The 237,851-nt window shown below is 49.3% G+C and overlaps 2 protein-coding genes, 1 long non-coding RNA gene and 1 other non-coding gene across 5 annotated transcripts; 3 read left to right on the forward strand and 1 right to left on the reverse strand.

The window, feature by feature from the left end:
* The first annotated feature begins 22,339 nt into the window (after window positions 1–22,339).
* On the forward strand, window positions 22,340–22,455 carry LOC118622648. The gene has a single exon (XR_004958102.1). It is a non-coding gene; the product is annotated as a U4atac minor spliceosomal RNA (small nuclear RNA).
* Window positions 22,456–41,971: 19,516 nt separating this feature from the next.
* PLEKHG3 (pleckstrin homology and RhoGEF domain containing G3) lies at window positions 41,972–85,294 on the forward strand. Its single transcript, XM_036260268.1, has 19 exons — window positions 41,972–42,009; window positions 68,289–68,693; window positions 69,728–69,825; window positions 70,936–71,005; window positions 71,324–71,370; window positions 71,479–71,629; window positions 71,721–71,852; window positions 72,085–72,267; window positions 72,457–72,549; window positions 72,806–72,892; window positions 73,126–73,159; window positions 73,945–74,043; window positions 76,507–76,596; window positions 76,965–77,003; window positions 77,422–77,444; window positions 77,958–78,311; window positions 78,807–78,920; window positions 81,175–82,621; window positions 83,939–85,294. Exons 2-19 carry the CDS (start codon window positions 68,328–68,330, stop codon window positions 84,664–84,666), a joined length of 4,155 nt encoding a protein of 1,384 aa, XP_036116161.1. The 5' UTR covers window positions 41,972–42,009; window positions 68,289–68,327; the 3' UTR covers window positions 84,667–85,294.
* A 4,222-nt stretch (window positions 85,295–89,516) lies between these two features.
* SPTB (spectrin beta, erythrocytic) lies at window positions 89,517–213,741 on the reverse strand. 2 transcript variants are annotated; one of them, XM_036255795.1, is made up of 38 exons: window positions 187,047–187,272; window positions 185,433–185,760; window positions 170,437–170,550; window positions 154,118–154,316; window positions 136,011–136,162; window positions 134,627–134,800; window positions 133,588–133,679; window positions 133,105–133,185; window positions 132,620–132,735; window positions 132,118–132,230; window positions 131,146–131,333; window positions 129,391–129,508; window positions 128,620–128,778; window positions 127,209–127,511; window positions 126,406–126,556; window positions 124,608–125,478; window positions 123,449–123,586; window positions 118,524–119,280; window positions 117,872–118,074; window positions 117,675–117,765; window positions 116,127–116,273; window positions 114,206–114,469; window positions 113,633–113,839; window positions 113,120–113,209; window positions 109,493–109,771; window positions 108,872–109,002; window positions 107,703–107,907; window positions 107,009–107,383; window positions 105,419–105,663; window positions 104,081–104,222; window positions 103,608–103,692; window positions 102,735–102,931; window positions 102,392–102,441; window positions 101,870–101,948; window positions 92,537–92,790; window positions 90,068–90,241; window positions 89,770–89,812; window positions 89,517–89,684 (listed from the first exon to the last, which is right to left on the reverse strand). In XM_036255795.1, the coding sequence occupies exons 4-38, from the start codon at window positions 154,263–154,265 to the stop codon at window positions 89,517–89,519; spliced, it is 6,990 nt and encodes a 2,329-aa protein (XP_036111688.1). In that variant the 5' UTR covers window positions 154,266–154,316; window positions 170,437–170,550; window positions 185,433–185,760; window positions 187,047–187,272. The 2 variants fall into 2 exon arrangements, with proteins under 2 accessions (XP_036111688.1, XP_036111699.1); XM_036255806.1 differs by lacking the exons at window positions 170,437–170,550; window positions 185,433–185,760; window positions 187,047–187,272 and adding an exon at window positions 213,686–213,741.
* Window positions 182,232–185,437, forward strand: LOC118626309. The gene is made up of 3 exons (XR_004958888.1): window positions 182,232–182,308; window positions 183,569–183,752; window positions 185,329–185,437. It is a non-coding gene; the product is annotated as an uncharacterized LOC118626309 (long non-coding RNA).
* Window positions 213,742–237,851: the final 24,110 nt, after the last annotated feature.

The following is a 237,851-nucleotide window of genomic DNA, read 5'->3' on the forward strand; positions in this document are numbered from 1 at the left end:
GTCTTAACCTCCTCTTTAAATGGCCTGTTGAATTCCGTCCAGCCACTCAAGTTCTCTCCCTAGGGGGCGTCCTGCAAACACTACCTCTTCTGTCCTTTGTGGTTTCCAGTGCTATTGCTCCCTTATAGACCAGGTGTGGCCTCTGCCCCGCTGGCCCACTGGTCATAGTGGGGTTTGTTGAATTGGGCAGAATTCCAGGTTGCAGCCTTTCTTCTCAGGTTATGACTCCAAGTCTTTGGTTAAAAGTCCCTCTCTGTTTACCAGTAAGAAGACAGGTTGATGTCATGTACGTCCTAATGTGATGCCCTGAAACGAGCCCAGCATCATTTCTGTGGTAGTCCCGCCCGTAAGACATACATCACGAAGAAGCATCAGACAAACCAAACTGAGGGCTATGCCACAAAGTAACTGGCCAGTGCTCTTTAAAAATGTCAACATTGCCAGGCCGTTTTGGCTCAGAGGTTAGAGCATCCACCTGCGGACTCAAGAGTCTTGGGTTTGATTCCAGTCAAGGGCACGCACTTCGGTTGTGGTTTGGTCCCTGGCCCTCGTGGGGATTGTGTGGGAGGCAACCAATGGATGGGTCTCTCTCATATTGATGTTTCGCTCTCTCTCTCTCTCCTACTCTATCTGAAGATAAATAGAAAAATATCCTCAAATGAGGAAAAATAAATAAACAAACAAACAAATAAATATGTCAACATTTCCCTGGCTGGTGTGGCTCAGTGGTTGAGCATTGTCCCATGCACCAAGAGGTTACCGATTCAATTCCCAGTCCGGGCACATGCCCAGGTTGGTGGGCTCAATCCCTGGTAGGGGTTTGCAGGAGATGGCTGATTGATGTTTCTCTCTCTCCTTCTCCCTCTCCCTTCCTCTCTCTCTAAGATCAATACAAACATATTTCTTAAAAATAATAAAAATGTCAATGTCATGTCCTGGCTGGGTAGCTCAGTTGGTTAAGCATCATCCCGCTATGCCAAGGTTGAGGGTTTGATCCCTAGTCAGAGCACATACAAGAATCAACCAATGAATGCATATATAAGTGGAACACCAAATTGATGTCCCTCTATCTTTCTCTCTCCCTTCCTCTCTCTTTAAAATCAATCAATACATTTTTAAAAATGTCAATGTCATAAAAGAGGAACTATTCTAGATGGAAAGAGACTAAAGAGACATAACTGAATGCAACCGTGATCCTGGTTTGGATGCTGGATCTATAAGTGATGTAATCGGGACAATCAGCACAATTTGAATAGGGTCTATGGATTAGATGGTGTTATTGAATCAGTGTTAATGTCCAGACCTTTGTGTAGGAGCATATCCTGCATCTGCTTGAGTGGGAAACACACACTCAGGTCAGGTGGGTAAGAGGATAAGCTTTGAAATCCAATGTGCCTGCCTTGCATCCCAGGCCAGGTCCAGTTTCCTCATCTGTAAGGTGGAGTTACCACTGTACCTACTCCAGAGGATATTTTAAGAATTTGATGACAGCATAGGGAATATGGTCAAAAGTATTGCAAGAACTATGTATGGTGCCAGGTGTGTACTAGACTTATGGGGAGATCACTTTGTAAGTTGTATAAAGGTCTAATCACTATGCTGTACATGACATGAAACTAATATAATATTAATGTTAACTGTAACTAAAAAAAAATTTTTTAAAGAATTTGCTGAGCGCCCAGCCCATGTGGCTCAGTGGTTGAGCATCGACCTGTGGACTAAGAGGTGGCTGGTTTGATTCCTGGTCAGGGCACATGCCTGGGTTTCAGGCTCGATCCTCAGTAGGGGGCGTGCAGGAGGCAGCCAATGAGTCTCTCAACGATGTTTCAATCTCTCTCTTCTTCTCCCTTCCTCTTTCTCTAAAAAGTCAATAAAACATAAAAAAATAATTTGATTAGATAATGTTTTTTAAAGAGCTTAGCCTGGTGCCTGGCACTAGCAAGCCCTCTGTAAACTCTAGCTATCTATATTGCCTGTTTCCAGGGGACAAACAACTTTCATTGTTCTAAACACTGGCTTCGTGGCTGGGACCCTCCCAGATTCTCTCCTGGCTGCTCTGCTTTGAGAATATGTCACCGTCATCATAGGCGTTGTTGTCTTTGGGACTAGCCACTGGTCAGAATTATTTTCTTTGGCCTGAATTCAGATTTCCAAGTTCAGGTGTGGACGTCTGAAGGAAAGCTCTAGCACGAGCCCTTGCTTCACGATCCAGGCGTCCTGTTCCCTATGGCAGCATGCTGGGGACCAGCTGCTCCGTCTCTGCACAGCCTGGGGTCTGGCTGCAGTTCCTCTGGGCCTCTGGAGGGCTGGGCTGCATCCGGAGGCGGTCCGGAAGATTTGGGAAGCTGCCAGTTACTCCTGGCCAGTGGCTTCTTCCTCAAAGCTAGTCAACAGCTTCTCTTAAAAGTGGGCAGCATGGCCCCGGCCGGTTTGGCTCAGTGGTAAGAGCGTTGCCCGCAGACCAAAGAACAAAGAGTCCCGGGTTTGATTCCGGTTTGATACCTAGGTTGTGGTTCGTCCTGGCCCTGGTTGGGGTTGTGCAATCGATGTGTCTATTTCACATCTATGTTTCTCTCTCTCTCTCTCTCTCTCTCTCTCTCTCTCTCTTCCTCCCTCTTTCCCTCCAATCTGAAGATTAATGTAAAAATATCCTCAGGTGAGGATTGGAAAAAAAAAAAAAAAGGGCAGCACAGATTGGAGGTGCATGTGGGAGGCCAGACCCCGGAGGGTCCGGGTGTGTAGCTACTGCGAGGGGAGGTGGCATCTCTCCAGGAGAGGGTGTAGTTTGGGCTCCTCTGCTTCATCGCCTGACTCGCCTGCTCAGGAAATCACTGAGGGTGGATGTATCACTAGATTAGGGAGGGTGTGTTCATTTTCCACAGATCTGATAGCAACGCCTTTATTGCAACTTAGATCTTCATTATCCTTAGAGACCCTATCCATCTTGGTCTTTCAAGTGTAGAATTTAGATGAAAAGTTTTTGAATTAACTCGAAGCAAAATTATGTAATCAGTTATTATCTCCAGGTTTCTGTTGGTTAGGAATTCAGACCAAACACAGTGAGGATGTCTGGGGCTTCAGACAGCAGATGTTGATAAAGGTTGGAGGACATGTCTGGTGTAACCCTGGCCACCAGCTGGGGACTTCACTGGGGCCATTGGTGGGAACATCCACATATGGTTTCTCCATGTGACCTGGGTTCCTCAAAACATGGAGTCTTCTTTCCCAAGGCAAGAACCTAAAGAAAAAGAGCAGGGTGAGGTCTGCACTGCCTTTTATGACCTAGTGTAACCATATGTATAGTTACAAAGAGATTTTTAGGAATTAGCTCATGAGACTATGGACATAGAAACGTGTACACAAATGTCCATTGCAGTATTATTCATAATAGCCCCAAAATGGAAACAACCCAAATGTCCATCAACTTGTGTAAGGATGAATAAAATTTGGTACAGCCATACAAAAGAATATTATTCAGCAATAAGAAGCAATGAAGTACCAACACATGCTACTACAATATGGAAGAACCTTGAAAACATTATGCTAAGTAAAATTAAGCCAGATACAAAGTGACAAATATTGCATGGTTTCACTTACATGATAGGTCCAGAATGGGCAATTCCACGTAAAGACCATGTAAATTACTAGTTGCTAGGAGCTGGGGGAGGAGGTCATGGGGAATGACTGCTAATGGGATTTATTCTCGTCATCATGGAAACGCATCACAGGTGTATCACATGGTGATGGTGGCATCACATAGGAATATACTTTAAACCAGTGAACTGGAAACTAGTGAATTGTGTTATGTGAATGATATCTCAATTTTTAAAACACTGCCTTAAAATATGTATATTAAGTGAACTAGTCATCCCTGAAGAAGTGCAGAGTCAGAGGACTCTGGGTCAACTCCAAGCCCTTCTGGATTTCCCTGCTAGATACGGTTGGTGAGAAAAGTTGGCCTCTGAAGACAGGGAGGCTGGCACTGTGCGTGAGAAAGGGCGTGGCTGTGACAGCTGTGGCTATGCCTTGGCAGCCGGCATTTTTATTAACTTCAAGAGAGGAAGCTGGAGAGGGAGGCTTCCACCCGTTTAACTTGAAACTGATTTCTGAGGTGTGTTAGAGTAACAATGTCCTAGAAACTGAGGCCCAGTACACCATCCTAATCACATGGGGACAGGAGCAGGTGGCAAATCCCTGGGTTGGAATTTTGATGTATTTTATCGCAGGCTTTGGGAGCTGACACGAGAGGTGAAAGAAAACCAGCCGCTGTTATCTGGGGCCATGGTTAGAGCTGTCACGAATCCAGAGACACGTGCTGTCTGTGGTTTAAACCCTGGTGGCCTGGGTGTCGGGAGGGGTGACTGACTCTCTTCCTGTATGTCAGGGGTCCTTGTCAGCTTAGTGAACAATGGGCATTTTCAGGGTTTGTCCTTGAGGACGTGTCTCCTCGGAACGAGAAGGGGAGGACTGACCCTTGCCTGGGTTCTCTTTTCTTATCAAGAAGCAAAGAGATCCTGAGAAAAAACAACTTGGAAAAGGAAGACACCATTTTTGCAGGAAAGACACAGTTACCACCAGGACTGCACTGATTCTTTGCTCTCATCATCAGGTCCTGACTCTTGGAGGTTAAGACAGACATGAAGTTACATGCATTTTTTAAAAAAATTTATTGATTGGTTTGAGAGAGAGAGAGAGAGAAGGAGACACAGAGAGAGATTTGTTGTTCCACTTATTGATGCATTCATCGGTTGATTCTTGAATGTGCCCTGACGTGGAATTGAACCCACAACCTTGTCATATTGGGACAATACTCTAACCAACTGAGCTACCTGGCCAGGGCTTTCCATGCATTTTTAAAGGCTCCTAGTATAGACCTAGCCTGTTTTGCTCGGTGGTTAGAGTGTCGGCCTGCAGTACAGAGAGACCCGGGTTTGGTTCCCGCTAAGGGCAGGTATCTTGGTTGCAGTTTGTCCCCAGCCCTGGTTGGGTCGTGTGGGTGGCAGCCACTTGATGTGTCCCTTTCATGTTGATGTTTCTGTCTCGCTCTCTCTCTTCTTCTCTCTCTCTCCCACTCCATCTGAACAAAAAATGAAAAAGTGTCCTCAGGTGAGGATAAAAATAAAAATAAAAAAAAATAAATAAAATAAAGGCTCCTAGTATTAAAATGTGAAGAAATCCCTCTTCCCCACCAAAAAAGAAAGGTTACTGAGAACTATGGTATATTTTAAATGTTTATATTTGACAGGTTAATACTTTTACCACAGAAAAATAGAATAAGGTAGTTGTGCTTTTGCAAACTTAATTCCAGGACATATTTTAGTTTTGTTTTGTATTTTTACCCTCACCCGAGGACATTTTTGCATTTTTCTTCAGATAGAGTGGGAGGGAGAGAGGGAGGAAGAGAGAGAGAGAAACATCGATGTGATAGAGACTCACTGAGTGGCTGCCACCCACACGACCTCAACTGGGGCCGGAGACAAACTGCAACCGAAGTACGTGCCCTTAGTGGGAACCGAACCCGGGACTCTCCGGTCCGCAGGCCCACGCTCTAACTGCTGAGCAAACCAGCCAGGGTTATTTTAGTATTTTTTGAAAAAATATGTTTTTATTGATTTTTTTAGGGAGAGAGGAAGAAAGAGAGAGATAGAAACATCGATTAGCTGCCTCCTGCACACCCCTCACTGGGGATCAAGCCCGCCACCTGGGTATGTGTCCTGACCGGGAATTGAACCAGGACCTCTCAGTCCACCGGACAACGCTCAATCCACTGAGCCTCATTGGTCAGATGGAACATGATTTAGAGTTCTGCCCTGAATGTCACCTTCTTTCAATTCTGTCATCTGGAGATAATGTAAAAATCCAGAGTGTGGACTCCCCATGAATTGTGAGACCAGAGTCCGGGGCCCCTCTGTATCCCACCTGCACCCCAAATTGGCCGCCCAGGCCCCAGCAGCTGCTTCAGTAGGTTTAGGGCGAGACAGAGCAGACTCAAAGCTGTGTTTTTGTGCTGAAGTCAGTTCTTTTTTTTAAAATCCTCACCCGAGGATATTTTTCTATTGATCTTCAGACAGAGTGGGAGGGAGAGAGAGGGAGAGAAAGAAACATTGACTGGTTGCCTCCCTCACGACCCCAACCAGGGCCGGGAAGGAACTGCAACCGAGATACATGCCCTTGACTGGAATCGAACCCGCAACTCCTTGGTCCACGGGCCGACGCTCTAACCACTGAGCCAAACCAGCCAGGGCCGAAGTCAGTTCTTACTAAGACCTTTCTTGTCAGTAATAAACATTGTGCTCTGAAGACCATAGTACTCTTTCTGGCTAATCCCTTATGCTAGTTTGCCGCTGCCTTGCAGGGTCTGGGTGTTTTTGTGGATTTCACTTTTGTTTAATTTTAGTCAGAAACAGTAGCTCATTACAGGCGTGAAGACAGTACTTGTTCACTCTCCAACTGCAATCAACCCAAGTGGCAAGCAGAGCCACCGCTGGGCCCTTCTAGGTTGTGCTTGTTGGGGAGTTTCCTGTGAAGGGCGTCTGTGAGGCCTTGGCCTGCTCTGGGCGCCTCATCCACCCCTTTCCTGTGGCCTCGAACCCAGGGGCCACGCCGTCTGCTGACAGATGAGGAAACCAATCAGAACGGGTAAGGCACTCATCCAAAGTTGCACAGCTCATGAGCAGCGGAGCCAGGATTGGAAGACTGGTTCGTCTGGTTCCAGAGTTCAGGATTTCAGAAGCCCTAATTTTGGGTTTCTAGAGCGCTTTCCTTTTCTAAACCAACTTGACTTTCCCCAGGGCCCTTGTGTGAACAGTCAGCTTTACACTGCACGCGGCAGGGACGGCAGGGACGGCAGCAGAAGGAGGGCCACCGGCCGCTCCTGGCAATGTTGTGAGCAGGTGGCAGGAGGCAGGTCTGTGCCTCCTAAACAGGCCACCCAAGGTTTCCCTGTAGCCTCTTGGCAGGAGGTTGGGGTGTTGCAGAGACAGAAAGAGACTCAGGAATCTTGGAGCGGGATGGAAACTTGTAGAGTATTCACCCCCTCTTGCCTGGCCGGTGTGCTCAGTGGTTGAGCGTTGACCCAAGCACCAAGAGGTCCTGGTTCGCCCAGGCCAGTTTGTCTCAGCGATTAGAGCATCGGCTCGTGGACCAGAGGCCTGGGTTCGGTTCCCGCTAAGGGCACGTACCTTGGTTGCAATTTGTCCCCAGCCCCGGTTGTGGTCGTGTGCGTGGCAGCCACTCGATGTGTCTCTCTCACGTCGATGTCCCCCCCCCCCCCCCCCCCCCGTATCTGAAGACAAATGCAAAAAATGTCCTCAGGTGAGGATAAAAAAAAAAAAAAAGAGGTCCTGGTTCAATTCCCGGTCAGGGCACATGCCTGGATTGTGGGCTCGATCCCCTTGGGAGACAGGCAGGAGACAGCTAATCGATGTTTCTATCTCTCTCTCTAAAAATCAATAAAAACAGATTTTAAAAAATTATTTCAAAAAAAGAGTATTCACCCTCTTGAGTTACAGACAGGGAAACTGAGGTCTGGGAGATTAAGTAAAGCATACCTGGTCTGCAAGCACAACCTGAGTCTTCTGGTTCCCACACATTTAGAAAATGGGCCACTTTCTAAATGAGGGACCCAAGGCCCTGCGAGTGATGTACTTGACCGTAGACAGGGACCGCTCCTCGGCTCCCATGGGGTCCGCCACATGCTGAAGTGACAGGGGGCTGTGAGTGGGAGGCACTCTGCAAACACTTGCAGGATGAAGGACTCATACGCATCTGTGCCTCCCAAGCTTGCCTGATCATAACAATCTTCCGGGGCACGTGTCAAACATGAGCGCCCCGGTCCGACTGCAGGTCCTGCCCTTGATACTGTTCTCACTGCTGGTGCAAAAACACCCCAACCCTGATCACCAACTTTCCATGAACTAAAGGGTGTTCACTTTTAGATTTGTTTCTTGCACGCCTGGACCTGCACAGATTTCTCTCTCTCTCCCCTCCCTTCCACTCTATCTGAAGGTAAATGGGAAAATATCCTCAGGTGAGGGGGGAGCGATTTTTGAGCACTTTCAAACCACTGCCCTCCTGCCTTTATTCCCAGTGGTGTAGACTGAGTCCTCTAGGGGGCAGTAATGAGCCACTTGTTCTTTATTTGGGCTGAGGCTTCCTACTTCAGAAAACACCCAAAGGTGGTTGGAAAAGAAGCAGATCTTACACATACATGCTTTTCTCACTAGAGTGAAATGTGATCTAGAATCCTCTGAGAAACAATACTGGTAGGAACTCAGGCTCTGCATTCAAACAGACCCCAGTTTGTGAATCTGACGCACACCATGGTGACTGTAGTTCCCAGTATTGTATACTTGAAATTTGCTTAGAGAGGAGGTCACCTATGTTCTCACCACACACACAGACACACACACACACACACACACACACACACACACACACACACAATGGGAACTGTATGAGGTGATGGAGGTATTAACTAGCCTTATTGTCATAATCATTTCACAATATATATGTATATCAAATTATAATTTTGTATACCTTACATTTCCACAACGTAATTTGTCAATTATGTCTCAATAAAACTAGGGGTGGGGGAAGAAAATGAAAAAACAGACCCAAGTTCACATCCAGAGTCATTCATCTACTCTCTTTGTGACCCCACCAGACTCATCAAAGTCACCAAGCCTCAGTTTTCTGTTCTGTAAAATGGGAATAATAATAATAATAATACCTGCTTAACAGATTGTTGTGAGCCTTATATCCTAATTGCTCAAGCACTGTTTGCTGTTATTATTACCTCAAGTATTACTGCTGCTCTCTAAACAGCATATGATTATGTAGGGAAGGTGGACTCTACTTTCTTCAGTGGTTAGCTAAAGCTCTCTAAAGAGGCATTTGGCCCATCCCTTCCAGGCTCTGTCCTAGGATGACATTTCACATCCTGGAGACCAATGATATGAACAACACAGAGACCACACTGGATGGAAGGAAACGTGTTGGCTTCCGTAATAACATTAAACCCACTTCCTCCAAGGTCGCCCCCGACTGCCGGGAGATTCTTGGCATGAGAAGGGTGGCTGGGTCTCTTGGTTCTTATGCCCCACAGCTCACCATCCGCTGGATATTTCTTCCTAATCTCACTGGTGCCATCAAGGGTAAGGAAGGCTGAACCCCCTTCCCCACCCCCATGAGAATTTTGCCTTCACTGCCAACCTTGGAAGATCCAAATTCATTTTACTGAGGGTGTCAGTAAGTTTCTTTACCCTGAGACCCGGGGATTCTCTTCTTTCTAGCTTTACCTAGGGTAGCTTGAGATTTCAGAATCCTTAGTTCCTAACTAAAAATCATCATCATAGCAGCTACCATTTTTTGAGCCCCTCTTATGTGCCAAGTACATATGGATTCTCTCATTCCATCTCCGCGATAACCCAGTGGGTTAGTTCCTATGGCCCTTTCATTTTACAGATGGAGACGATGAGGCTCTGGGAGGTTAGGTTACTTGCTCAAAGCCTCATGGGTAGTCAGTGAAGGAGCTTAGGCCTGAAACCCAGCAGTCTGCCTCCAGAGCTGAATTCCCAATCACTTGGCTGTGACAGGAGCTGAATAAACACAGACACGGCCTTCCCACCCCTCCTTTCCCTTGGAGCAGTGATAAAGCCTGAGGTCTCTGATAATCCCAGTTTCATCAACAAGGTTGACTAGAGGCTCCCTCTGCCTGGCCCCTGAGTCAGGTCAAGAAGCCAGTGACATCAGGGAGGAGCTGTCATGAAGAGAGAGAGCTAGCCTCCCACAGTCTGGCACTTAACTCTTTCCCACATGCTTCCGCCCTCCTCCCCCACAGCAAGTTCCCTCCCTGCCTGAGACACAGGGAGGCACTCAGTTCCCTCGGCATAGTCCTTTGCAAAGGCTCATGGCAGACGAGGAAGGGCTGGGTAGCTCCTGTGAGGTGCAGTCAGCTTGCCACTGTCTGGCACAGGTGGGCAGAGAAACACCCCTGAGGTCCTCCCTTGTCAGACAGTTGAGCCCTGCCCCTAAGCACAAGGGCTGTTCCCTCTTGTCTTACCTTTTCACCCAACACTCACAGGGCATGTAAAGACACCGTCCCTGCCCTGGAGACTCAGAATCTGGCCGCTGCAGCGAGGTAGGAAGGAAATTCAGTGTTGAGGTTTCTGGCTTGTTCCTCACTGAGAGAGAAAAACCCCACTATCAACAAACCCCAAACTAATTAAACAAATGATGCTGGGAGGCTGGTTGGCAGCTGGGCTGCATCTGTGGCAAATGAGATCACAGAACAGCTTGGGCACAGAAACCCAGGTGACAAGGACAGAGGATAAGAAGAGGAGAAGGCTTGAGATGAGGGATCCTTGAAGCTCAAAGGGAGTGAGGCCAGTGTGCATGGATCCCCCAGGTTCCCAGGCTGTGGGCCAGGTAGGGCCTGAAGGTGAAGAGGACAGAGGGAATTGTGAGTGGGGAGGGATGTGAAGCGAGGGCTTCTGTGTCCCAAGAGGTAAAAAGAAACAGCTTGGAAAGAAAAGCAAACATTCCGGAGAACCAGCAGGATTAGGATGTTAAATATCCAGACCCGCTGACCCTGGGGGAGGCTTGCATGGGGCCCTGGCGGCTCACAGGCCGAGCAGCGGTGTGGTCGGGAGGCTGCTGGGGCTGCGACTGATCCGGATTTGTCCATGTAAAGCAATGTGCAGAAAAGCCAGAGAGACAGAGGAGGAGGAAACTGAGACAGTTAATGAGCTATGTTTAAAAGTTTAGCACAGAAGGCTACACACTGTATGATTCCATTACACAACATTCTAGAAAAGACAAAACTACTGAGAACCTGTTGCCAGGAACTGCAAAGGAGCACAGGGAACTTTTTGGAGTGATGGACCTGGTCTGTATTTTCATTAAGGTGATGATTACAAAACTGTACACGATTGTCAAAACTTATTGAAATGTATGCTTTAAAAGAGTGAATTTGCCCTGGCCGGTTTGGTTCAGCGGTTAGAGCGTCGGCCTGCGGTCCTGAGAGACCCGGGTTCGGTTCCCGCTAAGGGCGCGTACCTCGGTTGCAGTTTGTCCCCGGCCCTGGTCGGTTGTGCGGGTGGCAGCCACTCGATGTGTCCCTTTCACATCGATGTTTCTCTCTCTCTCTCTCTGTTCCTCTCTCTCCCTCCCACTCTACCTGAACAAAGAATGGAAAAATGTCCTCGGGTGAGGATAAAAATAATAATAATAATAATAATAATAATAATAATAAAAGAGTGAATTTTACTGTTTATAAGTCATGCCTCATTGACCTGACTTAAAAATAAGTTGGCGGAGGTGTAAAAGATTACATACGAAAACTGATCTGGGTAAAAAAAAAAAGACAATAATTCAGCCTCTTGCCCTGCTGGGTAGCTCAGTTGGTTAGAACATCATTCTGATACGCCAAGGTTGTGGGTTCAATTGCCAGTCAGGGCATGTACCAAAATCAGCCAATGAATGCATGAATAAATGCAACAACATATAAATGTTTCTCTCTTTCTCTATCCCTCTCTAAAAAAAATCAATTAAAAAAATTTTTTAATTCAGCCTCTTTAATTTTTAGAACCAATAAAAACTTCTTCACAATTCTCATTCCCACTAATATTAAGAGGAAGAGTTTAAATTTGCCATTTACAGGAAAACTAGTATCTTCCACTTTGAAATTGTTTTATTAAAGTAGTTCAACCTCTTTTGAATAAATATTCAGTCCAATTCCTGCCTGGACTGTTACCTGTTCTCTGGGTGTACCTCTTCCTGCCCACCCCCTCCATGTGTACCTGGAGCAATGGGAGAGGGTGGCTCCCTGAGCTGGACCCTGGGCTGCCCTCCGGCCCTCAGCGGCCTCTGCAGAGATGTTCTTTGCCCACCGCATCTGCTGGCATGGTGGGTGAAGTCCTGGCTGGCGGGCTGGATGGTGTGCTGGTTCATTCATCCTGTCTCGGCCCTCCTGGTTCTGTTGATACAAACTTGCAGCTGTTTAATAACTCCATACATTTTCTGTTTTCTAGAGGCTCTTAACTCTGCCTTCCCTGGTGGCTCTATGAACTTCCAGGTTTTTCCTGGGCCACACTCAAGCCAAGGGCAGGGTAAGGGGCAGGGAACCTCTAAAGTCTCAGGCTAAGCATACCACACAGTCGTCTCTACTTTGCGGCAGGTGGTCATATGGCCACATGTGCAGTGATTGCCCTGGGGCTCCGAGTGAGGAGTGGGGCGCAGATCTTTTTGTTTCTGGCACGTTCTCAACCTGCGAGTCAGTTGTCTCCTGCTCAGCGCACCGCCATCAAGGTTGGACGGGTGGGAGAGCCCTGGCTTGGGGCCCCCAGCCCCTCCCTCTCGCTCCAGACACCGGAGGGTTTGTACTTCCTCTTTCTGTTTCAGAGACTGCCTTTCTGTGTCTTCCTTCTTCCCTGCCCTGTGGATTTTGTCCTAGATGGTATCCCTCTTACTCCTTCCCTCGGACAATAAGCCCCGTGGTGCATGCAGTGAGAGAATACAGCTCACTGAGAATGAAAATGCCTTGGAACAGTGCCTTCGATACTGTGGCGTTTTAGGAATAAGGTAGTCATTTCCAAGGAAGTGTTTTTGCTGGCATATTCAGGGACTGTCTCTAAAATCGTACAATTTTTCTCAAAATGGTGGAATTCCCATTCACTCAGATACACAACACACGCTTCATTTTCTTTCCCAAGGTCACCTCATTATCTTTTCCCCCAAAGCGTCTTCCTCCTGTGTGTCTAATCTACCCAGCCACCCCAGTCGGAAATCGAGACTTCCAGAGCCCTTATTTTACATCGTCTGTCACTGTGCATTCTTCTTCCTGAAACTGGAAGAACTCTTGTCTCTGTCCCTGCTCCTATCCCCACTGATGCTGCCTTAGTTCAGGCCCTTGTGTTTCTCACCTGGGCTGTTGGGATGGTTTTCTGATCCATCTTTTTACCCCTGACACTTGTTACTTGCTGTCCTCTGTCATCCTCCTTGCCACTGGCAGTGATCGTTCCAAACATGTACTGTACTGTGTGATCCCTCGGCCTTAAAATCCTTCTGTAGTCCTGGCCGGTTTGGCTCAGCGGTTGGAGCATCGGCCTGCAGTCCCAAGAGACCCGGGTTTGGTTCCCACTAAGTGCACGTACCTTGGTTGCGGTTTGTCCACGGCCCCGGTTGGGTCGTGTGGGAGGAAGCCACTCGGTGTGTCCCTTTTGCATCTCTCTCTCTCTCTCTTCCTCTCACTCTATCTGAACAAAAATGGAGAAGTGTCCTTGGGTAAGAATAAATAAATAAATAAATAAATAAATAAATAAATAAATAAATCCTTCTGTAGGCCCTGGCCAGTTTGGATTAGCAGTTAGAATGTTGGCCCGCGTACCAGAGAATCCCAGGTTCGGTTCCTGCTAAGGGCACGTACCTCAGTTGCAGTTTGTCCCTGACCCTGGTTGGGGTCATGTGGGTGGCGACCACTAGGTGTTTCTCTCTCATATCAATGTTTCTCTCTCTCTCATCCTTCCTCTCTCCCTCCTGCTCTATCTGAAGATAAATGCAAAAATGTCCTTGGATGAGGGTAAAAATAAAATCCTTCTGTAGGGTCCCCGTGCCTCTATGACATGGCCCCTGACCATTTCTCAAGACTCGTCTCCCTCTCCTGTGTACACAGTCTCTGCTCCAGCCACATCAAGTGACTTGTGGTTCGCCAGCTACGCTGTGCTTTTCCCCACCTCTGTGCCCTTGCACATTCTGTTCCCTATGGCTGGAATATCTCTCTTCAACTTCTGGGGGTTTTTTTTAATCCTTACCTGAGAATATTTTTTTATTTGTCTTCAGATAGAGTGGGAGGAAGAGAAAGAGAGGGAGAGAGGGAGAGAGAGAGAAACAACGATGTGAGAGAGACACATCGACTGGCTGCCTCCCGCATGACCCTGACCAGAGCCAGGGACAAACTGCAACCAAGGTACGTGCCCTTGACCAGAATTGAACCCGCGACTCATTGGTCCATGGGCCGATGCTCTAACCCCTGAACCAAACCGTCCAGGGCTCTCCTCACCTTCTTAAGTAACATTCAGCTTAAAGATTTCCTTCTCCTTGAATCATTTCTTGTCTCCCCAAGTAAGAACTCTGTGCTTAAGTTATCATGGCACCAACTTGCCTTTCTTAGGACACCTGCCACGCAGAATTGTATTACAGTGCTAGACCGTGAGCTCCTTGGGACCAGGTTCGGAGCTCTTTCTACCCCTCTGCACGCAGGGCCTCTAGACACGGGGGAGGGGAGAAGGGGGGACCAGGCTGAGGGCAGGGGTCGCTGAGAAAATACCAGAGGCAAAAACTTAACTCAGGGCCTGGTATTACTTATTCTCAAGCAGGAAAATGGGTCAACTCCACAAAGGGTTTTTGTGAATCCCTCTCACCTATGCAGTTGGAGGGATGTACGCAAGTTGGAGTGAGCAGCTGACAAGGCTGTGGAAGGAAGTTAAATAGAAGGCTGCTTGTTCGCTGCTGGTTTGTTTCAGGTGCAGCCAATTTATCCAACCCGGTTATGCTACCATCACCAAAGGGCTTTTACTGCTTTATGTCTTTAAAAACAAAATGTATATGTTATCATTTTGAAAAGCAGCCATACTTACTAAGCCCTCCCCTTGTTTCCTCCCGGAGACTCAGTGTGGGGGATGGAGAAATGTGGGCTTTGGGGTCCCTGGCCCAGGTTGAACCTGGGGTCTATGGCTTCCTTGTGGCATAACTTAGAACAAGTCACTTAACTGTTCTGTATCTCAGCTTTTACGTTTGTAAAAACAGAGGTCATGCTAGTCTGCCCCACGGTTGTCAGGGGGATGAGAAGAAGGCACCAGGGAAGCAGCCAGCAGAATGGGTGGAGGCCTAGAGCCAGAGCGCCTGGCTCTGACTTCCTGTGCCCCCACTTGCAAGGTGTGTGACCTCAGACGTATCACTTACCCTCTCTGTGACTGTGTCCTCTGAGTATCTGAGTAGTGTTAGTATCCACGTGGCCCTTGGCCAGTGCCTGGCCACAGGAGGCACCACCGAATTGTAAGCTAGTGAAAGCTGAGCATGGTGCCAGGCACTGAACACATGGGCGTTCCTTCCTCCTCCCCTCGCAGAGGGAGCCGGGCCGGTGCCTCTGTGCGGTGGATGCACGACACCTTGACCATGCTCTGCAGCCTGCCTTCTGTGAGCTCGTGGTGAACCTGGGGGACCCAGGCCCTCCCTCTCCTCTGCTGAGTCAATGACAAGTGAACTCTATCTCTTGGCCACCGAAGGCACCATATGTTGACACCCCCACCCCCACCCAACCAACCCTGTGTGTGTAGCCTGTTCTCCCACCCCCAGGCTTTGCACATGGCAATAACACGCGCAAGCCTGGCCTGGGCTGCGGCCCCTCTGCTCCCAGGTCCAGGGCAGGCAGTCTCCTGCCAGGCTTGACTCAGGAGCATTGTTCAGTACCGACTGGGCTCTGGAGGCCGAAACCTCCCCGAGGCCTGTTTGGACCTGTTGTTCCTTGGGTTTATTAGTCTCAGCTCACCTGCTAGACTCTCAGCGCTGCATACCAACCCCATTTCCCTTCCCCAGCCGGATTCATCCCCGGGTGGGGTGCCGAGAGGGCCGCTCAGCCCCAGCCCCTCTCCCATTCCTGGAGCAGGTGGAGAGAAGGGGTGGGGAGGGGCAGGCCCTGCCTGAGAAGAGGAAACTCTTCACTCCTGCTGCTGGGAAGTGAGAACTGGGACCCGAGAGCCCCCCTAGGCCCACTCCTGCCTCGATCTGACGTAAGAGTCACACTCGGGCACCCCAGTGGTCCTCCCGGCGGCGTGAGTGAATGTGCTCTGTCACAGAACGCTTCCCCTTCCAGCCTGCTCACACCGTCACTCAGCCCCGCCACTGGCTGCAAGCTTGGGTTCTGGGACTTTGCCCCCGTGTTTCTAGTCCCTCTAGCGGGTCCTGGCGCTTTGAGCAGTGAGCCCGCCCACTCCACGCCTCCTGGCTTCTCCAGGCTGAAACCCTCAAGTTTCCTCACGTAACATGATTTCCAGGTCCCTTTCTCATTCTGCCTGTGATCACTGGATTTCTTGTATGTTCACAGAAAGGTACTGTAACCGTAACAACGAAGCCAGCAAATATGTAGGGATCTATTGTGTGGCGGGCATCTCACCAGGTGCGGTAGGGGGAGGGGCACACAGGTGTCACACCTGGTCTCTGGCCTCAGGGAGCTGACCATAGAGGTGAGAAGGAAACAAGTTACCCTCACATTTGCAGGCCAATGGCAGACACCTATCATATTACAAGTGTAAGAGTTAGGGGGTGGTAGCTGGAGGGTACAGAATCTCTTTGAGAGTGATGAAAATGTTCTCACAATGATTATGGTGAAGGTTGCATGTAATCTGTGAACATACTAAAAACCATTGAATTGTACACTTTATGTGGTGAATGATATGGTATGTGACTTACATCTCAATAACTGTTAAAGATCTTGAAAGTTTGTCCAGCAGGTGTGGCTTAGTGGATTGAGCGTTGTCCCATGGACGGAGAAGTCCTAGTTCGATTCCTGGTCAGGGCACATGCCCGGGTTGTGGGCAGGATCTCCAGTGGGGAGTGTGCAGGAGGCAGCTGATCAATGTAGCTCTCTCACATTGATGTTTCTGTCTCTCTCTCCCTTCCTTTCTCTATAAAAAATCAATACAAACATATTTTTTTAAAAAGGTTTTAAAAGTTTAACAGTTAAAATATGTTCTGTCTCCTACCTTGAAAAGTATTCCTTCATGCCCAGCAGGTGTGGCTCAGTGGTTGAGCCTCGACCCATGTGCCAAGAGCTCACTGGTTTGATTCCCAGTCAGGGCACATGCCCAGGTTGTGGGCCTGATCCCCAGTGGGGGGCATGCAGGAGGCGGCCAATCCATGTTCTCTCATATCAATGTCCCTGTCTCTCTTCCTCTTCCTTCCTCTCTCTCTAAAATCAATAAAGAAAAATTTTTAATTAAAAAAAGTATTCCTTCCTAACGAACCTGCAGGGCCAGGGTTGAAGTTGGAGTTCTTGGAGTCCGTGGAGTTCTGTACTGGAATGTGGTAGCACAGGGAGAGCTGGTCTGGCCCACACCTCCCCACACCCCATCTTCCCACCCCAGCTCTGCCCTGCACCTTAAGAAGCCCAAGCTCCCAAGTTCCTGCTCCATCCATAGCACCCCCCCCAGCACCCTTATGGCTAGAGGTAGTGGGGTCTACCCTGGGAAGGTCAGACTCAGGGAAGACACTATCCCAGGCTCAGGGGAGCTAGGAGCCTTTGGCCAGGGCATTCCGGAGCATGGTCCAGAGCAGTGCTGTGCCATAGAACATTCTGTGAAGCTGGAAATGCCTTATAGTATCTGCACTGTCCAGTATGGTAGTTACTAACCTCAGTTGACATTGAGCATTTGAAATGTGGCTACTACACCTGAGGAACTGAACTTTTAAAAACAATCCTCACCCGAGGATATGTTTTTATTGATTTTTAGAGAGAAATGGGGGGAGATGGTGAGGGGGCAGGGGAAAAACATCAATGTGAGAGAGAAACATTGATCAGCTTCCTCCTGTATGTGCCCTGACCAGGAATCAAACCTGAAACCTTTTTGGTGCACGGGGACCACGCTCCAACCAACTGAGCCACCTGGCCAAGGCAGGAATTAAATTCTTAATTAAGTAACATTTAAATTCAAATTGCCACATGTGGCCAGGGGCTAGCATGTCAGACAGCATAGGTGTGTGTGTGTGCGGCAGGGGGGCTCTGACTGGACATGTCCTGTTGACTGTCCACTTCGTCGCAGGAGGGGGTGGGCTGGAGGAGAATCAGAGTGGGGGTCCCAGGTCTCAGGAGGATCCCGGGAAAGGGAAATGAGGTTTGTTCTCAGAAGGAAACTGCCATGTGAGACAGCACATTCCTGTCCAGCCGAGCTCTCCAGATCTCCGAGGAGAGAGGGGCAGGTGGCTGTGGGCTGGCGGAGGGGAGCGACTTGAAGCACCCCCAGAGGAGTCCTCCCGAGATATTTGCGGGGACCTGTTTCTCATAAGAGGCTTGCTTTGATAGCTCAGGCCTGCTAGGACTGTGGGTCTTGGCAAAGAGAAAAGGCTCTGCTATTTTTTCTGCCGAGGCCATGTGAACAGGGCAGGCCGTGTGCATAGTTTCCATGGCATAATCTGCCTGTAAAGCCCTGTGTGTCTGGGAGGGAGGCACAAGGAGAGGCCCTCAGGTTGGCCTCAGTCAGAACTGGGCACTGGCCCAGGAGGCACATTCCCTCCAGATTCCTGCAGGGTCCTGAGCCATGAGGACAGGAGGGCCGTGCCTGGCTGGCCAAGCCTTTGGGAGCTCATTTGGTTGCTGATTGGGGTGAGGCTGTTGGCTCTTCCAGATGCCTGGACTAAGGTAGAGGAAAGATAATATCAGGGGAACTGGGCCTCGGTGAGGCGCAGCAGAACACAGGGTGCACCTTCACCGGGGGCAAAGCCGAGGCAGGCAAAGTCCTTGTCTGCACTTGGCTTCTGGTTCCCACCTGTAAAACCAAAGCTGCCTGCAGGCTGGCTGGGGCCCAGTCTTGAGGAGGAAACAGAATAGGATCATTTGCCCAGAACGATTCTAGGCAGATTCACTGAGTACCTTTCTCTGCTGGAGAAAGGATGTCCCTAAAGAAAAGATGCCACTTGGCCAGCCCCCGACAACTGGGGCTGGGCAGGCAGAAGCCAGGGACTCAGAGCATGGGCTAATATTTACTAAGCAACTACTAGCTACCAGGCTCTGTGTTAAGTGTTTTGCACGTTTCATCTCATTTGGAACAGTACAGATTAATAATCCTTGTAATAGTGAATAGTTCTTGAATGTCTACCAAGGGACCAGACATCAGTCCGTTTAATCCTCATAAACCCCCCTGTCTGTGGGGTGAAGGAAACGATGCCTCATGGGTAATTTTGCCCCAACTCACTCAGCCAGGAAATGATCTAGACAGAATTTGAACCCATACTTCCACCCAACACTCCCTGCTCTTAACTATTGATTTTCCTGGTAGATGTTCTGACTGTAGATTTTTTTTTTTTTTTTTTGTACATGCCCCTTAGCGGGAACTGAACCTGGGACACTCTGGCCCGCAGGCCGACGCTCCAACAGCTGAGCCAAACCGGCCAGGGCTTGACTGTAGATTTTTTAAGGCTCTATCCCAAGGGCCTTTGAAATGGAGCCTCAGCTCTGAGTTATCCAGTTTGCCTCAAAGCTCCTGCTTCCTGTGTCTACCCTGACTCCTTTGGGGTCTGGAAGCCTAGAGTCTCAGAGGTGCTCTGTCCTTGAGAGTGACTATCCCTTTGCCTGTTCTGAGTTTGTTGTGACGTGTGGGGTGGCAGCTCCAGGCCAGGGAGGTTGCCCAAGACAATCCTGCCTTTCTGAGGCGAGCTGTGCCTCAGGTCTCAGGCCGCAGCCGGCACACACAATGCCCTCTGTCTCCGCCAGGGCAGAAAGGCGCATTATTGCGGTCGGGTGACTCGGAGGGTGAGGTCTGCGGCCTGCACATCCCCCACGCGGCGCTGCCCTACGCCAGGGGCTGGCCAGAGGCGGGGTGTGGGGTGGGGTGCGGACACTCAGGGCCTGGGAGTCCCTTCCTCTTGAGGCACCTGCTTCGAATACCAGACTTGTTCCCTCATCTTCCATCCCCTTCTGTAGGTCTTTCCCTCACACCTAAGCCTTTGAAAGCTCGGATTTAAATTATTCTGGAAAGCACCCAATACTATGCCTGGTGCATCAGGCTCTTCCCAAATGTGACTTTCTCTTCTGTTTTCCTTTTCTGGTTTCTCATGTTTGGATTTTTTGTAGGTGGGAGATAATTCTGTCACCAGGAATTTTGACAGAGACCCTGAAAACAAGTGTGTTCTTAGTAGCAGTAACAGTCACACTGCCTGTGCCAGGCACCGAGCCAAACCCAGACCCTCCCCACAGCCCCGGGAGGGGCGCTCTTTCCAGTCTCACATGAAGTGTAAGAAGTGCAGCTCAGAGGGCTTGATGTCTCACCTGGTGGCAGAGCTAGTAAGTGGTGCAGCTGGGAGTCAAACTCAGTTCTTTTTCTTTTCTTTTCATGTCGCTCTTTATTATTATTATTATTATTATTATTATTATTACATTGGCTTAAGCCATTTTGGGTTTTTTTATGTTCAACATTTTATATTAGTTTCGGGTGGACAGCATGGTGACTAGACAATCCGATACTTTACCAAGTGTTCCCCTGGTATTTCCAGGACCCTCCTGGCACCACCCATTGTATTACTGACTGTATTCCCTACGCTGTGCTTTCCACCCCACGCAGAGTCAGGCCTGACGGGCTTCACGCGCTCGTGTTTGACTGTCGTTATAGGGCCCGATTGGTTTCCCAGGGCTGCTGTAACAAAGTACCAAAAACTAGGTGGCCTAGAACAACAGGTGTCTATTGTTTCACAGCTCTGGAGGCTTGAATTCCAAGATCAAGGCATCGATAGGGCTGGTTCCCTCTGAGGGCTGGGAGGGAAGGCTCTGTTCCAGGCCCTCGCCCAGCGCCTGGCAGTTGGCTGGCGATCTTCATGCAGCGTCCTGCTTGCATCCTCCTCCCGGTGTCCAAATTCCCCGATTATGAGGATGCCCGTTGTGTGGGATCAGGGCCAACTCTAATAACATTATTCTAATGTGATCATCTGCAAAAATCTTATTTCCAAATAAAGACATTCATAGGTTCTGAGGGTTAGAACTTCTACAACTTTTGGGGGGGGGGGGGAGCATAATTCAACCCACGAAAGCACTCTTCCCTGCTTAGCATCCTGGTGGCCCAGGATTCCTTAGAAGTATTGAGAGGAGGTGATGCTTCCTTTAGCTCCAAGGGCAAGAAAATCTCTTTTCATGACCCCTTTCACTTGCTCACATGGTACACACACACACACATGCACACATGTGTACATCAGGACAGAGGCTGGACTGCCACGTCAACATCTGGAGCCCAGGGAGACAGTGGCACATCTGGTCCAGGTGAGGCATGGAGAGTGCTCCAACGGGAAGAGGAGGCACAGCCAGCAGTGCAGACAGTCAGCCCTCTGAGCACAGCAGTTTGCACACAGCCATACCCAATCTGTTCTTGGAACACCTCCATTTCCCTTCCAGTTCCCGTATCCTGCCCAGATGCACCCTCCTTTGCCCCAGGCCCCAGCCCTCCCTGCAGTCTGAGTGGGTTAGAGGCAGGGAGCCTGTCTCTCTAGTGCTAGCATTTGGTGCAGGAGTAACTATGGAGCATGGGAGGGAGGGAGGCAGCTTGCCAGCTGCAAGGTGGACTCTTCCATCTGTACCTGCAGCAACACCCAAGTTGTCCCATCCGGTTACTGCTCCAGCTGGGACTCACTGGCAAGCCCCCACTCATCTGGTGTAGGTGGGGCCAGGGAAATCGATGCTGGGGATAGGATTGTTGCTTCCTGGGCCCCTAGCCGGAGGACTTTCACCATGGTCTTCTAACTGCCTGGCCAGCCACAGCCCAAGGCCTTCCCCCATAGCTTCTCCTCCCAGCTCTACCCGCAGCCTGTCCCAGCCTCCTTAGCTTCTTGCCCACCTCCGTGACTGGGTTCCTCCATGTCAGGCCTCCCGGCCTCACGAGTTATACACACACATGCTCACACACAACGACACATACATATACATATACTTTTCAGACTCACAATTCACACATGTTCACACATACCCATGCACACTTCATAAGTCACACACAGTCACATACTCACACACTTTCACACAGGCTTACTGTAATACTGGTAATACTCTCTCACACATGTGCACACACATTCTGTAATACTGGTAATACTCTCTCACACATGTGCACACACATTCACACACACACACGCACACAGACTCAAACACGCTCTCAGAACCCCCCTGCTTAGGGCTCTGTCATGCCTGAGCAGGGCTTCTTTAAGCTGGCTCCTTAGTGGGCTTATAAGTCAGTCCCCTGAGATAAAGTGCCCACTGGTTTTGCTGGGAGAATGAAAACTGAGACAGAGAGAGGGGCCCTCAGAGCCATGGGCGGGGGGACTGGAACCCTGCCTGACTTTGGGGTAAGTCCCAGCACCACCACTTCATGATTGTGTGAACTAAGGTACTTGCCTTATTTCTCCCAATCTCATTTTCTCATTTGGAAAATGGGAATAATGATACCTATTTCATGGAGTTGTGCTAAAACTAGAAAATAGATGATATAGCCTGGCATAAAAGAGGCAGTTATTATTTACTTCAAAATTCAATTGTATTTACATTTTAAGTAACAGTTACGATTCACAACTCAAGAGGCAGAAAAGGGTAAACATAGCCATCCTCTTCTTGGGGCTGTGTTACTGTCCAATGAACGTCTAGTGAGGATAATTAAACAACACATTCGCATCAATTAGAGAGGTCTGCTTTATCTTAGTGCAATTTTAGGGGGAAAAAAAGAAAAGGGTAAACAATGAAGTATCCCCCCTCCCTGTTCCCACCACCAGCCTCCTTCCCCACAACCAGCATTACCAGAGTCTTATTTTTTTTCCAGAGAGATTTTTACCTATATGAGTAACTATAGATGCATGTATTACGGTTCTGCCTTTTCCCAAGGATACTATGTATTGTACACACTGTTCTGTGCTTTACTTTTCTCAGTTAATATATCTTGGAGGATGTTCCATATTGGTATATTAAAGGCTCCCTCCTACTTTTATGGCTGTTTTGAATTTCATTATATGGGGGTCCCCTCATTTACATAACCAATTCTCAGTGGAAGGGACATTTCAGCTGTTTCCAGCCTTTTGCTATGTCAAACCAAGCTGCAGTGAAAAGTCTTGTACAAACATCATTTCGCACAGATGTGAACGTATCCATTAATACTATAAATATTGTGAAATGGACGCAAAAAGCTGCTTTTCCTGATGGCTCACTCTTCCTCTTTCATAGGCACCCATTTCTACACCCTTGGGCTTCGAGGAGTCTGACTGGCAATACTACACACACTGGAGGGCACCCAGTGCCATCACCAACCCAAGAGACCCTTGCTTTGGCTGAAGAGACAACCCTTCGCATTTCAGTTGGGTTCAGTCCACCTGTGATGAGCTACCCGGCCTGTATGTGGAAGGACAGTGATGAATAAGTTGGAGATCTGCTGAGGAGAAGGGCATTTGCAAACCAAAGAGCACAGTGCTCATACATTTGCCTATTGCTTCGTTTAGTCAACAGATGGTCACCGGACACACGCAACCTGGCGCTGCCGTGCTGGGGCTGAGGATCCCGTGCAGCCGAGCCAGGGCAGGCCCCGCCCTCATGGAGCCTGTAGTCATTTGGTGGAGACAGGCACAAAGCAAATAATCCACAAATGATACAAGCCAGGGCAGTAAAGCAGGGAGCAGAAAGAGCATTCCTCTGCTTAGGCCAACCCCAGAATTTTGAAGCAGGCAGGGCACCTCTTGACTCTCTTCTGAGGCCGCTTCAGGTTTTCCCTGGAGGCAGCAGGAGACAGCCTTCTTCCCTGGTTATCGTTCTACCTTTTCCCTCCTTTTCTTCACCCACTCTGGGCAGGTGAGGGCCTGGGGGCTGGGTTGGGGCAGCAGATGCTGCCATCCAGGCACAGCTGGACGCCTCGAGCTTCTCCCTGCTGCCCACCATCAGCCTCACCGGCCTTGGAGAAATGCTTTGGTCACAGGTGACAGTGGGAACTGTACAGTGAGGAGAGCTTAGCTGTCACCCACTTCCCTTCCAGGCCAGGGCTGCCCTGGGCTACAGCAGCTGCCTTGGGCCCGTTCTTTTTTGTTTTAAATATTTTTTCTTTATTGATTTTAGAGAGAGGAAGGGAGAGGGAGAGAGAGAGAAACATCGATGAGAGGGAACATTGACTGGTCACCTCCTGCATGCTCCCCACCAGGGATCTGTCCCACAACCTGGGCATGTGCCCTGACTGGAACTCCAACCAGCGACCTCTTGGTGCATGGGTCGATGCTCAACCATTGAGCCACACTGGCTGGGCTGGGCCTGTTCTTATGAGACCCAAAGCTGGCTCACCCTTCCCAACACACAGGAAAACAGAGATCTGATAAAACTGGGTTGCACCTAGGTGTCAGCCACTTAATGGGTGGCCCTCCCAGGAATATTTGCATGTTAGATGACACCATGCTGAGGGTTTTGCTTAATGCAAAGGAGTGAATTCCTAATGATAGAGGTCACCCAGGTGGGAAGATTTTGTTTGGGTGGATCACAGGCAACCTTCCTGTATTAGCAACAGTTTACCTCAGTTGGGATGGTATTTTCTACAATCTGCCTGATTTTGTTTTATTAATATTTTTTTTAGAGAGAGAGAGAGAAACATCGCTTAGTTGTTTCACTTATTTATGCCTTTATTGGTTGATTCTTCTATGTGCCCTGACCAGCAATTGAACCTGCAGCCTTGGCCTATCGGGACGGCGCTCTAACTAACTGAGCTACCTGGCCAGGGTTTGATCCCCAGGTGGGCGCATCCGGGAGGCAACTGGTCAATGTTTCTCTCTCGCACTGATGTTTCTCTCTCTTTCCCTCTCCCTAAAATCAATAGAAACATTAAAAAAAAAAAAAAAGAGTGCGAGCTCCTCCTGAGCCCCATGTATTTGCTAAACTTGCCTTCTGCAAGGTCCCCTCCGTCGTGAGGGTGGACCCATAGCGCTGCCACCGGAGGGAACCGCTGTCATGCCAGCATGGTGGCTGGTTTTCAACTTCTAGAATCAATCTGTTGAAGAGAAAGATTAAATGAAATGTTATCAAACATGACAATATAAATTTAGAAGTACATCTGACAGAAGTTAGGTATGGAAGGAGACATCTTAGTGGAAAGACAGGTCCAGGCCCCTAATAAACTCATTTTACTGAGTGAAGAGAGTGTTGAAAATGGACTCAACCAGAAATTAAGTGAGGTGTTTTGTTTTTTTTTTGGGGGGGGCGTACATGCCCCTAGCAGGAATTGAACGCGGGACTCTCTGGTCCACAGGCCAATGCTCCAACCGCTGAGCCAAACAGGCCAGGGCTCCAGTGAGTTTTAAGTATCTTGTTTAAAGTTACAAAAATAACCAGTAGAATAACTGAAAATTATATAATAACTAAAAAGAGGATTGGGGAGAAAGGTAGGGGTTGGGTTAGTGAGCTCAGTCCTCACCTTCCTTCGGGAGGACCCCCAGATAGCTGAAGTTGATAAATAAAAGTTTAGCAGCAAATTACTTTGTGTTAGGGCAATGACCATTTAAAGACAGAAAAGCATAAACGTGGTTGTTTCTGAGAAGGAGGACCAGAGTGGGAACAGTTACTTTTCTATAATCCCTATTATATCACATTTAAATTATGGGCAGATTTTACTTTCACACAACTTGCAAGAAATTATTTCTCAATTTTTTACCTTTTCCATAATGGGCATGTATGGTAATAATAAAGTATGATAAGAGAATACCTGAAAAGCTTAACTTACTTATTATTTATTTGTAAGGTTTTCATTGTTGTAAAAACACATGACAAAATCTACCATCTTCACCATTTTTACGTTTACAGTTCAGTAGCGTTCATTCTATTCACATTGTTGTACAACAGATCTCCAGAATATTTGCATTTTTTGAAATCAAACTATATTGCTATTGAACACCAGATCCGCATTTCCCTCTCCCTAGCCCCTGCAACCAACACTCTACTCTCTGCTTCTGTGAGTTTAACCACTTTAGAAAACTCATACATGTGGGATTATACAGTATTTGGCTTATTTCTCTTAGCATAGTATCCTCAAGCTTCATCCATGTTGTAGTACGTAACAGGATTTCCTTCTTTTTTAAGGCTGAATATATTCCGATGTATGCGTATCTCGCATTTTCTTATCCGCTCATCCCTGGATGCACACTTGAGTTGCTTCCACCTCTTGGCTATTGCAAGTAATGCTGCGATGAACATGAACATGCAAGCAGAGTTTATTTTTTAAAGAAGACACCACAAATAGATGCAGAAACGATGGTCAGAGAAAGTCCAGCATTTAGGTAAGTCCGTCATGGACCACAGCTAGTCCAGGGCATTAACTCTCGGGCTCTTGCCTTCCTTCTCCTGACAGCTAGGGAGCAGGTCAAGGCCGACCTCTTGGGATGGCCTGTAAGCTGAAGGAAGCACGAGGTGGAGTCTTGGACTAGAGTGGAAGGAGCAGGGACAGGAGCCAAGTTGGCAGCAGGCTGGCAGATAGTGCTCTTTGTCATCCACCCGCCTCTACGGAGTTCCCCACTGCGGGGGTTTTTCCAGCCCTGCTCATTTCTACTGGGTGCCAGTCTGGCTTCTGGTGCCTTGAGCTGTGATCTGAGTCCGGTGAGAAGGCATTTGCTGAACAGACTAACTTTCCCACAAACTCAGTCTTTTCCGTTAGTCTTGGGTCTGTGCCTTGCTGTTAATTTGCAGGCTGGTTTAGGTCTCTCCTTATCAGGACCCATTCACCTAGTCCCTATCTGTCATAATAGAGCAGATCCCTTTCTTTTCTTTTGTTAAATTGATTTTAGAGAGAGAGAAACGTAGATTTATTATTCCATTTATTTATGCATTCATTGATTGATTCTCGTGTGTGCCCTGACTGAACCCGCAACCTTGGTGTATCGGGACAACACTCTAACAAACTGAGCCACCCAGCCAGGGCAGAGCAGATCCCTTTCTGGGCTGGAGGTTGTGGGTGGAGCCCTGTCACTCCTGCTAGCTGGCTTGGATGCTTTCCCACTGTGTTAGGTGACAGATTGTTCTTGGACAGGAAATTTAAATTCAGCTTTTTCTCTGATGATCTGGGAGGTACTCAGTCAACACAAGTGGAACTGAAACCCCACAGGGACCTGGTCATTCATGGACCTTTGAGCTGGGGTCCTCAGGCACAGCGTGAGAAACTTTCCATAGTGGGGGAGGAGTATGGGATATGAGATCTCCAAAACCATGGGGTTGGCGGGGGCAGAGGAGAGTGTTCCCTATTGAGCTATTGGGAGGCGTGGAAGTTATTTCCTTCCTCCCTGGACTGTGGCTTTGGGGACACCTGGTAGCCTCAGAAGACCTTTTGTGAGGTTCTTTTCAGAGGGCATGGCTCTCAGAGGGAGACTGGGTGATGACAGTTGCCAGAGTTCAGGCAGCTGATGTCTGTGTTTAGGAAGGAGGTGGACACCGGGGGTCTTCCCTGTTTCCCATTGTACACCATCTGCCTTTCCTGATGCAGATGGTCAATTGGGCTGTTTCGTTCCAATTCATCCTGCCTCTTCCCTTCTGAGCTCTGACATGGATGGAGGAAGGATGTTCTCTAAGGCTTAGTGTCTAATACATAGCCACTAACCACATGTGGCTACTGAAATTTAAATTCATTTCAGTGAATTAAATTAAAAATTCAGTTCCTCAGTTGCACTAGCCACATTGCCAGTGCCCAATAGCCACAGGTGGCAAGTGGCTACCGTAATGGACACTGCAGACCTAGGACGTTCCCACCAGTACAGAAGGCCAGTGGGAAGGCACGGCCCTAAGCCTCCTCTCTCTTTTCTCCTTTACAATTCTTATCTGGAGAGACTGGAGGCTCCCTAGTCTGGAGCCGCCACATCATGCTGCCTACTGAAAATTCAGAAGCAGAGCATGAGCACAGAGGAAATGCCTTTGCTCCTCACTCAACATTGAGTCAAGGATGGCCTTAGGCTCGGAAATCTTGCTCTTCCTGAGTGTGACACCTACACACCTACGGTCCTGAAGCTGCCACCCAACCCTTTCAGTGAGTTCTGGCCTGCATCAGATCCCATTCTGCTTACCACTAAATCCACTGTATGGCGTCTTCAGGGGGTCCCAGCCTAACACGGTCTTCTGATCCAGATCCCATCCTAAAACACCCTATCTCCTTAGACGTTTATCTAGTTACTAACCCTGCTGTGGTGTCCTGAGATAGACAGCTGCTGCCTGTACATGGGCTCTCCTGGCCCTTAGTCTTCTGTTTCCTGGGAAAAGAGGCTGGCCATTAGGGTCGGGAGGAAGTGGGGACATGTCTATCTGGGATGTCTGGAATGGAGGATGAGGTTTTCCGGAATAACGGAGGACAGCTGTCCCGTCTTCCCCAGAGCAGCCCAAGGCTGTCCTTTTAGTCTTTCAGGTGCACCCGGCAGCACCAGGCATGAATTCCCCATATGCCAGTCAACGTTGGGACCCCATCAGTTAACCTCTTTTACCTGCTTTGTCCTGGAAACTTTTTTCTCTTTCTATTGGGATTGATAAGCTCAGAGAATATGAATCTAGGGCTGCCAGCCGCTGGCTTCCTGGCCTCACAGAGAGAGCCAGCATGCAAAGTGGGTCTCCCTAGAGCAGAAAGGGAGAGAACACAGGGACCTGCAATATTCTAGAGCTAGCTGTGCCTCAGTACTTTGCAAACTAATGTACTTGTATACCTGGACTTTCCCCTTTATAAGAGACAATTAAAGTCTTTACTGCTTAAGTTAGTTTGTACTGTGTCTCCCTGTCACTTGCAATGAAAAGAATCCTAACTAATACAGAGTCATTAGGTCTGAATATTTGAGAGGAGAAAGCCTCCGTTTGAAGACCAAGTTCAGATCATTGCCAAGATGCCTACATGGAATGACCAGCCTGAAATAAGAAATGAACCAGAGGTTCACATACACCACAGTCACACACAGACCAAGCTTGACCATATGTTTGCCTTCCCAGCACTGTCTTCTGCTCCTGATATTCCCTCTCCTCTTCAGCTCTCTCAAATTCTACCTAAGATCCTGTTAGAGCCTACCTCCTCCAAGAAGCCTTCCCTGACCACCCCAGCCTCTACCCTCTGGCTTCTAGTACCAATGATAATTATCCAAAAATAAAAAATGTCTTATATCTGGTCTGCCTTCATTGTTTGGAATGGCACATTAAAATTTTTTCTGTTATACGTTTGCAGTTCGTCACCCTCTCCCACCAGCTCAAGGTGAGAGATGGGATCTGATGCTTTTGCGTCCCTGATAGGAGGCAGCGTAATGCCTGGCACATAAGAGAACCTCAGTGAAGGTTTGTGGATTAGAAACTTGTGGAAACCAGTGTGAGAGCCACAGGACTCAGGTCTTTCTGCAGCTCTTCTCTGCAGTGGGAGAGAAGCACTCCATTGAAGTGTTCGGGGTGAGAGTGGGCTGCATTTCTCTAGTCAAGTGTCTGGTCATTCACCAAAGGATACTTTTTCACATCACAGAGTGAAGACGGAGAGAGAGGAGGAACAGGGGAAGAGAATGGAGAAGAGGTGGGAAAGTAGATCTTTGCTTGGTGGCTGAGACCTGCAGGGAAGGTTTCCTAGGTCACCCAGGAGCATGGAGAAGCGAAGGGACTCTGTGCCCACGATTTCCCTGAACTCCCCAGGGGAAGAGTGGGTGCAGGGTGGGGAAAGGCACAGGTCTGAACCAGCTCCTCTTTGGAAATACCTCCAGAGCTGGCTCAAGAGCCACATGGGAGAAACTAGTGGCCTCACGCCACTGTCATACCTCATTCTGGACTCATTTTAATGGAGTTGGAGATTACATTTTCCACCAGACTTGGGTCTGCATGGCAATCAGCAATTTACCAAACACACTACCCCAACACTTAAAGCCCAGGATTTGCCAATATTGAAGTTATTATAATAACTTAAAAGCCTTTTGAGAGCTGAGAAGGTATTTGACATTAGCACATATCCTCATTCTTTGAAAGTTAATACTATTAGAATACATGCATCCTTGGGTCATTCATGAAAAGGGAGAGAATCGCTTTCCTCCCTTCAGGTGTGATAATAGTCACATCTGAGAGCATAGAAACTACTGCTCAGTTAGGTCCTCAGCTGTTCTCTGATTGTTTTCTGGCTGCTCTCTTTTTCTTTTCTGTAAAAAAATTTTCTTTTTAATTTAATGATTGTAGAGAGAAAGAGGAAGGGTGGGAGGGAAGGGGGAGAGACAGAGACAGAGAGAGAGAGAGAGAGAGAGAGAGAGAGAGAGAGAGAGAGAGAGAGAGAGAAAGAGAAATATCAACTTTTTATTCCACTTTATTTATGCTCATTGGTTGATTCTTATATGTGCCCTGGCTGGGGATCAAACCCACAACCTTTGGTGTATGGGAAACATACTCTAACCATATGAGCTACATAGCCAGGGTCTCTTCTCTTTTTGATTTGGTTTACATTTCTCTAATGGGGGCAATGCTATGTTTTATACTAAGTATATTTTGTCCAACAACCAGGACACTCAATAAGTGACTACTGGATGGGTGGATAGATGGATGGATGGATGGATGGATAGATGGATGAACAAATACTCAGTAAATACCTACTTAGACAAATCAACAACAAAACCGTGTATTAGTCAGGGTTCTGCAGAGAAACAGAACCATTAGGATATCTATATATCTACATTTCTATCAATCGATCTACCTACCTACCTACCTATCTAACATTATTTTATGTTTATTTATTATAAGGCATTGGCTCGTGCGGTTATGGAGGCTGAGCAGTCCCATGGTCTGCTGTGTATAAGCTGAGACCCAGGAAGCCTGTGGTGCAGTTGAGGGCCCCGAGCCAGCGAGCCATGTTGCAGATCCCAGGCTGAGTGTGAGGCCTAGAAACCAGGAGAGCCAGAGGCAGGAGCGAACTGACATCCCAGCTCAATCAGCTGGGCCAGTTTTCCTTCACTTGTTCGATGCGGGACCTTAGGACCTTAACGTACTGAATGATGCCCACCCACACTGGGGAGGGCTACCTGCTTCACTCAGTCTACTAATTCAATCACTGATCTTTTCTGGAGACACCCTCACAGGCTCACCCAAAATAACTGTTTAACCAGATACCAGATATCTGGGCATCCAGTGATCCAATCAAATTGACACATAAAATTAACTACCACAAACCCTATTTACTAAGCATTGGCTATATCCCAGGCATGTGCTAAGTACTTTACTGATACTATCTCATTCTTAGAGATCTGTATGTGTGAAAATTATGTAGAGAGTAAAATTCTAATATTAGGTGACTTCTAGGCCTCTTCCAGTTGTAAGATTCTTTGACATGGCGTGGAATCAGGGGAACTTTACAATGAGGTGGGGCTTGAAAAAATTGCATGTAGTAGCATTCATATATTTAAAATAAGTCAATAGTAAGCCCCTGAAAAAAATATATATAATGAGGTGGGGCTTGGGAACTTAACACTTAGAAGTAGAAATAAACATAACATTCATTACTAGTTACCTTTTTCTGTGGACTAGTACCTGTGCTAAGTACCTTTCAAATATTGTCTCACTTATTCCTGAATAATACCCTATGAGCCCTGGCCGGTTTGGCTCAGCGGTGAGAGCGTCCGCCTGAGGTCTGGAGAGACCCGGGTTCGGTTCCCGCTAAGGGCATGTACCTCGGTTGCAGTTTGTCCCCGGCCCTGGTTGGTCGTGCGGGTGGCGGCCACTCGATGTGTCCCTTTCACATCGATGTTTCCCTCTCTCTCTCTTCCTCTCTCTCCCTCCCACTCTGTCTGTACAAAAAGTGGAAAAATGTCCTCGGATGAGGATTGAAAAAAAAAAAAAATACCCTATGAGATTGGTACTACGACTCACCCCATTTTCAAATGAGGAAACTGAGGCACAGAGGTTCAATGGCTTCTCTAAGAAGCAGAGTTAGCATTTAGGTGTGTTGACTTGAAAATCTGTGCTCTTTTTTGGGGGGTGGGGTATGTGCTACTAGTGGGAACTGAACCCGGGACTCTCTGGTCCTCAGGCCAATGCTCCAACCACTGAGCCAAACTGGCCAGGGCTGAAAAATCTGTGCTCTTAACACCACCTTGCTTCCAGAGGGAGCGCAAAGCCCTCCTTCTTGGGCTGGATGTCTGAGAAGGCACCTTTCCATGGGCCACAGGGATGCCGGCGCCCTGGGGGAGGGGGAGGAAGGTTGGAGCACCGTGCTGGAAACAGCAGGATCCTGTGAGAAGGGGTGGCGCTCGCCGCAGCTGGGGCTGAGGAAGGCTCTAGAGGCAATTCTTCAGGAATCTCTGAGCCAAGCAGGAGGCCAACGCCCACACTTAGCAAACTACAGCTTTGCTCCCTCTGTCTCTCCCAGGGGCAGGCAGGACAGGATGTTCTCTGAGTGCTAGCAGCAGGACTATTCCTTGGGAACAGGCAGCAGAGCTGTGATTAGGACTTAAAAGTCTGTGGTTGCCAGGCAAAGGCCCTGCCTTACCTTTTATAGACGTCTGGCTTGAAACCTCACAAGTATTTAGAGACTTTTGCTTTTTCCCCCCTCTCATCAGCTTTATGTGACCCTGAACACATTCTTCCTTTTCTTCCCATTACTCAATTTACCAGCCCCTGGAGCAAGTCTATAAATCACTTGTGAGCTCAGAAGGCTTTCTGGGGAGCTGTGAGGCAATGCACAATGGTTTGCTTGGGCAGAGCGGGGAGTGGGGGGGGGGGCTTTTCTTTTCTTGGGTTTAATTTGCTTAAGTTGCTCTCTCCTCCTCTGCTCAGGTCTGTCTGCTCCTAGAAAGCTGGGATGGGGTGTTTGGTGGCAGGATGCTGGTTCAGAGCTCAGGTTTAAGCTGCTGAGGGGTCTGGGTACATGTCTTGAGTCTGTCATTAAGGCCCACATGACCTAGGACATGTGACTTGGCCTCTCTGAGATTTGATGTTCTTCTCTGTAAAATGGGAGAGAATGGTTAGCTGCCTCAAAGGACTGGTGGACGTGAGACAGGCCAGTTACCAGGACAAGTGGAATAGGGAAACTGAGACAGACAGTTAAACAGCAGTTTGCAGCCATCTGGAAAATCTAGATGCCCAGCAGTTTGTAGCCATCTAGTAAATCCTATCTTCCCTAAACCAGGGACAATTAAGAGTAAACAGTGTGCACTTCTCCCCAACCAGAGGCTAAATAGCTAAGTCACCTTATTCAGGAAGACAGATAGCAGAAATCCAATTATTGCCATTTGCCAACCACACCCAAGGACAGAGGAAGTTAAGAGAATAAATCTTACCCTGGCCGGTTTGGCTCAGCGGTTGGAGTGTTGGCCTGTGGACCAGAGAGTCTGGGTTCAGTTCCCACTAGGGGCACGTAGCAAAAAAAAAAAAAAAGAGAGAGAGAGAATAAGTCTCATTTTAGTTCATCAGCATAAAGCTAATAAATATTCTATTGAGATCCTTCCCTAAGACCTCCCCTAAACTCCCAGCCTTTAAAACCCCTCAAACCTGAGGCCCCAGCTTGCTCTCTCCTTCCCGGAAGCAAGCCGCTGCCTTGCCCTCTCCATGTCCTTGTCCCCCACAGGCATGCATCTCTTAAACTCCAAGGGACCCCACCAGGCTTGCAACCAGCAGCAGTTTGTCCTGGGCAAATGCCCTGAACCTGTCCCAAGGCCCCTTTTCTCTGACTTTATAATGAACCAAACAGCCGGCCTAGGCTCATTCCCCCACCTAGTTCTGCTCTCCTAGGCCTGTCCTTGTTTCTCTGTCCCCAGCTTTAACAAACGTCCTCTAAAATTCACCTGGACTTGTGTTGTGACACTTTTCCTGCACGGAAGCAAGAACCCACACACTACCGGCTGGACCTAGCCAGGTACCCTTTCTGGCAACAGGAAGATGGAGGGAGAGTGCTGCTGGGGCTCGTAGTGCTGCTCCTGGCCCCATGCTGTCCTATAATCCACCACAGGACAGCCACAGGCCTGGGGTAAGGGGATTTGGATCATAGCATCAGGGATTATGTTTGTTTTGTTTTTATCCTCACCCGAGGACATTTTTCCATTTTTTGTTCAGATAGAGTGGGGAGGGAGAGAGAGAGAGAAACATCGACATGAAAGGGACACATTGAGTGGTTGCCACCTGCACAACCAACCAGGGCCGGGGACAAACTGCAACCCAGGTACGTGCCCTTAGCGGGAAAGGGACCCGGGTCTCTCTGGACCGCAGGCCAACACTCTAACCGCTGAGCCAAACCGGCCAGGGCGCATCAGTGATTATGAAGCCAGGCTTTTCTTCCTAGGTAAGCTTGGAGTTAAAAGAAAAATAGCTGAAAGATCCGGTTTGGGGTTTCTAAAGATGGTAGAATCCAAGATTTCTAGGATTGCAAGAGACCCTGGAAATCTAAGACTGAGAGGAAGGCAGCTATGTAGCAGAAGAGTGTAAAAGAGAGCGGGCCAGGGTGACCTCCACGAAGCGCCACACAGGAAGAGATTTGAGGTTTTGATGGCAGTGCCTGGGAGCCAAGAATAGGATAGGACTAGGTGGGGTGTCTGAGCCCGATCACTGCTCAGGCAGAGAAACAGTTATCCCATTCACCTTGTGTCAATTCCTCATTCTCCCTGGAGGAGATGCTGGTGACTTCAGAAACTAGATGAACTTGGTCCCAGTTGCCCCAGTCTAGTTATAACCCACCCATGTTTCCTGTATGGTCTGGCACAGAAAGCAAAGGAAGGGTATGCAGATCTGGGCTCAGCTGGATCCCTGGCACAGCTGCTCCGTCCTCTTTGGACAAGATAGAGAAGTCAGGGCTGGGAAACCGTGGGCCCCTGGTAGGAAGAAAACATCAACAACCAAAATTACAGCTTGGAAGAACTGCCTCCATCTGCAAGTAACTGGGCAATTACCTTCTATTAAGCTCTCATTAATTTGTTTTTTGAGGGTTACAGTATAGTACTGGGTGGGTGTGCCCCACCCTGCTTATCACCGAGGTGTTGAAGAAGATTAAGTATTTCAAATGAATCAAGGTGGAACTCTTCCATTTGATTAAATATAATAGCCTTACTTATCTAGCATTATGAGTCTTAAAAGCCCTGCGCTTTTATCTTCGGAGCACTGGGAGGGATGGCAGGGTTTTTATTTTGAGCCCTGTTTCAGGAGAGTAAGAGGAAGCACCAGGAGGGGAAAAGACACAAGGCAGAATTCAGACCAGTGTTTTTCAAAGCGTGGTCTGTGGGTGGATCTCTCTGGCATCTGAGTCACTTACTATTAAAAATGCAGAGTCCTGCCCGGCCAGTGTGGCTAAGTTGATTGAGTGTTGTCCCATGAACTGAGAGGTCCCAGTTTGCTTCCTGGCCAGGGAACATGCCCGGGTTTCGGGCTCAATCCCCAGCAGGGGGCGTGCAAGAGGCAGCAGATAGAGGTTTCTCTCTCATTGATGTTTCTCTCCCTCTCCCTTCCTCACTCTATAAAAGACAAAAGAAACCAATAGCCCTGGCCGTTTTGCTCAGCGGTTACTGCGGTCCAGAGAGACCCAGGTTTGGTTCCCACCTAAGGGCACGTACCTTGGCTGCAGTTTGTCCCCGGCCCTGGTTGGTCATGCTAGTGGCAGCCACTCAATGTGTCCCTTTCAGGTCGATGTTTCTCTCTCTCTCTCTCTCTCTCTCTCTCCCCCTCCCACTCTATCTGTACAAAAAATGTAAACATGTCCTTGGGTGAGGATGAAAAAAAAAAAAAGAAAAAGAAACCAATGAAAACATGTTTTAAAAAAAGCAGAATCCTGAGTCGAAACTTCCCAGGTGATTCTTATGAATACTCAGGTTTGAAAATCTCAGGTAAAAGTAGAAAGCCTCCTGGGATATTAATGAGGTACACAGACAACTCAAAACACCATTTCAGCCCATAATTTCTAAATCCACCCAAGAAAATCTCACATTAGCATTAAGCTGGGTAAAGCTTAACTGTTCCGAGTTTACACTTCGTCCAATCTACAGCTGGTGGTGCAAACAGAAACATTTCTGCCCAAAGGCTACAAGTCAGAGAAGAAACTACCTGTTTTAACCCCTAGAGTCTTCTAGACCAGCGGTTCTCAACCTGTGAGTCGCAACCCCTTTGGGGGTCGAATGACCCTTTCACAGGGGTCGCCTAAGACCATCAGAAAATGTATTTCCGATGGTCTTAGGAACCGAGACAGGGCTCCTCCTCCTCTACGTCTCCAGGCGGGTTGCCCACAAGCAGATACGCCCACATCCAACATGAGGAACTGCAGTAAAGGGTTGGGACAGGGAGGGTGAGAACCACTGCTCTAGACCATCAAAGGCTGGTGTCTTAGTTTCAAGTCCTTGGTCTCAGGTGTTGTAAATGCTGATTTAACAGCCCCTTTATCTACTGATAAGGAAGGTGCACATAAGTGATCTCCAGAAATGGTTCACACGTGGCTCCCAGGTTCTTGAAAGACCGCAAGTGATTGGCAAATGTTTGTTACAGACAAAAACTAAAACAAACAGCTCATTTCCTTCAAGAGCTCCCTACAGCAGTGGCTGCCAGCATGAATGTAATCAGGAGGGGAGAAGTCTTCCTCTCCCTCCCCCCACACCTTCTTCCCCTTTCTGATGGCAGATTTTTCTGACTCTCAGGAGTCTACAATGGGGGAAAGAAGCTATTGATAAGGAATGAAACTTCTACCCCCACCCACCTCCAAGGTCACTGCCCTCTCAGAGTTCGTTGTGGACATTTCATTTTATTCATTTCAGGAAGCCTGGGAGCCGCAAGGCTCTGAATCAATGTCTTGCAAGGCATATATTACATTAAACTTCATTCAATGTGCTCTGGGAAATGTAGTCTTGGGTTCTGCCCACAGATTGTGATAGGATTCTGATTACAAGTAGCCTCGGTAACTCTGGAACAGGTGATAGTGGCCCACTTTTTTTTTTTTAACTTTTATTTTTTAAAGAAATAACTTTTTATTTTAAATTGATTCTTTTTTTAAAATATATATATTTTGTTCAGATAGAGTGGGAGGGGGAGAGAGAGAGAGAGAGAGAGAGAGAGAGAGAGAGAGAGAGAGAAACATCGACGTGAAAGGGACACATCGAGTGGTCATCACCCACACAACCCAATCAGGGCTGGGACAAACTGCAACCGAGGTACATGACCTTAGCGGGAACCGAACCCGGGTCTCTCCAGACCACAGGCCAACGCTCTAACCGCTGAGCCAAACCGGCCAGGGCGATTTTTTTTTTTTTTGAGAGAGGAAGGGGGGGAGAGAGAGAGAGAGAGAGAGAGAAACATTGATGTGAGAGGAACATCAACTGGTTGTCTCCTGAAGGCACCCCAACTGGGGATCAAACCCAGAATCTGGGTATGTGCTCTGAGTGGGAATTGAACCCACAGCCTTTTGGTGTACAGGATGATGCTCCAAGCAACTGAGCCACATTGGCCACACTTTCTTTTTAAAAATAACAGATTTATTGAGATATATTTTTGAGATATATTTATTGAGCTATATTTCACATACCACACAATTCATCCATTAGTACATTCACTATTTTACTGTTGTATCACTCCTAAAAGAAACCCCAAACTGTTAGCGGTCACTCCCCATTTCCTCCAAACTCCTCCCATTCCCACCACCACCCCAGCTCTCACTAATCTACTTTCTGTTTATACATATTTGCCTATTCTGGACAATTCATAAGTGGAATCATACATATGCAGTCCTTTGTGACTTGCTTCCTTCACTTGGCATAATCTTTTAAAATTTTATCTATATTGTAGTATGAATCAATGCTCCATTCCTTCTAATTGTTATTGGTGGAAGTGGAGTATCCATCGGTGGAAGCAGGGAATCCCCTTCCCCACTGGGTACTTAGGGTCAGGTCCTTACAATATCTCAAGAAAAAGAATTTTCTGAGACTCGCTTGGGAGGATGAGTGATTTTTATTTGCGTGGAATTACATCCCTTGGTTTCTAAAGTCTCATCTCCCTTAATCCAGGACTGGAAGAGATGCAGCTGGGCGCTCAGCAGAGTTAGAAGCAAAGCCAGTGTCCAGAGTCTCTGATCCATGGTGCAGCTGGGTCTGGTGTAGCATCAGGCTAGTTGCAGTCCATCAGCCCTTTGTGTGGGGTCCACATGGCTGTGGACCATGTGGGTAGATGCAGGAGCGTGAGAGTCCCACAAACCAGGAGTACGATCCAAGAGGTAAGAGGCAAGAGATGTATCTCAAATCTTTCTGCTTGCAGTGGCCATGCCAACTCTGGCCAATGATCTGTTCCCAGGTGTGACTGGCAGGCAAGTACCTTCCCTAAGTCATGCAGGTTAATTACAATGATATCATTATGATTAATATTCCAGTGTATAAATATACATTCTGTTTATCAGCCGATGGACATTTTGGGTTGTTTCTGCCTTTGGCTATTATGAATAATGCTGCTATGAACATTCATGTACAATGTTTTGTGTGGACAGATGTTTTAATTTCTCGTGTGGACACTTAGGAGTGGAATTGCTGGGTCATATGTTAACTCTATGTTTAACGTTTTGACGAACTGCCAGACTGTTTTCCTAAGTTCATTCACTATCAGTGTATGAGAGCTCTAATTTCTTCACATTTTCATTGACCTTAATTGTTATGCTTTTTTTTTTTTTAAATTTTAGCCATCCTAAAGGGTTTGAAGTGAAATTTCATTATATTTTTGTTTTCCATTTTCATAGAGGCTAATGATGCTGAGCATGTTTTCATGTACTTATTGGCCATTTGTATATCTTCTTTTTATTTAAAAAAATTTTTTTATTAATTTTTAGAGAGAGGAAGGAAGAGGGAAAGAGAGAAACATCAGTGAGACAGAACATCGATTGGCCGCCTCCTGCATGCCCCCCACTGGGGACTGGGCCCACAACCTGGGCATGTGCCCTGACCAAGAACTGAAGCGGCGACCTCTTGGTGCATGGGTCGACGCTCAACCACTGAGCCACACCTGTTGGGCGAGGAATAAAAGTTTTAAAAATTGATGATATTCAATTTTGTTGCTTTTGGCTCCCATTTTGAGAAACATAGCTAGAATGCAACTTGAAACTCTGGAAGCTTTGTCACCAAAAGTATGGTGGAGCTTTATAAGTCATCATTGACAGGAAATCTCCAAGTTTGGGATTTCATTCCTCATCCCAGTCAGCCCTGGCTCCTTCTCAGGGCTGGATGCACAGAGCCCCAGGGACCTTCATGGTGTTTACATCCCCTCCCACTCCTAAAGTCTACCACAATAGAGCAGCTGAAATGACAGTTTGGAAATGTCCTTTATTGTGAAAACTCAATGGCCTTTGTCTCTGGGATTTGAAATTTTGATGCAAATATTGGCAGCCAAGAGTTAGGAAGGAGGAGGGTAAGGGCCAGGAGAAGAAACCATGCCATTGATTTCCATAGTGAGTCATTTCTACTCTATGTTGTCTTGGTTTTCTCGCCCATAAAATGGGGAACATACCTCCATCTCCCCATCTCAGTGGGTGTACTATGAAGATGAATTAATCTGTATGTGTTAGAACACTTTAAGATCTTGGATTAAAAGCATTATTGAGGCACAAGGTATTATTATAATAATAAATGATTTAATAGCTGGGAAGGTGAAGCTACTAAAGCAAGAACGGGTAGGGGCAGGAAGGAGAGAGGCTGTGAGTTTTGGAGGGGCTGCAGCCTAGAACGCCTGGGCCCAGACACAGGTTTTTATTCTTGGAAGCAAGATTGTGTGATATCTCCCAAATGGTTTGGGTTGTTTCACCTAAATTCAGCATTGCTTTACTGAGTGCTTCCCATATGACTGATGCTGTAAGGAAACATGACCATCTTTTTTAGAAATAATATACATTAAGACAATTAGAAACAATGCAAGACATTATAATCAAATGCTTAATTGAATATAACAAGTCTCAAAAAAAAAAAAAAAAAAGAATAGCCCAGCCAGTGTGGCTCAGTGGATTGAGCATGTCCCATGGACTGAGAGGTCCTGGTTTGATTCTTGGTCAGGGCACATGCCTGGTTTGCCAGATCCATCCCCAATGGGGGATGTGAAGGAGGCAGACAATCCATGTTTCTCTCACACTGATGTTTCTATCTCTCTCTCCCTTCTTCTCTCTAAAGGATCAATAAAAACATATTAAATTAAAAAAAGATAGAAAGAAAGAAGAGTTGGTGATGAAGAGCAGTGTTCCCATTATGAATCCCAGGTCTACCACACTAGCGTGTGACCTTGCCTCCTGTTTCTTCTTCTGTGACTGCAACTGTTCCCTTGAAGGGCTTAGAGTGATGGCTAGCACATAGGAAGCACTCAATGTTGGACCTATCTGGGATTTTGTCAGGCACTCCTTTTGCTGGTTATGCCATCTTGGCCAATTCAGTAGATTCCTCCCATCCTCAGTCTATCTGGGGCTAAGTGTAGTTCCTTGCTCACTAGGCAGAAGGAGGACAATGTAAATCGCACAGCACCTTCAAATGGCAAGCATTGGCTAAATGAATTACTATTACTGTCATGAGCAGTATTACCCTCCCTGGGGGAGGAGTAAGGGGTGCGCTCATGGCTTAGTTGAATCAGGAGCCTTCTCTGGAAGCTGGAATATGAGGTGGGCAGGAAGGTATTGGTAGGATTCAGGTGAGCAGAGAAGAAAGTGGGATCAAAGAAAGACGGAAGCCTGAGGATGGACTGCTGTCTGGAAGGCAGGAAGGACCGGGCCTTTTCCATTTTCCCTGCAGCCGGGAGCCTGGCCGGCTCTATCTGGTAGAGCCTAGAGCCCTGGCAGCTGTTTACCTCCGACCCCCCTTACACATTCTCGACTTTCACCTTCCGGGCGGCTGGTGTAGGACTCTGCAAGGATAGAGCAGACCCCCCCTTCCTGAGGAATGTGGGTCCCGCGTTCCGGGCTGGCCAGACCCAGCGCGTGCCGCCTCCCCGGCAGCGAGGAGCCAGGAGCCCCGCTGTCTTCACCCCACCCTCTGCCAAGATCCAGTTTCAAAGTCACCTGAAGGCCGTTTCCTTCCGCGTCCGCCCTCCGCCCCCGCCCCGTAAACCACCTGGAGCAATATTTTGACTGGGCGGGGGTGGGGCGGAGGGGGGTTTTGTTTTGCTTTTAACGAGAATTCTGGAAGCACCATTTACTGTACACAGTGGTCTTCACCTGTATATCAAATATACCTCGTGTCTTTCCTTCTCCTTAGGAACCAGCGATAACACCTAACCAGTGGGACCTCTTCCAGGGTCCCGACCTGAGCGTCTCTCCTCTTGACTTGTGCTGGGACAGCATCTTTTCCCAGGACCGTTATTAATGAATCATTCCGGGTTTTTAAATTGTATGCTCTTGCTCAAAATCCAACCTGCCCCATCCCCTCCCCCATTTTCAGGTGTATATCTTTCCATGCCCATGATTCCACACAGACATAAAGACAGATTTCTGTCTTCGTTTTACAAACATGGGGTCCTCTATTACCATAGGTTTCTGCACCCCCCTCGCCCCCACAGTCTCTTGGTGGACTACCTCCAAGTAATCGGCTTCATCGCTTGTCAGCTTCTCACAGGTTAAAGGGTCATGGGAACCTTGATCCTAGCGGTGAGGAATTCAAGATGTTCCTTTTTGACTTAGAAGAGCCGAGGCTACCTGCTGTGGTGCGTTCAGGACCCCCCCAATCGGATCCCATCTAGTAACTCATTTGAAAGCCCCCTGTCCTGTCCGTACAAGGGGGATGTTTGGGCTGTCCGGGAGCCCTCTCGGGAGGCGGTGATGTCAGGTATGTGACGCCAGGGGACCCCCACCACGTGCGTCTTTCCATCTCGGAGCCTCGAGGCTGTCCCGGAGCGACACCGTGGGTCCGCGCGCTCGCCCCACCTGCAGGCGTAAATCATCAGCCTCTGGCGAGCCCGGCGGCCAGCGCAGCCTTTCCCCCCGCTCCACCTCGCAGCGCCGCCGAGTTTCCCGGGCCCCCGCCGAGCCGCCAATCGCGGGATTCCAGCCGCGGCCCGAGTCTCCACCCACTGGAAAAATTCCTGGCCCGTCCCTCCCTCTCTCCTCCCTCTCTCCTCCCTCCGCTGCGGCCCGGCCCGGCCCCGACTTCCTGCCGGGCGCTGGGAAGCCGCGCGCGGGCTGGAGTCCCTGGGGCCGCGCTCGCTGTTGGCCGCGCTCGCAGCGGCCGCGCCGCAGGGGCTGGCAGTGGGCGGGAGCGGCCGGCAGCCTCAGCCCCTTCCGAGAGCGCCTTTCAAACTCGCGCCCGCCTCGTCGCGGCCCCGGGGCAGCCTCGCGCACCGTGCGTGCCGGACTCGCGCACCGCCGCCGCTGGGTGAGTGTCCCTGGCCTCTCCCCTCTCTCTCTGCCAGTGCAGCCGGCGGAGTGGCAGTGCCCAGAGTCGCCCCGAGGCTCCCACCCTCCCCGGACGCCCGCCCAGCCCCTGCGGGGTGAGGGCTCCGGGCGGAGGAAGGCCCGCGGCTGCGTCGGCTCCTTCCAGGCGAACCCTCCCGGCCCGGGGCTGGAGCGCGGGAGGTTCTTTCTAGGAGACATTTTCTGTCGTTTAGCCCCCACCCCGGAAACAAAAGGAGCGAACGCGCTGGGTGGCTTCGAGAGGCTCCGTTTAAAACCCGGGAGGTTGCACCCACCCGCTCCCCTACGCGCTTGGGCCCCCGAGGTATGGTCCTTGCCCCGGACTGTGGGCCGGGCGGGTGTACTCTCATGGGAAGGACCCGAGTTTCTGGTCCGGAGAGCCCGAGAGGCGCTAGCAGCTTGAACCGGATTGTGCCACACGGTGCTGGCTCTGGGGGCTCTCAGCTCATGTCCTGTAGAAGTGGGGTGCTAGAAGTGGGGTGCCCGGGATTGGAAACCACAGAGGCCACTTGCCTGGCACCGTCTACCTCGACCTCGCCCACTGCTGAAATCGGTTTGGTTCCTTTGCTCCATATTCTCAGCCCTTTGGTTTGGGAAGCTGGACTAAAGCGTGCAAACTTGAAAATTTCAAGACGTTTTTAAGTAGCTACATTTACTCTTTGGAGCTGCTTTTGAAAACAAAAGGAAGAACGGAGTGGGAAATGTAATGGTGGGAGGCTGGAGAGGTGTGGCCTGGGGGGGGGCGGTCTTAGTGGCGGTGGTTAGAGTTTCATCTCTGAGGTCACTTGCTAAACTGTTGGCAGATGAAGGGGCCTGTCCCCTGCCCTGGGGCCCCCAGGAGGCGACCCAGACTGCAACACCCTACAGGGAACCCTGAAGTGGGGGTTCCTAGAGTCTTCCCAGCCCTGCCTCTGCATGCAGCCCAGTCACACTGACCTTGCTCAAGAAATAATAAGCAGGGAGAGTAGTGACAGCCCCCAAAGGGCTCCCTGCTAAGAAGATTACCTGCCTCCCTTCAGGAAAGTTCCTTTCCAGCCTCTCCTCTGCTGGACTGGGAGTGGAATCCTGAGTGACTTGGCCGGGAGTACCTCACCTCAACCATCCCCAGCAGAAAACCTAGGGAGTAAGAACCAAAAGAAGGTGTACCCCTTCTCTGTTATTCATGCCTTCCTTGTGGGCCTGGGGCACCACCACACCTGCTGATAATACTTTTGCTGCCTCTGCTGCCCACACTCCCTTACAGGAGGGTTGGACAACCCCTTGACTCCCTGGGTATCTTGTTCTGGAGGTGGAGCAAACCAAATCCTAAAAGCAGAGAGAGGGGTTTGTGTAAGAGCTTGGGGCTTTTCTGTTGCCTTTCATTAGAAGTAGCATAGCTGGAGAGTGGAAAGAGCGTGATAGCCTGGGAGTCCAACACAGGATTTTGCCTGAGTTTTAGTCCTGGCTCTACTGCAGGGCATCAAAGACTGAGTCTCTTGGGTTGGAAGGCACCTCACATTTGCCTGTTGCATTTACACGAAGGCAGCAGAGCCCGGAGATGTGAGGTGATTAGAGTCTGGTCCCTGTTGGCCAAAGAGGGATCAGCACTCAGATTTCCTTACTCTATCTAATCCATGCTTTCCCCACGTGACCTGGGCAAATCACATATCTTTTCTAACTCAGTTTCCACATGAGTAAAGTGGGGTACTTGCCTGCTCTTCCTCATAGAGCCTGGAGTGAGGATCAAATGAAGCCACATATGTGGAAAGTGCCCAATAAACTCCTCTACAAAATAAAGGGCTCGACTGTGGCTAGGAGGGGCCCTCTCTAGAACTTTATAATTTCCTGGGTTTATCCCACATGTGCCACAAGGAAGGGTAGATACCAGAAGCCCACGGTGAAAGTTTATACCCCTGGCATGTAGTATCTCATCTCCAGAGTAAACATTTGCCTTACCAAATCCCAGGGTCACCGTGTTTACACTAGAGGAGGCCAAAGGTCATGCTGAGAGATGACCAGGGTTAGAGGGAAAAAGGACTGTTCCAGTATATGGCTTGCCCCTTCACCTCCACCCTACTCTCAGAATCTTGTGAAGGCTCTGGCTGTAAGCCTGGAGGGTTGCTACAAGCCTGGGCTGGAGCTGACCTAGCAGGGTGAGCTTTGGAGCCATCTAGCTATTTTCTGTTGTGCTAGAGGTTAAGGGGACTCTGGGCTTTGGGAACGTGTTGCCTTTGCAGCTGCACTGATGGCTGTTTTCAGCTCCTCATTTGCTCCCCCACCCTGCTGCTTCCCCATCTCAGGCTGCCCCTCTGGCCCAGGCTGCGGCTCTGCCCCATGTCTCTGGCCAGCTGCAGGTCCATAGGCCTTTGTTCCAGGCCTGCCCTCCCCAGCAGGGGCCCTCAGGCTGGGGCCCTGGCAGCTGGAACTCACTACTGCCAGCAGGAAGATTCTACTGGAGTCTCAAGGACCTGGCAGACCCTCATTTCCTCTCCTGCGGCTCATCTTGGGGTCCACCACCTGTCCCAGGCCAGATTCTCATATCTTTTCTCATTCTCTTTCTTTTCCTGAATGGATGGATCATTCTCTTTTTCTTTCTATATTCATACCTCACAGTTCTATTAAATTAAATTAATTAATTAATTTTTGTTAATCCTTACCCAAGGACATTTTTTCATTGATCCCTAGAGAGAGCGAGGCAGGAAAGGAGGGAGGCAGAAAGAGAGAAAGAGAAACATCAATATGCTGCCTCTCGCACACCTGTACTGGGGATTGAGCCTGCAACCCATGCATGTGCCCTGATCAGGAACCAACTGAATTCAACTGGCAGCCTCTTGGTACATGGGTCCACTCTCAACCACTGAGTCACACTGGCCGGGCTCATAGTTTATTTTAAAGCATTCATTTATTCATTCAACACTTACTTATTTGGCACCTACTCTATGGGAGTGCTAGATGCAGGGGACACAGCAGTGAACAAAATATACAACTATCATTGACCTATGGTGTTGACTAATAGTGGGGGAAGCTGACAATAAGCAAGATAAATAATTGAAATAGAAAGCATTTAGCCCTGGCCAGTGTGGCTCAGTTGGTTGGAGTGTTGTCCTGTGCACCTAAGGTCGAGGGTTCATTTCCTAGTCAGGACATACCTAGGTTTTGGGTTCAATGCCTGGACCAGGGAAGCACCGATCAATGTTTCTTTCTCTCTCCTTCCCCCTTCCTCTCTCTCTAAAATCAATAAAAACATGTCCTGCTGGTTCAGTGGTTGAGTGTTGACTCATGCACATGCCCAGGTTGTGGGCCTGATCCTCAGTGGGGGGTATGCAGGAGGCGTCCAGTCGATGTTCTCTTTCATCGATGTTTCTATCTCTCCCTCTCCCTTCCTCTCTCTCTAAAATCAATAAAGAGCCCTGGCCAGTTTGGCTCAGCAGTGTTGGCCTGCGGTCCAGAGAGACCTGGGTTCGGTTCCTGCTAAGGGCGCGTACCTCACTTACAGTTTGTCCCTGGCCCTGGTTGGGTTGTGAGAGCCACAGCTACTTGATGTGTCCCTTTCATGTCGATGTTTCTCTCTCTTTCTTCCTCTCTCTCCCTCCCACTCTATCTGAACAAAAAATGGAAAAATGTCCTCAGGTGAGGATTAAAAAATATATATATATATATATATATAAATAAATAAAATCAATAAAGAAAAAAATCAATAAAAACATATCCTTGGGTGAGTATTTTTAAAAATACCCAGCTGGTGTGACTCAGTGGTTGAGCATCGACCCATGTATCAAGAGGTCACTGGTTCGATTTCAGGTCAGGGCACATGTCCAGGCTGTGGGCCAAATCCCCAGTGGGGGCATGCTGGAGGCGGCCAATCGATGTTCTGTCTCATCGATATTTCTCTCTCTCTCTCTCAAATCAATGAAAGAAAAACAAAGAAAAAGCATTTTAGTGATAAGCAGAAAAATATGATAGGGAAGTTGGATGTGAATTATAAAAGGAGTGAGATGATGTTTAAGATGGGGTTGACTGGGAAGCAACTGGAGGAAGGGATGTTTAGGATAATGCCTGAAGGGGATATTTCCCTGCGTCTCTGATTTTCTTTCTTGAAACCCTGTTCAAGCAACACACTGTGGAATTGGACGCACCGGGGTTCAGGTCCCAGCTTGACAGCTTACTAGCTGTGTGGTGCTAAACTCCTTTGTGCCTGTGTTTCTCTCATGGAAAATGGAGAAAAAAAACGTCCTCATGCTTATCACTGTTCAGTAAATGATAGTCTCATTAGTTCTCCAACCAAATTCTGCAGGAGTAGCCTAACATATTTAATGCTAAGGACAGTAGATGAGAAATTTTTATTTATTTATTTATTTTTATTTTTTGGTTAATCCTCACTTGAGGATATTTTTCTGTTGATTTTAAGATACACTGGACTGGAGGGAGAGAGAGAGAAACATCGATGTGAGAGAGACACATCCAGTGATTGCCTCCTGCACGACCTCAAACAGACCTGGATCAAACCTGGAACATGGGTATATGTTCTTGATGGGGAATCAGACCTGCAACCCTTCTGTCTGCTGGCTGACCCTTTAACTGCTGAGCCAAACTGGCCAGGGCAAGTTTTTATTTCATTTATTAGATGGGAATGGGGAATTAGAGGGAGGCGAAAGTACAAAGCCTAATTAGTGCAGACTTTCTAGTTAGTGAGGACACTAGGATCCAGATGGTTGAAAATGTAAAACTCACAGGTGTGTGCTGCTTCCTGTGACTGGCTGGGCTGGGGGACATCCCTGACCCTCCCTTGCTCTGGAATTTCCTCTGTTTCCAACCAGCCCTGATGAATCACACCTTAGTCTCTGGCTCTACTCTGCCTGGGGCTGGGAAGGCTATGTGCCCCTCCCCCAGTGTCTGGAGCTGTGTTTGCTGGGGTGGGAGTGTGGGCGAAGGGGTTGAGGGAAATGAGGAAGGGGCTGGGAGAGTTGGGCAGATGGTAGGCCGAGCTGTTTTAGGGAACTTAGGGAGGTGGATAGAGGATTCTGAGGGAGGTTTAGGGGTAGCCTCAAAAAAGTTCTAAGGAGGGTCCACATGGACCAGACTTTAGGGTAACGGAATGGACAGACACTGTGAGACTGACTGCTCAGCTCCACGAGGCTTCCACCCACCAGCCAGAGGAGTTTTCTCCCCTCTCAGTTGGAACCGTGGACCTCAAAGGGAGGGGCCCATCTAAAGGACTGCTGTCAAAAGCTGCGGTGAGCGGTTTCCTGGGGGCCCTGCCCTGGCTCCGGAAGCTGGGGGGTGGGGGTGGGGCTCAGGGAAGTGGTCATCTGCCAGACCACTCCCCTCGCGAGCCCAGCTTCACTTGCTGGCCAGCCGGGCAGGCCCTGTGGTGAAGGAACTTTCTGGGCCTGCCGGTGGTGCCTGGAGACCAGCTAAGCTAGATATAATCTGGCCTCAGGAAGTTGCAAAGAGGGCCCTGAACAGCCCCAGATGTTTTTGTCACAGGAGAGAGAAAATTGGGCAGAGTCAGTTAACCTGTGATTGTAAGGAGGTGCATCTAGAGCTGCTGGCAAGCCTCTTTGGGGTTGGCTGTCTGGGATAAAGGCAGGTCTTGTCAGCTGGGTCTCTGCTGTGTTCTCCTGATTTTGGTTAGAAGCTCTTTGAGGGCCGGAACTTTGCTGACTCATCTTGGCTCTCACATAGCCTGCAGAACAGTCGAAAGTGTCATCATTGGGTGCTGAACTTGCGCTGGGGTCCCGCCCTGAGCAGTCTGGGCTTGGTGGTCCCAACCACTCCAGGTTTTGCTCCACAAAGTTAAGGGAAAGAAGGCGGTGTTGGGGGTCAGGCCCAGCCCCAGTGGGCTGTTGCCAGCTGGGAATGCAAGCTAAGGGGGAGAGGAACTTTTTGTAGTCCTCTTGCCTCTGGGGAGGGAGCCTTGGTTTAAGCTCAAGGAGTGGATGTTTAAGGACTCACAGTGCTGAACTGACTGGGGCTGAGCACAGGGCTGAACAGCGGTCCTGTGGATGCAGCAGTGGTTGTGCATGTAGCCTTTCGGAAACGGTTTGAGGGTCCTAGAAGTTGGCTCGTCTGGTTGAGAATGAGGGAGGATGTAAGAGTAGGGAATCAGTTATACTGTGCTAATAGGATCCCAAGAGGAGAGATGGGTTCCACAGGTACTGGAAGCTCTCAAAATCACATACCCTTCATTACCCACCTAGGCCATGAGACTGTGTGTGTGGATCAGCGGTTCTTGAGCAATAGATGGTAAGTATTTATTGAAAGGAAAAGGGGCCCTGGCTGGTCTGGCTCAGCAGTTAAAGTGTCAGCCGGAGGACCGAAGAGTTGCGGGTTTGATTCCAGTCAAGGGCGCGTACCTGTTGCAGGGTCAATCCCCAGCCCTGGTCGGGGTCATGCCGGAGGCAGCCAAACGACGTCTCTCACACGGATGTTTCCCTCACTCCCTCCCTATCCAAAAAAAAAATCAATGAAAAAATATCCTCAGGTAAGGATGAAAAAAAATAATAATAATAATAATAATTTAAAAAAAGAAAGAAAAAGGGAACTGCACATTGCTACATCCCCTGTGCTTGCTGGATTCCTATAAATAGTTATTGAATAAGTAAAACCCTACTGTGTGATGAAACCTTAGGAATTAAAGACATTTTCACACTCTGCACACATGTTCTATTCCTGTCTGAAAGTGCCCAGGATATAGTCCGGCCAGTGTGGCTCAGTGGATTGTGCATTGTCCCATGGACTGAGAGGTCCCGGTTTGATTCCCCATCAACATGCCCAGGTTGTGGGGTTGATCCAGTGGGGGGTGTGCAGGAGGCAGCCAATGGATGTTTCTCACATTGATGTTTCTGTCTCTTTCTCTCTCTGTTTGGATAGCTCTCTCAGCATGGAGCCAAGGTTTCACTGTGTTTGTTTATTTATTTATTTTATCCTCACCCGAGGACATTTTTCCATTTTTTGTTCAGATAGAGTGGGAGGAACAGAGAGAGAGAGAGAGAAACATCGATGTGAAAGGGACACATCGAGTGGCTGCCACTCAAACATGACCCAAACAGGGTCAGGGACAAACTGCAACCGAGGTATGTGCCCTTAGCTGGAACCAAACCCAGGTCTCTCCGGACTGCAGGCTGACTCTCTAACCGCTGAGCCAAACTGGCCAGGGCTCACTGTGTTTACAATAGAGCTATGATAGGTCCGCCTTATTTCAACAGGTCCACCTTAATGCGGCTCCGCTCAAGCAGACTGCCAGTTATCCCAAAGGGCACTTGCCTCTGTGTAAACAAGAATGCTTTCTTTTTTTTTTTCTTTATTGATTTTATAGAGAGAGGAATTGAGAGAGCGAGAGAGAGATAGACACATCAATGAGAGAGAACATCGACTGGCTGTCTTCTGCATGCCCCCCACTGGGAATCGGGCCCCCAACCTGGGCATGTGTCCTGACTGGGAATCAAACTGGCAACTTCTTGGTGCATGGTTGATGCTCAACCACTGAGCCACACCTACTGAGCCACACTGGCCGGACACAAGAATGCTTTCAATACATTTACATTTTAAGCACCTGCCTGGGTGACACACAGCACTTTCTGAGGCCAGAAATGACAGGGAGTAGCTGTAGTTTCAGAAATCCCAGGCCACTTTCCATCAGGAGCTTTGTTCCCTTGTTTTGGTTCTGGGTGCTGCTGAAAGATGCTGTGCTGTGCAGCCTTGGTGCTGGTTCCAGTCAGTCTCCAGGGGGACGGGGGCCCCCAATAGGAGCCCCTACCCCCCTGTTCCCGCCATCCGGATCTAGCAAATGGTAATTTTATTCTGTTTACTTCTCTCATTTATTACAGAGATAGAATGTGACATACTTTGGAAGCTTCCTTTGTTTTGTTTTGTTTTTCCTTAATCCCATTCTCTTCCCTTTCTCCCTGGAAGTAACATTCTCCTGAATATGGTGTTTATCATTCCTTTGCATGTTTTTATACTCTTTCCTATAATCTGTGATGAATTTATATATTGTGTTATTTTAAATTCAGCATATGTCATGTTGAATGCATTCTTCTCAAACTTGCATTTTCTATCCAACAATATTGTCAAGATTTATCCATGTTGATATGTTTAAATCTAGGTTATTCATTTAATTGTATCTATTGGTATATATTATATAATTACATCACAGTTCCTTTATTTTTTTAAAATCCTCCCCCAAGGATATTTTTTCGTTTTTCTTCAGATAGAGTAGGAGGGAGGGAGGGAGAGAGAGAGAGAAAGAGAGAAACACTGACGTGAGAAGGACACATGACTGGTTGCCTCCCACAAGACCCAACCAGGACCGGGGATGAACCGCAACTGAGGTACGTGCCCTTGGCTGAAATTGAACCCACGACTCATTGGTCTGCAGGCTGACCCTCTAACTGCTGAGCCAAACCAGCCAGGGCACAGTTCCCTTATTAATAGACATTTAGGTTGTTTCTATTTTCACTATCTTTTAATCTAGTAGGTATGATATGGTATCTTAAAATTATTTTATAAATTGGTTTTTAAAATCAACACTTTGATTACAGGAAGGGATGGGTACTTTTCATGTTTATTGGCCAATCAAAATATCACATTAAAAAAACAGTTTTTTTAACCAGGTAATAACATAATTCAAACCCCAAAAGGGCATACAGTGAAAAGTTTCCCACCCCTGTCTCCTGCCTCATCATCTCTTCTCTCTGCTATCTGTTAGAGGTTCTTGTATACTTTTTCAGTTTTAATTGCCATTGTCTTTCTTTGTTGACTAAAAAAAATTTTTTTTTCTTGATTTTAGAGAGAGAGGAAGGGAGAGGGAGTGAGAGATAGAAACATTGATGAAACAGAACATTGATTGGCCAACTCCTGCATGCCCCCTACTGGGGATTTTGCCCACAACCTGGGCATGTACCCTGACTAGGAATTGAACCAGCGACCAGTTGAACATGGGCCGATACTCAACCACTGAGCCACACTGGCCGGGCTTTGTTGACTTTTAGGAGTGTATGTGTGTGTGTTGTATTATATATATGTATATAAATATCTTGCAGGTCATTTATTACATATAGCTCTGGATTGTCTAAACTTTATTAATGTTATTTTTCATAGGGAAGTTTTAATTTTAATGTTGGATTTACTAATCTTTTGTTTATACTTTGTGTTTTGTTCAAGAAATCCTTTTCTACTCTGATTTTTTAAATTTTTTATTTTTCTTTTCTTAAAAAATTTTTGTTTCTATTCTCATTTTATAAATCTATATTTTAATATGTTTTGTTTTGCTTTTAAGTTTTGCTTCCCCTACTTGTTTTAAATTCACCTGGATTGTGTGTGTGTGTGTGTGTGTATTTTAAATGTGTTTTATTGATTTTTTTAGAAAGAGAGGAAGGGGGGGAAGAGAGAGAAAAACCGATATGAGAGAGAAACATCAATCTGCTGCCTCCCACACGCACCCCTTCCGAAAATTGAACCTACAACCTGGGTATGTGCCCTGACCAAAATCGAACCAGTGATCTGTTGGTGCACCGGATAATGCTCAATCAACTGAGCTACACCGGCCAGGGCTATTTTAAAAAATGTAATACTGGTTCTCAACCCTGGTTACTCATTAAACCCCAAGAGGAGCTTTTACGAAAAAGTACTGATGTCTGAGCCTCACCTCATTCAGACCAATAAAATAAAAATATCCTGGGGTGGGATCCAGACATGGTTATGAAACACATACCAGGTGATTTTTATGGTCAGCCAAGGGTGAGAACCACTCAGCTTTATAAGATGGAACTGATTTTGTTTTTTTCCCAGAGAAATGGTCAATTTTTCCATTGCTAGTTATTGAATAGTTTATACTTTTCTTGCTGACTGGTTACTTTAAAGATTTGATTTATAATTTTATTGAGATATATTTTGCATGTTTAAACTTCACCTATGTAAAGTATATATAGTTCACTGGTTTTTAGTATATTCACATGAGTTGTGCAACCATCACCACTATCTAATCTGAAAACATTTTTTTTTTTTTTTTAATCCTCACCCGAGGACATTTTTCTATTTTTTATTCAGATAGAGCGGGAGGAAGAGAGAGAGAGAGAAACATCGATGTGAAAGGGACACATCGAGTGGCCGCCACCCGCACGACCAAACAGGGCCGGGGACAAACTGCAACCGAGGTACATGCCCTTAGCGGGAACCGAACCCGGGTCTCTCTGGACCGCAGGCCGACGCTCTAACCGCTGAGCCAAACCGGCCAGGGCTGAAAACATTTTTTTATCATGCCCCAAAAGAAACCCTGTAGCCATTAGGAATCATTTCCTATTTTCCCCCAACCCCCAGCCCTGGGCAACTACTGATCTATTTTCTATCTCTATGGATTTGGCTATTCTGGACATTTCACATATATAAATTTATACAATATGTACTCAGTTATGACTGTTTTCTTTAACTTAGCATAATGATTTTAAGAGTCATTGGTGCTGTAGCATATTATTCGTTTTTCATTCTTTTTTTTAAATTGCCAAATAATATTCCATTGTATAGGTATGCTACATTTTGTTTATCAATTGAGGGACATTTGAACTGTTTCCACATAGGGGCTATTATGAATAATGCTACTGTGAACAGTTGTGTACAACTTTTTGTGTAGACACGAGTTTTCCATTCTCTTAGGTATTTATCTAGGAGTGGAATTGCTGGGTCACATGGTAACTCTATGTTTAACTTTTTGAGGATCCGCCAAAGAGAAGCCATAAAGTGCTTTTTAAAAAAGTCCTCACGTGAGAATATGTTTTTATTGATTTTGAGAGAGAAACGATGTGAGGGAGAAACATCGATTGGTTGCCACTTGTACATGCCCCGATTGGGGATCAAACCCGAAACCTAGGTATGTGCCCTGTCTGGGAATTGAACCCACAACCTTTTGGTGTACAGGACAATGCTTAACCAGCTGAGCCACCTGGCCAGGGCAAGTGCTGCTTTTACGTGAAAAGGTGATTATAGTACAATAAGATATTTTTGAGAGAGACCACATTCACATAACTTTTTTTGCATTATATATATAATTATTCTATTTTATTACATGTTGTTCATATCTTACTGTGCCTAATTTATAAATTAAACTCTATTATAGGTATGTATGTATAGGAAAAAGCATAGTATATATAGGGTTCAGTACTATTCGTGGTTTCAGGCATCCACTGGGGGTCTTGGAATGTGTGCCCCTCGGATAAGGGGGTGTTATACTGTATATTAGTTTCAGATGTACAGTATAATGACTCAATATTTGTATACCCTGCAAAATGATCAAAATAAGTCTAGTATCTTTTCATTTTCTTGCTAGTGCCCTTTGAAACAAAAAATCTTTTCAAGATTGTTTTTGCCTATTCTCAGTTCCTTGCTTTTCCTTACAACTTTTAGGATCAGTTTGTCAATTTCTACAAAAATGCTACCTGGAATTTTGATTGAGTCTGTAGAATTTGGCAAGCAGTCCAAACTTAAGAATGTTAAGTGTCCTGATCCATGAACATGGGATGTCCTTCTATTTATTCAGGTCTTTAATTTCTTTTAACAGAGTTTCTTGGTTTTCAGTACTTTTTGCACTTCTTTTGTTAAATATATTCTGAAGTATTTTGTGTTTTTTGCTGCTATGATAAATGGGATTGTTTTGTTAATTTCATTTTTGGATTATTCACTGCTTGTGTATAGAAATAGACTTGATTTTTTAAAAATGTTTTTTATTGATTTTTTTTTTTATCTTCACCCGAGGACATTTTTCCATTTTTTGTTCAGATAGAGTGGGAGGAAGAGAGAGAAACATCGACGTGAAAGGGACACATCGAGTGGCTGCCACTCACACAACCCAACCAGGGCCAGGGACAAACTGCAACCGAGGTACGTGCCCTTAGCGGGAACCAAACCTGGGTCTCTTCGGACCGCAGGCTGACTCTCTAACCGCTGAGCCAAACCGTCCAGGGCTTTATTGATTTTTTTTAGAGAGAGAGAAAGGGAGAGAGAGATAGAAACATCAGTAAGAGAGAAACATTGATTGGCTGCCTCCTCCACGCCCCCTACTGGGGATTGAGCCTGCAACCCAGGCATGTGCCCTGACTGGGAATCGAACCAAGACCTCTCAGTCCATGGGACGATGATCAGTCCACTGAGCCACACCAGCCGGGCTCCTTTTTATTCATATAGAATTCTGTGACCCTCTATGTCTCTTGATATTTTCTACCTCAGGATGATTTCCTCTGTTTTTCCCTCGTTCATTAATTCTTTAGCTGTTTTTAATTTTCTGTTTAACCTACCTATTGGGTTTTAATTTTTACTATTGTATATTTCATTTCCACTTATTACTTAAAAAAATTATTTTTTTTAGATTTTTTTTTTTATTTCTAGCTCTTGGAGTACCAATTTGTTCTCTCTTATGACTCCTTTGTGGTGGGTTTTGTTTTCTTCTCACTATGTGGTTTGTTTACACTGAGTTCCTCTTCGGTGGTTGCAAAGAGTCGGATGCTTAAAAGCAAGATATTTTGGAAGTCTGCCCCTATTGGTGATGATGAGGTCTAGGACATATCAAATATATAGGTGTGTGGCTGAGGTGCGGTAGGGAAAAGATTGTTGGAAGACTCTTGCCCCAGAACTTGGCGTGTCTAGTGGCTGCTTGTCATACAGGTCTCTCTCTGCTTAAGAGGCATCTCCTCAGAGCCTCCCCAGGCCTCCCTACCTAACAAAGACCCCAACCCTAGTCACTCTCTGAGCAATGTCTACCTTCTTGTGGCCTTCTTCTCAACTGGAGCACTAGCTCCACGAAAGCAAAGGTTTGTCTTGTTTACTGCTATTTCCTCAGCACCTGGGATATGATTTATTCTGTCGATAAGTACGAGTGAGTTTGAGTAGTCCTGGTTTAGACAGGAAGTCACCTCCGTCCCCGTCCGCAGCTTCCAGACAGCAGAGAAGAGGTGAGCAGGTTGGTTCTCACTCTCAAACCTTTCTCTGTCTCCACTGGGGATGTCTTTTTCTCCCATCATAAGAGCACAGAAAATATCTTTCATCCTGTGTGCTTCAGCCTTCTGGCCTGTGTTTCCACAGCTGCCAAAATCAGTTCTAGGAATTTGAATGCTAGAAGACCTGGGGAAAACAGGGTACAGAAACCCAGGACGATCTGGTCCTCCTTACCTTTAAGAGGCTTAACTGAGTTAGGTAGACAGGGCACGCACAGAAAACAAGGTACCTGCCACCCAGCGAGCCCCTGCACACATCTGTGCCCCCACTGTGAGAGCTTATGGGTGGGGAAGGCAGCCTTGTGCTTCTTGCTGGTCATCTTTTTCTTCTTCTTCTTTAAGATATACACTTTATCACACTGATCTCAAGTCCGTATACAGGTAAGCCCTGGCTGCCTCCACACCGCAGCACACTCCCAGGGAGACCAGGTGCCTTCATACATCTCAAGTTGGGGGACAAAAAGAAAAGAGGGGCCATGATGACTGACCATTGTCCAGGTCATCTTATGCGGACACATGAGTGGTTTGTGGAAGGATCTACGGGCGAGTTATGAATTTCTCCATTTTGGCCTCTTTCTGAGGTTGCCCCACAGTGTAGGAACTTGTTCTGAGCAAAGAGTTACCAGTAAAAGGGTAAAACTGCCCCAGGGCATTCCCACAAGAGGGCTGTAGAATGGCACCTTTCTATTCCGTCCTGAGGGAGCTGGTGTTGGGGAAAGAATTTCCCTCTTACCTCACTGTCCAGTCCTGGGTAAGTGAGCAAATAGCTCTTGATCATAGGGTTGTTGTGAGGGGATTGCATAGAAAATGTGTTTAGCACAATGCCTGGTACACCCAAATAAAATACTATTTGATATTATTCCAGTCTGGCATCTTGGGAGTCACTTGTGCCTCAGTTTCCTGATCTGTAAAATGGATAATAATATCTGATGCTCACCTGCCCCTCCCCTCTGCCCCTGGCTGCTGTTAAGGGCTGAAGGGTTAATATCCTCAGGCTTTGAGTGCTTGTGATGGGGGAGGAACCGCATAAATGGAGTATTATTGTGCTGGTGAATGAACTGGCTTTGTTTGTCTGCCTTCAGCACTTGACTTCCTGCAGTTAGTGTCCCCTGTGTTTAAATTGCTGGAGATACTTGTGTGTCCTCAGCCTTGTGGTGCTCACCTGCTTGGCTCTGGCCTGGGTCCCTACCCAGTGAGGACCTGCTGAATTGGAGTGGGAAGCTGCACTTCCTCTGGTAGGGGCCTGCCAGGAATCAGGAATGATAGAAATGCAGAGAGTGTGACCCACACGCAGAACTGGTTCTGAATAGGACGTTTATTGGAGAGGTTTTGCAGGAGGCGCAGGCGCTTTAATTCCCCGGGCTGTTTGTGGCAGCTCTCTGCTCGCCCCAAGCCTGTTAACTGCTCCTCTGCCGGTGGGAAGAATGCCGCTCCCTGGCCCCACGCGGCCCTCTTGGTGCTCAGATGGGAGCCGTTTTGAGAAAAGCAGTAGGTACTCAGCTGGGGCCAGGCCAGGGGTACGAGTGGGGTGTGACCAGGACTCTGTCAACTGCAGGCCTCCAAGCTTTGCCAGACTGCCCTGTGAAACCTGGCCAGCCACAGGCTTTGGGGAAAAAGGTAGGTTTCTCCCTTGGGGGTTCAGAAACTTAGCTCCTCACGGGTACAGGTGTAAGACAGGCAGCTGGTCCTTTTTATCCTGCCTGGCTTCTCCTAGTGGATTGTCCATCTCGGCTAGGTAAGAGCACGACAGTCCTGTGTCCTTTTGGAGGTGACTGCAAATCATTCTACTCGGAGACTTCAGAGGGTCATCTGATCTCTGATCTTTCAGAGTTGGGTAGTTAGAGAGGGGACCTTCCTCGAGTGACCCCGCACACATACCCACACACACATGCACACATGCACAGGACTTGGGAAAAGCAGAGTTAATCTCCCACTTCTTCCTGAAGGTTCCTTTTGCCAGAGTCCCCGAGGGTGGTTATTAGATAAAATCAAGTAGCCACAGGTAGAGCAGGTGAAAGGAAGTTCTCCTCAATCCTCTTGTGGCCTTGATGGATGCCACCAGGCCGGGGCAGTGCACCACCCCGGTGCCCACCACCTCTGGAGCCCCGGGCCGTGGGAGCAGGGAGTTCAGGGGCAGAGCCTGACTTGGCTATGTCTTTCAACCTTGACTCAAGGCCTTGCTTTTCCCAAAGTAGGACTCTGCTGCGTGGGCCAAGCCACTCCGTGCCCTGTGCACCGCCTCCCCTCAGAACCTGGGTTTGGTGACAGCTGCCCCCCTGTCCTCCCAGCCGAGGGAGAAACCTCCTCTCCTCCCACTTGGGAACTGGTTGGATGAGTTTTCTGGGCCTCCCTCGTGAGGCCCCTTAGAAGGAAAGGCAGGGACCTGAGGGGGTGGAGGTGGGGCAGGTGGTGAGGGGCCCTCCTGGGCTCTGTGGGACAGGGATCCCTGAGGGGACGTGTGGGAGGCCCTGCTGTCTGAAGGGCTGGCTGCCTTTGAGAGTCGACCTTTGTATGTGAGTCTAAGGTCAGCCTTGGAAATGCACGTTCCTAACTTCTCTGGGTCAGGCACCAGGCCCAAGGTCAGCATCCAGGACAAAGAAGGGGTATTTCTTGGAGCTCTTCTGCTGCAGTGCCTGAGGGGTGGGGAAGGTCAGGGCTGTTGGATGGATTGAAGTCTGTCACAAAAGGGGGCTGCTCACAATTTTGGATGCTGATGCTGGGAACTGAAGAGGAAGTTGCCTTTGGGGGAGCTTTCCTGCTGGCAGCCTTGCCCCCTAAATCTAACTTGCTTGGGGAAGGAAAGTGAGAATTTGGGGGAGGGAAAGTCCCCTAGGTGGTAAGGTGTACAGTGACCCCCTCTCGCGGCCGCGGGGGAGCCACTGTTCTGAAATTTCAATAGGAGGTTCCCTTCTGGTTAAGCCCTGTGTCTCAGTTTTCTAGAGTAGGTGTTCTTGTCCTGCTTTTATTATTTATTTTTACTTTTTTTCTTTATTGATTTTAGAGAGAGAGAGATAGAAACATTGATGAGAGAGAACATCGTTTGGCTGCCTCCTGCGTGCTCCCCACTGGGGATCGGGCCCACAACCTGGGTATGCGCCCTGACTGGGAATCAAACTGGCGACCCCTTGGTGTATGGGTTGATGCCCAACGACTGAGCCACACAGGCTGGGCTCTTGCCCTGCTTTTAGAAGCGCTTAAGCCCTGGCCGGTTGCTCAGTGGTCAGAGCGTCGGCCTGAGGTCCAGAGAGACCCGGGTTCGTTCCCGCTAAGGGCATGTACCTCGGTTGCAGTTTGTCCCCGGCCCTGGTTGGTCGTGTGGGTGGCAGCCACTCGATGTTTCTCTCTCTCTTCCTCTCTCTCCCTCCCACTCTATCTGAACAAAAGATGGAAAAATGTCCTCGGGTGAGGATTAAAAAAAAGAAGAAGCACTTAATCCCCAGTAGCTTCATAGCTTCACGTGTATTTGGGTCTTTGTTTCTTTCCCCTTCACAGGGGTTGGAAGATGTCTCATTCTTCTTTCTAGCAGATGCTCCCTGTAAGGCTCTCTCTTTCTCCTCCTTGAAACTGTCTGGATAGTCAGCACATTTTCGGGCCTCTGGGTTCTTGAACACTCTAGTTCCCTGGACACCTACTGCTATAGCCCCACAGTTTCTCACACCTCGGCTCCTGGAGCCCCGCCTCTGCCAGGCCTGGCTCAGGGGTGTCCTTTTCCATAAAGTCATTGCCGATTCCTTCAGCCTGTCTTCAGCCTGCCTTTCCGCCTGGCCTCTTGCTGCCGGCTGCCCAGGTCCTTGGGTGGTCCAAGTCCATTAGGGACTCAACTTCCCCATGCTGTTGCCTTGCATCAGATGACCTCAAACCTCTACCTGGCAAAAGCTTACTCCTCACTCAAGACTCAGTTAAAGTGTCCCCACCTGCTTTAAATCTGCCCTGGCCCACAGGTAGCACTAGGTACTCCAACAGTTTCTATCTTCCTACTTCTGTACCAGCATTCAAGACACTGCTTTGTGGGTAATCTGTTACCTGGCTTCCTTCTGGAATTCAGTTCCTCAAAGACAGGGACGTGCCTTATTTATTCCAGCATTCCCAGGGCCCCGCAGGCATCACACTCAGAAGTGTTGCCCCAAACGAGGCAATCTGGGTTCCCATGCTGCGCACAGCCGTGCTCCTCCTCTTGTTATTGATGCACGTGTCTAGTTTCTCCTGATAGAATATCAGCTCGGGGGCTGGGGAGCGGGTTCTGTGTGTGATTTATTTTTGTATCTTCCACAAGCCTGCCACGATGTCTCTGTGCAAAGTGGGTGCTTAAAAAATATCTGTCCGGTGAATTCTGAAGCTCACAACTTAGGTAGGAAGGGCAGCAGTGTTATTCCTAAAGAGGGCAGACATTGTGGCAGAAATCCCTGCCTTGCTCCTCCTATCCAGCTCGTGAGGAGCAGAGCGAGGACTGGTTTTGAACAGTGCTGGCTGGAGTCCCTGGGCTCATTCGTAACCCATTCTGCTGCTTTCCTCTATTGATGTTCCCTGGGACTTAGAAAGTGAGTGGACACCAGGGCTTTTCCCATACCTTGATGTCCTGGCCCTCCGCATGTCCACCCTGAAGCTAGATTTTGTCTTTTCTTTAAAACCCAAGGACCAGCCCAGGCTGGTTTGCTCAGTGGTTAGAGCGTTGGCCCGCGGACCAGAGAGACCCAGGTTTGGTTCCCACTAAGGGCACGTACCTTGGTCTCCGTTTGTCCCCGGCCCTGGTTGGGGTTGTGCGGGTGGCAGCCAGTCGATGTGTCTCTCTCACATTGACGTCTCTCTCTCTCTTCCTCCCTCTCTCCCTTCTGCTCTATCTGAAGATACATGCAAAAATGTCCTCGAGGGAGGATAAAAAAATAAATGAAATAAAACCCATGGACCAGTGTCAAGGGTGGCTTTTTATTTATTTATTTATTTTTATCCTCACCCGAGGACACTTTTCCATTTTTTGCACAGATAGAGTGGGAGGGAGAGAGAGGAAGAGGGAGAGAGAGAGAGAGAGAAACATCGACGTGAAAGGGACACATCGAGTGGCTGCCACCCGCACGACCAACCAGGGCCGGGGACAAACCGCAACCGAGGCTCATGCCCTTAGCGGGAACCGAACCCGGGTCTCTCAGGACCGCAGGCCGACACTCTAACCGCTGAGCCAAATTGGCCAGGGCTCAAGGGTGGCTTTTATTGACCACTTATTTGTAATTTTGGTACCTCACATGACCTTAGATTTTGTTCCTGCTCAGGCCTGTTCTCCGTCTCCTTGCAGGGCATGCCGTGTCTCCACGGAACCCTGAGGAATGCGTCCCGCTGGCCACAGCAAAGGACTCCGGATTATTAATACTTAATCTTGTGTGACATTCTCTTAGGCCCGAGTGTTAGACTGTTTTTCTTTTCTAGCTGAATTGCTTTATATTTACCCTTAAAAGAGCTTGGTCTGAATTCATGTTGGGATCATAGATGATGGATGGTTTGTGGGGAGGGTTAGGTCATGTCGGTGCACCAAGTTTAACAAATGTGGTTCAACATTTTAGGCACAAGTCAGAAAAATCTTTTGTCTTGGCTGCTAATGGAACAAATAATACTCTATCCATCATTGTCATCATTGCTACTGTTTATGGTGGTCTTACTGGGTGTCAGATTTGTACAAATGGCTTCACTTGTATCATCTCAATCTTAGAGATCAGCGAGGTTGGTATTATTGCTATGCTCCTTTTACAGATGAGGCACTTGAAGCTTGACAAGATCAAGTGATTTGCCCAAGGCCACACATAGCCCGTAAAGTGCAGGAGTTGGGCTTCAAGCCAGGTGTGCTTGACTCCAGAGCCTGTGGATCCATTCAGTGCATTTCACCTCTGGGCTCTGTGGGCTCCCATGCACACACGTGCTTGTGTATTCTCTCTTCCTCTGTTGAGAACTCAGGGCACCTAATGGGGCCCCTCTGTTCCCACTTGGTTCCCACTGAGATTCTCTAATGCCTGTGAACCCGATGCGATGGGAAATGCTGCAGCTCTTGAAGGTGTGGCTCCTATTTCCTCTTCACCACACCCCAGCCGTGAGGCCTCAAATCAGGCAGCCCCTACAGTGGGGGTTAGGGGCAACAAGATGACTAATTGGCAAGGCCAGGTCCCTGAATGTTGCTGATAAAGTGCGGTGGTCCTGTGAGCCTATTTGACCTCGAGATCAGAGGCGTGGGGTTTCTGGGAACACTGGCTCTGTGACTTCTAGCACTGAAGTTGGCTGCTCCATCTTCCAGGGGCCTTGTGTCATTTCCCTGCCCAATGACAAGCAGTTCTGGGAGCTGAGAGGACCTGCCCTGGCTGTGAGCAATAGCAGTTTCTAATCAACAGTAATTGCTCTCATTTGCCTTGAGTCCGTCCATCCGTGGGAAACCTCCTGCTGGACTGCTTTCCCCAGTACGTTTGCAGAGGGACGTTATTGCTGTTCCTTCTCCAAACTCCAAAGTAGTCCCATGGCCACTTTCCCCTTCCTCCCAGTTTTTTGTGCCTGGTCACAATATGTGGCAGGGCAGGGAGCTGTGCCTCTGCTCTAGTCCTTCGCCTGGGGCCGAGTGGGACAGGATTGGTGGGGTGAGTGAGCAGTCACCGCTCCTGGGTGCCCTTGGGCTGGTTGGAAACTCGCTGGCGGTGACTCACTGGAAATCCTTTAGCCTGGGAGGAACTGGCTGGCTCTTGACTTTGGCCAGTTTACCTTTCACCTGACTGAGAAGTGGTGAGAGGTGCTCCAGGCACAATCTCGTCCTTCCAGCAGGAATTTATTGAGCACCTAGTATGTGCATTGCCTGCTGAGGGTGAAGGAAGAATATGGGAAAGAAGGCCCAGCACACTGGATTTTACTCTTGAATCCAGAAGAAAAGCTTGCACATATGAACCCTCAAGGACCAGTGTTGTAAGTGATACTTGGCGTCATTAGAATTTATACAAGTGTTTGGTAATTGGGTCCTGTGGCTGCTGTAACAAGCTCCACAAACTCAGTGGCTTAAAACATTTATTATGTTGCAGTTCTGGAGGTCAGAGGGTAGTCTGTGTCCCCAGGGTTGTGTTCCTTCCCGAGGCTCCAGGGGAGAATTTGTTTCCTTGTCCTTTCCAGCTCCCGAGCTGCCTCGGCCCTTTGGCTTGTGGTCCCATTCCTCCATGTCAAAGCCAGCGACATAGCACCTTCCCATCGATTTCTCTGTCCCTCTGCCTTTTTTGTCACATCAACTTTTGAGTCCTGCTGCCTCCCTCTAATACGGACCCTCGACCCCTGATGACCTCCAGTAACCTCCCCATCTCAAGAGCCTTCGCTTGAGCACACCTGCAGTCTCTTTTGCCGTGGAAGGCAACATTCACAGGCTCCTGCAGCCCAGGGATCGGGCTGGGACATTCTTCAGTCTGCACTAGGGTGTGTGTTGGAGGGGTTGGGATGGTGAGGAGGCCTTTCTGAAGGAGGTAGTTTGACCAAATTTGTGTAGGGAAGAGGGTCTGGGACACATCCCGGGTCTGAGGAACAGCACGAGCCATGAGCAAATGCTGACGCTGTGGGCTGGTGGGAATGGTGAGGTGGGCCAGCGATCTTCCCTGGAAACAAGATGCCAGGGGCTTTCCTTTCCTTCCAAGGCCAGGCCGAAGAATTGTTTGGACTTAACGTCCTTAGGCTCAGACTTCCTCCCAGAATTCACAGGAGGGCTCCATTGGCAGCCACAACCCTTCTCCTTCCCGGAGCTGCGGTCCTACTTAGACCTGTGCTTGGCGCCCCCCCTGCTGCTCCTGGCTGGAGGGAAACCAAACTCACGAGGGAAAATGCATTTGAGCCAGCTGGCCAGAGGGGGGGTGGCCCAGGAACCCTGGTCCCGCTGTTTCTCAGCCTCTGATAGTCACGCTGCCACATTCACCCCCCGGGAGCCCTCCCTTGTCTGTCCTTAGGGTGCTCAGGGCTCTGAGTCTCCCCAGAGGAAACGGAGGGGCACAGTGAGGAACTGCTTGTGGAAGGGGCAGAGAGCCAGAGCCTCTCCGGCATTGTCCTGGGGAAAGCCTGGGGTGGTAGTGACCTCACTCAGGTCTGCCCACCCTCTGCTGGCCGAGGGGGCGCTGGAGGGGGAGCCTGAGCAGTCGGGACACGGGACATGCAGCCCGAGCGGGCTTCTCCTGGGGCAGGGTCGGGAGCAGTGTGGCCGGTGGCTGTGCTGCCCTGTGGGGGGAGCACAGTGTGATGCAGGGTCTCAGCCGAGATCTCTCTGGAGGCTCCCTTTGCTTCTGCCCTGGAAAAGGTGCAAATGTCTGGGAAAGCTGTGGCTTTTCTCTATTGCTTTCTTCTGGTACCTTCTCGGAGGAGAGCCTGACGGGGGAGCTGGGGACGGTCAGAGGCTGTTGCTCCCTTAGTTTGTAGTTGAAAGACACAGGCAGGCTGCAACCCCTGAAGAGGGCGGGGCTGTGTGCAGGTGCTGGCCGAACGCCCCCTCCCCCGCTTCGGAGCAGTTGCCTTTGGGGGACCCCCCTCACTCCTTTCCTGCCTGCCTCCAAAGCAGGTGTGGTGCGTTGGGCTTCCACTTCTTGGGTGTCGGGGGAGAGGATGACATCGCTTCCTCCGCACCTGAACTGAACTGGTTTCTGGGGAACCTCCAGAGGCTGGCCTGCCCAGAGGGTTCGCCAGCAAGTGCCCCTTCCCTCGCTCCCATTTTTTCTGAAGCTGGCTGGGGGGAGCTGTGTCCTGCTGCCTCAGTGACAAGAGCCCTGAGGACGGAACATGGAGTGGGGGGCAACTGCAGGTTTTGGGTGGTGTCTGTTTTCTTCTTGGAAGCAGGGATATGGGTCAGATGAGAGTTACGGAGCCTGAGGCCCAGTAGGGAGGAGGAGGATGGGATTTGCACTATCAGCTGTGCTAGGAATCCTAGGGGCCTGCCTCCTGCCTGGGGACACAGGTTGGCTTATACTTAGATTAGAGAAAGTTTAAAACCAGATCTCCCTCTCCTGCCCCCGGGCTCTTAAAGGTATATGTCTGAGCAGCTCCTTGGGCCCTTCAAAAACAAAGGTCTTAGGTGACCTTGTCCGAGGAGGGCTTCACAGGCATGGGATTTGAAATACAGTTTTCTAGAAGACTGATTTACTGATTGGTGATTGACTAGATTGACTCATGTTGAGAGATGGAAGAGGTCGTGGCTGGGAAACAGGCAGGGGACCTGGAGCTATGGGGTCTGTCATAGGACGGCGTGGCACTGGGCATCTGGCTTGAGGGTTGGCTGCTGTCTGCTTGTCACCTTCCCTGGGCTTCCACTTCTCCAGCAGACAGTCTGCCAAGCTGAGTGTGAGGACATGAGTTCTAATCTTGGCTCTGGCTCTGGGGTGAATCTTAGAGTGGGACGCGATGCTTAGTGGGGAGGAAGGAAAGGTTGGCTCCGCCCAGGGCATGTGGGCAGCTGCTTGAACGGTGTCTGTGAGAATCTGAACTACACACAGTCGTGGTTGGGAACAGGCTTTTAGGACCAGATCGCACTCGAATGGAGTGCGATGTCTCTCTTTTTTTAACCTCACCCAACATTTTTGCATTTATCTTCAGATGTGCGGGAGGGAGAGAGGGAGGAAGAGAGAGAGAGAGAAACATCGATGTGAGAGAGACACATCGACTGGTTGCCACCCACACACCCCAACCGGGGCCAGGGACAAACTGCAACTGAGGTACATTCCCTTACCGGGAACCGAACCCGAGACTCTCTGGTCTGCCGGCCGGCGCTCTAAGTGCTGAACTAAACCGGCCAGGGCGAGTGTGATGTCTCTTTACATCACTATCAAGTGATGTCTGCTTACAGCTCCTGCCCAGATTGTGCCTTGTTAGCTCTCACTTCCCCATTGGCTCCTCGTCCGCTCTTTTCCAGTCCTCCGTCCCAGGAGAGAGAGCCTTGTGATCCCGGGTCTCCTGGTCACTGCCCAGCTCTTCTCATCATCCAAGGAATGTGTAGTCTCACCTCAGGGCCACATGCTTTTCCCTTCTCCGTGACCGGGAATGCTTTGACCTGGAACCTGTATTTTATTCTGTTCTCACAGGAGGGTAAGGGTCATGTAGTAGCAGGTCTAGAAATAACCGTAAGGAATCAACACTCAGCCCTTTTACCTCTATGGGCTTTTGTGGGGTAAGTGAATGTCCATTAAAAACCTTGATCTTCCAAGTCTTAATATGTCCCCCATGGCTGAAGCTGAGGCAAAGCCATGGCATTCAGGGCTGTAACTAATCCTTTGCCTGTGGTCCTGGCCGGTGTGAAATCCTTTAGGGAGGCAGGAGAGCATGCACACTGGAGCCCGAGTGCAGATGCAGGCTCTACCACATGCTACTTCTGTGGCCTCAGTTTCTGCATCTGTAGAATGGGGATAATAGTAGTATCTACCTCAGAGTTTTTACAAGATATAAGTGGCTTGTAATGTCTATGACGCTTAGAACATTTTAGCTGTTAGGCTTGGTTTTAGTCCCAGGAGGCTTTGGGCAGGGCACTACTTTGAAAATATGAGCTTGGTTTGCTATGTTTATGGCAGGTGGCTATATTTAATCAGAGAAAGTTTCTCCAAGTAGTAAAGATGCTTTAGTTTCTGAGCTTGAAGTGTGCTTATGTTGCCATGGGGTCCCAAAAGAGTGGCCCTCAGAAGGCACCTTTTAGAGGTAAATCTCCCTGAGAAGGGGCGTGGGGAGTACGGTGGTGGGGGCTGTGATCTGGCTGGCTGTGAAATCCATTTGTTGGGCCCTTTTTATTAGCATCCCCTAGGGGTTGACTGACCCCAGGTCTGATCTGGGAAAGGTCTTAGGCCATAAGTCCCTGCCCCAGGGTTCCAGCCGGGCCTGATGGAGAGGGAGGGGGGGGAGGGATGGGGCAGTGTGCAATGTGCTTTGAAGGACACGGGAGCCCCGCAGGGCTGGGGGTTAGGGCTGGGGCAGGGCGTGGGGCTGTCTTTCTTTGTGCTGAAGTGACATGGCATTCCCGTGCCGGCCGACTGTAGAAGGGCCTAGCTGGTCCACTCTAAAGGCTCTTTTGAAAAGGGAGGAAAAGCAGCAGTCCTGCCTTTCCCAGGGGGCTCTCCTCTGAGATGCTCAGTTTCAACCAGGTGACCTGTTCATTCATCCTCCTTTTGTTGCGCCTGAAGGGAGGGAGAAGGCAGGACTGGCTCTAGCGCTGCCACTGTGTCCTCATCTGCAACATGGGAGGCTCACGCAGAGCACCCCCGCTGAGACACACAACGACAGAGCCCTGTGCTCAAGAGGGTCCTTGCTGGGCTAGTATGGATGGCTAGTAGGTCTCCATCCTCCAGACTTTAGCTCAGCAGAAGCACTAATTTGTTCATCATCAGTATTCATTTACCAGATCATCCTTTTTTTTCAATCCTCACGCAAGTACATTTTTGCATTTTTTTTTCAGATAGAGTGGGAGGGAGAGAGGGAGGAAGAGAGAGAAGAACATCGATGTTAGAGAGACACATCGACTGGTTGCCACCCACATGACCCAACCGGGGCCGGAGATGAACCGCAACAGAGGTACATGCCATTAGCGGAAACCGAACTCGGGACTCTCTGGTTCGCAGACTGACACTCTGACCACTGAGCCAAATTGGCCAGGGCTGCCAGATCATTACTAAGGCCCCTGCCCTTAGGTCACTTACAGTCTTGGATAGGGGGTCTCAAACTAGTCATAGTCTCTCATGCAGTGAGTGCTAGAGTAGGTGTAGCCGTGGGATGCTGAAAGATTATGTTAAAGGTGCCCCAGGTTTGCTTTCTGGGAAAGTTTCTAGAGGGGGGAGTGGCTTCTAATCTGAAGCTGAGGGTTGGGTGATGCTGGTTGAGGGGTGCTGGTATGTCATGGGATGGATGGGGAGGAAATAATGCCCAGGCATAGAGAATGTTTACAAAAGCCAGAGCTCGGGCTGTTGGTACAAGTTGGGGCACTGGTTCCAGGTTGGGGCAGAGGCACAGAAAACCAGGGGACAAATTCATAGTTATCGGAGTGATGACACCTTCTAGATCCTTATCCTCATAGCTATAGTCTGTGGTTTGGTGGCTTCTGAGACCTAGAACCAGGGGCAGGAGGCTTTGGGTCAGTGGAGGTGGGAGGGATGCTCTGGAGCTTTTTCCCATGGAAACAGCAATCAAATGTACATTCTGGAAAGCGGTGTGGTGAGCTCTGGTCCTCTGGGGCAGAGGTGGAGCGTCTGTGTTCTCCAAGGCCACCCCCCCTCCCCTGACCAGCTGTCCCTGGGAGCTGCACCATCTGCTCAGGGAATAAAGTCCACCTGAGGCTGTTCGCTCCCTCTGGGAGCAGCTTCCTGCAGCTGTGCGGCCCTGACTGGCTGTGCTGAGGGAGACTCTGGTGGCTCCGCCCTGGGGAATTTCCGGGGCCCTGGGAGCCAGGGTGAGTCAGGGGTTGTACCTGGTGCTGGGGGTGGGGTTGGGGTAATGTGGGCTCAGCCTTTGTACCATCTCCTCTGCCTTCTCTGTCAGTATCCAGAAGTTTCCAGGTTTATGGTATAGCCACTGATGCCCCCGAGATTTTGCAACTTGGGGAGACTCTTACCCTCTGGCACGCATGTTGTCCTAGAGTATAAGAGCCAGATCTTTGCTTGCCCTGGTCTGGTGGCCCCCGCACAGGCCCTGACAGGTGGGCACCTGGGAAGTGCTTTATAACAACTACCATTAGCATCACTGTTTTGACGGTTTATGGAGCCCTTGCCCCGAGCCAGGTGCGCGGAGCCGGGAGGACACGGCACTGCGGCAGATGGTGAGGAGCTGAGGCTCTGACAGGCTAGGTACTAGGGGTTCCAGCAGAAGGCACCCCGCTGTGGCTCTGGCAGAGTATCTTCTCTGCTCTTCTGGGGCCTGGTTTTCTGAGCCCTGATGGGCCCTGCGTGTGGTCCACCTTTCTTCCACCCTGGAAAGACGGAGGTGGAGCTGTAAGGAAGGAATGTTATTGGGAATCCTCGCAGATGCTCCCAGGATCAGAGGGAAGGGACTTCCTGGGGTTCAGAGTTGCTGTTTGAAAAATAGTGGTAAAATTGTTTTTAAATTAAGATAAAATTAGCATTTTAACCATTTTTAAGTGGCATTAAGTCCATTCGCATTGTGCATTGGTCACCACCAATCCATCCACAGGACTTGTATCTTGCGACACTGAAACTCCATCTATTAAACAACAACTACCCGCCCCACCCACCCACCCACCTGTGGATGCTACCCTTTTACTTTCTGCTTCTGTCCGGACTCAAAGTTTGGCGTTTTGTCTCCTGCCCAGAATCCCCCCGGAGTGCCCCCGCCAGGCAGCGATGCCAGGATGCCCGTCTCTGCCTCTCTCCGCCAGGACGGCAGCCAGGAGCGACCCGTGAGCCTGACCTCCAACGTGAGCCTGACCTCCAACGCGTCCTCATCAGGCTCCTCTCGAGACAGCCGAGGCACCATGGAGGAGCCCAGTGGCCCTGAGCCCTTGGCCACGAACGGGGCAGGCTCCCCACGCAGCCGGCACCCCCCGAACAGTAACAACAACTCCAGCAGCTGGCTGAACAGGAAGGGACCCCTTTCCCCATTCAACAGCCGGGCAGCGGCGGCGCCGGGGCACAAGCTGAGCTACCTGGGCCGCGTGGTGCGGGAAATCGTGGAAACGGAGCGCATGTACGTGCAGGACCTGCGCAGCATCGTGGAGGTGAGGCCTGCGGCGGGGGAGGGGAGCACCTGCCCACTTCCTCTCGGGCCAGCCTTGGCCGCCCACTCTCTCGAGTAAACCCGTGGCCACCCCAAGGACAGTTCTCTCTGACATTTTCATCCCGGAAGCTCTGCTTCCATGGGCTGGTGGGGAATCCTAACATCTCCCACCCCGGGGAAGCTGCACACTGCTCACTCAGACCAGTCGCTCCCACCAGCAGAACACACTGCAGGTCCCCAGGGAGTAGGCACCCTTGGCAGGGACGGAAGGGACCCCTGTGCTCTGGACCCTGCCTGTCTGCACCCAGATCCCTCCTCTGTTGTTTCTGGTTGTGGGGTCTTAGCTCCGGGGTAACACCCAGAGCGGCAGGTCCCTCATTTGTAAAATGAAGATGCCCCTGCCTCGCAGGGCTGAGTAGGTGAAGCGTTGCCCACGGTGCAGGGCACAGGAAGGTGGCAGTGTGGCTGCTGCCCTGGAAGCCGGCAGCCGCGGAGGGAGGTGTACTGGTTTTCCAGGGCTGTTGTAACAAATTACCGCAATGCAGGGTTTAAGACGCAGGAATTCATTCTGTCTCGGTTTAGGAGGCCAGAAGGTAGAAACCAAGAGGTTGGCAGGGCTGTTCCTTCTGGAGGCTCCGAGGGGGGATGTGTTCCAGGCTTCTCCTAGCTTCTGGTGGTTGCTGGCCTCCTCGGCGTTCCTTGGCCTGTAGATGCGTCACCCCAGGCTCTGCCTCCCTCTTCACATTGTCTTCTGTCTCTTCGTGTCCCCTTGTAAAGGACACTGGTCATTGGATTTAGGGCCACCCTGAATCCAGTACGATATCATCTTGAGATCCTTAACTGGTTACATCTGCAAAGACTCTATTACCAAAAAGGTCACGTTTGAGGTTCCTAGTGGGTGTTAATTTTTGGGTGGAACTCTCCAACCCAGTATAGTAGGTGATAAGGCAGTAAAACGAGGTACAGAAATGAGGCGTGGAGGGGGCCCAGGGTCGTGCCAGGAGGGGCTGGGCTCTGATGCCTCTCTCCACGCAGGACTACCTCTTGAAGATCATCGACACACCCGGGCTGCTGAAGCCAGAACAAGTCAGCGCCCTCTTTGGGAACATAGAAAACATCTATGCACTGAACAGGTAGGAGTGGGCCTGACATGCACTTTGTTCCCCCTGTGAGCCCCATCTTGGACCTAGGGGTCCTGGATGTCCCTGGTCCTGTGGGCCCTGGTCTGTGAGGGTGGGAAGGGTGGCCCATCACTGTACAATATGTAGTTAGCCCCCTGCAGGGGAGAGGGCGTGTGGGGCCATGTATCTGAGGCCACGTGCTCGTTGGGTTCAGCCTGGGCCAGTGCCCCTCAGAGGACTGTGGGCCCTTGACTGATGCTCTTCCCTCTGTCCCTTGTGGCCTCTTTGTCCTCTCATCTATGTCTCCCACTTGCACATCTCTTAATTTCTTCTCCATCTTCCTGTTACCACTTGGGAAGTCAGGGCTCCTTGGAGGTGATCTCACCCATTAGGGGAGCACAGGTCAGGCCAAACATGATGGGGGAGGCTGAACAAGACCTGGCAAGGGGCTGCTTCCGGGCAGAGGGGCCCCTCGAGGACCCACAGTGTGCTGCCTGGGCCCATAGATGCCCCAGAGGAAGGGCGCTGGTCAGGAGGAGCGGAGTTTGAAGGACCAGTGTTGGTAATTCAGGAGGAACCTTACCTCAGGCCCTTTAAGATGGGCAGGGAGACTTCCTGCTGTGTAAGCTGGAGACCGCTGGGAGGGTTGGGAAGAGGGGGGAGCACCCTTTCGAGGGTTTCCTATAGTGCCCCCATCTAAGAAGGGGTGCTGGGACTCATCTCTTTCCTTTTACTGCCTCCTTTTGAACTGGGGGCCTTGGTTCTTTTGTGAGTCCCTGTCTCTTCTTTCTCCTTTAATCTCTGCTTTTGTGTATTTGACTCCTTCTGCCTGCAGAGGAGCCGTGTCCTCCTGAGGTGGGTACTGGTGTCCCTTCTTCCTCTTGCTGAGCATGTGGGTCTCCTTTGCTGCCCATTTTTGCAGTGTGGCTGGATGCTTTCTGTGGTTGCTGCCCTGGGCAGGGCTCACTTTGAGAATAGAAGCCCCAACTCTTTGGCATGACACCAGGGCTGGCTGTGTATCGTGTATCTGGGCACCAGGAGGTTGGGGAGGGGGCATGGTGTGTTGGGAAAAGTGGAGGCCTTGAGGGGTCCAGGGTCTGATGACCACTCTCCCTCACCCAGCCAGCTACTCAGAGACCTGGACAACTGCAATAGTGACCCCGTGGCTGTGGCCAGCTGCTTTGTGGAAAGGGTAAGAAGGGCTGGGTCCTCACCTCTGCCCTCTTCTGCTGGGGGCTCACTGGGACGGGAACTCTCGCCTTCATGGGGCATCTGAGCCCTGGGTACTCCTCCAGGTGTCCTGTCTGGAATGAGGAGGGTCTTCTGGGTGCAGCCAGGAGTTGCTGGGTGGAGGGCATATTCCAGACAGATGGGTAGAAAGATAGATTTGCAGACACTCAGGAAAAGGGGGACAGAGTTGCTCTGGGGACCAGGGACATGTCTTTGGTATACCTGGGTTTACATGTCAATGGGAGTCTCCCTGAAATCACTATTTTTTGTTTCTGTTTAGAGTCAAGAGTTTGATATCTACACCCAGTATTGCAACAACTACCCCAAGTGAGTAATTGGGGTGGAGAGGGGAGGCTGATCCATTTGGTGAGTCTGGAGCACCCCACCTCCCCATCTAGGCCTTCCCAGGTGGTGACAGCCCCTTCCCACTCCCAGCTCGGTGGCCGCCCTGACGGAATGCATGCGGGACAAGCAGCAGGCCAAGTTCTTCCGGGACCGGCAGGAGCTGCTACAGCACTCACTGCCCTTGGGCTCCTACCTGCTAAAGCCAGTCCAGCGCATCCTCAAGTACCACCTGCTGCTCCAGGTAACCCAAGGGTCCTCTGAGTACAGGGGTGGCTGGGGGATGGGTGGACTCTTGAGTCTGTGGGCTGTCTAAGCCCATGGGTCCCATGCAGGAAATTGCTAAACATTTTGATGAGGAAGAGGATGGTTTCGAGGTGGTGGAGGATGCCATTGACACCATGACCTGCGTGGCCTGGTACATCAATGACATGAAGAGGAGGCATGAGCACGCTGTTCGGCTCCAGGTGCCCGGGGCTGGTGATGGCAGGAGCATGCCAGAGTGGTTGGGGGTGTGGGGCTTGGAGAAGGAGTCTGGCCGCCCTGCGGTGGTTAGCTGAGGGGTGGTCTCCGTGTGGGGCAGGCTTCTGTAGGGAACTCAGCAGTGGCTGGATTTTCAGGAGCTTTCTGGAGACCTGTAGGGTCCCCAGCAAGGTGATGAGAATCCTGACCCTTGGGGTTGGGTCTTCTCTGCTGCAGGAGATTCAGTCGCTGCTCATTAACTGGAAGGGGCCGGACCTGACCATCTACGGGGAGCTTGTCCTGGAGGGCACATTCCGCGTGCACCGTGTGCGGAATGAGAAGACCTTCTTCCTCTTTGACAAAGCGCTGCTCATCACCAAGAAGCGGGGCGATCACTTCGTCTACAAGGGTCACATCCCGGTAACCAGGCTGCTGCCATCTCCTCCGCCCCTTCCCTCCTTGCCCTCTTCATGGCCCCACGGCAGTGTGGGCGCAGCTCCCTCCCCCTGTGATCACTCTCCCTGCCTGCCCAGACGACCTCGAGGGGCTGGGGCCCAGGTTAGCTCCTTCGCCGTCCTTGTGCTTGACTGCCCTCTCCCTCCGCCCCAGTGCTCCTCCCTGATGCTGATCGAAAGTACCAGAGACTCCCTGTGCTTCACCGTCACCCACTATAAGCACAGCAAGCAGCAGTACAGCATCCAGGTGAGGGGCGGGCTGGGCCGGGGACTGGGGCTGGGCCACACCTGCCTCTCCCACCCCTGAGCTGCGCTGAGCCTCGGGGTCTCCCTCTGGAAGCCAGAAGTCATTGTGGGCACCTCTCAGGTGCGTGCTGACGCCTCCGAGTGATCTCGTAGAGGCCAGCTTTCCACCTCCACCTCCGCCCTGCTCACACGCTCGGCCCACGTCATGTGCCTTCAGGCCTGTGATAACCCCTGGCCCCTCCCTTGGCTCCTCCCAGGCCAAAACAGTGGAGGAGAAACGGACCTGGACTCACCACATCAAGAGGCTCATTCTGGAGAACCACCACACCACCATCCCACAGAAGGTGCTCTCCTGGGGCGCCCCCACCCCAGCTCCTGATGGGGTACAGGGAGAGGGTGTCCTTCAGAGCCAGCTGTGGGGTCCACCAGGGCCTCGTTCTCTGGACATTGACTCCACAGAGCAGCTGGGGTCAGTTCAGCAGAGCACTGTGGGGCGTCCTCACGCAGCAAGAGTGAGTGCACGCGGGGAGGCACGGCACCTGGCCAGGCCGTAACCGGTGGGCTTCTTCCCTTCCAGGCCAAGGAAGCCATCTTGGAAATGGACTCCTGCTGTGAGTGTGCCCTTTCTGCTGCTCTGCCCCAGACTGTGCGTCCGTCTAGGTCAGGTTGCAGCTGGGGGGGCAGGGAGTACCAGGGAGCTCCTTGAGTTACGGCCTAGGCTCTCCTGTGAGCCCAGGGGCATGGCGCTGCTGATGGGTGGGCTTGGTGCCTGTGCTCCCAGTGCCCGGTGCTCCCAGTGTCCTGTGCTCACAGTGCCCGGTGCTCCCAGTGTCCTGTGCTCACAGTGCCCGGTGCTCCCAGTGCCCGGTGCTCCCAGTGTCCTGTGCTCCCAGTGCCCGGTGCTCCCAGTGTCCTGTGCTCCCAGTGTCCTGTGCTGCCAGTGCCCGGTGCTCCCAGTGTCCTGTGCTCCCAGTGTCCTGTGCTGCCAGTGTCCTGTGCTGCCAGTGTCCTGTGCTCCCAGTGCCCGGTGCTCCCGGTGTCCTGTGCTCCCGGTGCCCGGTGCTCCCAGTGCCCTGTGCTCCCAGTGTCCTGTGCTCCCAGTGTCCTGTGCTGCCAGTGCCCGGTGCTCCCGGTGTCCTGTGCTCCCGGTGTCCTGTGCTGCCAGTGCCCGGTGCTCCCAGTGTCCTGTGCTCCCAGTGTCCGGTGCTCCCAGTGTCCGGTGCTCCCAGTGCCTGGTGCTCCCAGATGGAGTTTCATGGAAGAGGGAGAAGAGGGAGCTTTGGAGGCCTCTGGCCCCTGGGGTTGGGGTGGACAGCAGAGGTGTGGTTGGGTATGGTCAGAGTCTAGGCCAAGGCTGTTAGTGTCCCAAAGGCCTCATTGTCTCTCCTGGGTGCAGATCCCAATCGGTACCGCTACAGCCCAGAGCGCCTGAAGAAGGCTTGGTCCTCCCAGGATGAGGTGTCCACCCACGTGCGCCAGGGGCGCCGGCAGTCTGGTAAGGGAAGGGCTAATGGGCAGAGAGACACCTTCATAGGATCCTTGACCAGGCGGAGGACCGTCTGCAGCAGCATTTGGGGCTGGCTCTTACCTCCCGAAATCCTGTAAGGGCAGGGTGGGCGTGTGCAGAGCGTCCGCTCTGTGCTGCCCTCCACCAGGCGCCTTCTCACCCCCTTCCCGCGGCCCTCAGAAGGCCGTGCACTCAGGCCGTGGCGCCTTCTCAGCCACCTTCCCGCGGCCCTCGGAAGGCCGTGCACTCAGGCCGTGGCGCCTTCTCGCCCACCTTCCCGCGGCCCTCGGAAGGCCGTGCACTCAGGCTGTGGCGCTTTCTTGGCTCCCCTGCGATCTCAACCTCCCTTCTTCGCTGCTCCCAACACTGGGAGTCAGCCAGGAGCAACGCTCGCCCGGACGTCATGGGCGGGCCCCAGCCCAGTCGTGGAACAGAGCAGAGGCAGGACGTGGGGGAAACAAGTTAGACTTCAAGTGGCATCAAATCCAGACGGGAAATATTTACTTTGGGTCTCAGGGAAAAGTTCCATTTTCCTCTCCTGGGTTTTCCATGACTGGGCTTGCTACTATGTACTTGGAGTTACTGGAGTGAATCGTCTGTTGAAAAGAGAAAACCTTGCTTTTATTCCTAGCTCTCCTGGTGATGAGTGTGTTTTGTACATCTGTTTTCACGCTGCCCTCAGTCCGAGGCCCAGGGACCGATTTGGCTTCAGCCAGGTCTCTGCCAGACATATTCATGTGGTAGGGGGTGGGGTGAGAAATGTCTGAGAGACCCCTGGAGAGATTCGGGCGTGAGTGGGAGTGGTGTCCTGGCTTGGATCTCCACAGCGCACTGGGCTCTGATTGGCCGTGACGCAAGGGTCCCTTGAATAACTGTGTGGATTGATGCGTGAACCGAGTGATCTCTGGAAAGCGTTTGGGTTTTATTTTGTTTGGTATTGCTCCCAGTGGATCTTGAACCCTAGGCAAACTTGTCACAGTTGCAGAATTTTATGTTGCCATATGTTAAAAGCCCCAAATGGGTGGTGGTAACGTTGTAAGTCTCCAACTTCCTCTTTTCCTTTCCTTTCATCTGTAATCCTCTTCCTGTTCCTCCAGCACTCCCCCTTCACCTGCTGTCGCTTTTTTTTTTTAATTTTTGTTTTTCTTTATTAGCGAGAGGGAGAGAAACATCGACGTGAAAGGGACACATCGATTGGCTGCCACCTACATGACCCCAACCAGGGCCGGGGACAAACTGCCACTGAGGTTCATGCCCTTAGCAGGAACCGAACCCGGATCTCTCTGGACTGCAGGCCGACGCTCTAACCACTGAGCCAAACCGGCCAGGGCTGCCATCACTTTAAGTCGGAGGCTCCCGGCACATGGCCATGTTCAGTGAGTGACGGCGGTGCTGGTAGTAGTGATACTCTCTGTCATGTCAGCATCCAGACTAGCTCTCAAAGCACTTATGAAATGAGCCATTTTAGAGCTTACGTTTCCATGTGGCTGAGATTTTAGCCTGGAAACTCTAAAAGAGTTGGGTATCATTTGTGTGCTTGTTTTTGTGTTTTAGTTTTAACTATTATGAAAGAGACATCTTTCTAAAATCAGACTTCAGATTCTTTTAAAATAGAGGATGCTGGCCACAGTGAACTCCTTTTCCGAAGTCAGTGCAGGGGCCTCGCTGTGGGATAGGAACTGCTAGGCTCTCCAGGCCTGGGGGGAGGGGGGCAGGGGGCATGCGTTGCCGTGGAGACAGCTGTGTGCCATGCTGTGCCCATCTTTATGCCGACGAGTGTTTGTTCTTGTCTGATGTAGTGTGCTTGCCTGTAGTATCCCTTCTTCCCCCTTCGATGTGTTGGAAATCAGTCTGTTGAAGGTGTGGGAAGCATGTGTAAGAGCAGGCCAGGAAGTAGTTGAGAGGGGAGGACGCGAGGGCCTGCTCTCAGCCAACTGATCTGGCTGCCTCTGGGCCTTTTCTGCTTCCTACTTCCAGAGAATGGGCAGATAAGTAAAATTTATGGACACGTAAAGTACTACATTAAAATAAAATTTATGGACACGTAAGGTACTACATTAATACTTGACACTTATTAAATGGTCTTGATTGTACGTTCTAAAATGAGAGTTGAGTGTTTGTTGAAAACAATTGGATGTTTACTTATATTGTGCAGTGTGTGTGTGTGTGTGTGTGTGTGTGCACACTTCTTGCTGAAAAGTTTTTCTGTATGTTCCTCTGCCCAGGAACAGTTAAGAGACCTCGGTAGATTTTCCCTTGGCTACAAGTTTATCGTGGGCCTCCCACTTAAATGCCAAGGACAGTATGGGCCAAGACCAAGGCTCTATAGACAGGTCCCTTGACACATGTCCTCTTGCTCCTGCCGGCCTGTCTCAGGTCTGTCCCCAGAAAGGCTGGAATGCAGGGTGGGGACCATCAGCCTAATGGATGTGTTTTGTGTCCTGTCCCCAGAGCCTGGTCAGCCCCTGTGCAGCCGGGCAACACTCCCCAGCAGGCAGCGAGGCATCGTGGTGCCAGGCCTTGAGGGCCGTAGAAAGTCGGGTGCGACCTCTGCTTCCAGCTGGGGTGCTGAGGGGGCTTGGCCTGGGCTGTACCTACGGTGCAGATGTGCTCATTGCAGGGAAGGTGGGGCTTGAGGTGTGGCCTGGACCTCCAGACCTAGGGCTAGTTGGCCTGAAGGGGGCGGTGTGGGCTGTGGCTCCTTGGGTGAGCTGAGCCCAGGACGGGGGGAGTGGGCCTGCCTCCCTCTATGGGTAGGTGTGTGGGCTGTCTCCTTTAGGGCCCTTGGGTGGAGGGCAGGCCCCAGTGAACTTTGAGCTGGTGATGGGCTGGTGGCGCTGTGGGCTTGGGAGCAGGCCAGGCCCAGCTAAACCGGCCCACACTGACAGCCCATTCGCTCTCCTCCGCAGAGCCAACCAGGCACCTGCTCAGGCAACTCAGCGACAAAGGTGAGTGTGAGGGGTGACAGCCATTAGGTGAGCTCTAGGGCAGGGGCAGGAAGGTGACAGAGGTAACCATCTGGGTGGGGGTGTTGAGGACAGTTTGAGGGGACTCTGTCTCGATTCCTCCCGGGAAGTGGGCCTTGCCCCTTGCCATCTAGGGAGGAGACTTGAGCCCCCACCCCCCACTCCTCTGACCCTGTCCTGGGGCAATAGCAGGAGCAAGTGACACACACACACACACACACACCTGCTCCTGTTCTGTCATTCCTTGGGAAGGTGAAGGTTCTGGGAATAGCAGCCCCCAGAGAGGTCTTTCCCAGGGGACTCTAGTCCTCTGGCCACTATGAAGAGGCTCTTTCTCCTGTTTACTCATCTCCCCTCCCTTCCCCCTCCCCCATGTGCTGGGACTCCGTGGTGGTGGCAGCAGCCAGAGTGGCAGGAATGAAGGTAAGGCTGTGGGCAGAGGGACTGGCCGGGTAGAGGAGGGGGCCTGCCCAGGTCAGCCCCTGGCCCCGTCAGCCCTCATTGTCTCCATTCACTTAACAAATACCTACAAGCACCTCCTTGCACCAGGCCCTGTCATCAGGGTCGCCGATGAAGGAGCCGTGGCCTCTGCCCCAGTGACCCTTCTGTACCCTTTTCCTGGAATGGCACCCTGGTGGTGGCCTGGCCAGCCTGGATCATCTCTTATTTTTCCCTCTCTCTGGGGCAGGCAGGCCTCTCCGGGGCTGGAGTTCCTAACCCAGTCCAAGCTTTCCCAGGTCCCAACTTCCTACCATGAGAACCCTCCCCCTGCCCCCTCCCCCCACCCCACCCCCTCCAGTGCTCACTGGGCACCAGTGGAGACCAGGGGTTGGGATCTAGATGGGGATCTCTGTATAAAGCCTCCCACCCCCAGCCACAGGCAGGAGGAGGGGTGTTGCCCAGAGGCGGTCACGAGGGCTCCTGTGCTCTGACCAGCATGCAGGCAGTGCTGGCGCTCTCCTGGACTCCGGGCCGCCCTCCCGTGCTCGGGCCCTGCAGCCGGAGGCTCAGGGGGCTGCCCGGGAGGAGCAGGAGGAGGAGGAGCAGGAGGAGGTGGTGGAGGAGGACGAGGAGGAGGAGGCCTTTCAGGTCACTCTGGAGGACCTGGCAGGGCGAGAAGGCAGCAAGAAGGGGTCTGGGCCAGAGCCCCCAGGCTCAGAGGAAGAGGAGGAGGAGGAGGAGAGCCTGGCAGTGGCGGAGCAGGTAGCCGACTTTGCCAGCTCCCTGCTGGCCGCCCTCCACTGCTGGCACTATCGGGCCAACGCTTTACTTTTCTCCCGGGGTGCTATGGTGAGGTGTCTCTTTGATCTCCCCTCCTCCTTGCATGTTCCCTGGCATGTGCAAGCTCATGTCCATCCTAGAGTCCCCTCCCCTGCCCCCTCCACCCCTCTGGCCTCGTTCCTTTACTTCTGCCATCAGCACTTCTTAACCCCTCACTGTCACGCCCTGGTGAGCCCCTGGCATGCACTGTTCCAGTACTGGGCGTCAGCTAGCATGCCACCCAGCACGCATGACTAATGGGGTGGGGGTGGTGGGGAAGGGGCGAAGGGAGCACACAGCAGGGCTAGAAGGGTCAAGGGGGTTGGGCTTTTCTGAGGCCACGTGCCTGGCAAGGATCTGTGTCCCCAGACCTGGCAGTTCAAGTGGACTCTGGAGTGGCTCAGGTCCAAGGCTGGCCTTCAGCAAAGCCCCCCCCAGGGCTCAGAAAGTGGCCCGTGTTGGGATGCAGAAGGGACCACCTCCCAGTTGTTCTGGGAGCTGACGACTGCCCTCTGCTTGCTGCAGGGGAAGGGGCGCAGGGAGTCTGAAGGCCCCAAGAGCTGCAGGAGGCCCGGCGGCCGGTCTCCAGCCAGTGCTGAGAAGTGCATGAGCTTCGAGTCCGTCTCCTCCCTGCCTGAGGTGAGTGCCAGCAGGCAGGATAGTGCACAGGTGCCTGGAGCCCAGATCTCCGGGTCTGCGGGTGGGCTTTCAGACATGGGCCGTCCCATTGGTCCCATGGGAACAGGACTCGTGCCCCTCAGGAAGCCGGTCTGGTCTGTGGCACATGGTTTGGTGAGCAGACTGCCCTTTTCTATGAATTAGGAAGAGGTGCTCCTTCCTTTGGGCAGATGTAGTCCTTTGCGAAGGGAAACAGCAAAAGTGACCCGATTTTATGTCCTCTCAGCCAGGCCTCCTTGTGCAGGCATAAGGCCCTGCCCCTGCCAGCAGGCCAGAGGTTTAAGTCACACCTGAGCCCACTGGGGCAACGGGTAGCCTATTGATACCCACCTCACACCTCCTACATGCCTGATGTTCATGTATCCGTCTTCTCTGCGACAGCTCTAGCGGGGAGAAGGAGGCTCAGAAAGGTTGAGTGATGTGCCTGACACTGGGCAGCATCTGAGAGGCAGAGCTGAGATCATGACTCAGAATCCCACACTCTTCTTCCCGCCCCGCACCCCCTGCCCCCACGCTGCCTGGAACGGAGGCCTTTGCTTTCCCAAAGTTATAAGAAAAATGTGTTCACGAGGCCTAGACCCCCGGGTGGGCCTCACAGCCAGGATAAGACTAGGTGACATTGGATAAAAGTCTAGAGTGGTGCTGTCCAGAGATAACAGAATGCAAGCCACACATGCAATTGTATTACTTTTATTTTTATTTTATTATTATTTTAAAATGTGTTTTTATTCATTTTAGAGAGAGGAAGGGAGAGGGAGAGAAATAGCAATGTGAGAGAGAAACATTGATCGGTTGCCTCCTGCATGTACCCTGAGCAGGGACCGAACCCGTAACCCGGGGATGTGCCCTGTCTGGGAATTGAACCGGTGATCTTTTGGTGCATGAGATGACCCTCAGCCAACTGAGCCACACTGGCCAGGGCCATGTGTGTAATTTTATTTTATTTTTTTTTAAATATGTTTTTATTGATTTTTTCAAAGAAAGAGGAAGGACGGGAGAGCGAGAGAGAGAAACATCGATGTGACAGAGAAACATCCATTGGCGGCCTCCTGTACGCCCCCCACTGGGGATCAAGCCTGCAACTCAGGCTTGAGCCCTGACTGGGAATTGAACCAGGACCTCCCAGTCCATGGGACGACGCTCAGTCCACTGAGCCACACCAGACAGGCCACATGTGTAATTTTAAATTGTCTAGTAACCACATTTAGAAAATCATTAGCCCTTGCCTGGTAGCGCAGTTTTCCCTCCCCCACCCCCCTGCTCTTTCCCCCTTTCTCCTTCTCCCCTTTCCTCTCTAAAATAAAGGAAAAAATAATTTAATCCAGCAAGTCCAAATTGTTATTTCAATATGTGATCAATATGAAAAGCTATGCATGAGATGCTTTGTACTCTTCTTTGTATGAAGTTTTTGCACTCCGGTGTGTATTTTACCCTCACGCTGTTTGCAGTGCGGACTAACCACGCTGCAGTGCTCAGAAGGCACGGAGCCGGCGGCTACTGCTGCCGGACGGTGCCGGCTGAGGTCGTGGGCCCTGCTTCCCATTCTGGACTAGATCATGGGAACCAAGTTGATTGCTCAGAATGTAGTGTTTGCTCTTACCTTCTTCCCCTGGCCTCTCTGGAAAGCTGCCTGTACCAGCCAGTTTTGTGGTTCATGTGACTTATAAGGTGGTCAAGAGGGAGCCCTCAGATTTGCTCCCCTCCTTGCCCATCTGCTGGGCATATGTAGGGTCATTCGCAGGAGCCGCGTCCCTGTCTCGCCCTCTGACAGGATTCCCACATGTGGTCTTGCTGCCCTCTGGACCCCGAGCCACACGGAGGCCCTGGCCCCCTCAGGGAAGTTGGAGTGGTCTCTTCTGCAGCTCAGGCCTGGGTTTGGACCTAGAACAGCACCTGTGTGGGGGCCTCTAGGGCAGAGGGAGCTGCTCCTATTGGGCAGAGAGAGCAGCTGCCACGGCTCCACCCTGTGCTCACACGTTCCTGTCGGTCCCTGTAGCTCCCAGACGCTGTCACAGAGGTGCCGCCACGCCCCCTGTTCCTATTCCTAGAATTTTCTTTGGGTTCGAGGACGTGGGCCCAGCACCCTAGCTGCAAGGTCACTCAGGGTCAGCATTACCTTCCTGTCCCCAACACCCGAGGCCTCTCTCACTAGGCCTTGAACAAGCCACGGTGCCCCCTCCCCCAGGTCTCACACGAGCTCTCTGTGCCCTCCTAGGTTGAGCCAGACCCCGAGCCTGGGGCAGAGCAGGAGGTGTTTGCTGCCGTGGAAGGTCCCAGCGCTGAGGAGATAGCCTCAGACGCAGAGTCTCCGGAGGTCCTGGGAACACAGCCTGGCGCCCATCAGGAGCTGCTGGGGCTGGACCACCTGAGTGACATGGTGGACTTCGTGGTGGCCAAGAGCACCAAGGACATTAAGGCCTTGAGCAGTGAGGAGGAGGAGGAGGAGGAGGAGGAGGAGGAGGAGGAAGAGGAAGAGGAGGAAGAGGAGGAAATGGGTGCTGCCCAGGAGCCCGAGAGCCTCCTGCCGCCCTCTGTGCTGGACCAGGCCAGCGTCATTGCTGAGCGGTTCGTCAGCAGCTTCTCTCGGCGGAGCAGCCTGGCCCTGGAGGACGGCAAGTCCACCGGCTTCGGGACCCCGAGGCTGACCAGCCGGAGCAGCAGTGTGCTCAGCCTGGAGGGCAGCGAGAAGGGCCTGGCCCGGTGTGGCAGCACCACAGACTCCCTTAGCTCTCAGCTCCCCCTGGAAGTGGACCTCAGTGTGGAGGTGGCCCTAGAGAGTGGCCCTCCTGTCAATGGGACGGAGCCCCCAAGCCCGGGCTGCTCAGTGGAGACCGACAGGTCTTCCTGCAAAAAGAAGGAATTGATGCTCTCCACTCGAGACCGGCTGCTGTTGGACAAAATCAAGAGCTACTATGAAAATGCCGAGCACCATGATGCAGGCTTTAGCATCCGGCGCCGGGAGAGCCTCTCCTACATCCCCAAAGGCCTGGTGAGAAACTCAGTCTCCAGGTTCAACAACCTTCCCAGGCAGGACCCAGAGCCAGTGGCCCCATTGGGGCACAAGAGACAGTTGGGTGCCAGGCCGGCTTCATGGGCCCTGTTTGACCTCCCAGGACCAGGCCCGGCGGGTGCAGGTGCTGGGGACCCAGCTCCTATCACAGACACGGAGTTCCGCCCGTCTTCAGAGATTGTGAAGATCTGGGAGGGGATGGAGTCTTCGGGGGGGAGCCCTCAGAAGGGGCCAGGCCAAGGCCAGGCCAATGGCTTTGACCTGCATGAGCCGCTCTTCATCCTGGAGGAGCATGAGCTGGGAGCCATCACGGAAGAGTCGGCAGCTGCCTCACCGGAGAGCACCTCCCCCACCCAGCGGCCGAGCCCGGCCCACCTGGCGCGGGAGCTGAAGCAGCTGGTGAAGGAGCTGAGCAGCGGCTCCCAGGGAGAGCTGGTGGCCCCGCTGCACCCCCGCATCGTGCAGCTCTCCCACATGATGGACAGCCACGTGAGTGAGCAAGTCAAGAACAAGGTCTACCAGCTGGCCCGCCAGTACAGCCTCCGGATTAAGAGCAAGATGGGGACAGCCAGGCCACCGCTGCAGTGGGAAGACGCAGCTTCCACCATTCCCCGCCTGCAGGAGGAGGTTGGAGTGCAGTCGGGTGGCAAAGGTATGATGGGGGAGGGAGCGGGCCCCTCCCACACGTCAGGGTGGAAGAGCCTTTTAGGAGCCACTTGGCTTTTGAGGGAAAGTGACCCCTAAAGAACCTCTACCACCTGGCAGGTGGGGCTCAGTGGCTGAATGTCGACCCATGCACCAAGAAGTCGCCTGGTTAATTCCCGGTCAGGGCACATGCCCGGGTTGTGGGCCCGATCCCCAGTGGGGGGCATGCAGGAGGCAGCCAGTAGATGTTCTCTCTCACTGATGGTTCCATCTCTCTCTCCCTCTCTGTTCCTCTCACTAAAATCAATAAAGAAAAAAAAATTTTTTTAAAAAAGAACCTCCACCAAAGAGAGTGATGGACCCCACACAGGGCTAGGGTGAGCCCCGGCACCTGGGCTAATGCCGAGGCCCCACATGGGGCCCTGACGGAGCCCTTTCGCTGCCCTCCCCAGCCCTTCCCGTGGAGCAGGGACCTCAGGAGGAAGTGTAGCCATGTCCCCGCTTTTCCAGGAGAGCAGGAGCTCTCATCTTCTTCCTTTGACTCTTGCCTTGTCCACTGCCTTTTCCTTCCTTCCTCCCTCCCTCCCTTCCTTCCCTCCCTCCCTCCCTTCCTTCCCTCCCTCCCTCCCTCCCTCCCTCCCTTCCTCCCTCCCTTCCTCCCTTCCTCCCTTTCTTTTCTTTTCCTCACCCGAAGACATTTCTCCATTTTTTATTCAGATAGAGTGGGAGGGAGAGAGAGAAACATCGACGTGAAAGGAACACATCGAGTGGCTGCCACCCGCACGACCCATCCAGGGCCGGGGACAAACTGCAACCGAGGTACGTGCCCTTAGCGGGAACCGAAACTGGGTCTCTCTGGACCGCAGGCTGACGCTTTAACTGCTGAGCCAAACCGGGCAGGGCCCACTGCCTTTTCTTTATTCTCCTTATTACCCCCTCCTTTTTAAAAATATTTAAAAACAAATTATCTCCTTTATTGATTTTAAAGAGAGGAAGGGAGAGGGAAAGAGGAACATCGATGAGAGAGAACATGGATGGGCCGCCTCCTGCGTGCCCCCACGGGATCAGGCCCACAACCGGGGTGTGTGCCCTGACCGGCATCGAACCTGCGACCTCTTGGTGCAGGGTCGACGCTCAGCCACTGAGCCGCACTGGCCAGCTCCATTCCCCTTTGATCAAAGGGCTGTAGATGGTAAATGGGATTTCTCTTCCATCATCACACCCAAAACCCCACCAGCCAGCCTTGCCCAGACCTGAGCGGAAGGCAGTTCCAGGCCTCTTGGCTCAGCTCCCGCTGGTGACTCAGGCCGCGCTCTCTCCTCAGGTAGGAGAAGGCCGGTGCTGTCCCTGCTCCACAAGCAGCTGCTGGTCCCGGAGCACAGCCCGCCTAAGCCCTGCGCTGCCGGGGAGACGGCGCTGCGGAGTTTCTCCTTCAGCCCCTCTGCTGCCAACTCGAGGACCCCTTCTCCGGGGGCCCGGCCCCCCACGCGAAGCCCCCTCAGCCCCTTGGACACTGAGACCTTCGACTGGCCTGACGTCCGCGAGCTCTGCTCCAAGTACTCCTCCCAGGATGAGGCGGCCCAGGCTGAGGGCCGCCGGCCCCGCGGGCCACCCGTCAACCGGAGCCACTCAGTGCCGAACATGGTGGAGCCCCCTCTGTCGGGCAGGGTGGGCCGCTGCTGCAGCCTGAGCGCCAAGAGGGGCCGTGCAGGCCCAGAGGCCGCCCAGCCCCCGCCCCCCAGGGGCCTGCCCCAAGGCAGGCCAGACAGAGAGGAGGCCCTGCACGTCACCGCCGACCTCACCCTGGAGGACAACCGGCGGGTGATCGTCATGGAGAAGGGGCCCCAGCCTGGCCCCGCTGTGGGGCTGGAGGGGAGCAGTGGCCCAGGACCAAGCTCACCCCCAGCCATGGCGGGGCAGGGCCAGGATTCGCAGGAGTTTGCAGAGTACCGGCCGAAGGGAGAGGGTCCCAGGGACCCAGTGGACCCCAACCAGCAAGGCCGAGTGAGGAACCTGAGGGAGAAATTCCAGGCCTTGAACTCTGTGGGTTGACTCTTGAGTCCCGGGGGAGGGAGAGCTGGGGACAGGGAGGGCCCTTGGCATATGCCTACAAGCCTGGGCCCTCGGAAAGGCTGTGCCTGGGAAGACGGCTCCGTATACGCAGCAGGTGCATGGCGACCTTCCACAGGCCCAGATGAGCCCTCTTCCCTCTCCGGCCAGTGTGGCCACTTGCCTTGTATATAGTTCTCTGGTAAGAAGCCAAATATTTAAGCTCACCTCTTCCCAGGGAGAGCAAGCCCTGCTCAGGCCTCCGGCGTTGGCTGGCCACTGCCAGACGGGAGCCCAGACAGACGCCGCGGCACGGTGGCCCGGAGAGGCTCGGCTCTCTAACTGCCTCTCCTTAGGGTCCAGGCAGGACCGAAGTCCGTAATTTATTGCTTTCCATCCTGGGGTGTGTCTGTGCGCCCGCGTGAGTGTGTTTTCTGTCGTTGATTCCCCTCCCGGGAAGAATGTAACGGACTCATTCAGGTACTTGTGTGGGTTGTCTCGCTGACCCTGTGGTTTTCGCTAATGTACACACATTTCATTATTTGCCAATGGTGCAATAACCACTGCTGACCAACCGACCTGTGTGTGGCCTCATCACCGGGCCTGGCGGGATGGGGAGAGCTGGCCGTGCAGGGTGTCGCGGGGGAGGTGCTAGCTCTCGCGCTCGCTCGTCCACTGCCTGTGCTCAGAAGCACCAGGTACCGGGGTGCTTGTGGGGGAGGGTGGGCAACAGGATGGGGGGGCTTGTTCCTGGCTACTCCAGTCCCATGGGCTTCTCTGTGAACCCCTAGCCTGGCATCCTGTTTTGGGGTCAGGGGCATCATGCCAGCCTTGAGCTCTTTTCCTCAAGGGCCAAAGTTGGACTAAAGGAAGTAGGGGTGGGAGGAGGGCAGTGGAGGGAACATTTTCTAAGGCAGACGTCTCCAGCATCTGGTTCCTCTCGCTGTTCTCTGCTCTCGTTCCCAGGAGACATCCCGGGGGCGAGGAGGGTTCTGCACTGGAGCCCTGAAGTGTCCTCAGGTGCTCGGAGCACTGGGCGGAGCGCAGGCGTGTTTTCTGGGCTGCGGCCTCAGCCTTCGTCCCACCCGCAGTCCTTCCAAGGGACTGACAGTGCCTCCCTGTTTCTAGTTGGGTTCTGCCCTGTCTCCGTGGTGGACCAGCCTTGTCTGTCCTGTTTCTTCTGTTGGGCCTGAGAGGAGGGCTGCAGGGCCCAGGTGGTAGAACTGTCCTCAAGTGTCCCCACAGGTCTGCTGGTTCAGGACCTCCTGAGTCTTCCGACCTCGAAGGACAGACAACCTGAGGATGGGTGTGCAGAGGCTGTTGACATCAAGGGAAGCTCAGAGGCTAGCGGGGCCTCCTGGGCGGAAGCAGACAGGCCAGAGCTAGCCTGTGTTCTGCCAGCCGCCCTGCACGTTCTCTGGCCACTGCCACCGCCACCGAGGAGGGAGCTGGCTTCAACCAGGCAGGCCTAGGGTTATGGTATTGAGTGCTCACAGACTAACGGAGAGTCAGGTGTTGGTCCCAGCCCTGCCGTTAACAGCTGGGTCACCTAAACTGGCATGTCCCTCACCTGGAAACGGAAGCAGATGGGTGATTTGCTGCTTCTCAAACTCCCTGACTCAGGCTCTTCAGGGAGTGGGCCTGGGAAGTTTAGTGAACACTTTCCCCAGGTGATTCTTACACCACCGTCTGGATACCTCTGGGATCTGCAGTGCTTCTCACTGGCTGCCCATGGGCATCGGCGTGGGGCCCTTTGGAAAATGGCTGTGCCTACATTCCGTCCACCCAGATCGCATGAAAGCTCCCCTTGGGAGATGAAGCACCAGCCTGGCGATTCTGGTGGTTCTGATCCAGCCAGGATCTCCGACCCGAGCTCCGGGGGGGCCTGCGGCAGGCCCTCCAGATGGTTGACTGCATGGCCAGGTGAGCTTTGATCAGGGTCTCAGGTGAAGCGCAGGGCTAGGTGCTGGCAGAGTCATCCCGGGGAGTCGAGCTTGGACACAGCTCCCCGCTCGCTCGCTCGCTCACTCAGCTAGCCCTCCTTGGCCCACGTCACAGGGAAACAGGGCTTGTCCGATAAGAAATGGAGAGACGTCTGGAGCGTTATTGATTTATTAGAAAAACTAGTAAATGGGTTTCTGTTTGGTGGAAGCACATTTCAGCAGGTAGACGAGGCCCCGCCGGCCCCAGGTCGCATGGTCTGTGCCCAACAGGGTTGCCGTCCTCTGTTGCTGCCGCCTCCGTCGTGTCCTCCCTGAGCTTGCTTGTCCAAGGGACCAAGCCCTGTGGCCTTTTGGCTCTCTGCCCCTCCCACTGAAGGGAGGAGGGGGATCCAGGACCAGCCTCGGGGACCCTAGTTGCCCTCTAACAGGCAGGAAGTAAGTGGTGTGGGTGGGAGCTGAGCCTTCTGCAGGCCTCCTGTGGTGGGTGCTGGTGGGGGGAGGGAAGCCCAGGAGCCTCCGCAGCCCCCTCAGCCAGAGTCGGGGATGAAGGGGAAGGAGGACCACCTGACTGCCCAGAGGCGCTTCCTCCCAACGGCCCTGGGAGGAAGCCTGTTATGCTGGTGTGGACGAGCTGGGTCAGCCCAGTTTGGGAACACTGTTAAGACTGCAGAGTAGAAAATGTGAGGAGGACCAAAAACAAAACACCTTGCCAGGTCACCAGGAGCCCCGTCCTCATGTAGCCCAGTCTCCCAAAGCTGGGGCCTGCAGTTCCAGTCCAGTTGGTCGAGGGGCTCGGGCCTGGATGATGGAGGGGGTGTGGGAGCTGGCAGTCCATGGCGGGTCACATGCAGCTGGCTGCCCTTGCTGGTCCGGGGACCTGGTTAGTGATCCTAGTGCTGCCTCTGGGGCCCCTTCTTTCTTGGACTGTGGAGTTCTTGTTGGAGGTCCCTCGTGCAGGTGCTTTGGCACACATGGAGGGGAGAGGGGCCCTTGGCCCCTGGCTCCCTCGAGACTGGCCCAGGGGAGCAGTGGAGGGGGCTCTGTTCTTGAGCAAGGACTGTGCCATCTTCCCGGGAGCAGGACAGGCCCTCAGCAGTCACCTCGCTGCCTCCTGCCTTGGTCTCCCCAGGCGGACGAAGAGGCTGGTGAATGGTCTAGACTATGTTCGCTACAGGGTCAAGTGCACAGAGGCCAAATGAAGACCCTAGCAACAGGTGGGACCACCTGATCTGGGGGTGTTGGGCCCCCTGGGAGAGCTGCCCTCCTGTGTTGTGGTTCTTGTCTGCTCAAGTCAGCTTCACCTTGACAGGGTCTCGGTCCCCGAGGTGTGCCCACACTGGTGCTCCTGCGAAGGCCTAGGAACGCTGGACACCCGCCCCTGTGGTTTCCACCCCGAGCCTCCCCACATCCGGAGGGATCATCTCTGTGTGTCTGAGGCTCCTTCCTGGGGGGAGGGTGGTAGAAGCGGTAGCTATAGCCCCAAGGGGCCTTTATGGGCCCCCCGGGACATGCCTACTGCCACCAACTTGACTCCTCTTTGGAACCTAACCCCAGGTAGGACACTGGGCTGGAGCTGTATTGCTTGTGAAGAGTGGTGGGTCCCTGCGGGACAGGTGCCTCTGCTCTCCAGAAGGCCGCCTCGGCAGCACAGGGGAGGCTGTCCCTGCGGATCTAGGCTTCAGGGCCCTTGGCTGTGCTTGGGGACGGGGTGTGACTTCTGCACCCATGTAACTCCCCCAAGACCCAAGGCCAGGACCTTTAGGAGCTGCGCAAGGGGGGGCACCTCTTCATGGCTCTGGGCCTAGCGTTTGTTCCAGCTGTCCCTGGGTGTGTGGTGAGGGTGGTGACACCCAGGTGAGGCCATGCTGCCACCCCAGGGCGATAGGTCCTAATGAACTTGGCCGTCTGTCCAGCCAGTACCCTCAGATGCTACCAGGTGTAGACAATACACATCGGGCATTTAGCTTTGGGATGCTTTACTCCAGGTGCTGGGCTGTCCATCTGGTGTCTGGGGACCGTGCTAAGGGGTCCTGGGTCTGAGTCGAATATTGCTGGTTCAGCTGCTACTGGGAGGGGCTCCCAGGTGGAGAGGCGGTGCCTTAGGCAGTGTCAGGACTTGTCTACCTCCTTCAGGTCCGAGTTCCAGCCCTGAGCTTTCTCTGAGGTTTTAGGACTGGCTAGAGCTTCCTGATCCTTCTACCACTTAAGGTGGTAGCAAAGGGTGCTGGAGGCAGCGGGAGGCCCTTGCACGTAGGACCCACAGACCTGGGAGGGTGCCCCCCACTGTTTTTGGCGGGGAGAGGGATGTGGTGGCCCCTGAGGTGACAGTCCCAGTTCTGAGAAAGCCCAGTGGGGAGGAGGGCCAGTGTCCCCTCGGTCCCCAGCAGCCCTTTCCCCAGAGCCGGGGCCCTGCCGCCTACCTGAGGGCTCCTTGCTCATGCCCCAGGGGTGGGTCAGGTATTTCCAGTGGTCTCTTCCCTTGCCCTGGTTTTGATCAAGTCAGGGGTGACCTCACACAAGACTTGTTTTGGGAGTGGGCAGCATCTGAAGAACCCATCAGCCTTCTCTACCTTTTATGGGGTTTGGGGGGGCTGGTGCATCCTCAGCCCAAGAATGGGGTGGGGAAGAGGGCATGGCCTGGGAAAACCGTATCCTGCCCCCGGGCCTGGAGGCCCGGTGAAGCTGGGAGCCTCTGGCCCTGGGGCCGCTCTGCAGATGGTGGGGAGCAGGCGTCCGGCCGGCGGGTGACGGCAGCGAGTGCAGCGCAGCGTGGGCCCTGGCAGGCAGCAGGGCGGGAGGAGGGCTGTGGCCAAGGCCAAGGCCACCGAGGGCGCCAGCCTGTGTCCTGGGCAGTCGAGGGAGGCACTGCGGCACCCGCAGCCCGGCCCCACCAGTGGGGCGCCAGAGAGGCTACTTCTTTTTGGGGAAGAAGCTGAATCTCTTTTCCTTGTCTTTCTTGCCGAGGCTGGTGTCAGGGCCGGTGATGGAGGGCAAGGGCAGGCTCTGGGCCTTGACGCGGACGCTCTGGGACTCGTTGATGGCGGTGCTCACGCCCTGCAGCCAGGACAGCATCTCCGCCTGCAGGGCGGGGGGTCAGGGCCTCACACCTCCCCAGGGCCCACCCAGAGGAGGGGAGGTGAGACTAGGACTGCCCTGCACTTACCTCATCCTTGCCGTGGAAGAGCCACTCGCTGCCATTGCTCAGCCTATAGGAGGACAAAGGGTCCCTGTCCTGTGGCCACCTCTGGAACCCCGTGCCGGGCAGACGGCTGGCTCCGACCCCACAGCCCCCCTCAGGCACATGGCATCTTCTGCGAGAGGTCAGAATCTGGCCTCTTTGATTAAAAAAATCCCCGAGGGGCAGCTCAGGCACGGAGCCAGCCCCACGCACAGGGCCGCTGTCCAGCCGCGAATGCGAAGTCAAACCACCAGGGACGGGCCGTGGACAGGAGGGGCCTCACCTCAGTTTGAAGACATGCTTCTTCTTCTTGTAGTTGGCTGCAATCTCACAGATGGCATGTCTCAGGGCCAGGGGTTCCTCCCCGTGGTAGGGCACCCCCAGGGCCAGGTTCTTGGCATCTTTGTAGAAAGTCAACTCGCTATTCCTGAGCACACAGTACAGGCTGTTCCAGGACCTGCAAGATGCGGTGGGCAGGTCACCCCGTCCCGATACAGCGTCTCCCGGCGCAGTTCCTAGAGCTGTGCCTTGTGTGTGTGTTTTTAACTCTACCGTTTTGCCCTGATAAATAGTAATACACTTTACTGTAAAAAAAAAAATTGGAGATAATCATTTCCATGGTAATTTCACTACCAAAAGCTAACATTTCATGAATTTCTAGTCTTTCTACCCACATTTTTTTCTACTCACGTACCGGGGTGGACAAAAGTAGGTTAACAGTTGTGAGTATGCAAAACACAGAGTTTATTCTTGTAGTATTATTTATTTGTATTACAACTGTAAACCTACTTTTGCCTACCCCTGTATATAGCTAAAATTGGATTATACTATGTATCCAGTTGTATGTCCGGCTTTAAGCCCATTATATCATGAGTGTTTCTTAGTATCCTCAAATATCTGTTGAAATATATACCATCATTTATATATACACATATATAAAAAAATTCCCTTACTGGTGGATCATGTGATACTGAAAATTTAAACAGTATAATTTAAATAACAATGTGATAAACATTCTTGTGCATAAACCTTTGCCTACAACTCTGACCTTACCTTGAGATGCCTTTCTAGAGGTAGGATCGAGTCTAAGACCAACGGTGTAAACTTTTCAAAGCCCTTCCACATCCATGAGCATGTTAGGTTCGCACTACAGAACTAGGCAGTGAACAGAGCAGGGGGTTGTTTTGGTGGTTGCTGTTACTTTTTGTTTTGTTGCTATATGCCCAGTAAGTATACTGTACTAGCACTTTTATTTATTATTTTTTTTGTGTTTTTTTTTTATATTTTTATTGATTTTTAGAGAGAGAGAGAAACATTCAGCTGCCTCCTGCACGCCCCCTATTGGGGATCGAGCCCACAACCTGGGCATGTGCCCTGATAGGGAATCGAACCAGTGACCTCTTAGTCCATGGGACGATGCTCAACCACTGAGCCACATCGGCTGGGCTGTACTAGCACGTTTAAAGAAACATTTGTGCAGATCAGGGCTCATCTCGACGGGTCTGTCTGGTGACAACGCGCGTGTGTGCCAGTGTGTGGGCTGGCCGGAGCTCCTTTGCTGATCAATGGGAAACATGTTGCGTTTTCACAGCGATGAACCGAGAAACCTTAGCTTTTCTTCCTTGTCCTTCCCTCCCTCTGCAGGGCAGGAAGGTAGGAAACGGCACAGAGGGAGGAAGGGCCGGGAGGTCAGCGAGATAACTTGACCTATGGCAAGCTGGCTGCAGAAACAAAGCTGAGTGCTGGCGCCCAGCTTGGGGATCCTCCCTCTAGCCTTCACCACCTTGGAGCTTGGAGCCCAAGTCAGGCGGTTGCTAAGAAGGAGCTGGGTCTATGATAAAGTCCTGCCTTGAACAGATGGCTTGACCTCTCTGAGATTGTTTCTCAGCCTGGAAAAAGGAAACCTTAGTATCACAGGGAGGTTAGGAAGATTTTGTCAGTCCCAGCATGATGCCTGGCACACAGGAGGTGCTCATCATTGCTAGTTTCCTCTTTCCTGGTGCTCTCTCCACATAGGCAGGACACCTCTCCAGGGCAGTGGGGTCCCCAAATTCATGTTTGGAATTTGCATTAGCTTTGATGTCCCCTAGGACAAGCTCTGTGCTCCCAGCTGGCCTGGGGAATGTGGCTGGCTACCGTGTTTCCCTGGGATCCTGGACAGAGGCCCCAGAGTCCTTCTAGAGGCATCCCTGGGTAGACCAAACCCAAGGACATGACTGCCTCAGGGTCAGGAAAGGACACAGCCTTTGAATGAGTTCCTCAGGGTCATGGAGTCACTACGATGGTACTAGGAGTGGCCTCCAGAACACATCCACGCCAACCCACTCTTCCGCCTCTCCTGTGTTATGGCCGGGGAAACGGAAGCCCGGATGGGTAAAATGTGGGACTTGGTCAAGGACATGTTGTTAGTGCCAAGACTGAGCCCCCCAGCCCTGCGATGAGAGTAACAGTGTTCCCTGAAGTCCTGCCCTGCGCCAGGCATGGTGCCTGCACCAACGAGGCATGCTGGCGATCATCAGTTTACAAATGCGGAAACTGACTTGGCTGAGGAACTTGTACAAGGTCACAGGATTTGAACTTGGGACCAGACCTGAAGAAAGGCTTTCTCCATCATGCCAAGTCACCCGGGGCTGGGTCAGAGGGGGCCCAGAGGTAGAGGGCACCCTCTCCCGATACGTACCTGTGCTGCCGAGGCTGTCGTGAGGTCCCTGGGAGCCACCCGCCCTCCCACCGGCAGCTCCTCCCCACACACCTGTTGGATGCCTTTTTGTTGGGCCCCTCCAGGTCATGCTTGCGGCCCAGGTAGCCCTCCATCTGCACGCTGTGCCCGTGGTCCCGCTGGGCCGGCAGCGTCGTAGGCTCGTCACCCTCGCTCAGAGGCGTGTCCAGCACCTTGAAGAGAGGCTCCGTGGCAGGCCTCTCGTCCCCACCGGCTTTGTCCTGCCCTTCAGATGGCCCTGCTGGGGGTGGCGGCTGCAGGTGCTGAGGCCATTGTCTCTCTTCCCCCTGCTCGGGGGCACACGGGAGGAGCACACCTTGCTGGGGTTCTGCCCCAGGGATGGCTACTCGGCAGAGTTGGGAAGCCAGCAAGGCCCCCCTGAGCCTGGTTCCTTTCTGCCATGCACCTCCTGGGCCACCCTGGCCCTCCCTCCACCTGCTGTGGGTACCCAGCTGGCCTGCTCCCCTAGACTCTGCCCACATCTCTGGCTCCATTGCCATCAGTCTTTGAGTTAGCTGAAGGGGCCTGAGTGATGATCTCTTCCAGGGGTCTCCACCACCGCCGCCCATGCCCCCTGCCCCCCCCTCCTGCCCCCCCCCCGCCCACTGCCAGCTCCAGGCCCTGCCCTGCTTCAGTCACATGCTCGAATCCCGCGGAGACCTACATGGGTGCTGGCAGGGTCTCCTATGAAGAAAGGGTTGCTGTTAAGGCTGGTTTGAAAAACACTTGTATATGTTGGATGGGAATCTTCTGTTACCTTCCACTTGTGCCTAAAGCCTCAAAGTTAGGGTTCCAGGTGTGTCTCCCTCACTCCCTTACCAAGAGGGAACCCAGACCAAGCGGCCCTGCTCTTGTGATTGGGTGCAGATTTCTGGGAGCAGGGCAGTGGTTCCCAAGCTTGGCTGCCTTGTATACTCACCTTGGGAACTTGAACAAAATAGGCCCGGCCCTGGCCCCAAGATGCTGCTTTAACTGGCTGGCGTGGGGTCGGCACACTGGTTTTCCTTCGTAAGCTTTTCGTGCATTCTAATGTGCTGCGGGGGTGACCCTTGCCTGCAAGGAGCCCCTGTCCTGGGGGAAGACTGGCTACACCTCCCTGTGGAGGGTGGGGTGCACCCAGTCGCCCCGAGCGGAGTGAAGCCTCCAGTGGAGTCAGGTGTCCCTGAGGAGGGGACGTAGACCTTCCCTTCCCTCAGTGGGGCAGCAGCGGGCAGCCGGCCTCCCCCGCCAGGTGGGGCAGGAGTGGGTGGCTCTCCTATGTGCCAAATGAGCACCAAGGAAGGCAGCCTCGCGTAGGCCATCGGCCAGAACCGTCTCGAAGGCCTGACTGCTGCGGACCTTCCAGCGGCAGGTGGGAAGGGCCTTGGCGCCCACGCAAGCTGTGGCTGAACCTGAAGGACCGAGGGCATGGCAGCCCCGAGGACCAGCGCCGCCCCGGCCGTAAGGAGACCGCTCCCTTTTCTCCTCCCTGCTCCAGCCACTGAAGATGCAGTGAGGCCCAGAAGGGCGTTCAGAAGGAGCCAGAAAAGAGCTGACCCCTGCTTCCCACTGCGGGTCCTACAGACACGGGTCAAACCCGAAACAGACGGAGAATGGCAGAATGTGGCCACCACATTGGACATCAGATTGCAGCTTTGCACCGAAGCAGATTGGATAGACGGACAGTGACCGAGGTCTGCCTGAGATGGAGCTAAGGGAAGGGCAGGGGGGCTCGGGGGTGGTGTTTGAAGGCAGTGCTCAGAAGAAGGGTACAGCCAGTCCTGTTTGTGTTCCTGGGCTGTACGAGACAGTTGTAAGTTGGGGTTCCAGCAAGATCTTACTTAAAGAAAGGACAATATGACTGGAACAGATTGAAAACCACTACCCTAGCCTAATACCGTCAATCCATGAGAAAACCTTTGCTCAGAGAAGCTAAGTGACTTGTTCAGGATCACACAGCTTATAGGTATCGGAGGCAGTTAAGAACATGCACTCCCGAAATGGCCCGACCTGAGTTCTATCACATCTGTAGGGCTCTCATCCTTTCCTGTCGGAGCCCCCGAGTCGTGGTCAGGCCGCTCACCCTTGTGCATCTCGCACCACCCGCATCTTCGAGATTACAGTGAGCCGGCATGGGCACAGGGCCTGGAGGGCCCGCAGCCCTGCCTGGCCGTCTAGCAGGGAGGGAAGGCAGGAGCAGCACTGGGAGCCTGGCTTTGGGGTCCTTCTGTAGACCCAGTCGGGCCAACCTTCTAACCTGGGTATAAAGTTTGGGGAAGTAGATTGTATTGCAGAAGTGAAGCCTCTTTTCATCCCCTTCTCTCCATCTGGTCACGGGGGTCCTCCTGGTGACGGGCCAGGGCCCCCCGCGCCTGCCCTGGGGCCCAGGGAAGAGGGCCTGGCAGAGGCGGGGGGAGGGGGACCCGCCGTGTCTGTCCCTCTACCCTCTTGGGACTGGTCTTACTAGAGGCCTGTGGGTCCACATTTTCTTCCTAGACTTTCACTTCCATTATCCGTCCTTTTAGGAACTGCCTGAAAATAAAGATGACTTTCCAGGGCTGCTTCCCAACCTAACCTCGCTGTTCTTCTGCTTCCTCCTCATGGGTGTCTGCCCACATTCCCTGGCAGGGACGTTCAGGGGCCGCGCCAGTGTGATCGAAAGTTAAATGACTGGGTCATGGTTGACTTTGGAAAATGGAACTTTTCCAATGTTTACAAAGATTTCTTAAGTGCTTTTGACTGTTCACTTGGAGACGATTTAAAACGCGCCCTGTCTTCTCTATCCTGGAGGGAGAGGGGTTTGGTGGCAACTGTCCCCTCCCAGGCCCAGGGCTGATGGCTTCTCTTCCTCCTGGGCTGGGGGAGGGGGGCACCCATGAGAAAGATGGCGCTGTGGTTTGGGCAGAAGGGCCTGGAGGTCCGAGGCTCCAAGGTGAATATGCTTTGTGCCATCTCGCGAGAGCGAGCTGGGAAAGAGGGGAGGAGGTGACAGTTCCGCGGCCTGGAATATGCCATGAGACCCTGCCCGGCCCCACAGGCAGAGGGGTCTGTGGACAGTAGGGCAGCTAGAGGGGTGCTGGCTGAGGAGCCGGGCCCAGAGCTGGCTGTTTGTGTGGCTGCAGAGACAGGCAGGTTCTGCCAAAAGGCCCTGGGTAGATGAGACGGGCTGACTTCCTTCTGCCTCTGTTCTGTTGGGCACCAGGCCTGCTGCTTTAGCCCGCAGGCCATTAGGAGGATGGACGGATTAGACTACACTGCCAAGGGGTGCCCAGCCTAGAGAGTCATCTGGAGGAGTTGGGGGACCAGGAGGGGAAGGGTCAGCTGCTCGGGAGATTCTGGGTGTCAGGCTGGGTGGTTGGTGAGTCTTGGACCATAAGTGGGAGTAATAGCATGAGGGAGACTGGCCCAGGGTAGGGGCCGGAATAAGGAGAGGTGCTGTCTGCAGCTTAGAGCCAGGTTTTCTGGTTTGGGGAGCTGGCGGCAGGGTGGGGGAGACGTCTGAGACGTCGTGCACCGGCTGCTGGGATCATGATGTCAGGGTGGGATTGGGGACAGGTGGCATTGGCTGCTATTGGGAGACATCAGGGGCTGGAAGGGCACAGACAGGGGAGCCTTTTATAGAATCGCAGTCGAATGGAGAGGCCTCAACCCTGATGGGTGGTGGTGGGGTAATGGCCACCTCAGAATCTTGTTTGACTTTTTAGGGTCCTGCCTTGCTAGGATGCTGGCTTGGATGGGGGTGCAGGCAGAGGGTTGAGGGTCTCCTCCACAAAGGAGGTTTAAGAAAGGGAGGGGAAATGGGACAGGGTGGGTACCTTTCTCCAGAGTTGAAGGTGCACTTCCAGGCTCAGCCAGCAGGTGGCAGAGGGGACAGCACACGGACAACTAGCCCTCCAGCTCCCAGGAGAAAAAGAATCTGGTTTCGAACACGGGATCTTTTGGAGGTTCTAGAAGATGCTCAGTGAACCCAGATACACCAACAAGTAATGAAACACAAGTGAGGAGGCTACTCTCTAAAGGAGGTGCTGACACGTGAGAAGCAGGCATGAGGAGGCCCCCCTGAAAGAGAACGTCTGACTTGAGCCAGGCGGTGGTCTAGCCTGTCACAGAAGGATGGGGCCCAGCTTCCGGGAGGGGCACTCCAGGAAGGTTTGGGGGAGCTTAGGCAATGGACATTAGAATTCACATGGAGGATGTTTAAGAGGTGAAAGTCTACATTGAGGGAAGGAGGGGAAAAAATGAAGGAAAAAACGAAGACTTAACTAATCACCTACTAGATGCCAGATATTCTGCCTACCTTCTGTCTTCCCATCCTCACGCCCTCTGCAAGGCGAGGCCTCACTACACTGATTGTACAGGTGAGGAAAACGGGTCAGAGAGGATGAAGAACTTCCATTCACACATCTAGCGAGTGGAAGGTGAGGACGCAGATCTGTCTGGTCTAAACTGCTCTTCCCACTAAGCCCTGCCGCAGGGGTGGGGCAGCCTGTCTGATGGGGTCACAGTCTAAAGGAGCCGCGCTCGGCTCATGTAAGGCCCGTGCTGGCCAGCTGGGCAGCGGATCCTGTCGGGGCCACTCTGGAAGGGGCCAGAAGAGTGGCGGGGACTCCTTGCTGATGCCTCAGGCAACCAAGTAGCGGTGGGGAGCTGCGGGTGGGGGAAGCTGGAGTTGTCCCCTCCCCCAGCCCTGACGTCAGGGCTCTCCTCTGGGTGAGGCGTGGGGCTGGAAGACTGTTGTTCAAAAGAAAAGGAAAAGAGATGGTTTGTTGAGAGCAGCCAGGGAGAGAGAGAGACAGCAGCTCAGGGTGAGCAGACAGATGTTTACAGAGAAAGAAGTTGCTGAATAGGGGCCAGTGCATGAGGAGCTGCAGCTGGACCGGGCAGTGAGGGGTCCCCTGGCTGGTGGTGGGGATGGTGAGGGGCTCTCATGAGAAGTGCAATGAGGGGAGCAGAGGTATCAACACTGCTCCAGGGGCCAGCTGTCTGAGATGACAACTGGGGACCAGGGAAGACAACAGGAGGGAACGTAGCGCAGGCCACCAGGTAAAGAGGGGAGACAGAGAGGCGGGTGTGTAGGGCCCCCTCGGACAGGGATGGGAGACCTGGTCCATAGGCGGGTCTGGGCAAGAGAAGAACAAGGCTTCCTGGGGAGCTGTCTTCATCATCTGCACCCCTGGTTGTGGGCTCCTCGGGCCCTGCCCTGGAGGAGTGGGGGCTCGCTGGATCAGTATTAGGAAGACCAGAAAGTCTGACAGCACTGATGCCCCATCTGCATCCACCACCCACCTGTCAAGTGGGCAGCTTCAGGCTGAGCCCATCGGTATCTGGGATGCACTTGGATGAACTAACTCAGGAGGGAGGAGCCGCTGGGGCAGAGAGGCCAGAAGGATCACATCTGACTAGACCACAAAGAGCTGGGCACACCCAGCAGTGAGCATGTCCAGAAAGAGCCTTGAGCAAGTTTCTGCGGGGGAGCCCGGAGTACCAGGGCTCTGGGCCAGACTGCAGGCAGACACACCCCTGCCACGCTGACTCAGGCATCCTGGGGAAACAAGGACACACCCAGGTTTAAGGGAAAACTGAAGTTCTTTCCAGGTCGGGTCTGCTCATTATGAGCAAAGACAAGATTTGCATTCACTGCAAAATGCTTGAAACAGCAGCTCAGTCCGGCCTCGGGGAGGAAGCAGGGATGAGGCAGGCTCGCTCAGGCAAGAAGAAACAGCTGCTGCCTCCACACCCACATCCCTCCCATCCAAGGACGTCAGAGCTTGGTCTCTGGCTGCTGCTGAAGGCTCCAGGCTGCCTGCCGAGTGGGAAGGGGTGACGTAGTTGCACAGGTTGCCAAGGGGGTGCAGCAACTGGAGCCAGCCAGGCACTGGCTGAAAGGTGTCCTGTCTCAGAAGTGTGGGGAGGGCTGCAATCCAGTGCCATTCAGCCCCCGGGGCACCATCCCTCACGTTCTCCACTGCTGGTGACTTTCACCACAGCAACCACAGACTACGGGAGGGAGAGGCAAAGGACCTAGAAGTCTCAGCTCCCCATATTCATCCCTAAGGAGATGCCAGTCCCCATCTGCAGGCACCCTCGGGAGCCTGGGCGAGTGCCCTCTGTGACTGCTGCTGATGGGGCCTGAGAATGAATGGCACCCAGGCCGTTGCTTTCCTGAGGACCTGGTGCCCTCGAGTCCTCCTGAACCCAAGACTGCATCCGTCAAGGCGTGAGGCAGATGGCATGACTGCCCCAAACCATGAACCTGAACAGACTGTCACAGCTCCTAGAAGCACCAATCCCTTCCAGGGGTGTGACTTGTCCCAGCAGCCCCACTGCCACAAGGCCAGGAACAAGCCCAGGGCACAGGAGACATCTCAGGGCTGCTGGAGGGGGACCCTGAAGCCTGGATGGACTTGGACCCTCTGCAATGCCACTTTCACCTCGTGGAACCAACAACTGCCCCTCATCAGTGTCTCAGCACCAAGGTCACACTGAGGATTCTGAGGCACCCAGAGCCTGCAAGGCGAGGACCTCAGCAGGACCCCCGGCCCTTCCCACAGTCACACGTAGGGTGAGGGAAGCTTGTGAGGAGAGGGTGCCCCAGGCAGAGAGGAAGGGGAATGGCTCAACCTGCTGCCACCCCCACCCCCACCCCCAGTACCCAGAGCTGCCATTGGGGCACTGACTTTGTCAGGAACCGAGGTCCAACCCTGCCTCTCCCCCAAACAAGGACAAGGGCAAATGCCCCAGCCTCTGCCTCCTTCCCACCTCCAGCCTCACACCCACTGGCTCCTGATGCACTGGGACCAGGGTCCCTAGAGCTGGAGACAAGAGGAAAGTGCGGAAACCACCCTCCCGCCCCTCCCTGGTTCAGGCACGCTGATGACATTCGGAATGTTCTGGACTTCTATAATCCTGCAGAGGGTTTATAAGGGCAAGGAGACCCGGGAAGATTAGGTAGCTTGTCTAAAATCATGCAAGAAGTTTCCTGAAGATTTCAGGATTGAACTCAAAGTCCTGAGCCCTCCAGGAGTTTGGCCTGATGTAACACCTTGTTTCTCACACACTTACTTTTACACTTACCTGTATGAATGAACTGGTTTTTACCAGAACATGCTCTAACGTAGAAAGTAAGAGGTGAGGGAGGTGATGCGTTACACAGTGATATTTGAATTAAACAGTGATGTAGGGACGGGCCTCCGGGCCCTCGTGTACGCATGTGCGCGCATGTATGTGTGTGTGTGTGTGTGTGTGTGTGTGCACGCACCAGGAAGGGGAGGCCCAGGGTGGGGCTTGCGGGGTGGCTGCCTGCCGTGTGCAGCATTCCGATGCCTGGTCCACTCCCGTCTGTTCCCCAAGCAGGAAGCCGCATGCACCAGTGATGGGTTCCACATAAAGCAACACTGCGTGGATCTAGTCTATAGGCGCCGACACCAGAGCACACACACAGGCACAGGAGCCAGCCACCGTAACCCAGGCCCGCCGAGAGAAGGCTCAGCAGACAGCCGGCCCTCCCTGGGAGAGGCCCGAGGTTTCTGCAAAGGTTTCCCAGCCTGCGTGAGACCCATTCATTTTTCTTCTATCGCACCCTCCCTCGGAGTTTCATGGATCCTTGTGAAAACTCGACACTGGGCTGAGACAGGAGAAGCAGCAGGAAATGCTTCCATTAGGCCTCAGGCCGGTGTTCATTGGCTCGCCATCTGGTTTCTTCCTGGTACCAGGCTCCGGCCCTTCCCGGCTGGAGTGGCTGGCTCTCCGAGAGGGTCTCGAATGCGGCCTCACTCCTCCCTTCCAGAGAGACACTCAGGTCCAAGCAGGTTTTATTCCCCCCAAACCCATTGACATTCAGATGTTGGGCGGAGGTGGCTCTGACACACGTGTAATTACATTTGCACAGACATACATGACAGGAACAATGGATGGTCGTTCAGGTGGTCACAAAGGAGCCCGCAGACCCGGGACACCACTGCACACAGACACACAGAGATGCACAGCCGAAGCGCAGGTGGTGCAGGAGGCAGGGAGAGCCCCAGCCCCAGTGTCCAGTCTGTCCCAGCCCCCCGAGTTCTCTCTCCTTCTGGCAGGGGTTGTCACTGGGAGAAAGAGGCTGGGACAAAGTCCACCAGACACGGGAGCTTTGGAGGGAACTTCTGAGAGACCCTCCAGCGGGAGCTCAGGAGTGCCCTCTGCTGGACATAAAGGGCTGGTGCAGCTCAAGAAGGGAGGCCTCCGGCCAGGCTGGAGGTGGCAGGGGGGGTGGGGGGTGGGGGGTGCTGTGGTGTGTGTGTGTGTGTGTGTGTGTGTGTGTGTGTGTGTCAGAGAGAGAGAGTCTCTCACAAGTGTGGGAAGGGCTGAAGTCTGAACTTGACAGGGATTCTGCACAGGAAATACTCACTGTATGTGCATTTTTTCTGGGGTGGTTGGTGTACCAGAAATTTCCACCTAGAATACCATTTCCCTAACCCCCCAAGGTTCAGGCAAGCTCACTTGGGCACCTGTAGAGGTGGGGTACATGCTGTGGTGAAGCCATGCGAAGCACATGCTGAACTGCTTTCTTCTCGGCCTCTCCCCAGGGCATTTCCCCCAAACCTGGGTTACAGCCCCCCAGGCCTCTTGCACTGACCCCCTGGGTCCTTTTAGCTAAGGGATGGACCTCTTCCAGGTCCTGAAGCCACATGCCCAGGTGACTGGCAGCTGGTGTGTCTTAGTCTCCTCCTATTCCCCGCCCCCCCTACCCCCAGCCACACACCCTCCTTTTCCATTTGGGGGTCTGGCCCTGTGCCCCAGAAGCCCTGGAGCTCTCCTGCATGCCTGCAGGCTCCTTCCAGCCTGCGCTTGCCCAGAGCCCCTCCACATGGAACTCACTGACCCACAGGCCTCAGGCCAGGAAGGGGCGAGGGGGCGGGGCTCTGCCTGGGAGGGACACGTCTGCTGGTGGGTGGGTGTCCTGAAATGCCTGTGGCTGTGGCAGGCAAGACTGGGCTGTCTGTGAGAGAGTGAGTGTGTGTGTGTGTGTAGAAGATACTTTGTTGGGAGAAGCAAAATGGGAAAAAGGATGGTGTATAAAAATGAATCATATCTGTAAACTGTTTCCCCTGATGTAGATGGTGATGTATTTATACAAGAAAATTTATTAGACTAGAAAAAAATAAACAAATGAATAGAGGCTGTCAGTGGGTTAGCATGTCAGTTTCTGCTGGGTTAAGGGAGGAGGGGCATCAGTCTGGGAAGATGACCTAAGTGGAAGATGCAGACTGGTCTGAAGGAGTCTTGGGGTGGGGTGGTGCATGCCTGTCCTCGACTTCTGCCCTGGTCCCCTGGCCGAGCCTAGTAGGGATGACCTGGTTCTGGTAGCAAGGACTCCAAGGAACCAGACCAGAGGGATATGAAACTGACCGGGGACGTTCTCTCCGTGGGCGCTTGATGGGGAGCTCGGGGACCCTCCCCTGCTGTCTCGCCTTCCTCCTCTTGAGGCCTGTGAAGACACAGCCCTTTTTAGAAACAAGCACCTCCCCGAGGCCAGTGCCCATCTCGAGGCCTGGCTCTCCTGTCCTCCAGGCGCTCACACCAGGGACCTCCCCCTCCCCATCCAGGCCTCCCGCCAGCCTGGGGCATGCAGCTTAGCAAGGGATGGAGCTCTGGGGTACCATTCAGGTGGCCCCCAGAGTGGGGGATTCTGCAGGAGCCCCTGCTCTCTACCCCATTCGCCCTGCAGCAGGTTTTCGTGATTGGGGGCTAAGAAAAGCTCCCCTCTGCCTGCAAGCCCTGGACTCCAGATTTCTCTAACTAGCGGCCCAGGTGTGGGAGGTCACAGGTGTATTGTTAAACCATCAGGGGGCTGCGCCTGCCTCCTTCCCACCCATCCCTCTCAGCAGGGTGCTCCAGCAAAGCCCACAGCCCGATCCTCCCCAGACGTACCCGGTCTCCTCCGCGGGGCTCTCTGGGATCTGGCGTTCTCTTAGCTCAAGCTAGGAGAGGAACAGGCCAAGGTGGTCAGAATAGCCAAGAAGGGGAGACTACGCTCAGACACATTTCTGTAAAGGTGGCTTCCTGTACCCACACACCCTGGTATACATTCCCTTTGGAATGATCCCCTTTTGTCTGTGGGCTCAAACGTCAGTACTTTCTACCGCTCCTACTTCCTTCCCACTCTCCCGCCTTGCCCACCTTTCACACTGTCCATGGTGTCTAACAGCTGGCCGAGTTCCGACTGGAGCTACCCTCCAGGCCTGGCTGCCCACCGGCCCGGCCCCCCGCTCACCGTGGTGGGCCTCTCCAGGGCAGCAAAGCGCTCTGCCCAGCTGGCTGTGGATTTCTCAAAAGCCTCATGCCTCTTGATGAGCTTCTCCACGCTGTCCACCGTGTGTCCAAAGTCCCTGCTGGCCAGGTAGGGCTCCTGGGCAATCAGCCACGCTTCAGCCACGGAGGCGTCCCGAGAGAACTGGCACACTTCCAGCACTGTCACGGAGAACAAGACACAGGTCTAACCACAGGGCCCAGGGGGCGGTCAGTGCCCAGCGGGCTGCTCCTGCAGGACCTCGGGGACCACTCAGCAGACCAAAGGAGTTGGCAGTCAGACACGAAGCCTGCACACGTGTCCTTGCTACTGCGTGTACACCCTGCTCAGTGATGCCCTTCCGCCCGAGACCACGCCTTCCCACACTAGGCCCTGCTTCATTTCCACCGAGAGTGATATTTTAAAAACCGACCAGTGAGAACAAACTCCGTTTTGAAAACAAGATGTAGTGTAGACATCTCCCTTTGAGGAGCTGTCTTCTGCCCCGAATACCCTCCTCTCAGCTCTTGGCTATCTCACAAAACCATGCACAAGAAGCCACGGGACCCGTCTGCTTGGCTGGTGGTGCCCGGCTGAGTGGCGGGATCTCTGCACCTGTCCTAGTCTCCAGCTGTGCAGGACAAAGTTCCTTCTGTGCCTGGCACGCCTCAGATCAAACATCTGGGATGCGCTAGAGCCACACTCTATAAGGATTGGGGTGCTGGCTGGCTGTTCCAGCAGCGCAGGTCTTCCGGGGATCCCTGAGGCCCTTGGCAATGGAGCGTTGAGGATGAGTGTGACATCCCCCCTCCCTGGCCCCTGCCCCTCCAGGTTCCTTGGCTCCCAGGCTGCACTCACACATCTTGAGTCTCTCCATGCGGGCCTCCCACTTCTCGTCCATCTCCTTCCTCCTGGACACCACCTGCTGCAGTTTCTTCCTGATCTGTGGGCAGGGAGAGGGAAGCTCAGCCTTCGGTAAGCCCGCCCTGTGTGGGGCGGTGCACAGAGATCCTGTGAAGGATGCTGGGCTGGCTCACACAAGCCTGGCTTCACGTCTTGGCCCTGCACTTGCCAGCTGTGCAGCTTTGGGCAAATTACTGAACCTCTCTGAGGCACGTGTGCCCCACCCAGGAAGTGGGTGCTGCCACCGGCAAAGCGTGTACACACATGGGTGCTAGGTGGTTATTAGCCTGTTCTCCCTACTAATGGGTTTGGTGGGGTGCTAATGAGCGTCCTCGGAAGAGCCCTCGTGAGAGGCTGCCTGGTCTGGCAAGGGCAGGGCAAGGACCAGGAGAAGGCTGTCTCCTGACTCCGTCCCCCTGTCCCCTCACCTCCTCAGAGGCCTGGTGCTGCCGCTGCAGCAGGGACTCGCCAAGCTCCAGGCAGGCGTTGAAGTTCTTGTTTCGGGTTTTGATCTCTTCTTCCCTGATGTCCTTGTGATACTTCATGAGCAGTTCCACTGAGGAGACGTCCCTGGGGGTGGGGGCCGGAGGACAGGGGCAGGGGAGAGAGTTTGGGGAAGAAGGAAATGCTGGTGACCCATCAGCCTGATGCCAAGTCCTGATCAGAGAGGCCGCCCTCCACCTGCCGGGGGTTGGGGGCAAGCCCACCCCCTGCTCCTCCAGCCTGGCCCCAGCAGGAACACGGATGCCCTGGTGTCTTCCATGGTCAGTGGCCAGGGCGTGGGTGGGCTGCAGGGACCCCGGAAGCAGCCTGGGGAATGTTATTTGGCAATGAAGTACTGATACGTGCTACAGTATGAGGGGATCTTGAAAAGAATGTGCTACACGAAATAGGCCAGTCAGGAAAGACCACACGGCCCTGGCCAGGGTGCTCAGCGGTTAGAGCTGAGCAGTCAGTCCGCAGACCAGTTGGGTGTTTGATTCCCGGTCAAGGGCACATATCTTGGTTGTGGGTTCGATCCCCAGCCCCGGTCAAGGTAGTGCGGGAGGCAACCAATCGATGTGTCTCTCTCACATCGATGTTTCTCCCTCCTTCCCTGACTCCCTCCCACTCTATCTGAAAAGTCAATGGAAAAATATCCTCGGGTGAGGATTAAAAAAAAAGAAGACCACATCTTATATAATTCCATTCATGTAAAAAGTTGAGAGAGACAGAAAACAGATTAGAGGTTGCCAGGGGCTGGGGAGAAGGCAGAATGGGGAACGAAGACGGCTAAGGGGTACAGGGTTTCTTTTTGGGGTGATGAATATATGAAACACCATTAAATGGCATACCTGAAATACCGAATTGCATGACATGTGAGTTATATCTCAATAAAGATGCTGAATATAAAAGTCTGAGACCAGAGGGGCAGAGGGACAGACATCACTGCTAACTGGACGAGTGCACAGGGAGCCGTGGTCCTGCCGAGGCCTCGCTGCCCGGGGCCTGCCCCACCCCGCGAGCAGCCAGCTCCTTCCTGAGTTTGAGGGGAATGGCCCAGCAGCCCAGCGCTGGGGGACACTGAGCAGGGAGCCCGTGTCCTCGCTGCCATCCCGTGGGAGCTACTGACACACGTCCTTCACACCGCCCGGGGATCCTTTCCTGGGAAACGGTTGGTCCTCCCAGCTGAGGCCGAGCCACCTCGGGGGTCCCGGGGCCTCCTGGTCACCCCGCGGGGCGGAGCCTCCGTGCAGCTCCCTGGCTGCCTCGAGGGCGCCCCTCACCTGGGCCTCTCCTGGGTCTCGATCTGCCGGATGACGCTCTCCATCCAGGACAGCAGGTCGCGGGCCATGCTGAAGAAGCGGAATTTGTCCGCCGTGTCCACCAGCTGCGTGCGGCGCCCGGCACAGGCATCGAGCAGCGCCTGCCACGCGGCAGACACCTCCCGCTCCTTGTCCTGGATGGCGTCTGCCTTTTCCTCAGCATATGCCACCTGGAGGCGAGTGGCCACGTCCTGGAACTGCTGCACCTGTGAGCGGGCGAGACGGGACAGTGTTCCCCAGAAAGACGCCTCTGGGGCCCAGGAAGGGGGAGGGCACTGCCTCCTCCTGCCCGCCCCCCAGGGCACCGCTGGCGGCAGCACCCACTGGGCAAGGCTCTTACTCTGGCACCTCTGCTCATACGAGCACCCTCCCCCGTGGGCTCTGCCCATCAAAGGGGAGGGAGGGGGACTCCATGCCCTTTGATCTCCAGAGGTGTGATGATAAGAGTGACTATGTACCAGGAGCCCTTCCAACCACTTTAATGTATTACTCCCTTCAGTTTTACAACCCCTGAGAGAGGTACTGTTGTCACCCCTGTTTTGGAGATGAGGAAACTGAGGCACAGGGGGGCTAAGTGATGGGCCTGACATCACTCACCCCAGTTGAGTGGGACAACTGGGATTGGAGGTGTGCTCCCCAGTCCCTGTTCATAACCTGCATGCTGGCTTCTGAGGAAGGGCTGCACCAGCCCCCGCGGAGGCTGGCCCCAGGGCAACGCAGCCTCGTCCCTAAGAACTCAGTGGACTGCACCTGCCTCAGGGGCCCTTGCCTCCGTGCGCCACCTCCAGCTGGAGGACAGATGCCTAGGACGTCCCATTCCAGGTGACCCAGGGGCCCTGACCCTGATGCTGGTGCAGGACTGCATGATAGCCCATGTCACCTGCTCCACGGGAAACCCAGCCAGTCCCCACAGGGGGCCCTCGCCCCACTCTTCCTATCACACCGAACTCTGTAGAACCCTACAAACCTGTGGAGGTACCTTCAGGGACACCCAGTCATGGGAGGAGGGGGTTCTAGGCAGATTTTGGGGTTCCTCCAGCTCTCATGTGGGAGGCCGAACAGCCCTGGGGCTGAGGGCAGAGTCTATAGCCAGACCTCCAGCATCTGCACCCTGCTCCACCGCTAATCTGCATGCTCCCAGGTACCCTACTTACCCTTGCTATACCTGCTTTCCCTCGTCTATAAAATGCAGACCATATCAGTGCCTTCCCAGAGGATGGCTCTGGGGATTCAGTGAGTACGTGTATAGCCCAGAATGGACCCTGGTGCTGGAAACGCATTACGTGTGTGCTCACGATACTGTAACACTTCGCACAACCAGAGAACGTGTGTTTTAAGGTGTTTTACGCATTGGGTTTTCGTCAAGATTCAGCTGGAAGAACTAGAAGCTGCAGAACGTCTGAGAGCCACTGCTCCCTGCCTTCCTGCCCTGCGCTGTTGCCTTTCTCAGCAGGTGAACACTCTGGGCACCTGTTCTAGGGGTTTCCCCTGGAGAAGCCAGGAGAGGCCTGACACCCCGGGGCCCGCGGGAGGACAGTCAGGGCAGAGCACCTGCACGCCCAGGAGGTGGAGCTCCCGCTCGAAGGCTGTGTGCACCCGGTGGAAGGACTCGGCGGTGCTGGCGTCCAGGCCCACGTCCTCGGGCAGTTCGCGGTGCTTCTCCTCGATGAGGCCCAGGATCTCGGTGCCCGTGTAGAAGTAGCGGTGCAGGTCGTAGGCGGCGGCCAGCAGCTGCATGCGCGTGTCGATGAGCTCCAGCAGGTCCGCCCACAGCTCGTTCAGCCAGTCCTTCAGCTCGGCGATGGTGGCCGCCTCCCCGTGGCCCGCGTCGATGAGCCGCTCAATGACGGCATTCATGTAGTCCACCCGCTCTTGGCCCATCGTCCCAGTCTCCCGGGCGAAGTCCCGGAACTTGTCCCGGAGCATCTGGGCAGGGCAGAGGGGTGTGGTTACCAGGGCTGTGTGTGTGTGTGTGTGTGTGTGTGTGTGTGTGTCCTCACACCAGCTGCAGACTTTCCCAGTGGCAACGACAGCCACCTGGAGGCGCTCTCACACCTCCTGGGCACCCAGAGCGCCCAGTGCTGTGCCTGCCTCTCTGTGCAGCACTTTGCAGCTGGCAGAGGGTGTGTGCATGTGTGTGTGCGTGTGTGTGCGCGCGTGTGTGTGCGCGTGTGTGTGTGTGTGTGTGTGTCTGGAATGAGGGCTCCTGCATGAGAGAAAGACACAGGTGGCCACGAGTACTCACAATCACGTGGTCAAAGTCTTGCCCCATTTCTGAGGACAAGGCCATATCCTCCTTTTCTCTAATCCACTGCTCCAGGTCGCTGGCCTCCCTCCTCAGCTGGAACAGGTGGCACTTGTTCTGCAGCTTCCGCGTGCGCTCCTCTGCCATGTCCCTCAGCCCCGCGTACTGCTTGTCCACCTGCCCCTGAAGTCTGATGATCTGCTCCCTGGGGTTCCAAACAAGAAAGCACTCAGACACAGCTACAGGAAACCCAGGGCAGCCAGCTCAGGGGAGCCCCCCCTCCCGGCCCTGTGACGGGGACAGTGGAGGAAACACAGCTGAGGAGAAACAGCAGCGGTTTCTCCTGGGGAACAGTTGGGGGAGAGAAGGAACCATCGCTAGACCACGAAGTTTCAGGGGATGACAGAAATGTACCCCCCTGGGAGGGGGGTTCTTCCCGCCACTGCCCTGTACTCTGGGAAGCTCAAAGACAGGTGCAGATGAGGCACCTCCCCAGGCCTGTCCACGGAGGCTGCTGGGCGGGCCGTGTGAGCGAGGCTCTGGGAGCAGCGGGGCCTGCTCAGCTCTCAGAGAGGATGTGCCATACCAGGGCTCCAGCCTTGGGGCTCCTTGGGAGATGCTGGAGTGGCTGCTGAGGACCCACAGCTGTGGATGCCCTAAAGGCAGCTGAGGACAGGGCCCTGACTGGGGGCAGCCGGAGGTGTGTGGCCCAGTGGGCTCCCATTTATGCAGAACCCACACTGAACAGCTGAGATGGGTACCGGTGTTCACCTTCACCCACCTATAATAATCTTGCTGAGAGACTGTGAGATCCTGAAGTACCTTCTGGACCATCAACAGAAAAGCAGGGTTCATCTTCTGCATCTCCTAGCGTACTCTAACTCTCCAGAAGACTGGAGCTCCAGGTTCACCCAGAGAGTAGTTTTGCTATTCCATTTTCTAGTCTTTTTTGCAAACCAGACCTTAGGCCTGTTTGAAGTCACCCACACAAAACCAAGGCATGAAACGAAACTGGGCCAATCAGCAGCCCCAAAAGCAGCTTTCTCAAACCCCTACTTTTCAGGAACACTGCCTTTGTTTTCCCACTTGGACCTGAAGGGATCCTGGTTGGAGGGATCCCTGGCCTGATGCCCGAAACCTGGCCAAGTCGGCCCCGCTGGTGCACGCACCCCTCGGGGTGGCCTGCAGAGAGCAGGCTCTGGGCCCGGCCAGCCAGCTGCTTGATGCTCCGCCCGTAGTCCTCCACCGCACGCTGCTGCCGCAGATGCCGCTTCAGCATCACCACGGCGCCCTCTTCGTCCTAGGAGGCAGGGGGCCGACATGAGCTCGTGAGCCCGGCCCGGCCCAGGTGACAGCCTAGCTCCTGGAGGTGCCTGAGATGAGGAGAGCCAGGCTCAAGGGACACTCACTGGGACCTGTGCCGTCCTCTGCTGCTCGTTTCCTAGCAATGCCCCCCACTCCCCAGTCTGAGAGCCACCCTTCGGGGCCCACTCCAGCTTTCTGTTCTGGGAAAACTTGCTCTATCATCCCCGCGCTTAGAGACCCCCTCACCCTCTCACCCTCCCCACAGAATCCATGGTACAAAAGAGGTGAAGAACCTCTGAGCTGCAGCAACGCGAAGCTGGCAGACAGGGCGCCTAGCTGCAGCCTGTGCTCTGTAGGGGTGTACTCACGAGGTGGGGCATCCGGAGAGGGAGGCTCCCTCCTACACCACCCCTGCCCTCACTCCTCACACGCCTGACTGCCCACCCCAGCTCCTCCTCTGGGCCTTGGCACCCTGCCCGGCACACCTCGGGGGTCTCGTCTGAGAAAATGTAGAACTCCTGCTCGCTGATCCAGGCCTCGGCCTCGCCGGCGTCCAGGTAGTACTGCTGGGCCTCGCTGGCGTCCCGCAGGCGCTGCAGGCGCCCCGCCACGGCCTCCCGCAGCGTGTCCCACGAGCTCCGCAGGTGTCCCAGGCGCTCCTCGATGTCCCGGCAGTCGATCTCCGCCTCCTCCACCAGCCGCTGCCCTCTCTGCAGCACGTCCTCAACCCGCGGCTCATGGCCCAGGATCTCGTTCTGCAGCATCTGTGGCCAGAGGGGAAGGGCTCAGAGGTGGGGCCGTCCCACCCTGCAGGTGCGGCCCTGCCCGCAGCAGGCTGCCCGGGTGACACCCTGGCCCTCCTAACTGCCCATGACCGCGTGCCAGGCACAGTGCTGGGCGCTACACATCATTCTGCACCGTCCCCCCACCTTCTGCGAAAAGCCGGCAGAGACCGGCACAGAGCAGTCACTGGGCCGCGGTGGCAGCACCCAGACTGGAACACGGCTCGCCCCGACCCCACGCCTATGCTCTCGGCAGCAGAGCTTGACTTAGTCGTACAGGACAGAGGAAAGGAAAACCATTTTATTTTATTTATTTATTGTTCTTTTTAAACATTGATGGGAGAGAACCATCCAATCGGCTGCCTCTTGCACACCCCCCACTGGGGATTGAACCTGGGCATGTGCCCTGACTGGGAATTGAACCAACAACCTCTTGGTGCATGAGCCGATGCTCAACCACTGCGCCACATGGGCTGGGCCAGGAAAGCCGTTTTAAATGGGCTTTTGGCATCTTATTCTCTTAGTGTTCACTCCTATAAAACTAAACTTGCCCCTTGTACAGAGTTTAGGGTTGTTTTTTTTTGTTTGTTTTTCCCCATTTCTATTTCTCAGATCTCTTGTAAGCTTTGTATTTTTCTCGTCACCAGAATGGCATCTTCCTCCCACTCAGCCTGATCCAGGTGTCACTTTCGGTCCTAGAGGCCGACACCGGGCACTTCCTGCATGTGGGCGCTCGGCCCTTCCACTCCATCTCCTCACTCTCTACAACTGCCCGTGGCCTCTCTCTTTTTTTAATTTTTGGCATTCATCTTCAGATAGAGCAGGAGAGAGAGAGGTGGAGGGAGAGAGAGAGACACATCAACTGGTCGCCACCCACACAACCCCAACCAGGGCTGGGGACAAACTGCAACCGAGGTAGGTGCCCCTAGTGGGAACCAAACCCTGGTCTCTCTGGTCTGTGGGCCGACACTTTAACCACTGAGCCAAACCGGCCAGGGTGGCCTTTTTTTATTAAAAAAAATTTTTTTTAAATTGATTTTAGAGAGAGAGGAAGGGGGGGGGGAGAGAGAGATTGACAAAAGAGAACATTGATTGGCTGCCTCCTCCATGTCCCCCACTGGGGACTGGGTCCACAACCTGGGAATCGAACCAGTGACCTCTTGGAGCATGGGTCAATGACTAACCACTGAGCCACAGCGGCTGGGCTGCCCATGGCCTTTAAAACTGTTTTGAGGACAGGGGCAAAAGCAGGACACATGGGCAGTACAGTGACTGTCAGCATTAAAATAGAGCTAGCAACATCCACACATCATCGAATTCTCTGGAATGACTTTACATTTGGAATCTCGAGGCTGACCTTTTCCTGTGGTCTGTGCAACTGTATTCACCCCCTTTGCCTCTCCTTTCCCAGCGATCCTGTGACCTGGGCCAGGGACCCTAAAAGTTTCTCTCCCTCAATCGCCTTCCAGGTTCCCGCGCAGTGTGCTCACTTCCGGTGCCTCCTTCCCCAGCGTCACTAATGGACACGGGTGATTCCCCACGTGGCGGACCTCTCCTAGGGACCATGCGGAAGCAAAGCCCTGCTCTCACAAAGCATACGCTCTAGCGAGGAACTGGGCGGCCAGCAGGGGGGTACATGAACACAGGCAGATAACGGGTGCTATGAGAAATACGTAAGATGAAGAACGTCAGCCCGGGAGTGGTGGTGGCTACTTCAGCGGGGGGCCAGGGGGGCCTTTCCGAGGAAATGCCATCTGCGTGAGAGGGGAATGGTGAGCGGGAGGCCACCACACAGAGACCCGGGATGGATGCTGCTGGCAAGGGGGTGAACACGTGCCGAGGCCCTGGGCTGTCTAAAGGCGGCGAGGCCAGGAAAGCTAGAGGACCGCGAAGGAGGAGAAAGTGATGAGAGAGGAGGTTGAGGCAGGTAGGGGCTAGCTCACACACAACAGTGGTTCTTAACCCCGGTTGCTCATTGAATGATCTGGGGAAACAGAGCCAGAGATCCTAATTTTCTCCGAGGTAGGACCTGGGCGTGCGTAGGGGTAAAAGTTCCCCAGGTGATTCTCCAGCGCAGCCAGAGCTGAAAGCCATTCACGTGGCACCTTGCAGGCTTGTTCCGTTGCAGCGGACAGGCGTGAGAGCAGTGGTTCTCAAAGTGGGGTTCCAGACTGCAGCAGCAGCCTAACCCAGGGTCCCCACAGAAACGGAAATGACAGGCTCTACTCCCAGTCTGACTCAGTAGATCTGGGGTGGGGCCTGGTCAGTGTGTGTGAACAGGCCCTCCGGCCAGTCGGAGGCACACCGAGTATGAGAACCACCGCAATAAAGGGATGAAATGGGATTTAAGCTTTAGCCAGGCTAGCCTAAAACAGTCCTCAAGGGGGCAGCCACACTCTCCCAAGAGATTATCTTTCCCTTCTGTTCAGGAGAACCCCATTTATACTTGCCCTTTTCCCAAATTAGCAACCTTCAGCCAGGGGAAATGAAAATCTTTTGGCAATGACACTATGAGACACGGTCAAAGTCTTCAGTGTTAGAAGGACTAACATTTGTTCATTTTACAGTTGAAGAAACGGAGGCCCTAAGACACTGTCTTCACCAGCCTCCTTCCTTTACGTGGGGGTTGTGGTGTAACCCCAACCTCCACCTTCTAGCCCAGGTCCCTTCATGTGCCACTGGGGCCTCTGTGACGGGACCATGTCAATCAGAAGCAAAGGGTCTGAGGGAGCTTCTAAGGGACCCCTCTGAGTAGTACCAAGGCCCCTGCACAGTCGCTGGCCTTGGGAGACACATGACAACCCTGACACAAGAGGAAGCGTGGCGCCTGCACTTCCAGGACTGACCCGGCCGAGGAGAGGGCAGAACGAAAATGAATGTTTGCTCCGATGGCTGCGATCCACGCTCAGTGGCTTCCTAATGGCGCCGGAGCCTCACAGGTGCTCGTGTCCCGATGTGTGGGGCCTACTTACCCCGAGGACACGCAACAGGCCCCGCTCAGCCCCGGAGGAGGGGGAGCCGCCAGAGCTACGGCGCCTCTCTGGGACGCTCTGGAATCAGAAGCTGTGAAGCACATCAACCCAGGCCAGGGTCCTGGGTCCTGCATTCACCTGGGCCCTGACGGGTCTGAATGGCCCCAAATCCCAAAGCATCTAAACAACCCCCACTCTGCCCCACCGTGTCCTCCTAGAAATCTCTCTGCTGTTACCAAAGCTGCTCTTCTTTGGGGGCCTGGGGACCCCACAGCTACTCACAGGAACAATAATCCGCCGTGGCTGGCCTGGGGCAGGGCGGGGGCAGGGGGGACTGACAAGGTGAGGCGGTACTCACCTGGTTCTTCTTTATGAACAGCTGCACACTTTGCAGATTAATGCCGTAGTCGGCCGACTGGGCCAGGGGCAACCTCTCCTCCACCCAGAGCTGCGGAGACCAAAGGCAGGGGGACAGCCGATGACCATCATGGCCGCCCCTTTCCGATCACTGGCCATAGTCCAGACAGAGCTCTGCTTGCCCTGTCTCCCCGGTCCTTCCCCACACCCCGTATCAGGGTTTTGCCCCCATTTTATAGATAGGGACGTTCTGATATTTTGAATTGCGGTTCCAAATAACTTGCTCCTGGGCACGTGGGAGAAGGTAATGCAGCTGGGTCAGGAACCCAGGTCTGTCTGGCCCTAAGCCCACGAGTGAGTTACCATTTAGAAAGCACTGGCTTTACTTCTATATTTAATGGACTCATCACAACAGCCCTGTGAGATAAGGGGGCAAGATGACCAGATGTCTCTGCCAAGCACTGCCCTGGGCGGCAGCCAGTCCCCTGCGGGCTGAGGGCTGCGGCTCACGCACCGTCTCATCCTCTAGGTCGCGGCTGATCTGCAGCTTGGCTCTGGATGACTCCAGCTGCTTCTTCCTCCTCCCCAGGGGCTCCAGGAGGTCCAGGAACCGCTTCTCGATGCTCAAGTCAGCACCCTCCTCCTCTTCGCCCAGTGAGGGCATCTGGGCAAACAGCTCCGCCAGCTCCTCCTTCCGCACATTCACTTGGTCCTCCACGCGCTGGGGCACAAAGGGACAGTGTTGGCACCAGCCTGCGCCTGGGCAGCCCCTCTCTCTTCTCCACCATCCATATCCCACCCCCCTGCAAGGGCCCAGGTTCAGCTCAGCCTCTCTCAGAAGTCTCCCTGGATGCCCCACTCACCTTTCCCTCCCCGGAGACCTGGGCTTCACCTCAGGCCTGTTTTACTAACCTGTGGTGGTTAATATCCTACCCAGTGCAAAGGGGCAGGAGCTGGGTTATGAACCAGGAGACACTGTGCATAATAAAGGCGAGCCCAGCTAAGAGGAGCTGGCTTTCAGGTTTCAGGTTTGCTCCCCAAGATCCCTTTTATTCCAACAATCCCAGTCTACAACCCGCTCACATGCCTTCAGCTTCGCCAACATGCGGTTGACACTGGTCAGGTCCTTGCCCGGGTCGTCTGACCGCAGCTGGTCCTCCATGGCACTGATCCACTTGTTGAGGTCGGCGTGGGTCTGCAAGCGCAGGTCGGAGCTCCTGGCGGCCGAGAGCTGCTGGGCCTTCTCCTTTGAGGTGGACTGAAGCTCATCCCAGAGTTTGTGCAAGGCTTCTAGCTTCTGGGACACCAGGTCTGCAAACTGGGGCTTCTCCTCCATCAGCCCCCTTCCTTCCTAGGTGGGGAGGACACGAGCTCACTGTCCAGTCTTAGAGCAGCCCTGCTCCAGATGGTTGCAAACTGCTAACCGAGGGGAGGCCAGTGAAGCAAGGATTCTGTCTAGAACTTGTTGAGGCCCAAATGAAAGACTCTGCACCCCGAGTTATTTGCAAGAGAAGGTGGAACAGCGAGAGCCATGTTTGGGGCAAATGACTCAGGAGATTGCAGTAGGGGGAGCTACAGACAAGGGTTAGCTGGTATTAAAATTGTTTTTCTTACTGAGACTTAAAAACATTTTTTTTTCTTTACTGATTTTAGAGAGAAAGGAAGGGAGAGAGAGAGAGAGAGAAACATCGATGACAGAGAACATCAACTGGCCGCCTCCTGCATGTCCCCCACTGGAAATTTGGCCCACAACCTGGGCATTTACCCTGACTGGGAACTGAACCGGTGACCCCTTGGTGCATGGGTCAACGCTCAACCACTGAGCCACACTGGCTGGGCCTAAAATTGTTTTTCAATTAAAGAAAAAAGATTCAGGATCCATTCAGGTACAAGCAGCCTGGGAAACTCCCTGTGAGCTCCACCCTCTCTTGATCATCTTCCCTGTGGCTGGTGGGGTCTTAGTTACTGACTTTGTCTTATCAGTATCATAAATGTATCTTTTTTTGGTGGGTACAGTATGCTATGACATGGGCCTAGGAATATATACCGCTCATAAGAGTCAATATTTATTAAATGTTTGATAATCACCAAGGACTATTCTTTTTTTTTTTTCCTCACCCAAGGACATTTTTTCCATTTTTTTGTTCAGGTAGAGTGGGAGGGAGAGAGAGGAAGAGAGAGAGAGAAACATCGATGTGAAAGTGAGTGGCTGCCACCCGCACGACCAACCAGGGCCAGGAACAAACTGCAACCGAGGTATGCGCCCTTAGCGGGAACCGAACCCGGGTCTCTCGGGACCGCAGGCCGATGCTCTAACCGCTAAGCCAAATCGGCCAGGGCCCAAGGACTATTCTAAGTGCTTTAATGCTTACAACTCCCTCAGGCAGGGAGCTGTTATTACCCTCATTTTACAGGTGAAGAAATTGTGGTGCAGGGAGGTTGAGTCAGACAATCTGGCTTGGAGCCTGCACCTTCAACTACCGTGGACACGGCCTCGTGTGGCCCCTGGGCCTGCTCCTCCCTGGTCGCCACCATAGGAATGAGCAAAGGCACCTGATTCCAAGATCTAACTGCAGACACATTTTTCAGTTGGGCCCCTGGGCAAACTCGTTACAGAGGGGCCCCTTGCTTCGCCATCTACAGGGGCTGTGAAAGACCACTCCCCAGTGGTCCCACCCACCCAAACGGTGAGGGTCAATGCACTGCTCAGTCTCCTGCGCTGGGCCCTGGTGGAGGTAACAGGAGGCAAACGGAGATAAGCGCTGTTCTGGACACTAAAGCTCTGACTCCGGTGTCTTCAGTACCCTGGACTGTCCCCAGACTTACATGACCCAGAGGAGGCACCCATTCTGACTAGGCTTAACGAGACTGGATATACCTGAAGGTTTAACTACTATCCAGATACATTATTTCACTTCCAAGTTCTATGCTGCCCAGCAAGCTTCAAGACGGTGTCCATGCCTGGGTCAGCCCCATTCAGAACCCATCAGGACACTTGAGTTACTTACTGCGTCTACACTGTCCAGCGCCCCCTGGTGGGAGGCCAGCTCTGCCATGAATGCTTGGTGCTTCAGCCAGTTGTTGTGAAGGTTTCGTGCTTCATCAAAGGAGACATCCTGAGATGTCAGCAGCTTGTCATTGATCCAGAGAGTTAGCTATGGGGAGAAACAGAGAGTCCAGTCATCCCTGAGTGCACCTCTTTGGCCAGGGGCTCAGGGCAGGGCCTGCTGCCCGCCTCTGGCTGCAAAAGGAGGCCATGCAGGGGGAGTGTGAGCACAGCAGAGCACCCCCCTCCCCCGGGTCCCTAACTCCCAGGCTCGGAGCTAACATACAGACACTGTAGGTCTTCCACACCAGCGTGTGCACTGTGATATTTATGCTTCCCCCATATTTCCAGGACCTAGGACAGGGCCGGGCAGGAACTTGTATGTTTACTGAATGGATAAATCCACCCTTTAGCACTAGGGTGAGGAATCATTAATAAATACAGCGGAAATGTTATCAGAGGAAGAAGCCAAAGGCAGATCCTGTAATTAACAATAAGGGAAGAACTGTGAGGAACAGGTAATGTTTCCAAGATGTCTTGGCACCATACCCAGCCCAGTTTGTGCCAAGTGCAGAGGCAGATAAAAACTAAGTCATTTGGGCTGAGCGGGAAGGGGTATGAGAATGAGAGTAAGAAAGAGCTAGGGGAAGCCCATTCCACGTGGAAATACTGTTGCTGGAGGGACACAGGACTGCGGGATAGGCTCCCTCATACAGTGTGTCCCAGGCTGAGCCAGGACTTTCGGGTCCGTGGTTCTCCAACTGGGAGGCTTGTTGAAATGTTGCTCTGTCTTACCCCTTAAGGCTCTGATTCATCCAGGCCTGAGTGGGGCCCAGGAGTCTGCTTTTCACCAGGTTCCATAATTGCAGGGCCCAGTGAAAAATGGAAATGTTCAAAATGATTAAGAATTTCAAGATAGCAACAGCAGTGCATTAAACCAAGTGTGGAGCCGGTCTAAGCTCACAGCTTTGTGTGAACACACAAGTCGCAAGTCCCCGAAGCCGGCTCTGACCAGAGCCCCAGGTGACTCTAATATAGATGGTCCTTTGAGAAACCCTGTCCTAGACTTGACAAATTAAAAATCATCTTTTCAGCCCCGAATGGGTGGCTCAATTGGTTGGAGCATCATCCCGTACACTAAAGGTTGCAGGTTCGATTCCCGGTTGGGGTGCATGTGAGCAGCACTGACTGATGTTTCTCTCTCACATCAACGTTTCTTTCTCTCTGAAAATCCATTTAAAAATCAAACAAATAAACAAACAAAAAAAACCAACAAAAACATATCTTCAGGTGAGGATTTGTAAAAAACCCACATCTTTGCAGACTTGGAATAAAAAGTATCGTGGAACCAAAGATTCTAGAGGATGACCTAAGTGGTCACGTACCCCGAGTTCCCCCCATGGACTCCCAGACACGAGTTAGAAAGGGTCCCTGTGGACGTCCCACCTCCGGGCACTTTGCTCCCAGAGCGAAATCGCCCGCCCAGGGGCCTGCTCTGCAGGCGCCTCACCTCCTGGCAGTTCTGGAGGAAGTTCTGGAGCGCCAGGTTGTCTTTCAGAAGACCTGTGACCTCCCGGGCCTTCTCGTTGTTCTTCCTGTGCCTGGAAGGGAAGCCAGAAGCCGCAGTCACAACAGTGCCGAGTCTGGGGTCCCCATGCAACACCGCCAGCCCTGATTCGGGCCCATCACCCTGGGGGCGGAGAGTACCTGTCTTCAATCAGCTGCACCTTCTCCTTGATCTTGTCTGAGTACAGGTTCCCCTCGGCTACCAGCTTGTTTCCAGAGTCCACGGGACTCAAGACCTTATCCTGGTTGTTCTCCATGGACACCAAGAAATCCTCAAACTTCCGGATCCCAGCCTCTGCAGCTTCTAGGGAGTCTGGGGGCTCCAGGTGAGCCAGAGTATATTCCTGTTGAAGGAAGTTTCCAGAACAGGCATGAAGACAGCCTGAGGAGGCGTGAGGGAACCGGCCAGGCTGCAGTGCCGTGTGCAGCCATACAGGCTACGGTGTGGATGATGCCCCCTGGAGTTGTGCAAGGAAGTGGCTCCCTAGGTCTTGTCCCCCACACCCATCCTCACCCAAGGTACCAGTGAACAGTGTGTCTAAAGCCATATGAAAGGGTAATCACCCAGGGGAAAAGTCACTTCCCTAGCCTCTAACAGACCCAAGAATGGACATAGTTTGGGACACAGGGCTGAAAAAGGCACATAAGAAACAAAGATTGTCCCCCTAATTAGTGGGTAAAGAGAGTCCAAGAAAAGCATAATTTTGTCCCTGAGCACCTGTAGCACACAGAGACCCACCAGTGCTACTGCCCTGAGAGGCCCCTGCCCCCAGCCCTGAATACCGCTCCCCACCTGGTTGCTGAGGATGGCTTCAGCCTGCTTGGCATCTTTCTGGAACTCCTGGAAGCCAAGGCATTGGGCGAGGAGGTGGCTGCGGTTCTCCCACATCCGACGCAGGGCGTCCCAGCCAGGACCCAGGCCCTCCAGCCGCTGGCCCAGGAGCAGGTACTCTGGGTCTGTCTGGTTATGGAGCACTTTCTCCCCAGATGCCTTGACATGATCGTAGCTCTCCTGGTGCGCGTCAATCTCGTCCTTGATGGCCGCATGCTGCTGCAGGAGCTGCTCAGCCTCTGTGAGAGACATGGGCGTGTCCTCGGAGGCCACAGCCTTTTGGGTCACGGACAGCCAGGCCTGAAAGTTGTCCAGATCCTTCAGGAAGGCCTGCAGTTGGCTGGCTTCACCCAGTGAGGCCTCCTGGCCCTGCAGGGCTTGCTGCAGGTCCTGCCACAGCTGCTCCACGTATGCCTGCCGGCCGCCAATGTCCTCCTTCAGTTCAGGGTGTGACTCCATCAGCTGCTGCGACTCATGCTTCAGAGCATCCACACGGGCCTGGATGGCAGCCACATCACGCTCCAACCCCGACAACTTCCGCTGGATGGCAATGACACCCGTCAGGTCCCGGCCCAGGTCCTTGATAGACTCAACTACCTTTGTCTTGTCCAAGATCCACTTGCTGGTCTCCTCACAGTCCACACAGTAGTTGTGCACCCGGAGGGCTGAGCCCACTGCCTCCCGCCGGTCTGACACCATGGTCTGGAATGCCTGCCACCTGCCGAGGGGACACACGAGGACACAGAGACGCCCTCTTCCATAACTCTTCCCACAGAGCATCCCTTCCCAGATTTCCCACCAGAGTCTCTTCCCAGAGACCCTGAACACTAAAAAAACCACCCATCCAACCAACCAACTGCAGTGAGTAAGGTGCCTTCGTCTGGTTTTACCCAGGACATCACTGCCCGTCAGGTCTGCCCATCAGCAGGAGGAGCAAGGGCGCGACTCCGACCCCACGCGGAGGAACGTGGCCCTCCGCTGCGCTCTGTGTATTGCTGGGTCCCAGGCTAACACACACTTTCCCCAGATTTGCCGAAATACTGAAAATGGCTAGAAAGCCCACATTATCCGCTTCAGGACCTAGGGTTCCAGCTGCCCTAGAGGGACCATGAAAATGCCTGGCCGTGTTCAAAGTGCCCAGGGCCTGAAAAGTCACTGTAGCTCTAAAGAAAAGAGCCTGGTGGAGAAGAGCCAGAGGAGGAGGGAGGAGGAAGGGGATAACCTGGGATGACAGTGAACGTGGATAACATAACCCTAACCTCCAGTGCAGCTGAGTGAGACTGGGAAGCACACAAAGGTCGGGCAGATGCCCTGGGGCCTGGTGAGGGTCTGTAGCCCTAATAAGTCTTTTCTAAAGGGCCGCCCATCAACCTGGGTCCAAACCACTAGGGACAACTGTCGTGGGCCTGGTTCACTCATTCTGCGTCACTGTAACACATAAGCCCTTGGAGTATGCTGGATGCTCGTTTGCTAATCGAACCCGTTTTTCTTGAATATTTGAGGTACAGTAGGTCCTCGAATAATGTCTTTCGGTCAATGCTGTTTTGTCTTACTGCTGATGAAATATGTCACAGAAATGTAACCTTGTTCATGTCCATCAGCCTGTGCTAAAACTGGCTTCGCTATAAGTTGTTTTACTAAAGGCTGTGGATCCCAGCCATGGCGTTAAGTGAGGTCTTACGGTAGGAGCATTATGTTAGCCTTTGGGAGAATACGGACATGGCCAGACATTGCCTTACGGAGCGCACGACTTAGAGAGAAAGTAAGACAAGCTCAGGAAGTAACTGTAGCATAAAGCATTACGCACAGAGCACGTATCCGGCAGCGCGGACTAAGGGACTGTGAGGAGCGGCAGGGGTGAGGTGGCAGGTTCACGGCAGTCCTCTGAGCTGCATCTCAATGAACAGATCTATTCAAGAAGGAGACTGAGTATCTCACTCATCCTGGTCCCCCCAGCACCCAGGGGACGGAGGTTACAGGACCAGGCGGATGGACTGGGTAAAGTGCACTGTGGGCATGCCCAAGGTGTGACAACATCTGCTAGTCTAGATTTGCTGGAAACACCTGGAGAGAAGAGCAAGAGTCCAAGGATTTCTTAGCTCCCGTCCTAGACCACGAAGTCCCTGAGCTCTGGGGAATCCTATGCCTGGAACACAGATGGTGCTGAGGCTGGGCAGTCAGGCGAAAGGAGCTGAAGGTTTTCTGAGTTGGTCTGAATCCATTGTGAAATGACAGTGACGTGCTCCAGTGCCTGAGACGCCCTGGCCTGTCCAGGAGCCACTGAGGGCCTGGCTGTGCCCCCAGGCAAGAGGCCCCCAGGTGATTTCCCAGGCCTTTCCTCGTGTGGTCTTACTGCAGCCACCAAGTGGAGGGCATGCGGGGCAGGCTGGGGTTGGGTCTAGTCTGCCTCTCAAACCCACTTCCCCTATTGCACCATCTCCAACAGGAAGGACATTGATAGAGCTGCCCTCATCACCACTGGCCAGACCACGTTGGGAGTCCAGGTTTGTTCCTGGCCCCAAGATTATTATAAAAATGTTGGTCAGCCCGGCCAGTGTGGCTCAGTGGTTGAGCATTGACCCATGCACCAGGAGGTCACTGGTTCAATTCCCGGTCAGGGCACATGCCCGGGTTGTAGAAAAAATCCCCGGTGGGGGGTCATGCAGGAGGCGGCCAATGGATGTTCTCTCTCATCAATGTTTCCATCTCTCTCCCTCTCTCCCTTCCTCTCTCTCTAAAATCAATAAAGAAAAATAAAATGAAATAAAGATATTGGTCAATTGAAATGTATACAGTGGAAGGTAATTATGCATTTAATACGTATTTGGATGACTTACATGTGCCAAGCTTGGTGAAGTTATTTCAGTTTTGTCCCTGTTCCCTCATTCACTAAGCATTTATCACACAACCATACGTGCCTCATGCCAGACACTGTTCTAGGCTCTGGGGATGCAACAATGAACAAAGCAAAGCACGGGCTCTAGTTCAAGTGGGCAGAGACAAACACATAAATCTATAACCCACCAAGTGGTGATAGCACTCAAAAATAAATAAATGAAGCAAGGCAACGCGATAGGGGCAGAGGGACTGTGGGAGGTGCGCGATGTTTTCCATGGGTGGTCAGAGAGGACTGCTCCAGTAAGCTGACCTGTGAGCTGAGACCTGGATAACACAAGGGAGTAAGCCAAGTGGATATCTGAGAAAAGACTATTCCAAACAGAGGAAACCTCAGAAAATAATGTGGTAGGTATGCAAAGCACTGTGGGCAAGACATTAACATACTGCTCTTCATTTGCTTATAATCTGGTAGGAAAGTTCTTCAGCATTAAAGTAACTATAATACAAGGCAGAGTGTGATGCTCTAAACCACTGCATGTTTTATCTGGAGCACTGGGAAGGAGAGGACCCTGGGCTGGCCCAGCGGAGGGGCAGGATTTGGAGAATGTAGTTTGAGGAGGACACACACTGCTAGAGGGGACAGCAGAAGCATGGAGGTAGGACTGTCGGTGGAGGTCAAGAATGACAGTTGTTTTAAAAAACATTTGAAGAGCCAGCCCATGGAAGAAGAATCAGAATAAATTTTGATTTTGCTAAAGGGCAGAGCCAGAACCGATGCTACACATTGCAAGGAGGCAGATTTCCACTCAATAAGAGATCAGACTTTCTAACCCAAAGGCGTTGCCCGAGATGGGATGGGCTGCACAGTGAAGGGGTGAGCCCTCCGTACCGGGAAGTGTTTTTGCAGGACACAGGCTGTCTGGGGTTTGGAGGTAACAGGGGTGTGTGTGTGCACAAGGGTGCACACGTGTGAGACAGGCAGGAAGCACGTGTCAGCTATATGTGTTGCCTTAGTGAGCTGTAGTCAGAGAGTGATCTTCACAGACCCCTAAGCCATGCACCACCCTAGGTAAAATGTATCAGGTCCTTGCCATCTTTAGGCGAGAGAAAACCTGAGGGATGAAACAGTAAGATGGTTTTCCATTAAATCTGAGAGTGGAAATGTCCCCGCGAAGTCATCCAGCCTCAAGCGTAGCAGAGTCAGCCCCTCCTCTGCATAAACTTCAGATTGCAGAGGCATCTCCTGAACCGCAGTCCCCATCTTTGGATGCTGAGACAATCGGCCTTATTCTAGTGGCTCCAAAGGATCTCCCCCATCTCCCCCTGCCCCGCCTGGGCCCCCGGCAGTCTCCACTGTGCTGACCCTTTTCTTCCCTAACCACACTCCCAGAGTGCCTCCGGCAGAAGCAGGCTCAGAAACAAGTGTGGGGAAAGGGACGGGGGCAATGGGAGGGCGGTGACCACGTGGCACTGTGTGCAGGGCCCAGGGTGACAAACAGGACGCAGGCCTGTGCTCTGTCCGTGGAGACCCTTGAGGGCTCACGGGCAGTCACGCCCTGTACTGACAGCGCCCTCTCCAAAGGCTCCTCAGGGCCTCTTTTTTGTTCTGCCCATGCAGTGCGCTCAGGCTTCCTGCTAATTCTTCCCTTCATCCATTCAAGGTTGATGATGCATTTTGGTGCAGGCAGAAGCTTTCTTTTATGGGCAGCACTTAGAGCTCTCATAAAGCATTTCCCCTGCCTCGGGAATGTCCGGGGAAATGCGCCATGAGTACCGCACGGCCTGATTCTAGCTATGGCACACTCAGAACGTGCCCCATCACACAGGACCACCGCGCCCTCCTCCGGGCACGGTACTGGCAGCTGTGTGAACACATCTCTCTCCCTCCTCAGGCTGATCACTGAACAGGTCCCTCTCTGTTGCTACCAAAGGAGATGGAGTACTGAGGGGACCGACCTGGCAGTGCAGAGCAGGGGTCCTGACCTTTGGGCCACACCCCAGGGGTGTGTCAGGTACAGGGTGATGCCCCAGCCCTGCCCACACCTCACCTGGTGTTCAGGTGGTCTTGGTACTGCTTCACCTCCCCACTGCGTGGGTGGCCACTTTCCACCAGGCTGTTGGCAGCGAGGTTCACATCATCGATCTGAGTCATCAGAGTCTTCATCTCCTGGTCCAGGATGTCAAACCTGATGTGGACAGAGAAGAGGACTGGTGAGGTGGAGCAGGCACCGCACTGCCAGTGGCTACCCAGCCCCCCAAATACATCTGACAGGTAAGGGGCGGGGAGAAGGGAGAAAGATATACTGACACACCCTAGTTGCTGGCTCAGGGGTCCATTTTCATGGTTTGACGTCTCCTGGACCAGGCTAGGAGAGAGCTGGTTCCTTACCACATCGGCCACCAGCTCAGCAGAGAGGCACGGGGGAATGTGAAGTGATGGGAGGTTGATCGCCACAGGGACCACCTGCTTCCACCGCCCCAGTCGCTGCTAGGACCCCACTCCACTGCCTTGACACCTTGACCTGAAGGCTACTCCCCAGTCAGATGCTCAGTCCCTGGGTAGAAGGGACAGCTGCTGTGGGGAGGGAGCTGTGTGGTTATAAAAACTGACCCCTCTGGGATAAGAGCCCAGGTCTCTCCAGCATCAGTGTGGGACCACCTCAGCGGTTTCCAGGGAGTGGCCTCTCCTCCTGCTCCACTCCCCGATTCTGTCCTCGGGATGCACTCAGGCCTCCCGTGCTGAGTGCCGCTGGGATCCGAGTGCCGGCAGCGGGAGTGGCCTCGCAGGCCAGCAGTTTAACTGCTCTCTGTGGCTTCTCTGGGCTCTGTGGCTTCCCGACTGCCACGGAAAGCTAGAGCTGGTGGGTCCCAGCCTCTCAGCCCCTTAATCAGATCAGCTCTACTTTCGTCTGCGTTACGTGTCAGGGGTTCAGCATATAATTCATTTCAACCGAGGCTGCTACAGCTGACAAGTAATTGAATAACTGGAATGGAAGGAGCCCCTCTGTTTATTTTGAGGAAGGGGTGAAGTACCCAAAGCCACAGAGACCAATTAGAGCCCGTGACGCCTGGTGCCTGGCCTCTGCAATCAAGGGCACCCCCGGCGTCTCAGAGATCCTGGCTGATCTAGAGGCTGTGCCCTCACCCCGCGGAGGGGGGGTGCGAGCCTTGGTGCGGGGAGGCAGGAAGAGAAGGGCCAGCTCTGACCTGTGCTGCACGACCTCCAGGTCCTCCAGCGTGTCTGGGATTTCCATCTGGGCCAGCCACTTCTCCTTCTCGCCCATCCACAGCTCACAGGCATCCGTCTCCCCAAACACTGTGTACAGGTCCAGGGCATCCTGCAGCTTCTGCCGACGCAGGTCTGCCTGAGCCACCACTTGCTGGTAGAGCTCCCGGAGGACCTGCAGCCGATTGGTCACATCTGGGGAATCCCGAAACTCTTGGGGGAAGCCCTGGGCCTGCTGTTCCAGATGCTCCATCACCGCCCGGCTCTCCTCCAGCTCTTCCAGGAAGTCCTTGTGCTTCTTCCCCAGGGCCCGTGTGGCCCCTTCGTCCTGCCCCACATCTTCGCCCGAGAGCAGCTTGTGAGCATCTTGCAGCCAGGCCTTCAGGTCATCCGCATCGCCCTGGAACTGGAAGAAGTTCTCAGCGTCCTGGAGGTTCTTCTTCCGGAAGGCAGCCAGCTCCTTCAGCTGGTCCCACTGGGCGGACACCTCCTTGATCCGGGCCTCGATCTGCGGGTGCCCAAACTGCTTGCGCGCGACCATGCCCTCGGCCTCCTGGAAGATTTGGTCCAGGTGGGCGTCCAGCCCGCGGAGCTCGTCCTCGAAGGCCTTGTGTTTGCGCTGCAGGATGAGCACGCTGGTCAGGTCCTTGCCGTAGTCCAGGGAGGAGTAGATCTGCTCCTTCTCCTTGATCCAGCTCTCGGCCTCATCCATCTCCCAGAAGAACTTCCAGAGCCGCTTGGACTGCTCCAGCTGGGCCTTCCGGCCGGCTGCCATGTGGCTCAGCTCCTCAAAGCACTGCTCCAGGTGGCTGACGCGGTCCTGGATGACCTGGGGATCACAAGGCTGGTACCCTGGAAGGAACGGGAGGAGGGGCGGTGAGAGGGGAAGGGCTTCTTTGATGGGCGAGCTTCAGGTCCGTGGCCGGGCTACAACCACACGACCTAGAACCTGCCCTCTCACGGGAGCTCTGGGACGGGGCGCAGGGGCTCTCAGTTGCTCAGAGAGCAGGGCAGGTTCTTAATTATTAGTTCCCAGTAGACTTTCAGAGATAAGGGAGGTGAAAAGTTGGGTCAACTCTCAACAGAAATATACTACGGGAATGTATCTTGTAAAAAGCCTAGACACAAATTTCAAGACGATTCTTCAAGGATGCAACAGGCTCTCCTATTTAGGACCCGAAGCTGTGAATCTAAATGGTCTCTGCTGTAACTTCAAGCAGCAGAGATGATAGAAGGATGATGCCTTATTGGTGCTTATAAACACCTTCTGATCACAGACCACCAAAGCAGTTGCCTGGTCTCTGGAGAGTTCTGCAATCTCTCAAGGTTCTTTCTGGCACAATTAGTTAATGAAAGAAGCAGAATTCTGCCCTGGCCGGTTTGGCTCAGCGGTCAGAGCGTCGGCCTGCGGTCCGGAGAGACCCTGGTTCGGTTCCCGCTAAGGGCACGTACCTCCTCGGTTGCAGTTTGTCCCCGGCCCTGGTTGGTCGTGCAGGTGGCAGCCACTCGATGCGTCCCTTTCACGTCGATGTTTCTCTCTTTCTCTCTCTCTCTCTCTCTCTCTCTCCCTCCCTCCCTCCCTCCCACTCTACCTGAACAAAAAATAGAAAAATGTCCTCAGGTGAGGATAAAAAAAAAAAAAATTAAAAAAAAAAAAAGAAGCAGAATTCCAAAGGCAGGAGATGTGTTCAAGCTGGGGCGCTGGGGCACTGGGGTGCTGAGCCAGAGGATGCTGCCCTGGCTTTTGAGGCCTCAACAGGGAGCCATCCCAGTTCTCACCTTCCTCCTCAGTGAACTGCAGGGTGGATGCGGTGATGGCCTTCACTTTGTCTCCTTGGATGGCGATGTCAGCCTCCATCAGCTTGTGCTTCTGTAGCAAGTCTTCAACCTCCAACAAGTGCTTCCCAAACTCGGCAGACAAGAGGTGAGCCTGGCAGAGAGGACAGACGGGGTGGAGGAAACGGGGAGAGGTGAAGAGACCTACACGCCAGGAGAAGAGACCCCTCCAAAGGGGGTGTCCATGGTATCTGGGATGGGGGAGTCAGTGCAGCTGGACAATAGCTGCTGCTTGGCAGGGAAGGGGTCACAGAGCAGGAGTTCCTATGGGGGTGCGCATCAGAATCATTCTTGGACCTCCTTCCATAAGCCCGAGGCCCTCACTCACTCTTCTGCACCTGCCCCAGGTTTGAGGCCTGGGCATGTATATTTAGAAAGTGCCAAGGTCACTCTGATGTTTGTGCTAAGCTGAGAGCACAGCAGAGGAGATTCGGACTTCCTGGCACATCTGGATTCTCCAGGCTCCTGATTAATGTGTCTCTCTAGGCCCTGCAGATTGGTGCCTGTGCTGCTGTGAACCCAAGATTTCTTGATCACGGGGACAGAGCAGACGTGGGTTAGTGACTTGTCTGGAACACAGTAAGCCAAGCAGTTGACCGGCAGATGTAGCCAGACACTGGGTCGCCTCAGTTTCTCCATTCTGATTCAGAGTGACTGGCTGGGGGTTTCTAAGGAAGCATATGCTAACTGCAGGGCGAGCACGAGGCCTGCGGGGTGGTGTGGGGGATGGGCAGCCCCGGGCCCACCTTGATCTCGTCCATCCAGTCGATGCTGTGCAGCATGTCCTGGAAGAGCTTCTGCAGCGCCAGGGTCATCTCGAGTCTCTGGCGCCGCGACCTCAGCAGCTCCTGCAGGTAGTTCCACAGGCGCAGGATGTTGTCCTTGCGGGCCGAGATGCGCTTCTGGTCATGGTAATTCTCCTTCTCCAGCTCCTGGGCCAGGTCCTCCAGGGCCCTCACCCGCTCCTCGTAGGCGGCTGTGTCGGTCTCGATGGCCTCGTGCTTCTTCTTGGCGGCCTCCACAGCTGCCAGGTCGTACCCGAAGTTATCCTGCCCCCCAGAGAGAAAAACAGGCAGCTCAGTCAGGCTCTCCTGCGTTAGTCCCCAAGTGCAGAGAAACAGCAGGTCTTTGGAAAATCTGTTGGGTGGGACAGGCCATTCCCAAGGACTTAGTTGTGCTATCTTCTTCAGCCTATTGTATCAGAGCCAATGAATGTCTCACAAGAATCTGTAAAAGAAGCTCAAGACTGTACTCCCTGTGCCTACGTGTGGGTATGCTGGGCTATGTTACTAACAGAGTCCCGTCCCCACCCACGGGCACCTCCATGTGCCTTGAGTGCACCTGCCCCATTCTGGGGACCACACATCTGTAAATAGATGACTTGGGGTGCATAGGCACTCTCCAATTCTCTCAGAACATGTGCTTTTCCCTTTCTGGATGAAACTTAATTTGTTTCCAAGCTCCAAGTGGGAAGGAAGAGATGCTGTCGCGGACAGTTGGCCCTGGGTCAATTTTTAACTCGTGAAATATAACCCGGCTGAGAGGACAGAGCCCAAAGGCACGCCGGCCACACACAAGGTGCACGCTTTCATCATGTCCCCAGAGGACCACTGTTTAATGTCAACTCGAGCCCAGTTTTTGTTGATGACAGCTTCAGGGGCCATTTTTGGATGGTGAAACTGTTTCCCTAAAAATGAGACTTTTTTTGTTGTTAATCCTCACCCAGGGATATTTTCCCATTGATTTTTAGATAGAGTGGAAGGGAGTGAGGGAAGGAGGGAAGAAGTGTGTGGGGGGAGACATTGTCATGAGAGGGACACATCAATTGGCTGCCTTCCGCATGACCCTGACTGGGGCCAAGGATCAAACCTGCAACCCAGGTACGTGCCCTTGACCAGGAATTGAACCCATGACTCTGGGCCAATGCTCTAACTGCTGAGCCAAATCAGCCAGGGATAAAAGTGAGACTTAAACCCTGCAGAGTTCTTCCTCAGGCGCGACCCTTGACCCACCCAATCCGGGGAGCAGGGCTGCCAGGCCTGTGGAGACGCTTATCCATGGCCACGGAGAGGCCAGCTCGGCTCCAGCCCAGCGGACTTCCGGGGGTTCTGGAATGCACCCCCCCCACCCGCCACTCCCAAGCGTGTCCCCCGTCACCTGGACCACGAGGCGCTGGTTTTCGCTGAGCCACGTCTCCCTCATCGCAGCCTTCCGGTCAAAGCGCCGGGCCAGCTGCTCCAGCTTCTCCTGCCGAATGAGCTCATTTCTCAGGGCCAGCTCCCGCTGGTACTCCGCTTCCTCCAGGCTCTCCCAGGCCTGCACGGGGGACAGAGGAGGGTTCCTGGGCACACGAGGAACGCCTGGGTTTGGGGGTTCCATCTCTTACGCCCAACACCGAGTGGTTCCAGGAATGTAGGTAGAGCCTTTGGCTTTCATGTGTGGGCCCACCAAAGATTCGAGGAGCCCTGGTGATGATCTCTCAGCTCCCTCTTCCCCGAAACCTGCCTTGGACTCCTGGCCTAACAGAACATCATGTGCCTGTATGGGGGTACTGTAAATGGCTACTTCCATTCTACTCGAATTTCCAGGGGTTTTAAGCATCTAAACACCTATTAGAAGGTGTTTCCTTCTGTTATAAGTAGTTAATATTCCATACTTAAAGAAATTCAGTGTTCAGTAGAGACCAGACTATAATAACTGGATCCCAAAATGGATTCTGAGCATCTGAACAGCGGGCCGAACTGAAGGACTGTGGGCGGAGTTGACCTCTCAGAATTAGGTTCAGATAGCACCCCAAAACCGCCAGCACGTGTAGCTAACAACGCCAGAGAGTGGCTTGGCTTGACCCTGTCCAGTGACCATTCCCTGTGCCCTTGTCGAGAACTCAGTCAAGTCACTGGCAAGATGTAATGGGAAATGCTACTGTACCCGGTTGATGTCAGACACTAGTTTCCCATCATGGGGCGTGTACACTTTCTGATTGTTGGCTCTCATCCGGGACTGGATGGTAAAAAGCAAGACTTCCAGATTCCCCTTCTCCTGAAACCTGTTGAGGAAACAGAGTCAGGGAGAACCGTGTAGAGATCCCACAGCCAAAATGAAGTCAGCACGGAACCCCAGTAACTTGGAGATGGATGGCAAAGCGTATCTCCTTCAAAAACAAAAAGTAAAAAGGATAACTACAGGCCTGCTACCCGTTAAAGCATCTACCACACTCATCAGGAAATCTAATGGGGCTCGAGTCTTCACAGTACAAACCGGAGACGGCACAAGGCTACTGCAGCATTTGGGTCTCATCTGCTCCCCCGGGGGAGTGGCTAACTGGAGCAGCCTGGGAATTCCTGGAGCTATCAAGTTTTACCAATCGATACAAAGAAACTCTCCCCTCTTCAGCAAATGAGGGAGGCTTCTGACTAGCTCTTCAGACAGTTTTTATCGAGTGAGTCAATAAATCCATAAAAGCAGCATTATCCACTTAAGACCACATTGTACTGAAAGCAATGATCACCTAAGTCCTAATGAGCTGGCTCACCTGACAAGTCCCAAAGGCCAGATGCTTCCAAGGGGGCAGCAAAGGCTGGCTGGGTTCTGGGAGGGTGTAGGTGTAGGAGGTGAGAACTGACAGCAGAATGATGCTTGGAACTCCCGGTCCAACTCCAGGGTACTTGCACATTTCTGCACTTATTCAAGGATCTACCCACTTCTACACCCTCCACCTGGCAGGTGAGGGCAGGTAGCTATAAGCAAGGTCCCAAGCTGAGGCCAGCCTAATAGGACTGACTGCTCGCAGGCACTTTAAGAGGATTGTGGCCCTGAGCACGGTCTACACATCCAAGAGACATCACCCCTGTGTGCAGAGCCTGGTGGACTCACAGGAGATGTTACTGAATTCAGGAATTTTAGAGCGGGTTAGTGTCAGACCAGAAATCAGATACTTATAATACACTCTAGACTCCGTGCCTCATCTCCCTGTTTGAGAGTCATGAATGAAGAGTGTGGAAGATGAGAGGAGGAGGAACAGGCAGAGGGTACCACTGATGAGCTGGAAATCTGTTTCAGGAGGTCTAGGCAAGCTAACAGCAGGTGAGCTGGAATGCCTGTGTCTGTATGCACCTGTTTTCATGTGTGTGTGTATGTACAAGTACATGCATTGTGTGTGCCTGTGCACACGCGTGTGCATGCACCCAGGCTGTGAAACAGAAGTTCCGACGAGGCAGCCTCCGTGCTCTGCTCATGAGCAGTGACAGATGGGAGGGAAAAAGAAGGATGTACTTGGTGATCAACAAGGCCACACACAGAGCTCTGGAGCTTAGAATACAGCGGTCATTGCCAGAAAGTGCTGTAAACCCGAAGCTCAGTGCACAGGTGAGAAAGGAACTTTCCAGCGCAGGTTCTTCGAAGAGACGCAGAAGCCTGAGATTTCACTGCTGCTCCCCCCAGGGATCTGGGAAACTACCTTCTTGGCTATGACTTGGAGGTTACTCCTCGATGCCCCCTTCCTACAGGCTGATGGCCTGGGAGCAGGGAGGCCAGGAGGGGACGAAGTGGGCGACGGGTGCAAAGCTCTAGCCTCTGGAATACGCCGCCCACATACGCTCAAGGCCCAGGGCCTGGCTCTACCGTTAGGCAGCTGGCTTCTCAGCCACTGACTCCCACCCTCCCTCCAAGGTGCCAGGGCCTTACTTGGGCGGCTTCTCCACAGTGCGGTAGGTGCTGAAGGCCTGCAGCTGCTGCTGGACGCCCGTCAGGGAGTTGGCAAATTTGCGGCTGTTCAGGACTGTGATGGTCTGCTCGATCCAGGTGAGCAGGTCCGAGGCTAGCCCGCTGTACTTTTCAATCATCTTCTCTGTCTCAATGGCATGGTCGATCACCTAGGGAATCACCTGATTACTCACCCTCGTCAGAAGAGCGAGGATGCCATCAGTGAGGACCTCAGTTGAGGTGGTCTTCCTTCCCTCAAGCCTGGAGTCTTCTATGCTGTCTGTTCCTGAGCCCAAGGCTGTGGCTAAGGCAGAAGGAATGTCCCGGAGGAGCACTGGCAACCTCAGCAGGCAGCTGGCCCTGCCTGTGTCCAGGAGTTCCCTCCTCTTCCCCTAGCCCTATAAAAGACCGGTCAGCACTCTCTGCCAGGACCCGAGCCACTAGAGGGGCCAAATCTTGTTTGTTTTTCGATGCATATTAGGAATTAAAGGCTTCCAGGCACTGTCTTTGCTCAACACCAGCCACACAAAGATGAATGAGAAATCGAGCCCACCCTCAAGCAGCTAAGGACCCAGCAAGGAAAGGAGTCTGTCATGAGGGTCTGCACAGTGGGGGGCTTCCTGGTATACATTGGGGTCTAAGAGGCCTGAAACCACAATAAGCCAACAAATAAAAGCCTGTTTTGTTCCTGTGGGAATATTCAGGAGACATGGACTGCAGGTGGACGATGGGCTCAGAGCTGCAGGTTATGACAGCTTTCAGGACAGACCATCAGCCTGCTTTGGAGTTCAGCAGGGAGCCATTACCTTGGCAGGGTGGTCTGCCCCTCCCCCGCCCCACCCCCAGCTGCAGCTGGGGTCCAGGCACACAGCTCATGGAAAGGCAGCATCCCAGTCATGGCCTGAAAGTGGCAAACAGGGAAGCGGGTGACACCGGTTACGAGACACGCGGTACCTTGCCGACACGCTTGCCCTCCACTGCCAGCACCTTCATCTTGGAGAAATAGTGGTAAAAGGCCACCACGTAGGTAATAATGGATTTCTCATCAGGGTTTTCTGTGAAGACATCTGCAAGGGGAAGGGTGCTCTCAGGACTGAACCGGAAGCTGGAAATGTCCGGCTCAGAGGTTTTATCTCCATGTTTCTCCAGCATGAAGTTCAATTGTGGGCACAAACTGACAACCAGCAGGGCGAGAATGGGAGAGTCATGGCCCTGAGATCTCAGCCAGAGGATGAAATCCATGTTAGGACCACAAATTATGAAAGAAAGAAGGACCCAAAGGTTGCCCTGGGCCCTGGGCAGAGCCCTGGTCTGGCCGCCACCCCCTGGCTGTACCCGCGGCTTTCCCGGCACCCGACCTAGACTCCTCCAGACGCCCCGTCCGTCTGGCACTCCCTCAGCACCACCAGCACCATCTCCCTCTGCCGCAGCTAAGGCGGGAATGGGAGCCACTCACCTTCGGGGTCGAGGAGCGGGATAATGCCTAGCTGACGCTCGGCCACGTTGAATGCGTGCTCCAGGTTGTGTCGGGCATTGGAGTCCTTCAGCTTGTCAAAGTCGATCAGGTCAGGCCTGAGGGCAAAGCCAGACTGTCAGAAGGGACCGGTGGCTGCAGCATCCCGACCCACAAGGCAGCCCTGGCGGGGTGCCAAGACCCTGGGCAAGTGCGGGGAGGTGATGCAAAGACCCCAAGCAGACGGAGCGGGGTGGGTGGGCAGGACGAGCGAAAGGCGGATTTGGGAGCAGGGTGACCCGCGGTGAGCCCCTGCGGGCGGGGCAGGTAGCAGTGGGCACCGAAGGGAAGCAGGGCTGCTGAGGGCGAGAGAAGGACCAGCGGAGGCGACACTCTTGAGGAGCTTGAACAGCAATGCACATGCTGAGTGCAAGCACCTGAACACCCGCAGGTTCTGCCTCGTCCCCACAGGTCTCTCCCCCTCTTACCGGTGCTTGTGTATCAGGGCATTGAAGGCCAGGCCATCCTTCCAACTGGAGGTGAAGTTGGTGACGTTGACGTGGGGGTAGCTGCATCCAAGAGAAACATTAAGACCTAAGGAATAGATTCTTTTCGGGTCCCAAACAAGTATATGAACTGAGGGAGGGGCCAGTACACCAGGAGAGGAATGGGCCTGTCTCTCCTCAAGCCTGTGGGCAGGCATAAAGCCACAGCAAGAGGCTCCCCCATAATTCGGGCCCTAAAGACTCATACACCCAGCAGACCCCAAGGTCTGACCCAGGCAGCTTTGGAAAGCTTTGGAAAGGAATCTTGTGTTCCAGGCCCTAAAGAATTAGGTCAGGATAGACTGTGCATCAGTTACTCCGAAGCTGCTATAGTTTGGGCGATGGTGTTCTGTCTCTTGGGGACGACAGTGCTCAGGGGAGCAGGTAGGTGGGGAGTGGTGGTAGCGGCTGGTTCCCAGGGCATACCCTGCCGTCTTCATCTGACACCATAACAGCAATGCATCCTTGGCTGAGCGTGTCTCCCGACCTTCCTGAGTCTGGACAACGATGTCCTGAATCTGGGGGTGAAGGAACAAGAGGAAGCTGAATTCGATTTGCACCTGGCTAAGTGCCAACCTGCTCTCCCTGTGTGTGGGGCTCCTTCCCTCTCTCCTCTTCCCTGGCATCCATCTGCCTCGCCAGCCCTGCAGCAACACCACCGCCAGAGACCCTGGGTCCCTGTGGCCTGTTTTCCTCCCTCAGTGAGAGGCTCTACCTTGCTATCTCTGGTGGGATGCTGAGAAGAACACGATTCCCTGATTGGAGGAACACACCCTGCAAGGCCAGGAGCAGCGCTAACGCTGGACGTATTGGGTTTGGATCAGGGGCTTCTCTTGCCTTTTCATTCTTCCCAGTCCTGTCGTTGTTACTGTTGCATCACACACCCACGCAGGTGGATGGGACACCCAAGACCACTTGGACGAGATCCCCAGTCTGCAAGCTGTGTGCTCTGGCTTCCTTTCCTCTGCTCCCCCCTCCTCCGCCTGGGCTCTTTCCGTCCCCACACCAGCAGTGAAGACCCTGCTGCCTTCCCTCGTGCTTTCTAAATGTTCTTACAAATAATGAGCCTTGAATTTCAGGGTGGGAAGACGGAAGTTTCTGACCGAAACATGTAGAGCAGATCTTCTGTCCTGTTTTTGTAATTTTTGAATCGAATTATGTCAAAACCAAAAAGTTACACACATGGGGACAAGAAGACAAAAAGAATATCTTCAAGCCAGATCTCAGCCCAGCTACTAAATGCTGTCTTCTCCCTTGAAAGACCACATTGCTGACGGAACAGCTCGCCCTGCGCTGCAGCAGTCTGGTGATGCAGAGGATGGTCACTGCTTCCTACCAGCATTTCCCCATAGGACAGCTTCCTAGCCTTCCAGAATGTGCACAAACATGCACACTTCCGTCACCATTTCATAAGCTTCCCAAACCCTGTCTGGCCCTCCACCCCCTCTGCCCTCCGGGAACCCACCTGGAAGCGAAGGATAATGGTCCAGATGAGGCCCAGGACCAGGCGGTGGTTGCCGTCCACGATGTCGTGGGAGCCCATGTTCTCCAGGTGCACCCGCTGCTCCTTGAGGAACTGCAGGGCCTTGTCCACGTTCTCCAGGCAGTGGATGCGCATCTTCCCCTTCGTGGGCTTTGGCTGGGGGACAGCAGTGGCCCCGTGGGCATGGAGGGACCTCAGTGACCACAGAGCCGGGTGCAGCCTGGACCAGCTCCCACCATCAGCATCCACCCTCCACCCTCCTGGCTCAGCTCCCCTTCGCACACTCTCTCCCTGACACTCTCCAATCCCACTCTTTCAGCAAAGTTCAGACGTTCCTTCCCCCAAGCACCCTGCAATCGGGCTACATCAACACTGAGCCCAGGACTAAACAAAGCTTTCCTAGTGGGTGATAAACAGTATTCAAACACAGGAACAGAGCTGCTAGTTGAGCACTTACTATGTGCCAGGCACAGTAATAATGACTATTTACTGCTGGTTGGTGACAAGAATGGCTTTCAGTTTGGTGACTGATAATGGGTCCACCCCAGCATCCAACCTCCTCCCGCCCATCCCCCAAAGGTCCTAGCCAAAACTCAAGGGGACCACCACTGATGGGTAACCTCATCATCTGAGGGGTCCCAGTGGTAATTCTCATGAGTGGGCTTTCAGTGCAGGGTAAGAACTTAGCCTGAAGTTGAAAAAGTGACCTTTTCATTCAGACCCCGAGGATCTTAGATGACTGCATTAGGCACAGGTATCCTTCCCCCCGTTTATACTTGGGGAAAATGAGGCAAAGAAGGTCTGGCCTGACAGGCCCAAAGTCACAATGAAAGTGAGCAAAACATGAACCTTAACCTGGTTCTCCTTCGGGGGCAACATTATTGCTGGAGGGTTACACCTGAGAGGCCTGCAGTAAACTTCCATTCGCAAGAGCAGCAGAACACACAAGACAGTGTGTCCCACACTTTCTCTTGGTTCCAAGAAGGATGCACAATCCTCCAGCTGGGTAGCAGAAATCCATCAGTCCACATATCTCAGCCTGTGCAAGGAGGCTGAGGGGGCCATTGCTAACCAGCCACAGATGCCCAGATCCCACGTGGAGACCGTCAAGAGCTCTGCGTGGCTTCTGGGAGAAGCACGAAGGCTGGGAGAGGCCAGAGATGACAACAAGTTCTGAGAACAGGTCAGAGAACCTAGTCAGACACAGGGACACCTCACATCATGTATTAGAACCTCCCAAAAGAATAGGGAGAAACCTGGAGGACCAGGAGAACTGGAGATACCCCAGACCCTGTCTTTCCTGATAAGGGGGATGGCCGCAGCCACAGGGCCCAGGGAGGGGCCACAGCGCAGCCAGGAGCTTTACCAGCATCTCTCCAGAGAGCACCTCCAGCAGCTTGATGAGCATGCGTCCATCCCGCAGGTCTTTGTAGAGGTCAGTGATGCGACAGGACACGCGAGCCAGGTGTGAGTTCACCCATTTCGTGAAGGTCTTCTTCTGAACAACTTCTCGCTCATCTGGGTGGGGACAAGCGTCCTGGGTTAGGCTCCCAAGGTGCGAAAGGTCAGTGTGCAGTGACATGGAGTCAAAGGGTTTTCTCTGAATCCCAGGTCCCCCATCTCTGACAAAGGAGGGTGACGTATCTATTCCACACCCCTCCTGGGAGCATCTGTGATCAGAGCACAGCCTTTGGGCAACACGGGCCCAGGTGCCACGACAGGGGCAATGCTGAGAGGACTTCCTTCCACTATCACAGTCTATGCACAGTATCGAGACCCCCTCCTTCAGCCATGATTCCCGCGCCAGTCAGAATACTCTGCACCACCGTGTCAGTGAGCTCAGATTTCAGTGCCGGCCTCACCAATCCACCCATTCAGCAAATACCCCCTCTGCCGCAATGGTCTCTCTTGACCCCTTTCTCACCCCACCCTTTCACCTAAACCCACTGATCCTTTAGGAGTCTGTGTAAATGATTCTTCTCCGTAAGGTTTCTCCCAACCCTGCGCCTAGGTCAGGTCTCCCCTTGTGTGCCTCGACCCTGTGTTTGCATTTCTCCTGTTTCCTGTCACACTTGCACTGGTTTAAAGTCTGTGTCTCCTGCAAGGCTGCAGGCTCCCTGAGCTCAGTCCTCCATAGCTGTATTGTGGGTGAGCTCCTGTCGGGGGCAGACCTGTGCTCGCTGAAGCCACATGAAGGTAAAACAAATCACCTGTTTTCAGGGTGCTCCGGGCAGGGAGACCGGAACGATGGACAAGGAAACAGCGAGACTACGTGGAATCTATGACCCACACGGGATTAGGAACGACACAGGCTTGGGCTGAGGGCTAACCACGACCATCTCTTTACCCCTCGAATGGCAGGCGGGGGCTCTCCATCTTTAGACCTGGGAAGCTGACGTGACTCCCATCCCCTAATCCTAAATCGGCATCAGCCAAACCTGGCTTCTGGGCCACATTGTAGCAGTTCAGGTGGGGTACCTTTCAGCACCTCTGTCAACCTGTCCGGTTGGGGCTGGGAAGCTTGAACACGATGCTGGAGGGAGGACAGAGGCTGGGCAAGAAGCAAGCATGGGGAGGAGAGAGAGAGGTAGGATGACAGAAACAGGGAGAGAAGGCAGGAGGGGGAGAGAACCCTCCTTTTGCTCTTTTGAGTGAACTGTGTGTGGCAATTGGCTTCTGGGCACTTTGGGTGAAGAGTCCAGGCAGGCTGGGCCTGGGGCCACGGAGGATGCCCGAGGGTCAGTGGCAGCCAGGGAAGACTCAGAGCAGCCCAGCCAGCAGGGAGTGTCAGCCTCGGGAGCAGGCTCAATGTCTGCTCAGCTGAGCCCAAACTGTGGAAGGGCTGGCTTCTTAAATTATTAAATATCTGACTTAACAACAGAAAGAGAAGTCTAGTCAGCACCTCCTCGAGGGTATAATCCTGGCAGTTCCTGAGGCTCACAGCATCAAATTCCTTCCTTCGGCAAGGCTATTTTAGTGTGAGGAGCTCGGCCCTTTCTTCGTTTGTTCATTCATTCAGCAGATGTTTACTGCACACCCACTAGGCGCCAGGCCCCGGGTGGAGGTGGGGAATTCAAGGACAAGAAGGACAGCTCCTATCCTAGAGGCAGACATGCTCCATTATAAATATGACGAGCGCTGGAGTCATACATAAAGAATTCAATGGCAGCCTTCGCAATAAGACTTCCAAGAAAAGGAAAATTCCACTACTGACTATACACATCTCAAATAAATATAAAATTGAAATGACATTCATTCCTCCTAGGCCCCTGGGCAAAGTTTCCGTGGGAAAAGCCCCCTTACTCTTTTGCTGGCAGCAAATTAAACCACTTGACTGCTTCAGGACGACGCAACTGAAATGCTGATGATGCACCGGATGGAAAGCACGTCCAGTGCAAACATTCTGGGGCGTGTCTGGATTCAACAGAGTCAGCGCAGCCCCACGGAGCCGCCCCTAGAAACCAGACCTGCTCTGTAAGAGGCTGGTCCTCCAATCGGTTGTGGAGCTTTGACCAAGGGGCTGACTTGTTTAGCCCCTTTAGCGGTGAGCGTCTCAAAACACTGAAGTCCTTTCTTCTCTCTCCATCTCCGGTCTTTAAGAATCAAACATTTCATTGCGTGGGGGCCGAGACCCAGTTGTCTAGCAAAGTATAACAGTACATCTAGCTGGGTGCATGGGATTTAATTCTTGGCTGCTGGGCTGCCACATAAATCACTGCAGATCTCCCCTGTTCCCAAGACACGAATGATGCCTCCTGAGCCCCAAAGTGTTGGAGGCACAGCTCTGGCGCTCAGGCAGGCGTCCAGTGTCCAGGCCTCTTTTGACTTGAAGGCTGGGGTGAAACTGCCCAGAACTCCAGCACCCTGAAACACTCTGCAGTGTGGAGACACAGGAAAGATTCCAAGAGGCTAATGATGATCTCAAAAAGAAAAAAGGCCCAGGGGTGGGGATTCGTTTCCATTAGCTCACGGGCTCTGGCTGCTCCGTATCGGCACACTCAGCACATTCACTCCCAGCAGGGCCCAGGTGCTCATCAGGGGCCTTCCAAGCGCAGGAGAGGCGGGTGGCCCGGAGCCAGCTGGGCGGGAACCCTGGTGGTTCAGACAGGCCCGGGAGGTGGCCATGCACTGGGCCTACTGTCCCCGGGGGACTTGGGCCCCTCCGCAGGGACCTGCTGATGGAAAGGAGGCCTCAGCAAGGCCCTGCCGCCAGGCTTTACTTCCAGAGCCCTGACCCTGCCAGTACAGCGACAGAGACAAGTCCACCAGCATAGCCTGACTCAGCCACTCAGCTTCTGCTGCCACCAAACGCAGGGCCTCTCCATTCCCATCTCTTTCTCTCCTCTCCTTCCCAGGCTGTGGCCATCCTCATTCCTCCCGACATGTCAGGCCTTCCCCTGGAAAACCCACCTTCCTCTCTGACCAGCCAGAATTACTGTGTGGGTGTCGTGACTGGGTGCTCTTTCCTTTATATTCCCCTTCAAAGGTTTGGTTTGAGACCAAGTAAACCCACAGTACCAAAACTCGTAACGTATCCACTCATATGTGAGTTCATACATGGGAAGTGCTTAAAAACAGTACCTGGCTTAGAAACAGAAAGCTTGCGGTACGTGTGAACTACCACTGTTAACATCACCAGGCTACCATTGCCATGTGAAGGCCCACTCTAAGGCCGAGGGGAGCACGAGGCAGGCTCCCTCTCCCCACCGCCTCACAGGCTAGTTGGGGAAACAAGACACACCAGCAAACAGTTAATTTTGCAACCACACAAGAGATAAAGGGCAATTCATTTTAAGAATACAAAAGTTGTCACCAGATAATATTGGATTAGTTACCAGCTAAATGGCACATACAATAAATGGTTGGGGTCAAAGAGGAGAGAGGTCATTTCTAATTGTAGTAGTCAGAGTGGGGAGGAAGTTCAGGAAGAAAACCCCTTTGGACGGGCAGAGGTGCAGGGAGCGGGAGATGGATGCGCCCAACTGGAGAGGCAAAGAAGGGCAGAGCTCACTCGAGGGGAGAAGCTACAGTAAAAAACATGTCAAAAATAGGGTTTAAACCTGATGTGGAAAGCCCTGAATGGAAGGCTAAGTAATTTAGATTTACTTCTAGAGGCAAAAGGAACCACTGAAGGTGTGGCAAGATTATTTCCTGAAATATTAATTTGTAGGGCTCCCAATGATAAAAAAGTGTTTCAGTTTAAATTTAAAAAGAAGTATGTCAAATCTATATAAGAAATCCTTGCCTGGCTGGTGTAGGTCAGTGGTTGAGTGTCAACCCATGCACCAAGAGGTCCTGGTTTGATTCCTGGTCAGGGCACATGCCCAGGTTGTGGGCCCAATCCCCAGTGGGGGGCATGCAGGAGGCAGACAATCGATGTTCTCTCAGATACAGTGGGAGGGAGAGAGGCAGGAAGAGAGAGAGAGAGAGAGAGACATCGACTGTCTGCCACCCACACAACCCCAACCGGGGCTGGGGATAAACTGTAACCGAGGTACGTGCCCTTAGCAGGAACCGAACCCAGATCTCTTTGGTCCGTAGGCTGACACTCTAACTGCTGCGCCAAACTGGCCAGGGCAGCTATGACATTTTTAAAAAAGAAAGGTAATAAAGAGTGACCAACATTGCCAGGTGTTTTTTCTATCAAATATTCAATCACAGTTTAAAGTTATAATAATAAAACTGTGTGATATCAGCATATGAATAGACAGACACATCAATGGAAAAGAAATGCTCCCAAGCACATATATGCATATACTATCTGATAAAGATGGCATTTCAAATATAAAGGGGAAAGATAGATCACTGGGCAGAGGGTGTTGGCAAAACTAGATGGCCATCCAGGAAAAATTAATTTAAATTTATACCTCATACTCCAGGATAAATTTCAATTAGGTCAAAAATTTAAACTGGTGTGGTTCAGTGGTTGAGTATTGGCCCATGCACTGGGAGGTCGCCGGTTCAATTCCCGGTCAGGGCACAAGCCCGGGTTGTGGGCCCAATCCCTGGTGGGGGACATGCAGGAGGTAGCCAATCGATGTTCTCTCTCATTGATCTTTCTATCTTTCTCTCCTTCTCCCTTCCCCTCTCTTTAAAATCAATAAAGATAATAAAGATTTAAATGAAACCAATTCAAGTATCAAACTCAATTGTTGTTTTTTACAGTGTTCGTGTAGAGTACATGACACAAACTCCAAAAGCCATAAAAGACTTAAAGTCCAACTATGTTAAAAAGACTTTTATGTGGGATAAAATACCAAAAGCAAAATCAAACAACTGAGGAAAGACATCAAACAAGTCAAACAAATGAGGAAAGACAGCACAAAGGGCTGATGACCTAGTAACGTATGTAAACACCTACAAATTAAGGACAAATACCAATAATCCAATTGCAAAATGGACATAGGAATGTGAACAAAGAGTTAACAGAGAAAAACCATAAAAGTCTCTTACATGTGTGGAAAGTTGTCCAAACTTTTTTTTTTTTTCATTTATCTTTAGATAAAATGGGAGAGAGGGAGGGAGGGAGGGAGGGAGAGAGAGAGAGAGAGAGAGAAGGAAACATCGACATGAAAGAGACACATTGACTGGTTGTCACCCACATGACCTCAACCAGGGCTGGGGACAAACCGTAACCGAGGTACGTGCCCTTAGAGTCAAACCTGGGACTCTCTGGTCCGCAGGCCAACGCTCTATCTAACCGCTGAGCCAAACTGCCCAGGGCTGTCCAAACTATTAATAATAAAAGTACAAATTAAAATACACACAGGCACACACACAATCTAATATATGGTCCTTAATTTGAACAAACTAATCATAAAAAACATTTTGAGACAACTGAGAAAGTTGAATATTAAATGGGTATTAGATTATATTAGGGAAATCTTGTTAATTGTATTAGGTTATAATAATGGTGTTCTAGTTAGTTGGGAAATGTTCTTGTTTTTCAGAGATACATACTAAAGTATTAGGGGTAAAATGTTATAATGATCTTCAATCTACTTTAAAAATACTTCAGCCCCCCCCCCCCCCCAATGCACAAGCAAACATGGCAACATATTATCAGTTGTTAAATATAGGTCATAATTCAGTATACTTTTATCTCTACTTTTTATATGTTTGAAAAACATCATACTAAAAGTCAAAAAGTAAAATAAAAGTATACCAAGATACTATGTTTCACTTATCAGATTGGCAAAGATCTCAAGGTCTGATAAAATATCAGTTTGGCAGGATGGGGGTGGCGGGGCAGGGGAGTCTTCATATGTTGCTGGAGAGGGCATAAGAGGCAATTCGGCAAGACTGATCAGAATTACACATGCACATACTTTTTACAACATTTAAAAAATTTTATTTTAAAAAATTTATTATTTATTTTTATATATTTTTAATATCTAACTTACTACATTTTTGAAATCATAGCTGTCCCTCCTTTTCCCCCTTTGACACCCTCCTCCCCTCCCCTGCACCCCACCCCCACCCCCACTGTACTCTTTTCTGTGTCCATTGTTTACACATACATGCATGTAAGTTCTTTGGTTTATCTCTTCCTGCCCCCCCACCCCCCCCCTCGGAGGTTTGTCAGTCTGTTCCCTACTTCCATGTCTCTGGATCTATTTCGTTCATACTTTTGAAGTCAGTAATTCCACTTCTAGGAATCTATCCTATAGATAAACATATATATTTGGGAAATAACCTATGTAACACGGTTATTCATTGCATTTTTTGAAATAGCAAAAGATTGAAAACCACCAATGTCAACCAATATAGGACTGGTTAAATTAAAATGATATGTCCAGCCCTGGCTGGTGTGGCTCAATTAGTGGGAGCATTCTCCCGTACACCAAAGGGTCTCAGGTTCGATTCCCGGTCAGGTCACATAGCCCGGTGCGGGAGGCAAGTGATTGATGTTTCTTTCTCACATCAATGTTTCTCTCTCTCTCTCTCCCTGCCTCTCATAAAAAATAAAAAAAATTATATGTCCTTACAATGGTATACTACATAGCTATAAAAAGAATGTGGAGGCTATATATATATTAATATATAAAAAAAAATATGGCCCTGGCCGGTTTTGTTCAGTGGTTAGAGCATCAGCCTGCGGACCAGTGAGTCATGGGTTCGATTCCAGTCAAGGGCACATACCTCAGTTACGGTTCGTCCCCAGCCCTGGTCGGGGTCATGTGGTGGGCAACCAGTCTATGCATTTCTCTCATGTCAATGTTTCTCTCTCTCTCTCTCTCTCCCTCCCTCCCTCCATCCCTCCCACTCTATCTGAACAAAAATGGAAAAATATCCTCAGGTGAGGATTTAAAAATAAATAAATAAAAAATGTGTATTATAAAAAAAAAATCCTCAAGATATAGTGGGTAGGAACCTGCCAGAATGGCAGCCATCAACAAATCCTCAAACAACAAGCGCTGGCGAGGGTGTGGAGAAAAGGGGACTCTAATACACTGCTGGTGGGAATGCAGACTGGTGCAGCCACTATGGAAAACAATATGGAGTTTCCTCAAAAATTAAAAATTAAATTGCCATTTGACCCAGTGATCACACTTCTAGGAATATACCCTAAGAAACCTGAAACACCAATCAGAAAGAATATATGCACCCCTATGTTCATAGCAGGGCTATGTACAATAGCTAAGACCTGGAAACAGCCCAAGTGTCCATCAGTAGATAAGTGGATGAAAAAGCTGTGGTACATTTATACAATGCAATGCTATGCAGCTATAAGAAAAAAAGATCTCTTATCCCTTGAGAAAACATGGAGGGACCGGGAGAGTATTATGCTAAGCAAAATAAGCCAGTCAGAGAAAGACAATATCACATGATCTCACTTATTTATGGAATATAATAATGAACAAATTTAGCTGTTGATCAAAATAGACCCAGAGACATGCAAGTAGGGAACAGACTGACAAACCTCAGTGGGGGGCTGGGGGAAGCAGAAGAGATAAACTGAAAAACTTATATGCATATATGCATAACCAATAGACACAGACAATGGGGGGGTCTGTAAAAAAATTAATTTAATTTTTAGAAAGATATATTGGGTGGGAAAAAAAGCACAGCATATAATAAGTAAAAAAAAAAAAAAAAGTTGAGAAAATAATATAGACTACTTGCATAAAATATTCCGGGAAAGATAGATGATACACTGAATATGGGGAAAAAACTGGGTGTCTGGGGAACCAAGGTGGGAGTAAAAATATTACTTGCCCTTTTACGTTTTTGAGTTTTACCTACTGGGTGTATCTACTACTTACTCAATACAGAAATACCTTTTTATTTTTCTAAAGAACCTATTAAACTGTTTCTCTCTCTCTCAAGATAGCCCAGTTCTGCCTCAGAACTTGCACCAGACAAGAATGACAAGCACAGCTCCCTGAACCCACCCGCCCCTCGGACAGAGTGTGGCCCGTGGGTCCTGAGGGCCGTGACACTCCCTGACCTCCCACGGCTCTCTCGGGTCTTGCCCTCTGACTCTCGGTTTCCAAGCACAGACGTCTCTCCTCGGGGTCAAGGCTCTTTCCCTCTGTGCTGCACCTTCCCCGGGCTTCCTCTGCTGCTGGCCCCACTCACTCCGATACCTGCTTGGGAAGTTCGCTATCAAAAGTCCCCCGTGGGGCTGTTGACCCCCTGGCCGTCCTAAGCCAAATGGTAAAGCTGAAGGGTCTCAGAACTCAATTCACTCACTTCTAGGCTCATCTATCCTCCTGCCACCGCTTCCTGCCTCCTGCCTCCCTGTTACAGGTCTGCTCTCAAGGATGGAAAACAGTAACCAAAGTATTTCATAACAGGATTGTTGAATAATTTAGTATATTTATGAGGATATTAATAAGGTTGTATCTATAATGGCAAGAAAGTATATTATATTTTTTTCTTTATTGATTTTTAGAGAGAGAGGAAAGGAGAGGGAGAGAGAGACAAGCACGAATGAGAGAGACCATCGACTGGCCGCCTCCTGCACGCCCCCCGACTGGGGATCGGGCCCACAACCTGGGCATGTGCCCTGACCGGGAATCGAACCGGCAACCTCTTGGTTCAAGGACTGATGCTCAACCAATGAGCCACACTGGCTATTATAATACATTTTAAGGAAAAATTCAGGTTATAAAATTACATGCATAATATGATCCTAATTTTTTTCTTCTTTAAAAAAAAAAATCCTCACCCAAGGATATTTTTCTGTTTATCATCAGATAGAGTGGGAGGGAGGGAGAGGGAAGGAGAGAGAGAGAAACATTGATGTGAGAGAGACACATCAACCAGTTGCCTCCTGCACGACCCCGATCAGGGCCAGGGATGAACCGCAACCAAGGTACATGCTCTTGGCTGGAACTGAACCCGCAACTCATTGGTCCGCTGGCCAACACTCTAACCACTGAGCCAAACCAGCCAGGGCCATGATCCTAACTTTTTAGACCTCTATCCATAGAAAAGAGCTGAAGTTCGGTGTTGTTATAGCTGGGTGGTAAGACTGTGGGTGACATTTTTTGCTTATCTATGTTTTCTAAAATTTCTGCAATAAACATATATTACTCTTATAATAAGAACAGAAGAAAAACAGGATATAAATCTCATAACCTCTGAGGAATAGATAACTGATGAGAAGTTAAAAAGGGATCCTTTTTGAGGAAGTCCATTTTACCAGCACAGAGCCTTAAGCTACGGGGAAAGCTAGGCGGTCAGAAAGACGAGTGGAGAAAACGCACCATGGGCGGCCTTGAACCACTATCCTGGGCCTGAAAACAATCATTAAATGTTGAGCCCTTTGCAGGTTTACAACTTGGGATTTCTCATCTTCTCATACCAGGAAGCCAAGAACTTAGGGAACCTGAGTGAGTGACACTTCAACTCCCACGAATTTGTGACAAACTTCGATGACACAGATGCCAACCCCTTATAAAGCCCTCAGGGACACATCATAAATGATGATAGCACAAATTCTACTCTTCTTGTTTACTTTGGAGAAGAATTCTTTCAATCTACCAACTTTTATCACACTGGTCTTGTGAACAGCTAGCACATAGTTCCCTGTCTATAAGGATTTGAAATCTCGGTAGGGTTGATTCTTACAGAGAACTTTAGGATGCTTACTACATATCTGCAAATGCAAGAATAAAACACATAAGACAGACTTTAAGAGCTATCAGAGTTTAACACTAAGATGCTGGTTAACTAGAATGGGGCACATTAACACAAAGGAAGACTATACAGCCATGAAAATGATAATCTGCATGTCTGCTGACATGAAAAGGTAGTTATAGGATATGGCTCAGTGAAAAAGATTCTAAGATTTTAATATAGATAACATTTCAGCCCTGGGCAGTTTGGCTCAGCAGTTTAGCGTCGGCCTGTGGACCAGAGAGTCCCGGGTTCAGTTCCTACTAGGGACATGTACCACAAAAAAAAAGGAAAAGAAAAGAAAAAGTGGTCAAATAAAGAATGAATACACACACACACACACGTATGTATATAAAGATATTTCAAAATTTACACACATATATACACAGTCATATATCTATTTGTAGGCATTAATATATCTACATTAGACATAAACAATGTCTAGTTCTCTGTTTTTACTTGCTTTTCTACACCAAATATATAATCTTGTATAATACAAATTTTTAAGATATAAAAGTAATCACCTATTTTAAAAAATAAAATAGGGTCTCTATATATTGTAGGGGAAAAAAAACAAGTTATCTGCCCAGATATTGTAGGAAAAAAAAAACAAGTTATCTGCCCAGCCGGTGTGGCTCAGTGGTTGAGCGTCGACCCATGCACCAATAGCTTGCCAGTTCAATTCCCAGTCAGGGCATAGGCCCAGGTTGTGGGCCATATCCCCAGTGGGGGGTGCGCAGGAGGCGGCCAGTTGATGTTCTCTCTCATCGATATTTCTATCTCTTTCTCCCTCTCCCTTCCTCTCTCTAAAATCAATAAAGAAAAAAAATTTAAAAGAAAAGTTATTTTAGACCAATTTAAATTTAAAACAATTATTTATGAAGAAGGCTACTTTTGATCTGCGATTTGAAGATCAGAATGGTTTAGAAAGGCGGGGAAGACGGGGGCTGTGGGAAGCCTTCAGGTGCAAACTGGCAAATGTGCATGTGCACGTGGGTGCCGTGTGCCGTAAACTTACCCAGAGGAAAGAAGCTGAAGGCAGTCTAAGAAATTTGAACTTCATACCTTTATACTTTAGGGAAAGAAGAGCCTGGAGGTTCTTAAATAAAGCAACATCTCACAAAAAGTTGTTGAAAGATGATTCTAACCGCCCTGTGTAAATGGGACTGGACAAGGGAGAGGCCGGAGCCAGGGGAACCAGTTCTGAGGCTCTGCGTGAGGTGATGTGGCCCAACTGACAGACAAACTAGGAAATAAAATGACAGGCTAATCTGAACAGTAACACAGAACGCAGATCAGCTGGCCCTGGCAGGTGATCGTACTCAGAGGCTGTGAGACAGAAATAAAAATGAGTTCAGGGTTTTGATCAAAGAGCCTCAAGAAGCTGGTGCGGGAAGGAAAGATGGGAAGGAACGTCTCAAGTGTGGTGCCGAGGAGGAGAGGATGCAAGTCTGAAGGACATTCAAGAGGACCCAGGTGCTGTAGCCCAAACAGCACTGTGATGCTTTTAAAACCCTGAGATTTTAGTCCTGTGCTGCCACTTCCCACTGTGACCTCCTCCATCCTCAAATGGGGCATGGTGATTGCTACACCCTGCCTCCTTCGGGGTGCTCGAAGGGTCAGTGAGATCACCTGGACGAAAAGCACGACGCAGCTGTGCAAACACCAAGCACTGCTACCATGCATGCAGCTGAGGGCTGCACAAAGCATTACACTCACTGAGTCTGCAGGTGCACAGAAGTCAAGATGCCTCAGGACTCAGCCTCGGCCCAGCCATTAACGAACAGGGAGAATTTCTGAAGAAGCCACTGATTTGCTAAAAAGGATCGATTCTCTTTCCGCAAGCCAGGAAGCAGAGCTCCATGGTTCAGGGTAAAGATACACATGGTCAGCGCTGCCTCTCAGGAGCCTCCCTCCCGGAGTGCCAGAGCAGGAAAGGCCTCGAGCATCATTTGGTTCCAGCCCTTGTTTTCCAGGTGAGGAGCCGAATCGTGACTTGGCCAAGGTCACTAGGGGAAGCCCATCAGCAGGAGGAGGACAGAAGAATGATTGTGCGGGATGGACCACTTTCTCTTCCCCAAGCTGGCTCACACTGCCACCTTCTCTTCTGGGCTGTTGCACCTCCTCCCCACAACCTGTTCTCCTCACTGAGGTCAGAGTGATCTTTAACAACCCTAACACAACCATGTCAGTTCCCTGTGAAGAACAGTTGGATGGGATGGGAGCAGCGCCATCTCCCTGGTGCTCTGCTGAAGGTCACAGCTCCAGTCCTGACAATCTATAGCCCCCCTGCTAATGGTTCCCACCCCACGATCCTGCAACCTTGCCATTCCTTTGCAAATAATCCCCTCATTAAATTCCTCAGCCACCCCTCGAGTTTCCTGCTGCTTCCTGCCAGGACCCTGAAGACAGCCATGGCCTATATAAGGGCCCCCGTGATATGGCTCCTGCCTGCCCCTCCTATCTCCATCCACCCTTCCCTTCATGCTCAAACAAACCCTATGCATCTTTGGATGAGTTATAAGCTATAGGTTATGCTATAAATGCTTACATTTCTCAGTAAATCTTTGTAGCATTTATAACTTGTCATCATGCACACATGTCTATAAACATGTGTGATTATTTGATCCACTTCCCTCTCACTAGACTGTAAAATGAGATTCCTTGGCTGATTTAGTTTCCAGAGTCAGAAGGCCAAAGGGTTTGGAGGCAAAATGCTCCCAGAGACTCGGCTGCTACCAAGACTCCCTGTCATTCTTGCTCAGTGACATGATTAAAAGGAAAAAGGAACAATTGCTACAGATGCTCTGAAAACACCTCTTCAGCCAAGCGCATGCCGGGTCCCATCGCAGGGGTGAGGGGAGCGGGTGCTGGCTGCTCCCAGGAGCCGTGTGCACAGTCAAGGCCTGGTGCCAGGGCCTGCCCTTGGGAATGAAGCTGACAGCCCACAGGAATGTCCCAAAGACGGAGGAGGCCATTAACACGGCTCACTCCCTACACCACATGGGGAGGGAATACAGTCTTATTATTAACCTCGGCGTATTAATATTTGATCCAGCATCTTCACCATGACAGATAGTCATCCAGAGAAAGGGAGCAGCCTTTGTTCTGCACAGGTTCTCAGGAGGAAGGCAGCTTTTCTCACGAGGGGAGAGGGGACAATGGGAGAAGGTGTTACGTTCTGGGCAGGACCACACAGTGCAGGTGGCACCTGGCCTCTTGCAGATCTGTCTGCACAGGTAACAGGCAGGTTTATCTGCACAGTGGCCTGATGGGGGAAGGAGGGAAACTCACAACGTCTGACCTCCAAGAGAAAGCTGCTGAGCCCATGTTTTTCTCTTCTGACAGCACATTAAAATGATGGTTAATGAGCACAGATATTTCCAGGAATAGTGTATTTTCCCAGTATATAGCCTCTAAATGAAACTCCATTTCATGTTTTGAAATCTGAGAAGAAAACATGTTAAAGACCTCTCATTAATACTCTACCTTGGTTCTTACAGGTAGCTTAAGAGAGACATAAGTACCATAAACACCTGATGCCTTGGTCTCCAGCAGCTGCATCTGAATTTGTCGACTTAGCAAGCTGATTCCCACCCCACCCCAGTGTGGTAGAACCTTGCTCTCTAAAATAAATCATTCACCCTCTGGACATAAAGCTCTTCTCAGGCAAATGACACCTGGGCTCAGTGTCATCCTGGTGCAGGTGGGGAAATGGGTCTAGGGAGAGGCTAAGCATCATCTTTTGCCACCAAAGTCTGGAAGGAGCCCAACGACCCTCTCCGGAAAGTTCCTACAGGCCAAGGTGGGTGGGTGGGGAGCAGTAGGGTCTGAGAACCACAGTCCTAAGGCTCTGATGGGACCCCTGTTGATCATGGAACTTGACCTTGGGGCCTGGGCGCAATGGGTCTGGAAGGTGTTCAAAGTTCAAAGGGACAGCAACTATGTGCTTCAGAGCACAGGACGCAGCCTGCAGTACACCCGCTGTCCTTCTGTGTTCTCTGAATTGTCCTCAACCACCTCGCCACTCAGCCTCATCTCATTTCTCATAAGAAGGCCACAAAGAGAAAATGCAGAAAGGAAGTGCATCTCTAGTTTGAAACATCACATGGATTCCGATTTTGAGTGGGCTACACAATTCTGTGCACTGTGTTGGAAAAGGGCAGCTCTGTGTAGTCTGTCCCTCAGTAATTACTGTTCAACAGGCCCAAGAAGAGGAGGAAGAGCATGTCCAGCCCCCTCCTTCTCCCAGGCTCCCTTCCAGAGGCCTCTGTGCACCAGGAGCTGGGATGCCAAGCTGTGTGCACGTGTGAGGCAGGGAGAGCAGGAGGGAGGGAGGGACAGGAAGGGAGGGAGGCTGGGGTACAGGGCTTCTGTCTTCAGGGCACCTTTCTGTGGCATTGGTCTTCTCCCGGCTGGGCCACACCTGCCTGGGCCTCTGGGCTTCACAGCCAGGTGAGGGGGTGCAGACAGGCAGGGGAAGCGGAAGAGCACGGGGGGTGGGGGGGCATCCTGGCTGGTCAATTCCCTGCAGCCTACAGTGCTCCACCCCTCCTCCTCCTCCAGGTGTCAAACCTTTACCTACCAGATGGCTTCCAGCGTGAAGGGGAAGCACAGAAAGGGGGTGTGACAATGAGGGTGACTCTAGGAGACGCTGAGAGCGTTTCTACTGAAATGCCAGGGCTGGAACCTCTTGCGGGGATAGGAACTCGGCCTTTTCAGCTGTTCCCCTTCCTCTAACCTTTCAAAGCAGGTCCAAAGAGCGGCCTGTTTGGGAAGGTGCCAGAGCCATCGAAGCAGGGGCCAGCTCGCCGTTCGGGAAGAAGCCTCACGGCTACCCACCACGGAACCTCAAAAAGTGCTGTCAGCTTTGGGACAGCCATCGAGAGCTAACATCTGCCCAGGGACCTGCTGGGCAGACATTCCTGCTAGGCCCCCAGCCCTCCCCTGGGCATCGCCAAGGTCACACCCCCTCCCTCCAGGAGCCTGCTGCAGCGTCTGTACCACACCCGTCTCCCTTCACTGCAGCCGGGCTGATCCGCAGCTTCAAGTTCACAGTAACTCAGTTTGGAGAGGGGTCGATGTGGGGGTTTCCACAGACAACAATCAGGTGGCGTGTTAATTTTGGCCCAGGGAGGGAGAGCTGGGAACGAGCAGGAAGGCAGAATAAGGGCTACTTCCTTCAGAGCTGAAAGAAGATTGAGAAGCGGGAAAGATGGAGTCCAGTTAACCAAATGCAAGTCTTCTAGCTACAGGTCACTATGTAGAGAAGGACTCAGAGGAGCTGCCACACTGGGAAGAGCATTCAACGAAGCTTGTCCTTTGGTTTCTTGGGCCAGTGGAAGAGACACAGCTGGGATCCTGGCTGGATGGCCTTGAGGAGAAAGCTCTCCACAGCATGGGGCTTCGTCCTCACCGGCACTGGATCTCTCAGGACCAAGCCGAGAGCTCCAAACACAAGCATCAGCCTAATGTCCCCAGTCCCTGGTGCTTTTTATTTTTCAACCCAGGCCTTCTGAGAAAAAAAAGGGTGAAGAGTTAAGAAAGAAGAAACTGACCCTGAAACAGGCCAAGGTCACTGGGCCAATGAATGAGCTAATGATCTTGAACGTCTGAAGTTGGTAGAAGAGAAGGGACAGAAAGATACTAAGAAGGTTTCCTGTAAATACAAACATTCGCCTAGTATTTTATTACTAATAAAAAGCTTTCATAAACTTTATCTTACTTGACAGGCCCAATCTTGGTTAAATACTACTGCCCTGATTTTATAAAACAGGAAACTGACTCAGCCGTCCACCGCAGCAGTAGCATTAGCGGTGGAACCAGGACTTGAATCTGGGTCTCGTGACATTTTCCTCTTCGCCTCGGGGCCTTCGGTTTCAGGAAGAAAAGGCCAGACTAATCCCTCCGACCTTGCCACATAGTCCTACAAAGCAGATCACCACCAACTTGTAAGAAACACAGAAGCAAAGGCCTTTTTTGCCATAATAACCTTAGGAGTGTGGTGGCCATGGAGCACGCTGAAATGATGGGAACTGAAGGCAGCTCCTGCTTCCTTCCTAAGCCGTTTTGGAAAGTCTGATCCCTGCCTAACTGCCTAGGCAGCTCCAAAGACAGTACTGAAGAGAAAAATGTCAAGAAGTTAAAACTGGGGAGATGGCATTTTCCTTTCCTGCTCTGCCTGCCCACCGGCACGGGTCCACCCGGCCACTCCACTTCGGACCTTCTCAAAGCTTTAGCTTCTCCCACAGGTCGCTCCGAGTGGACTCTCGGGAGAGGCAAGTCAATAACTTGCCTAGATTTTTGTTTGTTTTAAAAAACCCTGAATGGACCCCAAACTTCCATGTGACTTGTTAGCCAGATGTACTGAATCGTTCATGTCCACGCGACTCTGCACGCTGCGGTTCCTCGCTCCCGGGCGGGTGTTCAGCTTCTTTGGTACACAAGAAGCACGCCCAGTGAGGCACAGGCGAGGCTGGCGGAGGCTCATTCCTGATTAACTTGATCAACCCATTTCCACTTGTTTCCCAGGCTGCTCATCAGACCTGGCTACACACAGAGGCCAAGTGGGCAAACTTAGCCCATCTGCCCGTCAGAGTCACATGCACCCTCAGCCCCCAGCCCAAGGCCACCTCCTCCACAACCCAGGCCTTGGTTCTCTCTTCATTTCCTTTGCTCTCTCACTGCTACTGATGTGCCTTTCCTACGGTCCTTCTCTAATTCTACTCGTGCTAATTAATTATGAACATCATTCATTTCCCCTAATAGATCACCAACGCCTTGGAGACAGATAGTAGGTGGAATCCATCTCTGCGCTCCCCCCTCTACTTTCATGTTTGGCCAGGGGTTTAGCTTTACACATAGTAGGGGTTCAATAGATAGTTGTTAAAGTGGAATTTACCTTGGTTGCTTAAAAAACAGGATATCTGTGAAATAGATCAAATGACTCCTGCAGAGAAGAGAGTCCCACTCCTCAAACCGTCCTTTGGCAAACCTTATGGAATATGGTCCCCTCTCCCTCCAGCCATCACCAGGTCACTGCAGCGGATCGAGCCAGCACAAGACGTAAAGAACATACAACCAGACGGGCAAAGGGTTCCCAGCTTGGTTATATAAAGAGGTTCAAATTACATAAGCAAAAGCAAGGGGTTGGTGCTATTATATCTTCCCAAGGAAAACCAAGGAAGCCACCAGGACAAGAGAATGAGACACCACCCCACTGCTTTTATGGGGGTGAGACACCCAGACACTCATGAGATGAAAGGTCACTATGGTCTCAGAGGGGCCTAGGGCCCTGCTTATGCCTCAAGGTCAGCTAAAGACCAGGGGATGTGGGAGCAGAGTACAGGGAGGGAAGTTGGAGACTACTAGCATGAGATTCAGACGAGCCATGAGCAGCAGGGCGGGGGGAGAGGCGCACCACAGAGTGCTGTGGGTAGGCGTGCCCGTCTCACAGGCACAAGACCGGAACGAGCCATGACTGGGCCAGTCACCGGCAGAGGAGGTGACGGAGCCCACTCTACACATGACCTACTCCACCCCAGATAACTCAAGCTCTCTTTATTGGCCAAGGACTTAGGGTCAGAATATAGCTCCCCTGGGCCAGGCTCCAGGGAGGCAGTGGTCACAAGGGTTGGTGGGGAGTAAAAATCCCAAGAATCAGACCTCAGCCAGCAGAGGAAGGAGAAGCCATTTCTACTGGAAATTTAAGAACACTCTCTCTCTCTCTCTCTCTCTCTCTCTCTCTCTCACACACACACACACACGCGCACAGAGAGAGAGAGAGAGAGAGAGAGAGATCCACTATAAACCTAAGTAAAAATCTAATTTAATTCCAGTTTAAGGATAAGAGGTTAGCTCAGAAAATGCTCCTTCTGAGGCAGTGCAGGGAGGAGGTTATCTGTTCTCCATTGTCTATCAGACCACTCTTTGCTTCTGGGACCACAGAGAGCATGACAGTTCCTCTACCCTGCCCTAGGCAGGAGACCGAGGTGCACACGAAGACTCCACACCCCTCTGCCAGGGTGTCCATCTCCTTAGACATGCTTTGCCCAGACTTTCTCTTACTTCTGCCTTTGGCCACAGGTCACGCAGGACAGAGGCAGAGGGCGGGACCCACCTGGCACCAGCTCCCGCCTGGGAGGAGGCAGAGGACACGTGGGACCGAGGCTGCCTGAGCCTGTGTCCTCCTGAGGACCAGCCTCTCTGAGCCACACAACCAAGTCTCCACCACCACCTGCCAGGGCTCATGCCAGAGCACACAGAGGATCCACCACAGGCAAGGAGGGGAGTGAGCCTCAGGACTGTGAGACCAGCACCCCTAACCCCCACCGCCCCAAAGGGTACCTGCCAAGGCCTTGATCCGGGACCTCTCAAACAGCCTGGCTGAGCTGTTGTCATTATCCAGCTCATCGTCCGGGGCATCCCAGCGGGCATTGATCCGGCTGTACGGTGGCTGGTTGGCCACATTTTCAAACTCTGTGGCTGATGTCATGTCAGCAGGCTCTCAGCAGCTTCGTCTGCCTCAGTCTTCATGGAAGTGTCCCTGGGGGGGTGGGGGCAGCAACACAATCAAAGGGTTAGCTCCCACCCCTTAGACTTTTTCTCAGGGGACACTTCTTTGGGGCATCCAACAGGAGTAGATCCTTGTGGGAGCAGCACACTGTGCCATCTGCCTGGCCATACTTCCAACCCGGGGTCTCTGGCTCCTTGGATATAAAATATTGCAGCAGCAACAGTAGCAGCGGCAGCGGCACGGCAAGGGGAGAGAGCTGATGCAGCAAGGGTCAGGACGGCCAGCAGGTGGAGACGTCAGTCTCAGCAAGCCCGCTTCCTCCAAATCCTCGGCCACTGCTGCAGAGCCCCTCTCCTGGGAGCTAGAGGCTGGCAGAGCCAGTGAACCGGAAGAGCAGCCCCACCCCCACCCGTGGACGGGGGCAGGACCCAAGTGGGGGGAGGAGAAGAGGGGTGAAGCTGGAAGGTGGCGGAATCTGACTCAAACACAAATCAGTGGGAAGAGAGATGAATGTGCGCATCAAGATGCCATTGGTGTCAGCAGCCCCGCAGCTGTGCTGGGAAGTTTACTCCTCCCAGAGGCTGCCCAAGAGCCCTCCGAGTTCTTTCCCAGCTGCGAGTGTTCAGAAAGCCCAGCTCTTGGTTTTGCCCTCTCTGAAGTGCCACCAGGTGCTCAGACACGGTCTCCTGTTGAGTTCCAGGACAGATCAAGGAGCCCAGACAAGCCTGCCGTCCCATCAAAGCCATCGGCAGACAATGGAGCTGTGTGTGTTCATCTATGCAATCAACATGGTCATCAGGAGCACTGGGTTCACATTCATTCATTCATGATTAATTCAAATGTGTACCAAGCTCCAGTGAGGTGGCAGACCTCACTGAGGTGCTAGATAATCATGAGTAGGACAGAAAGGGCCCTGTCCTCGTAGACCTTATACTCAGCAGCAGGACAGATGACTGAGCAGTCACAGTAAGTATGACGGGTGCCAACATGGGAAAGAACAAGGAAGGTGTGGGACTCATGGTGGCACTAGGTGTCAGGGGAAGGGGAGTTTAAGCTGATGCCTAAAGGAAGCTTGGAGGCATCCTGAGAAGGGATATCGGAAAGGGACAAGCCCCAACACAGGGAAGAAAGAGCAGGAGCATAGTTCTGAAAGACAGAACGGACACGGCACAATCAGAAAGCGTGCCAGGTAAGCAGAGGGTGAGGCTGGGTCAGGGAGCAAAGTGGGGTGGGAAGCTAGAGGCATCAGGCTAGGTCCTGAATGTTTGGGCCTTTGGAAAATGACTAAGTTTCCTTCAGCCTTAATTTCCTCACCTGTATCTGCCATTAAGTCAACTCCCTAGGGACCTTAAGGGACCTCCTAGATCAAGTCTGTAAGAGCGGACAGGGAGCCCAGAGCCTTCACACCCAAGAGGGCAAGAGGGGGTGGGGTGGAGAGGCTGTGAGGCAGACAAATGACACGTGTCCACAACTAGTGAGCTGTCAGGTAAACCACTCCCTCCACAAATGTGTGCACACACACACCACACACATACACACGCACTCACATGCCATGCACAGACACACACCCAAGCAGGCACACACTGGAACGAGAAACGAAGCAAGCTCACCAATCTAAGCGTGACTGCAGGGCTAGAGTCCTTGTTTTTCAGACCGAATCACTTCAGACTCTTTTTTCCCCAGTCTGATTAATCAATCCCACCACATCCTTTCGAGGTAAGACAGGAGCCAGAATTATCCTCCCTAATTGCACAAGGGAGAAAACCAAGCCTACTACAGGACGAGGCCTCCCCAAGGTCATCTAGGAAATTACTGCTGTGGCTGGGACCACAGGCCAGGCTGCAGCCAGTTTATCCCCTTCGACCAGGCCGATTTTAGAGCAGCAAGTGGGAAAAGAACATGGTACATGGGGACGGAGGACATGCCCCAGCGTCCAGAACTTGGCACAGGTGTTAGCTACTCAGGGACGGGAAGGTGCAAGGTGGAAAAGCCAGGCATTACCCCAAACACAGCATGCCGCGATGCCAGGCCTGTATCCAAGAACATCCCTGTCCCTTTGGAAAACCTGTCACTTCTACAGATGGACACACTACTTCCAAGGCTGACATTTCCTACCCAACTGGCTGGGCAGAGGCAGCTGGGAAGGACTCCCGACCCCACATGCTTGTCCCCACTTTCCAGAAGGGGAACTGTAGCTGGCTCTGACGGGCCAAGGGACCAGGCACCCAGAAGGGCTGAGCTGCCAGATGCAGGAGGCGAGGTGAGATGAGATCCTGCGTGCAGGAGGTAACCGGACCCTGGCTCTCCTTGTCTTGGGCTATTTTTAAGAGTGGCTGCGAGAGGCCCAGGCCACAGGGCTGGGGGAGTGAGATTACCTTTGCTGTGGCTCCGTAAATAAGTCTGCCCCAGAAAGATGAGCCTGAGCAGGCAGCCCGGCAGCCCAGCATTCAAGACAAGATTGATGGCCCCGGGTGCAGGAGAGCAGCCACTACACAGCCATTCATCCTGCTTAGAGACGCCATGCCCTGCGACTGCGGCTCAGGGAAGACAGCAGCCAGGCAGCGGCTGCCCGGACGTGGAAAAACACACGTGTGAGTCTAAATACACAAGTCTAGAGTTCTCTTTTCGTTTTTGTTTTTTGTTTCCTAGAAGGGTCAAGTCCCTGAAGACAAACACCAAGGAAAGAAGATTCAGACACTAAAGGGAAGCCCTCTTCCTCCTGCCCCAGCCGTGCCCACCAGCGGCCTGCCCAGATGGCGCTCCACCGGAGCTGGGGGCAGGGTAGTGAGCATAGCAGCAAGGAGAGAATCCTGGAGAATCTAAGTGTGAGACACAGAAAATGAGAAAACTACAGATGGTTATTCCAGAAAAACAAAACAAAACCCCAAAAAACCCTTGATGCCTAAAACCAAATGTAACCCAGTGCTTTCCCATGTCCCCCATGTCCCCCATGTCTATTTCCACTACTGTCAAAATGTCCCCCTGAAGGCCTGGCAATAAAGAGACCATCAGGACTGAAAAGAACAGCATATGTTGGGGCTCATGTCTGGGATACCTAACTAAACAGGGAGCCGCAGAAATGACGTTGAGACTGGTATCTAGACGAGGGAATCTGGTAACGTTCTGAAGGCTGTAAGTCATCTACGCATCTCGGTGGCCCTCCAGGAGGATGGAGGGCGGCAAGTCCCTGGTGAACCGTAGACCCTAGGCTGGACCTCGTTCCCCTGCCATGAAACCCAGGAAAAAGGGTATAAGTAGTAGCTCCTTGTCCAAACACTCCCCAATTCACCGTCAAGCTCCCAAGAAGTCCTTCTCATAACCTGCCAGACCCTGGTCAAACTGTCGGTGGGTCTCCTCTGGCCTGTGTGACTCTGTGCCCAGGAGAGCCCACCTTCCCTGTCCACCTACCTGCCTGACTAGCAGCCGCGCAGGCCTGTCTCTAAACGCAGTCCACAGGCTCACCCTCACCCAGGGAGCTTGGCCAGCCCCTGAACCCAGGTTATATTTTGAGCAGCAGGGGTCCCTAGAAGACTTGCCCGCAGCTCAGTACAGAAAAGCTCATCCGAGTTCACAGGACACTCACTGGCAGAAGGAGTGCCCACTTGCTAAGTCGAATTCACAACATCACTGACGAAATCCATAGCTCCACCCTTCCCATGTGTGCCCAAGAACCCATCCGCTTCTGAGATCAGGTGTTAGGCCTCAGAACCTCAGCCTCCCGTGCTGTGCAGGGGCAGCTGCTCCCCGCCTGCAGGGCGCTGCTGGAGTCCTGGCCCGACCTCACCTCAGCCCTCCCCCCAGTGCTGAGCAGAAGAGGATGGACGTGCTTCTCTTCTCCTTCCCATGCCATCTCCTCTTCTCTGGGCCACACAAGTATGAGAAACAACAAAGCTACTTCAGGAGTGGGAACTGGGGGCATGCAGGCTGATGCCGCTCTGCCTTAGCAGCGTCCCAGGCGGAGGCTGTTGCAACAGCACGGACACCATCTTCCTTAAACAGAGAATTCAGACCCACTCTGCCTTTATTTTCTCTCTGGCTGTAAGGTTTGACCCTTCACCTGCTGTCTAGTTTGTACTGCCCCAAACCTGCTTTTTAAATAATTTTGGTACTACGGCAACCCAGGTCAGGAGATTAAACCCTGAGGTTTCTTTGGGAACTTTCCTGCCCATGCATTCACAATACATACTCACAGACACCTTAAATGGTCAAATATGCAATCACTAAAACAGCATGAGAGAATAAATGAATGAACAAAACCAGCATCAGAGCCAACGAGACACCCAGTGCAGAGTACTCTAACTGTCCTGAACCTCTTCCCCAACCCCAAGCTCCAGCGGCTCCTCCATCAGTCCACCAGACATCTCTACCTAGAGATCACAACTCAGCCTCAATATGGCTGAGACTGAGCACATGGCTCCCAGGACAGGGTTTCACCACATGGGTGACAGTGAGGCCTGGGTAAGCATGCCACCTGGGTGACCTTTCCAGCACATGGACATTACCACCAGTGCCTGGACGAAGCTGCTTCCCCTCTCCAGAGCACACTCTGCCTTTCCACACTGTAGTTTCCCTCCCAACCTGCCTGGTTCCCAGTCCATCAGTGGCAGAGTGTGGTTTGGGTTTCTTAAATTTCAAGATTCCTACCCATGGTTGCCACCATCAAGGATCTCTATGCATTTGCAATGCCCTGGTCATTCTAGTCCACTGCCATTTGGGAAGTCCTTACCCAGACCCTCTGCTCCAGTTTCTGTCCCCAGGCAGGGACTTCAGGCATACATGTCACAACTTGTTCACCCTCATCATAAAAAATCTCTTACTAAGAACTGGCTCTGTTATGCTGCAGCTGCTGGAGGGGGGGTGGGGGATGGAATCATGGCCCCAACAGTTCTTACAGAGATTTGGTTGGGGAACAGGTGCAGCTCAGCTCTGATACAGGGATTGTCCCATTAGCCCTTTATCTTAACAGCATCTATCAGCACCTCATGTTCTACACAATGGCAAATGTCCACTGGAAATGATTAAAAGAGACAGGAGAGATGATACTCTTAATATACATAATTTTCAAAGACCATCCACTATGGTAGTTGAATTGAAAGTCGGTGCCCAATTTCTCATCTTCCTTGAAGAATTTTCCAGAATGTCCACAGTGACCTCTCTCTGATGAAAACTGCACAAGGGGGCAGTGAAGTGTCAACACTGGAAGTGGTCAAGAAGGGGTCAAAATAATCACTGAGATATTTTTAATTAAGCAATTGATTCAGAAAAGATCATCAAAAAATAAAAGCATTAGGTAAGAGGTTGATAGGAGCTATATAATAAGATCAAGTTCCCAACACTTGAAGTCACTGAGGAATACTTAACATTACTAAGAACAGGAGAAGAAAAATGGCGGCGGAGTGAAGGGAGCTACACAGACCGTCTCCCAGAACCAAACTGGAATTACAACTATAACACAGACAAATCGACGGGAAAAACCAACAGAAAAGCAGCTTGCGAGGACCATACAACGAGGGACACCGACTCGATCCCGGTAGGCTTGCGAAGGCGCGAGACGGGGCTGGGAGCCCACGGTCGGCAGCTCGGCAGCGGCCTTAGCTAGGAGCAGCGCCCTCGGGTTACACTCCCAGGCGGCCCCACAGCGCAGAGCCGGGACAGAGGCTGCAACAGCCACAGCCACTCACCTTGGGCTCCTGCAGAGGGAGGGCAGACTGGACTGGAACTGCGTCGGGACACTCGGGGTTTGGAGGGCGCTCAGAGCTTTGGCTGAGTGCAGCCACTCAGGACGGTGGCCACATTGCACCTTCCCAGGGCTCTGAGGAGAGGCAGCAGCCCCTCCCTCGGAGATCCAACCCCACCCTGTGGGCCATTGAAGTGCTAATTGAGGCTCACTAACAACCAGCATCTGCCCCACCCTTGTGAAAGCCCCTTGGCTGAGCACCAGAGGGAGTTTTTCAATCAACTGACAACCCCAAACTCATCAATTAACATAGACTGCTAGCTTCCAGGCAAAAAGCTAGAGGATAACAGTACTTTTCCTGGGCTGGCAACTTTAACCAGGAAAGTAAGACTTGACAGTGGTGTTCAACGCGGGTCCTCCCTCGCTCATCTAAACACAGGAGAGGGAGCCACAAACAGCAGAACACCAACACCCACAGGGAGAACTTGACAGGCTCCAAAGCCCACAGTGATAGCCAAAATGGTGAAACACAGAAACAGAAGCCAAATGAAAGAGCAAGACACCTCCACCGAAGATGAGATCAATGTGGAGCAATTAGGCATGTTAACAGAGCTAGAATTCAGAGCCATGATCTTGAGGAAGCTGAACAGCATGAGTAAGGACATAGAGACACTGAAAATAAGCCAATTGGAAATTAAAAACCAACAAGAAGAGATAAAAAATGACATATCAGAAATGAAAAACACATTGGAAGGTTTAAAAAGCAGAGTAGGGGAAGCTGAGGACCGGATCAGTGAATTAGAAGACAGGGTAGAAAAAATCAACGAATCAGAAAAACAAAAGGAAAAAACTATTAAAAAACAGGAAGACAGCTTAAGAGAACTATGGGACAACTGGAAACGTAATAATATTCGCATCATAGGAGTCCCCGAAGAAGAAGAAAAGGAGCAAGGGATAGAGAATATATTCAAAAAAATAGTGAGAGAAAACTTCCCTAATTTGGTGAAGGAAGAAGGCATTCAAGTTCAAGAAGCACAGAGAGTCCCAAGTAAGAAGAACCCAAACAGGCCCACACCAAGACACATAGTAATTAAAATGCCACAAATTAAAGACAAAGAGAGAATCCTAAAAGCAGCAAGAGATAAGCAACAGGTCACCTACAAAGGGAACCCCATAAGGCTCTCATCTGACTTCTCACAAGAAACACTACAGGCCAGAAGAGAATGGCATGAAGTAATCAAAGTCATGAAAAACAAGAATCTGAATCCAAGACTACTCTACCCAGCAAGACTATCATTCAAAATAGAAGATCAAATAAAGAGCTTCCCAGACAAAAAAAGGCTAAGGGAATACATTAGCACCAAACCAGCACTGCAAGAAATGTTAAAAGGACTGCTGTAATTAGCAGTAGAAATGAAAGAAAAATAGAACCACACTAAACAAAAATGGCAATAAATAAGTACATATCAATAATCACCTTAAACGTAAATGGATTGAATGCTCCCATAAAGAGACACAGAGTAGCTGATTGGATAAGAAAGCATGACTCATCTATATGTTGTTTACAAGAGACCCACCTCTCAACAAAAGACTCACATAGGTTGAAAGTGAAGGGATGGAAAAAAATTTTCCAAGCAAATGGAAAGCAAAAAAAAGCTGGGGTAGCAATTCTCATATCTGATAAAATAGATTTCAAAATGAAGACCATAACTAGAGACAAAGACGGCCACTACATAATATTGAAAGGATCTATCCAACAGGAAGATATAACCTTGATAAACATATATGCTCCCAATATAGGAGCACCGAAATATATTAAAAATCTTCTGGAGGACTTCCAAGGAGAAATTGACAACAATACAATCATAGCAGGGGACTTCAACACCCCGTTGACAGCACTGGATAGATCCTCTAGGCAAAAAATTAGCAAGCAAACAGAGACTCTAAATGAAGCACTAGACCAAATGGATTTAATAGATATCTACAGAGAATTACACCCCAAAACTACAGAATACACATTCTTCTCAAGTGCACATGGGACATTCTCAAAGATAGACCACATGATAGGACACAAACTAAATCTCTACAAGTTCAAGAAGATTGAAATCATATCAAGCATCTTCTCAGATCACAATGGCATGAAACTAGAAATCAATTGCAACAAGAACATGCAAAGACATTTCAACACATGGAGGCTAAATAGCATGTTATTAAACAATGAATGGGTCACCGAGGAGATCAAGGAAGAAATTAAAAACTTCCTGGAAACCAATGAAAATGAACACACAACAACACAAAATCTATGGGATGCAGCGAAAGCAGTTCTGAGAGGGAAGTTCATAGCAGGCCTACCTCAAAAAACAAGAAAAATTTCTAATTGACTGTCTAACCTCACAACTTAAAGAATTAGAAAGCAAACAAAAAGAAACCCCCAGAGCAAGTAGAAGGAAGGAAATAGTAAAGATCAGAGCAGAAATAAATGACATAGAGACCAAAAAAACAATTCAAAGGATCAATGAAACAAAGAGCTGGTTTTTCGAAAAGATAAACAAGATTGATGGACCCTTAGCTAGACTCACCAAGAAACAAAGGGAGAGAACCCAAATACACAAAATCAGAAATGAAAGAGGAGAAGTAACAACCAACACCACGGAAATACAAAAGATCGTTAACAACTACTATGAACAACTATATGGCAACAAATTCGACAATCTAAGCAAAATGGACAAATTTCTAGAAACACAGTCTCCCAAAACTATTCCCAGAAGAGATAGAAAACTTGAACAGACCAATAACAACTAAGGAAATTGAAGAGGTAATCAAGACTCTCCCAGCAAACAAAAGCCCAGGCCCAGATGGCTTCACGGGGGAGTTTTACCGAACATTCAAAAAAGAACTAACACCCATTCTCCTCAAACTATTTCAAAACATTCAAGAAGAAGGAAGACTTCCAAACACGTTCTATGAGGCCAGCATAATTCTAATTCCAAAACCAGAAAAAGACACTACGAAGAAAGAAAACTACAGGCCAATATCCCTGATGAACATAGACGCCAAAATCCTGAACAAAATATTAGCAAATCGAATCCAGAAATACATCAAAAAAATTATTCACCAAGATCAAGTGGGATTCATTCCGGGGATGCAAGGCTGGTACAATATTCGCAAATCAATAAACGTGATACACCACATAAACAAAATGAAGAATAAAAACCACATGATCATATCAATAGATGCTGAAAAAGCATTCGACAAAATCCAGCATCCATTTCTGATAAAAACGCTCAGCAATGTAGGAATAGAGGGATCATATCTCGACATAATAAAGGCCATATATGAAAGACCTACAGCCAACATCATACTCAATGGACAGAAACTAAAAACATTTCCATTAAGAACAGGAACAAGACAGGGATGTCCACTCTCGCCACTCTTATTTAACATTGTACTGGAAGTCTTAGCCACAGCAATCAGACATGAAGAAAAAATAAAAGGGATCCAAATTGGAAAGGAGGAAGTGAAACTGTCATTATTTGCAGATGACATGATATTGTACATAGAAAACCCTAAAGACTCCATCAAAAATCTATTAGACTTAATAAATGAATTTGGAAAAGTAGCAGGATACAAAATTAATGTCAAGAAATCAACGGCATTCTTGTACATCAATGATGAACTCACAGAAAGAGAAACTGAAAAAACAATCCCATTTACCATTGCGCCAAAAAAATTACGATACCTAGGAATAAACTTAACCAAAGAAGTAAAGGACCTATATGCAGAAAACTACAGGTCATTGAAAAAAGAAATAGAGGAAGATATAAAAAAGTGGAAGCACATACCCTGTTCATGGATTGGAAGAATTAACATAATTAAAATGTCCATACTACCCAAAGCAATCTATAGATTCAATGCAATCCCCATCAAAATACCAACGACATATTTCATAGAACTAGAACAAATACTTCAAAAGTTCATATGGAACCAAAAAAGACCCCGAATAGCCACAGCAATCTTGAAAAAGAAGAACAAAGTAGGTGGTATCACAATACCAGATATCAGGTTATACTACAAAGTGACTGTAACCAAAACAGCCTGGTACTGGCACAAGAACAGGCATATAGACCAGTGGAACAGAACTGAAAACCCAGAAATGGACCCAAGGCAATATGCTCAATTAATATTTGACAAAGGTGGCAAGAGCATACAGTGGAGTAAAGACAGCCTCTTTAATAAATGGTGTTGGGAAAATTGGACAGCTACATGCAAAAAAATGAAACTAGACCATCAACTTACACCATACACAAAAATAAACTCAAAATGGATAAAAGACTTAAATGTGACCCAGGAATCCATAAAAATCCTAGAAGAAAATGTAGGCAACAAAATTTCGGACATCATACGGAGCAGAATTTTCACTGATACATCACCTAAGGCAACAGAAATAAAGGAGAAAATGAACACATGGGACTACATCAAACTAAAAAGCTTCTGCACAGCAAAAGAAACAATCATCAAAATGGAAAGGCAACCCACTGTATGGGAGAACATCATTGCCAATGATATATCAGATAAGGGGTTAATTTCCAATATATATAGAGTGCTCATACAACTCCACAAAAGGAAGACAAAGAACCCAATTAAAAAATGGGCAGAGGAGATGAATAGACACCTCTCCAAACAGGACATACAAATGGCTAAGAGACATATGAAGAAATGCTCAACATCATTAATCATCAGAGAGATGCAAATTAAAACAACAATGAGGTATCACCTCACACCTGTCAGAATGGCCGCCATCAACAAATCATCAAACAACAAGTGTTGGCGAGGGTGTGGAGAAAAGGGGACTCTAATACACTGCTGGTGGGAATGCAGACTGGTGCAGCCGCTATGGAAAACAATATGGTGCTACCTCAAAAAATTAAAAATTGAACTTCCATTTGACCCAGTGATCCCACTGCTGGGAATATACCCTAAGAAGCCTGAAACACCAATCAGGAAGAATATATGTACCCCCATGTTCATAGCAGCACTATTTACAATAGCTAAGATCTGGAAACAGCCCAAGTGTCCACCAGTAGACGAATGGATAAAAAAGCTGTGGTACATATACACAATGGAGTACTATGCAGCGGTAAGAAAGAAAGATCTCTTATCCTTTGAGACGACATGGAGGGACCTGGAAAGTATTATCCTAAGTGAAAGAAGCCAAGCAGAAAAAGACAAATACCACATGATCTCACTTATATACGGAATATAATGAACATAACAGTCTGAGGAATACAGTAGACCCAGACACATGGAAGTAGGGCACAGACTGACATCCCTCAGAAGAGGGGATGGGGGGTGGGGGGGTGGGAAGAGATAAACCACAGAACTTATATGCATGTATGCATGACCAATGGACATGGACAACTAAGCCGGGGACAGGGTGGAGGGTGGTTGGGGTGGGGGGGGGTGCCAATGGGTTAAAAAGGTAAAATATCTGTAACAAAAAAATAAAAATTCATTAAAAAAAAAAAATTAATAAAAAAGAAAGAAAGAAAAAAAAAAAAACATTACTAAGAACAGAACAGCTAGATACTGTCTCCTGATCTAATGCAGTATAAACAAAGGACATATCATGACCAATTACATTCTTGTCAAAAAAGTTGAACCTCAATCTGATCAAGACTTTAGAGCTAACTTTACATTTACAGGAATTATAGGAGCTCAAGAGACAAGTTAAATGACAACACCAGGAAGCAAATAAACCGAGAATGTGGGACATTCTGCAGACAACTGACTCCATTTTTTTTGACAAGGCAATGACATTAACACACACACACACACACACACACACACACACACACACAAGCGGCAAAGAGAAGGGACTGCTGTAGATGAAAAGACACTTAGGAGATGTAACAGCTGAATGCTTTGTGTACCCTCTTTGGATTTTGACTCAAATAACTATCAAAACACATTTTTGAGACAATCAGGTAAATCTGAATTATAGACTCAATACTGGATTGATGACCAGGAATTATAATCAATTATGTTAGATGTGATAATGGCATTGCGTTATGTAAGAAAATGAACATATTTTTTAGAGATGCTGAAGAATGTAGGGGGTGGGGCATGATGTCACCTGGGATTTGCTTAAATATGCTTCAGCAGATGAAGCAAGTGGGGAACCCCTAATAAGTGTTGACTTGGGGTGATCCACACATAGGGAGGTTCATAATACTATTCTCTCTACTTTTGATATATATTCGAAACTTTGTACAATAAAAATGTTCTTTTGCTAAATTTAAATTTTATCAGTTTTATAAAAAAGTCATATGGCCTGGCCGGTATGGCTCAGTGGTTGAGCGTCGACCCATGCACCAAGAGGTCGCCAGTTTGATTCCCGGTCAGGAGACACGCCCAGGTTGTGGGCCCAATCCTCAGTGGGGGCATGCAGGAGGCGGCCAGTCAATGTTCTCTTTCCTCGATGTTTCTCTCTCTCTCTCCCCCCCTTCCTTCCACTCTCTAAAAAATATCAATAAAGAAAACAAACAAACAAACAACAGCCATATGCCCTAAGTACACTGGATCGTAGAGTAAAAGTCAACCCCTTCCCATGGCCCTGCTACCCAGCGTGGTCTGGCTTCTGCCTCCCTCTCCAAGCTCATCTCCCTACACATGCCACAAGCCACCTGCAAGCCTCCTTTCAGTTCTTCCAACCTGCCGTTCCTCCCCCAGCTCAGGCTCTTCTGCACGCTGTGCCCTCAGCCCGGGACGCTTCCTGGAGCACCTCTGCACATCTGGCTCCTTCTCATTCCTCAGGTCTCCTCTTAGGTATCACTCCCTTGTGGAAGTCTTCCCGAGCACCTGAAGTCCTTCGTCACCCTCAGTCTGGCGCCCTGCTTGACCCCTACATCACACTCATCATGATTGTAGTGACTCCTATATCTGCCAGTTTGCTCACCGACAGCATGGTCCAGGCACTGCCGGTGATGTCCATCTGCTGGAAAGGTCACCCACAGGTGGAATGCTGGGCCTCTCCCTGCCTAGACTTCAGGTTCCTTGCAGGCAGCAGCCATGTCTGTCTTATTCACTTTGTATCCAGGGCCTAGCACTGTACTTGGGACAGACAGGTTCTTAATGAATTTTCTCCTCCTCCTAGAGACCTAAGCTCAAACTCTGGATTCTCTTTAAACCCCTCTGGCCCACTATATACCCTGACCCATGCACCGCCCATTCAGTCATTCACTTACATGTAGTGAGTGCTTATTTAAAATGTATTCATCCCCAAGGCCAGTCATTACACCTCTGCAAAGTATCTTCCATTCATCATTTCTTTATGTTCTAAAGCTTCCACTTCACTTCAGGCTCTTACCATTTCCCACCTGGACTTGTGTGACGGTCCATCTCTGTTCATACTCAACCTCTTCAATCCATCTTGCACAGCCCTTCTCCATAAGCTTTCAGCAACAATGTCGCACACAGTCTGATCCAAAGCCCTGCGCCATCTGGTGCTGAGCTCATACTCTCTCTCATGCTAGCTCTGCTCCAGCCAGGAGGGTCCCCTGTCCCCCATCCCCACCATTGCGTCATGTGCCTCTCCAACCTTACTCGTGTCACATCCCATATGCTGACATGTAGGCACCTCTCCTCTTTTCTTGCAATTTAAAACAAATGTAATTTTCAAACATTTAGAACCACGATACATAACGTTTTCCTAGAACCTGAGTAACATTGTCTTTCTCCTCCTATCCAGCCTCATGGGTCCTCCACCGTCTCGATGTCCCAGTGAAGGCGGCAGTCAAGGCTTGGGGAAAGCTGGTGATGATCTGTGTACTCACTCCCTTCAGGCCCAGTCCCTACCCTCAATTTCAGTGCTGTTGCTGGGTGAGGCCAGATCCCCACCATCCTTCCCTCTGTCCATCCTTCCAATCCTGGGAGGACGGTGAGTCTTTAGCTTTTCTCCCTTCGTCTTCATTTTCACATGCTCAGGTCTTTCCTATCTTAAGTAAAACTCCTCGTTGCCATCCTTTCTCTCTTCCCTTTCAGGGTCAAAGTCCTTGACAAAATTACCAAGGATATGAACAAGCTGTTTACAGAAAAGGAAGATACTCAAGGTCATTAGTTACCCAAGAAATTCAGATTAAATTAAGGCAAACATCATCTGGATAATGTAAGATGCAGATGGTGACGACCAGAGTGGGGGTGTGGACTGGCCTCGCCATTCTGGAGGGCAGTCTGCCAGCTCTCAGGCAGGTTACCTATCTGTAACTCCATTCCCAGGCATGGAGAGCAAAGACATGCTCACTCGGGTCTAAAAGGAGGCTTATGCAAGGATGTTCAGTGCAGCAGTGACTGTGGTGGTGGAAAGGTGGAGAAAATAACCTGTGTCCATCACTGGGGGATGGACAGTAGAATGTGGAGAATGTACAAGGCAGCACTGGAGGATCTTAAAAAACATAGTACTGGATAAAATAAGAAACAGAAAGAAATCCATAACACACCATTGACATAATTAAAAAATATATGCATGTAAAACAATATATAAGAACATATACAAACAAAAGTAAAACTCCTAAAAACATAAAAATGGTTGCCTGTAGGTGGAGAGAGGGGAATAGAAAGGAAAATGGAAAAGAAAAGAACGAACAAACGAACCAACCAACCAACCAACCAACCAACCAACCAACCAACCAGGAGAGGAGCCTTGCCTAGAAAATGACGACGAACTGAGAGGTTGATGGCCTGCCTGGGCTGCTAAGGTAAAAATAGACACAGCACGTTTACGTACATTCACAAGAGCTTCCTCATCCCATATCTAACTTCTCAATCTACTGAAATCTGGCTTCCCCATCACTTCATGGAACTATTCTCTCCAAAGGGTACTAATGACACTGCCCTTCCTTGTTGCTTAAAACAACAGACACTTTTCCCGTCTCACTGACTTCTCAGAAGAATTAAGCTGTTGGCCATTCCAAAATTTCCTGAAATCACTTCCTTTGTCTTCCAGGACATGCTCCTTATTCTCTCTTAGCTCTCTGGCCCTTCCCCTGTGCCCTGTGGACACTTTCCCTCTCCCTGTCCTTGAATGGTGATGTTCTTCCCTGGGCCCGCTCTACTTCTTCCTGTCTACACACTCTCCTCAGGCTACTTGCTTCACTCCCATGGCTTGAATATCATCTCATGATGGTGGCTTCCAAAGCTATCTCCTCAACTCCCATCTATCACATTCCACTGCTTTCTGAACATCCACCTGGAAGAGCCACAGGCCCCTCCTACTTAGTATGACCCCCGATTGAATTGGTCACCATCCCTGTCCCAGTCCTTCCTGCCATGTTCCCTGTCCACCAATATCCCAATGGCCCAAACCCAAACCTGGGGTCATTCTTACCCCTTACTTTCTCTCCCAGTATCTCATCAACTTGTCTCCCTCTTTGTCTCTCAAATCTCTATCCTCTATCTCCACTGCTTCCTAATTTCTCGACACCATCATTTCAAGTCTAGTGATTTGCTGTTGATTTCTTTGTATCCTGTTTGCTCCTTTGCCTACCATCCCAACCCTTGCTCTATACTGTTGCCAGAGAGATCACCTTAGAATACAACGATGATGTCACTTCCATACTTCAATAGTTCTTCTCTATCTCAGAAGAAAGTTTAAAACCTTAATCAATCAGAGTCAAAGCTTTTCATGATCTACCCCCTACCTGAACACTTTTCCATGCAACCCTTCCTCCCTGCCACAAAAAACTCCACTCAGATCCCTGGCTCTCTCCGGTCATGCTCTTTGCACATGCTGACCCCTGAGCCCAGAAAACCCTCCCTCTTTTTCAGAATAATTTCCTGTCCTTCAGAACTTAGCCTTCACTTTTTCAAGAACTGCCCCACCCCCGATCTCCACCATCATCCTCTGGGCGGTGGGGGTGCTTCTTTTAGGTTTCCACCATACTCAGCGCTCATTTTCATCAAAGCTTTTAACCACATTGCAGAATAATAATCTATTTCTCCATCTTCTCCAATTGACTGTAAGCTACTTGAAGCCAGGGACATCCTTATTCATTCTTTTTGTCCTAATTACCCAGCATAATGCCTTGTACATGAAAAGAGGCTAAAAATGTCAAACAAATGGATGAGAGCTGAGAAATGCAGAGCGCTGCTCCTTAAAAGGATAGCCGTGGCTCCTACAGAGGACACAGCACGTGGACGCTGATCTGGAGGTCAGGGACCAGGGGCTCGGAACGTGGCACGCAGCTGTGGAGTCAGGCTGGGCACTGGTGCCTTGATGTCGCCACTGTTGCCCCTGCTGCTTCAACCACACGTTCCTGCCATTTCTTTTCCTTTAGCTAGACTGTAGTGCAGAAGGAATGGTGGCCACAGAGTCCAAGCTTTAGAAATGTCAACACATCCTGAAACCACTCAGACCATCTCTGACTCAATCCATGCCTCAATCCACACGCCACATGGATGAAAGCAGCAGCTTCTCACCCAGAACTCTTCCAGACAGGGCAGCCCTACCCCACCTGGCTGAGAAGTCTTCTTATGCTGTATTTCTTGTGTCACGGAAATGTCAGTCATAGAATGGTTTTTATCCATAGAGCTCTGCCACACAAATGAAAAGAGCTATTTTAAAAGTCGACCGATACATGATATATAAATTATGATTGCCAACTGAGTTTTTCATTAATGTTAGAGCTTTAAAAATAATTAGATTAAAGTTAATCTTTTTATCCTCACCTGAGGACATTTTTCCATTTTTTGTTCAGGTAGAGTAGGAGGGAGAGAGAAGAAAAGAGACAGAGAGAGAAACATCGATGTGTCCTTTTCACATCAAGTGGCTGCCACCCGCACAACCAACCAGGGCCGGTGACAAACTGCAACCGAGGCATGCGCCCCCGGCGGGAACCGAACCCGGGTCTCTCGGGACCACAGGCCGATGCTCTAACCATTGAGCCAAACCGGCCAGGGCAAAGTTAATGTTTTAAAAGTTGCTCAGGCACACAAGGACTCCTGAGGGAACAGGTGTTGGCTAGAGGGTTCTCCCATGCCTGGCCAGAGCACAGGCCTGGCGCAGTGGGGCCGTCCTGGAGACATATGGGAGTTGCCGTATGTCAAGAGGCAACTTGACATACAGACAAGAGGCAGCTCCAGTCTTGTAGCCAAGGCCTGGAAGAGTCCGTTTCTGCTATGCACAGTCTCCCAGGCCTGCAGAGAGCACCTCTTGGACACTAGAGTCTGTTCAGCCCCTTTCCCTGGGCTCTGCTAATGGAGACGCACCGGCTGCTGGCTCATGCAGTCACTCTGCTGCCCACAACCCCCAGGAAACATATTTGGCTCTTATAGGACTGTGTAACAGTCTAAAATTTACTAAGACCTTTATGTATATTGTCCCATGTAATATACACCCACACTCACAAACTGATAGATATTATTATTGTTGTTATTACTGCAATTACTATTCCTATTCTATCAAAACAGAAGACCTGGTTGAAATCCTAACTCCTGTACTTAGTAGCTGTTATAAGTCACTTAACCTCTCTGTACCTCCGTTTCCCCAGATGAAAATGAGGGAAACACTCTATGCTTCTGTAGCAGAGACTGCTGGGGTCTACCAATGTCCAAATTCACTCCTCCTACACACAGCCTGGAGGTGTCTTCCAGTCGCCCTTGCAGTTTAGGAATGAATGGCTGTGTGGTTGAATGAGCAGAAGTGATGTGTACCCCTTCATTCAAATAAAAATATTCCCCATAATTCTCTTACTCCTTCCCCTAAATTCCTAGAATCTAGATTATGGGGCCAAGATGGGAGGAGCCGGATTTCCTGGACAACTGTGGGGGCACATAGCCTCTCCCTCAATTAATCCATTTACTCATCTATGATGTGAGCAAGAAATACATTTTTATTTTATAGTTTTTTAGTAGAGCAGCTAGGGTACCCTAATTAATATACCCACTACTTACCACATCAAGCTGTTGTAGAGATTAAATAAAGTTATATAAAAATGATGTATAATCTATATAGCACCAGACAGAGCTAAGGTATTGTTATTTATAAATAACATATAGTACCTCTTAGCTTCAGGTTTGTGGGTCTGCTTAATATGCACACTCTCATAGCAAAAAGAAAAATGTACAGTGAGTGGAGTCTATTGTTGTTACCCTACTGCCTCTTCTGTGACTCTCCCTGTCACCCCTGCATCAAGCATCCAAGCTCTCCCAGTGTCTCTTGGCGCCAGGTTCCTCCACTGAGTTGAATGATCTAAGAGACACTCCTTCAGACCTACCCTGCAATCCCTTCTTTAAATAAAATTGACTTTGATAACCTAATTCCTTATCACTGTAAGCTCCTTAAAGGGAAGGACACCATTTTCACCTTGGAGGTCCTTGCATAAGGTAGGTGCTCAATTAGTACATAATAATTGGGTAGAACAAATGTGAGTATCTACCTTTCCAAGGGGCCAGAGTATCCCTCCCAGGGAACACATAAGGCTTTATGGAAATATAATACCATACTCAAAGGAAGGATATAAAAGTGGTAGTTTAGGAGCCAAACCAGGCCAATGGGTGAGAAAAGGTTGGTCAGACAGGCTGCTCAGCACATTCAAATCATGAAGGGAGGCAACTATCTATTGCTCCTAGAGGGAAAGACAGCTGTGCCTAGAGAGTCCTTGAAAAATGTACAACTTGTGCTAGGAAGCTGACCCTGGGCAGGAAGAAGGAGCTGTCCAAGGTTAAAGAACATGGTGACAAGGATGTCAGAATGAAACCCATATTTCCTGTCTTCTGAGTTATACTTAGACCTCTTAGCCTTGCTGCTGGCCCAGCCTTCCCCAAGGCCTTTGATGAGTTTGCCAACTCCTGTTCTAGCATTTTGTAAAGTTTGACTACAGAATCAAGACAAGCATTCACAAGTAGGTTGGCTTTATTTACTCATTAATTCAACAAAATTTGTTTGAACAACATTACCCCCAAATACCCATGAAATACTTATGTATAAATAGAATAAAATATGTGCAGGATCTATAGGTTGAAAACTACAAAACACTGATAAAAGAAATTAAATAAGTAGAGAGCTGGAAAATTCAATATTATTAAGATGTCAATTTTCCTCAAACTGATCTACAAATTCAATGCAATGCCAATAAAAATTCCCACAAGATTTTAAAATATAAACCCACAAGTTGACTCTAAAATTTGTATGGCAAAACAAATAAAAAAGAAAAACTATTTTGAAAAGAAGAACAAAACTGGAAGACTTCAAGACTTACCATAAAGCTACAGTCACAAGATAGCATAATATGGCAAAAGAATAGACATATAGATCAAAGGAATAAAGTCCAGAAATAGACTGATATACACACACATACACAAATAGACATACACACACACAAATGATTTTCAACAAAGGATTAAAAATAATTTAATGAAGAATAGCCTTTTCAATAAATGGTTCTGACGTGGACATAATGTAAAAAAGAAAATGAACCTTGGCCCATACTTCACACCATATACAGAGTTAACTCAAAATAAATTATAGACCTAAATGTAAAAACTAAAACTATAAAACTTCCAGAAAAAATAAAACAGGAGAAAAATCTTAGTGATGTTAAGCAAAATATTTTAGATAGTATACCAAAAGTATGATCCATACAGGATCAGGCAGCATAAAAGAAAAATTTGATTAATTTGACCACCAAAAGTAAAAATGTCTACTCTTCAAAAGACATTGTTAAGCCCTGGCCGGTTTGGTTCAGCGGTTAGAGCGTCGGCCTGTGGTCCTGAGAGACCCGGGTTTGGTTCCCGCTAAGGGCACATACCTCGGTTGCAGTTTGTCCCCGGCCCTGGTCGGTTGTGCGGGTGGCAGCCACTCGATGTGTTCCTTTCACATCGATGTTTCTCTCTCTGTCTCTATTCCTCTCTCTCCCTCCCACTCTACCTGAACAAAAAATGGAAAAATGTCCTCGGGTGAGGACAAAAAAAAAAAAAGACATTGTTAAGAGAATACAATTATGCAGACTGGAAGAAAATATTTGCAAAACATATACCTGATAAAGGACTTGTATCCTGAATACATAAAGAACTCTCAAAACTCACTGATCAGAAAACAAAACCTCAATTTAAAATGAGCAAAATAATTAAAAAAATTTTTTTTCTTTATTGATTTTTAGAGAGAGAGAAAGGAAGAGGGAGAGAGAGATAGAAATATCAATGAGAGAGAACATCGACTGGCCGCCTCCCTCATGCCCCTCAGTGGAGATTGGGCCCACAACCTAGGCATGTATCCTGACCAGGAATCAAACTGGCGACGTCTTGGTGCATGGGTCGATGTTCAACCACTGAGTCACACCATCGGACTAAAATGAGCAAAAGATTTATAGAGATGTTTTATTTTAAAAAATATATGTGAGTTATAAGATACAAAAATCAATATACAGAAATCTGTTGCATTTCTATATACTAACAACAAAATATCAGAAGAGAAATTAAGACAACGATCCCATTTACAATTGCATCAAAAAGAAAAAAAATAGGAACAAATTTAACTAAGGAGGTTGAAACACTATACATTGAAAACTGTAAGACTCAATTGATGAAAATAATTGAAGATAACACAAATAAATAGAAACATATTCCATGCTCATGGAATGAAAGAATTAACATTGTTTAAAATGTCCATACTACCCAAAGCAATCTCCAGATTCAATGTAATGACTATCAACATTCCGATGGCTTTTTTCACAGAAATAGAACAATTCTAAAATTTATGTGGAACCACAAAAGACCCTGCACAGCCAAAGAAATCTCAAGAAAAAAGAACAAAACTGGAGGCATCATACTTCCTAATTTCAAACTATACTACAAAGATATAGTAATCAAAACAGTATGCCATTGGCATAAAAACAGACACATGGATCAATGAACAGAACAGAGATCCCAGAAAGAAATCGAAGCATATATGTCAACTAATTTACAACAAAGGAGCCAAGAATATATAATGGGGGAAGGACAGTTTCTTCAATAAATGGTCTTGGACAGCTATATGCAAAAGAATAAAACAGGACCACTATCTTATACCATACACAAAAATTAATTCGAAATGGGTTAAAGACTTGAATGTAAACCTGGAACCATAAAACTCCTAGAAGAAAACATAGATGGCAAATTCCTTAACATCAGCCTGCGGTCCAGAGAGACCCAGGTTCAGTTCCTGCTAAGGGCATGTACCTCCGTTGCAGTTTGTCCCCGGCCCTGATTGGGTTGTGTGGGTGGCAACCACTCAATGTGTCCCTTTCACGTCGATGTCTCTATCTCTCTCTCTCTCTCTCTCTCCCCCTCCCTCCCTCCCTCCCTCCCTCCCACTCTATCTGAACAAAATATCAAAAAAATAAAATAAAAATAAAAAAACTAAGTGCAGCCTTATTTACAAAAGCCAAGATATAAAAACCTAAGTGTCCAACAATATTTGAATGAATAAAGAAAATGTGAGATAAATATATAGAGAGATATATAATAAAATATTATTCAACCATAAAAAAGAATGAAATCTTGCCATATGTGCCAATATGGATGGACCTTGAGGGCATTAGAATAAGTGAAATACGTCACAGAAAGACCAATACTATACAACCTCACTTACATGTGGAATCTAAAACAAAATATAACAAAACAAAAAACAAGTTCATAGATACAGCGTACAGACTGGTGATCGCCAGAGGCAGAAGGAGGAGGGGCAAATGGGTGAAGGGAGACAAAAGGTACAAACTTCCAGTTATAAAATAAGTCATGGGGATATACTGTACAGCATGGTGCCTATAGTTTATACTATATTGCATATTTGAAAGTTGCTAAGAGAGTAAATCTTTTTTTTTTTTATTCTCACTCAAGGATATGGTTCTTTAAAAATTGATTTTAGAGAGAGAGGAGGATAGGGTATAGGGGATCAAAGGGGAGGGGGAGAGAAGGAGGGAGGAAGGGAGCGAGAGAGAAACATTGATTGTTTGCCTCTCGTACTAGCCCTGCCTGGGGATTGAACCCACAACCTTTGGTGTACAGGATGCCTCCAACCAACTGAGCCACACTGGCCAGGGCACAAGAGAATAAATCTTAAAAAAGTTCTTATCACAAGAAAAAAAAAAACTGTAACTATGTATGGTAACAGATGTTAAGTAGACTTATTGTGGTGATCACTGTGCAATATACACAAATATTGAATCATGTTGTACACCTGAAACTAATATGTTATATGTCAAAATTCAATAAAAAATATATGGATGGCAAATAAGCACATTAAAAGATGCTTAATTTCATTTGTCATTAGAGGAATGCAAATGAAAACCACAATAAGATACCACTACATACCTATCTGAATGGCTTAAGAAAATGGACAATAACAAGTTCTGGTCAGGATACAGAGTAACTAGAACTCTCAAACATTGCTGGTTGAAATGCAAAATTGTATAGCCACTTTGGAACACAGTTTCTCATAAAATTAAACACATATTTACTATATGACCCAGCAATCCTACTCCTAGGTATTTTTACCTTGGAGAAATAAAAACTTAGGTTCACACAAAAATCTCTGTGCAAATGTTTATAGCAGTTTATAGCAAAATTGGAAACAACCTAAATGTTCATTTACTGATGAAGGGATACATTAACTGTGGCTAGGAAATAATGATAAAGAAAGAATTGATACACATACAACATGAATGAATCACAAATGTACGATGCTAAGTGAAAGAAGCTAAACTCAAAAGGCTACATACTATATGCTTCAATTTATGTGACATTCTGGAAAAGGCAAAACTATAAGAACAGAAAACAAATCACTGGTTGCAGGGGCTAGGGTTGGAGAAAGGGGCTGACCACAGAGGTGCATGAGAATATTTTGGGGACGATTATGGTGGTGGTTATACTCTATGCATTTGTCAAAACATACAGAAATGTATACTGAAGAGTAAATTTTATTGTATGTAATGTATACCTCAGAACATCTGAAACAAGTTCTGGCTGGTTTGGCTCAGCGGTGAAGAGTGTCAGCCTACGGATTGGAGAGTCCCGGGTTTGGTTCCCACTAAGGGCACGTACCTCGGCTGCAGTTTGTCCCCGCCCCGTTTGGGGTTGTGTGAGCAGCAGCCAGTTCATGTGTCTCTCTCACATCGATGTTTTTCTCTCTCTCTTCCTCCTGTTCTATCAGAAGATAAATGCAAAAATGTCCTCGGGTGAAGATAAAACAAACAAACAAACAAACAAAAATATTTTACATACCTGAAACAATATTAAAACTAAAAATAAGACTAAAAGCATATATTTCTTGAGTGCCTACTATGTGACAGGCCCACTGTTATAAACTACTTTGATAGTAATGATGTAGAATAATTATTACAACTTATTTTAAAATAATGAGAGGGTTTTCTCAACAAAGGTACTATAATGTATATATAAATATGGTTTGCAGGGATTCTGCCCTCAGGTTGCCTAAGACATAGATATCAGTATGACACAACAAGACAGAATTGTGTAAGAGTAGGAGAGGTATTTAAAAAGTACCATGGATTTCAGAAGCAAGAGAGAACATTGAGAGCTGGAGAAACCAGAGAAGCCTTCACGGAAAAGATGGCATTGAGTTGGGTGCTGACGACAGGGAGTGATGATTTCATTGTCCATATAACAATGTTTTATCAGAAGATTTTCTCATGCCGTTTTTTTTTTTGTTTCGTTTTTGTTTTTTAAATCTAATGACCCTGTGAGACAGGTTGGGGAGGTACTATTGATCTCAGTTTCAGTTAAACAAACTCAGACTTAGAGATCAAGTTCCCTGCCCAACATTTGGGTGGCAAAGCCAACGTTGAACTCGGGTCTTCTGAGAGTTTGGTTCATCCTCTGCTCCATGGTATACCCACCCAGAAGAAAAGTTCTTCCTTCTATGAGAGAGAGAGAGAGAGAGACAGACAGACAGACAGACACACTACTGATGGCCCATTTCTACCTTCAGATCTTTGCAAGAGAATGGGCTATTTCTTGCCTTTCTGGCCACTGAGACTATCCCACAAGGCTAACATGTTTATTTGAGTTTCCTGCATATGGAAATGCGAACCAGCAGAGTGGAGATTTTTTTAACGGCAATTGTTTAAATTCGCCCTGTAAAGGTCTCCAAGTATGTATGTATGTATGTATGTGTGTGTACATAATTTATTTTCAAATTTTTTTAGATAGAGCAGAAGGGAGGGAGGGACACAGAGAGAGAGAAACATCAATGTGAGAGACATATTGATTGGTTGCCTCCTGCACAACAGGGATCAAACATGCAACTCAGGTACATGCCCTTGACCAGGAATCAAACCTGAGATCCTTCAGTCTGTGGGTCAATGCTCTAACCACTGAGAAATCCAGCCAGGGCTCAAAGTATCTTTTATAAATACTGTACTAAAAAATGCAAAGGGCATAAAAGTTACAAGGATAATATTGACTGCCTCAAATGTATATCACCTGAAATTATTTAAAATGCACCCCAGACCTTGGAGGGCAAAATAAGAAAGCTGTACTTACTCTTGGTGGGGATCAGCTCCCCAAAAGGATTCTGAGGCTATTGCCAGGAGCCTCCTTGTGACCTGGAGGAGAACACCTACTCACACACTTCACCTGGCTGAGCTTGACCCACAGAGCCCTGTCCTCCTCATTCCTTCAGGCACAGGGTAGTTTATCTGACACACACTCACTGGGCTCCTTGCCTTAGGGCTTGTCTATGCACTAACCACAAGGCTAAAGTTCACCTTTCTGTAGGGAAGAAACATATTACCAAAGGGATTATAGGGCCTCTACATTTTGCTGCTTTTTGTCCCACCCTTTTTGTCCACTGCTAACTTAAATAAGATGATGCCATTATGAACATCAATTTAATCAACCAAATAGTTTCCGAATGGATACTATGAATGTGCTCAGCACGAGAGGGTCCTTTCTTCAAGGAGTTTACAGTCAGGCAGGTAACTTAAACGTTCCTCACTGGCACAGCTGGAGAGACTGCTTTCTCCTTTCTGCGTTCCAGCTTTCTCACCTGGATAATAGAGAGTGAATTTCTCCAGCTATTAAGCAGTTATCATCAAATATTTATTGAGAGGTTACCTTGTGCCAGGCAATAGACTTTGCAAACATCATCACATCAGATCCTCAAAACAACCCTGTGAGGCAGCCACTCTCATTATCCTCACTTTGTAGGTGAGGAAACGGGGGCTCAGAGGGTTCAGTGACTTGCCACAGTCTGTCAGCCAGTAACTGGCAGAGCCAGGATTCAAACCCGGGCAGTCTGGCTGAGTGCCCCTGCCCTTAAGCACGGTGGTCACAGCCTGCCTGACCCAGGCCCTCTGCAGGAAGGAATGTGGAAAGCAAAGGAACAGGGTGCTTATAAACAGTTTTTAAATCATCTGAGACAGATTCCTCCACATCCAGCGCCACACCAGGCAACAAGAACATCCAGAAAGGCAACAGGAAAGAAAGATGATCTATGCAGGGAGGCCAGAGGCCCTTTCAGGTCACAGTTACTCCAACCCTGAGATTTCAGAGCAGACACACCAGGTCTCTAGCCTGCAGTAGTCCCACATTTCCTCCGAGATCTCCAAGCTCCTTTCCCCCGAAACTGTCTCCTGTCTCCGACAGAGAGCAGACAGGGAAGCCAGGTGGGGCTCACTTTCCCAGTACAAACAAATGGCAGAGTCCAAAGGGAAATGTTCCTGTCTAATCCCCCAGCTCCCCTCTTTAAGCCTCACTCTATTTTTAAGGTCCCTCCTTAACATAGCACATGTCTATCTATTTAAGAAGACAGGAAACCCCAATGTGTGGAATTGAAAGAGGGGTTCTTGCTGAAGGTTTCCCAAGGTGCTACAGTTTGATAACGCTCTCCTCATATCTGCTAAAGAGCGCGGCAAATGTTATCATCTGAAAGCACCCGGGGCAGGGGTACTCCTAGTTCTAAACACTGCAAATGGGCTACCCAGAAGCTGCCCCTGGACAGCACGTCAGCGCCTCACCCTGTAATCAGGCTGAGCTGCCTGCTAAGTAACTGTGACCACATTCCTCTCTTGATGAGACCTGACTCCAAATAGCTTGGCAAGGGCAAGGGTCAGCAGGAGCTGCCAAGTGCCTGTCGTTCCCAGGGAGGTGTGTGTGCGTGGCCGGGGTGGTGGACACACAAGCCAGGGTAGGTTATCTGAAAGGTATGGAGGAGTGAGTGGCCACTGCAAAAATCATCTGTTAGCAATTCGCAAAGGCTTGTCACGCCTCAATGTTCCCTAGTCCGTGGCAGCAATACTCCTCCATTCAGCAAGGGCTTGAGCCAGCTTTCGGAAAGAACAGGAGGGCAACACGCAGGGGATTTAGTGCCAGAAATAGTAGACTGAGGTGATTTTGATCTGGGAAAGTGAACCCGGCAGTGCTGCCCAGTGGTTAGGGGCACCGAGCGTTAAGCTGCCTGAGATTGACTCCAGACAGCCACTCACTAGCTGTGTGGCCTTCGGCCATTTATTTAAACTCTTCAAGCCTCCATTTCTTCATCTATAAAGCAGAGTTAATAATAGGCATCACCTCACAGCACTGCTGTTTGGATCAGATGAGATTATATATTTAGATGCTTGCGGAGTGCCCGGCGCGGAGCGCAGCGCTGAATGTGTGCGGGCCACTAAGACAGCGCAGCCTGCTGCCGCCTCCTCGGCTCAGAAGGAACTGTCTGCCTCTCTGTGCCTTCCTCTCTCCAGTTAAAAACAGCAACTATCTCCTCCTCTGCTTGTGGCACTTAAAAGTAGGGGACATGTAGACATTGAGGGGCTTTTTAATCATCAGAAATGTTATCTAGTGTTTCCACAGCATCTACCCAGGTACCAGGCATCCTGCCCTGTTTTGGGTATCTGGAGATCGCCTAAACGTTGAATGGCAGATCCTTTCATTGAAACCAGCAGCCTATACATGGACACTTCTCAAGGCTCCGGTGGTCCAGGAGCAGACAGGGGCAACCTCCTGATGTCCGAACTCCATCTCCAGAGAGATGCCCAGGGAAGGATGCAGAAAGGTCTCACTGCTGCTGCTTGGGATTCATCCTGCGACTCCCTCTTCTTTCCCTCCAAAGAAAGAGAAAGATGTTTTGCTCCACTGGAGGAAGAAAACAAATCAGTGTCTGAATGTTTGCCACCAGTCTTCACAACAAAGCAGTGACGTCCTCGCTTTCTCATTTCTCCTTGGCCACAGCCCCATCACAGTCCCCGACTTCTCGTGCTGGGAATGAAAGGGGTGGCAGGGACACTCCACTGAGAGTTAGTACAGTTCCGGGCTTGCTCTGGTGGCGGCCTTCCCGGGGTGAAGGGCCCCAGCTGTCCAGCCGGCCTGAGGAGCTGAGCTCCGGGAGGAGGGCTGCACAAGGACTGTGCCTGGCTCACCTCCGCAGATCCCCACCGGTCAGCCGCAGACCAGGAGATCTCCACATTCATCCTGTCGTCTCTCAGCCTTTGCTCGTGTCCCTTGACCCAGACTCTTCTACCACCACCACCCCTCCGCCACCTCCAGCCCCCCCTCCCAGAACGAAGCAGCGTTTTAGCCAAGACAGGACCATGATTAATTTGGTGTGCTTCCTTTCCACCAGACTAACATGCTTTATTTGATTGTTTTTAATTATAAAAGTGACATAGGCCGGGCCTTTAGAAAAATCCCAACAACAACAAAAAAGAAAATCCCAACTGAAAAAGGCTGCAGTTGAAAGCCAACAAAAGCAGAGTGAACCCACCCTCAAAACAGCACACCCACGCGGAGCGGAGAATCCTCGCAGGGATATGTGGTGGCTGTGCCCACCCAGAGACGCTTAGCAGGAGTCCCAGTATAAAAATGATGGGCCAGAAGAGCTGACCTTGCTTTCTTCTTACAGTTGCCCTTGACGGTCAGTGAACGAAGGCCCTCCGGTGGGAACTGTCCACACTATCCCATCCAAACCTTCTCCCTGCTTTCCAGGCAGCCAGACTGCTACTCATATGTGAAAGGACCAGGTCCCAACACTCAACAGGAATTTACACCTCCAACAGCAGACCCTTGTAGACCACCACGGGAAACGGCCACAGGAACAGTCACAGCAAGGCCTGAGTGCACGGGAGGCTCCATGCTAAGAGGCACGCACAGCTCATGTCACTATCAGTACACTCCTAGGAGTGCTTTGCACTTTCTCCATTTTATAAAGGAAGAAACTGAGGCTTACAGAAGTTAAAGAACTCGCTCCGGGTCACACAGCCATGAGAAGCCAGGGGTCAAGTGTGACACAGGCCTGCCTGGCGGACAGCATGACCTTCAGATGATTGTCGCTAATGAGAAATTGCAGCTTTGTTAGCAGGTCAGTAATTCACACGAACATTCCGCAGGGCTTCAACTGAAAAGACACTTGAAGATGCTAGGACTCCCCATAAATGTCTCCTATTTGTCAAAGTCAGATTTACAATTCTTCTCTCCCATTTCTACCAAAAATAGCCAAACATTTCCAAAATGCATCTAAACCACATTCTAGGGATCCCACCGGATCTAGGACCTCGCCTTGGTATTCAGAGAGCCGTCTGGCTCCTGTTCCCTTTGTGATCACAGCACATGACTTCAGAGAGGGAGAAGAAGCTGCTGTCTCAACAGGCTGTGCACTGCAGGTCACTAACCCAACCAGACATAAGACCCACATCATACTCTCTCTATAATACTCCCTTGTTAGAGAGACAGACAGATAGACAGACATAGAAAACAAGCAAAACACTGGGAAATGAAAGATCCAAAGTAATCTGTAACCAAACCAGCCCGGGACTGCACATATGAAATAAACTCCTCCTAAGCCCCCACCCATTATCTGGGCCTGGCAGAATGGGCTCACTCTCCTTACTTATCTCTCCTTGTGCCCTCCACAGTGCGCTACACCCACTGCATGTGGACATCCTTATCAGAAAATAGCCACTTAACAAGCGTTTGCCTTTGAACAGAAGTCGCTATTTAGCCCGCCAAATGTCGATAACTCTGTGCATGCCTATTGGTACATAAATTACGAACACACACATAAAGCTCACAAATACAGAGCGGGCACTGGCTGCAGGGCACGAGGAGTGTGTGCCTCTGGGAACTGCCAACCTATTTACAAGCCGTAGTCTTGGCCCTTCAACTAAAACACCTGCCACTCCCCTCTCCTCTCTGTCAACTAGAAAACGAGAACAAAACTCGCTGCTCTGTGAAAGAAAATTCATTTATTCTGAGCATTGTGCTCTCAAATGTAAGTTTTTACCAAACTGTAAAACTGTAGAGATGAAAATGAAAAGGTTGTCCTGTAGGCCCTTTGTAAGCCTAGGACAACAGCAGGATAGCCTACTTTACAAGCTTACCAAGATGTAACAGTCTTTGACAGTATGAACTTGTCATTTCCCAGGGATCAGGGTGTCCCCACACGTATAGTTCATCTACTCTCTTTATTTTTGAGTCAAATTATTTTGACTCTTTTTAAAGTGTATCATTTTGGTTTTTAATATGTGTGTATTGCTTGTTAAGTATATTTTGTGGCCAAGCATTTTGGATCAATATTGATTTTTTTTTTAAATACACTGTACTGTGCCTTTTATGCACAAAGGAGGGAGATCATGAAGCGGAGATAAAATTGTAATGGCGTCATGGTGTTTAAGAGGTTGAAACTACCACTGTAAAGCACTGTTGCAACCACAGTCTGCAGCCCCGAGGGAAACACTAGATGCTCCGTTCCTGTATCACCTGCTGTGATCAGAATGAAAGCAGAGAGCTGTTACTCCTGACTTGTGGTGAGTAACTTGATTATAATGCACTAGGAAGACTGGAATCCCCTTCTCCCCACACAGAGAAGTCTGATCTCAACAACAGAACAAAACCTACATGGTAATTAGAACCCTGCCCCAGGAGTGGAGTGGGGAGTGGACCTCATTCTCCTTAAACCCTTGGAAGGGTCAGGAAACATTAGGGGTGGGAGAGGGGGAGTTGTAAAGCCCCTCAAAGCTGGGTGTATGTATTACAAAGGCTGTGTGTACAAGGGCTAGTGGGCCTCACACTTTGCAGAGCATGTTTGGCTCAAGGGGTCCGTCTAGACAATACACAGCTGCAGAAAGCACAGAGGGGGTGGGGACTCTGCAAGGGCAGCTGAAGGCACAGGTTGTATTTGTAGCTGGATGAAAGCACAAGGCAGATAATTGTGTGCACCTGTGTTGTGGCAGCTGATTAATTCAATTAATATTTACTGAGCACCTGCAGGGCTCATGGCCGAATACTGTGGGGAAAGAAAGACAGTGTCTCCTGCCTTCCAGGAACTCACAATCTCATTACAGTACAACAATGACAGGGAGATGATCTAACGGAGTATACTCAGGTAGAACCATTTACAGGCATGGCTTGTTTAATAAACTGGGTCTAAACATACCTCAGAAATGGCTTTTGTCTCACTGATCCTCCACATTCTTGGAGGCTGACAGCAAGAAAGAAGTTAATTCAACAATCAGATTCCAATCTGCTCTAGGGTTGTGCTGATAAGGTGAAAGGGTCAGCAAGAGCTCTGGCCACGGCCTCAGAGCTGAGAAACTGTCTGGAGAGAGAAGCACTGGCCCAAAGCATGGTTGTCAAATCTAGGGTGGTCTTCGGCCAGCCCACTGGGCTCTCAGGAACCAATCACCCACCAGTAGTGCCTCCACCCTCATGTTTCTTAACAGCTCTAAAAGCCACCAGCTATGTGTAGAATCACCTCTGGGTGTGATTTCCCAAATCTTTCACAAGCTTTGCTGCCTCAAGCATAGCCAGTTTTTGGACAGTCATCCAGTCCTCAAGGCTCCAGAAAATTAAAATAGAATTTCACTAGGAGACAGTGATCCAACAAGCCTGTAAGAGCCCAGCTTGGCTGCTGGTCCTCTCTCCTAAAAAACATCAAAGCCCAAGATCCTGGCCACATGAGAAAGTGTGTGTGTTCCATTCACATGAAGGAGAATGGGCAGAACATACCTGCAGACAGCCCTCTTCCAAGTGCAGTACAGGGTCTTGCTAAGAGGACACTAATGTGGGCGTGTAGGGGAGACTTTTCCAACCTGTGTCCAATGGGCACCGAGGGATGGGTGGCTGAGTACAGGGAAAAGCCTATTCATCTCTCCTTCAGATACCTTGCCAGGTTGGCTCTAGTTCCATCAAGCCTCACGGGTTTTGAATCAGAACATTAACTCGGAAGTGAAAATGCAGGGCTGGGAGAAACCACCAAACCCTTAAGTCAAAACAGCACGCAGGGCTCAAGAGAGTCTGTGATGAGAACATTTTCTTTCCTGAGACAAGGAGCCAGCTTGGGGGAAATGCTGACCTGTTATATTCCCTTCTTTTCCTCACCAGATTCTAAACCACTTGAAACTCACTACAGAGTTCATGCCTGCCAGGGCATCCCACCCTCTGCTGTCACTGCAGCCAGCAGGACCAGCTCTTGAAAAGGGGCGCACCTTGTTTCCGCTGAGCATCCTCTCGGGTGAAGACAAAGGCAGGCACACTTCTGCTTCCTCTACAGTCTCCGGCAGGTGATCACACGCGTGCTCTCCCTGGAAAGTGCTTTCATTCCTCTCATCTGCGTTTTCATATTTATATTGATCATGATATTTAAGGCCACCCTTCAATATCTTCTGAGAACTGAGGCAGCCATGACCTTTTCTGATAATCTCTTCTGGTGACTCATTATATCACATTTAAAAATGTTTCGCTTTCGCCCGGCCGGTTTGGCTCAGCGGTTGGAGTGTCGGCCTGTGGACCAGAGAGTCCCGGGTTTGGTTCCCGCTAGGGGCACATACAAAAATAAATAAATAAATAAATAAATTTAAAAATGTTTCACTTTCGCCTGGCTGGTGTGGCTCAGTGGTTGAGCATCGACCCATGCACCAAGAGGTCACCGGTTCGATTCCTGGTCAGGGCACATGCCCAGGGCACATGCCCAGGTTGTGGGCCAAATCCCCAGTGGGGGCTGCAGGAGGCGGCCAATCAATGTTCTCTCTCATCAATGTTTCCATCTTTCTCCTCCTCTCCCTTCCTCTGTCTCCCTAATATATTAATAAAGGGAAAAAATTTTTTTAATAAAAATGTTTCACTTTCAATCTTTTTTTCCCCAGTAGAATAAAATGTTTTAATTTGCTTAGAGCTAAATTTAGATTGTAAAATCTTAATTTAGGTGATGCATTCTTTTTTTTTTTTTTTATCCTCACCCGAGGACATTTTTCCATTTTTTGTTCAGGTAGAGTGGGAGGGAGAGAGAGGAACAGAGAGAGAGAGAGAGAAACATCGATGTGAAAGGAACACATCGAGTGGCTGCCACCCGTACGACCGACCAGGGCCGGGGACAAACTGCAACCGAGGTATGTGCCCTTAGCGGGAACCGAACCCGGGTCTCTCTAGACCACAGGCCAATGCTCTAACCGCTGAGCCAAACCGGCCAGGGCTAGGTGATGCATTCTTATGTGTTCATTTTATTTTGATTTAAAAACAATTTCTGTATTCCATATAATTTTATATGTATCAAGTATTCTGTTTATTTTTTATTTTATTTATTTATTTTAGTTACAGATGTTTCTCCTTTTTCCCCCATTGACAACCTCCTCTCCCTCCCTCCCGGCCCTGTCCCCAGCTTTGTTGTCCATGTCCACTGGTTATGCGTACATGCATATAAGTTCTGTGGTTTATTCCCCCCTACCCCTTCTTCTGGGGATTGTCAGTCTGTACCCTACTTCCACGTCTCTGGGACTACTCTGTTCTTCAGACTGTTATGTTCATTATATTCCACAAATAAGTGAGATCATGTGATACTTGTCTTTCTCTGCTTGGCTTGTTTCGCTTAGGATAATACTCTCCAGGTCCCTCCATGTCGTCTCAAAGGATAAGAGATCTTTCTTTCTTACAGCTGCATAGTACTCCATTGTGTATATGTACCACTGCTTTTCTTTTACGGCACTTAAATCTACTTTTTAAAAAATAACAACTAAATGATGGTCCCTCCTGTTTTGCCTTCAATACAAAGATAGAGATCTGATTATGAGCACAAACTTAAAGAAGTCACACTCACTCCCTCTTACTTTTTAATATCACCATCATATATACCTTCACTGCCAGCCCTTTATTGTGGATCCTTTTAAAACCACATTCACTTTCTTTGCCTCCAATTCCCCTAATTTCTCTCTAACTTGGAGCTCCCAAAGAGACTCAACCCTGGGTAAAGAGCTGGCCAGATGTTGAGAGACGACCTCGTTGCTCCTCTCCTGTTAATGACAACATTGTCAATATTGTTAGTACATCACTTAGTCATTTCCAGCTCATGGTTTAAATAGGTAGTTAAGATTATGGCACAGTGAACCTTCTCAATTTACATCAGTATGTTAATAAGTCAATTGTGCGTATTACAGTTACAAATTACAAAACTGCAAGACACCTCCACAAATTAGCCAGTTTGTCTCACAAATTAGCCACTCGCCACCAACATGCACAGAGTCCAACTGTTTTCACTTTATTTACTACTTTCTAACCTATGAGGCCTCAAGGCAGCTTTTGGTTTAATTATGGCTTATAGGGAAATTCAACATTTTTTAAAATGCATTTTGAAATTAGAAAATGGAAAAATAAATAAGAAGGCTAGTTGTAAAATAGCCTCATAAAACTCATGACTTATGTCATCATGTTTATGTTAAGTTTTTAAAAATTAATTAACTTTTAATGAGCACCTACCTACTGTGTCCATGCACCATGCTAGCCACTGTGGAAGATACATCCCTACACTCACAGAACTTTCAGTCTAGTTTAAAATACATCATATGGATCTTAAACCCTTATCTGCAATTCTGAAATTCAAAAGCTCTGAAAGCATAAAGATATTTGTAATTCATCTGGTGACAAAGTCGGCCCTGAACTGTTAGGCTAAATGTATAGTCTCCTTGATCCTCCTTCATGTGAATATAAATTTTGCGGCAAAAGTGATAACATGTTTGATTATAGGATGCTGCCCCAAACACTTTATAATGTTTCTAAATCTAAAAAATTCTAAATTCCAATAAATAAATAAATAAATAAATAATTCTAAATTCCAAACACATATTTCCTAGTGGCATCAAATAAGTTGACCTTGGTCCTGAAAACTGACACACACACAATCTAAAACAACACAAGCCAAAGTTCCTCCATCCTCTGAGTGAGGGACTAGGCAGAGAGGGTTAGCCCCGTTACTCTCCCAGTTTGCAATACCTTTAAAATTCTGCTAAGTGACAAATGTGTGTCAAGCAATATTTAAATTAACTTAGTCCCTTGAAGAAAGACAGGGACAATGGCAACAATCTATTTGGAACTGTTGGCCCCATTTTATGGAAACTTACTTAGACCTTGAAGCTGACTCAGTACGGACGAAGCAATACTGCGTCTGCTCTCTGAAAGCAGAACTGAATGGAATCTTGGTCAGGTCAGTCCCCAGCTCCACCGCCGGGGGTTCCCAACTCAGTCACTAAGATTCGAGCCATTCCTAGTTTAAGTCACCTTCAGAGTAAAGTAGGACATTTGCTGTCTTCATGAACTAAAACTCACCTTTGCTACCACTGTAATCAGGAGGCCTGGGAGAGGGGCTATGTGGTCAGTGACCTCTCACTCACCTGCAGCAGTAAGGAGACACCCCTGAGTCCCAGAGTGACCACTGATGCCAGTTCACAGATCCCCTCAGGCCACAAGGGCTTTACCAACTGAAGAACAAAGCTTAGCATAACCTGGGGTCTTGGGAGCATCCCCACTGCACATGGCAGGGCCCGACGCTACGGGTGGGTTGTTAGTCTAGACCAGGAGACATCAAATGACAGCCTGTTTCTGTACAGCCCAAGAGCTAAGAGTAGATTCTACTTTTTTTTTTTTTTTTATCCTCACCCGAGGACATTTTTCCATTTTTGTTCAGGTAGAGTGGGAGGGGGAGAGAGGAAGAGAAAGAGAAAAACATTGACGTGAAAGGGACACATCGAGTGGTTGCCTCCCGCACTACCCCAACCGGGGCCGGAGACAAACTGCAACTGAGGTTCACACCCCTAGTGGAAACCGAACCCAGGTCTCTCTGGACCGCAGGCCGATACTCTAACCGCTGAGCCAAACCGGCCAGGGCAGATTCCACATTTTTAAAGGATTGTAAAACAAACGAGAATATGGGACAGTGATTGTACGTGTCCTACAATGTCAAGAATATTTACAGAAAAGTTTTGCTATTTTCAGAAAAAGTCTGCCAACTCCCGCTTTCTCACCAGTGAAGAAGGCAGGGAGAAGGATTTCAGGTTTGAATGTCCACTGAACATCACACTCCACGTCTGATCGCCCATGGTGGCAGGATAGGGCCTGCCCAGGTCACGTCCACGGACACCTGTGGATGGTCTCTTCGGAAGCCCACCCTGGACCTCTCCGGCAGGATTTCAGATCTAATGGATTCAACCTCAGATTTATTTTAAAAACAGCCCACTTTTTCTTACAGTACATTTCCCCCCATCACACCAATACAGGCACGTCGGCAAACAAACACGCCAGGTTCCCCTCCAGGGCCCAGCAGCCCGAGTACAGCACTCACGCCCCCTCCCCAGTCAAGGTCTCGGTTGTCGGGAGCAGCCACACAGGTGGAACACCAGCACTTCACCTTGTCTTCTCATTCGTTAGGTCACCTGTCTGTGTGAAAACTGAGGGAAATGGAGGTGTTTTAGGGGGACCCCTGCCACCCCTTCTCAAGGGCTGCCTTTCTCCATGATGGCACAGTTCTTTCTGCTCAGGTTCCTCCTTTCCTTCTCCTGTCTAACTCTGTTCTGAGGGACCAATGACCGGAGGTTAACGTGTTGCTACCCTCATTCAACAGGGTGGCAGTGTGAGGACCAGATGAGTGAATGTGGTCTGTGAGACGTCGGAGAGAGAAATATTAAACACGGGACTAAGCTGCCCTGATCTGTTCATCTTTCTATCTACATGTTATATTCTTCATGACCCCGACACACTTCCCATAAATGTCCTGAGAGACCCTACTGAATGTGGCTCCATCTCCCTTCCCCAGAGAAGCTCAGCTCTGGACTCTCTACGTCAGTTATGTCTCAGCTGGTCTTGTAGAATTTCCACCAGCTGGGCCAGGCCCAGAAGCCACATGGATGAGAGGAGACCTCCTCAGATTACCCCCATCCCATCCTCCAGGATGCTGGGAGACTCAATCCCTGCTCCAGGCCAAGGCCTTGCCCTTCATTGGGGGGAAAACTGAGAGATGCGGTATTATTTCCTGGTGAACAAAATAACAGCGCTCTCTCACCCCAGAAACTTCCCTACAAACGAGTGCTCTGTGCGCAGAGAGGCTGGCGGAGAAGGGCCGCCGGAGAAGGGCCGCCGATCCCCTCTGATGGGCCTGGCTCCGTGATCATCCCTTTCAGGAAGTGGCACCCGGATGAGATCATCCTTGGGGCCCTTGCCCTTAACTTTCGGCAACTCGCCAGAAAGCAGGCGCCTCTCACAACCACTCTGTGGTCAAATGACAGCAGGGACGCCTGGAACCAGTTGGCTCCAAGGAAGAGAAGAGCAGCCCCGATGCTCCAGTAGCTGGGCAAAGGGCTTCCCAGCCAGCAAACGCTGGGAGCAGTGACGACTAAGAGAAAACAGCAGCGACAGCGTGGGGGTCAGAGCGGGGGACAGAAGTGGGCGGAGAGCGTGTGAGGGTGAGAACCAGGAGCCTGTAAGAGTCCGGGCAGTGCAGCAGGGCTCACCCACGGAGACCGGCCCACCCCACAGGGAAGCTTGTCCTGAACCCCATGCCTTATGAAATATGAAAATAACACTCTAAAAAGTTATTAATGGTTTGGGGAGATAGAGAGATGGGTTGCATTAGATAAAATATCTCTATCACAGGACAGCACCGTCCCTGGTGTCCTCACACCACGTAATTGGCTGATGTGAAGTGTGAGCTCTTCTTAGTAAGTGGCCTCCGAACATGGATTTTCCACACAAGTTCTCTTGTAGCCACTGGTACCACAAAACCCGTGAAACACACACACGCACACACACAGACACAGCAAGAAACCGGGGGGGGGGGGTGCTGCGTGCGTGTCTGAGCGCCACCGGGAAGGAAGGACAGCTTCCACAGCCGTGGCTGCCTCAGGACTGCTTGAGCGCCTCCCTTCCTGCCTCTCCGCACCACCGCCACGCAGGGCTGCAGCAGGACCCCGGGAGGACACCTGTGCCGGGACGCTGACAGGCTCGCAGGGCTGGGGTGCTGGGCAGAGCTGCGGAGGCATGGCCACCGCCCAGGCTCTGGCCTGAGGACTGAGGCCTGGCAGATGGCAGGGACACACACAGCCCAGCTGGCCACGGAGCCTCCTTGCTTGGTGTGGGGGGGAGAAAAGGAAGCGATGTGCCAATGCTAGGGTCTGGAGCTCCCGCAGGCTTATGGAGGCAAACACAGTAAAGCCCAGGAGGCTGTCTCTCTGGGCGCCCTGCTTCAGGAGCAGAACTGCTGCCGTTGTAGAAGGCGGCTCTCCTGAGAGAGGAGCTTCCTGACGTTCACGTTACAAGGTCCTGCCAAGAGCCCTTCCTGAACCTCCTCAGGACTCTCCAAGGCTGCCACCTGAGAGATCTGGTGGGAGGGAGGAGCCCACAGCCAAGTTCTTTCCCTCAGCATCGGGCTATCCAACTTTCTCAGCCTGCTGACCTGCCTCAGCCATCTGCTAAGCAAGCTCAGCATGATGCCCCTCGAGAGGCTTAGCCAAGTTCGGCCAGGGAGCAAGAGTTGGTGGGGTTTGAAAGGAAAATTCAGTCTTGCTAATGACTAGGAGAGACTCTAAGCAAGTCATTTCTCTTACCAAGTCTTCTGTTACTTGAAAAGGAAGAGATCCTGCCCTGGCCAGTTTGGCTCAGCGGTTAGAGCGTCGGCCTGCGGTCTGGAGAGACCCGGGTTCGGTTCCCGCTAAGGGCACGTACCTCGGTTGCAGTTTGTCCCCGGCCCTGGTTGGTTGTACGGGTGGCAGCCACTCGATGTGTCCCTTCACATCGATGTTTCTCTCCTCTCTCTTCCTCTCTCTCCCTCCCACTCTACCTGAACAAAAAATGGAAAAATGTCCTCGGGTGAGGATATAAAAAAAAAAAAAAAAAAAGAAAAGGAAGAGATCCTACTAGCCAGCCCCCCCCCCCCCCAAAGGATTAGCAGGAGCAAATGTTGCAAAGAGAACGCCTTGGGTTTTCTAATGCTTTCATCTTGGGTGATGAAAAGTGTCCAGGGTATAGTATGCCTGCCCACACAGAGTTCAAAACGAAGGGGCTCTGCCTCTCAGGAAGGGGTCCTCAAGAATTTGTTCCCTGGTGGGCATCAGAGGAGGGACAACTCGGCCTCAAGCGTGGGAGAGCCACAGCTGGGAGGCCACGGATCGCTGGCACAAGAGCTAACGAGCAAGCTGCAGTGGTTGTTGATATGCTTTGGGACCTTGGACAAGTTCACCCCCTCTGTGTGCAAGGAACAAAGTTCTTGGTTTTCCTTTGGGAATTGGAGTTCATGTTGTAATCTCCTTAGCATTTGTCCATACGGCCCAGTGCATCACCATGAGGGATCAGCACCAGAAACAAGTAATCCCAAAATGCAGAGTATGAAACCCAGAAATGCAGCATGCCTTCTGCAAGCAACCCGAGTGCACAGATTCGGTGGTGAGTACCCAGAAAACCACCACCATTGTAATCTGTGGCCCACCATCATAATCTGTGACAAACCCTCGAACGGACTGGGAAAGTCTTTGCTTAGAAACCCTTTGGTGAGCCCTGGCAGGTTTGGCTCAGCGGTTGGAGCGTCGGCCTGCGGTACAGAGAGACCTGGGTTCGGTTCCCGCTAAGGGCATGTACCTCGGTTGCAGTTTGTCCCTGGCCCTGGTTGGTCGTGAGGGTGGCAGCTACTCGATGTGTCCCTTCACATCGATGTTTCTCTCTCTCTCTTCCTCTCTCCCCCTCCCGCTCTATCTGAACAAAAGATGGAAAAATGTCCTCGGGTGAGGATAAAAAAAAAAAAAAAAAGAATGTCCTCGGGTAAGGATTAAAAGAAGAAGAAGAAGAAGAAGAAGAAGAAGAAGAAGAAGAAGAAGAAGAAGCAGCAGCAGCAGCAGCAGAAGCAGCAGCCCTTTGGTGCACATCTGTGACAATGATCAAACCACAAAGAACATCCCTCAACTCAGTTGCTGGACCTTGGAGAGCAAGAGAAACCAGATTCTGAGAACCATCTGGGATAAACGGGAACAGCTATTCTCTGGAAAATACAAGTTATTTCTAGCATACAGGATTTCAAGGAGATAACTAAGTACTTTATAGTTTTATTAATTATCTTATTTACCACTGCCAGGAACAGAACCATTAGTTGGCCAAAATATGTTAAAAAATTTACAGCATTATAGGACCCATTTCTAATAGGACCTTGACTGCATTGACTCTTTGACCCCTCATAACACCGAATGAGACTGGCTAAAAATTAACAAATTTGCTAAAGAGAAACCAAGCAATAATGACAGGAAGTAGCTATCATTTTTGGTCACCTACCACGTGCCAGTCACCTGACACATTCTTATCCAATCTGTAGCATAATCCTATCTGCCAGGTAGGTATCATTATTCCCCACTTGACTGAAGAAGAAAATGAAGATCAAAAAGATTCAATTACCTGCTGAGGTCACACAGGTAGTAAGTGTTGGAAGCTGGATTTGAAGCCAGGTCAGACCGTAGCCAAAGCATGTCTCTCTCTGCCACACCACAGGGCAGGAGTTTCCACTAGAAATGAAGTCACCTTGCAAGGAATGGAAATTTCCTATCACAGCACAGTGAACAGAGGGTGAGGAGAAGTACCAGGTGACATCGGGCAAAGGAGCAGCTGTGTTAAGCTTGACTTGAATTTGAATCCTTTCAAGGGTAGGGTAAGTGAATTGGGGAAGCAGTAGTTTCAATCTATTTTGCAGATGAGACTGGAGCAGAAGCCTGCAGATACTAACAAGAGCACCATCTCGAGAAACCGGAAACTTGAGCAGGGGATAAAATGAGATCAAAGTCAGGAGCGGTGGGAGGACCATCTGGGGGAGGGGAAGGCATGCAGAGCCTGGGCACTCAGGGGTGATGGTAAGAGAGGAGAATTAGAGGGGAAGCTGCAACTGGACACCAAGTTAGCAAGAGGAAGGAAGGAGGGAGGGAAGAGGAAGGAAGGATAGGTGAAAAGCAAAACAAAACGGCAGAGTAATTCTGTATAAATATATTTCATAATAAAAGGTTAGTGCCTGGGCCCTACCTGAGAGAAAGAACAGGTGACCCCTCTGGGCAGCAGGAGAGGTCTTTCCCTATTCTTTCTGTTGGGAGAGAATGGAAGGAGTCAGAGAAATCAGCCTTCCACTTCCCCAGTGAACTTGATCTCATTTACCAGCGGCCTGAGCTTGAACAGACCACCCACCCCTAGCAGTTTAAAACTAACTCCAGCAGGGCCAGAGTGGCTCAGTGGATAGGGTGTCTATGGGACTGAGAAGTCCTGGTTCAATTCCCAGTTGGGAGGCCACGGTCTCAATCCCCGGAGTGGGGCGTGCAGGAGGTAGCTGATCGATGTATCTCTCTCACATCAATGTTTCTATCTCGCTCTTTCTCTCTCTCTCTCTAAAAAAAAAAAAAAAAAAAAACCCAAATAACTTTATACTATTGGTTAGAGAAAAAATAAAACAAAAACACAACCTATTTAGCATCATTATAAATTGGTTAAATAAAGTATGGTTCTTCCACACAATGGAAGAATTTTGAATGAAGAAAATCTACAGGTATGTATTGTGGAAAGATGAGTTTGTGTATTGATAAGTAGAACAATGTAAACTGTTAAATCATATTCACAATATAAATATCACATAAAAATAAATAGCAACCTATATTTTATTGGTGTATATGTGTTTTTAATAATTTGGAAGAAAACGCACTGAACTATATAGTGAGTGATTAGCGAGGGCAGTGATTTTCATCCGGTGCGCCATGGCACACTGCTTTGCCACAATAATTTTAAAAACATACAATACCTGACTATTTAGTTGGGGCCACTTACCTCCTTGTCTTTAGATTATCAAATTAAAAATAATAGCCAACACAACAATAGCCGTCCGGTGTGAATGAATCAAAATTATACCTTTTAGTTGTTGTTGTTGGCTTGGCAAAAAACTCTGAGACACACCAAAGACTTTTTGGTGTGCCTCAGAGTTTTAGTAATTAGTATGTGTGTGCCATGAGATGAAAAAGGTTGAGAATCGCTGATCTAGGGGATGGATAGGAAGGTGGATGACGGGAACTTTCATTTTCTATGGTCTGTATTTCAGCAATAGGTTATGTAGGTAAAGCTTTGTATTACATTTGTAAATAGGAAAGAAAATAAAAAGAAAATCTTAAGTGTCCCTAAAAAACTATGAATAAAAAGTGATGTCTCCCACTTCATCTCAGTGACAAAAGGTAATATTGCCAAAAACATAAGTCAGGTACATACCACTGAATAAAATACTTCATACTCCTAGAATCTAAGAGAATGATAGTAAATGTGGCCTGATCCTTGAACTTCTGCCCTTTCCAAAAATAGAGTTTGGGATGAAAGAAGCCAGACTTCCTAGCAAAGGACCCTCTTGTCCATTGGGCATGAAGGGAATCCCCCAGCGACACTAACCAAGCAGAGAAAGTGCATTCACACCCAGAGAGCTTTCAGGAAACAAGATCCTCTCTTATCACCACCAACAAGGAGACTCACCTTTCACCAACTCATTGAATGAGCCCCTTTGTTTCCCCTAAAGGATCATCATATAGTCTTTCCCTGCTGCTACAGAAAGTCCAGGTGCCCCAGAATTCGGCACTGAGAAGCACAGGAGGAGTCCCAGGACAAACTTCCTCGCCCACGTTTTCAAGAGGAACAGGGGCTGAGATGGCAGAGCACCAAGGAAGGGGAGGGGCATGCAGGTAGGTGCAAGAGTGTGAATGCAAGGTTTGCTTTATAACTATGCTTCCCAATTTACATGTGTGTCACACACAGTGTATGTCCCACAATAAATCACTAAAGAAGAAAAGAGGAAGGATGGATCCTGCTTCAGGATGTTGTGGGACAAGGGCAGTAAGTCCATCAGTGTGTTGACAAATACACACTGACCCATCATGCTCTGTGGCAGGCACTGCTTAAATAGTCAGCATCAAGTTCCTGTCCTTCAGGAACGCAGTCACCTGAAGCCTCATAGACATATGGGATGCCACTATGACACCTAGCATGGTACCTGCATGCAGTAGGGACTTGACAGCTGTTCACAAGCTTACACAGTTCATCTCTGTCGGGACACAGGTGTGACGGTGTTGACTGGCTACCCTAGCACCTGTCGCTTTCCAGCCTCCCAGACATGTCCCCAGCCAGCAATCGTTTCTTGTCCCTTCCTACCTTCCCACCCTCTCATCCCATAACTCTCCTTCTCCACCACGCAAAACTTGCCTTGGCCTGTCTCAAACTATCCTTTTTCCATCAAGATCTCAGAAAAGCAGTCTGCATCCACTGCCATCTCCTCCTCACCACAGCTTCACTCGGAGTCCTGATAACTGAGTTTTAACCCTCCACTAAAACCACTTTCTTGAGGGTCACTTGAGCCTCTTACACAGCGAATTGCCTCCTCCCAGCCTTTCCTCTCTACCCTCTCCCGCGTTAGATACTGTTGACCATGCTTTTCTTGAAGCTGGATTTCCATGGCTTTGGATTTCCTTGGTTCTTCATCCACAGTGTGATGTTACATTGCAATCTCATTCTCTAGATCCTCTTCTTCCACCCACCCCTTAAATGCAGGCATTACTCAAAGTTAAAGTCCGTTCTCTTCCCTCATGGGATCCTCTCCCCTTTCTGTGCCTACTGAGGACTGTCAGATCGACGCCCCAGATCTGCCATAGCAGCTCCACAGACACTTCCTGCTGAACACGGTCCACACTGAACTCTTGACACCTCCTCCCCACCCTCAGAACTGCTCCTTATTTTAAGACTTAAATCTCAGTAATTTAGCAACACCAACCTCCCAGATACCTGAGCTAGAAAACTCTAAGTCATATTCAACAGTTCTCTCCCCTTCCCTTCTGTGCCATTGGGCACAGTGCACCAAGTGAATTTTAAGGACCTGCAAAAACATTTAAAGACATGAACAAAATTGCATCAAAGTATAAAATTAAGACTGCAGAATCAGAATTAAGAATAATTCCAAAATCCCTTGAAATACATTTGACAGCATAAACATTATATTCAATGTAGGATACTGGCACATTTTCATACATTTGGTCCTTTACGCTACAGGGCCCACAAAAGCCAACTACATCACACGCAAAGTCCAGATACTTTGACCTCTCAGAATTGCTTGAATTTACCTCCTCCCTTCCATTCCCAGCTCTTCGTCATATTCCTGCAGGATGTCCTAAAACACAGCTGACAGCACTTCTCTCTCCTGTTCGAAAATTTTGATAGCGCCCTAGGACCTGGACTATAAACTACAAGCTTTTGCTATGGCATTTAAGGCCTGCTACAATCTAGCCCCAACCTACCCCTTGGGCCCCTCCACCAATATAGGCTCTTACTCCTCCCCTGCTGTGGCCACGCCAGACTCATCATGTCCCACGTGCCCCCATTTGCCTGTGGAATGCCCTCCCCTCTACTCGGCCCGTGGAAAACGTGCACTTATCTCAAGCAGTTCAGATGGCCTTTCCTCAGTGAAGGTGACCTTCCCAGGATCCCCAGCCCAAAGCAGTCTTAGCTTCCCGCAGACTGTGGAGCAGTTTCCACGAATGCACTTGCCTCGCTCTGCCGTGTGCCACACTCAGTGTCCCGTGTGGCTGTCCCCATTGCAAAACCATAAAGCTCTCTAGAGCAGAGAGCTGTGTCTTAGTCAACCACCTCTGTGCTTCCCACACAGCCAGCACATAACAGACAGCAATGAGTTCTGTAGAGTGGCCACCTCCTGTCCCTTCTCCCCACGCCATTCTGTCTCTGCTCCACCGCTGCTTGGTCCTCCATGCCATTGCTGTGTGCATAGTGGACCCTTAGCTAGGTCTAAACCAAGAGAACTCAGAAACTATGAAAAACACTTAGCCTCAGACCCACCATAACCATTCTTCTTAGCGTCCTAGATTTCAGACGGCAAGAAAGGGCACGGGGTCAAGCAGATCTGGGTTCAAACCTGGAGTCTGACATTTAATTGACTGTGTGACTTTAAGGAAAGCTGGCTTGACAAGCCTCAATCTCCTCGTCAGTAAAATGGGAATGATCTCTCACTCAGTGGACTGCTGTGAGACGTAAATGAGTTAAGGCGCTTAAAGTCCCAAGTAGCAGGAAACAGGAGAGGCTCAGATTTCTCAAACCATTTGACCTTGTCAGAAGTCATTCCCCTCCCTGGATGATCATATACAGTAAAACAGGAGTTCTTACATTGGCATCATGAAGTCAGGACTCAAACTCCATGGTGCCGCTTAAATGTCTGAAGTCATCATGGAGAAATAGAAGGAGTATAAGACACTGTGCAGCTGTTAAGAATGAAAGTGTCCTGATACAGAAAGACCTCTGAAGTGTTTCATCATGAAGTGAAAAGGGCAAGTCGTAGTACGCCATAAAAAAATAAACAATCACAACCTACATACATACGTGTGTGTATGCTATGTATACACACACACATGCATATACCTATACCAAAACACTTACATACCTATATCTATATGTATATGTATATATTTACATGTGCTTAGAAAATATCTAGAGGGATACATGAAAAATTGTTAACAGTGGTTACCTCCGGTAATGGGTCTAGGAGTATCATTTACACTCTTCTGTATGACTTGAATTATTTTTACCATAGGTATGTATTCATATTATAATTTTTTAAAACCTGTTTTAAAAGCTGTAGGAGGCCCTGGCCGGTTTGGCTCAGCGGTTGGAGCGTCGGCCTACGGTCCAGAGAGACCCGGGTTCGGTTCCCGCTAAGGGCACGTACTTCGGTTGCAGTTTGTCCCCGGCCCTGGTTGGTCGTGCGGGTGGCAGCCACTCGATGTGTCCCTTCACGTCGATGTTTCTCTCTCTCTCTCCCTTCCTCTCTCTCCCTCCCACTCTATCTATACAAAAAATGGAAAAATATCCTCGGGTGAGGATAAAAAAATAAATAAATAAATAAATAAATAAAAGCTGTAGGAGGAGGAGGAGGGGGAGAGACAGGGAGGGAGGAGGGACTAGGTCATGGATCAAGAGGCCTGGGTTCCACTTAGAGTCCTGCAACTAACTCCCTCTGTAACCTCAGGCAAATCACTCTCCGCTGTGGATCTCCCTTATTTAAATTAGGGGAATTGAACCAGACGCTCTTCCCAGATTTCTAGGGTTACTGGACAATGTCTGCAAGAAGCTCTGAGTCCATTTTATCCATAGAACATCTCTCTCTGAGATGTTTTGATGCTTTAAGTGTCGGGTTTTAAAAAAGGAAAATATATACACTATTTCATTTTTATCTTCTTCACTTTTTAAGAAAGCACTCTCACCATTTTACCGACAGAGAAACCAAGTATGGACTGTAATGCTTACTTGCTCACCAAATACACACACTGCTCACCAGACTCTGCGGTTTGCAAAGAATTATGACGCCAGGAGTTTTATAGCTCCCAGTTCATCCCCTGCCTCTTCCGCAGAGGAGCCACCGGCTTATTATGCAAAACAAGCAGAGGGCACTCTTTGTGGAAGCAGGGTGAGATGTAAAGTGACTTCCTCTGGGTCAGGGCATAAACAAAGCTCACTCCCAGCACATTCAGGAAGTATTGAACCCTTGGGATCAACTCCACATCCTTCTCCCCACCTGGACTGAAAGCTTCACCTTGAAGATGCATTTCACTGCAGTCATTTTCTGAGCCTTTTCTGGGTCAGAAGCAGGGAGAGGAGCTAAACCGAGGCTGCTGATGGAGTTGCTATACTGAGGGCATGGAACCGAGTTGCCCGCTCTGCTACATACCCACCAAGCTCCCCCAGCGACTGGCCAGTCGGGTATTTTTCCAGGCTCCTGGGCAAAGGGACTTCACACAGCTTTGAATGCAAGCAACCTCATTTGTCCTCATAGGTACAGGTCTCCCCCTTGCAGAGGGTACCGACTTCCCGCCCCAGAACAGGTTGCTTTGGTTCTACCATAGCATCTCACTCTCTGTGGCTGTAAACACCTCCAACCCTCAGATAACTTCCCACACTGAGGCTCCCTCCTGCTTTAGGCCTTAAGTTGAATGTCTGGACATCAGGATTTCCTAGCAGTGGCAGAAAGCATGTACAGGATACACACAACCACCTTGCAAAGCCGAGCTGGTCCACTGGCCCTAACAGTAGCAGTCCAGATTTTAAATAAGGAAACCCCAGGTCAGAGCACAGCTAACTACTGCAAAGTAAACCAACCCTGAAAAGAAAAAGGACTCTTCGCTCAAAAAGCAAGCAGCCAGCCCATGAACCAGCACTCAGCCCGCTGGTGACCTCTGCTATGGCGCCTGGCATTCCTCAACATAGTAAAACCGCCACTGGCATCTGCTGCGTTCTAGAACCTCCAGAAACTATTAGTTGACCCTGTCTCACTGTCACCCCTGGATGGAGTTTGCTGACTGTTGTCTGCTTACCACCAGCCTCATTATGTCCCTGAGAACTCACCAGAGCCTTCAGCTGTCTTGGTGGAGTCCCTTTCTTTGTCTTTCCCCCCTCGGGTCCCTTGCACAAGCACATTTTTCGAGGACCGTCTGAGTGCCTTCCGTTCATCCGTTCACCGCAGCCCCTTCCACATATTTATAAAGGCCTAGCAGTCCCACTCACCACCTCCAGAGGCCAAAAGCCAGCTCCTATCAATCATCACGCACAGCACGCCGAGAAAGGGGAGAGCAGTTAGATTGCAGTGGAGTGTATTCCCGACAGAGAGTTTTATTGAAAGAAACAAAACATGCTCAGAGGCCTGAGCAAGCAATATTCTGGTGAGTCCAGCCACTGGTGAAACTTTTTATCCGGGTAAGGCAAAAACGAGGGCAGGACAAACCAACTAATAAGCGCTGTAATAGTGCCCAAGGTACTTTCTACTTTGACATGCCTTAAGCACAGACAAAAGAGGATAAATGCACCCAGAAAGAACAACACCTCTACACAGGGGGTTTGGGTCTCTCTTCTGAAATGTCTCCCGGAATTCTTCACCATTATAAAACAGATCTTGTGTATATGGTCTCAAGCTCCCACTCAAAGCGCCTTTCATAGCTGCATTCTGAGGGTCAGCCTCAAACATTCACTGAAAAATGAGGTGGGAGGGACTGTGTTCTGGAAGAATAACTAAATTTTTCTAGCAACAGACATATTCTGATGTAGCAAGTTAAAAACCAACTGTTACTTTCCCCTTTGATCAATGGAAAGCAACTGGGGAATTCGAAACGGGAAGATAACCTCCACTCAGGTTGGAAGCTTTCCTCTTTACTCCTCATCCTCGCCCATCGACAGTGAGTGCCTCCCACTAACCCTTCTTCATCATCTTCTACAGGTCAACGAGGGGGGATTATTTTAGGCACTGAATATTCTTGAAACTTCCCCTATCACCCAATTCAACCAGCATTTCCTGAGCACCGCACATTAGCCAAACACTGTGTCCCCACGGGCTCCAGACAAATGTCCTTTCTTCAAGGAAGTCATAATCGAGGGGAGAGTCAGACCTGTACATGACCAACAAGGGGACAATGTGAAAAGTGACAGCTTAAGAACTCAGAGGAGCCCTGGCCAGTTTGGTTCAGCAGTTAGAGCGTCGGCCTGTGGTCCGGAGAGACCCGGGTTCGGTTCCCGCTAAGGGCATGTACCTCGGTTGCAGTTTGTCCCCGGCCCTGGTTGGGTCGTGCAGGTGGCAGCCACTCAGTGTGTCCCTTTCACATTGATGTTTCTCTCTCTCTCCCTCCCACTCTATTTGAGGATAAATGAAAAAATATCCTTGGGTAAGGATTAAAATGAAAAGAACTCAGAGGAGAGAGTGGGCGTCTTCCTGGGACAGGGAAGGGGGGAAGCACCAAAGGGTTATGTTTGAGCAGGGCCTTCACGATACATGTGGAGGAGTTTGTGGCCAAGGAAAGGGAGACAGATATTTCAGGTCCAGAACCGGGCACGAGCAACGTCACGCAGGCACGAAAATGCACCCCGAGTGTACACCATCACGTCTCCAGTAGTCAGGGTAAGCGGAGAGGGAGTGAAGCTGGGAAGGGCAGCTGAAAGAGATTGTGAAGGTCCCTGCCTGCCTGTCTAAACCTTATGGCGGGGAAATGGAAAACAACTAAGGGTTTTAAAGCAGCTAAATGACTCAGTCAGACTCATGTTTTTAAAAATAATTCTGAGGTCAGGGTGTGAGATGCATTAGAAAGGTAGAGACATTAGAAAGGAAGGCCAAATATTCAAACAGAAGAACAGTAGACACTGAAAGAAAGGAACTAGTTTGAAACATTTAGAGAAAAAAAATGAGCAGGAGTTGACAGCCAACTGGATGTGGAAGTGTGAAAGAAGAAAAACCAAAAACGTTGCTGAGGTTCTTACTTGGGAGGTTGGGGACAACAGGAACCAAGCTTTGAAAACAGAGACACAAGCAGGTGTGGGGGTGCAGGAGGGAGTCAAGAGGTACCATTGCTACAAGGTGGGTCTGAGACCTCTGGCTACAACCAAATGGAGACAGCTGGCAGCTCTGGAACTGAAGTGGGGGCTTGGAGCTAAAGAGAAGGATTTAAATGCACTGGCAACCCCAACAACTTAAAGCTGGTGCAGAGAAAGAAAAACGCAAACACGAAGAAGCAATGGTAAGAAAGCGGGGAGAGAAAGAGGAGAGCCCAGGTCCTAGAAGCCAAGGGCGGGTATAGTTTCATAGCAAGAGAGCAGTTAACAGTCAAGTACTGCGGAGAAGTTAGGAGTTGGGTCTGGAGGGCGGCCATCGCCTGTGACAGTACCAGGCCTCTTCTTACACAGCATGTACGGCAGCCTGGAGAGCTGCCTCAGGACAGGGAGTACACTATGCAGTGCTAATTAGCATCTTCATCCTCAGATGTCAAAGAACTATGTCAGAAGTCGAGTTCAGAACATTAATTATTTATTAAAAACTAATGAGGGGATTTGAGCCTATTAGGTTAAATCATTGCAAAGATAAAGCAACATAAACAGGTATACAACTAATTACCCCTCTAATTTCAGGTCATTAAAGATGCAAGATCAAAGGGAAAGGAGAAAGTCCTAGAATTAAGGCTGCAGATCGCTGACCCTCGCCCACACAGGGTGGGTGCGGAGATTGCAAGCAAGCGCTCTAGAACACACAAGGCCAGCTTTGATCTTCTAACTGTAGAATCCTGAGTACATACATTTCTCTAAGCCCGCTTTTCTCATCTGTCAAATTAGCATAATAGAAATAACAAATACACATGAAAGCCCTCAACATAGTGCCTTGCCCACAATAAATGTTGACTTATTACAACAACTCATTATTATAATCATGCTTCATTTCCAAGTTAAGATATATACAAAGTCAATTATATATCATTTCAAATAGTCATTCTTTTGTTTTTTTAAATCAATAATTATTTTTGAGCCACTCCCCTGTATGTACCAAACATTGCTCTAGATGCTTGGCATGAGAGAGAAAGAGAGACAGAGACAGTGAGCGTGAGCAAGCGCCAGTTCCCTATCACAAGAAGCGTGGTCTAACGGTGTAGAAGGCAAGCTGACAATCAGAAAACAAGATGATCTATTCTGAACAAAGGAATGAGAAAAGTGCTGCAAAAATACACAGGAGGAAGCACTCAGTGCTCCCCCAGGCCCGGGAGAGGGCAAGGGGCTGTCAGGCAAGGCTACAAACATGAGGCAACACTTCAGCATTAAAGGAAATCTGCAAATAAGTTTTTAAGGATAATAAATAGTAAGGTACCATCTCACCCCCTCCCTCTCCCTCCCTCTGTCTGTCTGTCTGTCTGTCTCTCTCTCTCTCTCTCTCACACACACACACACACACACACACACACGTCCTCTGAAAAAATGTCAGAGAAAGAAGAAGTTCTTTGCCCAAGGGCAAACAGCAAGAGAAAAGGAGCTGGAAGCAACCCAGACTCTTGTCATCCAGCTCAAGGAGATATTTTGGCTGAAATATATCATCACATAATATTTATACCCTTCCCCACCTGAGTCTGGGCTGCATGCTTTACAAAGCAAATTAAACATCTCCTGCCTGTCCTCTAAAAGTCTAACATTTTAAAATAGGAAAACTAATATATAAGAACTTTGATGACAAACTCTCCCCAAATGATGGTGCTCTCAAACAATTCTGAAGTTCAGTTTGGTCAACTGCATGAATTTATGGCACTGAATACTTAAAATACTTAATATAGCAAATTTTGTTATACATTTATGATCATTTAAAACAGTAATGTTTTTAAAACTGTGTGGTTGCCATGCTCATTAAAGGTGAGGATGTTAATAGATTTTGCCCTTCCCTTTGGAGATGCCAAACACCAGGAAAAATATTAGAATTGCATGGTTTGGGTTCTCAAAAAATTAAAAATAGAATTATCGTATGATCCAGCAATATACTAGAGTATGTACTTGCAAGTATATACCCAAAAGAAGTGAAATGGTGTTAATGAGATGTTTGCACACCCAGGTTCACAACAGCATTACTCACAACAGCCAAGGTATGAAAGCAACTTATTGTCTGCCAACGGCTGAATGGATAAGCAAAATGTAAAAAGTATATACAATGGAATGTTATTGAGCTTTAAAAAGGAAGGAAATGCTGACACATGCTACACCATGAATGAACCTTGAAAACATTATGCTAAGTGAAATAAGCCAGTCACAAAAGACAATGATTCCACTCATATGAGGTACCTTGCAGTCAAATTCATAGAGATAGAAAGTAAAGCCGTGATCGCCGGGTGCTGGGGGGTGGGGGGAGTTAGTGTCTAATGGGTACAGAATTTGAGTTTTGGAAGATGAAAGAGGTTCTACAGATGGATGGTGATGATGGTTACACAACAACTGCGTGAATTTATGGCACTGAATACTTAAAATACTTAATATGGCAAATTTTGTTATACATTTATGTTTTTAAATGTAATGTTTTTAAAACTGTGTGGTTGCTATGCTCATTAAATAACTGTTCTTGGTCATTTAGGGGCAAATGAAAACACCTTGTTTCTGACATTTAGATGCAATGCCATATGAGAATGGATAAGAGCATGAGACCAGGCACATTAAAAAGGCACATTTATCCAAAGGAGGACAGGTACCATTTTCTGGAAATGGGCACCTACATAACCCACTAAGAAGGTGGCTTTGTTGGCAAGCCATCACCTGACAATTTTTAATTAACATAATCCTCATGTACAAGCACCACCCCATTAGGGGATGATCATCAAAGTACATATTGCAAAAATTACTAATTGAACTTCTATTTGCAAAAGAATTAGGCAGGGCTTTATGTAAGACCCACAACTAATATTCATAAATCAGTTTGTGCCCTTGAGAGCCATCTAGTTGAGCAAATAATAGATGAACACCAGAAAAATTAAATAATCATAAAAGAAGTCTATGATTATGTTCAATTAAGTAGTACATGTAATTAGTTCTTTAACAAATTTGGAGAAGGGAGAGATTACTGGGGGCTGGAGGGTTCCAGGAAGATGGATGGAAACCACTCCAATCTGGGAGAAATGTTCAGGACTCAGTAAGCAGAAGCAGAAAAACCTGGTTCAAGTAGAGGGTTTATGATGGAAAGTGATAAGAGATAAGGATAGAAAAAGAGATTCGAACCAGATTATGATGGCTCTTAAAAGTCAACTTTATGAGTTATGATTTCCATCTCTACCTGGAGGGAAACCACCAGAGTTGTTTGAGAAGGGGTGTTATATGATGTACACCATGTTCTAGTGCAGGATGGCTTTGGAGAGGAAGATCTTTAATGGTTAGAAAGCTGGACCCCAGGCCACTTAAGTATATACCTGAGAGCCACTAAGCCACAAAAATGAAAACAAACATGTGCTTTGGCTAGGTTAAAGCTACGACTTTGAAATATCTCAGGCCATACGCTGACATCTGCTCTGAATTTTTCTTAAAAAATATGCAGAAAACTGTTGACATGGGTAACCTCTTAGGAGTAGGATGGCGGTAGGGGAAGGAAGACTTACTTTTCATTGTATACCCTTATACAGTGTGGATACACTGAACCAAGTGCATGAATTCATTTTATAATTTTAAAAGTTTTTAAAACTATGACAATAGAAAGTGTTAAATAGTGTCTGGGCTCTAACCAGCAAATTCTAAATATTTCTAATTATAAGTGAAATATATTTCAATCTTATTTGTACCGTCTCTGAATCTCTGTCACAGAACTAGCTACACATCTAAGGCTTTACTTCAAATCAAACAGATGTTATGAGTCACCCACAATAAAACACCTTTTTTTGGGTGCATTTAAATGAAAAGTCTGCCCGAAGCTCTTCCAAATAAACTCCTCAATAAAAAACAAAAATCAGAAATAATATCCCACAGTACCTTTGACAAGATATATTCCTGGCTCAGTAAATGGCTTTTTGGTCCAGTTGCTCAGACCAAAACCAATTGGGTTATCCTTGACTTATCCTTTTGCTCTCATCCTCTATATCCAAAACTCATCAACTCTACCTTAAAAATCTATCCAGAGGTCAGCTGCATCTCACTACTCACCACCATCAGCCTGGTCCATCATCTCTGACCTGGACCACTACGATAGCTTTCATTCCACTTCCTGCTTCCACTCTTGTCCCCTATGGTAAATCCTCCACAGGACAGTCTGAAAGATCTTCATAAAATCCAAATCTGAACAAGTCATTCTTCTGCCCACAACTTCCAGTGGCTTCCTACCGCATGGTGAAAACCCAAAGCCCTTGCATAACCGCCAGCCTCCGTGACCCAGACCCCATTTCCTCTCTAACATCGACTCCTGCACTCTCCCCGGCTCACTCACTGGAGTCACACTGGCTTCCGGCCACTCCTTGGACAGAGTGGTGGGCTGGCCTTAGGGCCTTTGACCTCAACCCGAATCTCTTCTCCAAACATCCCTCTCTTCCCACCCCTTGCTTCACTGGGTCTCTGCTCATATGAAAACTCATCAGAGAGGCCCTTCCCATCCATCCTACCTCAAATAGAACTACCTCTCTTTCACGTCACACTGCTTTATTTTTTCTTTATATCACCTGAAATTATGATACATACTCGTGTGTTTGTTGTGTTTAGTACCTGTCTCACCCAACTAGAGCATGGCTTCATGATGTCAGACTTTCTTTTGTCATGTACACTGCTGTATCCCCCGGGCTAGCCTATGTCTGGCAAATAAATGAGAGTTTAATAAATAGTTGCTGAAGACTGAAATAAGTACAAATCAAGGCACTCAAGATCACTGGACAAAAAGAGATTTTCGAAACCCAAAATGAGACATAAGCATAATGCTGCTCAGTAAATTTGGGATAAGGGAATGAAAAGCCGAAATATTTATCTACGACATGCTGGGAATCCACCTGCATGCTTGACGCTAATTCATTGCTTTGAGACATCATCTATGTACAGTCTGGAGGGCCATTCTTGAGGTTTTGTGGCTAAAGATTAAATACTATAACTCATAGATATAGAGAACTTTTTGTTGCCTGCCAGATGGGTGGGGGCTGGGAGGCTGGGTGAAATAGATGAAGGAATTAAGCAGTACAAATGGTTGTTAGACTGATGAACCTCAAAGGGAAGGGGGGAGGAAAGGCAGGAAGAGATAAACCAAAGAACTTCTATGCATATACACATAACCAATGGACACAAACAACAGTGTAGGGAAGGCAGGAAGGGGGCAGGATTGGGGAGGAGGGGGTCAATGGGAAAAAAGGGGGGGAACATCTGTAATACATTCAACAATAAAGATGAGTTTAAAAAAAAAAAAAAAAGAGTAAACACTGTAACATGTTTCCTCCTCCCTCTTTCCAGAACCAATAAACTTGGACTGAAAGTTCTGCTGAAGAAAGCAAGCAAGCACTGTCCCAACCAGAAAGCCTAGAATATTCAGTTACTCTATTGAGGAGATCTGGACAAAACCCCAGCCTTGGAACTAGGAAACTGGGTCAAAGTCAGGTTCTGCCACGATCTACTAGAGGGACATTGGGAAAATCATGATACCTATCCAATCCTGTTTCCTTGACTGTAAGTAGGAATGATGAGGTCTTCCTTGCTTTTTCATGCGGGCATTATAAAATAAAATAAGATGGTGCATATACAAAGGCATCCTGAAAACTGAGTGTATTATATATCACCTGTGTGATCATCACCTTGTACTAGCTGATTTCTAGTTCACATTTCCTTCATTGCCACTGGTAAGGTTTGTCTGAACAAGGATCTAATTGGGTTCCTCCTCTGCTAAACCTTCATTGATTTCAACTTGAACCTTCATTGTTCTTCACAAACTGAACCCAAACTATCTTCCCGGTCACATCTCCAGCCTCTTCCTGGGCTATGCCCTACACAGCCACACGCACCTAGTCCTCTCTCCCTAATCTAATCATGCTCTATTGCACGTCTGTTAGGGGCTAAATGCCTAGCACTGCATCCCCACCCATCCTCCCTTCTTCTGTTAGAAAAATCTTAGGCTCTCCCAACCCGAACCAGATGCTTCCTCCTGTAGGCACTCTCTCAGGTGTCCTGGTGAACCACCAAACCACTGGGTCTCCATCTGATCCCTTTCTGTGTCCTTAGAATGTAACAGTGTAATGTACATAGTAGGCACCCAATGTTTGCTCTTTTTGAATATTTCTCAGAAGGCTCTCTCTGGCCTTTCCAGTTCTAACTCTCCATGACTTATGGCCCAGAGTCAGCATTATGAAAGGCGTTTTCTTACTTTTCCACTCTGAGAATTTTTGATGGAAGGTGAAATTGACTGACCACTCCTGGGGGGCCTCTGGAAACAAGGCAGGAACTGAGCAGAAGGACAGAATGAGGCTAGGGACTGCTTTCCAAACCTCATAAGTTATGTCTTTCGAGTATCTTTTGTTTTATTTGAAGTACTGTGAATTCTCAAATGAGACAGACTCATATTTAAGTCTGGTACAAATGAAAATGATTTTCAACATATTCCCTTTCAGAATTATCCAGGTTTCTGCTCTTTTTCATGATGGTGGAAACTTCTAAACTGACTATAATTCAAAGCAATTATTGTTCTTTAACTGTCAAGGCGCCCTGTTATTCTTTTCATAAATATCCTGGGTGATCTGAGCCAAGTTCAATGCAAAGTCTATTTTTTCTAGGCCTGAAGCTTTTTACTTGCTAAATTTATAGCATTCAAATAAAAGGAAAAAAGGAAGCCCCACTTTGCCCCCACTGCAAACACAATATACATCTGGGTTTTAATTGCTTTTGTAATTATACCCTTGGCCAGGTCTGCACAGGTATGGTGTGGAAATTAAACATTATGGCAAAGCCTGAAAAGATCTCATGAGGTAGGAAGAAGACGGTTTCATACTCTTGCCTGACACTGGAAGAAGGAAAGAGAAAAATCAAACATGGTCTGGGAATGGCATAAGCTAGCCAGACAATCCACAGAGAAAGCATTTTCTGTCTATGACTGCCTCTGACACGGCGTGAGCTGTAAGGCTGGGGTCCCCTGGTGGCTTGATATTCAGCTCAAGCTGGCTGAAAAAGCAAGAACTGGATCTTTTGGCTGTGAATTAAGAAATAAGCACAGCAACAAAAGGAAACATGCTATGACATTTTCTAAATATTTATCAAGGGAGTTGACAATTCAGTGAGTGGAGCCAGATCTGACAGTGAATTCTCCTGACTGCCTCCTACACCTTCCCTCTATCACCATTTCCATGACAAAACCACGTGACTGTTGCCTTTTGGGGTTGTCAGAGGAAAGCAGCATCTTTGTGATAAACCCAGCAAATGTTACACAATGATTCTGACACACAGACCACTGCATTTACTGTTCTCCGAACTTCTGATCTAAAATAGAGGAGTACCCAAAGAGCTGTCTGTAAAAATTTGAGTCAATACAACCTACTTTTGAAACAAAATACTTCTTTCCACAGTAATATTTGGCTCGTAATATCCATATGGTTTTGAAAGCCAGTATCCATGAACTTCACTACCCATCCTCATTATAAAATCAAATTTCTTATCAGCCCACATAGCACAATTGTTTTCACTCTTAGTCCTCCCAAGTCAAGTTATAAATGTTAATCTGCAGGTCTGAGGTTATAAAAAACAAAACAAAACAACAAAAAAAATATTATGGATAATGAAGAGAATACTTTATATCACTTTAAACCTTCCACTGCTCATGTTTCCTACCTTTTCAGGTATTGGGTAGAGGGTAAAATTTTGTGTTTGATTTTGATTTGACTGAGCTTAGATTAAACAGGTATCTGATAGTCCCAATAACTCCCTAAAGTCTTTTCTTTCACCCATGGCCCCAGAAATGCCACATAACTATTGGTCTTGAGATTTGTACTGTCTCAAGATAATAATGTTCATACCTCCTGTGTAAAAATATACAGCTCTGTAACCCTAACAGGTAACGGGGAGGTTATGGAACAGTTTCACATTTAATGCTCACTGACATCACTTCTGCCTATCTCCAACACATTTTAAAAAAAGATTTTACTAAGATGAAATTACTGAATTTTACAATAAACCCTCTCACAATCTCCCCCAAAGGAAAAAACAAACAAACAAACTTCAGGGGGTTGATTAGGCAGAACTCCAGGAAATAAACTCAGTTTTGGCCTTGAAAAGAGAGACAGGAAAGAAATGGGAAAAATGAAAAGTATAGAAGGTGTGTACCATAGCTGCACATAAGTAACCAGGTAAACTGCAATTAGGTCTCACCTTTAAGCAAGTAACTACACAAGTAGAAGGCTGGACTCCGTGACCTCCAAGGTCCCTTCCTACTCCAATAGCGTTTGTCTCATTAATTTTTTATAGTCATCCTCTATCCTATCACACTGTCCTCATACATCATCAAGCCCTCCTGGCCACTTCCAGGACTGAAAGGAAAATCTGTTTTAAAAAAATCCATGCTTTGACGACTGCCAAAATTACAGTTCTGTCCTTGAAACAATGACCTGAACGTAATAGGCAAGGCTAAACACCCCTGAGCAAGTAAGTGTCCAATGCTATCTTCAGGTAATATTTTAAAGCTCCTCTGACATAAACAGATTACCCGAAGTCTCGAGAGCGAATGATCGTGAAGCTAATAAGCAATCCTACAACCAAATCTCTCCAACTAGTACTGCTATGTCCCCTGCCAAATGTCTAACCTTAAAAAGAGGGTGGAACCAAACAGCTGAGTTTAAATACTGCCCCCCCCTCTCCTCAGCTGTGTAATGTGAGGCAAATTATTTAATCTCCTTGAACCTGTTTCCTCACTTGTAAAATGCTGCTAATATGAGCTACCTTGCAGAGTTACGGTGACAATGAAATACAATAATATAAAGAGAACTCTAAGCATTCATTTATTCATTCTCTCACTCGTTCAATAAAGGTTAACCTAGTGTCCAGGCACCAAGCTGGGCACTGGCACCTACAAGACAGGGAGGGAAAAAAGAAAGCTATTATTTTTATTAACCAAAAACAGTCTGTTTCCAGAACTGTGGCAGAACTGTCTGATTTTGACTTTAGTTCAAAACTTTCATTCACACCTGGTTTGCCTAAAATAGTCATTTTCATTTTGTCAGATATGATCCCAGGTGGGAATCTGCCTCCTGCCATATCTCTACCTACCCCAAAGCCAATCATCTAGCAGGTGTTCTGCTAGAGGACGCCATCAGAACACTTGGAAGAAGCAACAACCAGAGCAAAAGGTGGTATCTCAGCCCTCAGCTGGGCAAGCCACTCAGGAAAACCTGATATGCCTGTGCCACAAAGCCCATCCTGGATGCCTGGGAGTTTTCAGGTGCTTTCAGTTCCACGAGCAGACTCGGAGTCTTCTGAGAACTCAGGATTAACAGAACTGGCTCCTCCCCAGTCATTGCAACTGAGCCACTGATAAAGCTAAGAGCAACAACTGAGGGGTCCAAAGGCTACATTTTCATAAAGTAGGATTTACATCCTTCAGCTGAGCTTTACTCCAGAGTTTGATCAAGTTCTGTATAAAGGACCCGCCCCTGAGGAGTCAGTTGGTTTCAAGGCTGGTGGGCTCTTCTTCAATGTGAACTTAATATTCCTTTCCCTAATTGGCCCACGGCCTCTGGGCATGTACAAGACCAGCTATGAATGATGGATGTTCAGTACACTTAACTTTTTGCACTGATAAAAAAAAAAAAAGTTTAAGATATTCTGAAACTCAGGGCTCCTAGCAAATGAGTAAGTCTCACCCTAGACTAGATGACCTGTCCTGGGTCATGGGGGTGGGAGGTGGTCAAAGAGGGAATTCTAGAATGAAATTTGGAATCATTTGTGAGGCTAAGGTTAGGTCAGTGGATAGTACCTAGGTGCCTAAGATTTTGATTTGCAGACTCCTTTCACTCAAGAGCCACCTGCATCGCCTTCCTTAGAAACTGAGGTATAGATATTGACTCTCTCTCGGCTGTGGAGTTTGCCTCTTACCTGGAGGTGACAGCCTAGCCTCTCCCCACAGTTCTTGGTATAAAACACTGTCACTATATTACACACACACACACACACACACACACACTCGCCCATCAGATACATGTAACATTTTTAAAAAACAGTGGCTTCTTTTCATTTTCCTTCAGCGAATTAAGCAGTGAGCTGCTAACTGCTCGTTGAAAACAGTGGTTTGGATATTAATAGGCTATAAATCAAGGCCCGACCTAGGGCTCGTTGTCACGGAAACAGTTCTCAAGCCCACAGCCACTCCCCCACCCTTGGAAATCTGGGCGAGTTGGTGGGAGTTGGGGATTGTTTTAAAGCTCTCGTTATTTCTTCCACTTTCTGCTATTTCTCAGGGCTACGTTGTTGAAGAGACACCAGTGAGGCGGTGAGAGTAGAATGGACCATAGCAGCTTGCAGGAGTCAAACTCTTTGGGAGAGGGAGGGTGGGGGTCCTTGGAGTATGGCTTGGGGCGCTCCGATCTTTTCTCCCTGGGTCTGCACCCAGCCACTTTCTCCGCGTTGTTCCCAGCGCCCAAGGGCCGCCCCCCTCGGCTGCCCTGCCCTCCCTGACTGGGCGCGGGGCTGCCCGGGGAGCGCACTGCCAAGTTCCCCAGAAGAGAATCCGAGCAGCCCCAGGGCTGAGAAAGCCGGCTGCGGCGGGAAGCAAAGAGGGCAGCGCGAAGGTCGGACAGGCTAGGGACAACCCCCTTTCCCCCAATCCGGAGTCCTAGAGGAAAGAGCCCAGGACCAGGACACGCAACCCCTCACCGCCCTCCCTGCGCCCCCGGGCGACGCTCCAGGATCTGCCTCTCCAAAGCTAGCGCCTCTCGAAGCCCACGCGGATTCCCGCGCCCCGGGGTGTTCGCTGCGGCAGCCACCAGGGGCCTCTCGGGCCCCGCGCCGCCCCCACGTCCCACACCCCGGGCAGGGTCCCCACCGGTCTCCTGAGACCCGCGCGTCTTAGCGCCCCCTGGGCCCAGCTCCTCCTCCGCGCTCGCGCCGCGCGCCCCAGCCTCGCGCATCCGCTCCCGCACCCAACCCCCTCGGGCCGCCGGGCCCTCAGGGGACTCACCTGCGTTGGGGCTGTAGCGGCGGCCAGCCCGACCCCGGGGGCGGCAGCGGCGGCGGCGGCGCAGGGGGAGGAGGGCAGCGCGGGGCTCCTGGCACAGTGGCCGCCGGGCGCCTGGTGCTGCCGAGCCGCGGACCCGCCCAGAGATATAAATAACATTATCTGAGGAGGGACATTCCTGCCGGGGGACATCGCTGCTGCCGGGACCAGATAGTCCCGCGGCGGGGGCGGGGAGGCGGGGCCGCAGCCTCCCCCAGCGCCAGGCCCAGCCCCCAAGTTCTCCACCCACTCCCGCACCTGCCAATCAGCCGCCGCGCCCCGGGGCACCTGCCAGGCCTCTGCCAGGCTCCCGGGACTGGCCTGTGCCTCCCGGCGGGCAGCCGAGGCCCAGGACGCCAGTGCTCCGAGCCGCTGCAGCGCCCCATAATCGCTTACCTCCCCAAACCGCGCTCTACCCGAGCCCCCCGCTGCGGGCAAAAGGGTTTGACTTTGCAGTTCGGGCCTACTTCGTGAGCCCGGGGCGGCTAGCCTGGCCACGAAAATGAGCCCTTCAGCCTTTCCCGCTCTGCGTCCTCACTGTATACAGTCAGGTGTTTTAAGATGCTAAAAGATACGCTTAGGCCGTAGGGTGGGCGAGGCGGGCACCCAGGCAGTGCGCGCCCGTTGCGGCGGTCTTGGGTGGGACAGATTGTTCCTGGGGGCTGGTGTGTTTGCTCGCTGCGGGGCGGGTTTCTTCCCCTGGTGGTAAGAGCAGACGCTGGGAGGACAGGGGTCGGCACTGGACCGGAGGCCCCCACTCCTAGCCGGTTTCTGTCTGACAACCTGGTGAGGTTGGAGCGGACTCAGCAAAGCTGGCGGGGGCAGTCCGCAGTCCCAAGGCGCTTGCACATTGCAGGGACTGTAATCAACAGGCAAGCTGCCACACCAGCCCACCCGCACCTCCTGGGCGGCCTCCAGTCTCCAGGCGAGACTGACTCCAGGTCTTCCTCACTGTAAACTGGGTGGTGTGGGATGCAGCAGCCCAAGAAACACTAGAACCAATGGTGCCAGAGAGGAACCAAGTCACGTCCGAATCATCTTGGGAGAAAGACTCTCAGAAGAACATGGGCAGCTTGTAAAGCAGTCCATTTGCGTGACTTTCGTGCGATACGAAATCATTATTCAATAAAGGTCGGTGGTCCTTCTCTACCCACCGTGCCTGGGTCGGCTTCTCACGAGTCATCAGCCCAGATAATCTCAGGTATCATGGAGATGACTTGGAGGTTAAAAGGGCACAGATGCAGAAACGAGTTTTAACTTTGCTGCCTGGCGTTCTTAACAACAAAACAGTTTTACTCCCGAGTTGTTTGCTTGGGAGTATAATAATGCTGTTTTCTAGGATTCACCAGGAAAAGGGTGCTTAATTGCTAGATGGGCATGCTTAGTTTATATATTGAACATTCACAAAGATATTTTATTTCCTGCTGCAGCAACACTTCTTGAGTGTGAGCATTCAAACACGGAGACGTGCTAAGTGGGGCAAACTCCGCAGATATTACAAAGCCACAGAACTCCCATGCACTCCCTGTTGTGGGGCCTTTATTATGCTGGATTTCTCAAGAGACACTTGTAATACAGGGAAGATAAAAGAATATTTGTGGTCATCCATTAGATTAACAGTGATTCCCCCCTTTCTGATAACATTTAAGAACACAGTTGTTTATTACCGAGTTGGAAACAGAAAGGTCTTTTTCATTAAAAAAAAAAAAAAATTTAAGAACCGAATTCTGGTAAGAAAAATAGGCCAAATTCAAAAGCTGAGATGATCATATATCTCAAGTAGAAATTCTTGATCTAATTTTGAAAGAGAAGAAAGGAGAGAAATTATGTTTATGTTTTTAGAAGCCTTGTGTGAAATAACATTAAATAAATTCATGATTCCTTAGACTTGCAGCTCTGCAGCTACATAATTATATACCTCATGAAACGGATCATTCCTTTGCTATGGGTTTGTGGGACTGAACTGAAAAGTTGCACAGATTTCTTTGTAGCCTTAAATTTTATAATTTTTAACCACGAGAAAAAATTAATATGATAAAAGCACCAATTCAGTGTACAGATTACTCCAGGATTTTACGAACCAGCTCAGCTGCTTTAGTTATCTCCACTTTAGCTGAAAGCTAAATAATTCAATACAACCTCATTCTCTACAGAGCCTGTTACCCTGACAGCATCTCCAAATGCTTTACAGCTTAATAGAGTTACAGTGAAATGATAAATCAGAACTCAGGGAGAGAGTTTAGAAGTACAGGCATGCCCCGCTTCATTGTGCTTTGCTTTACTGTGTGCTTTGCACGTGTTGCGTTTTTTTTTTTTTTTACAAACCGATGGCAAGACCCTCCAAAGATTACGACTCTATTTTGATAGTTGCTTTTTACTGAGGTCTGGCACAGAACCCCAATATCTCCGAGGTACACCTGTAAAGAGGAAAAGAGCATTGTCATATGAGGGGGGAAATGGCAGATCCCAGGAAGAAGGAATTAGAAACTGGGAGAGTGAAATAGAAAGGAAGGGAAAGCTGATGTAAGGGTTGATAATTGAGGTCATTGTTGTGGGCAACAGAGATTGATTCGGCAGGGACTTCCTGAGACGAGTATAGAACACCTTCTAGAATTATCTGATATGAGGGAGATTGTCAACGGGCTGCCCCCTCAACCACCACCCCAGATTGCCAACAGGCAATTTGCAGCATCGTAAGTGTTCTGGGGCCAGAAAGGAAAATGTGCTCTGAAAATAGATGCTGTCAACGAGGAAGTCTACCCAGCTTTAGCTAAAATCAATAGGTGAGGCCAAGAGGATGTAAGGCAGGTCACTAGAGGAATCTGATACAATAAGAAACATTCACTTTTTGTCTATTTCTATATTCTCTGAATTTTTCACATTGAATTTGTATTATTTGATAATAGAGATAATAAAGAAAATAATAGGTAGAGATTGGATCAAGACGGTGGATCGAACACATGCTTTTACTTTCTCTTCTATCCCAAATCGTATAAAAGAGATATGTTCTAAAGAGAACAGGTAATCGGCCTGGCCAGTGTGGCTCAGTGGATTGAGTGTCGGTCCCATGGACTGAGAAGTCATGGTTCGATTCCTGGTCAGGGCACATGCTCAGGTTTTGAACTCCATCCCCAGTAGGGGGTGTGCAGGAGGCGCTGATCGATGCATCTCTCTAACATCAATGTTTCTATCTCTCTCTCCTTTTCTTTCTCTCTAAAAAAAAAAAAAAAAAAAAAAATCAATAAAAACATATTTGAGAGAAAGAGAGAGAGAGAGAGAACAAAACAAAAAACAGGAAATCTAACAGCACAGAGAAATAAGAAAAAGGGTGATAAAATTTCCAAGAATTGTCCTGGCCGGTTTGGCTCGGCAGTTAGAGCATCGGCCTGCGGTCCAGAGAGACCCGGGTTTGGTTCCCGCTAAGGGCATATACCTCAGTTGCAGTTTGTCCCCGGCCCTGGTTGGGTCGTGAAGGTGGCGGCCACTCCATGTGTTCCTTTCACATCGATGTTTCTCTCTCTTCCTCTCTCTGCCTCCCACTCTATCTGAACAAAAAATGGAAAAATGTCCTCCGGTGAGGATTAAAAAAAATTTTTTTCAATAATTTTTATGAAATCCTGAAATATAGAAGAGAGAGGCAGGATCTGATCTAAATAGAAACAAAATCAGGGGAACCAAAACAGGTTCAGAAGGAATTGTTTAGGTAAGTTCAAAGAAAGAGTCAAATGATACAAGAGGAGGAAGGGGCCCTAGAATAATTCACTTAAGCCTCCTCTCCCCTGCTTGTGTTAAGTATCAGAGGTTTGTCTGTGGGATAAAGAAGTTAGTGGGGATCCTGGGACCAGAGGGGCAGAGCCCAGTTATCTACTGACCTCCAAAAATGAGAGGGAACCTTCACTCTTTCTGCAAAGCATGCCATGCCCTTCCTTCACTGCCCCTGAAGAGAGGCTATCATAAACAGAATGCATGCAAACACATTCTCAAATAAAAGGTGGGTGGACAATTAAAATCAGCAAAGATTTTGTGTGGGGGGGGGGGCGGGGGGGGGGACAAGTACCATGAAAGAGAAACACCAAACTCAACTAACAGAAGTAATATCAGAGGAAACTAAGTTAATAAAGGAAATAGAAAATAAATGTAAAATAAATGTAAATGTTATTTAGCAAAACTTGAAAGGAAAATCAATCTACAACAAATAATCAGTGAGAAATCATAGAAATTAAAAAGTAACTTTCTAGCCCTGGCCGGTTTGGCTCAGCGGTTAGAGCATTGGCCCAAGGATGGAAGAGTCTTGGGTTCGATTCCGGTCAAGGGCACATGTCTTGGTTGCTGTTCAGTCCATGACCCTGGTCAGAGTTGTGCCGGAGGCAGCCGGTCCATGTGGCTCTCTCACATTGATATTTCTCTCTCTCTCTATCTCTCCCTCTCACTCTGTCTGAAAATAAATGGAAAAATATCCTCAGGTGAGGATTAAAATAAATAAATAAATATTAACTTTCTAAAATTGAAAATTCACTGCTAATTAGCTAATAAGCAGAACAGACCAAGTTGAAAAGCAGATTAGTGGAAGCAGAAATTCTCCGTGAACACAGAGCAAAAGACAAAGATAGAAAATGTAAGGGTTTTATTTTTTATCCTCACCCAAGGACATTTTTCTATTTTTTGTTCAGGTAGAGTGGGAGGAAGAGAGAGAGAGAGAGAGAGAGAGAGAGAGAGAGAGAGAGAGAGAGAAACATGAATGTGAAAGGGACACATCGAGTGGTTGCCACCTACATGATCCAACCAGGGCCAAGGACAAACTGCAACCGAGGTACGTGCCCTTAGCGGGAACCAAACTGGGGTCTCTCAGGACTGTAGGCTGACGCTCTAACCGCTGAGCCAAACTGGCCAGAGCTATGAGGGTTTTTTCATGATTGAAAAGCATGGAGGCAAGATCCTCAAGGTCCAATATAAATTTAATAAAAGTTACAAAAGGAAAGAAGAGAGAGAATAGAAGGGGATAATAAGGAGACAGTAGAATAAAATTTCTCAGAGTTGAAGAAAAATATGAATTTTCAAATGATAAAATCCTACCGAGTTTAGAGCAGGATGAAGATTTTAAAGTACAGTTTACAGATTTATGTACAGTTTAAGGTTTATGATTTTATTTATAAAATCTAAGGACTTAAATAAAACTAAATCATAAGCCAAAACTATAATAAACTAGACTGACTTGCTTGTCTTGAATTAAATTAATCCTAAAAAACTATTTTTACTGAACCACAGAACTAAACTTGTTTGAAATATATTTAAAAACTACTTTCACTTAGAAATGAACACATACAGCAGAAAGCTCCTTAAAAACAGAAATACAAAACAAAATGAACCTGAATTTACCTGATGTTTGACTCATTCAAACCCCTGCTAACAATGGAGGAATCAAGAGCTTAGGATAATGTACAGAAAAAAATAGTGCATGGAGCTTAAAAAACATTATTTCCCTTCTCCTTTGCCCTTTCACCAAGAGAGACTTTTCGTGAAACTAAGCTAAAAATTTCCGTTCCCGTTCTGGAAATATTTAGGGAAACCATGCCTTCCAACTGAAGACAAAGAAGCAACAGAACCAGTTGGAACAGCCCACCATTTACCATATAGAGGAGCCAAGGTCGAGGGACCAAACCTTCCATTCAAATGCCTCAAACAGAATGGCCACTGGAATGAACCTGAACGCCTGCATTTCTTTGTGCAAACGCCAACCTGACCACCCTCTGAAGGAGCAGGTGACACCAATTTCCAGTCTCCCTCCATCAGTAATGGAAAGAAGTGGGAAAAGCTTAGTCCATGGGAGCACTAGCCAGGCTTTGGGGTGAATGAGCATCTATCCTTAGACAGCTCTTTCTGAGCTTTCCCTCCTTTTTTCAGGACTAGATTTTCTGCTCCCCAAGGGACGCGCGCTTGTGTGGATGTACCAGCAGGCTGAGGTTGGGGTGTGCCGATGGGGTGTGCCGGGAGGTGCTGATGTTCTTCTGCAGTTGCCTTGTTCAGGCTAGATTAATTTGTGAGGGCTATCATGACAAATACCAAAGATTGGGTGGCTTAGAGACGTCTGTGGTATTTGAGAATTTATTTTCAAATAAATGAGAATTAGTTTTCACACAATTCTGGAGGCTAGAAGTCTGAGATCAAGGTGTTCGCAGGGTTGATTCTTCAGAGTCTCTCTCCTTGACGGGTAGATGCTGTCTTCTCCCCATCTTCACCGGGTCTTTCCTCTGCGAGTCTGTCCTAATTTCCCCTCTTCTTGTAAGAACACCGTTCGTATTGGGTTAGGCCTGCCCGTATGGCCTCATTTTACCTTAATTACCTCTTCAAAGGCCCTATCTCCAAATATAGGCACTTTCTGAGGTAGGGGTGGGGTGGGGGTTGGGTTAGGATTTGAACATATGAATTTGTTGTGGGTGGGGAGGGGGGTGTATACAATTCAGCCCATAACCTAGGCCTCATCTTTTCTCACACGAATTAATTGCTTCTGTTCACCTCCTAACTGCTCTCCCATTCTCCAGTTTCATTCTCCTTCAATTATTTTTCCATGTAGTAGCCAAAGTATAGTTTATTAAAAAGGAATCTGATCATGCCACTCTCTGCTTTAAATCAGCCAGTGGCTTCCCCTTGCTTTTAGGATAGTTTCAGGTTTCCCAGCACTTAGCTCAGTACCTAACATAGAAAATGTACTTAATAAAGGCAGAAAGGCCTGATAAGTGAATGAGTGAATAAATGAATTAATGAACAGATAATGGAAGTTAAAAGGGGGTTGCAATCTTGGAGATCAACAAAGAAGTAGGTAATCCAAAGTCATTTCTATTTGGCTTAAAAATATATATTTGTGAACTTTTTCTTGAAATTCACTTTTGTATTGATGTTTGAGTAACAGTTTTTAAATGAATTCTGCCCAGCCAGTGTGGCTTGAGCGTGGTCCCATGGACTGAGAGGTCCTGGTTCGATCCCTGGTCAGAGCACATGCCTGTGTTGTGGGCTCAATCTGCCCGGTAGGAGGCATGCAGAAGGCAGTGATGGATGTTTCTCTCTCATGTCAATGTTTCTATCTCTCTCTCCCTTTCTTTCTAAAAAAAAGTCAATAAAAACATATTTAATAAATAAGTAAATAAATTCACATTCCCTGAGATATAACTGCAATAGTTGTGCGTGAATCTCACCAACTCCTTAGCCACTGTGGCACGTTCATACTTAAGTTACTGTTTGTGGATGTGAAATGGAGTAATTAGATTTTATGTTCACACCTACCACCAAGTTCACCTAGGGGAGCAGAAGCCTAGTATCTTCTAGTGTCTCATTTATAATGAGGTACAGCAAATACAATAATGATGGTTTAGCTCCGTACTTTTGTCTCTGTCTGCTTCGCCCTCTTATTGCCATTTCAGACCTTGTCCTTGGGCCATGGCCCTGCTCCAATCCCCACACTCCAATATGCCAGAGCCTTAACACACAGGATTAAGAACATAGAAAGGTGGCCCTGGCCGGTTTGGCTCAGCGGTTGGAGCGTCCGCCTGCGGACCAGAGAGTCTCGGGTTCAGTTCACGCTAGGGGCAAGTACACCCCCCAAAAAATAACATAGAAAGGTGGATCAAAAAGCATTATAAGCAGTAAGTTGATGTTTGACATTAACACTCTATCTTGAGTATTCCACAAAGTGGAGAATTTGTGTGTAGATAATCAAGAGTACCTAAACCTAAAACCTTTGGCCTCTTCCTTTTGGAGTATTTATAAAGCCAGGAACTCAAATCAAGGGGAGGAAATGTAATTTCCAAATCAAGTTTGTTAATAAGGAATGATGGAGTTCTAACAATTCAACCAATTAAACAATTTTGTGTTCATATAATTATTGCCAGCATAAATGGCCTTGTTGCTTTTATTTGTTCATAAGCAGTTTTCAAATTTACAATTTTTAAAATAATATTAACCAAGACCTTTGGGTAAATTTCAATCAAGTTTGGAAAGACACTGCAATAAAAGACTCCATTACCTCCGCAAATTCATCTCATTTTCTGTTTTGTGGGATATTTCTGCAGCTGTTCAACTTCTGTGTGAATATCTCTTCAATGCTTTGGAGTCTACAAGAAACTATGATTCAACTCAAATATGATTTATTTTGTAGAATAACTGGTTCTTATAAAAGAAACATCACTTTTTCTTGTTTTTCTTGGTGTATGGCTAATTCTATTTTTAAACGATTATTTATCGTTTTTTGCCAAATGCCATATAATCATTTCCATTCAATGTCATGAAGTAAATTGCTATCATTATCCTATTGCTAGATTTAAAAAAACAACAAGAAACTCAGAGTTTAAGTCATTTTCCAAAAATCACATAAGACTCCAAATCCTTTGCTTATTAAAGAGCTCTTTATCTAGGAAGCAGTGTCCCATAGTTTTTAAATGAACACATTCCTATAACATTTATTATAGATAATCTATATTATAGCCTAATATTTTAAGTCAATAATTAGGAATTTAGCCCCAGCCCAGCTAGTGTGGCTCAGTGGTTGAGTGTCGACCCATGTACCAAGAGGTCCCCGGTTCAATTCCTGGTCAGGGCACATGCCAAGGTATGGGTCTGATCCCCAGTGAGGGGCATGCAGGAGGTGGCCAATTGATGTTCTCTCTCATTAATATTTCTATCTCTCCCTTTCCTTCCTCTCTCTCTAAAATCAATTAAAAAATAAAAAATAATTTAGCCCCAAATTATACTGAGTATGTGGAAGTAACAACTCTCTGCTTCTTGTTCTATTGCCCATGATCTTAATCTTCAAAATACACGTAAGCATACAGCTCTGACCTTCCACAGTAGAAAATGAAATAAGTGAAAGCTATAGACTCTTCTTTTAGAAGGATTTCAAAGCTGCGAGTGAGCCTCAGTATTCCATCAGTGACCCAGCCACTGCCTAAACCTATGTCTCAACTCCCACCCTTCACCTGCAACAAGTACTGCCAGAAATTCCTAAGTAGGAGCCTGGCCACATGCTTTCGGGTACTTCAGACCTTCCCTGTCCTCATTCCAAAGGCTATATAGGAATCCGCTAATTTATTTCATAGTTAACAGCAAATATTAAAATGTAAATAACCCTGGGAAGAGTTAGTTTTTTAAAAAATTATTGATTTTTTAGAGAAAAATTGATTTATCATTCCACTTATTTATGTATTCATTGGTTAATTCTTGCATTTGGCCTAACCAGGCATGGAACCAACAACCCTGGAGTATCAGGACTACGCTCTAACCAACTGAACTACCCAAGCAGGGCTAAGAGTTAGCTTTAAGATATAGCCTTTGGCTATTACAGTTAATAAAAAGTCAGTGCCACTTAGTGGCATTTTAATAGTCAAGCAATTTTTTTAAAAGAAGGTAGCAGGGTAGACTGGAAAGATCAGTAGATACAGAGTCAAAATACCTGGATTCTACTCCCCCTTAAACCTCTCTATATGCCTCAGTTTTTCTTCTGCAAAATGATGGCTAGCTAGTCTCTAAGGACTCTCTTTGCTCTACCTATCGATGTTTTACATTTCTAGTAATAACATACCAGATATACATTATAATGTTCATTAAAATGAAAATTGGAAATCAATGTCCATCAAAATGGAATTGGTTAAACCAATTACGGTGTGTATACATACACATACATACATATAAATTCTATGTAGCTAGTTAAGTGATGATGGTGTTTTATATTTATTGCTTGGGAAAGATGTCATGACATACTGTGGAATTTTTTAAAGTAGGCTTCAAATAATTTCTGTTTGACTAAGAAATAAAGTATTGTGTATTAGGAAGTATACTTCTAAAAATCTTGTTATTTCTAGATGGTGGGATTAAGAGTATTTTTTCTCTATTTTTCTACAATGTTTGGGTATTTTATAAGCATAGTATATTTTCATAATAAACAAGAAAATTATTTTCAATTTGGGGAAAACAGAGTCTAATGTACATAGCAAATATTAGATCCTTTCCTGTGAGCCAGTTTTGATAGAGAAGAGGGCCAAGTCAAGAACAAAATAGCAGTGAACTAAAGGAAAACAATGTCTGAATACTTTCATTAATAACTCAGCTAATGAAATGAATATGTACATGACGATGAAGAACTGTTCTTGCCACACAACTCGGACACAGCTGACCTGTTTTCCTGTCACCTCAGTCATACCACCGATCGGAGGAGGATCTGCCTGGCTGGTGCTCACTCCTCACCAATCCTTCCCATGCACAGTGGGAATACTTGTCAAGCCATCAGACTGGCCGTCGGATCCAGTCCGAGGCTAACCATCTTATGGCAGAGTTAATCCCATCACATTGTTCCCTTTATTACTGGGCCTTACTTATTTTGGAGTTTCCTAAGGTTGCCTATTCAAGCTTGATAATTATATTTATCACTAAAACAAATTTGAAAAAAATGTAGAACTAATTATTAGAAGATACATTAAATCAAATACAGATTCATACATGCTAATTCAGCAAAGGAGGAAGACTAAGTTTCCTAAATATAAAATGGTGATTGAGCCCAGCCGGTGTGGCTCAGTGGCTGAGTGTCGACCCATGTACCAAGAGGTCGCTGGTTCGATTCCCAGTCAGGGCATATGCCCAGGTTGTGGGCCAAATTTCCAGTGGGGGCATGCAGGAGGCAGCTAATCGATGTTCTCTCTCATCAATGTTTCTGTCTCTCTTTCTCTCTCCCTTCCTCTCTCTCTCAAATCAATAAAGAAAAAAATTTGTTTTAATGGTGAATGATAGTTTTGTTTTTTTTCCTCAATCCTCACCCAAGGACAATTTTTTCTATTTATCTTCAGATAGAGTGGGAGGGAGGAAGAGAGAGGAAGAGAGAGGGAGAAACATCAACATGAGAGGGACACATTGACTGGTTGCCTCCCATACTACCCTGACCAGGGCCCAGTACGAACCGCAATCGAGGTACCGGAATCAAACCCTCAACTCCTTGGTCCATTGGCCAACGCTCTAACCACTGAGAAAAACTGGCCAGGGTGTGAACAATAGTTTTGACCCAAGTTGAAAATTGGTAGGAAAACAAAATCTTGTGGACGCTCATAAATTAAAGACAGTTCGATAATGTAGTTGTCATTCAAAAAGTGTGGGGCGTGGCTGCAACACCGAGTAGTAGGATCCTGGAACCAGTGCCCCTCTGGATACTGAGGGATGGCTGCAGTTCAGTTTGGGGGAGTCAAAACGTATACATGGATTTTCCACTGTGGAGGGGCTTGGCACCTCTAACCCTCAAATTGTTCAAGGGTATTTGCTTGTCACCAATTATATCAGGCCTTCTCTGCTAAAATTAAATTCCTTGATGTAAGTTGAGAGTCAATGGCTATATAGGCTAACAGTCCAGGAGCTAGGAAGGGTCACTGGGAGAGAAGCTATGCCCACAAAAACGAGACTTTTAGAATTTCAGACCTAGAGCAGCTCCGGAAGTCCACTGATCTTTGCCTGCTGAAGGTGCTGGCAGTTTGTGAAGACCATGGTGGGAAACAGTAAGTGGAATCTCTTTAAGTCAAGGACAGCCTGTATATAATTAAGGGTAGTATTATTTTACAAATGTATTATTTATTTGATCGCATTCTGCTTCCTGGAAGACTTTTCAAAAAATATTGATTGATTTTCAGAGAGAGAGAAAGAAGAAGGGAGATAGAGAGAAACATCAATTTGTTGTTCCACTCATTTATGCCTTCATTGGTTGCTTCTTGTATGTGCCCTGACTGGGCATCGAACCTGCAACCTTGGTGTATCAGGACGATGCTCTGACTGAGCTACCCGGCCAGGGCCTGGAAAAGATTTTATCTACCAGAGCAGCGTCATGTAATAGTCTTCTCTTCCCAAGTAGGTTGTATTTAATGCCCGATACTTAAAGGCGTGTTTTCGGTTTCTTTTCTGTTGCCCTAGGTGCCTAGTATAATGCTGAACAACGACAGGTGGGCTGACATAAAAATATACTGAAGACTTTAGTAATCAGCATATGTACATAGTTACGGCTGATTGCTTTAATTAGCAAAGCCATGTTACAGATTCTTGCTCTCCTCCTGGATCCTATAGAGGACATGGTGACTTAAGACAATCCCCTGGTTTACACCTTCATCCTGGCAGAATCATTAATAGTGTTCTTTGTGCTCTCAAAAGTATACGAATTATATAATGACCCTATTGACCAGGCATCACTAAGGGGCTTCCCAGTAAATTCCAATGTATAAAAAGTAATTAGGCTTTAGCTGTAAATAAAAACTTTGTGGCAAAAGATGACCACAAAGCACAAAGTTAAGATTACATTATTAACTACTTGCTATTTCCTAAGTTTATCATCTCTCTATAAATTTAAGTCAACTCTGCCCTCTACTGTCTTATGACAGTATTATGACATCATGAAGATAGCACTGTTTAGCTTCATTGAGGCAGATTGTGTTAGTCCTATTGATTGCTTTAGAGGGCTGGTCCTCAACCTTGTCTACTGCTATCTTACTAAAAATTCCCACTGCCTATACCACACCCCCAACCAATTAAATCAGAATCTCTGGGAATCAGACCTAAGTGTCGTTTTCTATTTTTTAAAGCTCCCCAGTTGCTACCAATGTACAGTAAAGGTTGAGAACCATTGCTTAGAGTGTCAGATCAAATAGTCTGTTGTGGTTCATTTAGTTTTTGATTCATAGCCCAGACTATATATACTATACTCCTAATCATGCCTGGAGAAGCCTCGGAGATTGGAAGACAAAGATGAATGCATCAGGACAAATCTATATCACTATGAATGGGGGGCGGGGGATGGCATTAAAAATAATTCTAAGGGAAGGTATCTTCCTTGGGGATAATTTTTTTTTAACTTATAGTGATGACATCAATAGTATCCACTAGGAAATGAATCTGTTGTTTAGCCATCAGCTTGGATGCCACAGCTCAGCCCTAATTCTATGTTGATGGAATTATCTGCTGAAGAAGTTCCAAGATAGCCAAGAAAGTTGGACCAGAAGACAGGGTCAAATGAGGTAGAGCCCATTGCCTTAAACGACTGCTTCCTTCCTCTTGAATGTTCAGACTTGTTAATGGAGTTCATCGTATGGGAAGGCACTGATGTGAAAGCCCAGGGAATCTGCTGGAGTAGAAGGTGTACTAATTAGAACATTACCTAAATTAAGTCATTGGGGGGGGGGGGGGAATGAATCCCAGAGGGAATAGGAGAGGAAGGAGAAAGGTACAGAAAAATCATCAATGATCAGCAAGAGGGAGATAGCTTTAGTGAAAAAAAAAAAATTATCCAAGAAGCAGGTTTTAATAATAAGCCAAATGTTTACATCTCACTCCCTTTCTCTGAAGTTCACTAGAAAAAGCGAATGGATCTAGCGTCTGAGACTGACCCTGTTAGAAGATATTTTTTTCTTCTTAAAAGAAACTCTTAACCAAAGCAGTGGAATCAACTGGAGTGTTGGCATGAGAAAGAAAGGGTCATCTGGGAATTTTGACAGTGAACACCAGGGTCAAGATCCCCTGTAAAACAGCAGAAGCCTCCTAATACTAAAAGGATGGGCCCTGGCCAGGTAGCTCAGTTGGTAAGAGCATTTTCCCAATATGCCAAGGTTACTGGTTTGATCCCTGGTCAGGGCACATACAAGAAGCAACCAATGAATGTGAACAACAAAACTCTCTCTCTCTTTTTCTTTCCCCTCCCTCCCTCCCGTCCTCTCTCTTTCCCTATAATCAATTTTAAAAAGTAAAAGATGGGAGAGGAAGATGCACCTGACAGATGCTGAAGTTCTTACACACCGTGCACGAGATCGTATTATCCAGTTCTTCAATTCAGCCAAAGGCCAGACATCAGTGGGGACAGAGTAGAGGTCTGAAAGCAGCATCAGGAATTATTCTAAATGATTCTCTCTGTGCTGGTTCTATGTCTATGGATCAACTGGTGATACTTTTAAAAATTTGCAAGAAATAAATGGGGACAAAGTAAAAATGTTCCCGCAGATGTGTTGATTCATAATAATGGTTCTTACTCTTCTCTGGGTCACAAAGCCCTGTGAGAATCTGATGAAAGCTATAGACCTTTTCTCTAGAGAAAAATGGACATTTTTTCATTCATACTTCTATATATAGTTCCATCTTACATTAAGAACCCTTGATTTATAAAATAACTTTCTGCAAATGGATTTATTTAAATTATTATATCTCTGGCTGATGTGGCTCAGTTGGTTGAACACCAAAAGGTTGCCGGTTCGATTCTCAGTCAGGGCACATGCCTGGGTTTCAGGCTCAATCACCGTAGGGGAGCCAGTAGATATCTTACTCTCACATCGATGTCTCTCTCTCTCTCCTCCGTTCCTCTCTCTAAAAAAAAAAACAAAAACAAAAAAAAACTATTATAGTAAAACATTTAGTAAGAGCTTATATGCACATATCTTTAAACTGAACATTCCATACACGCTAGGTTAAACCATAAAAAGTCCTTCTTGTTTTCTAGCTACTTATAATCCAATATATAATGCCATTATAGTCATGTAAAGAACATGCAGTTGCGACATTGAAAAATAAATACATTTGGCCCTGGCCAGTTTGGCTCAGCGGTTAGAGCATTGGCCTGTGGTACAGAAAAATAAATACATTTGTATCTTCATAGGAAGGAGGAATAGCATGTTGAGAGGTGGTGGGCAACAGCAGAATTATTTAAGGGCCCATATAATCAGGAAATTTTTTAAAAATGTATTGAATGCCCCCCAGTGCAAGGCATAGTGCTGGACCATGGAGGAAATCAAAGATGAGGATCCTACTATGGTCTTCGTGTTCAAGCTGCATTTAGTCTACAGGGCAGAGATAGAAGAAGCACACAAAACATTCTAATAGAAGGCAGAGCTTACTAAATGCCATATAAAAGTTACAAGCAAAATATGTTGGGGGGAGAGTTCAGACAGCAAGATCACATTTCATCGGATGTGAAAAATGACCTCCATACCTTCTACCTTTTTCTGGGGGAATCCCCTGTTGTTTCCATAGGGGAATTTCATATTGACCACTTGAGATAGAAAGGCCATGTGACTCCCTTTTTTTCATGCCTATAGATCAGTTTGAATAGAAGGAAACTGTGAAAATTAAGAGAGAAAAGGTAAATCAAAGCCGTATTATGACTGGCTTTAAAAGCCAGGGTGAGGATCCTGTACCTAATTTAGGTGACAAAGGGAATTTGTGGAGGCTTTTAAGCAAGGCACAGATAGGCTAGGAACTGTGCTTTAGGAAAATTAACCTAGCAGCAGTGTGTAGGAGAGCTGGAGTGCAGAGAGACAGGAGACAGGCTATCACAGTAGGCAAGGTGAGAAGTAACTGGGGCCTGACCTAGCATGGGGCTGAGGGACAAAAAGCAAGATGGATGTCAGGCTACGAAGGTTTTTTTTAAAAATTTTATTTATTTTTATTTTTTATTTTATTTTTTATTAATTTTTTATTTATTTTTTTGTTACAGATATTTCACCTTTTTCTACCCCATTGGCACCCCCTTCCCCACCCCACCCCCACCCCGTCCCCTACGAAGGGTTTTTTAAACTGGGGGGATGATTGGGGAATTGAGAGAACCCTAGAAATGTCCTCAGTATTTAGAGATGTACTCTCCTAACCTAAATGTCTGCTCCAGCTATAGATACTGATAGTTTCTGCCTGGCTAGAAAGGGGCCCAGCTACATGGAAGAGATTAGGTCCACCTTAATTGCCTGTTGATGACTAACTGTTGAATCCTTTATCAGTTCTTTTCCTATATGTATTTTCTTCCTCCCTTGCTCTAGAACGTGTCTTGAATTCAGAGAAAGATAGGTATTGTGAGCAATTTGAAAAATCTGAATTCATTCTAAGCAAATGAAGTATTACTTACAGTCCAACACAGAACATAAATTCCTTATAATATCCTTTACAAAAGTCCTTTCTTAATCCTGGCTATTTCTTGAAAGTTCATTATATTTTTCCCCTCCCTTTATTACCAAATTTATCACAAGCTAAGCCTTCATCCATATGTCCCCTTGAATCACCATCTCTCATCCCTTAACCCTTTCCAATGGGGTCCACCTTTCCAACTACGATAAAATAGTACCCCTTCCAAAGACCCCATGTCATCCTTACCACCAAACACTATGAATTTTGTCTCAGTCCTCTTTGCCCTCTTTCCAACATTTGACTCTGTAGATCCTCTCAGCTTGAAACTTCCATTTCTTGTGGTCTTCTTGATACACACCATCCGTGTCCTTCTACCTCTGGGATCTCTTTCCTGTTATCTGCACGCTGTATTCCTTCCTACTCTACAAAATATAATTGCCCCCTCCCCAAGGGATAATCTTGGGCTGCCTACTATTTATGATCTTGAAGGAGAAAACTTTTCCACTCAAATGTTTAACATTCCACGGAATTCCTAAATCTACATCTCTAGACATCACCACCTGTCTCAGCTCCAGTGCAATGGTTCCTGGTGGACATTTCCAAATGGATGTCTCAAACTCATCATGTCTGAAGAGGAGCTCATCGACCCCCCTCCAAAAAAGCTAACTTCTCTTAACTCCCCCATATTCATTAATGAGATCATCATTTTCTTAGTACTCACGTTCTAAATCTTGAGTCATTCTTGATTGTTCCCTTGCACAGTTAACCAGTTACTCTGCTCCATCAACCTGCTTTTGAAAACTCTCTCAAGTCTATCTCCTCCTAGCTCTTTCTCCTGCTACTACTGTGGACTTATCATCTCTCTCTCTCTCTCTCTTTCTCTCTCTCTTGGGCTTTTCCAACACTGTTCTTCTTTCCTCTCCTTTCAATACATTGAACACTTTAGTTGGGAATATTAATCTTCCAAAACCATTTTGTAGTAGGTATCACTCCCTGCTCAAAACTCTTCAGTTAAATTCCAATCCATGATAGGATAAAATTTAAGTTTTTAATCTGGCATTGAATATCCTCTACTACCTGTTCTTTGCATGCTTCTATTGTTATTTCACACAAATCCTCTACACAAATTCTCTTCTCCAGCTAAAGTTGTCTTCCAATTGCTCCCCAAATATGGCATATCCTTAGAGTCAACAGTTGTACAATCCAGAGGGCACCATTCACAGAGAACAGAATGTGAATAGTGTCCCCTGAAGCTATGCCATGGCTGTCTTTATTCCCACATCTTTTTTGGAATCTTTGTTCTTGATATTCTCCTATAGAATGCTCTCCTCCTGCCTCTGCCCTAATTCCCCTTCAAGGCCCAACTCACGTTTTACCAGCCCCACTGACTGCCCTAGCCATTGATAATCACTTCCGCCCTTTAATTCCTAGACCACTGATCTGTAAAAAGATGACCATATAATTTATCATCCACACTATGATTGAGAGTTAAAGGGGCACAATTACTCTGGAGTGGCAGGCATAAACTGGGATTGCGAAGGACAAACTGGGGCATATGGTCAGCTACTTATATATTACTTATTTGGCATTCACTGTGTTTTATCTGGCAGTTTTTGTTTGTTTGCTTGCTTGCTTAAATGTGTGTATGTATTTAAATGTACATTCCTATGTCTTCAACACAACAAACCTCTGAGTACAAGTCATACATACTACCTCTTTGTTTACCTGATGCCTGGCCAGCATCTTACACATAATATACACACAAAGTTGTTTGCTCATCTTGATAGTATCTTTACTGTTATTTAGGAATGAAACTTGGGTTAGGAGTTAACTTTCAAAAGCAGTAAATTAACCTAATTATCATTCTGGCAGGAAGACAAATTTTCTATGTCCCTAGATACAGACATCAAAAAATTTCCTCAAGTTTTAGGTGAGGGCTGGGTTGTGGGATTCCAGGACATGATTCTGCCTTGTTACCTAGTAACATCCACACTCTCTATCTTGACAGCACCCCCTCTCCATTGCTCTGTCAAGACGCCTCACAGAAGAAAGCTGACAGCCCCCAACAGAGGGCTTACAAAACACATCAAAACAAAACCATATCTAAGGAATGCTGTGGTGGCTAACTAACCTGAAACCAAATATTTGGAAGTTTTGATCTGCCTGACTTATTCTGCTTAATTAACATCTGGCCTCAGTTCAGCATTATCTCTGCTAACCTACCAGTATACAAAGGAGGAGAAGGAAGAAGACCTAACAACAGAAAAAGACTGCATGCACTCATGATAGCTCAGGCTCCAAAAATAAACTAGAACACAACTGAAAAATGAAAGACATGTGGGAAAGAAAAAATTAGGACAGAATCATGTGCGAGTAAATAACGGAGAGCAATGTTACCAAAGAGCATCGAGTCAAAATCAAATGGGGGTGTGAGTGGGTGTTGAAAAGCTCCTGGAAGGAAAACCATTTTGTTCAAACTCTAATGGTAAAGGCCTTACTAAAAATACCTCCTCCCAAGAGGTGACTCGAATTAGGCAGCATTCATCTATTTTTTTACACGGAATCATATGAGGAAGTTTGCCTTTGATTACTCTTAAAATTTGGTTCTCATAGAGATTTCATCTGTAAACCTTTGGCCTAAGATTTTTGCTTATATCAAGTAGCAGACTCTGAGCCCTTCTGGACATCAGCAGTCCTACTAAACACAATAAATAATCTATATAGAGATTCTCATATTCTCCAGAGTTTGATGAAGAGCTCCTTAGAAAAAGCTCCCAAACATTCATAGAGGTGCCCCTCTTCCTTCTACTTAGAAGTTTTTATACCTAGACTTCCCTGGAAGTATTGAACATATGACTTCTTGGAGTTCCCATACCTTTCATTTGGTTCTTTTTATCGCAAATAAGGTCATGGTCTACTTCAGAAGATTTAAGCCCAGAATAGGCAACTACTAAAGGCAGACATGCCACTGGAGTGTATTTCCTATCGCTTTTGATCATTCTGCTTCTTTTTCCCTTTATCTCTCCTTCCCTTCTTTCTGCTCGTGATTTTATTTTGTTCTCTCCCTCACTCCATCTTTCCTCAGATATATTTAAGGCCGTTGGTGGTAGGCAGGGCCTAATACTGTAGATTTAAGCATTGATCTTCTTAGATGTAGAGGAGTACATTAGATAACTTGAGAGTTCTTTTACCTCTGGGATTCTCTGGGGCTGCAGTTAATTGCCATCCCTTGATTATCAACCACTCCTTATATCTTTATTCGAGTCTCTGGATTCCTACTCACCAGCATAGCTAACATTTATGAAATACTTAATACGTATATCAGAACCTGTGTGAAGCAGATTATTTCCTTTCATTCTTACAGCAACTCAATGAGGTAGGCGCATTCCTACTTTGCAAATGAGGAAAAAGGCCCAGAGGAGTACCTTGCCCAATGTGTCACAGCTAGTAAGTGATGGGGCTGGGACGTGAACCCACCAAAACCACTTTGGTGGAAAATGTGATGCTGATATATACTAGGAAGAAGCCTGAGCAGTTCTAAAGTTCATTACATGATAACATCCTCAGGGCTGTGTTAGGCATAATTATGAAGTTTTCCCTGATTTAGGGTTGAAACTTTATCCTTCCTGAGAAAAGACTGAATGTTACTAGGTTCTAGGCTACCTACTTTCTGCACCAGCCTTCCAAACTTGCTTGCCCACCCACGCCTCAACTTGTGCACACGTTGTTCCCCCTGTCTGGGGAATACCCTGTTTAACATCCCCTAATGTCTAAAAAGTCTACTGAAGTATCAACTCCTGGAAAACATTTACTGATACTGTGTGCCTCCTCTGTCCAACCTCTCCCAGGCTGAGATGCCTGTCCTTTCTCTGGGCCCCACTAGCATTCCTAAGAGCAGTTATTCCACTATATTGTGATCACTGATCCCCCCACCCCCACCCCCAGGTCATAAGCTACTTGTAGGCAGGCATAAAGTAGATATTCCAAAGATTGCGTGAATTGAATCAAGTTGAATCCCTGAGCTTTAATATTATCATAATACTTCTTCCAGGCATATTTACACTTTGAGCACTATTTCACATTTTGAATGAAAGACTCTCTGATGTAGGCATCTCAAGTATGAACTGAATTGGTGAGAGAGGACTAAGAAACCACACTGGTAGAAAAGTCATACATTTTCCTTCAACCGAAATCCACAAACCATTATGAATCCAATTATCTATAAAAGAAAAAGACAAAATAGTGATTAGAGCCAATTAAAGTTAGGAAGATATTGCTAAATTATCAGGAATGAAGTGACAAACTGAACTCTAAGTTTACAGATCATTTCCTAGAGAGCAATGAGGTGTTAAATTGTTGAGTCATCCAGGCCTTAGGCAGAATCTTCCTTTTGGAGGGCACAGCATGAAGGCATGATTTAGCAATATATTCTAGGTGAGTAATTAGAGCATATTAGGCTTAAAACAATTTTTTAAACCAAACTCCTTCTAAAAATTTTTTCCTCAAACATTAAACACTTTGGGCCCTGGCCGGTTTGGCTCAGCGGTTAGAGCGTCAGCCTGCGGTCTGGAGAGACCCAGGTTCGGTTCCCGCTAAGGGCATGTACCTCGGTTGCAGTTTGTCCCCAGCCCCGGTTGGGTCGTGTGGGTGGCGACCACTCGATGTGTCCCTTTCACATCGATGTTTCTCTCTCTCTCTCTCCCTCCCACTCTATCTGAACAAAATATCAAAAAATGTCCTCGGGTGAGGATAAAAACAAAAACAAAAACAAAAACAAACAAACAAAAAAAACACTTTGAGGGCAAAAACTAAAAGCATTTTTCTTAAGAACAGGAACAAGACAGGGATGCCCACTTTCGCCACTCTTATTTAACATAGTACTGAAGTCTTAGCCACAGCAATCACACAGGAAGAACAAATAAAAGGGATCCAAATTGGAAAGGAAGAAGTGAAACTGTCATTATTTGCAGATGACATGATACTATATGAAGACAACCCCAAAGACGCCATCAAAAATTTACTAGACTTAATAAATGAATTTGGAAAAGTAGCAGGATACAAAATTAACGTCAAGAAATCGACAGCACTCTTATATACCAATGATGAACTCACAGAAAGAGAAACTAAGAAAACAATCCCATTTACCACTGTGGCAAAAAAATTAAGATACGTAGGAATAAACGTAACCAAAGAAATAAAGGACCTATTTGCAGAAAACTACAGGTCATTGAAAAAAGAAATAGAGGAAGATATAAAAAAGTGGAAGCACATACCCTGTTCATGGAATGGAAGAATTAACATCATTAAAATGTCCATATTACCCAAAGCAATCTATAGATTCAATGCAATCCCCCTCAAAATACCAATGGCATACTTCACAAAACTAGAACAAGTACTTCAAAAGTTCATATGGAACCAAAAAAGACCTCGAATAGCCACAGCAATCTTGAAAAAGAACAAAGTTGGAGGGATCACATTACCAGATTTCAGGTTATACTACAAAGCCACTGCAATCAAAACAGCCTGGTACTGGCACAAGAACAGGCATATAGACCAGTGGAACAGAACAGAGAACCCAGAAATGGACCCAAGGTAATATGCTCAATTAATATTTGACAAAAGTGGCAAGAGCATACAGTGGAGTAAGGACAGCCTCTTTAATAAATGGTGTTGGGAAAATTGGACAGCTACATGCAGAAAAATGAAACTAGACCATCAACTTACACCCTACACAAGAATAAACTCAAAATGGATAAGACTTAAATGTGACTCATGAATCCATAAAAATCCTAGAAGAAAATGTAGGCAACAAAATTTCAGACATCATACGCAGCAGAATTTTCACTGATACATCACCTAAGGCAATAGAAACAAAGGAGAAAATGATCACATGGGACTACATCAAACTCATAAGCTTCTGCACAGCGAAAGATACAATTATCAAAACGGAAAGGCTACCCACTGTATGGGAGAACATAATTGCCAATGATATATCAGATAAGGAGTTAATTTCCAATATATATAGAGTGCTCATACAACTCCACAAAAGGAAGACAAAGAACCCAATTAAAAAATGGGCAGAGGAACTAAATAGACACTTCTCCAAACAGGACATACAAATGGCTAAGAGACATATGAAGAAATGCTCAATATCACTAATCATCAGAGAGATGGAAATTAAAACAACAATGAGGTATCACCTCACACCTGTCAGAATGGCTGCCATCAACAAATCATCAAACAACAAGTGTTGGTGAGGGTGTGGAGAAAAGGGGACTCTAGTACACTGCTGGTGGGAATGCAGACTGGTGCAGCCACTATGGAAAACAATATGGTGTTACCTCAAAAAATTAAAAATTGAACTTCCATTTGACTCAGTGATCCCACTTCTAGGAATATACCCTAAGAAGCCTGAAACACCAATCAGAAAGAATATATATACTCCCATGTTCGTAGCAGCACTATTTACAATAGCTAAGATCTGGAAACAGCCCAAGTGTCCATCAGTAGACAAATGGATAAAAGAGCTGTGGTACATATACACAATGGAGTACTGTGCAGCTGTAAGAAAGAAAGATCTCTTATCCTTTGAGACGACATGGAGGGACCTGGAAAGTATCATCCTAAGTGAAACAAGCCAAACAGAGAAAGACAAGTATCATATGATCTTACTTATTTGTGGAATATAATGAACATAACAGTCTGAGGAATGGGGTAGTCCCAGAGACGTGGAAGTGGGGTACAGACTGACAATCCCCAGAAGAGGGGGTGGTGGGGGAGAGATAAACCACAGAACTTATATGCATGTGTGCATGACAATGGACATGGACAACAAAGCTGGGGACAGGGCAGGGAGGGAGGGGGAGGGGGGAATCAGTGGGGGGGGAAAGGAGAAACATCTGTAACAAAAATTAATAAAAATAAATAAATAAATAAAAACATTAAACACTTTGAAAGCAATGACCTGGAGTGAATAGAATAAAGTCTAAATGAGATAGGTGGTATGATGGCTGCTTTTGGCCATGAAATTTGGGGTAAAGTGGTGGGATGGGTGAAACTGTGTATTCAGCATTTTTAATCAATAAAAAACATTACTGAGCCCAGCTGGTGTGGCTCAGTGGTTGAGCATTGACCCATGGACTAAGAGGTTCAATTCCCATTCAGGGCACATGCCCGAGTTATGGGCTTGATCCCCAGTAGGGGTTGTGCAGGAAGCAGCCGATCAATGTTCCTCTCTCATCAATGTTTCTATCTCCCCCTACCTTCCTCTCTCTCTCAAAATCAATAAAAACATTTTTAAAAAATTACTGAGCACCCACTATGTGTTAGGCATAAAATGCTAAAAGCTGGGAAACAAGTAGCATTTTCAAGGAGTCCCAGTCAAGTGGTGACTACATTCCATAATAGGGGAGGGAATGAAGTATTATTATAGGCGTTTAGAATAGGAAACTAATACCTGATTTTCATGGAAGAGGTGATGTTTGGATTATGTCTGGGAGACTGAATATGACTTCAGGAGGCAGAGAAAAAACCATTCTGGGCAGGGGGAACATCACAGAAAAAGGTAGAAAGATGACTTGAAAGAATTTGGTGTGGTTAGGGCCATAAGAAGTTTGGTGAGACTACAAATAGGTCATGTGTGAGAACAAGGACAGGACGGCAGGAGAGGTGGGGGCAGCAGGACACGAGGTGAGAGAAGTAGACTGGGGCCAAATTGTTTTTTTGTTTTTTTTATCCTCACCAAGGATGTTTTTCCATTTATCTTCAGATAGAGTGGGAGGAAGGAAGAGAGAGGGAGAGAGAGAGAAACATCGATGTGAAAGAGACACATCAACTGGTTGCCTTCTGCACAACTCCAACCAGGGCCAGGGATGAACCACAGCTGAGGTACGTGCCCTTGGCCAGAATCAAACCCACGATTCATTGGTCTGCAGGTGATGCTCTAACTACTAAGCCAAACTGGCCAGGGCCCAAATTGTTTTTTAAATATGTTTTTATTGATTATTGAGAGAGAGAGGAAGGGAGAGTTAGAACATCGATGAGAGAGAAACATCAATTGGCTGCCACCTGCATGCCCCCCACTGGGGATTGAGCCCGAAACCCGGGCCTGTGCCCTGACCAGGAATTGAACCAGGACCTCTCAGTCCATGAGATGATGCTCAATCCACTGAGCCACACTGGCTGGGCAAGGGGCCAAATTTTAAAAGGCTTTGAAGGCAGTGGGGAATCAAGAAGCTTTTAA

The sequence above is a fragment of the Molossus molossus genome, unplaced genomic scaffold, assembly GCF_014108415.1.
Source record: "Molossus molossus isolate mMolMol1 unplaced genomic scaffold, mMolMol1.p scaffold_m16_p_1, whole genome shotgun sequence".
NCBI lineage: Eukaryota > Metazoa > Chordata > Mammalia > Chiroptera > Molossidae > Molossus > Molossus molossus.

Excerpts from the sequence above, each read along its gene's own strand:
- SPTB (XM_036255806.1), bottom strand. The coding sequence starts at position 154,265 with ATGACATCAGCCACAGAGTTTGAAAATGTGGCCAACCAGCCACCGTAC. Across the intron at positions 133,186-133,587 it reads TGTCAGATGAAGACGGCAGG|CTACCCCCACGTCAACGTCA; the intron begins GTATGCCCTGGG and ends TCTTGGATGCAG. Across the intron at positions 119,281-123,448 it reads CAAGACCACCTGAACACCAG|GTGGCAGGCATTCCAGACCA; the intron begins GTGAGGTGTGGG and ends TCCCCTCGGCAG.
- PLEKHG3 (XM_036260268.1), top strand. The coding sequence starts at position 68,328 with ATGCCCGTCTCTGCCTCTCTCCGCCAGGACGGCAGCCAGGAGCGACCC. Across the intron at positions 69,826-70,935 it reads AACATCTATGCACTGAACAG|CCAGCTACTCAGAGACCTGG; the intron begins GTAGGAGTGGGC and ends TCCCTCACCCAG. Across the intron at positions 71,630-71,720 it reads AGTACCACCTGCTGCTCCAG|GAAATTGCTAAACATTTTGA; the intron begins GTAACCCAAGGG and ends GGTCCCATGCAG.